This window comes from Macaca thibetana, chromosome 10 (genome assembly GCF_024542745.1).
Source record: "Macaca thibetana thibetana isolate TM-01 chromosome 10, ASM2454274v1, whole genome shotgun sequence".
Classification (NCBI taxonomy): domain Eukaryota; kingdom Metazoa; phylum Chordata; class Mammalia; order Primates; family Cercopithecidae; genus Macaca; species Macaca thibetana.
The window spans coordinates 55851918-56140275 of record NC_065587.1 but is presented as its reverse complement, the minus strand read 5'-3'; the positions used below and the strand labels follow the sequence as shown (position 1 = coordinate 56140275).

The 288358-nt window shown below is 45.9% G+C and overlaps 1 protein-coding gene and 1 non-coding gene across 4 annotated transcripts; one reads left to right on the top strand and one right to left on the bottom strand.

The window, feature by feature from the left end:
• Nucleotides 1-13485: 13485 nt before the first annotated feature.
• On the bottom strand, nt 13486-13591 carry LOC126929984 (U6 spliceosomal RNA). The gene has a single exon (XR_007717409.1). It is a non-coding gene; the product is annotated as a U6 spliceosomal RNA (small nuclear RNA).
• Nucleotides 13592-125350: 111759 nt separating this feature from the next.
• TOX2 (TOX high mobility group box family member 2) lies at nt 125351-283476 on the top strand. Of its 3 annotated transcripts, none has more exons than XM_050806504.1 (9): nt 125351-125498; nt 182778-182843; nt 217022-217267; nt 265371-265610; nt 268368-268595; nt 278651-278731; nt 279589-279984; nt 280632-280759; nt 282719-283476. In XM_050806504.1, the coding sequence occupies exons 1-9, from the start codon at nt 125400-125402 to the stop codon at nt 282783-282785; spliced, it is 1551 nt and encodes a 516-aa protein (XP_050662461.1). In that variant the 5' UTR covers nt 125351-125399; the 3' UTR covers nt 282786-283476. The 3 variants fall into 3 exon arrangements, with proteins under 3 accessions (XP_050662461.1, XP_050662462.1, XP_050662463.1); XM_050806505.1 differs by having other exon boundaries at nt 282519-283476; XM_050806506.1 differs by lacking the exon at nt 125351-125498 and adding an exon at nt 156252-156416.
• The last annotated feature ends 4882 nt before the right edge of the window (nt 283477-288358 follow it).

Below are 288358 nucleotides of genomic sequence, written 5' to 3'. Positions count from 1 at the left end.
CATAACTCCAAAATTTTGACAAAAGATGATATCCAAAGTCAAACAATTGGTGCTGCAGTCTATTTCCTTTGGGTCAGGGTTCTCTCCAGTATTGTTCCTTCGTGGTTTGCTAGGAAGAGGTTGCTGGAAAGGGATCCTGATCTAGACTCCAAAGGAGGGTTCCTAGATCTGGTGCAAGAAAGAATTCAGGGTGAGTCCACAGAAGAAAATGAAAGCGAGTTTATTAAGAAAGAAAAGGAGGCCGGGTGCGGTGCTTCATGCCTGTAATCCCAGCACTTTGGGAAGCTGAGGTGGGCAGATCACGAGGTCACGAGATCAAGACCATCCTGGCCAACATGATGAAACCCCGTCTCCACTAAAAATATAAAAATTAGCTGGGCGTGGTGGTGCGTGCTTGTAATCCCAGCTACTCGGGAGGCTGAGGTAGGAGAATCTCTTGAGCCCGGGGGGCGGAGGTTGCAGTGAGTTGAGATCGTGCCATTGCACTCTAGCCTGGTGACAGAGCGAGAGTCCGTCAAAAAAAAAAAAAAAAAAAAGAGTAAAGGAATAAAAGAATGGCTACTCTGTAGGCAGAGCAGCCATGATGAACTTCATAATGTCTTTTGGTCATTCCTATTTTAACTCCTGTGGATCGCAAGATCATGTCTTTTGTCCATTTAAAAAACGGGGTTAGGGTGTGGTCCTCTTCATACTGATGGAGAAGAAATTTTAGATCTTATGTTCTTCATTATATGACAAATAGTATTTTTTGAATTTTAATTTTGTTTGTGGTGCTTCCTGATGTATAAAAGGTAGGCAGATGACTATAGTCAAGTATATCAGTTTTTCTTTTTTGAGTCTTTCCTTTTGTCTTTTTCTCCTCTTGCTTGAAAAGTCATACTTCCCTTGATATCAGAAAAAAATACTAATCTATATTTTATCCTAGTTTTTCATGGTTTTGTTAAAATAATAGCTCTTTGCTTTGAAATTTATTTTATTTTACATTATTATTGTTATTATTATTATTATTATTGAGACAAAGTCTTGCTCTGTCACCCAGGCTGGAGTGCAGTGGCATGATCTTGGCTCACTGCAGCCTCTGCCTCCTGGGTTCAAGCGAATCTCCTGCCTCAGCCTCCCGTGTAGCTGGGACTACATGAGTGCGCCACTATGCTCAGCTAATTTTTTGTATTTTTAGTAGAGATGGGGTTTCGCCAGGTTGGCCAGGCTGGTCTCAGACTCCTGGCCTCAAGTGATCTGCCCGCCTCGGCCTCCCAAAGTGCTGGGACTACAGGCGTGAGCCACTGCGCCTCGTTGAAATTTATTTTGATATACGGTATGAAACTGAACTTTTTCCTGCCCCAAATTGTTAATGAATTGTTCCTGCATTATTTATTGAGCACCCCACAAAACTCCTCATTAATTAATTAATTAATTTTTTTAGACGGAATCTCCCTCTGTTGCCCAGGCTGGAGTGCAGTGGCATGATCTTGGCTCACTGCCACCTCCGCCTCCCGAGTTCAAGCGATTCTCCTGCCTCCGCCTCTGGAGTAGCTGTACCACGGGCGCGCGCCACCACACTCGGCTAATTTTTGTATTTTTAGTAGAGACAGGGTTTCACCATTTTGGCCAGGCTGGTCTTGAACTCCTGACCTCAAGCAATCTGCCTTCCTCGGTCTCCCAAAGTGCTGGGATTACAGGCATAAGCCACAGTGCCTGACTGAAATTCTCCATTAATTTAAGTGCCACTTTAAACAATACTAAATTCCTATGTAGACTTGGGACTCTTTTCAGGCTTATTCTTTCATAGCTATGTCTATTCTTTGATGCTGCTTTAATTATTATAATTTTACAACCCATTTTATATCTGGTAGATAAAACGCATTATTTATATTTTTTAAAATTTTCTTTATTATTTAACCTCTTTTATTTTCTGTTCGAACTTTAGACTAATATTTTTATTTTTTTATTTTTTTATTTTTTTATTTTTTAGTTTTTGAGACGGAGTCTCACTCTGTCCCCCTTGCTGGAGTGCAGTGGCCGGATCTCAGCTCACTGCAAGCTCCGCCTCCCGGGTTCAGGCCATTCTCCTGCCTCAGCCTCCCGAGTAGCTGGGACTACAGGCGCCCACCACCTCGCCCGGCTAGTTTTTTTGTATTTTTTAGTAGAGACGGGGTTTCACTGTGTTAGCCAGGATGGTCTCGATCTCCTGACCTCGTGATCCACCCGTCTCGGCCTCCCAAAGTGCTGGGATTACAGGCTTGAGCCACCGCGCCCGGCCTAGACTAATATTTTTAACTTTTATAAGCTTTCCAGCCAGGGAGTTTTTTGCCTTTTTTTTTTTAAGACGGAATTTCGCTCTTGTTGTCTAGGCTGGAGTGCAATGGTGCGATCTTGGCTCACTGCAACCTGCGCCTCCTGGGTTCAAGCAATTCTCCTGCTTCAGCCTCCTGAGTAGCTGGGATTACAGGCATGCGCCACCATGCCCAGCTAATTTTGTATTTTTAGTAGAGATAGGGTTCTCCATGTTGGTCAGGTTGGTCTCGAACTCCTGACCTCGGTGATCTGTCCACCTTGGCCTCCCAAAGTGCTGGGATTACAGATGTGAGCCACCACGCCTGGCCTTTTTTTTTTTTTTTTTTTTTTTTTTAAGTTGGAGTCTTGCTCTTGTCACCCAGGCTGTAGTGCAATTACCAGATCTCAACTCACTGCAACCTCTGCCTTCCGGGTTCAAGTGATTCTCCAGCCTCATCCTCCTGAGTAGCTGGGATTACAGGCACCTGCCACTATGCCTGGCTAATTTTTGTATTTTTAGTAGAGATGGGGTTTCACTATGTTGGCCAGGCTGGTCTTGAACTCCTGACTTCAGGTGATCCACCCGCCTCGGCCTCCCAAAGTGCTGGGATTACAGGCATGAGCCACTGCATCTGGCCCTAGCCAGGTTTGAATTGCCATTCTATTAAACTTTCATATAACTTTAAGCAGAAATAATCCATTTGAAATATTGTTTTCTTATCCTTGAATATGGTATGTTCTCTAACTATGCAAATCTTTTTTTATATTCTCTACAAAGTTTTGTCACTGCTTTAAATAATTCTGCATGTATCTTTTTTTTTTGAGATGGAGTTTCACTTGTCTCCCAGGATGGAGTGCAGTGGTGCGATCTTGGCTCACTGCAACCTCCTCCTCCCAGGTTCAAGCGATTCTTCTGCCTCAGCCTCCTGAGTAGCTACAACTACAGGTGCATGTCGCCACGACCTGCTAGTTTTTTATATTTTTAGTAGAGACAGGGTTTCACCATGTTGGCCAGGCTGGTCTCAAACTCCTGACCTTAGGTGATCCGCCTGCCTTGGCCTCCTAAAGTGCTGGGATTACAGGCATGAGCCATCACGCCTGGCCCTGCATGTATTTTAAACATTTTATTTGTAGGTTAAAAAAATCAATCAATCAATCAATCAATCAATCATTTAATGATCTATCATCTGTCAACTGGGATCATCTTCCAGGGGACTTTTGACAATCTCTGGACACATTTTTAGTTGTCACAACTGGAAACTAGCTATTGGAATCTGTTGGGTAGAGGCCAGGGATGCTGCTATACATTGTACAATGCCCAGGGCAGCCCCTACACACAAAAATTATTAGTGTCAGATGTCAGTAGTGCTTACGTTAAGAAACTATCATCTGGCCAGGCGTGGTGGCTCGTGCCTGTAAATCCCAGCACTTTGGGAGGCTGAGGTGGGCAGATCACGAGGTCAGGAATTTGAGGCCAGTCTGGCCAACATTGTGAAACCTTGTCTACTAAAAATACAAAAAATTAACTGGGTGTGCTGATGTGTGCCTGTAATCCAAGCTACTTGGGATTTGAGGTAGGATAATTGCGTGAACCTGGGAGGCGGAGGCTGCAGTGAGCCAAGATCACGCCATTGCACTCCAGCCAACTCTGTCTAAAAAAAAAAGAAAAGAAAAAAAAGTGTCATCTATCTATATTGTGAGTGAAGTCTTTTCCCCACGGATTGTCCTACTGGCAGAGCAGCAACTTGGTCAGTAACAGAGGAGATCTGTTAAGCGTGTGGGGGGTTCGTCCATGTTCTCTGGGTGTTTGCTTGAAGCCCTGGGAAGAGCAGCCTCCCTTGAGAGGCAGCATCCCTTGACTTTCACAGAGCCCAAGAACACGATGGTGTGTGGCCCTTGACCATGGCTCAGGCTCTTACAGTTCTCTTAGAGAGACTAGGTGTCCCAGAGGAGGTGCCTTCTGGGGAGAGACCAAGAAGGCCTGAAAGAAAATCCATGATTCCGCCAAACTGACATCTGGTGATGGAAATCAGAGGTGTGGTTGCTGGGGTTGGGGAGAGGATAGAGTGGAAGGGCCTCAAGGGAAGTTTTGGGGATTATTTCTGGCACAGTGAGCCTGGGCGACAGAGAGTGTTTTTTCCCCAGGACTTTTTATTCTTTAAACAAGGCACAACTATAGGTGCAGTATCCCCCCTCTTTTTTTTTGAGACAGGGTCTCGCCCTGTTGCCCAGGCTAGAGTGCAATGGTGCAATCACAGCTCACTACAGCCTCAGTCTCCTGGGCTCAAGTGATCCTTCTGCCTTAGGCTTCTGAGTAGCTGGGACTAAGGGCATGTGCCACCAAGCTTGGCTAATTTTATTATTATTATTTATTTTTGGCAAAGACATCGTCTCACTATGTTGCCCAGGCTGATCTCCAACTCCTGGGCTCAAGTGATCCTCCTGCCTTGGCCTCCCAAAATGCTGGGATTAATTACAGTTGTGAGCCACTGTGCCTGGCCGTCCAGAAGGCCCTTGATATCCTGCTCCAGCCCCAGCTCATTCCCCTTTCTCTCTCCCCAGAGGCAGCCAATGTCCAGAAATTGGTAAGTATCTTTCACATCCATTTTTTTGTATTTTTTCAAGCAATGTAGTTTGGTGTGTTTTTTTTTTCCAATTTTTTTATTGCAGTAAAGTATACGTAATATAAGATTTACCATCTTAACCATTTTAGTCTATTAAGTACATTAATTAGTTACTCACCTAATTAAGTAATTAAATAATTTGGTATATTAAGTCCATTTAGCATATTAAGTACAGCGATATTAAGTACATTCATATTGCTGTGCAACCATCACCACCGTCCACCTCCGGAACTCCTTTCATCTTGCAAAACTGAAACTCAGTACTCATTAAGCAATAACACCTCCATTCCCCCAGCTCCTGACAACCACCATTCTACTTTCTGTTTTTATGAATTTTGCTCTTCTAGAGACTTCATGTAAGTGGAATCATATAGTATTTGTCTTTTTGTGTTTGGTTTATTTCCCTTAGCTTAATGTCCTCAAGGTTTATCCGTATTGTAGCATGTGTCAGAATTTATTTCCTTTTTAAGGCTGAATAATATTCCATTTTTGTGAGTGTATATAGATACACACACACCACACACACACACATATATATGCACACACACATACTGTACCACATTTTGTTTATCTGTTCTTTCATCAATGGACACTCGGGTTTCTTCTACCTTTTGGCTATTGTGAATAATGCTGCTGTGAACAGGTGTACAAATACCTTTCTGGGACACAGCTTTGAATTCTTCTGGGTATATATCCAGAAGTGTAATTGCTAGATCATATGGTAATTTTATGCTTAATTTTTTGAGGAACTGCCATGTTGTTTTTCACAGTGGCTGTATCATTTTACACTCCTACCAACGGTGTACAAAAGCTCTGATTTCTCTGTATCCTCAGCAACACTTGTTTTTTCTCTCTCTCTGCTTTTTTTTTTTTTTTTTTTTTTTTTTTTTTGAGATGGAGTCTTGCTCTGTCAGCCAGGCTGGAGTGCAATGGTGCGACCTTGGATCCCTGCAACCTCCGGGTTCAAGTTTTCAAGTGGTTCTCCTGCCTCAGCTTCCCGAGTAGCTGGGATTACAGGCACGCACCACCACGCCTGGCTAAATTTTGTATTTTTAGTAGAGATGGGGTTTCACCATATTGGCCAGGCTGGCCTTGAACCCCTGACCTCAGGTGAAGTGCTGGGATGACAAGTGTGAGCCCCCGTGCCTGGCCTCTTTCCCCTTTATTAATAGTAGCCATCCTAATGGGTGTGAAGTGGTATCTCATGGCTTCAGTTTGCACTTCCCTAATGATTAACGATGTTGAGCATCTTTTCATAGGCTTATTGGCCATTATCTTCTTTGGAGAAATGTCTACTCGACTCCTTTGTCTATTTTTGATTTGGGTTGTGTGTTTTTGTTGCTTGTTGAGTAGTGTGTTTTTAAACATTACCCTTAAAGTACCACACTGTGCGTATTTTTTCTGCATTTTCTTTTTCACTTAATATTCTTTTTAATTTTTAATTTTTATTTTTTTTGAGACAGTCTCGCTCTGTCATCCAGGCTGGAGTGCAGTGGTGCAATCTTAGCTCACTTAAACCTTCGTCTCCTGGGTTCAAGCAATTCTCCTGCCTCAGCCTCCTAAGTAGCTGGGATTATAGGCGCCCACCACGATGCCGGGCTAATTTTTGTATTTTTAGTAGATATGAGGTTTCACCATGCTGGCCTGGCTGGTCTTGAGCTCCTGATCTCAAGGTATCTGCCCGCCTCGGTCTCCCAAAGTGCTGAGATTACAGGTGTGAGCCACCGCACCCGGATCCATTTAATATTCTTTACTTAATTTGTTTTAACTGCTGTATAATACTCTATTGTGTTGCATACTTCTCTTCTCCGGTCTTCTATTATCGGACATTTAGGTGGTTTCCAATTGTTCCATATGACACTGCTTCAGTGAACATCACTATTCGTTTGTGTATATTTATTTTTTAACCAGTCATAATATTGTTTTTCAGTTGGTTCTCTTGTGTTCTCTAGAAAGACAATATTATCACAAACCGAAAATAATACTTTTGTTGCTTTCTTTCCTATAGTTATGATTCATATCTATTTCTGGTCTGGTACTGCTTAGAAATTTCAGAACAGTAGTAAACAGCATTGGGAACAGTGACTATCCTTGTTTTGTTCTTGACGTTAATGAAGTTGCCTCCTGAATTTTACTGTTAAGGATGATTTCGGCTTTTGGTTTGAAATGTTAATTTTTATTTATCATCTTGAGGTATTATTTTTCATTTGAATTTATAAAATGAATTTTATAGACTAAATATTATTATAGTATTTTTTTCTTTTACAAATTATTACAGTAATAGCCTTCTAATATTGAAACAACCTTGGAGTTTTTTGATGTATTATTCTCCCAGTCTATTGCAGGATTATGTTTGCTTGTATCTTTTTAGTATTTTTGTATGTATAACATATTAAGTGTGATTGGCCGGTTTTTGTTGTTGTTGACTATCTTTTTAAGTCACAGTTACAAGGTTTTTTCTTTCCTAATAGGACATTATTCAGATATAATTTACATACAGTAAACTACAAAAACCTTAAGTGTACAGCTTGATGAATTCTGACAAATATATACACCTCAGTCACCATCATCCAGATCAAGATATAGCACATTTTCGTGGTCCCAGAACATTCCCTTGTGGCCCCTCCAGTCAGTCTTCCATCCACACCCCAGCAACCACTTCCCTGGTTTCTATCAGCAGAGATTAGTTTGGTCTGTTCTGTCCTTGAACTTGTCCTATATATGATCATATAGTTTGTACTCTTCTGTATCTGGTTTCTTTCATTCAACATAAAGTTTTTATTAAAAAATTTTAAAAAGTTTTTAAAATTTGTTTTTTTTGGAGATGGAGTCTTGCTATGTTGCCCAACCTGGAGTGCAGTGGCTATTCACAGATGTGATCATAACTCACTGCAGCCTCAAACTTCTGGGCTTAAGTGATCCTCCAGCCTCAGCCTCTCGAGTAGTTGGGACTACCCGGTGCCTGGCTGCATAATGTTTTTGCGGTTCATCCAGAATATTTTATCAATAGTTTTGCTAGCTTTGTAAAATGAACTGATAAGATTTACATGTTTTGGTCAGGCATGGTGGCTCGTGCCTGTAAGCATTTTGGGAGTCTGAGGCAGGAGAATCGTTTGAGCCCAGGAGATCGAGGCTATAGTGAGCTATGATGGTGCACTGCACTCCAGCCTGGGTGACAGGGTGAGACCCTGTTTCAAAAAAAAAAAAAAAAAAAAAAATTTACATCTTTTTCTTTTCATGCCCTGAAAGAGCTAATGTTACAAAATTTATTTGTTTTGTGAAAGGTGAGGTAACTCATCTGTGAAATCATCTGAGGCTATAACCATTTTAGGAGGCAATACTTTAAGAACTTTCTTTAAATATTTTTCCTTTATTATTGTTCTATTCAGATAGTCTACTTTTTGTTGAAGCAATTTTTTAATGTTATGTTTTCCCAGAAAGTAATCCATTTCATTGCAGTTTTGAAATTATAAGCATATAATTGTATGTAGAGTCCTCTTAGAGTTTTAAAACCTGTAGTTTCCCTTTTGGCATTTATAACATTTATTCGTGTTCCTTTTTTTTTTTTTTTTTTTTGAGACAAAGTCTCGCTCTGTCACCCAGGATGGAGTGCAGTGGTGCAATCTCAGCTCACTGCAACCTCTACCTCCTGGGTTCAAGAGATTCTCTGACTCAGCTTCCCAAGTAGTTGGGACTATAAGTGCAACACCATGCCTGGCTAATTTTTGTATTTTTTGTAGATATAGAGTTTCGCCATGTTGGCCAGGCTGGTCTTGAACTCCTGGCCTCAAGTGATCCACCCGCCTCGTCCTCCCGGAAGTGCTGGGATTACAGATGTGAGCCACCACGCCTGGCCTGTTTGTGTTTCTTCTAATGGTAGAAGCAAAGCTGTTTTATGAACCAACTCTAAAATTTATTTATTAATCCTGCTGTCTTTCTGATTGTTAAGATTACTAATCAATAATATTTGCTTTTAACTGTTTTACAGCTTTCGTCCCCTGGTTACTTTGATCTTTTATTAAAACCAAATTACCTAAATGAAAGTTTAGTTTACCTATTTTTATTCTTTTCTGATTAACCATAAAGGCTATTTAAGGCTACAAATTTGCCTATGAATCAGCTTTGTCTCATCTCCTAAGATTTCTTATATGTTTTCTCTTTTCCATTGTTTTTAACTAGTCTGTTTGCAGTTTTGATTTTTGCTCTTTAGCTCAAATATTATCCAGGAGAGCACTTAAAAATATCTAAGTGATTGGGTTGTTTAGTTTGTGCGATAGGAAAGAAGTGTTTAGAATTCCCCATGGCTTTCTAGGGAACGTGTTTCCATCTCTTTAGCATCCTTTGCGTTATACACAGCAGTGACAGATGTAGGTGTAGGAGCTTTAGGGGAGCTCAGTCTGAGTCCAATTACTCTGCATAAAAAAGAGCGCAAGATAGATGCCTCTTTGGAGTTATCAGGGAGATGTGAGAAGGGAAGGGTGCAGATGCCTTGTGGCTGAGACACAGGAAACTCACAGAACTTATGAGTAAATGGGCCCAGTTGGAAGTTGGAATATGGGTAGGAAGGGAACTGGCTGAGAGTTAATTTTGGAACAGCATATTGGAATGAGCAAGATTTAACTGCTTTACTTGTATAGAGTCTAACCTGTAGACAACCAGGAATCATTTAGGATTTCTTGCACGCAAGTGACATGATTGAGATTTATTCTCAATGTTAAGATCCCACTCACCTCCCAGAATGCTGGTAGTCAGGCAGAAGATGGAAAGATTCTTTTTTGGAGCATATGACAAGCCCAAGAGTAGAGCCCTAACGACACTGACACCGGAGTCTTCTCAACAAAGTGTCCTGTTCAGATCTCCTTGTATGACTCTTAGTTGAAAAGCTCAAAAGTCCCAATCAATTTTCAGTGTCTCAGTCTTTAATATGAGCAGAAAATCAAAAGTCACTTGACATTTAAGAAAAGCTTCTACCACGAAGGATAAATAAACAAATAAGCAAATAAACAAATAAGCAAAGAAAAAAAAGCAAGCTAGAGGAGGTAGATGATGCAGGGAGAAGAAATCTTAAAAACATTAACATTCTCAGAGATACAACACAAGATAGAAAGATATGGCACTCATGAAACAAGTAAGGAATGCTGATGAAAAGAACACACAGAATTCAGAGAACAATAAAACACCAGAAACACAAAGAAATTAACAGCAAAAAAAAAAAAAATGCTTAAACATGAACAATTCACCAGAAGGATTGAATGGTAAAGTTGAGTTAATATTTCAAAAAGAAAGTGATGTCTACAAAGAAATGGGAAACAGGAAAGAAAAAGATAAGAAGAATTAGAGAAACAGACTAGGGGGTCCAACATCCAAAAAACAGGAGTTTAAGAATGAAAGGATATAGAAAATGAAAGGGCACGCATCATCAAAGAAATAAGGAAAATTTCTAGAACTGAAGGATGTGGAATTCTAGATTGATGAGACCCATCAAATGCTCAGTAAAACAGACATACACTTTTGAAAAGAGATTTTTTTCTTTCTTTTTTTTTTTTTTTAAGAATTATGCATCTGAATTTTCTGGTTTACTTAGAAGATAATTAATGCTAAAATTGGAGAATACAAGTTAACTTTATTTTTAATTTTTTAATTTTTTTTGAGACGGAGTCTTATTCTTGTCGCCCAGGCTGAAGTATAATGGCAAGACCTCGGCTCACTGCAACTTCTGCCTCCTGGACGCAAGTGATTCCCCTGCCTCAGCCTCCCGAGTAGCTGCGATTACAGGAGTGTGCCACCACCTTGCCCAGCTAATGTTTGTATTTTTACTAGACATGGGGTTTCACCATGTTGGCCAGGCTAGTTTCGAATTCCTAACCTTGTGATCTGCCCGCCTCAGCTTCCCAAAGTGGTGGGATTACAGGTGTGAGCCACCGCACCCACCCAAGTTAACTTTAATGCCAGAGTTGGAGAATACAAGATAATTTGTGATTTGCATGTGGCCAGACTGTATATAAAAGGACCTGTGGCTGCATCTGATAACCAGTGTCATGTCAAAGAAATAGACATTCCTATAATGAAAGAATGTCATGTAGAAACATAGTATCCTAATTTTTAAAGTATTTTAGATTTGGTTGAGAGAACAATCTGTCACTTACAAAATAAGGAGGAGGAAAAAACAAACAATTTACCCCCCCCCCTTTTTTTAGAGCTATATAGTTTACAAAGTGCTGTAGCCTATGTGTGATAAACTAGCTAAATTTATCTTTTTTTCTCAGAACAATATAAACATATCAATTAATCTTAACAATATCGCAAGTGAGGCATTATGGCTCCCATATTGCAGACAAGAATGAGGCTCAGAGAGGTTAAGCAAATTGTCCAAGTTCATAGAGTTGAGATGGCAGAGGTGGGGTTTAAATGGCAGTCTCTGATTCTCTTGGTCTGTCCCTTATCATCACCTTGAGGTCACAAGACGGTTGAAGAAGGAAGAAGGAGAAAGGGTGGAAAACAAAGGGCAAAAAAGAATGTGTACCAGCCCTGCCTTTTGTGACATCTCTCTGAAGTCCACCCAGCAGCCTCTTCTTAAGTATCATTTGCCAGACTATACTATGTGGCCACCTCTCTTGGCAGAGGAAGCTGGGAAATGCAGCATTTTAATTGGACTGCTTCCTTGGGTGAAACCAAATCTCTGTTAGGAAGAAAGATTTGAGTTGGCAGCCAGGAGTCTCTGTGAAAGCCAGGAATGAAAGCAGCTAAGGTGTCCCTTTCTTTGGCTAGCTAGAAGCTGTTTACATGGATAGTCTTTTTTTTTTTCTCCCCTTGACTTTGGATAATGTGGATTATTTTCATGCAGTAGAACCAAAATTTCTATATAGTGCGTGTATTTAATATTTAAATATGGCGAGTTCACTGGCTTTTTCTGTCCTTGGACAAGATTTTTATGATGGTTCCAAATCCTGTTAAATTTGATCTGAGTTGTTTTGCTAAGTAGCACTCAGTCACTCAGTGTTTTAAGCTCCCTGAAAGTTGTTACCCATAGTTTTCTAGGCTTTTCTTTCTGTGCCCTCTTCCCCAGGACCATTTCCTCTCTGTCCTCTTCCCCACTTCCCATTCTCCTTCTCCACCAGTTCAATTGCTGTCACCTCTTACTGAAATCTCAGCTCATGCAATGCCAGAGAGAATCTCTAGTTCAAACAGTTGGTGTTGCAGACAGGGAAACTGAGGCCAGAAAGTCAGGGCGATCTCTGGCAAGGACTAATGCCCTCTGGCTCTCCTCAGTCTTCTTGAAGTAAGGTCGGTGATTCTTATTCCCAGGAGGAAAGACAGAGAGCGAAGGCCCTGAACTGGGAAAGAGACTAGGGGCCTTCGAGGAAACAAAAGGAGCTGGCATGGCTGCAGTGCAGGGAGTGAGGAGGAGATTGGCTTGAACCAAAGCTAGAAGGGTTCTCAGGATCATGGGAAGCCAATGGCATGCAGGTGATGCTGAGGATATGGGGTGTATTGGCTTCTGAAGGGTATCAGCTGGGAAATGGTGTAATTTAGCTTAAAATCTTAAAGGGTCCTTATGCCTGCTTCATTGAGACATATTGGGAAGGGCAAGAACACAAAAGAGGAGAAGAGTGAGGGCTACTACAATTGTCCTGGGAAGAGATAATGGAGGCTTGAACTAACATAAAGGCAGTCGGATTGGAGGGGTGAGTGGATGGACGTAGAGTGTATTGTCAGGCTTTGATGACAGATTTGGGGATGGAAGTATGGGAGAGGGGAAAGGGAGAGAATCCTAGGGTTCTGTCTTGTGCAAATAAGTAGATGAAAGAGCCAAAGAGTCCTTCATGGAATTAGGGAGCACTGGAGGAGGAAAATATTGGAGTGGAACATCCAAAATTCACTTTTGTGCTGAAATTTCTGTGATACAATCTCGTGGAGATGTCAGTAAGGTAGCTAGATGTATATCATGAGCCAGATTTTTCTGTTTTATTTCTAATTGGCTATTGTTATATATAGGAAAACTATTGCTTCATACAAATATATATATATATTTTTTTTTCTTTTTTTTTTTTTTTTTTTTTTTTTAGATGATCTCATTCTGCTGCTCAGGCTGGAGTACAGTGGTGGGAACACAGCTCACTGCAGCCTCAACCTCCTGGGCTCAAGTGATCCTTAAACCTCAGTGTCTCTATTAGCTGGGACTATAGGCATGCGCCACCATATCTGGATGATTTAATTTTTTTTTTTTTTTTTTTTGTAGAGATAGGGGTCTCAGTATGTTGCCCAAGCTGGTATCAAACTCCTGGGATTCAAGCAATCTTCCTACCTCAGTCTTCCAAAGTGTTGGGATTATAGGCATGAACCATTGAGTCCAGCTGCAAATATACTTTGTATTAGACCATTTTACTGGCTTCTCTTATTAGTTCAAATAGCTTTTCTGTGATGTTTTTGGTGTTCTGATATGTAATTATATTGCCTGCTAATAATGATAAACGTGTTTCTTCCTTTCCAACCATTTTACCCCTTATTATTTTTCTTGTTCTATCACATTGGCTATAGTAGAGGTCTTTTTACAGTTAGCTTTTTAAATATATATAATTTTTAATAAAAAAATATGGAATGCTTCATGAATTTGGATGCCATCATTGTGTAGGGGCACACTAATCTTCTCTGTATTGTTCCAATTTTAGTATATGTGCTGCCAAAGCGGGCACTACAGTTAGTTTTAATGGTAAACATAATATTTGATGTTTGAGCAGCTAAGAGGAAGATGATTTTGAGACAGTTTCGAGGCAGTGTATACAGCTCAGAAATCATGACAGAAGCTTAGATGTGGTGTGATAATGCCTTTGAATAAGGTGATGTCTTAGTTCCTGCTGCTGTCACACAATGCCACAGACTGGGTAATTTATAGTGAGCAGAAGTTGATTGGCTCATGGTTCTGGAGGCTGGGAAATCCAAGATCAAGGGGCCGGCATCGGACGAGGGCCTTCTTGCTATGTCATCTCATGGTAGGAGGGCAAAGAGAGGGCGAGAGAGTGAGCAAATGGTCAAACTCGCAATCTCAAACCCTTAAATGCATTCATGGAGGTGAAGCCTTCATGACTAAACACATCCCTTGAGGCCCCACCTCCCAACAGGCCCCACCTCCTGACACTGTTGCATTGAGGATTCTGTTTCCAACACATGCTTTTTGGGAGACACAGTCAAACCAGAGCAGGTGATAACTGAAGACATAAAAAGGGATATAAATACCAACTCTCTTACCCTCATACTCATAGCCAGAAGAATGGTCTGTCCATAAAACATGATCACAGTGCTTCAAACCTGAAGCATGGTGGTCAGATTGACAGGAAACTAAGAATATCTAAACAGTAAATGTTAAAGTTGGGTATAGTGTGTTCATTTGGAAAAGAGAACAGAGAAGAAATTGATCATAATTCTCAGTTTATGAACAGCTGTAAAAAGGTAGGATCAGAAGAAATCGACAGATAAGTATATTTTAAAATCAGTGTCCATGATTGAAGCTTAATCTTCCAAAGTATCCTGTAATGACTATAATTTATGTAATTCCAGTGTGCATATAACATATCACTTGGTTTCCTCAACACCTCAGTGATATGGGTAGTAATTCACATTTATCTACAATTTGACATTTTCTAACATGCTTAGATTACCTCATTTGATGTTTACATTCCCAGGGCTTACTCCCTTGCAATTAAGGCTCCAATAAAAATCCATCTGCTTTTAGTTCTTTGAACAGAATGTCCTGCATTCTCTCTACTCGGCCTTTGTCCATGTGGCCCACCTTGTGATGCCTGTTTCTCCTTCACAACCCAGTTCAGCCCCAAGGAAAGGCCTCTGTTCCATTGTCAAAAGGGAGAGGTGCATGTAGCCAGCAAGGCCTTGAAGGAATACAAGCCAAGTAGCAGGTGTAGCACAACTCAAATATGCTGTGCTATTTGACACTGCATTACCTACTGGCCTAACCTTTGCTGAGCTCCCTTGCTTTAGGGGAGAAAAGAAAAAAAAAGTCCTCTTTAGCCAGCTGCATTTCTTTTTCCCATTTCCAGAATGTACCAGGGAGGGTACACATGTGATTGTCCATGGGCTCACCTTTACCCATCACTCCTCTGGGGCAGATGCCAAATCATGTGTCTCGTGATGCAAGAGCTTCATGGGGGTGGAGCAGGGCTGGGTGCTGTCTCAGAGGGAATGAATGGCCCAAAGCTCCAGGTCTGGACAGTCTGAGGCCCTCTTGCTGGGAGTAGCATTTTGGGAAAAATGAAATACACTTGGCTGGATCTGAAACTTTCTGCAGTTAGAGTTGGTTGTGTGGAAGGGGATCTTGGGTGGCCTTTAAGCCTTGGAGACCCCCAGTCCAAGATCTCTAAGGATGTATTCCTAGACCCTTCCAGCTTGTCTGCATTGCCAGTGTTGGTCACTCTTCTGTGCATGCTCCAAGCTTTCTCTGCTGTCAGGTTGCAAGATTGTTGTGGAAACAGGCTGAGCCTATTCCATCTCGCTCAGTCACAGGGCCTTGTCAGGTGCCTGGCACACAGGGCTGCAGCAAGTGTTGCTTGATTTGAAACCACAGTTGAGCCTCCTGCCTCAGCATCTCAGTCATTGCTCCATAGCCGGTCACGTGGCTGCCTACAAAGGAGAAGGAGATAAAAGAATCCCAGGTGACTTTGTGGGTGAAAGAGGTTTTAAAGCTCTTGCTTTAGAAGCTCAGGTAAAACTTTCATCCTGTGTTGACTGGATAAAGCGTTCTGTCAGCCATCCGGGGCTCGTCTAGGACTGGGGCCAGGGGAGAAGGGAGAGCAGTGTTGTCACTTTAATTGCATTGGCATAAATATTTGATATTCAATAAATTAGATCTGGAGCAAGGAAAACATTCTTGCAAATGGATTTTTTACCTGGAGCCCAGCCCCATTAGCAGAGGAGTAGAGGGCAGCCTGCCCCAGGGCCGGTAATTAACTCAAGTGGAGCAGAACTAAGCATTTTTGACAGCCTTCCTAGTGTGGAATTAACTGTCATCTTGGAGGGAGGAAGAAAGTGCACTGTCACATTACGGGCTTATGAGAGGTTCTCCAGTGCTGCCAGCCCCCTGAGTTTACTTATGTCTCCCCTTCATGCCCTGCAATGTTATTTTCATCATTAGAGACAAGTTTAAAAGCAACTAACGATGTATTTTATATCCACGTACCAGAATCACAGATTTCACCAAAAGAGAAGACATTAGCATGGTAATTCAATTTTTTTTTTCCTTTTGGCAGTTGTAATGAAACAAGATACAGTGGATGCTGTTAGAAGTCACAACACCAATATCTGGAGATAGTACAAGCTGGACTTTTTTTTCTCCTCTCTGTATCAGTACTTGCCTGTAATGAGCAGAGCTTAGCCACTGTCTGTGCTATCTCCCCCCGCCCCCACCCAGTGTTTATGAAAGTAGCAATTGCTTCTGAGAAAAGGCAAAACCGTTGGAGCCTGAAGCTCCTTCTAGAAGCCACTGCTTGTCTTGTTCTGTGGAAACTGATACAGTAGAAATTGGAGTTGTGCCGGGTCTGGTCTTGGCAATGTGTGTACAGGCAATTTTTTATAAGGTTGCAGATCTCAGCCAGACTCTCAGCTAGGCTGGGTGTGAGGATGGAGTCTCCAGCGAGGCTCAGCTGGCTTCAGAGGGAAGGGCTGCCTGTGCACTTGTGTGTGTTGAGAGGGGTGAGTTGTGCAGCCTGTGACACAGATCATGAACATCTGCTTCTCCTAGATTTTCTGCCTACTTCCACAGCAGTAAAACCACGACTCACCGCCTTCATCACTCTGCCTAAACACTGCTTCCTTCATGCCCTACAGCCAGTGGGAGCTGGAATCGCCCTTGATTTCCCCTTTCTACCATCTTAAGCACAGTGGTCCAAGGCTTACCCTCCTCTTAGAACTTGACCCTCTTCCTCTGTCTGGCACCACTCCCTGCACAGTGGTAAGTCTGAAGATGTGATCATGTTCCCTCTCTGCTTGAAAGTCTGCTTGGCTTTGGCTTTCTTCTTGATGCCCCAGCAGGGGCCCCAAACCTTGGCTGCCCATTAGAATCTTGGAGACCCAGCCTGGCTGGACCAGAGTCCAGAGCATTGGCGCCCAGGCAGTGCAGAGGGCAACCCATGGCTTATAGGATCAAGCCCTAAAATCTCAGCCTAACATCTTAGCCTCAATAGCCTCCTCCCCTTTGGGCCACAGAAGACATGGGGCTTGGCCACAATGCTCAACCATGCACACTGCCCCTCAGCTCTTCCCCTGGTTAACTTCCACTTATCCTTTAGGACCCAGTGAAAGGTCACCTCCTCCGTGAAGCCTTCCGTAATTTCTCAGGCAGAATTATGGTCATTCATTCATTCGCCCATTCTCATTCAGCAAACACTCACGGGATACCTGCAGGTCCCATGTCCTGTGCTGGGTCCTGAAGATGACTTAGCAGCGAAAGGACAGATTCCAGGAAGTTTTCTGCTGGTGGGGAATACAGAGGAGACGGGAGCAGAGCAGACGGGATCAGGGGAGGCTTCCTAGAAGAAGTGACACATCAGGGTGATCTGAAGGGTGTCTGTGAGTTAGCTACGGAGTGAGGGTGGGGAGAGGGGAAGGCCTTGGGTAGGGGGAGAATGTGTTAGAGGACAGGAAGGGTGAGACCAAGGCATAAACAGGCCAGGTTCCAGCCATCTCCCCGCAGCATGTGGTGTGTCTCCAGTGGGAAAGTGCTCAGTAGGTTTTTGTTTGTTTTGTTTTTTATTTTACTTTATGTTTTTTAGAGACAGGGTCTCGCTCTGTTGTCCAGGCTGGAGTGCAGTGGTGTGGTCATAGCTCACTGAAGCCTCCAATTCCTGGGCTCAAGTGATCCTCCTGCCTCCGGGTCCCAAGTGGTTGGGACTACAGGTGTGTGCAACTGCGCCCGGCTAATTAAAAAAATTTTTGTAAAGACAGGATCTCACTATTTTGCCTATTTTGCTCCTGGCCTCAAGTGATCCTCTGGCCTTGGCCTCCCAAAGTGCTAGAATTGCAGGCATGAGCTGCCACACCCAGCCTCAGTAGGTGTTGGTGGAGTGTAAGATCAAGTGAGAGGGGCAGCCATGGGGCAGTGACGGACACTGAGGTGGAGAGCCAATGCTGGGGACAGGACAGGATATTCTGTCCATTAAGATATAGGCGATGGGTTGTGCTTGCACTTTAAAGATATATACGTAAGTTTAGGGCCCTGTGAGGCTGGCATTATTATTTCCATTTCACACAGGTAAAATTTGAGGTTCCAAACAGTTAACTGACGTGCCTATGGTCATTCAGCCAGTAAGAGGCAGAGCTGGGATTTGAATCCAGGCAGAGTGGCTCTGGAGCCTGTGCTTTTAACCCAGACTGTCCCATGCAGCCACAGCCTGACCTGACTGGTCGTTCCTCTTTCACCTCCTCCAGCCAGCCCATGCCTGGCTCAGGGCTGACTCCCAGCATCTGTGGGACATTTGAATTTTCGACGATGACATTCAAGAGGGAAACAGAATTTTTGTAAAGAGAGTTCAGAACCCTTTGAGAGAATGACATGAGACCTGTAGTAGCTGTTGCATTACCCCCAGGTGTTGGGGAAATGCAAGAGTAGTCAGCTGCCCTCCTGAAAGCCAGGCCTGGGGAGAGCACAGTTCGGCACCCCCTTATTGCTGCTGAGTTCCCAAATGCTTGGGGAGCATTTTCTGTGCTCTATGTCAGCACCATATTTTATTAAGACATTATTGGCCGGGTACGGTGGCTCATGCCTGTAATCCTGGCACTTTGGGAGGCCAAGGCTGGTGGCTTACTTGAGGTCAAGAGTTCGAGACCAGCCTGGCCAACATGGTGAAACCCCATCTCTACTAAAAGTACAAAAATTAGCCAGGCATGGTGGCATGCACTTGTAATCCCAGCTACTCGGGAGGCTGAGGCAGGAGAATCGCTTGAACCCGGAAGGTGGAGGTTGCAGGGAGCCCAGATTGTGCCAGTGCACTCCAGTCTGGGGGACAGAGTGAGACTCTGTCTCAAAAAATAAAATATAAAATAAAATAAAATGAAAAAGTACATGTACCTACTTACCATCCCCCAGATCTAGATATAAAACATTTTTAGATTTCCAGAAAGTTCCCTTGTGCCCCTTTCCAGCCAATCTCTGCTTCCCACCACTAGGTAACCACTGATTTCTATCACTATAAGTTATCAGATTTCTATCACTATGTTGAATTTGTTGTGCCTGTGCTTGAACTTCGTATGGTAATCATAGGCATATACTCCTATTTTGCCTGGCTTTATTTGCACAATATTACATTTTTGAGATGTATCCGGTGTTGTTGCTGGTGGCAGTAGACTGTTTTTTTCATTGTTATCTAGTATTTTGTTGTAGGAATACATGCAATTTCTCCATTCTCCCGTTGATGGACATTTGGGTGGTTTTCAGTGTGGGGCTATTAGGTATAAACTGCCACGGACATTCCCATGCAGTTGTGTCTGTGGACAGGCTGTGCTTCAGTTTTGACAGTCCAGGTGATGGTGGTCCATCTCTTCAGCTCTCCCTCCTAAAGACTTTCTAAAAATACCCTCATTTGCTCTCTCTCTACACATGGGTGAGGAAAGAATAAAGGCCTCTGAGGAACAGAGGAAAAAGTTCTTGCTAGGAGATGGACATTAGTGCATCAGTCAATCTCATCCACTCTAGCTTCACAAGCTTTCTTAAATGTGTCCACTTGTCTCTGTTTTCCCAGCTCCCACTGGGGATGGGGCCATGTCCATTTCTTCCCTCCTCTCTGATTTGGCCTTCTCAATTCTATGCTTACTACCCCCCAGTTTATTCTCAACATGGGAGCCAGGGAAGTCTTTTCAATACCAACCAACCCCCAATCCTCCACATACCATTAAGGCCCCCCAAAGCTTCCTTCTACTTTAGGAGAAACTTTAAATTCCCTATCCTGCACTCTAGGCCCGACAGTACGTAGTTCTACCTACCTGTCCTGCCTCCTGTCCCTTCCCACAAGCTCAGAGTCTTTGCACTGGCTGTTCCCTCTGCCTGGAATGTACTTCCCAAGGGAATCTGCATGACACACCCTGTCAAGACTCTATCCCAATGCTACCTCTGTAGAGAGGCCTTCCCTGACCACCCAGTCAGACATAGCAGCCCCCTCCTGTACCCCACTAATCTACTTTCTGTCTCTACAAATGTTCCTATTCTGGACATTTTATATGAATGGAATTATACAATATGTGGCCTTTTGTGTTTGCTTCCTTTCATGCATCGTAAAGTTTTCGAAATCCACCCATGTTGTAGAAGAAGTCAGTACTCAACTCCTTTTTATGACTGAATAATATTCCGTTGTATGGACATACCGTAATTTATCCATTCATCAATGGGTAGGCACTGGGTTGTTTTCACTTCTTTGAGTATTATGAATATGCTGCTATGAATATTTATGGAGATGTTTTTATTTCAACATGTTTTCACTGCTCTTGGCTATTTACTTAGGAGTTCAATTGCTCAGTCCTTCTATGTTTAGTTTTTTGAGGAACTGCTAAACTTCTTTCCCAAAACAACTGCATGATTTTACATTCCCACCAACAATGCACAAGTCTTCCGATTTCTCCACATCCTTGCTGACATTTGTTATTCTCTATCTCTTGGATTATAGCCATCCTAGTGGATGCTAAGTAGTCTCTCATTGGGGTTTTGGTGTACGTTTCTCTCATAAGGAATGATCTTGAGCATTTTCTCATGTGTTTCTTGGCCACTTGTATATCTTTGGAGAAATGTCTATTTAAGCCTTTTGCTCATTATAAAATTGGATTATGTGTCATATTATTGTTGAGTTTTAAACATATTTGATATTTTCCAAATGCTCTTCCCTTATAAGATATGTGATTTGCAAATACTTTCTCCCATACTGTGAGTTGTCTTTTCACTTTCTTGATAGTATTCTTTGAAGCACAAAAGTCCTAATTATTATTATTATTTTTTTGAGACAGTCTCAGTGTGTCACCCAGGCTGGAGTGCAGGGGTGCGACTTTGGCTCACTGCAACCCCTGCCTCCTGGGTTCAAGTGATCCTCCCACCTCAGCCTCCCAAGTAGCTAGGATTACAGGTGCATGCACCACCACACCTGGCTAATTTTTGTAATTTTTAGTAGAGATGGGGTTCTGCTATGTTGGCCAGGTTGGTCTTGAACTCTTGACCTTTGGTGACCCTCCCGCCTCAGCCTCCCAAAGCACTGGGATTACAGGTGTGTGCCTGGCCCAAAGTCCTAAATTTTGATGAAGTCTAATTTATCTATTTTTTTCTTCTGTTGCTAGTGCTTTTGGTGTCATATCGAAGAGATTCTTGTCTAATCCAAGGTCACAAAGATTTCTACCTAACTTTCTTCTAAGAATTTTATAATTTTAGCTCTTGCATTTAGATCTTGCATCCATTGTGAGTTAATTTTTATATATAGAGTGAGGTAGGGGTTTGATTAATTCTTTTTGTAAAATTTTTTTTGGCTAATTATCCTAGCACCATTTGTTAAAAAGACAGTTTTACCCCCTCTGAAATTGTTTTGACACTTTTGTCAAAAATTAATTGATCATAAATGTAAGGGTTTATTTCTGATCTTTCTATTCTTTTGGTCTATATGTCTATCTTTATGAAAGTCTCACACTATTTTGATTACTGTAGCTTTGTAATATGTTTTAAAATTGGGAAGTTTCAGTCCTCTTACTGTGTTCTTCTTTTTCAAGGTTACTATGGTTATTCAAGTTCCCTTGTATTTATATGTAAATCTTAGGATCAGTTTGACAACTTTTGCAGAAAAGCCTGCTAGGATTAGATTGAGATCGCATTGAATCTGTAGAGCAATCAAAGAGTTTTGCCATCTTAGCAAATTAAATCTTGCAATCCATAAACGTGGATGTTTTCCCATTTGTTTAGGTTTTCTTTAAATCTTTTCAAGGATGTTTTGTAATTTCAGTGAAAAAGCCTAAGTATTTTATTTTGTTGCTATTTGAAATGGAATTGTTTTTTAAATTTCATTTTCTGGTTGTGCATTTCTAGTATATAGAAACACAATTGATTTTTCTATGTTGATTTTGTATCCTGCAACCTTGATGAACTTGTTCAATTATTTTATGGATTCCTTAGATTTTTGTATATACAAGATCCTGTCTTTTGTGAATACAGGCAATTTTACTTCTACTTTGGAAAAATGGATGCCTTTTATTATTTTTTCTTGCCTGATTGTCATGACTAGATCTTCCAGCACAATGTTGAACAGAAGTTATGAGTGGAGACATCCTTGTCTTTTTCCTGATCTTAGGCATAAAATTTACAGTCTTACACCATTAACTATAATGTTAGCTGTGAATTTGTTTGTTTATTTGTTTGTAGATGGCCTTCATCAGGTTGAGGTTGTTTCTTTCTTTCAATTTTTTTGAGGTTTTTTTTTTTTTTTAATCATAAAAGGTAGTTGGATTTTCTCAGTTGCTTTTTCTGGATCCTTTGAGATGAGCATGTGTTTTTTGTTCTTTATTCTATTAATATGGTGCATTATGTTGATTAATATTCATATGTTGAAACAATCTTGTATTCTTGGGATACATTTCACTAGGTGATGGTGTGTAATTCTTCTTATAAGTTGCTAGATTTGGTTTGCTAGTATTTTGTTGAGGATTTTTATGCTTATTCATAAGGGATATTGATCTGTAGTTTTCTTTACTGTCTGATATCTTTATCTAGTTTTAGTATCAGGGTAATATTGCTCTCAAAGAATGAGTTAGTAGGTGCCCCTTCCTATTCTTTATTTTGGAAGAGTTTGTGAAAAGTCGGTATTAATTTAAACATTGAGTGGAACTCACCAGTTAAGCCATTTGGTCCTGGGCTTTGGTTTATGGGAAGTGGTTTGATTATTAATTTAATTGCTTTATTTGTTATAGTTTCATTGAGATTTTCTATTTCTTTTTCAATTGGTTTTGGTAGTTTTTTTCTTCCTAGAAATTTCTCAAGTTTTCTCTAGGTTATCTAGTTTGTTGATATATAATTATTCATAATATTCCATTGTAAACCTTTTTTTTTTGAGACAGTGTCTTGCTCCATCACCCAGGCTGGAGTGTAGTGGTACAAACATGGCTTACTGCAGCTTTCACTTCCCAGGCTCAAGCAATCCTCCCACCTCAGCCTCCATAGTAGCTGGGATTAGATGGGTGGGCCACCACACCTGGCTAATTTTTGTATTTTTTTTTTTTTTTTGTACAGATGGGATTTCTCCTTGTTGTCCAGGCTGGTCTTGAACTCCTGAACTCAACCAATCCTCCCTCCTTGGCCTCCCAAAGTGCTGGGATTATAGGTGTGAGTCACTGTGCCCAGCTTATAAACCTTTCTATTTCTGTAAGATTGACAGTAATGTTACCTCTTTCCTGATTTAGTAACTTGAGTCTTCTCTGTTTATTTTTTCTTATCAGTATAGGTAAAGATTTGCCAGTTTTGTTGATCTTTACAAAGAACCAACTTTTGCTTTTATTGAGTTTTCTCTATTATTTTTTATTTCCTATTTCATTTATTTCTGCTCTAGTCTTTATTATTTCTTTCTTTTTCTTGCTTTGGGTTTAGTTTGCTCTTATTTTTCTAGTTTCTTAAGGTGGAGGTTTAGGATATTGATTTGAAATCTTTCTTAGTTTGTTAATATTGACATTTACAGCTATAAATTTCTAAGCACTGCTTTAGCTGCATCAAATGTATGGTATGTTGTGTTTTCATTTTCATTCATCTCAAAGTATTTTCTAATATACTTGTAATTTCTTCCTTTTGGTTTTTTATTGTTACTTAGTACTTACATGCATTTATGGAGTACAAGTGATATTTTGTTACATGCATAGGATCTGTAATGATCAAGTCAGAGTATTTAGAATATCTATCACTTTGAGCATTGGTCACTCAGGAGTGTGTTAATATGCATGTTTGTGAATTTACAAATTTTGTTCTGGTAGTGATTTCTAATTTTATTTCATTGTGGTTAGAGAATATACTTTATATAATTTCTATGATTTTACATTTATTAAACCTTGTTTTATGGCCTAATTATGGTCTACCCTTGAGAATGTTTATATGCACCTAAAAAGAATAAGTTCTCTGCTGTTGTTAGGTGGAATGTTTCATAGATGTTAGGTCTAGTTGTTTATAGTATTGTTCAAATCTACTATTTTCTTGTTGGTCTTCTGTATAGTTATTCCATCCATTATCGTAATGGGTTATTGAAGTGTCTAACTACTGAGTTTTTGTCTATTTCCTTCTTCAATTCTGTTGGGTTTTGTTTAATGTATTTGGGGGCTCTGTTGTTAGGTTCATGTATGTTTATATGAGTTGATTCCTTAATCAGAAAATCTGACATCTGAAGCGCCTCAAAATCCAAACAGTTTTGAGTGCCAACATGACTCCACAAGGGATAAATTCCAGTCCTGACCTCACGTGCTTTCTGATGGTTCAGTGTACCTGTATACAAACTTTGTTTCATGCATAAAATTATTAAAAACATTGTATAAAATTACCTTCAGACTATGTGTGTAAAGTGCATATGAAACATAAAAGAATTTCTTGTTTAGACTTGGGCCTCGTCCCCAAAATATCTCATTGTGTATGTGCAAATATTCCAAAATCTGAAATACTTCTGGTCCCAAGCATTTTGGATAAAGGATACAGCCTATAATTATCATGTAGACTGATCCTTTTATCATTATAAAATTTCTTTTTTCATTCTAGTAAAATACCATTTTTTTTTTTTTTTTTTTTTTTGAGATGGAGTCTCACTCTGTCGCCCAGGCTGGAGTGCAGTGGCGTAATCTCGACTCACTGCAACCTCCACCCCTCCAAGTTTAAGCAGTTCTCTGCCTCAGCCTCCAGAGTAGCTGGGATTACAGGCTCATGCCGCCACGCCCGGCTAATTTTTTTGTATTTTTAGTAGAGATGGGGTTTCACCATCTTGGCCAGGCTGGTCTTGAACTCCTGACCTCGTGATCCACCCGCCTCGGCCTCCCAAAGTGCTGGGATTACAGGCATGAGCCACTGCGTCCAGCCTAGTAAAATATCATTGTCTTACCATCTATTTTATCTGATCTTAGTATAGCTACTCCAGCTTTCTTTTAGTTACTGTTTTCATGGCACATTTGTTTCCATCTTTTTACTTTCAACTTATTATAGTGTTTTTGAATCTAAAGTGTGCCTCTATAAATAGCACATAGATGAATAATGTTTTAAAATCCATTCTGTCAGTATCTGCCCTTTCATTGGAGTGTTTAATCCATTTATATTTACTATAATTACTAATAAAGTAGAATTTACATTTGTCTTTTACTATTTGTTTTCTATATACATTGGATCTTTTGTATTCCTCTATGCATCCATATTGTCTTCTTTTGTATTAGATAGGTATTTTCATGTGTACCATTAAAAAACACTCTTTTTCCCCTTTACTATGTGTTTTTTGAAGTTAATTTCTTAGTGATTACCCTGGGGATTGTAATTAACAACTTATAACAATGAAGTTCAGATTAATACCTTCTTAATTTCAATAACATACATAAACTTTAACAAATGTAACTCTACTACCTCCCTCCTACTTTGTACTGTTTTTGTCATACAGATTACATCTTTATATATTGTATGCCTATCAATACGGTTTTTTTTATTAAGAGAGAGAATCGGCTGGGCATGATGGCTCACATCTGTAATCCCAGCACTTTGGGAGGCCAAGGCAGGTGGGTCACCTGAGGTCAGGAGTTCGAGACCCACCTGGCCAACCCGGCAAAACCCCGTCTCTACTAAAAATACAAAAAATTAGCCTGGCATGGTAGTGTGTGCCTGTAATCCCATCTACTTGGGAGGCTGAGGCAGGGTTGTCACTTGAACCTGGGAGACGGAGGTTGCAGTGAGCCAAAATTGCACCGTTGCACTCCAGCCTGGGTGACAGAGTGAGACTCCATCTCCATCTCAAAAAAAAAAAAAAGAAAAAAAAAAAAGAGTCTTACTCTGTCACTCAGGCTGGAGTGCAGTGACATGATCATAGCTCACTGCAGCTTTGAACTCCTAGACTCAAGTGATACTCCTGCCTCAGTCTCCTGAATAGTTAGGACTACAAGTGTGTGCCATTGTGCCTGGTTAATTAAAAATTTTTTCAGTAGAGACAGGGTCTCACTCTGTTGCCCAGGCTGGTCTCAAACTCCTGACATCAAGCAATCCTCCTACCCCAGCCTCCCAAAGTGCTGGGATTACAGGTATGAGCCATCACACCTGGCCTCAATACAGTTTTGTAATTACTGCTTTATGAAAGTGTCTTTTAAAACAAATAGAAGAAAAAGTTACAACAAAAAATTGCCTATACACTGCCTTTTAATTTACCTGTGTAGCTCACCTTTACTGATATTCTTTACTTCTTCATATTTATTCAAGTTGTTGTGTAGTGATGTTTTATGTTAGCTTGAAGGACTCCCTTTAGTATTTCTTACACGACAGGTCTGTTAGCAACAAATTCTTTTTTTTTTTTTAGTATGGGAAGCTCTTATTTTTTGCCATATTTTTGCTAGTTTTCCCATATTTTTGATAGTTTTGCTGGATATAGAATTTTTAGTTGGCAGTCTTTGTCTTTCAGTGTTCTGAATATGTCATTCCATTGACTTTGGCATCTATAGTTTCTCACAAGAAGTCACCATTAATCTTATTGAGAATCCTTTGTATGTGATGAATCACTTTTCTCTGAATGCTCTCATGGTTCTCTCTTTGTCTTTGGGTTTTCACCATCTAATTACGGTGTGTCTAGGCATGGCTATTTGAGTTTATCCTACTTGGAGTTCACTGAGCTTCTTGGATGTGTAGATGAATTTTTTTGGTAACACTTTGGAAGTTTTTGCCCATTATTTCTTCAAATGTTCTTCTTATCCCCTTTGCTTCTCTTCTTCTGAACCAATAAGTCTCCCAGTCTTTGTTAAGGGGCTCTGTATGCATGCTGGGGCACACTTTCAATACTCAGCCAAGCAATTTGCAACTCTGGTTTAGTCTTCACTGTCTGCTTGCAGAGAGCCTCAAGGTCAGCCAGAGGTGAGGCTTAGGCCCGTCTCATGTCTTTCATGATCATGTACACAGTCCTTCATATACGTATGGCCTTCTTTTCAAAACTCGCTAAGAAATTTCATTCTCTAGGTTTTCCTTTTAAGCTTTTTGGTTAGCTTGTTGTTTTCCCAAACTGCTATCTTCCCTTCAGGCATCTACAGTGTTAAATAATTCTGCATATTGTTTTTGACAAAAGCCCCCAAAGGGGGAGAAAAGAATGTTCACAATGGATGAACTCTAAGTCAGGTCAAATAAAGATGTGGCTTGTGAGCAGGATTTTGCAGGGGGCTTCCAGACAGGTCACATAATGATAATTCTCTGAGAATGGAGGTTTAAAGGAACTCCAACCCTCTTCTAACTTCTCCATGGGCTGGTAGGCTATTGGTTATTCCTGTGATTATAGGCTTTTAGCTTTCAAGGTTACTGTGGGCGGAAGCACAGGAATGAGATGAGGTCAAGTTAAAATGTCACAAAGCTCAAGGTTCTTATGAAGATTCATTGTTTTTCTTCAATAAATGCTCCTCAGATTGCTGTAAGCTTTCATTCATTTCTAGAGTTCTGAAATAGTTGGTTCTGACAAATTCTGCCAGTGTTCTCATTGCTTTATTGAAGAAAGAATTTTTGGAAGTTCTTACTTTGCCATTTTTCGATAATGTCACTTCTTCATAGACAATCATTGTCTTCTTTGTGACACCTCTTTTTTTTTTTTTGAGACAATCTTGCACTGTTTCCCAGGCTGGAGTGCAATGGCGTAATCTTGGTTCACTGAAACCTCTGCCTTCTGTGTTCAAGTGATTCTCCTGCCTCAGTCTCCTGAGTAGCTGGGCTTATAGGCACACACCATCATGCCTGGCTAATTTTTGTATTTTTAGTAGAGACAAGGTCTCACTATGTTGGCCAGGCTGATCTCGAACTCCTGACCTCAAGTGATCTGCTCACCTCAGCCTCCCAAAGTGTTGGGATTATAGACATGAGCCACTTTGCCCAGCCCATCTCGTGGTTTTTAATGCCACTGTTAATATTCTCCAGCCAAATACCACCATGCGTATCCTATATTTGAACAAAGTTGAGTTTATTGACCTTGCAACAAGAGAGACCACACACCCTGGGGAACTGTGAGGCACCTCATGAGAGGTATCATGAAGGATCCATTACAGGATTTGTGTCAAGTGATTTTGAGGAGATTTCAAAGAAGCAAGGCTTTTCTCTGAAGTAGAAGCTTTCTGGAAGTGGAGGAAATTCTGTGATTGGATATTTTAATAAAACTTATTTAGAAAGTGGGAAGAATGAAGTGCGATTAAAGCTGAAATTGGTAAAGAAGCAGCAGCCACCCTCATTAGCTAGCATATTGGGTATAATAGGCTGAATAATGGCTGCCAAAGATATCAGGTCCTAATTCCTGAAATCTGTGAATGCTGCCTTAGATGGAAAAGTTGTCTTTGCAGATTAAATTAAGGGTCTTGAGACTGGGGAGATTATCTGGGTGGGCCCTAAATGTGATCACAAGTGTCTTTATAAGAGAGAGACAGAAGGAAACTTCTCTCTCGGTCTCTGTCTCTCTGTCTCAGGAGAAGGTAATATGAAGATAGAGATGATGGAGATTTGAAAACGTTGATTGGTGGAGACTGGAGAGTTGTGGTCAGAAGCCAAGGAATGCTGACAGCCACCATAAACTGGAAGAGGCAGGGAATGGATTCTTTCCAAGAGCCTCTGGGGAGGGGAGTGCAGACCTGCAGACACATTAATTTTGACCCAGTGATACTGATTTCAAACTCTGACTTTCAGAGCTGTGAGAAAACACATTTCTGTTGTTTCAAGCCATGAAGATTAAGATAATTTGGTATAGCAGCCCTAGGTAACTAATACAGAGGGTGTTTGTTCATTTTTGTGGTTTGGACAATGTCCTTATATTTGCATAAGTTAATGGGTTGTAGATTTAATCATATTCCTCAAATTCACATGTTGCAGTCCTACCCCCCAGTACTTCAGAATGTGACCTTATTTGGAATTGAAGTTGCTGATGTAATTAGTTGAGATGGGGTCAGCAGAGTGGGCCCCTAACCCAGTGACTGGTATCCTTATAAAAAGGACGAAGTTTGGACATAGAAACATGCACACAGAGAGCACACCATGCGAAGATTAGAGTTATGCTTCTATAAGCCAAGAAAGTACAAGAGTCTTGAGAGGAGCTTGGAACACACTCTTTCCTACCACTCTCAGATGAAGTGCGGACCTGAAGACACCTTGATCTCAGACTTCTAGCCTCCCGAGCTCTGAGATAATAATTTACATTTATTTATTTATTTATTTATTTATTTATTTATTTATTTATTTTTGAGACAGAGTTTCGCTCTTGTTGCTCAGGCTGGAGTGCAATGGTACGATCTCAGCTCACCACAGCCTCCACCTCCTGGGTTCAAGTGATTCTCCTGCCTCAGCCTCCTGAGTAGCTGGGATTCCAGGTGTGCGCCACCATGCCTGGCTCATTTTTGTATTTTTAGTAGAGGCAGCATTTCACCATGTTAGCCAGGCTGGTCTCAAACTCTTGACCTCAGGTGTTCCGCCCACCTCGGCCTCCCAAAGTGCTGGGATTACAGGTGTGAGCCACCATGCTTGGTCTATGTTATTTTTATTTTTATTTTATTTATTTATTTTTTTGATACAGAGTCTCACTCTTGTCACCAAGGCTGGAGTGCAGTGGCATGATCTCAGCTCTTACTGCAACCTCCACTTCCTGGGTTGAAGTGATTCTCCTGCCTCAGCCTCCTGAGTAGCTGGGATTACAGGTGCCCGCCACCATACCCGGCTAATTTTTGTACTTTTAGTAGAGACGGGGTTTCGCCATGTTGGCCAGTCTGGTCTCGAACTCCTGACCTCAGATGATCTGCCCGCCTTGGCCTCCCAAAGTGCTGGAATTACAGGCATGAGCCACCGTGCCCGGCTGAGATAATAATTTAAATTTAAACTGCTGAGTTTGTAGTACTTTGTTACGACATCTCTAGCAAACTAACGCAGTTCAGATGTGAGTACAGAATGGTCTAGCTTTTGTCTTGCTCCAGTGCAGTCACATAATGGCCCTGTCTGATGTTGGTGTTCTGTAAGATTGTTTATGTCCAACAAGAAAACACCAGGGCCCAACTGTGAGTGCCAGGTGAGCTCCCCAATGCCAGGGGCTGCTTTTCTTTTTCTCACTACAAAGTCTTTATTCATCAGATAAATGTTCATTTTATGTTGTCTTTAAGAGTTTTAACTTATTTATTTATTTATTTTTATAACAGGGTCTCGCTCTATTGCCTAGGAGTGCGGTGGTACAATCATGGCTCTCTGCAGCCTCAATCTCCCTGGCTCAAGCAATCCTCCTGCCTCAGCCTCCCAAAGTAGCTGGGACTACAGGTGAGCATCAACATGCCCCACTAATATTTATTTTATTTTATTATTTTTATTATTATTATTATTTTTGAGACGGAGTCTTGCTCTGTTGCCCAGATTAGAGTGCAGTGGCAAGATCTCGGCTCACTGCAAGCCCCGCCTCCTGGGTTCACGCCATTCTCCTGCCTCAAACTCCCGAGTAGTGGGACTACAGGCACCGGCCACCACACCTGGCTAATTTTTTTATATTTTTAGTAGAGATGGGGTTTCACCGTGTTAGCCAGGATGATCTTGATCTCCTGACCTCGTGATCCACCCACCTCAGCCTCCCAAAGTGCTGGGATTACAGGTGTGAGCCACCGTGCCCGGCCAGTATTTATTTATTTATTTATTTATTTTTAGTAGAGATGACATCTGGCTCTGTTGTCCAGGTTGGTCTTGAACCCTTGGTCTCAAGAGATCTTCCTGCCTCGGCCTCCCAAAGTGCTGGGATGACAGGTGTAAGCCACCATGCCTGGTCCTATTCTTTTTAAAAATATTTAAATATTCAATCCAGCTGCCATTTATTTTGGAGTGGGTGATGGGGTGAGAAGTGTGTGGCCTCAGGTAGAGGGCATGAGGTTCAAAGTGATTATAGAGGGCTGAACTTGCTGAGGTCTTCATGGACCTGGGTGGTCGACCTGGCAGGTTTATGTTTATGTTCCCTGCAAATTTGTATGTTGAAATCCTCAACCCCAAGGTGATGATATTAAGAAGTGGAGTCTTTGGAAGGTGATTTGTTCATGGAGGCAGAGTCCTCATCAATGGAATTAGTGCTCTTACAAAAGAGGCCTGAGAGAAACCCCTCACCCTTGTCACCGAATGAAGACACAGCGAGAGGTGCCATCTCTGAAGTAGAAAGTGGGCCCTCACCAGACACCAAATCTGCTGGTGCCTTCATCTTGGACTTCAGCCTTCAGAACGATGAGAAATAAATTTCAGTTATAAGCCTCCCGATTTATGGTAGTTTGCTCTAGGAGCCCAAAAGGATCAAGACACAGGTATGAGGCTGGCTTAGACCCGTTGTTTTTAATTCTTCTCAAGCTGACTTGTACATAGAAATGACCTCAGAGCAAGCACTCAGAGCATCTTGGGAGTCATTCCTTCCCTCTTCCTTGTTGTTTCTGATGGAAGGAAAAGTGTCAGGCTCACTGAAGTTACCACATGTCACGGCTGTGAGTGCCTTCGCTACTTGGAGTAGGCTCATCAGCAGACAACCCTCCCAGAGCCCTACGTGCAACCGGCATCTACGCGGTCTGTTTGTGTAAGTGCAGTTCAGGATCAATTATGGATGAGGCTCCACAGCAGATGAGTAAGTGGGCTGTTGTCTACTTTGAAAAATTAATGGGATCTGATTAATACGGAAGAACATTGCCTCTCTTCCTCAACCCAGAGAGGCTCAGATCTCTGCGGAAGCTCGGGGGTTGGCGGTGGGGGAGGAGGGAGCTCCTGTGTCTGTGGGTGTCAGGTTTGATTCATAGGATCATGCTTTGGAATTTTCTGCTCCTTTGACAGATGAGGCTGCTGAATTCCATCAAGGTGAATCTATTTGCCCAGACAGGTAGAAGGAAAGTCAATTAGTATTATTTTTAAAACTTAAAAGCTTTTCTCATATGGAAAATTAAAAACATTTACAGAAGTAGAGAGATACTGATTATCACGTAGCCATTCTCAAACTTTTTGGTCGTAGGAATGTTTTATACTTTCAAAAAATTATTGAGGACCTCAAGGGGCTTTTGTTTATTTGGGGTGCATCTATTGATATTAACCATATTAGATATTAAAACTCAGACACTTACAAATATTTATTAACTCATTTAAAAATAACAATAATTCCATTACATGTTAACACTGATAACTTTTTTGTTTTTGACACTTTACATCTACTATAAGCTTTCAGATGACAATTATACATTCTCCATTAGATTTACTTTTATTTGATTTTTATTGTAGTAAAATATACGTAACAGAAAGTTTACCACTTTAACCTTCTTTTTTTTTTTTTTTCTCTTGAGACAGAGTCTTGCTCTGTTGCCCAAGCTAGAGTGCAGTGGTGTGATCTCAGCTCACTGCAGCCTCTGCCTCCTGGGTAAAAGCGATTCTTGTGCCTCAGCCTCCAGAATAGCTAGGACTACAACACTACGCCTGGCTAATTTTTGTGTTTCTAGTAGAGATAGTGTTTTGCCCTGTTGGCCAGGCTGGTCTCGAACTCCTGGCCTCGAGTAATCCACCCACCTCGGCCTCCCAAAGCGCTGGGATTACAGGTGTGCGCCACTCTGCCTGGCCCCATTTTAACCATTTTTAAATGTACAGTTCAGTGGCGATGAGTACACTCCCATTGTGCAACCATCACTGTTATCCACTTCCAGAACCCTTTCATCATCTCATACTGAAACTCTGTACCCATTAGCAGCTCTCCATCCGCCTTCCCCCAGCCCCTTATGAGTACTGTTCTACTTTCTGTCTCTATGATTTTCTCTACTCTGGGTATTTCATATAAGTGGAATCATGTCATATTTGTCCTTTTGTGAATGACTTATTTCACTTATCATAATGTCTTCAAGATTCATCCACATGCTGTAGCCCACGTATGAATTGCCTTCCTTTTTGAGGCTGAATATTCCTCGTATGTGTACACCACTGAGTGATCCTCCACTCACCCACTGATGGACACTGGGGCGTTTCCACCTTTCGGCTATTGTGAATGCAAACATTGGTGTACAAAGATACGTTTGAGACCCCGCTTTCAGTTCTTTTGAGTGTTTACCCAGAAGCGGAATTGCTGAATCACATGGTAATTCCGATGTTTCTGTTTTTGAGGAATCGTCACACTGTTTTCCATCGTGACTGCAGCATTTGACATTCTCACCAACTGTGTGCATGTGTACTAATTTCTTCACATCCACCCCAACACACATTTTCTGTTTTTCTGTAATAGCAATCCAAATAAATGTTAAATACATTCTTAGTTTAAAAACCCCAATATTTCCCAAACAAAAAAATGAGTGAGAAAAAGACATTGTTTTACATTTTGTAAATCTTGAATGCCTGGCTTAATGAGCAGTTGGATTCTCATATCTGCTTTTTCATTCAATCTTTGTGACATCACATGCTGTGTGGCCTCTGGAAAACTACAGTACCCTCATGGGAGAAGGAAAGGGAGAAAGGCAAATGACATGCTAGTATTATCAGGGAAATAGGTTTGTTTGTTTGTTTGTTTGTTTGTTTTGAGATGGAGTCTCACTCTGTCACCCAGGCTGGAGTGCAGTGGCGCGATCTCAGCTCACTGTAACCTCCGCCTCCTGGGTTCAAGTGATTCTCATGCCTCAGCCTTCCAAGTAGCTGGGACTACAGGCACCATGCCTGGCTAATTTTTGTATTTTTTGTAGAGACAGGGTTTCACCATGTTGGCTAGGTTTGTCTCAAACTCTTGACCTCAAGTGATCCACCTGCCTCGGCCTCCCAAAGTGCTGGGATTACAGGTGTGAGCCACCACACCTGGCCAGGAAGATAGTTTTGGTTTTATGGACTTCAGCTTTAATTATCAACTCAGGGTCATTCTCATTTCATCTCTTCTCCCTCTTGCCTCCCCTCTTCATTAGTTTGGAGCAACCTATAACCATCAGTTGCTATCAGCATTGCATTAGGCGCGGTCCTGCGTCCTTTTCCTAACTTCATACAAAATCCACTTTATTAGCAGCTATGAGTATCTGGTTGTTCACCCGAGGAAACCAGGCCTTGGGAACATCAGGAGATTTTCCCAGGTTCACACTGGAGAAGCTGAGGGCACACAGGCTGGAGCCCGGGTCAGATCTTTATTATACCATTTTCTTTTTGTTCTTGTTGTTGTTTTTCTTTGAGACAGAGTCTTGCTCTCATGCCCAGGCTGGAGTACAGTGGCACGATCTTTGCTCACCGCAATCTCCACCTCCTTGGTTCAAGTGATTTTCTTGCCACAGCCTCCTGAATAGGTGGGATCATAGGCACCTGCTGCCACGCCTGGCTAATTTTTGTATTTTTAGTAGAGACAGGATTTCACTATGTTGGCCAGGCTGGTATCGAACTCCTGACCTCAAGTGATCTGCCTGCCTTGGCCTCCCAAAGTGCTGAGATTACAGGCATGAGCCACCACACCCGGTCAATATTATACTGTTTTCTAAACTTCACATCAGACCATGAACACTGTTGGCTCGGCCCTCTGTCTGTGTCTATTTCCCGTTGGGACTGTAGGAGAAGCTCTTGTTTTCCTCCCTGCCTCCATCTCTCACATGTGGGTGCTCTCTTGGTAGGTTTTTGAGTAGCCCTCTAGCCAGGCCTCGCACAGGCTGCTGGACAGATAGCTGAACTGCATGCTGTTGTTTGAAGCAATTCTGGATCATTCGTTTGGATTGGATCTGGATCATGAGTGGAGACACCTCTACTCACTGTTGAATTAGTGGAGTCCACACAACACAGGATCCAAGGTCATCCAGTCCTGACTGCCTCCCAAGACTGAAACCCTCTCTAAAATGCTCTGCCCAAAGGTCGTCTGACCTCTGCTTGTATACCTCCAGTGACAGAAAACTCACTATCTACCTCAGCAGACAGCCAGACCATAGATGGTGCCCTTATTGTTAGAAAGCTCCACTCACATTACGTAACATTTTAGGAACAACCTGGTGGGAAAAACTCAGACTGGGAGTTGAGATTCCTGGGTGTGAGATTGGGGTCACCGTGGTTAAGCCCCATCCCCTTGGAGGGTTTCAATTTCCTCCCTGTGAAGAACGCTGATCTCTGGTTCCTTTCACCACTAACATTCTGATGTATTTTCTAATTTGGCCACCTATTCTATAGGAGCAGTATTGAAGGGCTTGGAGAAACTGAGTACTCTTTAAGTGTGGCCCTCACCATCCCTCCTGGTGCACTATCTCCAGCTGCCCATCCTGCCCCTGGCCTCTGCATGGAGCCTGACCCCAACACAGACGTCTCAAGATGTTCTGGATTCGCTGGTGCTGCTACAGCCCTGAGGAAAAACACAGCTGCTTCGTTTACCACCCCACCCCAACGTAAGCAGTCCTCGGACTTTACAAAGACTTAGGGATTGCACGGTCCCCAAGGCTTCCAATGCCTTTGCCCTGTGTCTCAACTAACTTTGAAATAGAGGGACCTTCTTATAGGAAGAAGAAGGAAAAATCAAGTGGAAAAACACCTTCATCAGGTAATTGAGGGAGAACTGGGGCTCAAGCTGCCTCTTGGTTTGGAAAGGGTGTGGAGGTGGCTAATCTGGCCCTGGCCTGAGAGTAATTCCAGACTGGCAGGCTGGACCGCCTGTCTCCATAGCAACTGTTGTTATTGGTAACTGAATAACCATTTCCTAGAACAGCGTGGGGGAGCTGCTGATGGTTTTCCCTTCTAGTTGGAAGTGAGAGGAGCCAGGCTCTTTGCTGATTGATCCTAAGTGCTGAGCTCTTTGCTGATTGGGATCTTCACTTGATGTTGGGCAAGCTGAAACCACCCTTCTGTTTTACCTTGACCTCTGCCAGCAGAGAGGGTGGGACAAACTGACTTAATGTCTGTTTTCCGACTTCCTCTGAGAGATTGAGAAAGGTGCTCAAGGGCATCTAGCTAGCAAGATCTAGAACTTGAACTTTGCCCTGTTTGATTCTGAAACCTGTGCTTGTGACCACATGGCTGTTCTGACTCTGTCCCGTTCCTCTGAGATCTCATGAAAACCTGATTAGCCCTCTCTCATGACACCATGAGCTGCCTAATCGTTTGTGAGGACGGGTAGCATCTTACAGTGATCCACGGTCTGCACAAGGCTGTTCTAGAAGTTGTCTTACTTGATTATCCTGCGGTGGGGTCAGTGGGACCTTAAAATGCTGTAGCCCTAGAGTTATTAGGGTCATGCTCATCGAGGCCGTTGCCTCAAACTTCCTGTTCTCCCCTCTGCACTCTCCCTGCATCCTGGGGAGGGATAGGCAGTGGAGCAGACCTGGCCACAGGAGTGAATTCCGGACCACTTTCACGGAGGCGCTTAGGCTATTGCACTTGTTACCAGGCCAAAGGAGCTTGCTGCCCAATGCACTAGAAGCCAATACTATGACACTGGGTTTTTGAGAAATGAAAAGCTTTTTAAGTTGACTAACAAGGAGACAGGAGTCCAGCTCAAATCTGTCTCCCTGTGCTGGCTTTCAGGCAGTCATTTCATTAAAAAAGGTTGAGGGGGTAGATTCTGGGATTAGCGGGTGATTGGTGGAAGGAAAGGGGAGGTCTGGAAAGTCCTGGGATATGCGCAGTTATCTCTGCATGCTACCACATGTGCAAATTTGTGGGAGTGTTCATGTGAAACAGGCAGTGTTTCCTGTTTTCAGACCAGGCAGGGTGGCTCACAAATGGCTCTATGATCCAGAGACAGTCAGCAGGGAGGGTTGTGATTTGTTATTATAAAAAATTAACAAATTACATCCCCAATGTGCTTAACTCCTATTCCCTTTGAAAAGGATCTTTGGGTACCTAATTGACATATTTTAAGAGACATATTGGCTAGTTAGACATCAATTGACATCCTCATTAAATATCAATTAACACATATCCTAATGTGATATTTAATTAGCTTGCTGTAGCTATTCTTTTAAAAGTCAATTAAATGCTTGGAATATTCTTACAAGCCGACTCCACTGATAGCAATTATGTGTGAATTCCTGTCATAAGTCATTTTTAGTGGATGGCAGGGCAAACTGATTCTGAGTATACACATCAGGTCTTTCAAGAAGAATTTAAAAATCAATCATTAGATATCCAATGATCCCTCTTCTCTGCTGATTGTGAATAAAAGGCATGTTCAGCTCTTGGACTGTAGTTTATTGCATTTTCACATGATTGTTGGAACTCTAGGTCAAACAGAACAGACACCTGCCTCTAGGGAGACTTGTGCTTCATTTGAAAAGAATATTGTGGTAAAATAAACATAACATAAAATGTATCATCTTAACCTTTTAAAAATGTATAGTTCAGTAGAGTTAAGTACATTTGCATTGTACAACCAGTCTCCAGAACTGTTTTCATCTTGCAAGACCGAAACTCTTGTACCCATTAAATTATGATTCCCTTTTCTCTCTCCCCTCAGCCCTGGCAACCACCATTCTGATTTCCATCTCTAGGAGTTTGACTACTTTAGGTGCCTCATATAGAATTATACAGTATTTGTGTGTGTGTGTGTGTGTGTGTGTGTGTGTGTGACTGGCTTATTTAACTTAGCATAATGTCCTCAAGGTTCATCCGTGTTGTAGCATGCATAGAATTTCCCTCCTTTTAAAGGCTGAGTAATACTCCATTGTATGTCTAGACCATGTTTTGTTTATCCATTCATCTGTTAATGGACACTTGCATTGCTTCTACCTTTTGGCTATTTGGAATAATGCCGCTATGAACACAGGTATACAAATATCTCTTGGTGACCCTGTTTTCCATTCTTTGGGTACATACCCAGAAGTGGGATTGCTGGATCATGGAGTGTATTAGTCTGTTCTCATGCTGCTAATAAAGATATACCAGAGACTGGATAATTTATAAAGGGAAGGGGTTTAATGGACTCACAGTTCCACATGGCTGGGTAGGCCTCATAATCATGGTGGAAGGCAAGGAGGAGCAAGTCACGTCTTACAGAGAGGGTGGCAGACAAAGAGAGAGAACTTGTGCAGGGGAACTCCTCTTTATGTAACCATCAAATCTCTTGAGACTTATTCACTATCATGAGAACAGCACAGGAAAGACCCACCCCCATGATTCAGTTACCTCCCACTGGGTCCTCCCACAACATGTGGGAGTTGTGGGAGCTATAATTCAAGATGAGATTTGGATGGGGACATAGCCAAACCATATCATAGAGTACTTCTATCTTTAGTTTTTTTTGTGGACATACTTCATTTTTAAGTTAATTTATTCAATGCATTCATTAAGCACCTATGCTAGTGGACATTCTTTAAAAAGGAGAGCTCAGTCCAGTGAGCTGGCCAACCCAGGAATAAGCCTAACCTGTTAGGGCTACTGCTGCAGTAGTGATGATGCAAGCCCAGATGGTGTGATCGGTGCATTTCTAAATGTGGCATGAACCAGGCATACCAGTAGGGAGAGTCAACACAGCTGGCCTGAGGTTGCATCCTCAGAAAGGTCTACTTGCAAGGTTGGCCCTTGGCTGGTGTCTGGGTACTTGGGTTTCAGGAGGATTCTACCATTCCTGTAACTGGTAAGAGTGGCTCACTGTGCCTAAACTGTTTGTAGGCATGTGCTGAGCCTCTGCTTTCCTTCTGGGAGTCTGGAATTTCGGTACATGTTAGGCAGAGGGTGCTTATATGGCCTGCCCCAGTAGAAACCTTGAGTATTGACTCTCTCATGAGCTTTTCTGGTAGGCAACACCTCACACATGTCAACACCTGTCCCTGGGAGAATGAAGTGCATCCTGTGTGACGCCACTGGGAGAGGACCCTTTGAAGATCGCACCTGGTTTTCTCTGGACTTTGTCCCTGCGCCTTTTCCCTTGGCTGATTGTTTCGTGTCTTTTTGCTGTCATGAATCACAGCCATCACTATGACTCTGCCTTGAGTCCTGTGAGTCCTCCAGAAAATCATGGAAGTGTTCCTGGGGACCCCTGACATAGGTGATACCCTGTAGGAGGCCTTACAGAAGCAGAGGGTACATCCAAGGTGGCTCTTGAAAGATAGGGAAGGGTTTTCCAGGTGGACAAGGGAGGGGTGGCCGTCCAGCCAAAGGCACATCATGAGCTCAGGCATAGAGGCTGGAGGAGAATGGCCTGACTGGGCAGCTGCAGCTGAAACAGAGGGCAGCCAAAGCCAAGAGGGTGTGGGATGGCCACTCATGACAGGCCGGGAGCTGAAGAGCTGGGACTCTGTCCATCAGGCAATGAGGAGCCCCAGTGGAGTTTGGAGCAGGAGTGAGGGATGAGGGTTCTCCTGAAAGCCCTAGTGGGGGCTTCCAGGTGTAGTGAGGAGAGAAGGAAAGCAGAGAGAATGAGAAAGCAGTTGATAGAGTAGCCAAGGAGGGTGGAGAAGATGGAGGAAAAAGGGAAGGAGGCTGGAGGAGGAGGAAAGACAGTCATTAGGTATTCAAGGGAGAACAAGTCATCCCTGCCCATGGCCCATGATAGGGCAACCACCACTCCCCAAGTCCTCAGAGGATTTCTTCCGCATCCTGCAGGAGAGAGGCTGCCCTGGCTCTGTTGGCCAAGGCAGCTGGGATGGGCCATGTGTCTCTCTCTGCCTTAGTTTGTCTCTCTGTTAAATGGGAGGGCAACAACATCTACTTGATGGTTGTTGTGAGGAATTCCTGGAATAACAGATGTGATTCAACTTTTATCCCCTAATGTGATGTCCTCAGGTGGAGGTGAAGACGGAAGTAATTTCTAAGTCTGGGGCCTGAAAGCTGGGTTCAGAGACAGACTACATGCCACATCAGGTCAGACAGTGAGGTAGCTTTGCAGAAGGAAGCCAAGTGTATTAGTCCATTTTCACGCGGCTGGTAAAGACATACCTGAGACTGGGAAGGAAAAGAGGTTTAATGGACTTACAGTTCCACATGGTTGGGGAGGCCTCACAATCATGGTGGAAGGCAAGGAGGAGCAAGTCACATCTTACATGGATAGTGGCAGGCAAAGAGAGCTCATGCAGGGAGACTTCTGTTTTTAAAACCATCAGATCTCGTGAGACTCATTCACTATCATGAGAACAGGGCAGGAAAAGCCCACCCCCATAATTCAATCACCTCCCACCGGGTTCCTCCCATGACACCTGGGAATTGTGGGAGTTACAATTCAAGATGAGATTTGCGTGGGGACACAGCCAAACCATATCACCAAGCTTCTGGAGACATCCATTCCTGCTGTGGGAAAGTGAAGCCACATATTCTGGCTGAATTAGTGAATTCAGTCCCTCCTAGGACACCGTATCCTGGCTACAGAGAGGCATCTTCACCCTGGAGGTGGGGACCGCATGGTGGCATGGGATGGGGAGGAATAGCACACTGCCCAGGGCACTGGGGGCCTGCTCTGCTGCCTGTTCCCTCTGTGTCCTGGGTGGCATGTGATGTGGTTAATGTGACTGCTCTGTGTCTGGATTCTGCATTGTGCCTGTGTCTGGCCTTGGAACCACTTTCACCCTGAAAAGTAATTCCAGGACTGTTGCTTCTGCCCGTTGCCACTCCCCTGCCTACAAGATAAAGACCATGCTTCTTAGCTTGGCATTCAAGGCCCCCATAAGACCTTCAACCCTTTTTCCTGATGTCTGCCCTGGCTCCACCCCCTGGCACCTCCTCATTATATTCTCTGACTGCACTTTTTACCCCATTCCTGACATTACGCCCACCTAGTCTAGTCTACCACCAAGGCAATGACCCCCATGCCTCAGTGGCTCCAGCTTTTCCAAACTGTGATCTTGGGCAAATTCCCTCTGGTACGTCAGTTTCCTCATATGTAGGAAAGACATGACATGAGAGGCTGCCCTGTTGGCAACTGGGACTACTTCGTTGTATGTCTTGGGGATTAGGCAAGATGGGGTTGAACAGACTACCTGAGGCTTCTGTCTACTCTGCCCCAAGGCCACCTGCTCCAAGCCTCTCTCTGGCACCAACTGTCCTGGTTTCTGCCCCCAAGCTTCTGGTCTTTATTCTCAGAAATGGCCCAGGGTGTTGTACAAGCAAGGTTTGGCCTCAAACAGACCTGGTTTAAAACTCACAGATTGGATACCTCTAGACAAGTCACTCCTCTGCTCTGATCCTTAGGCGGGTAACAGGGGGAGCTCACAGAGACTGATGAGTTAACATTTGCAAAGTACCCAATGTCCAGGTGCTCCGTGAATGTCAATTTCCTTCCTCCTTCCATGCCCAGTGCTTCAGTTCTGACATAAGTCAGCCCAGCAGCGTGACTGGGAGAGTGGATTCTGCAGCCAGTCTGCCAGGAGTGAGCTTTGCCTGACTGACTCCAGGAGTTCACTGGCTGTGTGAACTTGGGCAGGCCACTTAAATGCTCTGAGCTCTGAGTTTGTCACGTGTAAGATGGGGACAATGAAGTGTCCACTCCTAGGCATTGTTGTGAGGAGCTGGCAAGAGATCACAGCCCTGTGCCTGACACATAAGTAACTCTTAGGTAAAGCTTCGCTGCTATTAGTGATCTTTTCTTTCCCAACTCTAGTGGATTGTACTTTCCAAAGGAGGCTGCAACAATAGCTGCCATCCCATGTGCTCTTCTTACAAGGTGACCTTGATACATCCCCATTAGGAGGTGAAGTCTGTGTCCCTGACGCTTGAAATTGAACAGATCTTTGCAACTGCTTTGACCAACAGAGTATGGCAGAAGTGACACGATGTGTCTTCCAAAGGGAGGTCATGATAGGCAATATAGCCTCGCCTGGCTCTCCGTCTCCAGGCACACGTACTGTAGGAGCCCAGCCACCATGCTGTGAGGAAACCCAGGTGACCAGGAGGGGCCATGTGTAGGCGTTTTGGCTGACAACCAGCCTCAGTTATCAGAAATGCATTAGCGAACCTTAAAATGATTCCAGCCCCCAGCTCCTGTCTGAGTGCAACTGCAGGAGAGAGCTGAGAACCGTCCAGCTGAACCCAATCAGTCCCCAGACTGTGAGAGATAATGATAACGATACTATTAAAAAAATTCTGTGGTTTGGGCTTGGTGGCTCATCCTTGTAGCCCCAGCTATTTGGGAGGCTGAGGTGGGAGGATTGTTTGAGCCCAGGAGTTTGAGATCAGCCTGGGCAACGTAGTGGAACCCCATCTCTCCAAAAAATTAAAAAAATTAGCTGGGTGTGGGGGCACATGCCTGCAGTCTCAGCTACTTGGAAGGCTGAGGTGGGAAGATTGCTTGAGCTTGGGAAGTTGAGGCTGCAGTAAACTATGATCGCATCACTGCACTCCAGTCTGGGTGACAGAGCAAGACCCTGTCTAAAAAAAAAAAAAGAAAAAAAATCATTTGGTGAACATTTTTAAGGGAAAAAGCAAAGTTTTTTTCCTATTAATCGGTGACCTCAGCATGGCATCAATAGAAAAACAGGAGAAGGGGTTGCTGGTGGCTATTGATAACTGTCATGGAGGGCTTAGGATGACAGCAGAGTTGTCCCTGGGGCCCGTCATGAACCTCAGTTTCTAAGCTAAGCACAGACAGCACAGAGGTGGCAGCAGCAGGTGGGGACATGTGTGGGCCTGCAAGTCAGAACTAGGTGGACCCTGCTTCCAGCACCCACTAACTGTGTGGCTTTGGGCAAGTCCCTTCCCTGTTCTGGACCTCATTGGAGACATGTTTAATACACAGGAGCTGGGCCTGAATGTTCGTAAAGATGCTTTGGCCACACACAGGACTGTGATTCTCAGAGAGAAAGCCCCCCTTCCTCGCCCTCTCCCACTGCCAGGTGGAGACGGTTAGGAGGTCGGGAGCCTCTGCAGGACACGGGGCAATCCCCAGTCCCCATAGAGACACCAGCTTGCTCAGCTCATCCGCCATCTTCATGGTCTTTTCTGCTAGCCCCCTTTACCTTGCATTTCCCAGCATCACCTCACCGACACCTGTCATTGCCACATTTCTGTCCTATCACCTCCCCTCACATTTTGCTGTCACCCATACCCTTGTAGCCATCCTGACAGATTCCCACTGTCTCCCCAATGCATTTATAGACTCTCCTACAACTGCCATCAAACCCCACCCTCTTGTTTCACCTCACAATCCCAATGTCAATTCCCTTTACAATTTCAGGTCACATGCCAACATCCATCCCCTTCACCCCTGCAACCCCCAGTTGCCCTACAACCTCAAGGCACCACCTCCACCCTCCACTACCACCCCTGAAGCTGCCCAGCCTTTGCCTATACTTTTGTGGTCACCTGGACCATGGTAGATGCTTCCCCTGTCTTCTCATTGTCCCCTTCACCCCACCCAAAACCAGCCTGAAAATTACTGAGTTGCCATTTGCTGCCCAGATCTCTGCTCCGTTTCCTCGTTTGATAATGAAGAGTTGTTAGTATAATCTCTGCTTTGCAAGTGGAGGACTTGAGGCTCAGGGAGGCTAACTAATCTGCTTGGAGTTTCATGGGGCCAATGCCTAAATAGCCCACACCTAGCTAATGTCATACCTGCCCCTGCTGCCTCCTGCTTCTCTTACCCACATTGTCTGACTTTCATCCCATTCGCTCTCCCTCTTCCTGCACACTCCCTCCCCATACTTCCTCCCTTCCAAGTGGCCTATGTTGAACTGAGGCAGAATGATCTGGGTACAAAGGATGGAAAGATCTAGCAAGCATGGAATCCTTTGGCTCTTGGAGCCTCAGATTTCTTATCTATAAAATGGGGCAAGAGATGGTTCCTTCATGTGACTGCTATGAGCATAAGCAAGAGCGTACCTGTGGCGTCATCTAACAGAGTTGGGTGCATGGTAAGCATTTGATGAATGCACAAAAATATTCCAGGCACAGGATGCCATCAGGGTATGAAAAACATCTTTTCCAGATCCCCCAGGAGGCCCACCTTTGTCCCCCTGCCTGTGCTGTGGGCTGGTGGGGTGGTGGCATAGTCAGCTCCAGCAAGCCTTGTGGGCCAGGGGCTTTTACACCTGCTCCTTTACTCAGCCCCTTAGGAAGAAGACCCCAAATGAGGCCCCAGGGCCCAGTTATCAAGAGGCTGAGCAGAGCTTGGAACCGGAAACTAACTAGAGTTGAAATCCAGCTCTGCCACTCATTGGCCTTCGAACTTCATCTCTTTGTGCCTCAGTTTCATAGTTTCATCATTTGTAAAATGGGGATATAAGCTGTGCCCATCTCATTGGACTGGTTGTGAGAATGCAATGAGTAAATCCAAGCACCTTGGCACACGGTGAGTGCTCAGTAGATGTTAGTTACTGTTCTCAACACGGAGCCCGCTGAGCCCCAGGAGCCAGAGATCCCTGCTTGGCACCAACAAAGGACCTGAGGTTGTGAGTTGTGCACAGAAGGCCAGGCCCAGGTCCAGGACGGTCTTTCTCCAGCCCCCTTGTGTGCCAGGCTTTGTCATCAGCTCTCTCCACACCCAGCCTTTAGGAATATAATTATGAGACCCACTTCCAAGTGAAGAAACTGAGGCTCAGAGATTCTGAGAAACTCCCCAGCTGGTAAGAGGCAGTCAGGACCAGAGCCCGGATTGGCTGTGTCTTCATTTGCTCATCTCCAGCCATTCACCAGGCGCTGAGGACCTGCTAAGTGCCAGGCACTGTTCCAGGTGCTAGGGGTACTCTGCAGAGAAACATGGATATGATGCCTGCCGTTCCTGGATTTCTACAAGAGGATGCTGCCTCAGGAGCTGGGGAAAAGTCAGGCCTCAAATCTGCTGGGCAAGCATTGTTCACAGGGTCAGGTGAGCTATGCACAGGTGACAGGTATAAGTGGAGCTTGAAGAGTTAAAAAATAAGAGCCAATTATTTCTCTGGGTACTGATGACTGCTTGATCAATGAAGAAGGAAGAAAAGATTGGGGTGACTGGGGCTGCATTAATAGAGGTTTAATAATCAGAATAAAGGAGGTGAGAGTCCCACTTGTTGCAACCTGGATCAGATCTCATCAGTTCTACACTCTCACTATAAGGAGAACATGGCGTCGTTGAAGAGATGACATCAAAAACAGCTAGGATGGCCTGTGGGCCTTGGCTGAAGAGCTGGGGCCATGCATCAGGCAAACAGGCATCTTACTTGGGACATCAGTGTTGCTTTCAGCTGCCCAAGGGTGTCTTGTGGACGCACTTCAAGGAACTTGGGGGGCCTTAAGGTCATAACGTGGAGCAGATAGTGAACATTATAGAGTTCTTATGAGAATGAACTTTGACCTATCAAAATCCTCAGTAATGGGAGGCAGTTACTAGAGGCAGTGAGTTCCTTGTCACCTAAAGTGTGTGAGCAGAAGCTAGAAGATCATTTAACTGGGGCACTTGGGAGGGGTGTCGGACTAGGAGGTGCCTCAAGTTTCCACGCAGCTCATGCCTGGAGTCTCTGCTTTTACTGTTCCTTCTGCCTGGAAGGTGTTCCAGGTGCTGCCTTCTCATCCTTTAGGTCTCAGCTTTAATGTCACCTCCTCAAGGAAGTCTCCTTTGATCACTCAAGGTCGGTTTCTTCCTCTCCCACCCCATTATTCTCTATTTCAGAGACCTGTTGAATTCCTTCACAGGATTTTCCACAGTTTGTAATTACTTAGTTTGTTTTACTTGTTTGATGTTAAATGCCCTCAAAAGACTGCAGATGCAGGAGGGTAGAGGCCAAATTGTCTTTGTTTTGTTGTCTCGTTTACCAGCTGTGCCTCCAATACCTGGGATATCCTCAGTAAGCATTTCTTGGATGGATGGATGGATGGATGGATGGATGGATGGATGGATGGATGGATGGACAGACAGATGGACGGAGAGATGAATTGATGGACAGATAGATGAATGATGGATGGATGAGTAGATGGATGAATGAATACATGAATCCATGCGTGGGTGGATGGATGACTTCCAACTGACATGTTTTCAGGTGTAAACTTCTCTGTGTGTTCAGGACATCCTTATACGTAGATGATAGGCAGAGAGCTGAGCTATGTGTGTGTTTCCTTTCCAGTTCCTGTGCACAGGAATGATGACTTCTCTGGGGAATCACTGTAGTGAACTGATTAGCAGCTAATTACAAGAGGACATTTTTATGTTTTGACCCCAGAATTAACCACATGAACTTTGATGAAGAGGAAAATCAAGGACTGGGGTGAATTCATTTAAATTTAGTTTAATATGTCCTTTCAGCATGTAAGCAGCTCATAAAAATGGACATCTTTCATGTGCAAATCTCCTCTGAAGGGTCCTCCGTGGATGTTCCAGGGTCACAGCCAGTTCTCTTTGAAGTGTGGCCCAAAGATCTCTGGAGGCAGGTTCACGAGCTTTTGTTAAAATGTAGATTCTGGGGCCCACTCCAGACCCATTGAATGGGAACTTCAGAAGCGGGGCCCAGGATGGGACATTTCTGATGCACTCTTGTCTGAGCTTAGGCCCCTGGGAAACCATCTCAGACAGACCCCGACAGATGATGAAGCAGGTCAGCCACGCACAGTGGCTCACGCCTGCAATCCCAGTGCTTTGGAAGACCTAGGCGGGCAGAGCACTTGAGGTCAGGAGTTCGAGACCAGCTTCGCCAACATAGTGAAGCCCCATCTCTACTAAAAATACAAAAAAATTAGCTGGATGTGGTGGCACGTGCTCATAATCCCAGCTACTTGGGAGGCTAAGGCACAAGAATCGCTTGAACCAGGGAGGTGGAGGTTGCAGTGAGCTGAGATCATGCCACCGCACTCCGGCCTGGGTGATGGAGTGAGACTCTGTCTCACAAAAAGAAGGAAAAGTATTATATTGAAAAAAACAAGAAGCAGCTGAGGCCAGAGTGGGGCAGTGACCTACTTAAGGTCACACAGCAAATCCATGGCACAGCTCAGACTAGAACCTTCTCTTTTGTCTGCAGACCAACAGCCTGTTCTTGATGATGGGTGACAATGAATGGAACTTAGGGTTAAAAATAATCATATTGCTCCCATCTTAAACTTACATTTTCCAGTTCCAATTTTCTACGAATAATGTCCATTAAATAATTAATGTTCCTGAAAATAGTCTGGGCCCCCTCATGCCTTTTTATTCCTGGAACATCAAACCCTTTCAGATCATAATTAATTAAGACTCTTGATGTCCCCGAGAGGTAGCCAGACACCCACAGAAACTTGGTAATTGGTTCCGAATACCAAGAGACATCTGCATTCTAGAATTTCCCTGATTTGAGGAGATGGGACTGGAGAGAGAGAAACGTGGCTCAGAGGGCTGCCACATACCAGGCAATGTGCAAGTTGCTTCTCATATATTCTCACTTCTCAGCCTTGTGACACTGGGAGGTACATGGAATTATCCCCATTTTACAAATAGAGGCAATGGAGGTTCAGACCACCCAAGGTGGCATTCTTCAGCCTGGTGGCATTGAAGGAGGTGGCAAATCTGTGTTACAGAACTCATCACATTGCCACAAATTGAGGTCAGGGTGGTGTTTGTTCTGCGCTGGTTTTTGTTTTGTTTTGTTTAGAGATAGGGTCTTGCTCTATAACTCAGGCTGGAGTTCAGTGTGGTCCATGGCTCACTGCAGTCTTGACCGTCTGGGCTGAAGCGATCCTCCCACTTCAGCCTCCCGAGTAGCTGGGACTACAGGTGCATGCCACCACACCTGCCTGATTTTTTTTATTTTTTATTTTTTTGTAGAGACAGTGTCTTGCTGTGTTGCCTAGGGTAGTCTCAAAACCCTGACCCCAGGCAATCCTCCTGCCTCAGCATCCCAAAGTGCTGGGATTACAGGCGTGAGCCACTGCACCTGGCTATGCTGGTTTTAAAACACGCTTTGCTCGTGGCTTGACCATACTTGGTCAGCGTGGCTGAGAGGAGTGGAGTGAGTGTTCCTGGGATGCACCAGGAGGGTAATGAGGAGGGTGAGCAGAGCTGGGATCTGGGGTTAGACAGAGGCCACGCTGTAGAGAACCTGCCTCCAGGCAAATAGCTTGTTTTGCGCTATTTCTAAATAACCACCCCTCACACCCATCAAGGCCTTCATGGAGGTACCACACACAACCACCCCTAGCTGTTCATTTACTCATTCATTCATTCATTCATTCATTCAACAAATATTTACTGAGCAACTGTTATGTGCCAGGCACTGTCTCAGGCACTGGGGAAACAGCAGGGACCTCGGTGGCGACACAGACAATAAAGCAGCCGAAAGTTTATTACTGTGGACCCTTGAACAACGTGGGGGTTGGGGTGCCGACCCCTTACCCTATGTAGTCGAAAATTCTCGCATAACTTTAAAACTTAACTAGCAGCTTACTGTTGGCCAAAGCCTTATTGATAACAGAAACACTTGATTCACAGATATTTTATATGTTTTATGCATTATATACTGTGTTCTTATAATAAAGCTGGAGAAAAGAGAATGTTATGAAGAAAATCATAAGGAAGAGAAAGTCTATTTATTATTCATTAAGGGGAAGTGGATCATCATAAAGGTCTTCATCCTCGTTGTCTTCATGTTTAGGCCGGGGAGGAGGAGGAAGGGTTGATTTTGCTCTCTCAGGGGTGGCAGAGGCGGAAGAGGTGGAGGAGGTGGAAGGGGAGGTAAGAGAGGCAGACACACTTGGTGTAATTTTATTGCAAAAAATCTGCGTGTAAGTGGACCCGCACAGTTGAAACCTGTGTTGTCCAAGGGTTGACTGTCATTAATTAATTACCCATTGTCACCCATGTGATGAAGGTCCAGGGTGTTGCGCGGTACTGTAGAGAGGGCAGTTAGGGAAGGCCTCTGTGCGGGGCTGATGTTTTAGGCTGAGAGCTGAAGGCTGGGGAGGAAGCGGCTGTGGAAGATGGGGAACAGTGAGCTGAGGCTCAGAGTGGGGGAAAAGTGCCATAGGATTGTGGACTGTGGACCGTGGACCAAAAAGAGGACTCGCATTTCTGCCACTCCTGCCCTAAGGAGGGGGAGCAAGTATGTGGGGAGGGCAGGGCCAGGTGGTCCTGGCCAGCTGAGAAGCAGTGTTGGAACATGAGGGTGCTTTAGCAGTGGGTTAGGAAATGGGTGGCCATGGAAGGGTGGGGGCTAGGAGTGACACAGGCTGACTTAGGATGTGTAAGCACCTTGTGGCTCCAGTGTAGACTGCAGATGGGGCAGGTAGGGACTGCGGGTGGCTGCAGGGAGCCCAGGTAAGAGGTGGTGGCTGATTGGTCTGAGGAGGGAGGGATGAGGCTTGAGCCAAGGGCAGACCCAGATATATCTAGCGCACCTACCCAGGCTGACTTCTGGGTATTTGGAGACTCGCTCTGGGCCAGGGCAGGGACTTTTCTCCCATTCAATAGGTGGGAACACTGAGGCCTCCAAAGTGAAGTGAAGTGTCTGAGTTCTCTCCGGCAGGTGCAGCGCTACACAAGGCCTCTGCCCACCTTTGTGGCCTGGCTGGACCAGGGATCTTGTTCAACAAGTAAGCGAGTCCAGCTCAGGAGAGAACCCAGCCCTGCAGGTGCTCAGGGCAGACACAGCCTCCATTTACAGTGAACCCCTCCCCTGGACTGGACAAGGAGGGCTCAGAGAGGCTTGAGATGGAGCAGGGCTTGGGAGGAGGCTGCAGTCAGATGGGGGAGGAAGATGAGAGGCCCAAGCACAGTTACATAATGACACTCAGCAGCGGCTGAGGACAGGCAGCTCTGACGGTGGTGGTGGTGGTAAGGTTGGAGGGGGGATCGGGGGTAGGAAGAGTGATCAGAGAGGCCTTCCTGGAGGAGGTGAGGAAACCACAGTTCAAAGATGTGGCCAGCAGGGTGTGAGAGATGCCAGTGAGAGTGGAGGGTGGGTTTGGGTAGGAGAGACCCTCTAGGTGAGAGGATGGGGTGTGGGTGTTTTAGGATTAAGGGTGAAGCCCCTTCATCTAGGCTGGGAGGCAGGAGGCCTGGCCTGTGGCCCCAGTTCTTCCCTGAGTGATCAGCTGCCTAGAGTGGCCAGTCACACCTCCTCTGGAGAGCCCTTTCCCCTAACTGAGCCTCGAGGGGGGCCTGGTCATGGCAAAACAAGCATTCCCCATTCATGGTAAAAATAATCTCTCCAACCGTCTTAGAAGATCTGTAATTTTTTTCATTTCTTTCTTTCTTTTTTTTTTTTTTTTTGAGACGGAGTCTCTCTCTGTCGCCCAGGCTGGAGTGCAGTGGCACAATCTCCACTCACTGCAAGCTCCGCCTCCCGGGTTCACGCCATTCTCCTGCCTCAGCCTACCATGTAGCTGGGACTACAGGCGCCCGCCACCACGCCCGGCTAATTTTTGTATTTTTAGTAGAGGCGGGGTTTCACCATGTTAGCCAGGATGGTCTCGATCTCCTGACCTCGTGATCTGCCCGTCTCTGCCTCCCAAAGTGCTGGGATTACAGGCATGAGCCACCGCCCCCGGCCTTTTTCATTTCTTTCATACGGTATATGTTAAAAAGTAGTTAATTATTTAGATAGCATACTGTTAAAGACTGTATTACAAAGTTCATGTTTAATGCAGAAAAAGACATTTTTATCATCTTGTCCCTTGAAAAAGAGATACACACAATTTCTTGTGAATTTCTTTTGAATTAATTATGTAATAAATGGCACAATTTGTTGACAAATATATCTTTGAAGGACATCTCATGTTTAATTTGGGGGAATAAATGCATTTGAAAATGTACGTTGATGTTTCATTCTGTACGTAATTGAAAAACTGCTTTCACAGCCGGATGATAGGGATTTGTGTGTTTTGTGCCTAAAATAAAAGCCATGGGATTACTGGTGAATTTGGAGGTTTTGTTTCAAATTGACTATAAATAGGAGAGAAGGCTCCAAGCTGATGTTGGTAAGACCCACTCAGGGAACCCACTGTGGTGTGGATAGCTTCTTTCCCCTCCAATAAATGAAAAGTTAAATTGGTTGTGCCCATCTCTGCATTTTCTCTCTTTGTAATTGGTTTTTGTGGTGCTGGAAACATATGGATGTGTTTTATAAGAATTCTGATCAGATGGCACCAATGAAAGGTAGCACGAGGCACATCTAGTGAATTATCATTTCAGCGATGCCCATTCACTTGTATTTCAACTTCACTGTGCCTGGCTTCCTGTTCTTAGCTAATATTCTGTTGTGGGTATAAATGAAACAGGGTATGAGTAAGAATGTGAGCAACTGGAACTATCAAACAGCCAACATCCTACAACAAATGTAAAATTACAACAGTGATAAGATTCATAAGATGCTTACAACACTGGAATATAGTCAGTGGTCAACAAAGGTTAGCTATGGTGATGATGATGAGGGCTCCGAAAGGGAGTGCTCTGGAGCTAAATTGCTGTGTGACCATGGGCCAGCTGCTTACCCTTTCTGCGCTTCAGTTTCTTCATGCAACATGGAGACAATTAAGACACATGCCTCGTAGGTTTGTTGTAAGCTTTAAACGAATTAACATAAAAAGTGCTTAGAGTGTTCTGAGCACACAGTAAGAGCTAAAAAATGTTACTTACTTGTAAAAATCATTATCACTATTATTCTCATAATTAGTCGAGGGAGGTTTCCCAGAGGGAATGACTTGGAGCTGAGCTGTGAAAGATGAGTCAGCGGTAGTAAGGCAACAATGGAGGGATACGCATTCCAGGCGGAAGGAACAGCATGTACAAAAGTCCTATGGTGGGAACAGACTGTGGTACATTTGGGGAGTTGAACAGGGCGAGTGGGGCTGGAGTAGAGTGATCAAGGAGGAGTGGGAGGAGACCTGAGACTGGAGAGATCAGCTGGGGGCCTGAGGGGGTAGGGCCTGGGGGATTTTGTTAGGGCTGTTAGTCTTTATGCTGAGAACAATAAATGCCAACAAGGGGTTTGTAAGCCGGGGAGAGGCAAGATCTCCCTGTCGATTTGCAAAACTCCCTCTAGTGGTTTTGGGGAGGGCTGAGGATGGCGGGATGAGGGCTTTGGTGGGGTGGGGCTGGGAGGGATGAAGAGATAATTGCAGAGAGGAGTCTAAGATGCGGCCCCCAGAGGAGTTGGTGATGCATAGGGTGGTTGTGAAGAGTGAGGAAGAGAAAGAGGACAAGGACAACGCCCCTCTTTTTTGGTTTGTGTAGCCACTGGGTGGGTAGTGGTGCCTGAGCATGATGGTGTGGGGGGTGAGATTACTTCTCTGAGCCTCAGCTTCCTTATTTGTGCCCCCAGCCTGTGGTGGGGATTATTAAGTGAGAGAATGTATGAAAGAGCCGTCAGCGCAGCCCCCACAACGTGTCTTTTTCCCCCAGACTCATCACCTGGGACCTACCTCCTTCCTACCATGGCACTGGTGGGATAGAAGGTAAATATCACCCACGCCCAAGTCCCTGGATCTTGTTTTCCTCATCTATACAATGGGGGCAAGGGCCCTTAACCCACAGGTTTCTATGAGATTCACAGGATGACGCTTTATGTGCATGAAGGGCTGTGGTTCATGGTCAGTGACCAGCAAGCCTGGGTCCGAGAGATGTTTCCTCTTCCTACCTCCGCCCTTCTGCAGCATGGCTGAACGAAACTTTTTTTTTTTTTTTTTTTTTTTGTGACGGAGTACCATTCTGTGGCTCAGGCTTGGAGGGCAGTGGTGCAATCTTGGCTCACTGCAACCTCTGCTTCCCATGCTCAAGGGATTCTCCTGCCTCAGCCTCCCGAGTAGCTGGGACTACAGGTGTGTGCCACCACTTCCAGCTATTATTTTTTGTTTGTTTTTTTAGTAAAGACAGGGTATCACCATGTTGGCCAGGCTGGTCTTGTACTCCTGACCTCGAGTGATCTGCCCACCTCGGCCTCCCAAAGTGCTGGGATTATAGGCATGAGCCACTGTGCCTGGTCCTAACATATATACATTTATGTGCATGCAACATACATGTACACACTTGTGCTCACACATTCCTTCTGCCAATTTCTTCCCTCAACACATGCATACCTGCACACACTTACACACACACTCATGGCACCCACCTCCACACACCCCTTCAAAAATTCAAACTCAGAAGGTCTCTAGAGCCCCACTTGCTATCAGTGAAAATACAATGCAAACCACATATGTCATTTTAAGGTTTCTTATAGCCACATTAAAAGTACAAAGTAAAAGTACACATTAAAAGTGCAAAGAAATGCTGAGATTAATTTTAGTACGATATTTCATTTAACCCAATATATCTAAAATATCATTTCAACATGTAATCAAAGCAAAACTTATTTGAAACTTATGTAAACTTATTCTGATATTCTTGATGGGGTTTTTGTGCGGTCTTAAAAATCCACGTGTATTTTACACTTACAAGACAGGCCACATTTCAAGGGCACAATCACCACATGTGGCTTATGCTGTGACATTGGATGGCACAATTGGGAGTTATCTGCTCAGAACCCTCGTTCAACTGATGGGGAAACTGAGACCCTGAGTGGGGCAGAGACTGGCCCTAAAGAATGCAGCCTGGCCGCTTTATCCCACAACACCCTGCTGTGTAAGGTGTCCAAGGCCTTCATCTACCCCTACTGTGGGCAGAGTGGCCCCGGCAGAGCTCCACACCTGGCCTCCCAGAAGAGGCGCTGCCCACGCATGAATCAGGCTTGGGGTGGCCTGCAAAGCCTACTGGTCTGTGATCCTCTCCTGGGGGTGCATCAGCTGGAAGCGTCGGGGTTCACTGCAGGGAGGGAACACTTGGGTCCTCCTCCTTTTCTTACAGCCACCACATGGGGTGGCTAGAATGGGACCACATGGAAGCCAGGCAAGGCTGAGACAAGGGGGACATGGTGACTCTCTCTCCCTGGTGGGCCCGGTCCTGGGGTCAGGGAATTCATTCTGCCTGCCTTGGTTCTGCCTTTAGCTGCTGAGGCCAGAGTTCACGGAGAGCGGGCGGCTGACCCAGATCCCATATCTCCTCCCAGCTGTGAAAGCTTCTCTGCCAATCAGCCACCAGAGTCTTCAAGGCTAAATAAGAGGTAATGAGTCTGCTAGAAAAATGGGTCAGAGGTCCGTTAACTCAGGCTCAGACGTGGCTGAGAGCCTGCTTTCACTATGGCAATGCCTCCAGCACGAGGCAGAGGTGGGGGCTTGGACTCTTCGAGAGAGGGGTTGAAGATGGAGCCTCAAATGCCTGAGGGGCCCAGGCCAGCTTCCTGGGGACTTGCTACCTGCCCTGCCACCTGGCCCTTGGAGGAGTCAAAGGCATGTGCCACATACTTAATGCTTTGAGTATCATTTCATTTAACCCTCTCAACAACACGCTGTGGGATGCTGTACAGTGGCTGTCTCTACTTTATAGATGAGGAAACTGAAGCACAGCCAGGGGAGGGAATCTGCCCAGAGTCTCACAGTCAGCAACGGGAGGAGCTGGGATTCACTCCCAGGTGAGCTTGACTCTGGGGTGGGATGGAAGGTGCCCTTTCTGTTATAGTTTCACCCAGGGTCGAAGTCAGGCTCATTTAGGCCAGGCTCTTTCGTGCAGCCAGCTGTCTCTATGAGCTCCTGTTCCAGAAAGCCAGCTGCACTGGGAGGTGTCTCTGTGGGTCCTGGGTGCCTCACGCCCTCCACACTCAAACCTGAGCTCCCCTGACCTGCCCCTGCTCTGTCCGCCTCATGGAGACAGGAGACTCTCCGCATGGAATTAGGCTCCCAAAGCCATTCTGATCTCCTGCTGCTCCCTCAACCTCACACCCAGTGATCCGTGCATCAAACATACACTGAGCACCTATGATGTGCCGGGCACTGATCTAGGTTCAAAGAAGAAACCAGTGGACAAAATCAACAAACATTTCTACATTCCATCTCGCAGGGGCTAACTCAAGAGGAAACATGAATAAGCAAATGATGTGCCTCACGGACTGCCTTGGAGGGTGTGGAGCAGGGTAAGGAACTGGGAATCTTGGAGGAGGTTGCAATATTTATTGGGGTAGTCGCAGCATGCCTTATTGAGAAGCAAACCCTTGAGCAACATTTTAAAGGATCAAGAGAATGAGTCAAGGGGATACTGAAGAGAAGAGAATTCCAAAAAAGGGGAACAGCCAGTGCAAAGATCCTGGGAAGAAATGGTGCTCGCAAGCTCAAGGAATAGCAGAGTGTGGGTGGAGAGGAAGGAGTAGGAAGAGGAGAGAGATATTAGCAGGAGATGAGGTCAGAGAGAAGACAGGGAGCGGGCAGATCATGCAGGGTCTTGTGGAACAATGCAAGGCCTGGCTTTGACCCTGGGTGAAATGATGCCATCTGATTTACCTTCAAAAAGGCTCACTCAGAGAGGGGAGGCAGGGAGGCCAGTGAGGTGGCTGCAGCCAAATTCAGGTAAGAGAGGAGAGGGTGGCTGGGACCGCGGAGAAGGGGTCAGATTGGAGTGTGTTGTGAAGACCGAGATGGCAAGGCCTCCTGATGGGTTGGACAGGTTGACAATTGAGAAGGGGGAGTCTGCAGGTGGGGCAGGTTTGGGGGAAGATCAGGAGTCCAGCTTTGGAGCTGTGGGGGTGGAAAGGCCTCCTAGACATCCCAGTGGAGATGTTGAGAGAGAGAGTCAGGTTTATGGGCTTCCAGATGGGGACAGAGGTCTGGGCTAGAGTGGCTGGCATGTGGGTAGACATGGTCACCAAGGGAGGAGCCCCAGGGTCATGGGGAGAAGAGAAGGGATGAGTAGAGGCAATGAGAAGGAGTAGTTGCAGGGTTGGAGGAGAACTAGGAGAGCTGAGCTGTGCCGGGTTAGGTAAGATGACTGAGCATCGCCCAGGAGACTTAGCGATGTGGAGATCATCAGTGGCTATGTGGGTGAGGCGTGGCCAGGGTGATTCCCGGGTCTGAGCAATCTACCTTTTATCCATGTGGCAGGCTGAATAGCAGCCCCCATGAGGTGCTAGGCACGAATCCCCGCAGCCCCTAAATATTGATATTAGCTCTATGGCAAAATGGTCTTTCTGGCTGTGTTAAGGATTTTGAGATGGGAAAATTATCTGAGAATGCGTGAGCCCTACATACAATCCTTATGAGAGAGAGGCAGAGGGAGATTTGACACAGACAGACAGATGGCAATGTGACACCGAGGTAGAAATTGGAGTCATGTTGCTACAAGTTAAAAAGTGTCACAGCCACCAGAAGCTGGAGGAGGCAAGGAATGGATTCTGGCCTGGAGCCTCTGGAGGGAGCACAGTGCTCTTGACTCTTTAATTTCAGCCCAGTGATAATGACCTCAGACTTCTGGCCTCCAGAGCTGCGAGAGAATAAATTTCTGTGACTTTAAGCCATCATGTTTGTGGTAATGTGTCACAGCGGCCACAGGAAACAAACACACCCCTTCTGGCATCAGGTCCCCCCGCTTCCCACCCGCCTTAGTCATCCTCTGTCCCTCATCCAACAATTGTCACAGCCTCATCACCAGGCTCCTGCCTCCAGGCTGCCCCAGCGCCTGCCCTCCCCACACAGAGCCTGATGGGGTAACTTCCGTCCCTAATACCCTCTGCATGGAGCCCACAGTCATTAGCCCGAAGCCCAAGGCTTTTCCTGATAAAGCCCTAATAGTCTCCACACTCATTTCTCACCACTGGCTCCCAGAACGTATGCTCCATAACCTCCATGCAATTTTCAGTTGCTACATGTTCTCTTAAGCTTCTGAGCCATTGTACTTGCTGTTCCCTCTGCCTGGAACACCCTTCCCCATCCCGGAAATAGACATGGTTTGTTTCCTCATCGAATTTAGGTCTTCACCCAAAGAAGTTTTCTGAGGACCATTTTAAAAGTGCAACTCCCTCTTCAGCTCCACGTTCCTGATTCTCTTCCCCTGCCTTGTTTTTCTCCACGGTGCATATCACTCACTACCTACGTATTTAACTAATTTGTTCATTGTCTTGTGCCTCCAATTAGAATTCAGTTCCACGGGGGCAGGGGATGTAGTCTGTTTTGTGTACACTTGTATCTCCACCACCAAGGAATGTGTCTCACATGTAATAAGAACTCAATAATTATACGCTGAACGAATGAGTGGGTGTATGAATGAATGAGCAAAAGAGACCAAAAAAACCCCCAAAAAACTAACCAGGTGTGGTGGCGCATGCCTGTGGTCCTGGCTACTCAGGAAACTGAGGTGGGAGAATGGCTTGAACCCAGGAGGCGGAGGTTGCAGTGAGCTGAGATCACGCCACTGCACTCCAGCCTGGGTGACAGAGTGAGACTCTGTCTCAAAAAAAAAAAAAAAAAAAAAAAAAAAACCAGGAGCACATGTTATCTCTGAGGCCGAGAGAGTTAAGTGTTTCTTAAAAATATAGAAACCTCTGAATCATCCATTGTAAAAATGAGTCAAGTCTAGGTATAATGCTAATGTATTTTTATTGCATAAAACTTTTTCGGGGATTTGATTACTGGCACAGCCTACCTGTGAGCTACAATATTTGTTCAGCAAAAGACCCACTCAGCTAGTTCCGCCAAACTCTCACTTTCTTTGAGGATGAGGATGCCTTAAGTGCCAAGCCCTTGCTCAATGCTTCATGCTGTGATTTTCCCACCAGCCCTTTCCCTGGGGTGTAGGGACAGGTAAACAGTGCGGCCCCTCACTGTTTCCTGATCCCATTTCCAGGAAGTAACTAACAGGAAAAGCTTGATGTGTAGCATGGTGTGTCTATATAAGGAAACAAAGCTACGTCATTTTGAAAGTGGTAGTCCACAAGTCCTGTTATCCCACAACTGTTTCCCCTCCCCAATCCCAGTCATCTGTGGATACCTTTCCATGTCATTATTAAAATCTGTGTCATTTCTCCCATCACTTTAGGGCCACCTCATCCCACCCTAGAGTAACTATGGGGACCAGTTTACTGTGCACCTTTCCTGGTGTGTCTGATCTTAGTCTCACCATGATCTGTCTATATAAACATACACATGTATACACACAAACAGCGCTGTGGGGAGGGACACATGCCCTGTCACGGAGCAGCAGCTGCTGTCTTCAGACCAGCTCTCCCACCTGGGAGTCCCCGCCCACCCCTTCCCAGCCTCTACAGAAGCCCAGGAGCAGGTGTGGGCTCTCCAGGGAGATCGTGGTGGGGAAAGGAGCCCTTTCTGTCAGAGAGGAGAGCGGGGGGCTGGGGATGGGCGTGTTAATAGTCCTCTCTTGCAGCACACACGTGCTATTTTTAGCAGGCCATGGCATCACGCTTGAGTATCGGCCTGCGTCTTGCTTCCTTCACTCACCAGTTAGAGCACTCTCCATGTGGAAATGCACAGGTCCACCCCGCTGTGAGTGAGGGCTTCATAGAATTCAACAGGATGGCCAGGTCACACTGTGTCCAGCTTCCCTCCTGGAGATGGATCCCCACATGGTTCTGATCTTCTCCTTGCACATTTGGAGGCTGCAGCTATTATCAATATCTTTATACACTGAACTTTTACTTTGTGCAGGTAGATTCCTACACAAGTAGTAGGCTTGTTAGATCAAAGGGCAAGGACATTTAAGATTCTAGTTGATGATGATGCCAAGTTATTTTTTGCTATGACGGTAGCAAGCTGCACTCTCCCTCCGTGTGGGTGAATGGATCCAGATGCATGTGGTTGTCATGTCAGTCCAGGCAGGGAAGTGGATGAGTAGGGAGGCACAAGGGAGCTTAAGAGGAATGGGGGCGTGTTCTGCCTTTTTTTTTTTTTTTAAGAGACAGGCTCTCACTATGTTGCCCAGGCTGGTCTCGAACTCCTGGGCTCAAGCGATCTACGCGCCTCAGCCTCCCAAAGTGCTGGGATTACAGGCATGAGGCACCGCGCCCGGCGCGAGTTCTGCTTTGCAGAAAGGATGCGGGGGGTGAGATGTATCAAAGACAGTGCAGCGGAGGGGCTGTCCCTCCCTCCCACCCCGTGTGGACTTCTTTCCTATTCTTCTTTTCCCACGGCCTCCTTACATCCCTGGGCAAGAGGGAACGTCCAGGGTCAGGCTAGTGAGCGCCTCCTTACATTTTGCACTTTGTCCCAGACCTGGCAAAATCATACCCATTTTACAGATGAAGAAAGTAAGGCTCAGGGCAGTACAATGAGTGTCCAAAACCACAGGACCTGCAACTGTGTCCCTTCTCCAAGGACTCCTGTGGAATGTAAGGGAGGTGGGATGGGGTCCTCCAGGGACAACAGCCTGGCCAATAAGCAGAAGAGGCCTGAAGTCGGGGTGATTCTGGGGGTGCCACTAACTTAGCTCGGCAATCCTGGCTCCCCACCTCTCAGGCCACAGCTATGGCACCCAGAAAATGGGTAGGTAGACTTAGATTAAGGGTTATAAAAAGAAATGGCTACAGAGGACCCAGGAGACAACTAAGATCTAGCTGGTACACAGCTCTGAGACTGTGCAGATGGCAGGCCTGGGGCACTGTGTGATGACGGGGCATGCTAGGGCCCGGGCACTAGAGATGATGCCCTGGCTGAAGGAGAAGCCTCTACTCGTGCTGGGAGCTGGGTTCCAGGAGGGGAGGCAGGTGCAGTACTGCCAGCAATTTTTTCTTTTTTTGAGACAGAGTCTCGCTCTGTTGCCCAAGCTGGAGGGCAGTGGCACGATCTTGGCTCACTGCAACCTCCATCTCCTAGGTTTCAAGCAATTCTCCTGTCTCAGCCTCCTGAGCAGCTGGGATTACAGGCACATGCCACCATGCCTGGCTACTTTTTTTGTATTTTTAGTAGAGATGGGGTTTCACCGTGTTGGCCAGGCTGGTCTTGAACTCCTGACCTCAAGTGATCTGCCCACCTCAGCCTCCCAAAGTGCTGGGATTACAGGTGTGAGCCCCCTTGCCTGGTCTCAACTTGTACTTTTCACTGAAGATATCATAAATATTATTTCTTTGAAGAAAGTGAAAACTCGGGTTTTCTTTCTTTCTTTCTTTCTTTTTTTAAATGAAGTCTCACTCTGTCTCCCAGGCTGGAGTGCAGTCTCGGCTCACTGCAACCTCCACCTCCTGGGTTCAAGCGATTCTCCTGCCTCAGCCTCCTGAGTAGCTGAGATTACAGGTGTGCGCCATCATGCCTGGCTAATTTTTGTATTTTTAGTAGAGATAGGGTTTCACAATGTTGGCCAGGTTGGTCTCGAACTCCTGACCTCAGGTGACCCGCCTACCTCAGCCTCCCAAAGTGCTGGGATGACAGGCATGAGCCACTGCGCCTGGCCAAAACTTGGGTTTTCAGGCGGTATGGAGTTGTGAAAGGCTGGCCTTTCGCAGGGTTTGGGAGCCATCCCTTAGGCCTCCTGGGACTCTCAACCCTTTGCAATCCTCATGATCAAACACTCCTGACCTTTCTGAGCCCTGGGCCTCTTCTCTGAGCACATCTTTTAAATGCGCAAAATAAAAATACATTAGATTACAAAGGATTCTGATTATGTTGAAACATAGTTATCAAAATATTAAAAACACTTTTGATATAGCAATAAATGTACCTCTTGATTAATGCACTAAATAACAAGCGCTAGGGAGAGGTCTAATTAGTATCCTAACTTTGAAGTGGTACTGGGTGTAAACGATCTATGGAGATAGTAGCAATAACCGTAATGCGATATGAAAATATCTGTGTTTCTTTTGGTGACAAAGCCAAGCACACCACTAATACAACTGTGGTTTGTTGTTGACATTCGCAAGGGAAGGAAATGCTAACTTTCAGGGCAGTGGTGCGGAAGAGACAGATATAATTTTTTTCCCACTTCCCAAGTTTACCAACTCCTCTGTGAAGATCCCCTGTCATTCACGGGGTTAGGGGTCAGCAGGGCGGGGCTTGGACCCCAGGGTGAAGTGCTCATGACCAGAGGCCCTTCCATGGCTAAAATTAGGGGGGGCAACAGGAGCTGATCCCCAGGGTAGGCCTCCCACAGCAGGCAAACCTGAGATCTGGGAAGGGCCTGCCCTTCCTCCTGCAGCCCTGGTGAGTCACAAAACGTCCTTTCTCAGGAAGACCAAATATAAACAGTTCAGGATTATCTTGAGAACAAGATGTTTGTTTACTTTCTAAAATTGCAGACATGGCAAAGTGCTGAGGCCTACAAGTGCAATTAATAATAATTCAGGCGCATCGCTCCCGGGGCAGAGCTGCATCTCCGAGTTAGAGACAAAGACCCGTCTTTTCCTTGTTTTGTGTTCAGGCAACATGACGTTGTTTATCTCTTCTTAGTCATAGATATTTTTATTGCTTGTATCACCCCAGATTATACAAGCAATACATGCTCATTGTAAAAATTTCAAAACACTACAGGAAGTAAAATTTTCCCCATTTTAACTCATTCCCAGAGAGAACCACTAATAATGTATTCGATCCACTGTGCTTTCCGTCTCCATGCCTGTACTCACACACATTACCGTTCATATAATTTCTTTTTCCAAATGGCATTCTGTGAAAATTGTTCTACAGCTTGCACCTTTTTTCTTTTTTTTTTTTTTTTTTTTTGAGATAGACTCTTGCTCTGTCACCCAGGCTTGAGTGTCAGCTCACTGCAACCTCTACCTCCCGGGTTCAAGCGATTCTCCTGCCTCAGCCTCCCACGTAGCTGGGACTACAGGTGCCTGCCATCACACCTGGCTAATATTTGTACTTTTGGTAGAGATGGGGTGTCACCATTTTGGCCAGGCTGGTCTCAAACTCCTCACCTCAGGTGATCCACCCGCCTCGGCCTCCCAAAGTGCTGGGAGGCCTAAGCCCCCTCGCCTGGTCTCAACTTGTACTTTTCACTGAAGATATCATAAATAGTGTTTTTTGATATGTCTGTCTCCTCAATTAGAAATTGGAGTTTCAGAAAAGGAAATACAGTGCTTTATAAATCTTTTTAAATCTAATGCGCCTTACCCGACAATTCATACATAATAGGATTCAACAAATATTTGCTGAGCTAATGACCAAATTAATAAATACATAAATTTGTTTTCCAGGCTGGGCGCAGTGGCTCAAGCCTGTAATCCCAGCACTTTGGGAGGCCGAGACGGGCGGATCACGAGGTCGGGAGACGGAGACCATCCTGGCTAACACGGTGAAACCCCGTCTCTACTAAAAAATACAAAAAAACTAGCTGGGCGAGGTGGCGGGCGCCTGTAGTCCCAGCTATTCGGGAGGCTGAGGCAGGAGAATGGCGTAAACCCGGAAGGTGGAGCTTGCAGTGAGCTGAGATCCGGCCACTGCACTCCAGCCTGGGCACAGCAAGACTCCGTCTCAAAAAAAAAAAAAAATTTGTTTTTCAAAAAATAAATTGTGACCACCTTTGTATGTTCATCAAACAATACTTTATTGTTTTGGGGTGCCTGAGAGATAAGTTGTGGGGACGTGATTGAATTTTTCAGTGACCACTCACAGGTACATGGGTCGTTTCCAATTTTTCAAACGTGTTCTGCCTCAAACATCCTTAAAACATATACATCTTTGCATGCTTCTTTATGCATTGTTTAGACTCAAAGAAAGGCCTATTTAGATTGTACCAAATTACAAACCTATCACCACAGAATCTTTTTTATCTGTTCCCTCACCAACATTGAGTGTTTCTTTATTTAGTGGATGTGAACACACTTGAATTCAACAAAAATCAGGCCTATTTCAAATATGCCAAAGGTGCTTCTACAATTCTTTCTACTAACATTTCTAATTGGATTTTTGTTCTTTTGAATGCTTCAAAAGATGATATACTTTGAACAATTTCAAGCTTGTGGAAAAATTACTAGAACAATACATAGAACTACCATATACCCCTCACCCAGATCATCAAATTCTTAACATTTTATCACATTCTGGCTCGTACGTGTGCTCTCTCTCTCTGTCTCTCCCTCCCTCCATTATTCTCTTTCTGAATCTTTGGAGGGCAAGCTGCAGACATAATATTCCATCATCTTTAAACACAGTTGTGTGTATTTCACCAGACCAAGTTCATTCTCTACCTAACCCCAATGCAACCCTTCAAATCAGGAAATCAACATCAGTACAAACACCACCATCCAATCCTTGGACCCCATTCAAGCGTCCCAACAATGTGTCTTTTCCCCTCTGTTCCAGAACCTTCTCCAAGAACATGTATTGCATTTAGTTCTTGTGCATTTTTGGTTTCCTACAAGCTGGAACAGTTCCTCATTTTGCCCTGTCTTTTGAATCCTCAACGGTTTTAAAGGGTTCCATTCTCTAGGGTGACACTCAACTTAGATCCATCTGAAGTTTCCTGTGTCCACACTCAGCTCATGTTCCTGGGCAGGAAGGCCGCAGGATGATGCTGTATGATTTCAGTGCATCATCTCAGGAGGCACAAGATGGTGGCCATCTCTGGAGGTGTTAATCTTGAGCACCAGGTCATCTTGGTGCCTGCCAGGTTTCCCCACCGTGTTTTTATTTTATTTATTTTTGAGACGGAGTTTCGCTCTTGTTGCCCAAGCTAGAGTGCAATGGTGCAATCTCAGCTTACTGCAATCTCCGTCTCCCAGGTTCAAGCTGGGATTACGGGCGCCCACCACCATGCCCAGCTAATTTTTTTGTATTTTTAGTAGAGACGGTGTTTCACCATATTGGCCAGGCTGGTCTCGAACTCCTTACCTCAAGTGTTCTTCCCGCCTCGGCCTCCTAGAGTGCTGGGATTACAGGCATGAGCTACTGTGCCCCGCCTTCGGTTTCCCCACCATAAACTCACCATTTCCCTTTTGTAATTGGTCGGTGTGTTGTGGGGAAGTTTTCTGAGATGATGCCAATATTTTCTGTTCCCTGTTAAACCCCCTTCATGGATGACTTCTGGATCAGTCACCTTTGTGATATTGGCCAAATGGTAATTTTTGTATTCTCATCATTCCTTCTACACCTATGAGTTGGTATTCTATTGTAAGAAAAGTCTTTTCCTTTTCCTTTTTGTATGTACGGGTGTATTTATATCAGCAGGAGCTCATGGATTTCTATGTTATAATTCATTTCTATCATTACCTAGTTTGATGATCAGAATCTTGACTCCAGCCTGGGCAATGGAGTAAGACCCTGTCTCAAATAAATAAATAAATAAATAAATAAAATAAAAGTCCAGGCACAGTGGCTTATACCTGTAATTCCAGCACTTTGGGAGGCCAAGGCAGGCAGATCCTTTGAGCTCAGGAGTTCGAGACCAGCCTGGGCAACAGGACAAAATGCTGTTTCTACAAAAAATGCAAAAGTCAGCTGGGCTTGGTGGTGTGCACCTGTAGTCCTGGCTACTTTGGGGGCCGAGGTGGGGAGGATCATTTAAGCTCAGGAGGTGGAGGCTGCAGTGAGCCAAGATCATACCACTATACTCCAATTTGGGTGACAGAGCCAGACCCTGTCAAAAAAACCCAAATCTTTTCCCAGATGGCGGGGACCTCTTCAAGAACACAGTGACTGCCTTGTCCTTTTACTATGACTTCATCATTCATTCACTATTTCCTTACCTTCTGGCATAATGAGATATTCTAGGTTCATCTCATCATCGTGCATTTTCTGCCTCAGCCTTGGCGTTAGTCATTTCTTGGAGTAGCCCTGATTCATTTCAGTGAAGGGTGATATTTACAACCAAGATCAGGGCACTGAGTATACTCATTACACCTGGGATGTAGGTATATGTGTGTGCATGCACGTGTGTGTACACACATACTCATGCTTATTCAACTAAAAATTATTTGCATGTGTCTCTCTATATATATGTACACACACACACACACACACACACACACACACACACACATGAATCATGAGTTTATACTAAAACCTTCAAATCCAATCCAATACCTCAAGGTTATTTCTAGCCTTCACCTTTTACATTTGTAAATATCTTAGGCAATGAGAATCTTGGTGGCTGTCATTATCTCGAATATATGTACTAATGTATTCAATTGCTTTGCTTATTTGTTTCATATAACCTATCTTCCACCACTGCAACATCCTTTCACTGTTCTGCATCTGCGGCTGCTGTGACTCTCAGCCCACATCTCCTCAAAGCCCCCCAAACCACTGCCCCAGCCAGCCTCCTCGGCCATGAGGCCCACGGGCCTCACACTTTGGCATGACCCCCCACCTCCAGCCCTGTGTCCTTGCCACTGACTAGTGCCTCCACCAGCCCACTTCTTGCATTATTTCCAAGCGCTCAATTTGGCCAGTCTTACAGTTTCAACAAAAATATCAATGTTGTCATTTTAATTTTTTTTTTTTTTTTTTTTGAGGCAGAGTGTCACTCTGTCACCCAGGCTGGAATGCAGGGTTGCAATCTCAGCTCACTGCAACCTCTGCCTCTCAGGTTCAAGCGATTCTCATGCCTTAGCCTCCTGAGTAGCTGGGATTACAGGCGTGTGCCACCACGCCTGGCTAATTTTTGTATTTTTGGTGGAGACAGGGTTTCATGATGTTGGCTGGGCTATCCTCAGACCCCTGACCTCAGGTGATCCGCCTGCCTTGGCCTCCCAAAGTGCTGGGATTACAGATGTGAGCCACCATGCCCAGCCTCATTTGAACTCTTTAATCATTAGCAAGGTTGAGTATCTTTTCTTGTTTCTTATTTGAATGGCTTGTTCATTTATTTTGCCCATTTTTCTACTATATTGAGCTATTCTCTTCTTGATATGAGAGTTCTTTGTACTGTAGAGATGTTGGGTCCTGGTTCCTTGCAACCAATTATCTTTTGATTTTACTTATGGTATATGTTACCATTTAACATTTTTATGTAATAAAATAAGACTTCTTTTTTAGAGTTTTATATTCCCAAAGTTTTATATAGATATATTTTTCTTACCATTTTAAACATTTAAAAAATATATACCTCACTCATCTCTCTGGAATATATTTTGGTATTTGAAGGAAGTTTGGAAATTTTTTTTCCTCCCAAATGCATAACCATTTATCTCAACATCTTTTTTTTGGGGGGTGAATTCTCACTTTGTCACCCAAGCTGGAGTGCAGTGGCAGAATCGCGGCTCACTGCATCCTCCTCCTCCTGGGTTCAAGCGATTCTCCTGTCTCAGCCTGCTGAGTAGCTGGGATTACAGGCGCCTGCCACCATGCCCTGCTAATTTTTGTATTTTTAGTAGAGATGGAGTTTCTCCACGTTGACCCCGCTGGTCTTGAACTCCTGACCTCAAGTGATTCACCCACCTCAACCTCCCAAAGTTCTGGGATTACAGGCGTGAGCCACTGTGCCCAGCCCCTATCTCTTTTATTGTATAATCGGTAAACTTCTGACTAATTTGAACTGCTGGCTTTATTACAAATTAAACTTCGGTGTACACTTGGGTCTAATTTGGATTATTCATTCTGTTTCACTCATTTGTCTGTCTCTTTAGGCAACAGAATACGTTATTGATTACTGTAGTTTGATAATACAACAGTAATTTTTAAATATCTGGTAAGGAAAATCCCCCTTTAATGTTCTTTTTAAAGGATTTTTACAGCATTATACATTTATTTTTGGGGGCAGAATTTAGAATTACTTTTTGTTAAAATCCCAAAAAGTGTTTTTGACATTTTAATTTGGATTGCATTAAATTTTAGAGTATTTTGAGGAGAATACATATTTTTATGGTGTTAGATCTACATACAAGGTACCTATCAGTATTCATGCAGTCTTTTCTTATATATTATGTTTCTAAGCTGTGCTTTACATTTCTCTGCATTACAGGCTCTGCACATTTCCTATTATGTTCATTCCTAAGAATTTTCTGGGTTTTTTTTTTTTTTTTGCTATTGGGAAATGAATCTTTTATTCCATCATATTTTCTAACTAGCTATTACTTATATATGTCAGAGTATAGTGGGAGGAAGTAGTCCCTGGTGGTTAGATACTTAGCCTTTGGAATAGGACCACCTGGGTTTTAATCCTGGCTCTGATATTCAAAGCTGTGTGAATGCAGGCTGGTGACGTCACCTCTCTGAACCTATTTCCTCATTTTTACCATAAGGATAAAAATAATATCTATTTCATGGAAATGTTCATGCTACATAGTAACTCCTTAAATATCAGCTATTACTTAAAATTTTTGTAATGAGCCATTTTAGTGAGCTATTCTATGGTATACATTTTTCTAACTTATATTGTTATTCCTGTATTATCATATTATATTGAATTATTATTTTATTTCTAATGGTTTATCAGTTGACTCTTAGGTTTTTAGGAAGGTGATTATATAATATATAATTATTTTGCTGCCTTCTTTCCAAAACTTATATCTTATTTTATTTTTATTTTATTTTTTCTGTAGAGATGAGGTCTCACTATGTTGGCCAGGCTGATCTCGAACTTCTGGCTTCAAGAGATCATCTTGCTTTGGCCTCCCAAAGTGCTAGGATTACAGTGCCACCATGCCTGGCCTCTTTTACATTATTTTCTTATTTACTTGTGGATGCCCTGATTCTGTTTTATCAGAAGAAATGCTCCTATGACTGAAGTTTTGAGTAAGATGTTAGTTATTGGAGACATAAGTATGTCTCCATCCAGTAGTTATCTATAGATAGCTAAATATCTGGGTATTTAGCTATCCAGATATTTAATAATGTTATACAATTATTTTTAACTTTTTCCTTATAAATTGATATTTCATTTCAGCCAATACCTTTTGGGAGGGCATGTAAGGAGATGACCTTGTCATTTTTCTATTTTAACCCATTGATATGGTAAATCAATGGATTTACTGAATATTGAACCAACCTTGTAGTCTTGGTGCAAACCCCTGCTTGGACATATTATGGTAGTTATGTGATGTACTGCTGTGATTCATTAATATTTTATTTAATGTTTGGGATCAGTTTACTTTTTTCTTGTTGTTTTCAGCTTTTAGTGCTACTTTTATGCCTGCTTTATTTAAAATTCAAAAAAATTCTTCTTTCTAAATGCACTGGAACACTTTTTTTATTCCTTAATTATATTTTTAAAATTGTATTTTGTCATATGGTAAAATTGACTTTATTTGGAGAGTGTACAGTTCTATGCGTTTTGACATATATATATATATATTCTTGTAATCAGCACATATCAAGGCATAGGAAAATTCCATCATTGCATAAAGCTCTCTTGTGGTTGCTAACCAGCAGGGAAGGCAGAGGAGGAAAGGAGGGAAGAGGAGTAAGAGGAAGAGGAAGAAAGAAAGATGGAGGGAGGGAGAGAAAGGGAAAAAGAGAAAGAAAGAGAGAGAAACGGAGGGAGGAAAGGAGGGAAAAAGAGAGGAAGGGAAGGAGGGGGAGGAAAAAAGGGAAAGAGAGGTGAAGGGAGGGAGAGAAAAGTGTGACAGAGGGAGGAAGGAGGAAGGGAAGGCTGAGGCAGGGAGGAAGGAGGGGAGAGAGAGGGAGAGGGAAAGGGAGAAGGGGAGAGAAGATGATGATGATCAGAAGGAACTTGTGGAACAGAATCAAACATTCCTCAGTGGTTCCCAGAATTGTTTTTATGGGGAACCAACAGAAGGATGGACTATGGTTGGGATGGCTAAGAGTCATAGTAATTTGGATCTTAAAATTAATTTCTGGTCAAAGACTATTGAAACCTGAGAACATATTGGTGAATGTTTGTTTGGAATGTAATTGTTTAAGCGTATTAATTTTCTTCTGAATACAGCTTTAGCTGTTTAAGTTTATTTGTTCTTTCAGCCAGGAGTTGTTGAGGGGGTAGAAAATGTCTGAATTTTTATTTTTTGGTTTGCCTTTACTATTAATTTATGCTTCTGTTGCATCCAGGTTAGAGCTTGTGAATTCTACTATATCTACTTTTAGATTTTTTAGGTTTCCTTTGTAGCCTAGCACATGTCAAATATTCCACTGGCATGTGAAGAAAAGGGAATATTCTCTGTTTTCTGTGGACAGAGTTTAACATATTATATACACACATATTTGATCAATGTCATTAATTATATTATTTAAATTATTTATAGCTTTATTTCTGAGAGGAGGTAGTTAAAGTCTTCTATTCTTGTGTTTCTCCTGATTTCTCATTGTATTTATCTAAGAGTTTTTTGCTTCATGTCTTTTGATGTTACATTATCTGGAATGATGTCATTGACAATCATTCTCATTGTGTTTTACATCCTTTATCAACATGGGCGATGCTTTGTCTCATTTGATAATTTTTGGTTTCAGTTCAACTTTGTTGATATTAATGTCATGAATCCTAATTTCTTTTAGTTCATATTTGCCTGGCAGGTTCTCAAAAATCATTTTTTAAAAATTCCTTCCCAATCCTTTCCTTTTCTCTCACTCCCTCCTGCCCCCATCTTAACTATCCAGTTACTGATATAGCTCATCACATGTTTTTACTTTCTAAAAAGAGATATATTTATCTCTCTTTCTTGATTTCTCAGCTCAAGATACAAAACAATGTATAATAGTGTATAGTGACTCTCTACCATAAAAAATTACAAGATCTGTGGATTCATACTTCCTCCTTATTTCAACTTTGTTATGCTCTGAGATTTTTATCATAGGCCACTGTAGGTATTCTATTTTAATTGTTTATCTTTACATAATATAGATTTTCTTTGAGGAGTTATAATTTTGACTTAAAATTAAATTTCACAGTTATTGAGGCTTGATTTTATATTTAAAAGGATCCAAGATTCCCTTTTTTTTTCCCCCAGGCAGGGTCTCATTTTGTCGCCCAGGCTGGAGTGCATTCTTGCAGTCACGGCTCACTGCAGCCTCCACTTCTGTGGCTTAAGTGATCCTCCCACCTCAGCCTCCTGAGTAGCTGGTGGTACAGGCATGCACCACCACACCCGGCTAATTTTTAAGTTTTTTTTGTGGAAACTGGGTTTCTCTATGTTGCCTAGGCTGGTCTTGAACTCCTGGGCTCAAGTGATCCTCCCACCTCAACCTCCCTGAGTGCTGAGATTACAGGTATGAGCCACTGTGCTGGGCCCAGGATTCACTTCTTAACTTCTTCTTTACCTTTCCTTCAATAGCTTTCCTATTCTTCACTTCTTTATTTTGAATTACCTTTTGGTTTTCTGGGTTTTATTATTTTCCCTCTCTTTCTTTCTTTTCTTTTCGTTTCTTTTCTTTTCTTTTCTTTTCTTTTCTTTTCGTTTCTTTTGTGATGGAGTTTTGATCTGTTGCTCAGTGTAGAGTACAATTGCGTGATCTTGGCTCACCACAACCTCCACCTCCTGGCTTCAAGTGATTGTCCTGTCTCAGCCTCCCAAGTAGCTGGGATTGCAGGCGTGCGCCTCCACGCCCGGCTAATTTTGTATTTTTAATAGAGACGGGGTTTTCCGTGTTGGTCAGGCTGGTCTTGAACTCCCGACCTCGGGTGATCCACCTGCCTCGGCATCCCAAAGTGCTGGGATTACAGGTGTGAGCCACCATGCCTGGCCTGGGTTTTATTATTAAAAAGCATTTTTTAAAAGAAATGTTGATGAATCCTACAGTCCCTGAATTTAGGTACTCCTACTGCACACACAGGAGATTATGTGAGATGATGGATATGTTAACAATTTGCTTGACTGTAGTAGTTATTCCATTGTGTATATGTACATCAAAACATTATATTGTATACCTTAAATACATACAATGAATTTCCTAGAAAGAAAAAAAGCTAAAAACAATGGCAAAAATAAAAACACCTCACATCTGTTTATTGGGTATAAAGTTTTTAAGTCATACTTTTATTCCCTCAAACCTTTGCAGATGTTATGCTGGTCTTCTGATATCAAATATTAATACAGAGAAATCAGTGGGGGCAGTCTGATATTCTCCCTTTAATTGATAACTTGGTATTACTGGCGAGGTACTTATATAATTATCCTTCTTAAATGCCTTAAGTTGAAAATGTTTATCACAATATATCTAGATTTTCACCTTTCTTTACTAATGTTTCTTTGAAAGCCATATACTTTTTCAATCTACACATTCAGTATTTTTTCTTTATTATATGATGGATCATTTCCATGCTACATTTTTTTCTGTTCTTCCCTTTAAAGATGCTACTTACCGGTATGTTTACTTCCATTGTGTGTCATACATAACAATCATCTGCTCTAAATTGTTTCTGACTTTTTGACCTTTTCCTTTGCATTTTGGGTGATTTTTCTGTTATCCTATCTTGAATTCTCCCTCTTTATATTCCTGCCATTGTCAGTTCTGTCCTAGCTGTTTCTTATCTATTTAATAGGAACATAATTCAATTATTCTGGTTCACAACTTCTTAACCTGGCTCTGCAATTCTTCCAATCTTATCCTGTTAAATTTTCATCTCATCTTTGACTTCTTTGAGACTATGATAGATCTGTGGTCTAATTTTTTTTTTTTTTTGATGTTTCTAAAATGTCTTCTTCCAAAATGATTTTTTTTTTTTTTTTTTTTTTTGAGACAGAGTCTCACTCTGTCGCCCAGGTTGGAGTGCAGTGGTGCGATCTCAGCTCACTGCAAGCTCCGCCTCCCGGGTTCAGGCCATCCTCCTGCCTCAGCCTCCTGAGTAGCTGGGACTACAGGCACCCACCACCACACCTGGCTAATTTTTTGTATTTTTAGTAGAGACGGGGTTTCACCGTGTTAGCCAGGATGGTTTTGATCTCCTGACCTCATGATCTGCCCACATTGGGCTCCCAAAGTGCTGGGATTACAAGGGTGAGCCACCGCTCCTGGCTGCCTTGAGCCCTTTCCTAAGGGTACTAATTTCAGTCATGATGGCGGAGCCCTCATGGCTTAATCACCCCTCAAAGTCCCAACCTCTTAATACCATCACTTTGGGGGTTAAGTTCCAATGTATGAGTTCTGGAGGGACACATACCTTCAAAGCATAGCAGTCCCCGTTGCTAGCTTCAGAACTGCTATTCTTGGTCATTTAAAAGTATATGTCTATTTGTGGTTGTCATTCTATTCAATTTGGGGAGACAGACATTGAGCGAGCCTGCATTTACTTTACCATCTTTCCTCAGATGTTTCAGATAATTTTAGAGAAAACCTCACAAAATAATTGAGTTATTCAATTCCATATCTCAAAAGTAGCTGTAATTACTCTTTGCGGCACATTTTCATACCACCCTTTCCTTGCATTACCTCATTTAATCCTCTGGCAGCCTATTGAGCTAGGGATTTTTATGCCCATTTTCTAGTGACTTTCACTCATCCATAGCAGTGAGTTGATGTGGATTAGATCTGTTCAACTCTAAATTTTGTGTCTTTTCCACTACACTGCACTCCTTTTCAACAAATGAAATAATAACCTCCTTGCTCTATGCTGGCGAGTGTGTTAGTCAGAGAAATTGGATTCTACAAGCCATCGCTCACTGTATCTACTCTACCTAAGGGCATGTTTAATTGAACTTCACTGGAGCAACTACCCAGGGTTTTAAATTTTTATTATTATTTTTACTAGCTCACTCTTAAGTCAAAAACTCACCATCAGTTAAAGCAGGTGTGGTTATAAGTTCAACTATATATAAATGTGGGGTTCTTCTCTGTTGGAAATAGAAATATGACAGAAGTGCTGGCTCACCCTTGGGTTGGGATTTTCTGTTCCACTGTGGGTTGGATCACTTTCTTCAGGTTGTGCAGAGGAAAAAACACTGTGATTCTTGTCGTGGCTGTGTGACCAGAACAAGTTACTCAACATCTCTGGGCTTCATCTCTCTCTGCTGGGAACGAAAATATACTCTTCTTACCTTTAAGGTTTCAGATTTCATGAAATCCAAGTCTGGGAACTGACTCCAGACCACAGCCTCAGCATGGGCTTTGCTATATTGCTGGGTGGTCTTGGGAAAGTTCCTTCCTTCCTTCCTTTCTTTCTTTCTTTCTTTCTTTCTTTCTTTCTTTCTTTCTTTCTTTCTTTCTTTCTTTCTTTCTTTCTTTCTTTCTCTCTCTCTCTCTTCTCTTCCTTCCTTCCTTCCTTCCTTCCTTCCTTCCTTCCTTCCTTCCTTCCTTCCTTCCTTCCTTCCTTTCTTGGGGAAGTTTCTTCTTTCTTCCTTTCCTCAGTTTGCCCATCTGTAAAATAGCCTTGTTAGGTAAGTGCAGTGGTTTCCTTTTCTTTTCTTTTCTTTTCTTTTCTTTTTTTTTTGAGACAGAGTCTTGCTCTGTCACCCAGGCTGGAGTGCCATGACGTGATCTCGGCTCACTGCAACCTCTGCCTCCCTGGTTCAAGCGATTCTTCTACCTCAGCCTCCCGTGTAGCTGGGACTACAGGCGCCTGCCACCATGCTCAGCTAAGTTTTGTATTTTTAGTAGAGATGGGGTTTCACTGTGTTAGCCAGGCCGGTCTTGATCTCCTGACCTCAGGTGATCCACCTGCCTCAGCCTCCCAAAATGCTGGGATTACAGGCATGAGCCACCGCACCTGGCCAGCTTAGTGGTTTTCAAACTGTGTTCCAAGGAACACTAGGAACTGTGGAGGTGGAAACAGAAAGACCAGGCTTGTGCTTTATATAGTCCACCTCTGGGTAAGGTTACGTTTGTAAAAAGTGTTCTATTGTTAACAAATGAAAAAATTGTTGTGAGATATTTCTTCCCATACAGTCTCTCCCTGAAGGAGATTCCTCCAGGTGAACATTCTTAGAAACTAAAACTTACTACCTTAAGCACAATTTTGGTTTGATATTGAATGGAAATCAATATAAAGTAGAATTAGACATCTTGCCTTATTGGCAGCAAGGCACTGAACGTTAACTTTTTCTTGCTGTTAAGGATCACTATCTTGAATATCAATATCCTCCCTTCTTCTTTCCTTCCTTCCTTCCTTCCTTCCTTCCTTCCTTCCTTCCTTCCTTCCTTCCTTCCTTCCTTCCTTCCTTCCTTCCTTCCTTCCTTCCTTCCTTCCTTCCTTCCTTCCTTCCTTCCTTCCTTCCTTCCTTCCTTCCTTCCTTCCTTCCTTCCTTCCTTCCCTCCTTCTTTCCTCTTGCTCTGTTGCTGGAGTACAGTGGCACAATCATAGCTCGCTGCAGCCTTGAACTCCTGGTTGAAGTTCAAGTGACCCTTCTGCTTAGCCCCCGGAGTAGCTAGGACTACAGGTGCGTGCCACCACACCTGGCTGATTTTTAAATTTTTTGGAGACACAGTCTTGCTATGTTGCCCAGGCTGCTCTTGAACTCCTGGCCTCAAGGGGTCCTCCTGCCTAAGCCTCCCAAAGCATCGGGATCATAGGTGTGAGCCACCGCGACTGCCAAGTGTGCTTCTTTAGTTTGTATACTGTCTTCTGTGATGCCCTCTTTACCCCATGGCTGTCAGGCAGTCTGAAGTCCTTACTCCTTTTTGAGTTGAGGGGTCCTCCTAGGCTCTGAGAAGAAAGTCTCATCACAGTGAGGCTCATGTTTAGAGGGGTCCCCATCTTCCTAGCCTACCTCTGTCTCCACGAGTTTATAGCCAGAAACCTGGTTGTCTCAGGACATCTTTATTGGTTACTCCAAAGATACCTCCAATCTAACACCCTCCCTTCACTTCCCCACCAACAGCCTCTTTCTTGTGAAGGCTTCTCCTCTCTGTGCATGGCAGGAACCCCTGACTCATTTTGGATTCTCCCATCTTCCTCAACTTCGCCATCCAATTAGTTACCCTGGTCAGTCCTGGTTCTGTCCCCAAGACAGCTTGATAACTTTTAACACATCCTTTAACCTCTCTGGGCCTCAGTTTCCTCAGGAAGGAAGAAAAGGGAGGGACAGAAAGATAAAAAGGAAGAAACATTTACTGAGCTCCTTCTCCTTGCTATAGGCAAGGAATTTGACACCAACCAGATTGGGTCAGATCCAACCTTGCTACTTCTTAGTTTTGTGCTCTTGGCAAGATAACACATTCCCTTTCTGAGCTTGTTTCCTCGTCTCTAAAACGGGGGTGGTCATATGTGTTTTGAGGAAGAAATGACAGTGGGCCTGGCATGTAGTAAGCGTTTGGTGTATGTTAGCCAGTGTGCCTGTCCTCTCCCCCTTCCTCTTTCCTTCCTTGCCTCATTGAGAGCCTGTTCAGCTGAATTTTTTCACCCAAGCAACTACTCTCCCCACAAGTGTGGGTATCGTTTGGGAGTCCGGGCTGTGAGATGAGGTTGTGAGTTGCAAAGACAACAGCTCCTCCAGCTTCTGTCGCTGGGCTACAAATGTCACGTTCACCAAACAGCAATTTCAGGGCACGCTTCTTTCCTGACTTGTTGGTACTTTTGAAAAATTAAATGGAGAGAACTTCGAGGTGCCAAGGAACATGATGAACTCATTGCAGAAGCAGAGCCAGCTCTTCCTCCACCCTCCAAAGCTCTAAAATTAGACTCAGCAAACTCTGTGAGGAGAGCTCAGCCTACTCTTGACCCCAAAGCAAAGGGTATCCTGTTTGCCATGAGGTCTTGGGTAGCCCAAAGGCCTCAGTTTGGGGGACAGACCCTCAAGACTGAAGCAGAGCCTGTGGCGTCTCTCCCTCCCTCCCTCCCTCTACTTCCATCTGGAACTAGATGCCACTGGAGATGCTGAGCAGTGACCAGCCAACATTTAATTGTTTCCTCTTTTAGAATCAACTTTATTGGGGCATAATTCATGTATGATAAAATGCACAAGGCCGGGCATGGTGGCTCATGCCTGTAGTCCCAGCACTTTGGGAAGGTGAGGTGGGTGGATCACCTGAGGTCAGGAGTTTGAGACCAGTGCCAGCATGGTGAAACCTCTCTCCACTAAAAATACACACACAAAATAATAATAATAATAATAATTAATTGGGTGTGGTGGCGCATGCCTGTAATCCCACCTACTCAGATGACTGAGGCAGGAGAATTGCTTGAACCCGGGAGGCAGAGGCTGCAGTGAGCCAAGATCATGCCACTGCACTCCAGCCTGGGCAACAGAGCGAGCCTCTGTGTCAAAAAAATAAAATGAAATAAAATGCACTCATTTCAAGTGTCCAATTCAATGAGCTTTGACAGATGTCCACATTCATAGAACTATCACCACAATAAAAACATAGAACATTTCTATCACTCCAACAATTTTTATTTAAAATTCAGAAATATTACAACCATCCAGAAATGTACAGAGATTAATATAATGAAATAATGCTTACAAATCTACCACTGAGGTTTAGCAGATGTTACTGTGTTGCTACATTTGCCTTGATTTGTCCTCATTTCTCTTTCTCTCTCTCTCCCTCCCTTCATCCCCACTCTGAGAAAGAAAGAAAATTAAATAAAAACTCTTTTAAATAAATGAAACATTATCAGTACAGTCAGAGCCTTCCTTATCCCAATGCCCATAGATAACTGCTGTCACTACCCGTGTTTTAAAGGGACATGTCTTACTCAGGTTTAAAAACTTACTGCACTGTGTATGATCACAAAGAATATACAGCTTTGTTAGGTGGGCTTTTGACATTTGTGTACAATAATAGTGTATGTGTCCTTTCGCAACTTACTGTAACTTGACATGTGCTTTTAAGATTTATTTACCTTTTTACAAGTAGATCTAGTTCATTTGCCTTAAATTAGTATTCTAGTGTAAGGTTTTAAAATTTACTAACCCAATCCCCTATTGATAGGCATTTAGGCTGTTCTCTTTCTCTTCCCAATAATATCAGTGCTGCACTGCAAATCCTGAGCCCACGAATAGGAATTAGTCTTTCAGGATATTTATCCGAAAGTCAAATTGTTGGCTTATAAGGCCCTAGGGCATGAACATCTCCAGCTTTGCTAGATATTGCCAAATTGCTCTCCCAGGTAAGAGTATCAACACTCTCTTCCTAAAAGTTCCTGTCTTTCCCACCTCCTCTGCAACATTTGGTTAGATTTTTTTCCTCCACTCTGATGTTTATGAAATAGTCTTTTAGTTGCGTTAATTTGCATTTCCCTGGTCAACAGTGAAGCTGAGCATGTATTTATAAATTTATTGGACTTTAGAGTTTCTTCTGTGAATGCTTGTGGATATTTTTATCTCTTTTTCTGTTTGCTTTTTAAATTGGATTGTAAACATTCTTTATGTATTATAGATATTAATCCCTTCTCAGTTATATGTATTGTAAATTTTTTTTTCCAAGCCTGTGACCTCTCTCTTAATTTTGGTTTTAGTGCTTTTTGGTCACAGAAATTTTAAGTTTTAATGTAGTCAAATTTTTCTCTGTGGTTTATGCTTTTTGTGAATTGTTTAAGAAATCCTTCCCTACTCCAATAACATTTCTACATTTTCTTCTAAAAGAGATAAGAGTTATTCTTCCCATTTTACGGATAAGGAAATGGAGGAAGTGACTTGTCCAAAGTTCATGGATGTAGGTGGCAGATCCAGGACTGGCCCACTGTGTGCTGATTCTAAATCCGGCATGCTTTCCTCCACTTGGGGCCCCGGCGTTGAGAGCTGGGTCTGGGAATCAGATGATCGTGGTTCAGTGTGGTCTTGACCTGTAGTGGGTGGACACTGGGCGGACCATGTCCCCTCTCTGTGGCTCCTCTTGGTGATCCTATGGTCAGGGAGGCTCACGACTTTCCCTTTGCCGGACGTGTCAGTGAATACTGAGTTCCTGAAGGTCAGCTTTGGAAGAGATGTGGGGCTATGTGTTACACATGGAGAAACTGAGACCCTGACTGGGGGAGAGAGTTGCTCTGGACTTGCCCATGGCTTATCCTGCCTGCCATGGGGCACAGTTCTGGCACTGCCTGGCTTCCACTCTGAACCCACTTGGGCCTTGCCACCTGGCCTGGCCACTGGACAACAGCAGCCACCAATGGGGAGGACACATGCCACCTGCCAGGTGACTGCACGTCTGCCCCTTGACTTTGTCCTCACAGCAGCCTTAGGGCTGGCAACTGTCACCTCCATTTTACAGAGGAGGAAGATGAAATTTAGAGAGGGTAATTGGTTTGGCCAAATTCACACACAGAGGCAGGAAACCCTGATCCCCATGATTCCAAAGCTCATCCTGTGTGGCCCAGGATCCTGCTCTGTTTTGGAGGCGACTGAGTCAACAATGGAGAAGCTGCTCCTCCTCTGATTGACCCTCAACTGTTAGAGAACCTGTGTCCCCAGCCCCACATAGTCACCTCTGCCCTGAGCCTCTCCTCAGTGTCTCAGAGCCTCAAACCCTGACTCCATCTCTTGTCTGTTTATTTATTTATTTATTTGACAAGAGTTTTGCTCTTGTTGCCCAGGCTGGAGTGGAATGGTACAATCTTGGCTCACTGCCACCTCCGCCTCTCGGGTTCAAGTGATTCTCCTGCCTCAGCCTCCCGAGTAGCTGGGATTACAGGCACGCGCCACCAAGCCTGGCTAATTTTTGTATTTTTAGTAGAAACAGGGTTTCGCCATGTTGGTCGGGCTGGTCTTGAACTCCTGACCTCTGGTGATCCTCCTGCCTTGGCCTCCTAAAGTGCGGGGATTACAGGCGTGAGCCACTGCGCCTGGCTTGGTCTCTTGTCTTAAAGCAAGTAGGTTTTCACAGCTCATGGCCCATCCACGCACAGCCTCTGCCACTCCCACATCAGACTGAGTGGGCAGGGAATGTCCTACATTCATCCATTCATTCCATCACTCATTCACTTAATTTTAACTGGGCAGAGAGTCAGGGTGACGTGTGGCCTGGTCTGAGTCCTGTGCCATCTTACTTAACTCTCAGAGCCTCAGTTTCTTCTTGTATAAAGTGGGCACAATGAACACTCAACTCCTCAAACTGCTGTGAAGATTAACTGAGAGGAACAACCTGTGGTTATGATTCCACGGCCAGTTTACCGTGGGGTCTGTGACTATTGCCTCGGCTCTGCCATCTGAGCTCAGGGCTGCCTGGCCTGGAATGGAGGGGTGGGTAAGAGCACAGGCTCTGAAGCCAGAGTGCCTGGATTCAAATCCTCCCACCGCCCTGACTAGCTGTGTGATTTTCAGCAATATACTAAGCTTTTTGGTGCCACATTTCTTCGTTTAAAAAATTATGTTAATAGTAATGCCCACCTTATGACACTGACATGAATATGAAAAAAAGTTAATACACGTGAAACACAAAGAACCATGTAATTATAGACAAAATTGTGTTTTCCTCACCCCCACCCCAGATTCATATGTTGAGGCCCTAACCCTCAATTTGACTGTATTTGGAGATAGGGCCTTTAAGGAGGTAATTAGGGTGATATGATTTGGTTGTGTCCCCACCAAAATCTCACCTTGAATCGTAATAATTGTCAAGGGTGGGACCAGTTGGAGATAATTGAATCATGGGGGTGGTGTTTCTCATACTGTTCTCATAGTAGTAAATAAGTCTCGTGAAATCTGATGGTTTTATAAATGGGAATTCCCCTGCACAGGCTCTCTTGCAGGCCACCATGTGAGACATGACTTTGCTCCTCATTAACCTTCCGCCATGATTGTGAGACCTCCCCAGCCATTTGGAACTGAGTCAATTAAACCTCTTCCCTTTGTAAATTACCCAGCCTTGGGTATGTCTTTATTAGCAGAGTGAGAACAGACTGATACATAGGGTTAAACGACGTCATAAGGGAAGTGGGGGCGGGGCTAATCAGATAGGATTGATGTCCTTGTAAGAACAGAAGAGACAACTGAGATAGATCTTCCCCCCATGACCTTTCCCTCTCTTTCTTGTGTGCACAGAGGAAAGGCCACGTGAGGACACAGCAAGAAGGTGGCCATCTGCAAGCTAGGAAGTGAGGCCTCACCAGACACCAGCCCTGCTGACTCCTAATCTTGGACTTTCAGCCTCCAGGACAGAAATAAATTTATATTGTTTAAGCCACCTAATCTGTGGTATTCTCTTATGGCAGCCTGAGCAGACTAATATGCCAAACTCATAGTAAGTGCTGAAGAAAAGCTAATTATTTGATAATAATTTTATTTATTATTATTAATACAATTGTGGTTGTAACTGAAAGACCAGATTCAGGTATCTCCTGCAATGTTGATAGAGGGGTGGCAGGGTGAGGGACTGGGGCTAGTGTCAGCACCCTGCCCAACAAAGGACTTCCCCTCCCAGGCAGCCAACAAAAGAGGCTGGGCCAGGCTGCAGGTTGTCGGGGAAGCCTGGCCTCCTCTGTCACTTCTGCTTCTCGTCACCGGTGTACAGGCCTGCTCTGGGCCAAGGGTGCCAGAAGGCTTTGCCTATGCTGTTTCTCTGACCCAGTGGCCTCTCCTTTTTCAATTGCCTAACTCTGATGCCCCTTTCAGACCTGCCCCCTAAGGCACCCCCTTAGACATTGGTCAGTAACAGGAGAGAAGATTGACAGATTAGGGGTGGGGGCATGGGAAGTTCTCTTCTGATTGTTTCTCTTTCTTTTTCAAAATAAAAAGCAAGGTCAACAGCTGAGAGTGGGAGGGGGTGGGAGTTGGAGATTTGAGGGAGGGGAGATAAGGAATACAGGTTATCTTACTTTTGGTTGCTCAAAAGCAGAGACCCAAAGACAAGGATCCCAGAGCATGTAGTTTATTTGAAAGGTGATCCCAGGACAGCCAGGTAGGGGACTAGTGGGGTGAAGCAGGAAGGGAAAGGAGCCAAGCCCATTACCATGGTGGGCAGCTGAATGCAGATCAATCCCACTGGGCTATCGTGGGCACCACCCAAGATGGGAGGAGACTGGAGTGATCTACATTCCACCTAGGGGTGGTTTTTGCTTAAAGGTTGCTCCTGGTTGAGAGGTCAAATCTCTGCCTCCACCCCCCAAGTCCCCAAGAAAGCCCTAGCCATGCAGATGAGGGCAATTAGCATTGGGGCAGCAAGGAAAGGGTACTGGCTAGGGGTGGTGAGTGGGACCCTGCCAACATCTGCTCTGGTGAAGGAGTGAATTAACCAGTAGTAAGTAGAGGTCCCTCAGGGCTAATGGTGATTGATTTAAAGTGAATCAAAGAGTATAAGTTGTCAAAGGACCTTAGTCATTGTAGACTACCATGCCTGGCTAATTTTTGTATCTTTCATAGAGATGGGATTTCTTTGTGTTTGCCAGGCTGGTCTCAGACTCCTGGCCTCAAGACTGGCTTACAGACGACGTGAACTATAGGGATCCCAGAAGAAAAGACACTTTTCCAAAATCACTCTTAGCATGGTCAGGATGGCAGGTCACATTCCTTTGTAACCTTGCACAGAAGAAAAAAAAAAAACCTTTTAAAGCAGTTTTTAGTATACAAAAGTAAAACATGATTATGGGAGAAAATCCAGAAAATATGGACAGAAAATTTTAAATCACACAGAAACCTGTAATCCAGAGACAACCACTGTCAACAATGGATCTGTATCTTTCTAGTCTTTTTCCTAAGCCTATGTGTATCCATATAGTTTTTTTTCAACAAAATTTCAATCACATTATACGTAATAGAACATACTGTCCTCTAACATGATTTTTTCATGTTACAGTATAATCATGTTTCTCTTTCCATAGCATTGAATATTTTTCTGCATAAATGTCTTGGGTCACGCAATATTCCATTGTTAAACACTGAAATACTGAAATTGTTTGCATTTTTCCATTATTATAAATACCACTGCAATTAATTTCCCAGAAACTCACTCTGAGCGCGACCATGAATATTTCCTAAGAATAAATCCCTAGGAATGGAATTGCCAACTCAAAGGGTAAGCACTTTTTAAGGCATTTATTTGACAATTTGCCAATTTGATAAACTTTGCTAACTTTGGAAATATCATGACTATTTATTCAGTTGCTCAGTCCAAAATTCTTGAGTCATTCTGTGTATAATAGTTCTGTACTTTGTGGTAGGATTTCTGTAGGGTCCTTTGAAGTGGGACATACAAAGATGTGTTCATTTGTCGTTTTGATAACACTGCCAAATTATCTTCTGAAAGTATTTAACCAAATTGAATGTTCTTATCCAAAAACACACTATTTCTCTCTCTCTCTCTCCTTTTTTTCTGTTAAATACTTCAGGAGAATTAAATTGCTGTTCCTTTCTCATAGACATCATGCACATTATAGACTTTATTCTTAGGTATCTTTTGAGTTTTATTGCTGGCATGAATGAAATTTTAAAAATTGATTATAGTTTCTAGTTGGTCATTGTTGAAAACCTAAGAAAACTATAGATTTTAGCATATTTATTTATTTATTTTATTTTTATTTTTATTATGCTTTAAGTTCTAGGGTACATGAGCAAAACGTGCGGGTTTGTTACATATGTATACACGTGCCATGTTGGTGTGCTGCACCCATTAACTCATCATTTACATTAGGTGTATCTCCTAATGCTATCCCTCCCCGTTCCCCCAACCCCGCGACAGGCCCCAGTGTGTGATGTTCCCCACGCTGTGTCCAAGTGTTCTCATTGTTCTATTCCCACCTATGAGTAAGAACATGCGGTGTTTGGTTATCTGTCCTTGCGATAGTTTGCTCAGAATGATGGTTTCCAGCTGCATCCATGTCCCTACAAAGGACATGAACTCATCCTTTTTTATGGCTGTATAGTATTCCATGGTGTAAATGTGCCACATTTTCTTAATCCAGTCTGTCACTGATGGACATTTGGGTTGGTTCCAAGTCTTTGCTATTGTGAATAGTGCCGCAGTAAATATAGATGTGCATGTGTCTTTATAGCAGCATGATTTATAATCCTTTGGGTATATACCCAGTAAGGGATGGCTGGGTCAAATGGTATTTCTAGTTCTAGATCCTTGAGGAATCACCACACTGTCTTCCACAATGGTTGAACTAGTTTACGGTCCCACCAACAGTGTAAAAGTGTTCCTATTTCTCCACATCCTCTCCAGCATCTGTTGTTTCCTGACTTTTTAATGATCACCATTCTAACTGGTGTGAGATGGTATCTCATTGTGGTTTTGATTTGCATTTCTCTGATGACCAGTGATGATGAGCATTTTCTCATGTGTCTGTTGGCTGCATAAATATCTTCTTTTGAGAACTGTCTGTTCATATCCTTCACCCACTTTTTGATGGGGTTGTTTGTTTTTTTCTTGTAAATTTGTTTAAGTTCTTTGTAGATTCTGGATATTATCCCTTTGTCAGATGGGTAGATTGTGAAAATTTTCTCCCGTTCTGTAGGTTGTCTGTTCACTGATGGTAGTTTCTTTTGCTGTGCAGAAGCTCTTTAGCTTAATTAGATCCCATTTGTTTATTTTGGCTTTTGTTGCCATTGCTTTTGGTGTTTCAGTCATGAAGTCTTTGACCATGCCTATGTCCTGAATGGTATTGCCTACGTTTTCTTCTAGAGTTTTTATGATTTTAGGTCTAACATTTAAGTCTTTAATCCATCTTGAATTAATTTTTGTATAAGGTGTAAGGAAGGGATCCAATTTCAGCTTTTTACATATGGCTAGCCAGTTTTCCCAGCACCATTTATTAAATAGGGAATCCTTTCCCCATTTCTTGTTTTTGTCAGCTTTGTCAAAGATCAGATGGTTGTAGATGTGTGGTATTATTTCTGAGGACTCTGTTCTGTTCCATTGGTCTATATCTCTGTTTTGGTACCAGTACCATGCTGTTTTGGTTACCATAGCCTTGTAGTATAGTTTGAAGTCAGGTAGCATGATGCCTCCAGCTTTGTTCTTTTGGTTAGGATTGTCTTGGAAATGTGGGCTCTTTTGGTTCCATATGAACTTTAAGGTAGTTTTTTCCAGTTCTGTGAAGAAAGTAATTGGTAGCTTGATGGGGATGGCACTGAATCTATAAATTACCTTGGGCAGTATGGCCATTTTCACGATATTGATTCTTCCTATCCATGAACATGGAATGTTCTTCCATTTGTTTGTGTCCTCTTTTATTTCACTGAGCAGTGGTTTGTAGTTCTCCTTGAAGAGGTCCTTCACATCCCTTGTAAATTGGATTCCTAGGTATTTTATTCTCTTTGAAGCAATTGTGAATGGGAGTTCACTCATGATTTGGCTCTCTGTCTGTTATTGGTGTATAGGAATGCATGTGATTTTTGCACATTGATTTTGTATCCTGAGACATTGCTGAAGTTGCTTATCAGCTTAAGGAGATTTTGAACTGAGATGATGGGGTTTTTTCAATATACAATCATGTCATCTGCAAACAGGGACAATTTGACTTCCTCTTTTCCTAACTGAATACCGTTTATTTCTTTCTCCTGCCTGATTGCCCTGGCCAGAACTTCCAGCACTATGTTGAATAGGAGTGATGAGAGAGGGCATCCCTGTCTTTTGCCAGTTTTCAAAGGGAATGCTTCCAGTTTTTGCCCATTCAGTAACATAATGGCTGTGGGTTTGTTATAAATACCTCTTATTATTTTGAGATACGTCCCATCAATACCTAGTTTATTGAGAGTTTTTAGCATGAAGGGCTGTTGAATTTTGTTGAAGGGCTTTTTTGCATCTATTGAGATAATCATGTGGTTTTTGTCTTTGGTTCTGTTTATATGATGGATTACGTTTATTGATTTGCATATGTTGAACCAGCCTTGCATCCCAGGGATGAAACCAACTTGATTGTGGTGGATAATCTTTTGATGTGCTGCTGGATATGGTTTGCCAGTATTTTACTGAGGATTTTTGCATCGATGTTCATCAGGGATATTGGTCTAAAATTCTCTTTTTTTGTTGTGTCTCTGCCAGCTTTGGTATCAGGATGATGTTGGCCTCATAAAATGAGTTAGGGAGGATTCCCTCCTTTTCTATTGATTGGAATAGTTTCAGAAGGAATGGTACCCGCTCCTCTTTGTACCTCTGGTAGAATTCGGCTGTGAATCTGTCTAGTCCTGGACTTTTTTTGGTTGGTAGGCTATTAATTATTGCCTCAATTTCAGAGCCTGTTTTTGGTCTATTCAGGGATTCAACTTCTTCCTGGTTTAGACTTGGGAGGGTGTATGTGTCCAGGAATTTATCTATTTCTTCTAGATTTTCTAGTTTATTTGTGTAGAGGTGTTTATAGTATTCTCTGATGGTAATTTGTATTTCTGTGGGATCTGTGGTGATATCCCCTTTATCATTTTTTGTTGTGTCTATTTGATTCTTCTCTCTTTTCTTCTTTATTAGTCTTGCTAGCAGTCTATCAATTTTGTTATCTTTTCAAAAAACCAGCTCCTGGATTCATTATTTTTTGAAGGTTTTTTTTATGTCTCTATTTCCTTCAGTTCTGCTCTGATCTTAGTTATTTCTTGCCTTCTGCTAGCTTTTGAATGTGTTTTCTCTTGCTTCTCTAGTTCTTTTAATTGTGATGTTAGGGTGTCAATTTTAGATCTTTACTGCTTTCTCTTGTGGGCATTTAGTGCTATAAATTTCCCTCTACACACTGCTTTAAATGTGTCCCAGAGATTCTGGTATGTGGTATCTTTGTTCTCACTGGTTTCAAAGAACATCTTTATTTCTGCCTTCATTTCATATGTACCCAGTAGTCATTCAGGAGCAGGTTGTTCAGTTTCCATGTAGTGGAGTAGTTTTGAGTGAGTTTCTTAATCCTGAGTTCTAATTTGATTGCACTGTGGTCTGAGAGACAGTTTGTTATAATTTCTGTTCTTTTACATTTGCTGAGGAGTGCTTTACTTCCAACTATGTGGTCAATTTTGGAATAAGTGCGATGTGGTGCTGTTGATTTGGGGTGGAGAGTTCTGTAGATGTCTATTAGGTCTGCACCAAGCAGACCTAATAGAATCTGGGTGCTCCTGTGTTGGGTGCACAGGATAGTTTTATATTTAGGATAGTTAGCTCTTCTTGTTGAATTGATCCCTTTACCATTATGTAGTGGCCTTCTTTGTCTCTTTTGATCTTTGTTGGTTTAAAGTCTGTTTTATCAGAGACTAGGATTGCAACCCCTGCTTTTTTTGTTTTCCATTTGCTTGGTAGATCTTCCTCCATCCCTTTATTTTGAGCCTATATGTGTCTCTGCGTGTGAGATGGGTCACCTGAATACAGCACACTGATGGGTCTTGACTCTTCATACAATTTGCCAGTCTGTGTCTTTTAATTGGAGCATTTAGCTCATTTACATTTAAGGTAAATATTGTTATGTGTGAATATGATCTTGTCATTATGATGTTAGCTGGTTATTTTGCTCATTAGTTGATGCAGTTTCTTCCTAGCATTGATGGTCTTTATAACTTGGCATGTTTTTGCAGTGGCTGGTACCGGTTGTTCCTTTCCATGTTTAGTGCTTCCTTCAGGAGCTCTTGTAAGGCAGGCCTGGTGGTGACAAAATCACTCAGCATTTGCTTGTCTGTAAAGGATTTTATTTCTCCTTCACTTATGAAGCTTAGTTTGGCTGGATATGAAATTCTGGGTTGAAAATTCTTTTCTTTAAGAATGTTGAATATTGGCCCCCACTCTTTTCTGACTTGTAGAGTTTCTGCCCAGAGATCCACTGTTACTGATGGGCTTCCCTTTGTGGGTAACCCCACCTTTCTCTCTGGCTGCCACTAACATTTTTTCCTTCATTTCAACTTTGGTGAATCTGACAATTATGTGTCTTGGGGTTGCTATTCTCGAGGAGTATCTTTGTGGTGTTCTCTGTATTTCCTGAATTTGAATGTTGGCCTGCCTTGCTAGGTTGGGGAAGTTCTCCTGGATAATATCCTGAAGTGTTTTCCAACTTGGTTCCATTCTCCTGGTCACTTTCAGGTACACCAATCAGACGTAGATTTGGTCTTTTCACATAGTCCCATATTTCTTGGAAGCTTTGTTCATTTCTTTTTACTGTTTTTTCCCTCTAAACTTCTCTTCTCGCTTCGTTTCATTCATTTGATCTTCAATCACTGATACCCTTTCTTCCACTTGATCAAATCAGCTACTGAAGCTTGTGCATGTGTCACGTAGTTTTTGTGCCATGGTTTTCAGCTCCATCAGGTCATTTAAGGTCTTCTCTACGCTGTTTATTCTAGTTAGCTATTCATCTAATCTTTTTTCAAGGTTTTTAGCTTCTTTGCTGTGGATTTGAACATCCTCCTTTAGCTCAGAGAAGTTTGTTATTACCGATCGTCTGAAGTCTACTTCTATCAACTTGTCAGTCATTCTCTATCCAGCTTTGTTCTATTGCTGGGGAGGAGCTGCATTCCTTTGCAGGAGAAGAGGCACTCTGATTTTTAGAATTTTCATCTTTTCTGCTCTGGTTTCTCCCCATCTTTGTGGTTTTTATCTATCTTTGTTCTTTGATGATGGTGACGTACAGATGGGGTTTTGGTGTGGATGTCCTTTCTGTTCGTTATTTTTCCTTCTAACAGTCAGGACTCTCAGCTGCAGGTCTGTTGGAGTTTGCTGGAGGTCCACTCCAGACCCTGTTTACCTGGGTATCACCAGCAAAGGCTGCAGAACAGCAAATATTGCAGAACAGCAAATGTTGCAACCTGATCCTTTGGAAGCTTTGTCTCAGAGGGGCACCTGGTTGTATGAGGTGTCTCCCAGTTAGGCTACTCAGGGGTCAGGGACCCACGTAAGGAGGCAGTTTGTCCGTTCTCAGATCTCAAACTCCATGCTGGGAGAACCACTACTCTCTTCAAAGCTGTCAGACAGGGACATTTAAGTTTGCAGAAGTTTCTGCTGCCTTTTGTTCAGCTATGCCCTGCCCCTAGAGGTGGAGTCTACAGAGGCAGGCATGCCTCCTTGAGCTACGGTGGGCTCCGCCCAGATCGAGCTTCCCTGCCGCTTTGTTTATCTACTCAAGCCTCAGCAATGGCGGACACCCCTCCCCCAGCCTTGCTGTCGCCTTGCAGTTTGATCTCAGATTGCTGTGCTAGCAGTGAGCAAGGCTCCGTGGGCATGGGACCCTCTGAACCAGGCATGGGATATAATTTCCTGGTGTGCCGTTTGCTAAGACTGTTGGAAAAGTGCAGTATTAGGGTGGGAGTGTCCCGATTTTCCAGGTACCCTCTGTCATGGCTTCCCTTGGCTAGGAAAGGGAATTCCCCAACCTCTTGGCCCCCTTGTGCTTCCAGGGTGAGGCGATGCCCCGCCCTGCTTTGGCTCACACTCCATGGGCTGTACCCACTGTCCAACAAGCCCCAGTGAGATGAACCCAGTACCTCAGTTGAAAATGCGGAAATCACCCATCTTCTGCGTTGCTGAGGCTGAGAGCTGTAGACTGGAGCTGTTACTATTCAGCCATCTTGGAGGGTGACTTCAGCATATTTATTTTTAATCTGCCTGCCTTACTGAATCTATTATTATTTCTAACAGGTTTTCAATTCATTTTCTTGTTTTTTTTTCCCTAGGTAGAAAATAATAAAATGTTTAAATATTAATCATTATACTTATTTTCCTAATAGTTGTATCTCTAATTTCATTCTCTTGCCTAGTGACATTGGTAGCACCTCCAGAAGAGAGAGCAAAACCAGTGGTAGCACCAGCCTCCTTAGTCTTTTCTCAGATTTAGGGGTAATCTCATGTGTGTCTTCCTTTTGAGAATGATGCCAACACTCATTTGATGTACATGTGCCAATGTTTTTGTTGTGGAACTATCTTTCTATTCTTGTTTTATGAAACATTGCCATCAGGGATAGATATTACTTTTAAAAATTGTATTTTAGGGCCATGCGTGGTAACTCACACCTGTAATCCCAGCATTTTGGGAGGCTGAGGCGCGTGGATCACTTGAGGTCAGGAGTTCAAGAACAGCCAGACCAACATGGTGAAACCCCATATCTACTAAAAATACAGAAATTAGCCAGGTGTGGTAGCACGTGCCTGTAATCACAGCTACTCGAGAGGCTGAGGCAGGAGAATGGCTTGAACCCAGGAGGCAGAGATTGCAGCGAGCCAAGATCATGCCACTGCACTCTAGCCTGAGCAACAGGGCAAGACTCGGTCTCAAAAAAAATAAAAAATTGTTTTTTAGGTATTTATTGAAACTTTTTTCTTTTTATATTAACAGCCTACGAAATTTTGAATAACCCTTCCTTATTCTCACAATTTTTCTTTTAATGTCCTGTTTAGTTTATTTGCTGCATGTATATTCATAATTTATAGTCTTCCATTTTGTGCTTGTCTACTTTTAAAATATTTAATTCTGCATAATTTGTAAAATTAATTGAAAATTTTCTTTATGCATTGGGACAATTTAAATGGCAACACATTTCTATGATGTTTGGATTTTTGAAAGAGTTCTCCTTCATCTAATGTTATCATGGTTCTGCTTTCTGCTTGTTTGTTTTTCCTAGAACAATTTTTTTGAACAAGTTTTGCTGGTCCTCTTACTCATAGTCTTTCGGAATCATTTTATTTTACTTAAGTGTTTGTGGAGTTATATTTTATGTTTTAATTTAAGCTTTTAAAAAAATCTGTGTTTATTCCATTTTCATTTGTTGTCATAATAATTTCTGTTTTTTTTTTTTTTGAGACGGAGTCTCGCTCTGTCGCCCAGGCTGGAGTGCAGTGGCCGGATCTCAGCTCACTGCAAGCTCCGCCTCCCGGGTTTACGCCATTCTCCTTTCTCAGCCTCCCGAGTAGCTGGGACTACAGGCGCCTGCCACCTTGCCTGGCTAGTTTTTTGTATTTTTTAGTAGAGACGGGGTTTCACCGTGTTAGCCAGGATGGTCTCGATCCCCTGACCTCGTGATCCGCCCGTCTCGGCCTCCCAAAGTGCTGGGATTACAGGCTTGAGCCACCGCGCCCGGCCAATAATTTCTGTTTAAAAACGTTCTTAGGTTATTTTGTTTGTTGTGATTCATCGCAGTATAATTTGCTTTGTATCTTTTGCTGTACTGTTCATAATTTTTACAGTAATTGAATGCCCATATAGATTCTGCTTTTAGATCTATTGATAATTGAATAACTTGATTAATCCTCGTTCTCCAATTCATGAGTTTTAGAAGTAAGGCCTTGCCTTTTGTCTTTCTCTATGAACAAGAAGGCCAGCTGCACGTTTTTGATTCCTCTCATTCTCTCCTCCGTCAATATCAATTCCAAATCCACCTCACCAGATTTGTGTATCCTGAATTTTTGCCCCAGTCTATTATAAGGAACTTGTTAATATTTGTATTAGGTGTCTGTCTTTGTCAAAGAACTTAATATTTTTGTTCTTTCTTATAACAATATTTTCCATGGCTATTTAGTCTTCATTTCATGTTTAGAATTTGAATGCAGTTTGGATGGATTTGGCTCTTACCCCAGGCTTTCTACGACACACCTTTCATGTTCAGAAATATGTACTTATTCAACTAGTTCTTGAGAGAGTGTTTACGTGATCTCCTCCTAAAATTTTCTGATGTTTGATAACAGCTTGTTTCCTTACCAGGTGACTGGCACCTTGTCTGGGCTTAGAATTTGGGGGCTTAGAACTTAGGACCATATTCCTTTTCTTCCTTTAAACCCTGCCTTGTCTTCTGGCAGTGAATTGTACGGCAGAAACATCAGAGTACTTTTTCTTCAGTGTAGATATTTACATACCTTTTTGTTTATAACCAAAATGAAATAATTTTTATCAGAATTTGCCTTGACATTGCCTTCTTTGTTCCTCTTTCGTATTAGGAAGTATCTCTTCTTTCATGTTTCGAACACTGTTTCTGTCTTTTTTGTCTTTTAATTTTTGAGATGGAGTCTCACTCTGTTGCCCAGGCTGGAGTGCAGTGACGTGATCTTGGCGCACTGCAACCTCCGCCTCCCAGGTTCAAGCAATTTTCCTGCCTCAGCCTCCCGGGTAGCTGTGACTATAGGCGCACACTGCCATGCCCAGCTAATTTTTTTTGTATTTTTGTAGAGACGGAGTTTCACCATGTTGCCCAGGCTGGTCTTGAACTCCTAAGCACTGGCAATCCACCTGCCTTGGCCTCCCAAAGTGCAAGGATTACAGGCGTGAGCCACTGCACCCTGCCTCTAGTCTCTTCTTTAGGAGCACCAGTTATCCTATACTCCATCTCTTTTTCTTTCCTCTGTGGTTTTCCTCAATCCTTTGTCTTTTGCTTCTACATTCTGCATTGTTTTCTCTCAACGACTCTCCATCTTGCCAATCTGGGTTCCTTCAGTGATTAATCTGTTCTCCCTCCCTTCCTACCCATTTAAAAAATGTTGCAGTAGCATTGCCTGGCTTCTTACCATTTTTTTCTTAGCTCTGCCCATTCTTTTGTAAACCCAATCCATAGTCACAGGAGCTCATTTTTCATCCGTTTTCTTCTTTGGAGTCCTTGAACTTTTTCCCATGCCACTGAGAATAGAAAGTAGATTTGCCCCAAATTTTCATGTTTTATGGGTTCAGTTTACAGAAACATGGTCTTCATCTCTCTACCTGCTGTATTCATTTCCTTGTCACTGGTTGCTAAGTTCTTGCTTCTCGCTTCCTTCTCACCTTTGAATAGGATTTGTACTTGCCTTGAGCTGGCATGGGTAGGTTTTCCTTCACGATTCCTCACACTTTGCACTCTACCCTTATGTATTTGGGTAGCTTCAGAATCGTCTTACTAGAACTCTAAGTGAATATGTATCTGGGTGCATTTTGAGAGATTCAGAAGGATGCAAAACCAATAGAAAATATTGGTTACTTTAAAGTAAGATTGGAGGGAAATTCTATTGACCTTTAATTGAAAAATCTCTCTTAAAAGATGGGCAAAGGCCGGGCGCGGTGGCTCAAGCCTGTAATCCCAGCACTTTGGGAGGCCAAGACGGGCGGATCACGAGGTCAGGAGATCGAGACCATCCTGGTTAACACAGTGAAACCCCGTCTCTACTAAAAAAAAAAAAAAGTACAAAAAATAGCCGGGCGAGGTGGCGGGCGCCTATAGTCCCAACTACTCGGGAGGCTGAGGCAGGAGAATGGCGCAAACCCGGGAGGCGGAGCTTGCAGTGAGCTGAGATCCGGCCACTGCACTCCAGCCTGGGTGACAGCGTGAGACTCTGTCTCAAAAAAAAAAAAAAAAAAAAAAGAAAAAAAAAAAAAAAAAAAAAGATGGACAAACATTATGAATATCAGATAGAATGTATAAATGACTAATCTGCTATGTAAAAAGATGTTTGACCTTGCCGATAGCTAGTGAAGTACAAATTAAAACCACACTTAGGCATCATCACTTGCACATCAGATTGAAAAAGATTTACAATTTTATAATGTCCAATATGGTAAAGATGTTGAGAAAGATACACTATTTCAAGAATTTTTTTTTTTTTTTAAAGGGAACTTGGAGACTGGATCATGTAACTTAATTTTAGGCATTTACAACTCAGACTGAAATGGGCCTATGGACAAAGTGGGTTAATTTAGTCTTTATGTATTTTGTTTTGGCTAAATAAATATTTCACATATGTTTAAGAAACCTTATAAACAAATTCAAGTACAGACTTTAGTTTGCATTAGGATTGCCTTCAGTTTTTCTGTACTTTTATGTTTTGCCTAAAATGTGATTTCTTCACTGCTTTATCAAGAGCTGGACCTGACCAAATACATCAACATTATAAAATAAATATACAGAGCTTGAGGGCTTCAAGTTCCTGTCAAGGTGACCTAGAAGCCCACACTGATGGTTCCTGCCATGAACTCTACTCTGGAGAAACCACAGAAATAGGAGAAAACATGGATTAGAGGAACTAACAAAGAACTGCTTGGAAGCCCCTGGAAGGGTCTCATGGCTTCTTTGAGCTGAAGTGTGTGTATATGTGTGTGCACACACTCATGTATGTTGGGGGCAGTAATGGATGGGACAAGCAAAGGCAATGGTGGGAGGGTGGGTTAGAGCAGTGATTTGCAATCCTGGTGCACGTTAGATATCATATGAGAAGCTTTAAAAAATATTCACACCAGATACCAGGGAAATATAGGAGAATGTCCTCCTCCTTAGTTGTTGAATTACTAGCTGTCTGCAACTTATTTCCAAATGCTTCAATGAAACAAAACACCCCCTAACAGAGAATAAGAGAGAGAGAGGATGAGAGCAACTGTGGCAACTTTTGGTGAATCCAGGTGAAGACAGCAGTGATGTTCTCTGTACTATTTTTTAAGACTGATTTGTTGGTTTGATTTTTGTTTTCAAAATACAGTGTTGAGAAAATCAATACTCACCTCCAACCCTTATCCCGGGTATTCTGATTTCACTGGTCTGTGATGCAGTGGCATTTGAAAAATGTTCCAGATGTGAGTGTAATGCTGAACTAAGATTAAAACCCGTGGGGTTGGCAGGAAGCTTTTAAAAAGTTCTACTCTTGCTGCTTCTCCTGAAGTGCCTTGATACCATCTTTGACTTCCACTTCCCCATAGAAATTGGAAGCAATAGTCCAAACCTCCAGTACCAGTAAACATGGGACAGCTGGGTGCTCTGCTGAGCGAGGAATTGATGCAAAATGAAATCCCAACCAGAGGAGTTGTCGGTTACAATGGCAGCAAAGAGCAGTGGCTAACTGTTGTTTTGTGATACTTGAGCTTCACTACCCAGAGGCTCATCCCTCTACTTAACTGACATTCATCCACAGGGACACAAATGACAGCCTGGCCCTTGAGATTCCATTCAGATGCTTTGCTAAACAAAGTAGTTGATTCCATTGTAGGAAAATGAATTCACAGGCCAAGATACCTAGACACCTGAGAAATACTTCTCTTATTTAAAAAAAAAAAAAAAAAAAAAAACTGAATGCATTCCACCTGAAGCAGAATTATTGAGAGATGGCTTCAGAATTTAAAATAAACATTATAAAAATAATTAAGAAAATAAGAGATGATTTTAAGCATATGAAGAGAAAGTAAGAAATCATTGACAAGAGCCAAGTGGAAATATCGAGTATGAAAAGTGTAATAGTTAAAGCAAAAAATACAAGAGATAGAATTAATACCAGGATGGAAACAGCTGAAGAACAAATTAATGTAATGGAGCACTAGGTAGAGGAATTATTCTGAGGCAGTAGGAAATGATGAAGAGGGAGAAAAATATATATTTTCAAAATGCTTTGAATTATGGAGGATAGAAGTAAAAGTGTTAGTATTTTAAAAATGAAAACACTAAGAGAAGAAAAAAATGGAGAAGATGAAATATTTAAAGAAACAGTGAAGATTCAACTTCCTAAAATTGAAGACAAGAGTCTCTGGCTTGAAAAGTCCTATAGAACACCAAAGAAAATAGATAAAGAAAAACCCATACTTAGCTGGGTGTGGTGGCTCACACCTGTAATCCCAACACTTTGGGAGGCTGAGGCAGGAAGATTGCTTGCATCCAGGAGTTCAAGACCAGCCTGGGCAACACAGTGAGACTACTTCTCTACAAAAAATTAAAAAACTAGATTAATGTGGTGGTGTGCACCTGTAGTCCCAGCTACTTGAGGGGCCTGAGGCAGGAGAATTGTTTGAGCCTGGGAGGTTGAGCCTGCAGTGAGCCATGATCGTGCCACTGCACTCCAGCCTGGTGGATAGAGTGAGACTTTGTCTCAAAACAAAACAAAGCAAACCCCACAAAGAACTTGTACCCATATTAGAGTAAAATATAAGAACATCAAAGACAAATTCTAAATGTTTTTGAAGTTGAAGCAGATCACCAACAAACAAGAATCAGACCAACGTCAAGTGGGTACTACAAGTGATGTGAAAAACATGGAAGACTAGATAGAAATATAGTCAAGTTCAAGAAATAAATAAGGATAAATAAACTTGAGTATGGGTCTTAAATTAAGGGCAACTGACACAAGGCCCAAAGCAAAATATATAACTTTTGAACCAGCAAAAGGAAATTCTCCCTACCCAAAAGAAAGTTGGATAGAAGGAAAAAAGAAAAAGAAATTCCTATAAGTGCAAATTGTGAAATACATTATAATATAACAATAATAATAATAATACATGAAAATGGATTAAATTCTCTAATTAAATTCACAGACATCTCAGAGTAGATGTTTTAAAAGAAAGAGACAACATTGTGTATTTAAAATAAGAAATAAGCAATACAAAAAGGCAAAGAAAGTTGAAAAATCAGACTGGATTCCAGGCAAATATGAAAATATTGATAGTCTGGCAATTTCAACATATGACAAAATAGCATTTAATGCTTAAACATCGTAATGAACAAAGCAAGAAGTTATATAGTAATAAAAGGAACAATATAACAAAAAACCCAATACAAATATATATGCACTTAAAAATATACACTAAAAATATATCAAGCAACAATCGACAGAGTCACAGGGAGAGGATGATAATTCATTATTTGCAGTTGAATCTTTTATTGTATTCCTCCCAGGAATGGACAGATTAGGTAGTCTAAAAATGATCAGAAATATTTTAAAAAATATTTTCTTTGCTCCCAGTGTTCTGAAATTTCACGATGATACGTTTCAGCATGGGTCTATTTTTGTCCATCTTACTTGGTACTCATGGGCCTTTTCAATCTGGCAATTCTTGTCCTTCTCTTAGGGACATGTTTTATTGTTGTTTTGTTGCTGACATGCTCCCCTATGTTTCTCTGTTGTCTCTGGAACTCCTTTTATTTGGATGGCATCTTCTGGATGGTTTCTCTAGTTTTTTTGTTTTTTTTTTTTTTTTTTTTTTTTTTTTTTTAACTTTTCTTTCCTATTATCTATATCTTTGTCTTTTTGATCTACTTTCTGTGAGATTTCCTCATCTATAGCTTCCAAGCCTGCTGCTGACTTTAAATTTTTTCTATCGTATTTTTAACTTTATGAGCACTTTCTTGGTTTCAGAATGTTGCTTTTCTTAAAATAGAATCCTGTTCCTATTTCATGTTTGCAATACTTCATCCCTTTGAGGGAACTAATACTTTTTAAAAAAGAGATTTTCTTCTTTCTGGATAATTTCTGTTTCTCTAAATACCCCTGTTCTGGTTTTTTTGCTGCTGTAAAATATTAAAACAATATGTGTATTATCTTATAGTTCTGTAGGTTAGATGTTCAATATGGGTTTCACTGAACTAATATGGTGTTGGAAGGATCGTGTTTCTTTCTGGAGGTTCTAGGGCTAATCTGTTTCCTTGACTTTTTCAGCTTTTAGAGATCAGTCACATTTCTTAACTCGTAGCCCATTTCCTCACATCTCACTGTCTCTTTTCTAGTTGCCACATCTCCCTCTGACCATGGCAAAGAAAAGTTCTTGGCTTTTAAGGACACATGTGATTTGACGGGGCTCACCAGGATAATCCAGAATAATCTACTCATCTCAAAATCAGATCATTAACAACTTTAATTCCATTTGCAACCTTAAATCTGCAAAAGTGCCGTGTAACATAATATATTCCCTGGTTCTGGGGATTCGAACATGCACATTTTGGGGGGCCATTATTCTACCTACCATACCCCATCCCCATAACCTCTCTCTTTTTTTGTTTAGTTTTGTTCTCTGATTTTCACTTTGGAGGTTTTCCTCACATGTCTGGTAATCTCTAGCTATCTGCACATACTTAGGAATGAGAGATTAAAAAGTTTATTGGAAGCTCTGAAAACATGAGTGGAGCTCATTGGCTGTATAACTGTGGATTATTTGACAGACTATTTCCCTGGGCAACCCCCATGTCAGTATCTCAGGGTCTTTCTTGTTGGGCTGGTCAATTCCCCAGAGAAGACTTGTACAGTCTCCTCCCTAGACGCAGAAGGCCTGGCCACCTGAGTCACACTATCTGAGCAGGTGAAGAGTCTTAAGAATTTCAAGATCTGGGATATGTGTGTTTAGACTTAATAATTCTCTTGTGTCTGTCAATTATACCTGTCATCCCTTTTGCAAAAACTAGACATTCAGTCATCTGCCTGGATGTAAAGATGCAGGGGGAAAATGGGGCAGGGGAGTCCAAATGTCTCTTAAACAGACTTTCAACAACTCTTGAATTGTTAATCAAATATTCACCTTTACTTCCAGAGATCCTGGATAGCAATTGCTGAGTGATTGGGGGGCTCTTTAGTATAAACTAGGTTGGTTCTTGGATTTACCCTACATTGGCTTATAACTCAACTTTCTCAGTCCTCAGCTTGTCTGTCTGCTTTCCAGTTTCCAAAATTTTGATGTTGCTTTTTTCGCTATTGGTCCTTGTTAATAGATGCCTTATTGGTTGTTGTTAAAACCCTTTATTGTTGCTTTAATGGCATTTCCAAAGAAAGTAGAGCTCAAAGCTTGGGTTCATTTCATTATTTTTTTAACTGGAAGTTGGTACATTATTCCATATTTGTTGAACCCACTGTGCAACATGAGCCATGGAAGTGCCCTGTCCCACTGTGGATGCCTCTTCTGACTGACATATTTCTCTTTTTTTGGGGTGGACTAACCATATCAAAGAGAAGTCAAACTAAAGGAAAAGCTCATAACCACAGGCTTTCTGTGTTGAAGGTTGCTATGACTTTTAATGGCAAAACCCACGATTATGTTTGCAACAACTTAATAACATTCCCAACCCAACAAGTATTTGTTGAAGATGTTGGTCTATAGCTCTGAAAATAGTTCCCAAATGATATTTTCCAGTCTCTCTGATTCTGCCTTTGCCTTCCTGACATCCATGTGTGTGCCCACTTGTGTGTGCTTGCACACACACACACACACATTTTCTTCCTTTTTTGGAGTGTACCCTTATCAGTATTAAGAATCTGACTCAGAATGATGGGGGGGGGCTTTGGTCTTCTTGTTCAACTATTACCATGGCTCAAAATGCTGTCTATGCCAGGAGATGAGTCCCTGATTTTTTTCATGGCCCATCCATGTCTTTCCCTCATGCCACCAAATTGAAGATAATGCTATAACTTTGCATTTAGTTTTATAGCTATAGGAATATCCAGGACTATATATGTTTAAATACAGGATAACCCAGAACATAAAACACCTCAATTCCTTTTCTAGTTGAGAATAATCTCCAGAATTTTGGCCAATTTAAGTATAGATAACCTTTAGAACCTTATTGAAATTGAGATTTACTTATAAATTTGATTGGAGTAGTTTCATTATATATACAATTTAAAATTATATATTGTAAAAGTAACTTAATTTACTGCTTTTTTCCTACTCATATGATAATAAAGTTGTAAGAAACAATTTTATCCAAACTCCTTACTGGCGTCTTGGGCATTAGTGTCTCTGTCATCAGTAGAGCCATTTTTAAAAATCGTCCAACACAGTTTTCCACAGTACATTGTCTTCATTTCCATTTGAGGCATTTTGACACATTTATGTTTGTATCTATATGTTTACTCCCACAGAAACTTCTACCCCAAGCCACAATAGCCCATTACGTGGGGACAGATTTTTGGTTGTTTAATTTGTCCTGATGATATGTGTGCATGATTTCCACAGACAACCATTTTCTGTATTGATTTTCAAGTGAGCTTTAGAAGGATTGTTTACAAAGACATTTGACACTTGCAATTGTGAGGTGATACCTTTAGCAATAATTACTAAATCTGTGTCAAATTTCTTTGCCTTCCTTATTTACTGATTCTGTCAGGTGACATCTCTAATCATTGCAAACAAGTATTGATTGAGGTCATTTCAGGCTGATGTTTCTTTGCCAAACAAGATTTTTGTTCAAAATAAAGAATTTGAGCCTGGGCACGGTGACTCATGTCTGTAATCCCAGCACTGTGGGAGGCTGAGGTGGGTGGATCACCTGAGGCCAGGAGTTAGAGACCAGCCTGGGCCACGTGGTGAAATCCTATCTCTACTAAAAATACAAAAATTAGCTAGACGTGGTGGTGGGTTCCTGTAATCTCAGCTGCACGGGAGGCTGAGGCATGAGAATCACTTGAATCTGGGAGGCCGAGGTTGCAGCGAGCTGAGATTGTGCCACTGCACTCCAGCCTGGGCAACAAAGCAAGACACCATCGCAAAAAAAAAAAAAAAAAAAAAAAAAAAATTTGAACGTACATTTCCATAATAGTGCCTTTCCAAATTGGTCTTCTTGTTCAGCCTTATCATCATGGCTCAGAATGCTGTCTATGGAGGGAGATGGGTCCTTGATTTTTTTCATGACCTGTCCATGTCTTTTCCCTCATGCCTCTTCTTATAGATTACTCAGTCTCAGGTATTCTTTTATAGCAACACTAAATGGACTAAGACACTTTCTCTTCAGACATCCACAGGACTCTTTTCCATAATATGAGAGATTTTTTAAGGATGTAAATTTAGAGTAATTCTTTTCTGAGAGTTAATTTTTAGAAATTATTATATTTGGAGTAGATTCCACACTCAGTTGGTTTTATTGCTTATTGTTGATCCCCTTTTATCATGATCTTCTCATTTCTGGATCCAACACTTTGATCTAATAGCCAATGGGATTTAAGTGCCATGATTTTAAACGTCATCTACACACTGATGGTGCTCAGTGTTGTACTTCCAGTCTTGACATTTTCCTTGATCTTCAGTTTATATATTCATCTGTCAACTCAACATCTCCTAAGCCTAAACCTAAATTGATGTTTAATAGGCATCTCAAACTTAAAATGTCCAATATAGAATTAGTTCTCCAAGAGTTGGATTTTATAAAGCCAGGATGTCCCTTGGGTTTAGTCTCTTTGCATGTATCCACTGCCCATTTGGCCTCTCCACCATGTTATACTGCAGACCAGTAGTCCTCACCTTGGGTCATACCCTTGAACTTCCCAGCTTGCAGAACTGTGAGCTAAATAAACCTCTCTTCTTTATAAATTACCCAGTCTCAGGTATTCTGTTACAGCAACAACACTAAATAGACTAAGACACCCTCCCTTCAGATATCCACGGGACTCTCTCCATCATTTAATTCAGGTCTCTCTTAAGATCTTATCTTCCCAACTGCAGTATCACCCCACTGACACACACTAGTCACTCTGTAACCCTTCATTCTGTGTTCTTTTTCTTTATAAAACTTACCATTCCATGCCACTGCATTTACTATAATTTAAATATTTATTATTTACATTATACTCACTTGTTTATTTTCTGTTTTACCACCAGAATGTGGGCTTCATTAAGGCTAAAACTTTGTTTTGTTCGTGATTTATTCTCAGTTCCTAGCACCAAGTCTGTGTTCAATAAATATTTGTTAAATGAATTAATGAATGAACAAACCAGTTTTCCATATGATGGATCACATATTTAGGTCTCCTTTCATCCTTTTTCTTTTACCCACTGCATTCCTGCTTTCCCTTTTATAATTTTCATCCTTCTTTTATCACTGCATTCCTGACATCTTATCAACATCGATGACTTGATATGCATTTGTTTTGCTGCAGTACTTAATTACTGTTGGCACAGTCCAAAATTCTGTCATAGCATTGTTTATTTCTTATATTATTAGTTTCTTACAGTAAAAACAATCTCAGCCAGGCTTCTGTTCATCTCATTCTTCTGCATTATTATTTCTTCTCTCATCTTACATTTCATAGGCTCTACATTTTCTTGAATTTCATTGGGAACTTAAACGTTTCTTTTAGCAAGTGATTTTCTTCAGAAGACCTTTTCTTTTGCTTCCTTGCAGAGGGTTTAGCTGTCTCTCAACATCCACACAGAACCCCAAAGTGAAGAATGGGAGATGTGTTGGTCTGAGGCATTTAAGGAAATCTCTCTTTAATCATTAGTAGCTAAGCTAAGCAAGCAGAGACTTCAGTTACAACATGTGACAAAGAATATAGACTTTATAGAATAATTCCAAAGGCCACTAAAAAAAATTAGCAGCAGCAAAAACAAATAATAATAACAAACTCTGGAGAGGGGGAGAATCTGATTTCCAGAGTTACCATATTATATTATTTTAAAGGTCAACTTTTTCAATAAAAAATATAAGTTATGCAAAGAAGTCATAAAGTATGGCCCATAAACAGGAAAAAGGCACAAAAACAAGAGAAACTATACTAAGGAACCCCAAATGTTAGATTTATTAGACAAAGGCTTTAAATTAGCTATTTAAAATATGCTTAAAGAACTAAGGAAATTATGTCTAAGGAACTAAAGAAAAGTTTAAAAATGTTGTCTCATGAAATATAGAATATCAATAAAGTGATGAAGTTATTAAAACAAAAATTCTGGAGGTGAAAGTACGGTAACTTAAATGAAACATTCACTTAGAGGAGCTCAACAGAACAGTTTAACAGGCAGACGAAAAAGAAGTCAGCAAACCTGATGATAGGTCAAATGATATAATCTGTCCAAGGAAGAGAAAGATAAAAAGAATGAAGAAAAATGAAGAGTCTCAAAGACCTATCAAGCATACCGAGATATACCAACAATACAAAAATATGCATAATGGGAGTTCTAGAAGAGAAGATAGAGTGGCAGAAAGAATATTTGAGAAAAAAAAGGGTGACTAAAACTTCCCAAATTTGATGAGAAACATTCATCTACACATTCAAGAATCTCAACAAACTCCAACTAGGATAAACTAAGAAAGATCCTTACCTAGACACATCATAATTTAACTATTAAGAGGCAAAGACAAAGAGAATATCTTCAGAGTATCAAGAGGGAAGTGACTCACTATATATAAGAGATCCGTAATAAGATTGTCAGCTGACTTTTAATCAGACACCATAGATGTCAGAAGATAGTGGGATGGTATAGTCAGAGCCCTGAAAGACAAACTGTCAACCAAGAATTTTATATCCAACAAAACTATCTTTTAAAAATGAAGGAGACATTAAGACATTCCCAGAAAGACAAAAATGGAGGCAGTTTGTCAGGTATTTCAGCCTGAAGGACTGAACATTCATTAGTATTTCTCTACAAGAAATACTAACAAAATTCAGCTTTTCTACAAGAAATACTAATGAATGAATGTTCAGTCTTTCAGGCTGAAGTCATAGGATAACAGGAAGTAACTCAGATCCACCTAAAGAAATAAAGCTAACTACATAGGTAAATACAAAGGGAAAAATAAATACAAAAGGAAAAATAAATTTATTTTTTCTATGTAACTCTTTTTTTCCTCTTATTTGTTTTAAAGGACAGTGATATGAAGTAAAAATTATAAGTCTATGTTGATGGTCATACAACATATAAAGATGTAATCTGTATGACAAAAACAGTACAAAAGTTGGGGAGGGAATGAAGCTATATTGGAGAAAGGTTTATGTATACAATTGAAATGAAGATAATACTAATCCAAATTAGGTTGTTATAAATTAAGATGCTAATTATAATCTCCAGGGCAAACACTAAGAAAATAACTAAAAATATATAATGAAAGAAATGACAAAGGAATACTAGAAAATATCTACTATAAAAGAAGGTAATCGTGGAGGACTAGAAGAAATAAAAAACACATATAAAAACAAACATCAGCATGGCAGACATAAAGCCTACCTTATCAGCAATTACATGAAATTACTCTACATAATCAAAATATAAAACTTGTATGTTTCATTGGACACCATCGAGAAAAGTGCAGAATGAGAGAAAAGTTCAAATTATATATCTAATAAGAGACTTGTATCTAGAATATATAAAGAACTCCTACAGTTTAACAATAACTAGACAAATAACCCAATTAAAACATTGTACAAAAGATCTGAATATACATATCTCCAAAGAAGATGTACAAATGACAGTAAGCACGTAAAAAGAGGCCAAACGTCATTAGCCAGCAGGGAGGGTAGTGCAAATTAAATCAACGTTTTTTGTTTTTGTTTTTTTTAAGAGATGGGGTCTCACTGTGGTGATCAGACTGGAGTGCAGTGGTTACTCACAGGCACATTCATGACACACTGTAGCTTCAAACTCCTGGGCTCAAGTGATGCTCCCACCTCAGCCTCTCAAGTATCTGGGACTATAGGCATGCACCACTGCACCCAGCTTAAAACAATGAGATAGTACTTCAGACCCACTAGAATGGCTATGATAAAAATGTTGGACAACAATAAAGGTTGGTGAGGATGTAGAGAAATTGGGACATGCCTACAGTGATGGTGGGAATGTAAAATGGAGCAAGCTGCTTTGAAAAATTCTGGCAGTTCCTCATAAAGTCAGACATACAGTTACCACATGAACCAGCAATTCCATTCACAGGTATATGACCCCCAGAATTAAAAATCTATGTTCACACAAAAACTTGCACAGAAATGTTCATAGCAGCTTTATTCATAATAGCCAAAAAGTAGAAAGAACCCAAATGTCCATTAGCTGACGAATGGATAAGCAAAACATGGTATATCCATACAATGAAATATTAGTCAGCCTTAAAAAGGGATGAACTACTGATGCATACAAAACATGGATGAACCTTGAAAACATTTTGTTAAATGAAAGAAGTCAGACACAAAGAGTCACGTATTGTATGATTCCATTTATGTGAAATGTCTGGAAAAGGCATATCCATAGAGACAGAAAGAAGATTAGTGGTTGCCAGGGGCTTGGAGAAGGGGTAGTGCAGAGTGGTTGCTAATGGTTACAGAGTTTCTTTTTAGAGTGATGAAAATGTTCTGGAATTTGATAGTGGTGACTGTTGAACTACTCTGTGGATATATGAAAAACCACTGAATTGCAGTTTAAGGGGTAAATATTATAGTGTGTGAATTAAATCTCAGTTTTAAAAATGGGATGGAGTTGTGCCTAGACCTCTAATGTGCAAGGGACTTCCTCCTATGTCCTACCTCTATCACCTGGACATGTCTAAGTGGCCCTCCTGTCATCACCTTGACCCCTCTTGGTCCCTGTATTAGTCAGGGTTCTTCAGAAAGACAGAACCAATAGGATATCAACATCAATATTGGCATTGACACCAGTATCTATATTGACAAAAATATTGATATATAGAGAGATGTAGACACGTAGAAAGACCAGGTGTTCACCCCACAAGCTCCTTCCTGTCCCCTTTGGGAGCTCTATTCTTTATATTCCCAGTAACTAGCTAGGATTCCGTGACTAGAATCGTCACTCCAATTCCCTTCTTGTTATTAGGTTAATGAGGGGATACATATTGAGCCCAGAACCTGGCCAGTCCAGGGCCTGTGGATTTCCTGGTGAGGGTGACTGGCTGACAGCTCCTGAGATGGAGAAGATGAGAATCGATGGTTCTTTGAACAGTTCATGGCTCCTGAGACCCTAACCTCTATGCATTGACTGGCATATGCTCAGCTTTTTTAGAGACTAGAATTAAACATCTAGTATTATTACAATTCTGCTCAAAACCTTCACCGACTCCCCATTGCATTCTAAATAAGAGCCTAAGTTTAGTCTAACATTCCCTTTTCTAGAATATGATCCCAATCCACCTGTCTAGTCTCCTGTGCAATAGTCCCTCAGTGCCTGTCATTCTTCTGCAGGACACTCGACCAAACATTCCAGAAAACCTGGTGTCTCCCTCATGCATTGAACATGCCATTTGGCACAATGCCATTGAGAAACTGGACTTGGGATACAGGGAGACCTGGTCAGGAAGTCCAGCTCTGCCAAAGACTAGCTGGCTAACCTTGGGAAAGTTACTCTACCTTCTGCTTAGTTTCCTCATTTGTCAAAATGAGGAATGAGTCTACCTGTCTCAGTCAGTGGTCACAAGGTGTAAGCAACGTAGAGTATGTGAAAGGCCTTAGAGAACTAATTTAGCCTAGTCTAGCATCCCCTTCCTGGGGGAAGAGGCCCCCTCTCCTACTCCCTCCCTTTGGTTCTGTGGGCGGCCAGTCATTGCCACTTTTACTTCTCTGGACACACAGGTGAGGAAGTGGAACTCTTTGGGAACTTTCAAGTTGGAGTTAAAGAAGGATTGCTTCCTTAGGATGGAAGAGCCTGGAAGATGTGAAGTAAGGAGGCAGTGGTGCCCATGTGGCCCAGAAAGCCAGTATGTAAGCATGAAGAGAGCCCGGGCGGCATTTAATTTTGGGGTTCTGGTTATTTCCACATTAAGCAAACTCACCCATCGATTACCTTTTCACCCAAACTGGATTAAGACAGACTTCTGATCCTTGCATGACTGGTGAACTCAGGAGTCAGGGATTGGGGGACCCTTCCCAGACTCCTCGTTGCTCCAGGTTTGTGTTCTTATTCTCCACTCTTACCTTTCCCCTGAGATCTGAGGCTCTGTCTAGGCAGGGAAATAGTCATTTGACTTGCTCCTCCCTGTGAGCCAGCCTGGGGTTCAATCAGTGTTTGGGCTTGACCCTTGAGGCTCAGGCAGCATCAGCAGGGCAGTGAGAGCCTTTGCTCAGGGAGTGGAGGCACTTAGACAACTTTGAGATGGGTGCCAGGACTCCTGCCAGTTCCAAAGGAGAGAACTAAGTTTGGACTTCTATGACTCTCAATGGCTAAACCACCTTCATTTCCACTCAGACCCACCAAATTCAAGTTTCTGGAATTGAGTCCTGAGAATCTGCATGTTTTTCAAGATCCGGGTGATTCTCATGTGACCTAAACTTGAAAATCTCTGGGCTGAGTCTTTTATGAAGCCCTGAGTTCGTAGTTCTACTTCTTCAGATTCCTGAGTACAGCAGTTTGGGGAAAGTTATAACCACAACAAGCCAGCAAGCTAGTTTCTCATGCTAATGGTCACACAGACCTCATAATTACATGGAGGACACAAGTGTCTCATAATTAGTGTCTGCTGTTCTGTTCCTGGGGGGCAATTGTTCTGCAACAATGGCCAGGCTCAGGGCTCGACCACCAGCGTCCCTCAGCTCACTCCCCTCCACCACATTCCAATCTCATGAGAGAAGAGCCCCTAGTTCTCAGGACTTTAACCCTCTCCTGCCAGGACCCCCCAGGGCCAGTGCTGAGGTGGGGGAGGATTGGGATCATATTCTAGAAAAGGGAATGTTAGACTAAACTTACGCTCTTATTTAGAATGCAATGGGAGTCGATGAAGGTTTTGAGCATAATTGTAATAATATTAGATTTTTAATTCTAGTCTCTAAAAAAGCTGATCTGATGCCGGGCATCCAGGGGGAAGTGGGAGAAAGAAATGTGGAATGACTGAGTACTGGGGGCAGCTAGCACTTTGCATTTAAAGCTGTGTTTCTCACTCAGACCTAATGAAGCATAACTTATGGGGTTGAGGTGCAGGAACCCCCTGGGAATTCTGATTTTACTAGGATTTGAGACTCACTGACCAAATCTTTACCTCTTTCAGGCTGACAAGTTGGCTAAAAGGGCAGGAGGACTTACTACTGACATGCATCTGCCACTCGAACCATCACAATAGCCTCTCACCTTCTCAGTGGGATAGACCCACTGAGAATGACCCAGTAGCAGGAGGCAGCAGGAGGTGGTGACACACATCTGGCCCTAAAACTTGGGTCACATCCTGGCTGCCATTCACCAGCTATGTGATTTTAGGAAAGTGGATTTACCTCTGAGCTGCAGATTCCTCATCTATAAAATGAAGACAAGAACACCCATCCTTAGTATTTGGGTATTTAGATCGTTTCCATTTTTATTTTTATTTTTAATTTTTTTGGGGGACAGAGTCTCGCTCTGTCGCCCAGGCTGGAGTGCAGTGACGCGATCTCAGCTTACTGCAAGCTCCGCCACCCGGGTTCCAGGTTCATGCCATTCTCTTGCCTCAGCTTCCCGAGTAGCCGGGACTACAGGTGCCCGCCATCACGCCAGGCTGATTTTCTGTATTTTTAGTAGAGACGGGGTTTCACCTGTTTCCATCTTTTAAAATTTCTTTTACCATATTCTTGGCATTACGAGTTTAGCATTCAAGGTTCTGACCAACAAGTGATTGCAGGGGTGTTCATGAAAACCCCTGGGAGAAGCTTTTACAAAATAAAGAACGGAGTCTACTGAGCTGGAATTTGTAAGGACGCGACTCAGGAATGGAGTATTTGGAGAAAGTTCTTCAGGTCTTCCTAATCACACTTTTATCTTTTATTTAAAAAAATTATTTATTATTTATTATTTTTTTTTAGAGACAGGGTCTCACTCTGTTGCCCAGGCTAGAGTGCAATGCTGCAATCACAGCTCACTGCAGCGTCGACCTCCCAGGCTCAAGTGATCCTCCCGTGTCAGCCTCCTAAGTAGCTAAGTCTACAGGCATGTACTACCATGCCAAACTTATTTTTTAAACATTATTTTTGTAGAGACTGGGTGATAAGATTTGGCTGTGTCCCTGCCCAAATTTCAACTTGAATTGTATCTCCCAGAATTCCTATGTGTTGTGGGAGGGACCCAGGAGGAGGTAATTGAATCGTGGGGGCTGGTCTTTCCCCTGCTATTCTCGTGATAGTGAGTAAGTCTCACGAGATCTGATGGGTTTATCAGGAGTTTCCACTTTTGCTTCTTCCTCATTTTTCTCTTGCTGCCACTACGTAAGAAGTGCCTTTAGCCTCCCTCCATGATTTTGAGGTCTCCCTAGTCAAGCAGAACCGCAAGTCCAATGAAACCTCCTTTTCTTCCCAGTTTCGGGTATGTCTTCATCAGCAGTGTGAAAATGAACTAATAGAGTGGGTTTTGCTCTGTTGCCCAGGCTGGCCTCAAACTGTCCTCAACTGATCCTCCTGCCTTGGCCTCCCAAACTGCTGGGATTACTGTTGTGAGCCACCACACCTGGCCCCCTAATGCATACTTTTATTCAAACTTATCTGTGAGAGGCCTGGAAGGACTTTGACATGGGAAAAAAAAAAGTGTGATTTTGCAGAGGCATTGATTTAAATTGTGTACACTGATGTGTTAGGGCAAGTTAGTTAGCAGGGAGTGAGCCTAGACAAGAACTCAGCATAGACCTGTCTGTCTCCTTTCTAAGATTTCCAAAGGGCTAAACACTTTACTTATTATCTTATTTAATTCTAAATTTGTATTGCTGCTCTGGGCTACTAGACCAGGTCCCTAGACCCATATATCCAGCTACCTACCTGATCTCTCTGTTTGGATGGGAATAAACACCTCCAGTGTGGCTGGTCCCAACTGAACTTCCGATTCCCCCTAAACCTGCTCCAGTCTTGACCTCAATGGCAACTTACTTAATGACAATTAAATTCTTATGATTTCTCAGGCATTTTGAATATATCCTTAAATATTCCCTTTCTCTCACACCCTACAACCTATTCTTGAGCAAATTCCACTGACTCTACCCTTGCAAAACATCCAGAATCCAAAAAGTTCTCATCATACTCACGGCAACCTCTGTATCCTAACACACTTTCACCTCTCTCCTGAATAATTTCCATTGTATTAAGGCAATGTCTCTGATGCTTGTTTTTTATTTTATTTTATTTTTTATTTTTAAGAGATGAAGTCTCGCTCTGTTGCCAGGCTGGATTGCAGTGGTGTAATCTTGGCTCACTGCAACTTCTGCCTCCCGGGTTCAAGCGATTCTCCTGCCTCAGCCTCCCAAGTAGCTGGGACTACAGGCACGTGCCATCATGCCCAGCTAATTTTTGTATTTTTAGTAGAGACGGAGTTTCACCATGTTGAACAGAATGGTCTCAATCTCTTGACCTCGTGATCCACCCGCCTCGGCCTCCTAAAGTGCTGGGATTACAGGCATGAGCAACCTCACCCAGCCTTTTTATTTTATTTTAATTTATTTTTTGAGACAGTGTCTTACTCTGTTGCCCAGGCTGGAGTGCAGTGCTGAAATTTCAGCTTACTGCAAACTTCATCTCCTGGGTTCAAGCAGTTCTCCCACCTCAGCCTCCGGAGTAGCTGGGATTACAGGCCTGTGCCACCACGCCTGGCTAATTTTTGTATTTTTAGTAGAGATGGGGCTTCACCATGTTGGCCAGGCTGGTTTCAAACTCCTGACCTCAACTGATCTCCTGACCTCAACTGATCTGCTCACCTCGCCCTCCCAAAGTGCTGGGATTACAGGCTTGAACCACCGTACCTGGCCTAGAGAAGAGGCCTTTTTATCCTAGTCTCCCAAATTTCTCCGAGCTATGCCATGCCAACTCTGCAGGAATCCAGGCAATTCTAGTCAGTGTGGACCTGAAAAGGAACTGAATCCTCCGTGACTTTTTTGCTCATTGTTTCCACTTGTAAGGAATCCTAAGGAGAAAAATAGAAGAATCATGTGCACAAAGATATTTACCTCTAGGCTGGGCGCGGTGGCTCATGCTTGTAATCCGAGCACTTTGGGAGACCGAGGTGGGCGGATCATGAGGTCAGGAGATCAAGACTATCCTGACCAACATGGAGAAACTCCATCTCTACTAAAAATACAAAAATTAGCAGGGCATGGTGGCACATGCCTGTAATCCTGGCTACTCGGAAGGCTGAGGCAGGAGAATCGCTTGAACCAGGGAATCGGAGGTTGCAGTGAGCCAAGATCACACCACTGCACTCCGCCTGATAACAGAGCGAGACTCCGTCACAAAAAAGAGAAAAAAAGCATATTTATCTCTTAATTGCTGGTGATGATTTATTCAGTAGAATCCTTGGAATTACAAATCTGAGCTCCGGAGCCCAATGTTAAGAGGTCTGGGAGAAGAGGCCGGGTGCTGTGGCTCACACCTGTAATCCCAGCACTTTGGGAGGCGGAGCTGGGCAGATCACCTGAGGTCAGAAGTTCAAGACCAGCCTGGCCAACATGGTGAAACCCCCGTCTCAACTAAGAATACAAAATAAATTAGCTGGGCTGGTGGTGCATGCCTGTAATCCCAGGTTGAGGCAGGAGAATCGCTTGAACTTGGGGGTTGTGGGGGCGGAGGTTGCAGTGAGCCAAGATTGCATCACTGCACTCCAGCCTGGGTGACAGAATGAGACTCCATCTCAAAACAAAACCAAACATAACAAGAGGTCTGGGAAGAGAAAGAACCAGTAAAAGACCCCAACAAGAAGTGAGCTGGGAGGTAGGAGGAAACCGGGAATGGGAATGTGTGATGTCCTGGAAGGCAAATAAAAACGTGCCTCGAGGAAGATTCCTAGAAATAAGATCAGGAACGGGTCTACTAGCAAAAAAACAATGAATCTCCACTGAAAGATATGAAATAGGACTTCAATAAATGAAGACACATCTTTGATAGGAAGTGTTAGTATAGTAAGGATGTCTGTTCTTAGATGCGTCTTTAACTCAATGTAATTCCAGTAAAAACACCCTACTCAAACTGATAGGAACTTAACGAAGTTATTATAAATCTGGGAAAATTGGTAAAAGAATAGAATTGAATTTCCTGAAAAGGAAGCATAATAAGTGGAACTTGCCCTACCTGTTTACCAAAACATATTATAAAGGTAAATTAATGGAAACCAAACCACAGGCGCATGGCATGATGAATAAGGGGGCCGCTGAGTGCAGACTCAGGCTCCAGCATCACGGCTGTTCAGTGGATAATGAAATTGACCACTTCACATCTGGGGAGGAAATAATGAATTACTTATTAATTTTTGTTTAAATTAGCTAGTCATTTAGATTTAAAAAAAAAAAAAAAAGCTAGAAACTGTCCCTGAGTCTTACTCCAAAAGAGACTTCAGAAAAATGGAAGATAAAAAGAAAAAAAAAAATCTATACAGTATAAAATAGAACACAACAGAATAGTTTAGTAATCTTTAGAAAAATAAAGATTTACAGATTTAATTACACAAAATAAAAAAGAGAGCAAAATAAATCATAAAACTAAAAGATAAATACTACTGTGAAATAAAAAAACTTTTAAACATATATGAGAGAAATGATTAATATCATTAACGTTAACTTTGGAGTAGGAGTAAAGTTGGGAGCTACATAAATACTTTGGTAAGGAGAGGAAGAGCCTTAAACTCTGTCCATCAATTCCTTCCTGCAGATATAGGCTCCCTGCACCCGCACCAGATCAGGCCACTTCCAGGTGGGCAGGCTGGGCCAGGTTCCTAAGTACCTAGGCCTGAAAGCCCCATGTACTCCTCTCCTCCATCCTGGTGGCCCACCTGGACCCTCCTGTCCCTCCTCTGCACCAGGTGTGATGGTAGGGGACAGGAGGAGTCACCGGAGACCTCTTCTCTCAGAAAGCAAGACCAGGCTGGCATCCAAGCTAAAGGCAGGGGCTAGGAGTGCCAGGCAGAGGGATGGAGTGGGTTCTGGGTCAGGGGATTGGTGGGAGGAGAGGGAAGGCTGTGCGCAGCGGCAGGGAGGGGAGGTGAGGAGGGGGAAAAGCAGAGACGGGAGCCCAGGCAGCTAGAACGGGGAGGCGGCAGTCGAGGGCAGCAGAGGTGGGACAACTGAGGTGGTGGGAGGCGGGTTGTCCTTGCAGGCCCCAGAGCTGCCACTTCGCCTCTCCCAGTCATCCAATTTGCAATGAGTTCCCTTTACTACATGGAAAGTATCCTCCTGAACTTGTTTGCAGGAAACAATGCAATGCATGAATGCCCACTTGGAGATGTTAATTACTTATTTGGTTGATTTATTAAAAAATAATTTATTGTTTACTCTGAGTCACACTTCGCTAGGCACTGGGAACACTTGGAATACTCACCACACCCGTGCGTTTATAAATTTTAAGACAATGTGAGAATGCTTAGATTTAAAATGGAAAACCATAAATGACAAGGTTTCTCTGCCAAGTCTACTCAACTGCCTTTCACCAAGGTCAGAGAACTCCGGGGTGTGGGTTTCCTCCTAAATTTACTGAGGCTGCCACGGGCCAGGCAGCACGCTGGCCTCTGGGGTTAGAGTACTGGCTATCCTCATGCGTTTATTAATTTAAAATGAGGCCCAAACACGGGGTCACATGGTGTCCAAAAAAAAATAACCTTTGGACCGACACAGCTTGTTTCAAAACAGCTGAGATCCGTTGCCTTTTTGGCATTTGATTTTTGGTGCTGGGCCAAAAAAAAAGTGGGGGAGGTGTATCTGGGAGGGGATCATAAATGCAGCTATTTAATCTGCTATCACTTTGTAAGAGCCCCATTGAATTTTTGATGGGAAAAATGTTTTTGCCTGGGTTGAGCTTCAGGACAAAAAAGAAATGCAAGGAACACAGAGCAGAATTGATAGTGTTTAAAACTATGTTAAAAGATCTTATACTTTGTAACAAAGTCAGTTAGCTACAATGGAAGAATTCCTGACACAGCAGAGGCCTGGCCAAGCCCCTCCCCTGGGGGCCCCCCGGGGAATAAAAGCTTCCTCCTCCAAGCTGTCAGTTGAAAGAAATCTTCCTGCCTAATGGCCATGTGCCACTCTCTTGATGCTTGGGAACAAAATTGTGATGTGGCAGACTACACATTGTTTTTCTAGAATAACACAGGAACAGATTCTGGAGAATCAGTTTAGACTTAGGTAATCTGGTGAGCCAGTACAGGACTGGGAAACAGATGCCCTGGGTTCGAGTCCCAGCTTCACGGGAGTGACCTTGCCCAAGGCTTGCTCTCTCTCAACCTGTTTGCTCCTCTGTAAAAGAGGAATAATAAGCTAAAGGAGCTCCATCTCCCAAGACTAAGTGAGGATGGAATATAGCAATCAGTGGGTGAGAGAGCCACTCATGCTTTGTTCCTTCCTCCCCACACACACATCATCTCCATGTTCCAGTTAGAATCTCAGGGAAGGCCAAGAACTGAATTCAGGGTGGCTGCTCATGTCCTTGGCCACTGGCACAAATTTGTGTCTCGAGGCCCCACCTTCCTCTTGTTTCTGTCACTTCCTATGTCAGTGCACCCAAAATCTCTGCTGGTCCTTCCACGGTGTAAAATTGTTTTGAGGAGGCGTCTTTCCAGTCTAGCACTATGTTTCCTAGCCAGCGTTGCATCTGGGGTTAGCTATACGAAAAGTTCTCATCAAGGGAAAGTGAGCAGAAGCAATGTGTCACCTCTGGCCTGGGGTTTATGTGAAGCAGGGGGATGGTGGAGCCAGTGATAGAGGAAGCCTGAATCCGATAGAGGAAGCCTGGATCCCTGAATCACCATATGGAGGAAAGCTGTCAGCAAACAAGGAACTGGACTTTTCAGTGAACTGGAGTAATCAGTGAGCAGGAAACAGACTTCTGAGATTAAGCCACTGAAATTCAGGGCTTATCTGTTGCAGTAGCTAATGTTACCCAGAAGATACACACCATCCACACACTCGCTTTCCCTGGCACAAGCTGCCCTTTCAAACCTCTCAGACATTCACAGATCACATCCACACAGATCCAGGGGAACTGGATCACTGATGTTATCAACTTAGTCATTGATTGAACAAATATTTATAACTCATCTGCAGTGTGCAAGGAGCAAGACTAAACATCCCCAACACAATGCAGATCGCACCCCTACCCTTTCTGGAGGAGGTCACATCCAGGCCTTCTCCCAAGTCCAGCTGCTGGCCTGAGGCCTGAGGCCTGAAGCCCTCATTCTCCCACCTGGGGATCCAGCCCACCCTTAGACCCTTGATCCTGGACTTTCCCTTCTTCAAAAACCAGCCCCTACTCACTGTGAACAATACACTCTAGAGCAGCAGTTTCCAACCCCTAGACCCATGGACCTCTACTGGTCTGTAGCCTGTTAGGAACCGGGCTGCACAGCAGGAGGTGAGCGACAGGCAAGTGAGCATTACCGCCCAAGCTCCACCTCCTGTCAGATCAGCGGCAGGATCAGATTCTCATAGGAGCGTAAACCCTATTGTGAACTGCACATGAGGGATCTGGGTTGCACTCTCCTTATAAGAATCTAATGCCTGATGATCAGAGGCGGAACAGTTCCATTCCTAAACCGTCCTTCCCCCATACTACCAGTCCGTGGAAAAATTGTCTTCCACAAAACCGGTCCCTGGTGCCTAAAATGTTGGGGACCACTGCCCTAGAGACTGTGTTCCCCTTAGGACTGCCACTCCCCCTCATTCGTGTAAAAATCCAACTGGAAGTCCTCACCATTCCATCCTCAGCCCTCTCACCTTTCCTCCAACTGTATCCCACGGAGACCTCCAAAACCAGAACCCCCTCCTTTTATCATTATCTGTCCCCCGCCTGCCTTCCCTTCACTCTTAATCTAGGATCGACCTGAGAGTTGAGCATTTTCACTGTGTCTTCACCCCTGGTACAGACGGCAGGGTGCATGTTCAGTCATCCCTGGCAGCCCCAGGAGCTACTAATAGTTCTCCAGGGCCTTCTCATTTGTCCTGATTCTTTTACATGGCCTCCCTTCAGATGTAGTGCCTGCTTCCCCCATAGCACACACACATTGCTTGGAGCTGAGGACATCACTGTCCACCCCTGGAAATGAAAATGTAAACTACTGACGCCTTTGTAAGCTGACCTTGCTGCCTCTTTAAGTGAAGGGTTTAACTGTGTCCACAGATCTTGGCCAGCAGACCATAGGCTGGATTTCAACTTCATTCACTTCCTTTACACAGTACACAACCTATGCAACTATACATGGTCGACTTGGCTTTGAGCTCCTAAATTTGGCTTGTGGGGTCCTCCCTCTGGCTTGCCCCTCCAGCTGTATCCAGGCCCTTTCTGTCATGCCCTGGATTCTCCACCAATAGACAGCTTCATGGGGAGCCCTGTGTATAGTGGGCTACTTCAAACCACCCTGTCTTTGCTCTTACTGTGTCTTCTGACTAAAGAATTCTGCTTTGCTCACCTGGCTCCTGTTCATCTCTGAGACCTCGTTTGGGAGTGTCCCCATCCTGGAAGTCTTTCTGCATCCCTTCTTGCCTCCTGCAGCCTCCACTCCCAGCCCCTGTGGCCCCTGGGTAACCCCCATTGGCACTCATTGCCCTCCACTGCCGTTTCTGTCCACATATCTGTCTGAACACAGCCTCTCTCCAGCAGGGATCACATCTGTAACCTTGGTAGCCTGCTCCAGTTCAGGACCTGGCAGCAGAGGACAGCAGGAAATGGAATTAAATGAGGAAAACGGTTTTAATCTAAAAGAGTGCTTGATAGGATGAAATGAATCCATTCTGATAGATTCACTCATTCATGATCCACTGGGTCAACAAATACTTCTTGAGCACACGCTGTGTGCCAGGCGCTGTGCTGGCCCCGGGGCACTGTGAACAACCATTTCTGGTTATGTGGGAGCTCCCAGCTTTAGCTTTCACATATATCATCGTACCAGAAAGAGAAGTGTAAATAGTGATTCTGGTTTGGACAATGTGAGAGGAAAGGAAAAACTGGGCCTAACCTGGAATGGGCTGGGGATGGAAGCCCATGATTCTGGGAGCAGAAGGAGGGTCATGGGCTGCAGCCAAGGCCTGGGAGCTGTTCCCCACCCACCTGTGACCTTCAAGAGTCTAGACCTGGAAGTTAGGGTCCTGGACTCCCAGGCCTCTCTCTCAAGTGAGCGGCTCAGAGAGCCTGAGCAAAGCACTGCCCTGCTCTTGGTTGCAACTTTGAGGGAGAAGAATCCGTGGCTGAATGAAACTTGAGCCCCGAGGTCTGATCTCAGTCCACGGGGGGACTGACCTTGGCATAAGCCCCTTGCTTTTGGGTACAGAGGCCACCACAGAGCCAGCGACAGCCAGGACCTCTTTCTGGGCCAGACCCAGGCTGCTTGCTAAAATTCGAAGAACCCATCTGCTTACCCAGTGCTGCTAGAGTTGCCATTTTAATAACCAAGTTTAGAAGATTCAATTAAGATTGGGAGCCTCAACCCTCTTCTAAGGAGGCCTCACAATTGGTGTTTTTCTTTGCGAAAGCATGAGTGGGGCCCTTTGCAGGGGTTTTTGTACAGCAAGCAGAGCCCAGGGAGAAAAAGAAAAAAAACCAACAACTTTAGTTCAAAGATGCCAATAATAGGGGATTTCTTTTCCCGTCTCCCCATGGAAGGTTGTCGACAGTACAGCCACAATCAGGCTGGCGGCTGGCCTGCTCAGAGAGGGGGACGTGTGCTCCTTTGTTAGGACGGGCTGAATAGGATGTCCCTGTACCCAGACCTGGTCTCCCGGCTAACAAAGGACCCCTTTATCACCCCGGGCAAAGAGTGCTGCTGAGGTTGCCACAGCAACTCAGGGACACAGACTTAACGTGCAAGTGACATTTCAGATGGTAACCGGGCATGCAAAAATTCAGATTTCTTTATGTAGAGTGGTTTCCTTCTCTGGATATTTTAAAGGAACCACATCGCAAACAAAAGAAAAAAAATAAGTAAACAATAAACACGTGGTCAAACAGCAAACAGAACATTGCAATTCAGCATGCTGGCTCCTCCCCTCCTGATGAAAAAGTTGGGCGAAAAGCCTTGCTGAGGGCATTGTGGGAGGCCCTGGGTGAGCTGAGGGTTTTTCTTATCTGAAAGGCAATCAGACATCATTAAAGAAAGTTAGGGGAAAAAATCATCTGAAATTCCAGTCACTGGACACAGTGTGTTTACCAAACATTGCTACTGGATGATACGCCGCATGCCAGGCTGAGAGCTGGGCTGGGGCATGCAAAGAGACGTCAGGTTCCTGCTGTCCAAGGTGGATGGTAGAGTGCGTCCCATGTAAACGTGATCTCCATACAATGCTGCATTCCCTTTAGTTGAGGTCAAGGCAGAGGAAGTAATCGATGTGGCATGAGCAGAGGTGAGCAGGGAATAGTGGAACTTGGATCTGCCACCAACCCAGTGTTGACACTTTGTTGCTATTCGCTGGATGGAATGAGGGAGACCCTGAGGGAAGGAAGCAAGACAAAGAGGAAGGGCTACCTCTACATTCTTCTATAGTGGAAAGCGTGGTAAATAGCACGATGCAGGCACAAATATTTCCCCAACTGCCACCATAACACACAAGGGATTTTCCCTCCACATTTTATGATGACAGTTTAATAAACAATGTGGAAAGAATACGAGAGCGAACACCTGTAAACCACCACCTGGATTCCACCATTACTTTCCTCTCCTGGTTTTATCACATACTTACTATCCATCTATCTGTTTCTCTATCCATTCATCAAGCTGTCTTCTTTTGGGGGTGCATTTCCAATTGCAGACATCCTTTCACTTCCCCTAAAATACATCAGCATGTGTTTCATCAATTAGAGTGTACTATTTGTTTATAATTTTTTAAATGTGAAATTTACATACAATGCAATGTACAAACCTTAAATGTATATTTTCTGAGTTTTGAGGAATGTGACTGCTTGTGTAACCTAAGCCTTCATCAAGATACAGTATAGTAGGGTTACCTCAGAAAGTTTTCTCATGTTCCTGCCCAGTTAGTTCCTCCACTTACCAACCATTATAGCAAAACTAATGTTCTCATGTTGCTTTCTAGTTTTCATGGTAATTAATTCTTCTGTTCACTTAATCAATTCATTCTTTAGTTACCCAGGGCCTTCACTGTCCCAGGCACTGGGGACATGTCCCCATAGGAGATGGTGTGTAAATGCCCTGGGTTTGAATCTCAGGCCTAGAGTTTTGTAGGGCAAGCCATCTAACCTCTCTGAACTCCACTTTCCTGACCTGTAAACTGGGGACGGTAACATTAGCAACAACCTCACAGTGGGTATATTATGTGAGATGATACATGCCAACCACTTAGCACCTAGTAAGTGCTCAATAAACATATTGTCTTGAGGGAGGCCATAGCTGAATTGTTGTTGTCAGCACTCCAGGACTTTAAAACCCTTTATTTTTCTCATGGCCATTACCTCGACTACTGTCCCTGTCTAATTTTGGCTATTAAAAGCCCTCCTTCTCTGAACGTTTTTGGACAAGGACATTTAGGCTTCTGCAGAACAATTTTCCAAGGCTCAGTAGAGAGTTGGAAGGGAGTGACCAGAGAGTAGTGCATCTTTTATTTTTATGTTCTTGTCTTCATGTGTCCCTTAAAGTCGGCTTGCTTACGAAGCCACCAGCTGTTGGGGAATGGTCATTACCATAAGGGGCTTTGCCAAAGGTCTTCTTCAAGGTGAGAAGTAGCAGCTAATTCTTATCTTTATTTTCCTTTGCCAAAGCCTGTGCTATAACAGATGATAGAAAATAAGGCACCAGAAGGGCATATAGGACCAAAGTGAAGTATTGTCATCCTTAGAAGGGGGAAACATTAGTAGACATTCTCTTGTAAAAATGAAGGAGCCTAAGATCACAAATTCCTGGGTCCAGGCAGCTCACCCTTGCTCAGAGCTGAGCCACTTGAAAATGAGTCCAAAAGCAAGGACAAGAAACAGCCATCTCTTTCACCTGCCTAACTCCTACTCATCCTACAGTGCCCATCTCAGCATCACCTCCCTCAGGAAGTCCTCCTCTGTGTTCCCAATTCACTTTGTACTTAACTCTATTATGTTTATCATACTATACTTAATTGACCACTTACCTGTCTGTCTCCCCATTTCAACTATGAGCACAAATCATATCTCAATCATAGTTTGAATCTCTAGGCATGTGCTAAAAAATATTTTTCTTATATTAATTTAACCAATATTGCCAAATGCTTTCTAAGTACTAGGTGCTTTACATGTATTATCTTTGTTTGCAAAAATGTTAATTTTTCTTCCCAGTTACTATAAAAACTTGGAGAATATAGAAAATAGAAATATAGAATAAAAATGTAGTTTAATGACAGACAAACTTTAAGTATGATTGATTAAGAAGAGAAAGAACATATATAACAGATACAAGAGCATTTCAAAAATCACAAGATAATACTAAAGACATGTTTAACCCAACACGTTTGAAAAGCTAAGTGAAATGAACAATGTTCTAGAAAAGCATACCAACATTTACTAAGAAAAAATGATATGATCATCCAATTATAATTAAAGAAGTATAAAATTTTTTAAGTATAAATTTTTTTTATAATTTAAGAAGTTGAATCAGTTATTAAAATTCTTCTTTCCCATTCATTAGGCAAAATCAGTATAACCTTGACACATAAAGCTTGGCAACAATGGCACAGAATTTTATACTAATTTTGGTTATTAATATAGATGCCAAAAAAAAACCCTAAGTGAAATAACTTCAAATGGAGTTTAGCAGTATATTAGAAAATAAATTATGACTGGAGGTAGTGGCTCATGGCTTTAATCCTAGTCACATGGGAGGCTGAGGCAGAAGGATCACTTGGGCCCAGGAGTTCGAGGCGGCAGTGAGCTATGATCACATCACTGGACTCCAGCCTGGGTGACAGAGTGAGACCCCTGTTTCCAATAATAATAATAAAATTAGAACCAAATAGAAGTCCCAACAATTACCCAAGGTATTTAAGGATGGTTCATTATGAATAATATCTATATATATAGTACATATCATTAATAGGTTAGATGATAAAACCCAGATGGCTATTTCAACAGATGCCAAAAGTAAACCACATTGTAAACTACAATTAATTCATGCCAGAAAAAATATCTTAGTGACTAGGAATAAAAAGAAACTTTATTAATTGATAAAATATATTACCAAAAGCTACAGTAAGTATCTTACTTAATGGCTTAATGGTGGAATATAAGAAGTAGGTTCACTGAAGTAAGGAATATGACAAGAATGCCTGATATCACCACTTCTATTTAACATTGATTCTAGAGGTGCTGGACAATGCAATAAAAAAAGACAAAGAAAGAAGTGGTAAGATTGAAAAGGAAGAACAGAATCGATCACCCCTTCCAGATAACATGACCATCTACACAGAAAGTCAAAGGGAATCTATAGAAAAACAGAGCAAATAGGAGAGTTTTAAATTTTTTCTTGGATACAATATCAACTTTGAAAACTTTAATAGTATTCCTGTCTGTCTATCTGAATTAAAATAACTTTTAATAAAAAATTTAATTCTCCCCAAGTTAATTGAATAATTAAATGTAATTTCAAGTAAAATACTAATGGGGTTTTCTTTTTACCTTAATCTGAAATTTGTATGACAGATCAGAAAGATGCAGTGAGGTGCAGTAGTTATGAGTGTGAATTTGGGAGCAAAACTGGCTAGTTGCACATCCTGGCTACAACTTGTTCTAATGGCAGGTAAGTTACTTGGCCTCTCTGTGCCTCAGTTTCCTCAGTTATAAGATAGGGACTACCTACCTCATGAGATTGTTGGCTAAGGGAGTTGAGCAGAGTCCAGGACTTGCATTCAGAGTCTTTCACATCTCATCTGGTATTCTTATATACAGGTGCCAGAGTAAGTCACTTTGTGCCAAAGTCTGTCACACACATGTTGGTCCATTAGATCTTTTGTCCAGCAGACACTTTGAGTGCAAATTATGGGCTTCTTTGGCTCATTGTCAGAAATAATGGACAAGTTGTCATGCTGTTGGCCAGAGGGCACCATGGCCAGGGCTCTAGGAATGCCAACTGCTGCCTCAGACAATAGCTACCCACCAACCAAGTTCCTGAAGGAGAAGTGTATAGCTTGTACCCACCTCTTTGCTTAAGGGCTTTCTCTGGTTGCCACAGCCCTGTTGTGCCTCTCAGTCTGAGCTGCCCGGAATGAATGCCCCAGACAGTAGGCTTTAACCAAGTGTGTTAAGAGAGTTGGTGGGTAAAGACCCCAATTCCTTGTTCTTTAAGGGGATAACTCTGAGTATGTGCTCTACACTATTTCCAGAATTCCCCAGTGGAGTTAGGCTCTAGTCACTCACAGTAGTAATTTGTTGGATCATATGCCCTTTCTTGACTGTCTTCCTTTTTTGTCTCACTTTCCCACACCACTACCTGTGTGTCCTGGAATTGCTCTCCCATAAACTACTTGCACCAGAATCTGTGTCTCAGGATCTGCTTTTGACCTCAACTAAGAGAAGTTGAGCTTTTGAAGTGAGGTTTTCCCAGTGGACTTCCATTTTCTGCACCTCAATCCAGCTTAACATATTCCACCACATGTATGCTGGCTACTGGGAAGGAGGGGACAGAGACAGATGTAGCTAGGGCCTCACCGGAGGGCTGAATTGTGACTTCCCTCACTGGCAAACATGGCCCATCTGTGAACTGGAATCTGAACAATTAAATTCTTCATGCGTGTGTGAGTGTGTGTGTGTGTGTGTGTGTGTGTAGGAAGGGGTGTGTCTGTATGTGTGTATCTAGGAAGGTCTCCCCAGAGGTGGGCATGAAGCATCCAGGATTTGTTAGCCCCTGTGCTAGTCACTGGTGACACTGAGATGAGTGAGCTATGGTCTTTGCCTTGGAGAAACTCATTGGGCAAATGTGATGTTGCAGTTCTTTGAGATTCACACTAGTAGTCCTGTGTGCAGATGGTTATTGGAGCAGCGAATTGGAGCACTAAGTTGGAGTCTTAGAGAAGTCTTAACCAAACAAATGCTACTTGAATTCAGTCTTAAAAAATGAGTTGACATTTGTTAGGATTTTTATGGCTCAGAGAATAGGATTAAATATGCTCAGGCCCTTAAAGCTTCCACCTGTAAGTGACACACACCACTTATGTTCATGTTCCATTAGCTAAAGTGTCACAGGGTCACACCTAAGTTCAAGTCTACCATGTGCCTATAAGGAGAAAGAGGAAGAAGATTCATTACTAGATCTAAGTGCTCCCACAATTGGGTATTTAGTTCCTCTGCCATAGTTGTTTTTTAGGGATTAGTCATTTTGATTTAAAGCCAAGACATCCCCTAGGTAAAGGAGCAATAGGTGGAGCAGGACTCATTTCCCTCTTGGATCCCATGGGTAAGTGGACACATCTTGTATTAACCATGTCTTATTTTCTGTATTCTGATACTTTGACATCTGGGGTCTTGCAGACCCTGGAGGGACTGCCCCTTCTAGGGTTAGTCAATACCTAGAAATAGGAAACAACTCACCTGTGAGCCCATGAGCATAATTTTCAGATGCAAAGCAATACAGAGCATACACCTCCAACCACCTGTATTATTGGGCTCTCACACTCCCACTCACTATCTACCTGCCCCAATTACTCCAGGGCCAGTACCAGACAACTAGGGACAGCCCCTATGCCCCAGAGCTGCTGAAATTATTCAAACATGCCAATCGTAAACCTGCTGACCCTGCCTTGTCTGCTCCTTCCTGCAGAAACCACAGAAAAGGCTCTTACCCACAGTTCCTTCTCCCTCTGCCTCCTGACTGACCTGGTGCTTCCCCAGTGGCCCCCAATGGCATGGCATGTCCCCTTCTCCTGACACCTGGGAGTATCAAACTATCTTTTCCATGGCAATCATCTCCTGATGTGTTGTCCTTACCATACCTCAAGGTTAATAAAACATATTAAAACCCATATATATTTTGATATCTCAGCTATTTATGATATCAGAACTGAGAGCTGGAAGATGAACAAACAAATACTCTGAGTCTCCAGACTGGACCAGTTGGGCTACTGGCTGAGATCTGAGGTTCCTCTCTCACAGATATTTCTTTGCAATCAAAGGGAAGAGAGGAGAACTGAAGCGCCACTCCCATCTTCAAGACAACAGATGAGGCTGTGGTGTTTCTTTGGGGGAACTGAGTCATCAGCTTCCTGTCTGATCAACTGCCAACATGAAGTGGCAAGATCAAGCTTTGGGGCCTTATTGGATTTTGCTGCTGGACTTCTCAGATATCTCCTTGGTGCTGGCTCCCTCCCCAGGGAAGGAAGTGGATATAGGTGACTGGCAGGGTTTATGGTTGCTGCTGCTGGCAGACTCCAGAGAAGTCAAATAGCTGCCTGTAGCTGACCCATTGCACATGCATCTTCAAACTCTGGTGGACATTGTTCTACACCTCTGGCCAGAGTTAGTGGGACTAACACTGTGGAAATAGGGGCAGTAGGAAGTGCTCCAGGTGGAATTTCCAGACTTAGGTGTAGTCCTGGCTCTACTATTAACTGTCATGACGTGCATTCCTCACTGGCTCTCAATCTTCTCATCTGTAAAATGACCACAGCAGTCTTATTTCCTGACCCAGAGTATTTCTGTGAAGACTGATTTCCCCAACCTGCAACAGAGGTATCTGTAAAAAAAACTGGATCACAAGACCAGGAGATCAAGACCATCATGGCCAACATGGTGAAACCCTGTCTCTACTAAAAATACAAAAATTAGCTGGGCATGGTGGCATGCACCTGTAATCCCAGCTACTCGGGAGGGTGAGGCAGGAGAATCGCTTGAACCAGGGAATGGGAGGTTGCAGTGAGCCAATATCTCACCACTGCACTCCAGCCTGGTGACAGAGTGAGACTCTATCTCAAAACAACAACAACAACAACAAAAAAGCAAAATTAAACAAACAAAACATAAAACTACAGCAAGCATTATAACTAATGGTGAAATGTTGATATCTTTCCTTTGGAGATCAGGAATGGGACAAGAGTGTCTGCTACTATTACTTCTTTCCAAAATTATATTGGTGATATTAGCCAGTGCAACAAGGCAAGAAAAAGAAACAAAACTTCTAAGAATTGAAAAGAAAAAACTAAAACTCTCATTTTTACAGATGAGATAGAAAATGTTTTTTTTTTAAGCCAAAGAGTCTGCAGATGAATTACTAGAATTAATAAATGAGTTTGGCAATGTTGCTGGATACAAGGTCATTATATAAAAATCTATTTATATTATGTTTCAGACCTATATTGCTAAGTAACAAATCACTCCAAAACTTTGTGGCTTAAAATAACAATAATCATTTATTACCGCTCATGGTTTCTGTGCATTTTGGATTCAAGAAGGGCTCATCTGCACAGTTCAGCATTTTTCATGTGGGTGCAGGCAGATAACAGATAGAACAGGAACAGTACGAGCTGGCACAGCTGGGGACTGGCTAGGAATCCCTCTTTACTTAGTATCAGGGTCTCTGCATATGATTTTTTCTGTGTGGGTTAGTTTGGGCTTCTTCAATGCATGGCAGCCTAAGAGTTCTTATATGATGGCTTAGTGTTCCAAAGATAAAAGTCCTGAGAGAGGTAGCCAGGTAGAAGCCCTGTTAACTTTTATGATCTAGCTAGCCTCAGAAGTCACATAGATTCACTTCTGTCACATTCTTTTTGTTAAAACCCATTCACTAAGACTAACCCTTTCCCAAGGGGAAGAGTGTTAGACTCTACTTCTTGGGAAGGTTGTAAAAGAACTTGTGGACTTATTGTAAAACAACAACCCTGTACTGACAACAAACAGAAAATAAAGAAGCCATTCATAATAGCAACAAAAAATACCTAGGGCTAAATCTAATAAAAGATGTGCAAGGTCTCCACACAGAAAACTACAAAACATTACTGAGATAACTTTTTTTAAAACTCCAAATAAATGAAGGGACATACCATGTTCATGGATAAGAAGTTTTACTATTGAAAATGTTAATTTTATTCCAATTGATCTAAAGGTTCAAAGTGATACCAATTGAAATCCCAGCAAGATTGTGTCAGTGTGTTTGTATGTATGTATATAAGTAGGTACGCTGATTCCAAAATTTCTGTGAAAGTATAAACATCAAGAATAGCCAACACAGTCTTAAAGAACAAAGTGGGTAGACTTATTTCATGGAACATTTAGACTTATAAGGCCACAGTAATCCAGACATTGTGATAATGGCATAGGGAGAGAAAAATAGGCTAACAGAACAGAACAGAGAATTCAGGAACAGTCTCATGCACATATAGACTACTTGATTTATGACAATGTTAGCACTGCAGAAGAGTATGTGTGTGTGTGGGTTTGGGGGGGTGGGTGGTGGTGATCTTTTCAATAAAGAGTGCTGGTCATTTGGCTATTCAGATGAAAAAAATGGAGACAGGACAATGGAAAATTTTTTCTGATGAGGTGTGGCATTGTATTTCTAGAAACAATGCTGAAATTTATTTGGAAGTTCTTTCCTTTCTGAGCTATAATTTCTCTCTGTTGTTCCCAAGCCTTCAGTGAATGTCTGTTTCCCACACCTATCTTTTGTTAATGCATCTTTCTTATGGTCCTAGTTCTAGGCCAGGACCAACAAAGCCCAAGCAGCAGTTGAGAACTAAGTTCTAAGCTAGCTCCTGAGTGGGCAGGAAGCTCAAGTCCTTTTCTCCCAGTGGCATCCTATATCCTGATGCCACACAAGAATGCCATTCTGGCTGACTTCTGTTTCCTGGCCCCTCCCAGTCAGACATACCTGGAGCAGTCAGTGAGCAGTGAGATTGCTAGTGGAGATTGCTAGTGTAGACAATTCTTGCATGAAAAGGGGGATGGGGTGCAACAGTCTAGCAACCAGCAAGTGATATCAAGAACTAGAGGGTTTTTTTTTGGTTGGGGAGGATCCCCGTTTCACAGTCACCTTTCTGACCCACCATCACAGTCATCCCATTCCAATCTCATTTTCTTCCTTTCCTCACTCCAAGAGACCGTGACTGCAGGCAGATCCTAGACCCCTCTTCAGAGCTTCCGGCTCTAGGCATTACTACGGCCCTCCCCTCCCTATCATTAAAAGGGGTGGGGTCCTTCTGCCTTCTCCAAGTGGTTTCAGTTCTGGATCCTTTGGGAGCAATGGAGCCCACCCTCCTGGAGCTCCATTACTGGTGCTGCAAGTCTTTGACTCAGTTTCCCCATATGTGAGTGAGAGTTTAAGCGCGGCAATTTCCGGGGGGGGGGGTGGCTCTCAAACTGACTCAGATCAGTGAGATGAGGAGGGGGCGGGCATCCTAAGAGCATCCTCCAGCGCTGGCTCGCGTCCCCCGGGGAAGGCAGCACCCATCTCCAAAGTGGTCCTGTCACCACCTTCCTCTTCTCCCCCGGCACCCACGCCGCGGGGCGGGGGCTAGCGCCGCCTCAAATATTTAGGGCAAGGGAGTGTCCCACTTCTGGGGAGGGGTGTCGTTCGGGCTTCTCTCTCTCCTCACCGTGGGTGGCGAAGGGCGGGACGAAAAAGCGCCGTCTGGACAGGCGCGCCCACTCAGGGATGCAGGGCCGGGCGGGGGACCCAGCGGCGACCCAGCCCGTAGGACGGACCTCCCCGCCCCGGCCTGCGCCCCGGGGCCCCCGGGCCCCCGGCCCTAGGCAGCGCCCGAGGCCGGAACAATAGCGCGCGCGGGCGGGGCGGGGGCGGGGGCGGGGCGGTCCTCCGGGCACCGCCCCCGGCCCGCCCCCCGCGCTCGCAGTCCCGCTCGCACACTGGCTCCCACCCGCCGCCCGCCCAGGCACTGCCCGCGGGAGCCGCCGCCGCCGCCGCCGCGCCCGCCATGGACGTCCGCCTGTACCCCTCGGCGCCCGCGGTGGGCGCGCGGCCCGGGGCCGAGCCGGCCGGCCTGGCGCACCTGGACTATTACCACGGCGGCAAGGTAGGCGGGGGCGGGCGGGGGTCCCCGGCGGGCGGGGCCGGAGTCACCTGGCAGCTCGGGACTTGGGCGCTCTAGGGGTCCCACGGGGCCGCGCACATCAGCCCCGCCGACGGGCACGGGCGGCTCACATCGATCCCCTCGCGGCCAAGCTCACGCCCTGAGTTGTTGGGATCGCTGGCAGAAGTCATCCCGACAGCCACCCGTGCGACGACACAGTGGCCCCTCACTCACGTCCCACTGACAGCCTCGCAGTCATTCACAAGCTGACACAGTGGCCCACGGCCACACGCAGTCGCCAGGCAATGCTCACACGGTCCCGCCGTCCCACGCAAGTCACCCTGACAGTCACTTATACACAACGACACCCAACCACTCACCCGCAAACAGTCTTACCGCCACAGACGAGTCACCCACAGACGCTCCGATGCCCCACACACCGTGACATGCCCTCACCCGCTGTCACACTCAGGCACAACGGGGGACAGTCACACAAAGAAGTCGCTCGACAGTCACACGCTCGCAGCCACAACGCCTCACCCAGGCGCACGCTGTCACACACAGCCACCCCGCTGGACGGTGAGCCTCAGACACAGATGGTCCTGATGGCCACACAGTCACACGCGGTCACACCCAGGGACGGCCACACCTCGGTCATCCACAGTCGCGCGTCGAGGTTTAACTTCTCAGCGCCGCTGCACACTAATTGGGCAGTTTACTAATTGGCAGTCACTGCCCGGCGGGGCCTCGGATTCCGAGTAGGCGGCGGCCAATCGAGGCCTGTCCCCTCCCGGGAACGGTGAGCCGGCGTCCCTCCAGGCTGGGGCTGTAGTGCGGGACACCCTCCCTCCTCCATGTTTCCAGGATCTCCTCCCCCTACCCGAGCCAGGTCCCCGCTGCGCTGCGCCGGGCGCGTTCCCAGCGATGGAGGCTTGCGTGCCTGGAACCCCGAACCCGAGGCGTCAGGTCCCACTGCCCCGCCTGGCCCAGCCCGGATGGGCTGGGTGCCTCTGTGCAGTCCGCGTCCCCTTCGGTCGCCGGGGAGGGAACTTTCAAACTTAGTTAGGAAGCCACACTGTCCGCGCGTCCGCCAGTAGGTGCGTGGGTCCCGGGCCGGCTGGAGCCAAGCGCGGCTTTTCGTCACTCGGAGCCCGGATTGAACAGCGCGCGTGGGTTTCCCGTGGCCCCAGAGCAGACGCGCGGGCTCCGTGGCGATGCGGGGTGAGTGCGCGTCCAGTGGCTGGATCGGCGCCCCCCAGGGTCTCTCCCCAACCTCGCAGGCTTTTCGTCAGGCCCCTGGTAGTGGGGATGCGGCAGGAGGGGGGCGTCCTGGCGCGGATCCGGGGGCCTCCCCGGCTGGGCCTCCCGGAGTGCGCCCTCAGGCCCTAGGGGAGCGGCTTCTGGCAGAGCCTCCCCGCAATTCGCCAGGGGCGGGAAGAGTCCAGGCCACTAGGGTCTGTGCGATGTGGGGCGGTGGTGGGCGACAAATGAGGTCTCGCGAAGAGTGGGGGTGGTTCTCTTTTGTCCAGTGACCTGCAAAGTTAGAAGCCGAAGAGGGGGGATGGTAGCCTCAGGAGAAGGCCTGGAGCTGCCTCCAGTCTGATGGAGGAGAAATAGATTAAAAGTAGCAAGTGGAGTTTTCAGGGAGGAGAAGGTTGGGTGTGGGGGCAGCTGGTCTGTCTTCTGCCCTTGGCTCTGTTATTTTTCCAAACGTGAAGTTGGCGAGGTAGGTTACAGCCTCTGGTTTGCGGGTGTGGGTGGGCTGGGCATTTGTGCCTCAAAGTCTGAGTGGGTAGGGGCTTAGCCTGGAGCGCTGTGTTTGAGGGTGGTGTTTCTATAAATCTCGCCAGGGTGGGGCTGTCCCAAATAGGGGCCTTTTGAGGCAGGACTCAGCCGAGGCCCCTGTTTTATTACGATGCTCTGTAAACCTCTGACTCAGCACCAGAACCTGTGCAAATCTCGCCGGGAAGGGCCGGCAGGGAGGGAATGAGAAGCCAGCGATTCTGGTTTCTTTCTGTGTGCGATGTAGGACCCCTGGCCCATAGCTGAGGATGTGTCTAGAGTAGGGCGGGGCAGGGATGGGGGTGGGGATGCAGCTGAGCCACTGAATAGGTGAAAGGAAGGTCTGAGTTTGCACTGGGATGTGAAACCTGCTACTCAGTCCTTCAGGCTAGAGCAGGGTGAGGTGGGAGGGGAGAGGTCACCATACTCAGCTAGGGGCTAGAGGTGTTTTGGTAAGGGATTCCCTAGTGGGCATGGCCTTAGTGGTGGTGCTTGGCGGGTAGGACCAGGCGGTGACCGGGAACTCCCCTTTTCTGGCTCAAGAAGTGGATGGGAAGGGGTTGGGGAGAGAAATGCCCAAGCTCCACCTTTACACTAGTCACTATCAAAGCTGGAGGGGACACTGAGGCTCAGGGCGCAGTAGTGACCACACTTGGGGCCTGCAGGCCTGGCTGCATCCACACATTGTGGGGTGGACACACCCACACATGGGGGGGCTCTGTCCCTGGAGCCCAGATGAGGCTCGTTGCACAGGGAGCCAGGCTTTATATACATAAGGGCAAGCATTTGCCCAAGCGATGCCCCACAACTATGGGGCAGTTGACCTGGAAGGGCTCTTGGCGACCGTCCCCTTGGCGACCATCCCCTTGGCGACTGTCCCCTTAGCGATCCTCTACACAGAGATTCCCATCCTCTTTAAACCAAAGTCACGAACATTGGTTGTTCTTTTGGTATCTTTTGTTTGAGAAAATACACACTAATGAAAAGCTGTTATGGTTTTATTTTTGCTTTGAAATAGATGTGTATTTTATTAATCACAATATTAGCATGCAGTAGAAAAACAGCTTACCAGGTATGAATAAGACTCATTACTATTTAATGTAATAAAGGTGCTTTTTGAGCACAGGGATTTGTGACCCCATGGCTCCCATAATCTGTGGCTCCATGCTGGGAATCATTGGTCTCCTCCTTCTTTGCATTACAGAAGGGGAAACTGAGTCACAGAGGAGTGTACTCACAGATTACACAGCAAGTAAGGAGCAAAGATGAGGCCTGAGCCCAGGGTTGACTCCCAGCAGGACACTTGTTTGGCTTTTTTGCAAGTCTCTGTCACGGTTTAGGGGTTTAGAGCCTGTAACATCTTTCTTAGGGTAACTATGAACTCCTGGTTCAGATTTTGGCAAGGCATCTTACCAGGCTGGGGGACAGCTGGGGGATCCCTGCTCAACTATGGCAAACTAATGTAAACTGGCCATTGGAGCTGGGCAAGCCTGGGTTCAAATGTCCGTTTGTTGCTTAGTGACCTAGGGCAAATGATTTTTAGCTCATTTTTTACTGAGATATGATTTACATACAATAACATGAAGATTTTAAGTGTACAGTTCCGTGAGTTTTGACAAATATTAACACTCATGTAACCAACATCCCAGTCCAGATAGAAAAAGAACATTTCTGTCATCCCAGAAAGTTCCCTCACATCCCTTTGTAGTCAGCACGCCCTATGCCCACCTCCAGAGGCCACTACTAACCTGATTTCTGTTACCAATGCTTCCTTTAAGTTCAATTTAGGTATATTAACCATGTTTAAGTTCTAGAACTTGATATGCAGCATAAACATTTGTGTGTCTGTCTTCTTTTTGCTCAATATAATGTCTTCAACATTCATCCAGGTTGTTGCATATATCCATAGTTTGTTCCATTTAATTGCTGAGTAATATTATATTGTATACATATAATACAATTGGTTTATCCGTTCACTTGCAGGTGGACATTTGGGTTTGTTTCTAAGTTGGAGCTATTATAAGTAAAGCTGCTGTGAACATTCTTATGCAAGTCTTTTTGTGGGCGGGGAAAATCATTTAATATCTCTGAGTCTTGGTGTTCTCTCAAAGACAACATTGCCTACCTCTGAGTTTCAGGAAGGTTAAGTGAGGTGATACAGGTTAGGACAGTTCTTGGCACATACCAGCTACTAATTAGATAACAGTTTCAACCATCTGGGGCCATTCCAGGAAGAGGCTTAGCATCTCTGTTCCAGCATCCTTCATCCCTGGACTGAAGGGATGAAGGCCTTCATCAAGGCCAACCTGGGTGCCATCTTCCCCATGTGGTGCTTCACAGCCAGCAAACTTCTCTTTCCTTCCAGGCTTCCCCAAGAACTGGTACCGCATAGGATGTGGCATGTTCTGCCATCCATCATTCTACCAGCAATATTTATTGAGCACTTCTTGGTGCTAGGCACTGTGCAAGGCAACTGATGCTGCAGCAGTGAACAAAAGTCACTCAAATCACTGCCCTCTGGAGCTTATCTATCAGTGTGGGAAGTCATAAATATATAGGTGAAATATATGCTATCATGATTGTTTGGAATATGACTTTTGGAGAAAAATGGAACAGGAAAGAGAGTTGGGGGTCCCAAGGCCTGGGGCTGGTTTGTGATTTTAAATAGGGAAGTTGAGGAAGGCCTTGTGGTCTAGAATAGTGTTTCTCAAATCTATGTACACATGAGGAATCATCTGGCAAGATTTTTTTCAATATTTTATTTTATTTTAAGTTCCCGGATACATGTGCAGGATGTGCAGGTTTGTTACATAGGTAAACGTGTGCCATGGTGGTTTGCTGCACCTATCAACCCATCACCTAGGTGTTAAGCCCTGCATGCATTAGCTATTTATCCTGATGCTCTCCCTCCCTCCCTCCCTCCCCCATCCCCTTGACAGGCCCCAGTGTGTGTTGTTCCCCTCCCTGTGGCCCTGTGTTCTCATTGTTCAGCTCCCACTTATAAGTGAGAACATGCGGTGTTTGGTTTTCTGTTCCTATGTCAGTTTGCTGAGGATAATGGCTTCCAGCTCTATCTGTGCCCCTGCAAAGGACATGATCTTGTTCCTTTTTATGGCCGCATAATATTCCGTGGTGTATATGTACCGCATTCTCTTTATCCAGGTTAACACTGATGGGCATTTGGGTTGATTCCGTGTCTTTTGTCTGGCAAAATTTTAAAAACAGATTCTTGGGCTCCACCCCCAGAGATTCGATTCAGTTGGTCTGGCATGGGGTCCTAGGAATTGGCATGTCTAGTGAGCTACCCAGGTGATGTTACTGCCCATCCAAGGACCACACTTTGTGTAGCAGTTGTTTGGTTGTTTGTGTACAGGCTTTTGTGGGCTCCTGGCAGGCAGGAATTCTGCCCAGCACCTGGCATGGTGCCTGACTCATAATTGCTCAGTAAATATGTGCTGGTGGGTGAAGGATTCAGCTTCCCACCCACACAGCCCTGGACACAGCATCCTGTAAGGATGAGATCTGGACGAGCTTGGTTAGTGAACGATTGGAGGCCCTTTTTGACAAAAATTCATGAAGTGGGGTTCAACTACGGACTTGATCTGGACTTGACCTGCGTGAGGCCTGCCCAGCATCCTTGGTGGGTGAGATTCCGCAGCTCCTTTCTTCAGGGGCACAGGTGGCTGCTAGGGAGTCCCATGGAAGGTACCCTGGGATGGGTGGGCTTAGAGCTGAGATGGCTGGTCCCAGGAAACGCTAGATGGATGTCTGCATCTCTGCTAAGAAGCTCTCATTTACTTTCCATCTAAACATGTTCCCTGTAGCTCCTTCCCCAACCTGTGCTGGAGGCTCCTCCAGGAAGGACCCCAGGACTTTTGCATGGTAGGACCAGCAGCCCAAGCCTGGCACTGCTGCCCCCAATCTGCTGGGTGACTTTGAGCCTGTCAGTGCCCTTCTTTGGGCCTCTGTTTCCCTGTGTGCAAAGGGAAGGCAAATCGGTGACCCTCAGCCTAGAGGGATGGTGTGGGGGTGGAAATATAGTGAAATAAAGGCTGAGAACGTCCTTTCTAACTGTGGAGGGTGCACTGGGAGGGAATGCTGGTGGGAATGGTGCTTTTTGAGGAGATGGGCCTGCTATCCTTGAGAGGACAGGAACCACTGTGTCTGCCTTTACTTTTGTATTCCCAGTGCTAGCCTGACACATAGATGCTCAGCAAATATTTGTAGAATGAATGAATGAATCTAGGGCTTGCCAGTTGTAACCTGTGGCTTGAGGAACTTAGCATCTGTCTGGCTGTTGTCATCTGAAGACTTTGTGGGGCACAAGGAGTCCAGGTCAGGACAGGGCAGAGGCGCAGAGTCTTTGGCTGACCTTCCATTCCTAGAGGAGCTTTCCAAAGTGGGCTCAGAGGACAGAGCCTGGCAAACAGAGCAGCCTGTAGACGGAAAGAGGAGCTGAGCCTGCATGAAGGGCAAGGTCCTGTGCCTCCCCCTTGGTCCAGGGATCCCCCTGCTGTGTGGCTTCTTGCCCCATGTGATTCTGTAGGGCAATCTATTTTGCTTCTCTGATTTCCTGGAGTTGGTCTCAGGATATGAAGGCAGCATGGTTTGTGGAACCTGGCAGGCTTGGATTTGAACACTGCCTTCACCACTATCAGGGCGGGCAAGTTATTTAACCTCCCTGGACTCAGTCTCCTCATCTGTAAAATGGGGACATTGACATCTCCCCTTCGGAGCTAGAGGGTTGGAGATCACGTGTGTGTAGCACTTGGCCCCAGCAGGAAATGCTTTCATTTTCATCTACAAAGAGCAGCCCAACTGAAAGTTAAAATGCGAGAGGAACTTGCTTTTCTGCACCAGCTGCTGGAGGATGCCCCACAGCTGCCCCGCCATGTTCTTCTTCTTCTTTTTTTTCTAGAGACACAGTCTTGCTCTGTTGCCCAGGCTGGAGTGCAGTGGTACAATCATAGCTCAGTGCAGGCTCAAACTCCTGGGCTCAAATGATCCTTCTGCTTTGGCCTCCCGAAGTGCTGGGACTGCAGGCATGAGCCACCATTTCTGGCCCTGGGCTGCTGGCAGTCCCAACATCGGATGCTTCCCTGTCTTGGTCCCTAGACCTGATTTTCCTGAGCCTCTGGGTTGAAGGAGTGTCTTATTGAAGTGTCCGGAATTATGAATCGGGAGAGAGCTGCTCATTTCCTTCACCTTCTGTTACCTTCTTGAATCTGTGTAGCAGACAAAGTGGGTTTTGGAGGCAGAGAAATTGGTTCAAATCACAGCTGCACCATCCACGGGCTTGGGCAGGTGACCTTATACACATCGCTTAGCTGCTCAGGTCTCAGTTTTCTTATCTGTACAAGGGGACAGAAATGCCTGCCTTCTGTTGTTGCTGTGAAGATCAGATTAAAGTAATCGGTGTGGAAGTTCTGTCTAACCTAGAGTGCTGTTTCCCAGCCTCCGCGCTACTGACATTTTGGACCTAATAACTCTTCGTTGTGGGAGTTGTTGCATGCATTGTAGAACGTTTAGCCGTATCCCCGGGCCCTACCGAGTCGATGCCAAGAGCATCCCCCTTCCCCGAGTCGTGACAACAAAAATGTCTCCAGACTTTGCCTCTGGTTGAGGACCAGTGATGTGGGAAGAAAGTGTAGCACAGGTAAACTAGAAGTTAGTGGTGAAGGGAATTGCGGCGCCGCCGCAGGGCCCGTCCTCTCTGGCCAGGGCTTCAGTCCACTGTCTCCCTTCAGTAATCCTATATCCAAGGAGTTGACAGTCATCTTATTTACATGGATTCAGACCTACAGGGTGATTTTTCAGCATGGTTTGGGAGCAACAGTAAAAACATATGGTAAGTGATTATTAACCTAATGAGTTGTGATAAATTTTAATTTTATATCTTAGTGAAACGATGTTGTATGACACAGGATAATACATTTTGATCAATTTCCCTGATATTTAAAACTTGCTACTGTACAGTTGCTAATTCTGGTGCCTGCTGGCATGAGCAACCTGATTGTGGTTTTTCAATATTTAATGGCCTGTTTACTGCTGGGTTTCTCAGATGTTCAACAGGTTTTTATTGAGTGCCTACTGGGTGCTGGGGATTCAGCGCTGTCATGGAGGCTCAGTGACTCCATAGAAAAGTTTTATTTACTGGGTGAATGGCTATGTGGATTTATGATCAATTGGCTCAAAATGCAGAGTAATGATTAAATATAAAATTGGCTGAGCAGTGCCAATGCCAGGAGTGTGGGATGGTTTCACAACGGCAGAGTCTTACAGGAATGCCAGGTGGGCTAGCTGGGGGCATGTAGAGTGGTAGGGGGTGTTCCAGGCAGAGGGAGCAGCCATTGCAGGGGTGGTTTGGGGATACTGTAAGCCTAAGGAGGGGAAACCTGCCTGTGTGGGAGTTGGGACATCAGCAGAGATGGTTATGAAGAGCCTTGCACCCCAGCCTGTGGGGCTTTAAGTAGAGGAGTGTGCCTGGAACCAGGGGTGCAGTGCAAAAGTATGGAATGCATCACGCTGCTGGATTCTGACCGTCCTCAACGACTGTCTCTTGGTCTTCTGCTGGTGGGAAAGTCTAATGACTTGCATTTGATTTCCCCCAGTAGCCTGCGATAGATACTCTGCTTCTCAAACTTTAGCCCACCAGAATCACCCGGAGCGCAGTTAAAACAGACTGCTGTGTTCCACTCCCAGAAGTTCTGACTCAGCAGGCCTGGGGAGGAGCTGAAAGTTAGCACTACCAGCAAGTGGATGGTGCTGATGGTGCCGGTCTGGGATCCACACTTAGAGAACCTCTGGTCTAGACTAGAACGTGGCAGGATTGTCCTGCCTTAACTGAGGACAGTGGGGATGTATTGCTGGCCTGGGGCATGGAGCCCTGGTGGGGACATGGTTAGGTGTCCTTCTCAAGCCCCTTGGTGGGTCGTGGGGAGAGTCTTCTTCACCATGGGGAGAGTCTCACATTGGGTTGCCTGGAAATGGACTCTGAGATGGAGAGTTGCTCATGGAAGGTTTGTGTGGGGAAGTTGCCTGCGGTGAGGTGGGTGGAAGGGGTGCACCTGCGGGGGACACAGGAGGAAACATGCTTGGGCGGGGGAGAAGCTGGCCTGGCCTGGCCTGTGGTTCTCATGAATGCCATCCCACAGGGAGCTCTGGCGCTACGGTGGCTCTTCAGTGTTACCCCAGACGGAGATGAGGGTACTGCCCAAGCCTTTGATTCCTGCATCATCCAGTCATTTCAGCATAAGTGAGAGGCCTAAAGGTGAACAGCAGGCAGTTCCCCTGGGCGAAGGAATTCACTGCAGCAGAGGGCAATCCCATTGAAGGGCGAGCTGCAAGCCCAGCCGCTGATATTCCTGGGGTTGGGGGATGAGCATATGGAAGACGGCCGGGGAGTACCACTGTGACCATCTCAGGGAGATGCATCCTGTGGAGAAAATGCACCTTCCTTTTGGTTCCAGGAAGTCAAGGGCCAGCATGTGGATGACTTTTAGTGACTGTCACTCACTTGCTCAAGGTTCTTCTTTGTCTCATGACGTAAGAGAGATGTGTCACCTGCTCTGCGTAGGAAAGGCAGGATAGTTACTTTTTGGGTCCAAGGGAAGACGACTGGTAATTAATGGAGTTTTTAGGGGCTTAAAGATGCTCTACTCCAGGGTGGGATTCCAGAGTCCTTGCACTGAGCTGTCACATATCTTCCTGTCTGTTAGGGAGGATTCCAGATGGGTCTCCAAGGAGCTTCTGGGCCATGCTTAAGGAGGTCACCTCTGGACAAGAGCCAGGGCTTTCTCTTTGGGCTGGAGTCCTGTCTAGTTCAACAAGAGGCCGTCTGCCCTGCCCAGCCTCAGTGCAGGTCAGTGTCCCTGGCTTTGCCTTTCACCTTCACTGAGCTCCCAGGAAGCTCGGGGGCAAAGGAGTGGGTCACCTTTAGCCATAACATAGGCTATTGTGGTGTGGCTCCGTTCATTAACTCACTCCCAACTGCACTTCACTTTCTACCATTTCCCCCTTTCTCTTGAGTCCTGCCACTCTTTTATTTTTTAACCATTGGTTTTGCTCCTTGTAAGACACACAGAAGTATTTTAGAAGAGAAAAGACGCAAGTGAAGTCCCTGTCACTCTCTGTCCCTCTCCCTTCTCCACACACAGCCCCGTGTCCCGGGGTATCCACTGAAAAGGGTGTGGAGGGTGTACTTCCCATCAAACCCTTTCTTCACTTCCTTACTTTTAATACATTCGTTGTTTTTATTTCTGTAATCATTTTTTTATTTTCCTGGAATTCTGAGTTTCTTGATTGATCTCATCTCATCGTGGTCTATTCTTTCATGGATATGTGACTATCCTGAATCTCTTTGAAGATGGTAATTCGATTTTTTAAAAAGTGGTCTTTGTTTCCTGCATTTAACTCTGTTTTATTGGTGGTTCTTCTGTTCACTTTGAGGCCTCTCTTTTATGCTGATATTTTCTACAAATGCCTGGTGATTCTTGGTTGACATTTAAATTTGTAAATGGGAGGGGGGGGTCTAGATCTGTCCTGTGGTTGCGAGTTTCCTCAACACGGGTGGAAGCCATGACTGCGTGGGTGGGCAGTGTGGATGCTGAGTAGAAGCGCCCTGCATGTGCTGTGTGAGTGCAGACTCTGTTGCAGTGTGGGATGAGCGTACAATGTCCTTAGAGGCCTCTTTGTCCCTCAGGTAGGCCAGCAGTTACCCCCAGGGCACTGGTGCACTTTTCCTTGTGCCCACCCACAGGAGGGAGTCTCCCAGGGAGATTTCTCATTTCCATTAGAGAATTCTTCTCCTTGGCATTAGCCTGGGGGCAAAACCAACAAACAGCTTCTCCCAGGGCTTTGGACAGACGCAGGGGCCCCAGCGCAGGCTTCCTCTCTCTGGGAATGTTCTGGGGTTCAGTTAGGTGTTGTGTGCCGGTGTCTTAGTACTCACAGCCTTCGCTGTCAGTCTGTTTCTTTGACTTCTTAGTTTTTAGCAATCTCGTAATGTTTCTGATCCCAGCCTTTTCTTATTTTCTTATGTGCCTTAAGTCTTCCTGAGAACTATGCTGGGCACATTTGTCCCCATTTTTTAGGTGAGAAGACTGAGGTCCAGATGAATCAAGTAACAGAAGGGTGGCAGAGGAGGTTGTTAGGCAGAGCTGGAATCTCGCCCGAGCTTGCTCTCCAGCTGTCAGGCTGCCAGGGGGAGCTCACTTCCTCCTGCTGCAGGGGTGGAAGTGTGGATCGCTGGTCCCTTGTCTAAGAGCGCCTTTACATCACAGCTAATTAAAATGTGCTTATGTCGAAGCTGGGCCTAATTTGCAGGAATGATTTAGAAGCTTGTTGGAAATGAATCGACTCAGTAGTATAACCCAGGGTCAATCCCATGCATACATTTTATTGTTCCATCGTGCTGTGTTTTGACTTGAACTGAACTTTATGATGTGGAAGATGGACCCTGGGCTCTTTATGTCTCATTTATTCTGCAAATATTTCCTGTTTACATTATTTAGGAAGGTCTCCCACCCCCACTCCCATGCTTTCTCTGTTCTCTATGTCCACCTGAGATGGAAGTTCATTTTTATGCAAACCCAGATGTTGGATCCAGATGTGACTTTGAGTTTGATGGAAGTGCCTGGGTTCATATCCTGACACCTATAAGCTGTATGACTTTGGACCTGTCACTTAGCCTCTCTGAGTCATGGCTTCTTCATATAATCACATTTGCATCTCAGGTTGGTGGTTAGGTCTATGGGAGAGCAAGTAAGTCTTCCCCTCCCTCATTTCTTCCTCCAGGCACTGTTTAGGTCAACTGGGCCCTCTGTAGAACAGTGAGTATAGACCCTATACTAGGTTTTAGTGCCTTTATAAATTATACAGTCTAAGGAGCTTTTCAGTTCAGGATCGGTGTAGCGCTTGTTCCCATTGGGACTGTCTCTTTTCTCTCCTGTATCAGTTCCCTTCTTTCTCACTGCAGTTCCCACAGGGAGTTTTTAAGGACCAATGAAACATTCAGACTCACAAGATGAACACAGGGGACACTTGGCACCAGTGTCCTCGAAAGATTTGGGACACAGCCTGACACAGCCTGCCAGCAAGGCACGTGAGCTGTTCTCTTCTGCACGAGTAATTCTTGCAACAGTCTCTGCAGTGGTCCACGAAGGTGGCCAGGAGCTATTCTCTTTGTTGCCCCCTCCCTCCCAGGATCTAGTTCAAGTGCAGAGGGATGAGATACACAATGGGTGGCTGTGGGAGCCACCCTGGCTTAGAAGCCTTATTCTCCCAGCAGCCATATCCATTGTAACAATTCCCTAGGCTTAGCTTCAAGGACCCAGGGACATGTCAGGTGCAAATGTCACTGCATCTAGGAAAACCCAAAGTATGGCTTCTTTTTCAGATATTTATAACTTATTTATACTTCCTCCCAGTTCAAATGCAACTTACCAATCAGGGGTCATTTTTACCATAAGCAGAGTTGCCTGGTAACATAGTTAACATCCCACCTTCATCAGGTTTCCAGGGAAGTTATGCTCTGCAATTAACAAACGTGAAATTATCTTGCAACAAGGAAAAGGGTTTGGTTAACCCTTTCTTTCCCCCGTATTCATCATCCTCCTTTTCTTCCCCTGTGGGCTGGTATTTTTGGCATCTCTTTTGGAAGGACGAATGGAGTCCTAAATATATTCCACACTGTGTACATTTTCTGATTGATCTATATAATACACACACACCCACACACACACCCACACACACACATGCTGGGAGATATGCTTTGGACATACTGGCCTGGGATCAAATCTTGGCTTTGCCACCTATGAAGAGTTAAATTTTTTCATGTTTTTTTTCCTTCCTTCCTTCCTTCCTTCCTTCCTTCCTTCCTTCCTTCCTTCCTTCCTTCCTTCCTTCCTTCCTTCCTTCCTTCCTTCCCTCCCTCCCTCCCTCCCTCCCTCTCTCCTCTCTCCCTCTCTCCCTCCTTCATACAGCCATCCAAAGAGCATGCACTGCCTGCTGTATGCAAGGCTTTGTGGTAGGTGCCAGGCAGGAACAGGTGATAAAGACACGATCCTTGTCCTTGAGAAGCATGATCTTATTAGAGAGACAGAAATAAACAATTTCAAATGTGTGTAGTAAGCATTATGTTGAAGCAGCACAGGAGAGTGTAGGACCCCAGGCTAGGCTGGGGACAGTCAGGGAAGGCTTCTCAGAGGAAGGGACACTTGCCTGTGCTTGAAGGTGAGTAGAACTTGGCCAAGTGAAGAAGGTAGGGAAAAGCATTCCAGGTAGAAGGAACAGCATATGCAAAGGCATAGAAGGGGCTGAGAGTGTCAAGAGGTGAGGCTGAAGAAGGGAGCCAGGGGCATTTGGAAAGCTATTTATTATCTCTGATTTCAGTTTTCTCACAAAATGTGATGAGCAATGCTTATTGTTTATGAAATTAAATTCCCTTTCCAAATCTGTCTACAGATGCCTAAGAGCCAGGCTTTGATTTTAAATGAGAGAAGGAATAAAAAGCACTGGAGGGCCTGGCCGCCCACTTGCACAGTGCAGGTTTCCTCCAGCTGCTCTCGTGTTGGTCGCTTTATTGCTCCTTTGGACGGAGCACTAAATGTCTGCACGCCGACCTGGATTATGTCCTTCAGGATCAGCGAAGCACATCATTGTGTTTTCTTAATGGCTCAATGCTAACAGCAAGTCACGGCCTGTTGAGGTGTCCTCTGGGACAATTTTTCATCTGCCTATGGCCATGCTTCTGTCTGACGCTCTGTCAACACGCCCTGTCATTTGCTGCTTTGTCTTGCTTTGCCGAAAGGTGGCCACCTCCCACATGCCAGCAGGGGAAACTTAGCTTTCCATGGAGCTTGGAGACGTTTACTATCCAGTGACCAAAGGTCAGGATGAGCTGAGGAGCCATGGTGGCCACCATTGATGTCTGTATGATGCATAAATTGGATCCTGTCTCTTCTCCATAAAAACCTGCTCAATGGGGCCGGGCACGGTGGCTCATGCCTGTAATCCCAGCACTTTGGGCGGCAGAGGCGGGTGGATCATTCGAGGTCAGGAGTTTGAGACCAGCCTGGCCAACATGGTGAAACCCCGTCTCTACTAAAAATACGGAAAAAAAAAAAATAGCTGGGCATGGTGGCTCGCGCCTGTAATCTCAGCTACTTGGGAGGCTGAGAATCACTTGAACCCTGGAGGCGGAGGTTGCAGTGAGCTGAGATCATGCCACTGCACTCCAATCTGGGTGACAGAGTGAGTCTCAAAAAATAAAAAATAAAAAGAGGCAGGGAGGAACCCACAAAGCTGCTCAATGGCTTTCTGTTGCAGCTTGATGAACTCTGACAAACCTAAATCATATCTTCTTAGGTTTCTGCTTAAAGCCTTCCAATGTCTTACCCTGGTGAGTAGATAACATCCAACTCCTTCTTTGGCCCATAAATCCTCACGTAAGCTCGCCCCGTCTGCGTTTCCAGCCTCTGTTCTAGGCACCAGGCTTCATGCTGGGAACATGGTGATGAGCAAAGTCAGAGTCAGTCCCCCTCAATGACTCCATTCCAGTCACCTGGCCTTCTTGCTATCTCTCAGACCCGCTGTGTTCTTTTGCACTTGGGGGCTTTGCACATGCTCTTCCCTTTGCCTGGAATGTTCTTGCCCTCATTCTTCACATGGTTGGCTCCTGCCCAGCCTCAGCTTCATCCTCGTCTTCCCAGAGTCTGACTTGCTCATCTGTGCAGTTATCTCGCCTTTTCTCTGCCATAGCCTCTGAGCATTTTTATTTTTTAATTTTTAATTAATTAATTAATTTTTTTGAGATGGAGTCTCGCTCTGTCACCCAGGTTGGAGTGCAGTGGTGTGAGCTCAGCTGACTGTAACCTCCACCTCCCAGGTTCAAGCGATTCTCCTACCTCAGCCTCCCGAGTAGCTGGGATTACAGGCACCCACCACCATGCCCGGCTAATTTTTATATTTTTAGTAGAGGTGGTGTTTCACCATTTTGGCCGGGATGGTCTCAATCTCCTGACCTCGTGATCCACCCGCCTCGGACTCCCAAAGTGCTGGGATTCCAGGCGTGAGCCACCGCGCCTGGCTGCCTCTGAGCATTTTTCTTTGTGGCATCATATATCTGTGAAATTATTTGGTTGCTCCCCCTTCAGTATAATAAACTTTAAGAAGCAATAGGCTCATGCTTATTTTGTTTACCATTGCATCCCCATGGTGTCTGATCTATAGTAGGTGCTCGGTAAAAAGTTGTTGAAAGATTGAACAAGTGAATGAGGCAGGTTATATTTTTCAGAGATGACCACCGTAACATAGCCCAGGCTGTGTTTCTAAGAATAATCCACTCACCCTCTCTGGGCCTCACTTACCCTGTTTATATGTTGTTGCCAGGAGGATTAAACACATACATGTGAGGGACACAGTGTTTGGGCCCTGCAGGTGTCAATCCATGCGAATTTTAGAATTCTTATTGTAGAAACATGCCAGGACCATCTTCAGCTGAGCCCAAAGAGGAAAGTTGAGATATGACTCAAGAGAGATGATGTTTGAAATCCTTGTCTTCCTGGCTTTTAATCAATGCTTGACCCTTTGGGGCAAGGGCTGGCAGATGCAGCCCATTTTGTCCCCTTCCCATCTCCCTGGGAATGATGACCTTGCCTTTGTCAGGAGGGAGGCGTCACTCCCAGTTGCTTGGGCTGGGGTATCTGGGGCACAGTTGGCCTGGCCTTCGGAGATAATAAAATCTCTGTTCAGCCTGTGGGGATGTTTCTGTTGAGCAAGCAGGACTTTTTGGTGGCTTCTCTCCTAAAGTTATCACTCCTCTTTAAAAAAAAAAATTAAACTGTAAATTATGAACACTGTGTTACCTGCCAAAAAGTTTAGGAAATGAGGGAAATCACCTGTTATGATCTCACGGTGCAGATTCAAGGGCAGTGTTTGACACTTTGCCTTCTTAATACTCAAGGCTTGCAAACTGCACTGCCCTACCACAGTTCACTGGAAGCCCCTTACCCATCGCTTTCTTTCTACCTATTCCTGATGTTTATTGTTTATGCCCTTCTCTCCTTCCTCCTCTATCCCATTCACTAGAATATCAGCTTTGCAAGTGTGGGGATCTCTATTGTTTGCTCATGGGTGGAGCCTTCAGAGTGACTCTGACTGCCAGGCCTCTGGTTTTAGTGTTTCCCACCCACCAGGCAAACTCCTACACACACATCTTTTTTTTTTTTTTTCTTTAAAAGACAGAGGTTTGCTCTATTACCCAGGCTGGATTGCAGTGGTACAAACATGGCCCACTGCAGCCTCAACCTCCTAGGCTCAAGCAATCTTCCTGCCTCAGCCTCCTGAGTAGCTGGGACTACAGGCACGGGCCACTACACCTGACTAATTTTTAAATTTTTTGATGAGGGGTCTCACCATGTTGCTCAGGCTGGTCTCCAACTCCTGGGCTCAAGTGATCCTCCCACCTCAGCCTCCCAAGTAGCTGGGACTACAGGCATGTGCCACCACGCCTGGCTAAACACGCACGTCTGTTAAATTTCTGCTCAACTCCCACCCCCTCCTGGAGGCCATCACTGCTGTCCTCCCCTGTGCTATTGCCCTTCTCATCCAGCATCTGTGTCACTGTAGGCTCCCTGGGGCTGGGCTGCCCAGTGTCGCCAGGAGACATGGGCTTCGGAGGCCATGTCTGGGCGCTTGGACTTTGACTTGGGAGCAGTGGGAGTCATGGAGGTGTGCTGCATTTTAGAAGAATCTTTGTAGTAGTTCTGTGGGCGGAAATATTGGATGGGGCAAGAGTGGAGGCAGGAGAATAGTTGGGAGGTGGTACCTGTGGTTCAAGGGAGAATTGATGATGGCTTGCAGCCACGCTATCCAATAAGGTAGCCAGTAGCCACGTGTGGCTCTTTTCATTTAAAATACGGGAAAATAAAACAAAATTTAGTTCATTCACACTAGCTATATTTGGAGTACTCACTAGCCACATATGGGTGTTTTAGCCCCTATTGGGCAGTGCAGATACAGACATTTCTATCCCTGCAGAAAGTTCTGTTGGTCCACTCTGGCTTGGACTGTGGTGATGGAGTGGAAATGAAGAGAAGGGTGTGGGAGGTAACAGGAGGGAAGATGTATGCAGTTTGGGGATGAGTTGGATCTGGGGTATGGTGGAGAGCGGGGTATCAAAGAAGACTCAGGAAGTAAAATTTCTGGGTCAAAAAAGAGTGAGCATTTTTATGGCACCTGATTCATGCTGACCTGTCATTTTCCAAAAGGGTCACCCCCACTCCCCAGAAGCACGAGAAAGTGCCCATTTTATCCTGCTCTCCTGGCGCAGCTTATTACCTTTTAAAAACCCTTCCATTGTGTGTATACCTCTTGCCAAATCTGCCTTCATTTAGGTCTAGCATGTGGACCCTGAGGTCTTTGTGATTGGGGACTTATATGTATATTAATGCAGATTTCAATAAAAAGAGTTATGTTTGCCATTGTGGTACGGTCTGATGCTGTTTAAATGCCTTTGGTAATATCTTCAATCAGACAGCAAATAAAAAACAGGAAAGTTAGTAATAAAAAATGAATTAGGACGATTAGCAAAAGGTGAACCGCTTCCCTCCTCAGGCAACAGGCAGAGTTGACGGAGCTTTGCAGGGTGCCTCCTGTCCAAACACACGCCTGGATTATTGCAGCCTTCGGGGCTGACTCTGGGGTCTTCTCTGCACATAGGACTTGGTTATTGCATTTAGTTTTGCAAAGGTCATGGACATCCCCTCAGAGGGGCTTTGAGGGGCTCACACCAGGATTGGGGGCTCACACCCTGGGGTGGGCTAAAGACAAGGGGTTGGAGAGGGGTTGATGCCCTCCCTGCCATTTCTGACTGAGGGCAGGTCAGCAGCTTCTTCCTCTAAGCAGAGACATCAGTGGGCCTTGCTCCCCTCCACGTATCCTACAGGGGCCTGGACAAATCTCATCCACCTCTCTTTCTGACACCTTCCCCAGGAGTGCTTTTGGGGAACCTTTCCTAGCTGTCTGGTGGCCGGGGCAAAGTCCCTTCAAGAAGGAAGTAGAGGCAAAGGCTGTAATTGACTAATGCAGACCCTGAGGCACCAAAGAGAAACAGAATTCTAGTGATCAAGTGTGGTCACTAGAGGTTAGAGCTCAAACCGGAAGGGTGAGAAGCTTCTACCTGGGTAATGTTGGGAATCACACTCACCTGGAGCAAAGGGGACCATGTTGACCCCCACAGGAGCAGCTGTGGGCAGCTGTGGGCATCAGCACTCAGCCCCTGGGGAGTGGGTGCACAGCCTGAAAGAGGGGTTCTGGGTGGAACTCGTGGTCATCCAGTCACAGTATCTTTGCCCGAGGATGGCCTTGAGGAGGGTGGACTGGGAGGCAGGACTCGGGCTCCAGTGTGGACTCTGCTGTGTCCCCTGGGGTGGCCGCTTCTCCTCTCTGGGAGCTGCATGTGCTGCAGGCTCACAAGGTGATGGTTGTGGTTGGTCCTTTGTCCTGGTCCTCAGGCTGTGATGGAGGCTGAGGGTGGGGATTGGGGGAGGGTTTGCACAGGAAGAGGCAGCTCTTATTTCAGAGCCCAAGGTCAAGGCGGGGGGCGGGGCGGTGGGGGAGAGGGAGGGGGAGAGAGAGAGAGAGAGAGAGAGAGAGAGAGAGAGAGAGAGAACCCCTGAGGCCTGCAGTGTTCAGGGAGGGCTTCCTGGCAGAGGGAACCTTTAGGCGAGACCTCCAAGAGTAGGAGGAGAACGTAGAGGAATGGGGAAGGGCAGAGGCATTTATTTAGTATCCATCATAGGATGGGTATTTCACTTACATTATTTATTTACTATTCACAACAATCCTATTTAGAAAGCCACCTCCGCTGTGCAGGTGAGGAGCTGAGGTTCGAGAGGTAAGGGCACTGGGCCGGGGTCACAGTGGGATTGGAACCCAAACCTGCTTGCCAGAAACATACTTTCTCTTCCTAAGGGACCACACCACATAGGGAGAGGGTGTGTGGAAAGGGGAGGGGAGCTGGCGGCCTTGGGAATTACTGCAGACCTGACTGGATAGGCAGAAGCTCGTATAGAGGGGCTAGGAGGACACTCAGTGCCAGGCTCTGGGGTTTGGATGCTGTACTGGGGAGCCATGGAGGGCTTTGGGGCAGGCGCGATGGTGCAGTGTCATACCCTCTGCCCTGGGACCCCCTTCCCAACCCAACTCTGAGCCTGCTTCTCCACATTGTCCACCCTCCCTGGATATTCAGGCTTTGTGTGTGTGTGTGTGTGTGTGTGTGTGTGTGTGTGTGTGTGTGTGTGTGTGTGTGTTGGGGTGGCTGGAGTCCATCCTACACCCTTGCTATAGATCATTTTTTGGACATTTGGGCTACTCCGGGCAAAGGTAATCTATTTTTGCTGTAAGTGTTTTGTGGGGTAGAGGCCAGGCCAAGCTGCCAGCAGCATCCCTGGAGTCATGCTCTGTCCAGGAATCTTGGTGACAGCTGGGTGTCTGGCCACTGTAGTGAGCCTTCTTTCTCTCCCCTTCCCATGCAGCCAGCCCCGTTCTGTGCACTGGTGCCTTGGGGGTGAGTGGAGGAAGGAGCACAACTCATTATCCCAGATGAAGACAGACTGAGCTTGGGTGCGTCAGGACCTTGCGGGGAGGATTTGGTTCTGAATTATCTTCAGTCTTCTTCGCTCTGTTCTCCACCTCTGTGGCCTGAGTTTTCTCTCCCAGTCAAAGCTGGGAACATCCAACTCTCTCTCCGGCATCTTCCCTGTAAGCCTCTCTTGCATAGGATGTTATATAAGTGACAGTCACAGCCTGGAACCTGGCACGAGATGCTGATAGCAAACATGGAAACTGTTAGTGCTAAGCGGTGATGTGGGGATAAGATGGTCGAATGAAAGGTACCAGCAGAGTGGGGGTGGGGACGAGGAGGAACTACTGTTTATTGAATACTTAACTGTGTGCCAAGCATTGTGCTATCTTATTTACTGTTTATTGAATACTTAACTATGTGCCAAGCATTGTGCTATCTTTTGTATACTATCTTATTTAACCCCTACAATACCCCTGCAAGTTATGTATTACTATTACCATGCCACAAATGGGATACCTGAAGCTCAGAGACACTTGCCCAAGGTCACACAGCCTGTAAGAAGCAGAGTGGATCTGCCTGTAATCCCAGCACTTTGGGAGGCTGAGGTGGGTGAATCATCTGAGGTCAGGAGTTCGAGACCTGCCTGGCCAACATGGTGAAACCCCGTCTCTACTAAAAATACAAAAATACAAAAAATTAACTGGGTGTGGCGGCGAGCACCTGTAATCCTAGCTATTCAGGAGGCTGAGGCAGGAGAATCGCTTGAACCCAGGAGGCGGAGGTTGCAGTGAGCCAAGATCGTACCACTGTACTCCAGCCTGGGCAATAAGAGTGAAACTCCGGGTGTGGTGGCTCATGCCTGTAATCCCAGCACTTTGGGGGGCCGAGGCGGGTGGATCACCTGAGGTCAGGAGTTCAGGACCAGCCTGACCAACATGGTGAAACCCCGTCTTTACTAAAAAGACAAAAAATTAGCTGGGCATGGAGGCGCATGCCTGTAATCCCAGCTACTCGGGAGACTGAGACAGGAGAATTGCTTGAACCCGGGAGGTGGAGGTTGCAGTGAGCCAAGATCACACCATTTCACTCCAGCCTGGGCAACAGGAGTGAAACTCCATCTCAAAAAAATAAATAAAATAAAATAAAATAAGAAGCAGAATGGATCATGAACATGAATCCGTCTAGCTCTGAAGTCATGCTCTTTATTCTGCACCACATATTCTTGCGTGCACAGGGGTCTTTAGCTTCCTTTTGGAGACCCTTTCATGTGGTCCTCATTTAGACTCAGACCATTGACCCGAGAGGGCTTGGCATGGCGTATGTCATTCCCGCTGGTGGAGACAGGCAGAGCTACCAACAGAGGTGAGTGCCCACCTTGTCCCAGCTCAAGCCAATGTCATAGGCCAGCAGGCTCAAACTCAGGGTCTGAACTTCCCTGATCCCAGCTGCCTCCCAGCCCCCAAGAGGCTTTGTTGTTTTCAACTTGATGTTGAGTAGACCAGACACATGTTCTTTGGCTGTGAGCGTATCAGGGCAAATGCTCTTCTATTAGGTCCTGTATCGGTTGTGTATTGCTGCACAGTAAGCCACCAGAATTAATGGCTTAAAACAACAACCATTTCATTAAGCTCATGATTCTGTGGGTTGGCTGCAAGGCTTCCTGGCTAGGCTGGTTGTCTCTACAGGCTCTCCCCGCATCGTGGTCTGTTGGCCAGTGGCCTGGGAGTTGGGTCATCTAGGACAGCCTCCCTCGCATGGCTGGCAGTTTGCCTGCTGCTGGCTGGGGGCTGGCTGGTTGTTGGCTCAGCTCCCTGCGTGATCTCCTGTCCTCCAGCAGGCTAGCTCGGGCATGTGCGCCTGAGGCTCCCAGGCTCCTTGGTGCAGCAAGAAAGAGCAAACCCCAGTGTCCTGGTGCTTTTCAAGCCTCTGCTTGTGTCACATTTGCTGTTGTCCCATTTGTCAAATACAAGCGTATGGCCAAGTCCACATTCAAAGCATAAAGAGAGAACGATAAGAGGAGTGGCAACCTCACAGTGCCGAAGGCATGCATGCAGGACAGGAAGCAATGATTATGATTAGTGGTCATCTTTGTAATCTACATAGCTGCTCCCACTCTTCAGAAAGCAGACATTCATCGAGCCCCTGCTGTGTACCAGGCACTGTGGCAGGGACTCTGGGGTGAACAAGACAGGCCTCGTGCAGTGGGCATGTGGCCTCTAGTCTAGCCAGTGAATAATCACATGATGACACATAACGAAAGCAGAACAGGTGTGATGAAGGAGAGCCACACGGGGCCGGGAGACCAGGCAATGGAGAGCATTGCGGGGACTGTGGGAAGACTAGGAGTTGCTAGATGATGGGCACGGGGGAAGCATTCCAGACAGGGAAGAGCACGTGCAAAGGCCCTGTGGAAGGAGGGGCCCGGCACACTTGACCACCCTAAGAAAGTGCCAGTTTCTTTTAAGTGTTGGCAACCTTGGGCTAAGAAGGGAACTTCTGGTTTGCAGAGGTCCCCTGAGCATTCCCGTGCGGTGCAGTCTCAGGAGTAAGGTAGCCACGGGCAACTCCTGGGTTTTGTGGGCTGGGATAGGAGACCCAGGAGAGATTGGAGCGTTGGGAAGGGTGTTATGGGGACAGGGTTCAGCTTGAGGAAGGGGGAGGATGAAGCAAGGAAGGGTCAGTTGCGGAGGATTCGGGAGGACTGGTGTGTGAGGGAAGTGAGGGGGTTTGGACTCAGTCCTGCTGGCTGGTGGTCTTTGAACCGTGGATTGAGAATGAGGTGATCAGATGTTGGGGAGGCCCGTAGGGAGGGTGCACAGAGGAATAACTTGGGGACCCTCCCCAGCCACACCCCAGGTCTCCAACCCTAAGCCAGCCTCTATGTCCATATGCAAGGCTGGGAGGGTCACCCTGGGGAGCTGCCTGCCCAGTCCCGTAAGCAGCTGTTGATGTTCCTGGAGCCTTCAATAGCTTCTCTCAAGGCAGATCAGGGGCTGTGGTTTTGGAAAAGGCCCAGCATCACTGGGGGCCAGAATAATGATCATAAATGAAGCAGCACAGGTTGGAAAAATGGGAGGAGTCAGGAATGTGGGTCCCTGCTTCTCGCCAATGTCTCCATGAAACTGTGCAAGTAGCTGCCCAGTCCTGAGCCTCAGTTTTCTCATCTGGAAATAGGGCCAGCTCCCACCCTCCCTGGGTTAAGTGAAGAGGAAGCTTTGAGGGCTGTGAATGTCAGCACCTTCAGTCTACTGCTTGTGGACAATGCAGGGACCCCAGTGACTATGCGGGGGAGTGACGCAAACTCTCCTCTTACCAGGACCCATGTCAATGGAACTTTCTTCCCAGAAATAAGCAGAAACCGTGGCAACTGGGATACATCACGTGGACTGGCAGCCTGTCCCAGTGATGGCCAGGAGAAGGGCCCGGCACAGATGCGGGCCCCACTCACAACTCCACCTGCTGTGGGATGACCCACCGGGACCCCTTAGTTCTCCCCTTCTGCCTGAGGTAGGACTGAGAAGTTCAGGCCTGACTTTGGGTTTCCGTTCAACCTCAGATTTTACTATTACTTAATAATGAAATGCTTGTCCCGGAAAGCATGTCTCAAATGAGATAAGTTGAAGCAGTCCTGGCTCCCGCCCCATGTCCTGATGGGTGCACTAGGAGTTATGAGGATGCTGCTGGAGGTGAGCACTGAAATGGCAGCAAATCTACTCTGAGAGGGAGGGCGCTGAGCCTGTGAGCTCCTTCAGTCTTCAGACAGCCAATGAGGTGGTGGCATTAACACCCCACTTTACAGAGAGCCTCAGCTCTTTACCCAGAGTTCACAGCTAGTATTTGACAGAGCTGGGATCCGAACCTGCATCTTCATGCCCCAGGACTTATTTCCACACTGGCTTTAGCTGAACTGGAGGCCCAGCCACCACGTGGCAGGCAAAGAGCATTGGTTGCTCCCTGCATTGAGGGGGTGACTGGTCTGTGATGCCTGCCCCCAGCACAGTGGGTCCAGGCATGGTGGAGGGGCGTCTGAGGCGGCTGTGAAGGCCAGGGAGTTTTCCAGCCCTAGTGTTCTGCCTTATGGCCTCCTTGTGCAGCTCTGGCAGGAGTGGGATAGGTGCCCTCGCTTCTAGAAGCATGGTCTTGCCTTAGCTGGGAGTTGAGGGTGGAGCTTCCTGGAGTTGCTGGCTTTACCTGCGTCTACAGCCATCCAGACAGGATGCCAAAGCCCCAGCTTGGGTAACCCCCTTGTCTCTTGGAGCCCCAGTGTCCTTATCTGTAAAATGAGGAGATTAGTGAGTGCCTCAGGGACAGCGTAGCATAGTGGTGGTGGGCATGCCTGTTAGGTCCTAGGACCTTAGTTCCAATTCTCTCTGTGACAGTTACTAGCTGTGCACAGCTAGTAAGTTACTTAACCTCTCTGTGCCTCACCTTCCTCCTCTGTAAAATGGGGATAATAATTGCATCTACTTAATTTGTGGTAAGGTTTGCACAGAGATTTCATCATATTGGAACTGGAGGAGTTGAGTAAGTAGAAAGGATAAAACCTTGGTCTAGCTTCTGCCAATTTCTGGGCAAAAGCTGAAGTTAGCACAAAGTCGGCCCAAGCACTCTCTGCTGCACTCAAAGTACAGTTCTGCTGCCGGAACCCAGCCGGGGGAGGGTGTATATGTGTAGAGGATGGAAACTGATTAAGAATAGGACGGATGCCAAGACTAGTGAGGCATTTTAACAAAATGCGGCTGGAATGTGGCATTGTGTGTAAGTCCCACAAATGAATACATGTGGTGGGGCTGGAAGATGAGCGAGGGTTCATTTGGTGGACCGTTCGTATAGTCAGACATGAGTTTAAACCGACCTTGCAGCTTAGAAGCTGTGTGACTTCAAGAGCTTCCTTAATGTCTCTGAGCCTGTTGGCACACCTGAAAAGAAAAACAACTCATTTCGTTTTGCTAGATTGTCTAAGGATTAAAGAGGTGACAGAAAGTACCAGTGCCTGGCACAGAGTAGATGCTTACTAAACACCCCAACAGTGTCTTATGGGGTGCTTATGTGATTCAGTCGGTGCTGCTACTGAGTGACCACAGGGATATGCTCAGATATGCTGCAGAGGTTTCCTTCCGTAGTTAAGGGCAGGGAGTCATGCGCTGTATGAGACATTTTTCCTTAGGGAAAATGAAGTCATGGGACTTGTTCACCTGGATGGTGCAGTGCAGGGGTGTATGGGGCTTGCGGTACTGCAGACAAGTCCCTGGGACAGTGTGACTGAGGGATGGGGCCTTGCGTCTAGGAGCTTGGTGCAGAGCTCAATCAAGAACCTTAAAAGAAAACTGAGGCAGGAGAATGGTGCGAACCTGGGAGGCGGAGCTTGCAGTGAGCTGAGATGGCGCCACTGCACTCCAGCCTGGGCGACAGAGCGAGACTCTGTCTCAAAAAAAGGAAGGAAGGAAGGAAGGAAGGAAGGAAGGAAGGAAGGAAGGAAGGAAGGAAGGAAGGAAGGAAGGAGGGAGGGAGGGAGGGAGGGAGGGAGGGAGGGAGGGAGGGAGGGAGGGAGGGAGAAGGGAAGAAGGAAAGGAAGGAAGGAAGGAAGGAAGGAAGGAAGGAAAGGAAACACAATGTAAAGCACAATGTAAAGACTTTCTACCTTGAGGGCAGTGGGGGCCTTGAAGGATTTTAAATGGTGGGACGTCACTTTTTTTGTGAAGAGATGGTGTCCTGCTCTGTCACCCAGACTGAAGTGTAGTGGTGTGATTATAGTTCACTGCAGCCTTGAACTCCTGGGCTCAAGTGATCCTACTGCATGAGGCTCCTGAGAGGCTGGGATTACAGTCATGCGCCACCATGCCCAGATAGGTTTTTTTTTTTTTTTTTTTTTTTGGTCTGTTTTTCAGAGATGGGTCTCGATATGTTGCCTAGGCTGGTCTTGAATTCCTGACCTTAAGCAATCCTCCCATCTCGGCCTCTCAAATTGCTGGGATTACAGGTGTGAGCAATCGCACCTGGCAACTTTTTTTTTTTTCCCTAAGAAAACTCTACTGATTGGCCTGGAAAATAAATGGGGGAGGGTGAGCTAAAGAGAGGCTGCTATGGGGATCCAGGCCAGAAGGGTGAGAGGCTGAGCCAGAGTCGCAGGGATGGAGCGGGAATGAGAGGTGACTGCAGAGGATGAGGCAGCGATCAGGGCTCCCTAGGGGTGTGGTGTGGCGCGTTGGTGGTCAGTGCTTTGCAGAGAGGAGGCACATGGGATTAAGCAAACACAAAATCCCAGTGGGCCTGAGGATGTAGACAGGGCACCTTAGAAGCGCAAAGCGGCTTTAGTCACTTCCCTTGGGTGAGATTTGTTTAATGGAAGCTTGCAGCTTCTCAGCACTTAGCAGGTGCTGACGGGGGCATCACAATATTGTGAAATGCAGCTGTGAAGCCGACTTCATTACCAGCTTACCTGGTGATGAAGCAGCCGCCTTAGTTAGCACTGATGGTTGGGTGTGACAGAGCTAAAATTGAACTTGGCAATTACCGCTCATGAGAGGTTCTCGGTGCTGGGAAAGGAAGGTTCCGTGGAAATCAACCCTGGTAATCACAGGGTTTAAAATTAGTCAGTTACTATTAAGGTTGCTCTGTCAGCGTATGCTTCAGGGTGATGTGAGGGAAGGGGGCGTGGAAGCTTGGGTTTGGGCCATTGTAGGTTACCTTATGTTCACCTGCACTGCATTTAAGAAAAAAAAGTTGGTTCTAGGACAAAGGTTTGAGAGTCCCAGTGTTGATATCATGGTGCAGGGTCGCCATTTGGATAATAGGTGATTTTAAAGCCCTGTTCTTTTTCTTTTTTTTTTTTTGAGATGGAATTTCGCTCTTGTTTCCCAGGCTGGAGTGCAATGGTGCCATCTTGGCTCACTGCAACGTCTGCCTCCCAGGATCAAGCGATGCTCCTGCCTCAGCCTCCTGAGTAGCTGGGATTACAGGCACGTGCCACCACACCTGGCTAATTTTTGTATTTTTAGTAGAGACGGGGTTTCACCGTGTTAGCCAGATTGGTCTCGAACTCCTGACATCATGTGATCCACCCATCTCGGTCTCCCAAAGTGTTGGGATTACAGGCACGAGCCACTGTACCTGGCCTAAAGCCCTGTTCTTTTTATTTGTGTAAGCTCACACCCTCTCTCAGCTTTGGTGTTTTCTATTGACTTGAAGGGGTTTTCTGACTCGCTTCTGGCCTCTCCTTGGGATGTCACGCAGGAAGAGCTCAGCTCTCTGTGGGTTCCTCCTTGCCCCAGAGGAAGGAATGATGTGATATGGTGGAAGGTTCCTGAGTCCTTCACAGAGTTGTTTTTGGTAAACCTCGGCTGGGACATCTAAGCAATCTCAGAATGTTTGTCTCCATTTTGTGAATGGAGAAGACAGCAAGGGGCTGAGATGGGCTTGGTTGCTGCTGTAGTGAAAATCAAAGGACAAAGCTTATAATGATTCAATTGTGAGTTTGCCTGGGCTGTGTGCACTGACCCTCATGAATAAGAAGATGGAAGTCAACTCATTGCTGTGAGGCTCAGCTTCCTCATCTGTAAAATGGGAACTTGTTTTGTGCAGGTGTGAGGATTAAATGACATCATCAAAGCACAGTAGAACCTCAGCATGGCGGCTGTTGGCTATTAACAGTGATGGTTATGGACCAGACCAGGCACTTTCCATCGATGACAGCTGCTTTGCACAAAAACCCCACCAGGAGGGAACTGTTATTCCCATCTTAACATTAGTAAACAAAGACTCAGAGAGGATCTAAGTTTGGCCAAGATCTAAAGGTACAGCCAGAATTCAAACCCAGGCATTCTGGCCACAGAGCTCGGTCATTGTCCCTGCCCCTCACCCTGGGAAGAGCTGAACAACAAGGAAACAAGTAACATGACTCATGCCTGTCATCCCAGCACTTTAGGAGGCCAAGACGGGAGGATTGCTTTAGGACAGGAGTTAGAGACCAGCCTGGGCAACATAGTGAGACCCTATTTTTACAAAAAAAGAAAAAATACAAAAATTAGCAGGGTGTCGTGGCACATGCCTGTAGTCCCAGCTACTCGGGAGGCCGAAGCAGGAGGACCTCTTGAGCCCAGGAATTCAAGGCTGTAATGAGTTATGATCACACCACTGCACTGCAGCCTGGGCAATAGAGGGAGACCCTGTCTCAATAAATAAATTAATTAAATACATAAATAAAAAAAAAGAAAAGAAGAAAATGAGCAGCCTGGACAAGCTGCCTCCGTGGATAAGAAGAGAGAAGCATTAAAACTGAAAGATCATTTCCAAAAGGCTGCAGCTCCTCCACAGGAAGCTGAGTCATCTCTCTTTGTTTTGAACCATAACCATCACGTTGCCTCAGAATCTGAAAAATTAAAAAAGAACTACAAAAATGCTGAGTTTCTTCATGGTGCAGAGGCCCTTCTTGTCTCCACCCCAGAAGGAGCTGAGCAGAGGGGCCATAGAGATGGGACCCCCTCCTCCAACCTGCATTAAATACCTCCAGCTGAAGATTTATTGCAAAGCCAAGAGCACTGCACCTGGAATCCGGTCTCACACCCTGGGATTTGCCTTGCTAAGCCTCCGTTATCCAACCTGCCAGGCAGGTGCACCTGCCCCAGCCCTGCCTTCTCTGTGGGGCTGGTGCTCTCGGGATGTATAAGTCAGGATTGGGAGGATGCCTTCTCACCTGCACACCTGTGGATGATACGATCACAGCTCCAAATGCCTCCTCCCAGTACTTGTGGCAGAATCCAGTCCAGAATCTGGGCCTCGGCTTAGCTCCTATAAACTCTCTCTCCTACAGATGGTGGGGTTCAGTAAGCGTTTGATGAAGAATGCAGGGGCTTTCTGTGCTTGTCTGGTATCACCCAGCTTCTGCCTTTTAAAATGCCTTGTTCCTTCTCTATGTACTCAAACTCTGCCCCTTCTCCAAACCTCACCTTTTTCATGAAGCCCTCGCCCAGGCGACCACCCTGAGACCCTTAGCCGTGAGCACTGTCTCAATTATATCATAGTTACTCACCTCTGTGTGTGAGCCGGGCTTCCTGTGAGGACAGGGGCAGTGTTCTGTTCACACATTGCTCCAGCTTCTGGAATTATGACCTATGTGAAGTAGGGAGGAGGCAAAGGTAACAAATAGAAAGTTTTCTGAGTGAATAAATAAGTGAATGAATACATAAATGGTACTTGAAGGATTTTACCTTTGTGTTTTCTCTGTGACAATCAATTATACCTTTCACTTACCTCGTTTCTGATGAACAAGTTTAACATTTAACAAGCAACATGGCTTCTTTCAACATCAACAAATGCCCATCATTTTCATGGCTGCATAGTATTCCATTCTGTGGACAGCTGTGATTTATTTATGCAACCCTGTATCAATGGACTTTATTGTCATTTTCATCTTCTTATAAATAACGATGCAATAAATATCCTTGTCCACACAAATTTGAGCCTAGAAAGTTCTTTCTCATCCTAAGCTTATAATAACTATTCATGGAGTTTGTTTTTGCACGCTTACAGCTTTGTGTGTGTATGTGTTTCTAAATCTTTGGTATGTCTGAAATTTTCATCCATCTTTGTATCACAGTGCAAAATGCACCTCTCTTTTGCCTTGAGACAAGGGCCATGTGCCTTGGATCTATGAGTTGTGTGCACTTTCTATTTGGTGAGCACCCACTATGTGTCAGGCCCCATGCTGGGAGCCAGGACCCAGAGATGAGCAAGAGAGACGATCTTGACCATCAAGAAGCTCCGAGCCTAGCGAAGAACAATAAACACAGAAACAAAAGCCGTCAAACACATAAGCAGAAACCATTGGCTGGAGGAGTGTGCTATGGACAGAGTGATTCCGGTGCAGGTGAGATTAGAGGAACTCTCTGTGGGGAGGAAGGAGATCTTTGAGCAGAGCTGGAAGGATGAGAAGCAGTCCGTTGTGTGAAAGTCAGGGGAAGAGCATTCCAGGAAGAGGGAACAGCATGAAAAAGGTACAGAGGCAGGGAAGCAAGATGTTTTCCTTTCTGGAGCCTTTTGTAATCCCCCTTCCAGCCCCTCCCTCCTCCTGCAGACACGCTGGGCACTAGCCCCCTTTGTCACATGAAATTTGCTGTTCCTAGGCCGTTCTCTCTGTCACTTACTTTAGTATTGTTACAAGTGTTCAGGAATAGGATGATTCCCCAGAGCTCTTCCTGCTTAGTCTGGATCCTCTCAGCTCTGTGATGCCTCCTCAGCAGCCTTTGCTGCTTCTGAAATGTCCAAAAAATTAAAATTAGTTTAATATCACTCGGCACAGTACATGACACTTAATAGGTACTATTAGCCCCATTTTACAGGTGAAGAAACTGAGGCTCAGGGAAGTTAGCCATTCCAGCAGGCAGAGCTAGGATTCAAACCCAGCTCTGTCTTATTTCAAAGTCTGCCTTCTTCATGGAGCCCTAGTTTAACAGCATTTGTGTGAAAGCTGATGAGAGACTGCTGGTTAATCCTTAGTGCCTTGGGCCAGCTTTATTCCAAGCCCGATCAAGGCTTGTGGTGGGTGACCTTGGCCTTTGGCCTGACGGCTTCAGAAGAGTGGAAGGGAGCGGGTTGGTGGGGGGGCGGGGGGGGGTTCTTCTTTTTTTGTTTTAAATTACAAATGTAATACATGCTTGTGGTAAAGAAAAAAAAATGAAGCAAGAAAGAAAAAGCAGCAACTGAAAATATCTCCTCCTCCCTAGTGTAACCGCTATTAACAGCCTGGTATCTTTTATAGTCCATGTTCAAACACATACATATATACCATTATTGTTTTTATAAAAATGGAACCATGTCCTTGACTTTTTCTCTCATCCAGTTCCAAGTCAGTACCTACACGCCTTCCTTGTTCCATCGGATGTATTTCAATTTATTCAACCAGACCCTGGCTTTCAACATTTAGCTGTCTCTAATTCTCTCTGTAACAAGCAACATCCTTGGGCATGCATCCATGCACTGACTACAGGTATTTCTGCAGGATGGATGCTCAGAAGTCTAATTGCTGAATGAAAGGGCATGCAAGTGTCACACGTTGACAGGTGCTGCCAGTTTGCCTTCCGAAGGCTCTTCCAGTGCAACACCCCTCCCATGGCAGTGTGTGTGAGTGGGGAAGGCTCTTAAGCCACAAGTGACGTGGAGCTGTGCTGTATTTAGGGGCTGCCTCCCCTTCTGCTCCCCGAGACCTGGCGTGGAGACCGCCACCAGGAGCTCCGAACACACAGGCCCAAATTGGAATAGGAGATGGATTTTGATAAAAGAGGTTAAATAACAGGTTTTTCCATTTCACCTTATACGAACGGGATGGGGGGGTGGGGGTGCTGGGCCTCCAGCCAATAGAGGACCAAGAGTTGTCAGGAGGGCTTATAAAGCTTGCTATTTCTGGCATTTTTTCCTCTTTCTCTGCTGATTATGCAGCAGACTCGCACAGAGGCTGTCGCGGGCGCGTTCTCTCGCTGCCTGGGCTTCTGTGGAATGAGACTCGGGCTCCTTCTACTTGCAAGACGCTGGTGCATTGCAGGTGTGTTCCGCAGAAGGTAAGCAGTGGGTGCCCGCCGCCCCGTGAAGTGGAGGCGGTCAGGCCGTCCCTCTGGGCTGAAGACAGGTGATGTCTGGATGGGGGCAGGCAGGGACCTGGACTGGTGCTTGTCACATTTTGGAATGAAGATGCTTTAGAGGGGCCAGGAGGCCTGCAGTTGGCAGCTCCTCCTTGGAGAGGAATTCTGGAGGCGGTTGGGGCTGGCCTCTGGAGAGCAGGGTCAGGCTGTGGCCTTGGTGCCCAGGCTGCTCGGGAGCATTCATTCATTCATTCAGCACACCCTACAGTGGGCCTGGCCAGGTGTGGGTTGGGGGTCTGGCTGATTCAGACTGGAAACAATGGGAGCAGTGATGGGGATGGCCCATGGCTTGCGAGGAGCCCAGAAAACACCTGGGCTAAAGAGTGACAGGGGCCTTCCAAGAAGGCAAGAGGGGTGAGAAGCAGCTGAGGACGTCACCAGGAATGCCCGAGCTGCCTCTTCCACTGGATTTTGGAGTTTGGGGAATCAATAAAAATTCCTCCCCAAATTTGGTGAATGCCACCTTTTCCTTTTGTTAAGGAAGGACATTGAAAAATAACCAGTTGGGATCTCCACGCACCATACTTTTGTAGAAGAAAGGACAGCAACAAATGAAAAAGGACCTAGTCAGACTTAAGGGGACACACATGCCCTTAATAGGGGGCAGAGATTTCAAATGCAGAAACCTAACTTGAATGGCCATCCCAGCTGTGCCTGGGAGGCTATCTTGCTGATGGGAGTTGGCTGGGTTGGGGGCGGGGCTTGTTGCTGTTGATGGCGCTGCACCCAGCAGACCAGGAGGCCCGACCTCTTCTGGAGCTCTCATTTATCACAGCCATTGGTGAAATCCGGCTTCAAGCATGTGCGTCCCAGCAACAGAAGCCTCCCGCTCAGGTCCGCTTTCCGTCATTTGGAACATCCTGGGTGAACCGGGAGAGACCAGGAAACACCAGCTTCTGTGCCTCCTGGGATGGTTTCCACCTTCTCCACTGTGGGTTTGAAAGCCTGCAGGAGGCAGCGGGCCCAGGTCTGCAAGGGAAGGCTGAGGAGCCAGCTGGCCCCAGAACGTAGCTAACTGGGGTCTGGGTTAGGCACTGCTTACAAATCTCAGCTCGGCCACGAATACAATCTGTGACATAGGGCAAGTTCCTTGAGCTTTCCAAGTCTCAGTCTCTTCATCCATAAAATGGGGACACTGATGCCTACTTGTGTTGTCATGATGGTGTGTATGTATAAGCATTTACGTGTGTTCATGTGTATATGTATGCACACATGCACGTGTTCACACACTGCATAACACTGCCTGGTAGGTGGAAGGACCTCATTAATGAGGCATGAATGAATAAGCTAATAACCTAGGATGTCGGCTCAGCTCAGGAGGAGGGTGTGACTCACAGGAGCATGTGTTTGTGTGCATCTGTGTGTATGATCCAGGGAAATCGCTTCTTGTGCTTAGAGTCAGAGGCTCTGGAATCTGGGGAGCTTGAAGGGAGGGCCACGTCTGTTTCACAGCCCTGGCTGATAGGAATTCTTTGTGTTTCTGGTCACTTCCGTGGGTTCTTGACTGGGAGAGGAGTTTATGGCAGAGACTGGCCATTTTGAAACAGAACCAACCGATCCTTTTAGTGTTAACAATTCCTGAACAACTTACTGAATACCACTCATCAGCACTGTGTTGGCGGCGCCCTGGGAAAACAGCCAGCCAGTAAGCCAGCGTTCAGATTGCTACCTGACGACCTGTTTGCTGAGAGCCCCTGGCTGGGAAGGAAGGTACTGGAAGGAAGGGAGTCTTGGAAGGGAGAGAGTGGCTGAGAATTGCACCCCCACACATGCTCCCTGCCTGGAGAACAGAAGCTGACCCAGGTTTAAGACCTTGTTTGAAGTCATGGCTCTGTTCCTTGCTTGCTGTGTGACCTCAGCACAGCAACCTCTCTGAGTCAGTTTCCTTGCCTATAAAATGACAGATTGTTAGGAGGACTAAGTGGGATAAAATATATAAAGCACATTGTTGGTGCTCAGTAAATAACGTGTTCTCCTGGGGGAGGGAAGAGGCCCTGGAGAGCCTTTGCCTGAAACCAGGGTGTCTGCTGGCACGCAGGGGCCCAAACACGGTGGGCACCTGCTGAATATTTATGGGAAGAATGAAGGTGTGCAGAAGTGGGAGGCCTGAGTTGCAGGGCTTTTCCTGCCATTAGTAATTGCTGTGTGATCTTGGGCCAGTTCTTCATCCCCTTTGGACCTCTGATTCCCTCAGAAGAAGAATCCAGGCTGATGGCCTCAACCCCTGGTCTTCCACTGTGTTGGAAATCGGGTGTGTGGGAGCCTCCAGAGCAGGATGAGCTTCACGTTTGAAATTAATTTCCTTTCCTCAGCCGGCGGCATCCCCGATGACTCTCCCCTGCTGCATTGTGCATGAACAAACCGGTAATTAATGAAATTGGGAGCAGGGGCGTGGAGGCGAGGTTTCCCGTGGAGGCAGCTGGGGGCCTACTGGGGCAGCCTCTGTGCCACCCACTGGGAGGCCCAGGGCTGCCCAGGAGCTGCCATCTCTGTCTAGCCAGGGGGCCTGGCAGATGTTCACACATCTGGACAGTTGCAAAGTAAGGCCGGAAATATCATAGATGGGGAGATGGGGAGTGAATCCTCCAGCTTCTCCTGGGCCTGGGAAGCCATTTTCCAGGGAGGGCCTTGGGAACCTCCTGCTGTTGGGTGTTGAGCTGAGCCTGGAGTAGGAATTGGGTGGACCTGGATTTTCAGCCTTTGCTCTCTTGACTTCTAGTTGTGAGGCTCGAGGCAGCTCACTTAACCTCCCTGGGTCTTCCTTGCTGTGAAGAGAATGGAGGCCATGGGAGCAGCTGCCCCCTAGTCATGGGGGGATTGGCGTAGAAAGGCAGCTTTGATTTGCATGTCCTCACCCCAGGGGGCTCATCTGGAAGGAGACAGTTACTCTCAATGGCCCTTCTCCTGATTCACACCCCCCCCCCACTTCAAAATTCCCCTTCTACTTTGTGCCCACTTTGTATATATGACTGTCCACTCCTCGGCTTAGGCCACAAATGTGGGATCATCTTTGACCCCTCTGTCTGCCTTACGCCCTGCATCTAATCCGCCTGCACGTGCTGCTGGCTATACCTTCAGGGTGCAATGTTGTCTCCCTGCTTCACTATTACCTGTCACTGGGGTGACTGCAGGAGCCTCCTCCCAGGCCTCCCTGCCTCCACCCTTCCCCCTTAGTCTGTTCTGCTCACAGCGGCCAGTGGGATCTCTGAGAACCGCCTGATGCGCACATCCCTCCCTGCTTAAAGCCTGTGGTTGGGTGTCTTTTATAATCAGCTGGATGCGTTCAGATACCTTTAATATACCCACCTGGGGGAGCTGGGCAGCTGTCTGACCTCACTTTTTGCAGTCCACAAGCTAGCGTCTGCCTCCTGCAGAATCACTGTCCTGCTCCCTCCTAAATCCCCTTCCTCACTGACCAAGCTATTGTGCCTCTTCATTTTGCTTTCAGACCCCTTTGTCCAGAATGTGTCTCTTAGCCCTCGGACTCCTGTTTATTCTTGCAGGTGTGGTCACGACGTCCATGGCTTTCCCGAAGCCTTCTCTGATTTCCCCTGCTGTCTACCCGCAACTATCTGAGCCAGGGTCCCCTTCCCTGTGCCCACTTCAGTCATTGTCCACCCCATCAGTGCTGTGATGCTCTGGGAGGACATCACCCACGACGATGTACCTTTATTCTCACACATGCTGCAAAGCCAGACAGCACAGGAGTATTAATTTAGGCAGTAAATGCAAAGACCTCCCTGCAAATTAAGGGCCTTCAGACCTAGACGGACTGGAGTAGGATCCTCAAACGGTGGTTTGATTTGGCTGTGTGACCTTGGACAAGTCACCTAGCCTCTCTGAGCTTGGAGGGTCACGAGGATTGACGAGATGACATGTATAACGAACATCCCCCTCTTTCCCACTTGCTGGATAGTAATGTTTCCAAAGACACTTGGAATGTTTAACCCCTCACATTTGCTCTGAGCAGAGCAGACTCAACAATGCGCACAAGGAGCCCACCACAGAACCCCAAACAGGAGCAAAAATAGCAGCCATCAGGGCAACCTGAGTTGCAGAAGCCACAGGAAGAAGCCGCAGGCCAGGCGGATGTCAGCTGCTCTGAGGCCCCGCTGAGGTTCCTCGGATGTGCCGAGCTATGCAGCCCTCACGCCTGCCCTCGCTGGCTCCCCAACCACAGCATCAGATAAGGCCGGTGGAAAAAGTGCTGGCTTCCTCTCTCTGGGGAGGGGTAATCTCAGTGCCATCTGTAGGGCACACTCCATCCCCAGTTGCCTCTCTGGCCTCTCCTCCCCCTCCCCCTGCTTGCTCTGCCCGTCTTTGCTGGTCTCTTTGCTGACCAAGGTTACACCTGCCAGTGGCTCCCATCTTAGGGCTTGTACACAGGTTGCTGGGCCCTGGAATGCTGTCTCCAACACATCTGCTAGGCTCACTCCCTCACCTCCTTCCAGTCATGGCTCCACTATCACTTCCTCAGTAAGGCCCACCTTGACTGCTCTGTTTAAACTTGCATACCCTCCATCTCGACGTTCCCAATACCCCTGACCTGTTCAACTCTTTCTTCTTCCTGTAGACCATGAAAGTCACTTATTGACTATGTATTGTTTTCTGTCTCCAGTGCAAGAGCATAAACTCCAGGGGTCTTTGTTCATTGCTGTCTCTCAGGAGCCCAGAATAGTGCCTGGCACCATTAGATGCACAGCAAATATTCTTTCAGTGCATGGATGCATGAGTGCATGAATAAGAACCAGCCCAGCAATCAGAAGAGGTTCAGGCCAGATTTTGGGGTGAGGGGGGTTTGTTTCTGGGCTCCAGGCCCCAGGGATGGGCTCACATAGTCATTGAGGATTCTGGCCCCAGGATTCACCTGCACTGGCCAGAAGCCCCTGCTGACCTTCAGGGCGATAGCTGTCTGGGGCCAGAGAAGTGTCCGGAAGCCTATGGTCCCCTTCAGGAGCGACCCTTGCGGTAGTTAAGAGTTTGCTTTGGAGCCACATTGTTGTGGGTTTGAATCCCAACTCCACCACTTCCTAGGTAGAGAGCCTTCACCTCCACCTCTCTGTATTTGAGTTTTCTACCTTTAAAACAGAGTAGATAGGCCGGGCGCAGTGGCTCATGCTTGTAATCCCAGCACTTTGGGAGGCCAAGGTGGGCAGATCACTTGAGGATGGGAGTTCAAGACCAGCCTGGCCAATATGGTGAAACCCCGAATCTACTAAAAATACAAAAAAAACAAAAACCGGGTGTGCTAGCACACACCTGTAATCCCAGCTACTCGGGAGACTGAGGCAGGAGAATTGCTCGAACCCAGGAGGTGGAGGTTGCAGTGAGTTGAGGTCATGCCATTGCAATCCAGCCTGGGCAACAAGAGCAAAACTCTGTCTCAGAACAAAACAAAAGTAGCGAATTCCAACCTCACTTGGGTGGTGATTATGAGGGTTACATGCAATGTAGGTAAAGTGCCTGACTCATGGTAGATGATCAGCACATGATAATTGCTGTTCAACTTATGTGTTTTTTAGAGAAAGGGTCTTGCTCTGTCACCCAGGCTCTAGTGCAGTGACATAATAACTCACTGTAGCATCAAACTCCTGGGCTCAAGCAATCCTCCCATCTTAGCCTCCTGATGAGGACTACAGGTGCATACCACCATGCCTGGCTAATTAAAAAAATATATATATATATATTTTTTTTAAGAGATGGGGCCTTGCTATGTTGCCCAGGCTGGTGTCAAACTCCTAATCTCAGCTATCTTCTCGCCCTGGCCCCCCAAACCTCTGGTATTACAGGTGTGAGCCACTGCACCTGGCCTAAACTTAACTGAGCATGTTAGGGTTTTGATGCTGTAACAACCCCCTGAATCTCAGTTGCTTATAAGGAAGGCTTATTTTTGCTCTTATTACATGTTCCATGACAGTCAGCAGAGAAGGAAGGGTTGGGCTCTGCTCCACAGATCACTCAGGGCTGTAGGTTGGCCAAGTCTTGACCATCTGGAACCTTGCTGGTCCTCTAGAGAGAGCCTGCAGATCTCAAGTTTGCTTTTCTATACTTCCACCCAGAAGGAGACCCACGTTGTTTCTGCTCATAACCCATTGGCCTAAACTAGACACATGGTTCCAATAAATAGCAAGGGGAGCCCGAGGTGTAGTGTCCTATGTGCCAGGAAGGAGAGGAGAGCCAGATGTTGGAGAGCAGTAGTAAAGTCTACCACAGCAGGTGCTTCCCACTCTGCCTTCTCCAGACATATAGGCGGATTGAGACACTACTCACAGGACTCACTGTGGGTGGTTGAATAATGACCCTTAAGTATAGCCAGGTCCTAATCTTTGAAACCTGTGTATGTTGCTTTAAATGGCAAAAGGGGCTCTGCAGATGTGATTAAGGATCTTGGGATGGGGAGAGTATCTTGGGTTGTCCGGGTGGGCCCTGTAGAATCACAATGGTCCTTGTAAGTGAGGAGGGGGTACAGAGTCAGGAGAAAGTAATGTGAGGATGGAAGGAGAGACTGGGGTGACGTGCTATGAAGATGGAGGAAGGGACCACAAGTTAAGCAATACAAGCAGCCACTAGATGCAGGAAAAGGCAAGGAAATAGATTTTCTCCTAGAACCTCCAGAGCAACCAGCCCTGATGACACCTTGGTTTTAGCCCAGTGAGGTTGATTTTAGACTTCTGACTTTCCAGAACTGTAAGAGAATAATTTTTGTGTTTTAAGCCACCCGTTTATGGTGATGTGTGACAGCAGCCCTAGGAAACTAATATATCACCTTCAGTCAGAAAATCATTTGAAACCCACTGCATAGAAGCCTCCTCTGTCTGCTCAGACAGGACCGACCCTTTCCTCCTGTCTCTTGTGGCGCCCATTGCACCCATCTGTCATCACGTTCATGCACAGGCAGAGGTGTCTCTTAACATAGTCCTTCCACTCCCAACCCCCATGCTCCAACATGCACACGCACACCCTCAGCCACTCTGAGCCTCTCATTACTTGGGCTGATCCGGGTTGGTGTTCGTCCACGTCTGTAGGAACGCAGGGCAGGCTGGTGGCAAGGTCAATATAAAGAACTTATCTCTAGGCAAAGGGCCCTGGCATGCCCCAGAAGTGGCTCAGTTGGCGGAAGAGTAGAGGCCCCATGGGAGGTGGTGGGAGGGTGAAGGATGGTGAAATCAGCAGGGACCAGGTCGAGCAGGACCTTGGAACCAAGAGATAGAGGTGAATCTTTGTTTTGAAGACAGAGGGGAGCCTTAGAAGGGTTTCGGGCAGGGGAGCGACTATGGATGACTGATGACTGAGATCTCCTGGTTTGTGACTAGGTTAGAAGACTGTCTTTGTCCTCCCATCTTCTGGAAGTCAACTCTATGCCAGACACTCCTGAGCTGTGCTTTTCATAGGATTTCTCGTGCATTCATTTTATAGAGGAGAAAGCTGAGACTCAAGGAATGGAACCTCATGGAATCCATCCTCCATGTGGCTAGCTGAGTCATCTTTTAAACTATAAATTAATGCATGTTACTCCCCTGCAAGAACTCTCCAAGGGCTTCCCATTTAGGATGAAATCCGAGTGCCTTATGGTGGCCCTAGGACCCCATGTCACGTCCTTGCCCCGCACCTCTGCCTACTGTGTCCTGCGCATTATTCCCCCTGCATGTGAGAGTTTCTACTTGTGGACCTCAGGGACTTCGCGTTGCTGCTCCCTCTGCCTTACGTGCTCCCACCCACGACTTGTTGCCTGACAGCCTCCTCCTCTCCCTTCCGGGCTCCCTCAGTTTAATTGCGGCCTCTACAGAGAGACCCTCTGTCTCTGCACTTCCTGTGTTTGCTGCACAGCACTTAGCACAATGCAATATGTGACCACCTTTGTGTGTTTGCTTGCTTGTTGCCTGCCTCCTGCGGTGGACTCTGAGGCCTGCAGGGGCTGGGACTGTGTCTACCTTGCTTCTCGTTGTGTCCCAGCCCCCAGGACAGGACCTGGCTTGAAGTGGGGCACTCAGCAAACCTCTGCAGAAGGATGAAGGATGCGTCCTGGGTGCAGAGGATGCGGGGAGCTCTGGACCTTTGAGGGTGGCTGAAGGATCCTGGACCTGCCTCAGAGGACAGACACCATGCAGGGGCCAGCTGAGGAGGAGTGCCAGTGGTTTCTCTGGGCACCTGGGCAGCCCCATTCCTGTTGCACCTGGCCTTGACCCACTCCCTGTGCTGTCCACATTCCCTGTCACGTTAAACACTCTGCCTGCCATTTCAGCCTCTGGGAGGATCCATGAGGGTGTAGGGAAAGACATCAGACCTGGGTTTAGATCCCAGTTCAGCCACTTAATAGCTATGAGACCTTGCACAGTTTCCTTTAACTTTCTGAGCCTCAGTTTCCTCCTGTGTAAAATGGGCATACAAAGGGACAGTCTCCTAGCACATGAGTCCTGGTGCTTGATTCAGCTTGAAACTGCCTTATCTGCAATCCAAAAAGCCCTGCAACCAGAAGTTGTTTTATATGCTGCAAACTCATTTGGCCCCCAAAATCTGACCTGAGCTGACGCAAGGCTCTTTGTCATCTTTACTTACCCCACTTGTGTGAACATTCATATGTTCCACTGCAGAAATATGAATGTGTTCCATTGCAGGTGTTGCCTGAGGCTCCACTGAAGCTATGGCATAATTTGCAGAATTTGCACTTCATTACTTTTCTGAAATTCAAACAAATTCTGAAACTGCACGAGTTCTGGCTGAGAGCTGTGGATCTGTGTGTGTGAGTCGCTGCTGAAAGCCCTTCTGGGGCACAGGAGGGCCCATGGAGGCCTCTGGAAGCTATTGCAGAGCCTGAAACCCCGCGTTTCCCCTTGGCTGGCTTCTGGTTTCTCGGCAGCCAGTGTCTTCTTAGCCACCTGGGGTTATGTTGGTTTTGCTGGTTCAGGGGCAGGGGTTAAAGCTTAGGGCAGGGTGAGCCCAGGTACTCAAACATTTCTGATGTGAATTTAAAAGGAGATTTTTTTTTTAAATGAATCATCAGAAGAAAGAAATCAGAAGGAAGTGTGTGACCAAGGAGAGGAAATTAGGGTTTGCAAATTGCATGAGTCACCCCCTTTCTGACTCCTGGGTGATCCCTTGCCCTTGGCAATTTTCACTCATCTCTGAGACTCTCAAGGCCGTATTCTACACAACATGCTGGGGCTGTCGTGGTTTTATTCTGGCTCCAAACCTGCTTCTCATTCTAACCATCAGTATAAATTTCTATTTTTGAATGACTGCCACGCTGTTTTACTTATTGCATTAGCCAGTGTTTCTTCCCTGCCCAAGCCCTGCTCAGACTCCTGTTTCCCCATCTTAGCATCTGCAACCCATTCTCCACCCAGAAGCCAGAGGCCAGTTTCTGAAGTGCAGCTCACGTTCTGGGCTTTAGTCTTACCTCCCCAGTCTGGCCCTTGAAGCTCCCTTGTGATAAGGCCCTGCTTGCCTTTCTGTCTTATCTTGCACCACCTTTCTACTCCATGAATGGGCCCTTCCCTGCAGCTGCCAGGCTTTGGTGAATGCTGTTCCCACTGGCCTCTGCCCTCGCCTGGCTAGTTCTGTGCATGTCGCGGGTAGATCTGCTTTAGAAACCACCTCTTCCATGAAGTCCTTTTACAAGGCCCTTGTCTAGGCCCCACGAACCTGGCTTCCCATCAACTTATCACCCACCCATATTCTGATTCCTGGTCCTGTCCTCTTCCCTAGACCATGAGTTCCAGGACAAAGACTCTGTCCACCAGTTGCAGTGGCTCACGCCTGTAATCAATCCCAGCACTTTGGGAGGCTGAGGTGGGCAGATCACCTGAGGTCAGGAGTTCGAGACCAGCCTGGCCAACATGATGAAACCCCATCTGTACTAAAGATACAAAAATTAGCCGGGCATGGTGGCGCACGCCTGTAATCCCAGCTACTCGGGAGGCTGAGGCAGGAGAATTGCTTGAACCCGGGAGGCCGAGGTTGCAGTGAGCTGAGACCATGCCACTCCACTCCAGCCTGGGTGAGAGTAAGGATCTGTCTCAAAAAGAACAACAAAAACCAAAAAACTGTGTTTTCTGTATATCACTTTACCATCCCCAGCACTCAGAGTAAAAGACTGTTTTAAGCAAGACTGGTTTAAGCCCTTGAGTCCTCGTCCCCTGCCTCTGGCTGGCTGTGTCTGCCTAAGAGTGGCCGCCATATTGTCTTCCGTTAAGCTGGAACCTGTTTCCCGTGTCAGCAGTGGTATGAAATATCCCAGTTGCATTGCAGTAAGTTTGTTGTGTGTGCATTTCCCCACTTGCCATTGAATCAGGTGTCCCTTTTTCCCTTCCATATTTGTTTCTTAAGATAACACTTCTTGCGTGACTTTTGTTTGAATCCCATGTCTTTTTGTCTATTGGCATCTTGTTTTCTGTTTAATTTGACTGAGCTATTTCCACCTTGTATATATTAACTGTCTTAGAGTTGGCGCTGATATTTTCTTGGTCTGATGTCCTTTTCATTTTGGTTTTATTATGTTTTCTTCCACAGAAGATATTAATGCATATATATTTGAATCTGTCAATCTCTCTTCCTCTGTGATTGCTTTGAGGACTGAAGAAGTTATCCTGCCTCCACAGATCTGATAAACATTCTGTTCTGTTTTCTGATTGTTTCCCTGTAGCATGACTTTTTATGCTTAACTCTTTAATCTGTGTGGAGTGCATTTTGGTGGGTGTCTTTCTGTGGATATCTAGTTCAGTGTTCCTAAATAGGAACAGGATAACCCTCTTGTCCCCATTCTGTTTATTAAATAATTAGTCCTTGTCTCTTTGTTTGCAAAAGGCCAGACAAAATAGAGTAGCTCTTATAAGCATGAGCTTTAGCAGAATTAAGATTTTGGCCTTGCCACTTTGTGTGAGCTATGAGCACATTGCTTAGATTGAGCTTGTTTTTTTCCTCTATAAAACAGGATGATGATATCTGCCTCCTAGGATGGTTGTAAAGATTGAGCAGAAGATCTTGTGTAAAGCACATCACACGTTACCTGGCATAAAGTAAATGTCCTCCTTAATCTTGATACGTTTCCGTACCTGACTGGGTCCAACATTGTACTTTTCCTTCTGTTTCATTGATTTAAAATTCTTGTTTTCTGTTACTGCCACACTGCTTTAATTGTGGCTTCATGGAATGTTTCACTGTCTGGCCAGATTGGGCATCCTTCCGCTGCTCTTTAAGAATATTGCTTTAAACACGCACTTGTTTTCTTTAGTGGATGTTGATTTTCTCTCTCCCATTCTGTACTGTAGCCCACCTCAGTGACTTCTAGACACTCCTTCTCCCCCCTCCCCAGCACACACACTGGTTTTCTCCACACCTGGCTGCCTAGCCTTTGCTCACTCTGGACTCACTGCCTCACAGGTACGTACCAACTGCTCTCATCTGGCGTATCTCCACCTTAGTGCTTTATCACCCCTCCGGGTGTCATCGTGCAGATACCCATTTTCCCTATGGATCTGAGCTTCCCTGGGAATTGGTTCTAGGTCCCTAATGCCCCTCCGCACCTGGCATGTGGCCACGTACATTGTAGGTGCTGAGGTCAGGGCTTGGGGAAGACAGGAATGTTCACTGTGCCGTTGGACTTTTGACAGTAACTGGGCTAAATCTGGCTGCTTCTGGAGGTGCAGGCTTAGAGGACCCAACAATTTGGCGGTTGTAACTCTGGACATGCTGTTGCCAATAACGGTGGGCCATCTATCTGCTCTGGCCTTGGTTTCCCCAGTGGGATTTGCAGAAGCCAGAGGGTTAAAACCCTCCCAGCCCTGAGGCCTCATTATTTATCTTAGAGGGTCCATAGTAAAGATGAATTAGAATAACTCATTGGCACATGCTATGCCTTCGAGTGCAGTTTTCTGATTTCTGGGAGAGAAAAGGCCTCTTAGGACAGAGCCCCCCACTGCCCTCCTGGGTCTCCAGGAGACAGCCCAGATCTGGATCAGAGGGGTTCAGCAGTCAAGAACAGAGGGGTGGCTCTCTGCCTGGGAAGGCAACTGGGGTGAAAGCAGGGAGCTAGCCTTTCTCTGCACACTGCTAGGTAGCTTGCAAAACCCTGCTCGTTCCATTCCTGTTCTCCAGAGGAGGAATCTGAGGATGAGAGAGGTAAGATCCTTGCCCACTGCCACGCAGCAGCTAAGTGCAGAGCCTGGACTTGAACCTAGATCTGCCCGCTTCCAGAGCTGTGCTTCACCAGTGTTCTCACAGCTCCCAGTCCAGAGGCCGATGTTGAGATGGCACTTAAAAATACACCAGCAGTGTTTACAAATACTGTTTCCTGTGTTATCTGGTACTGATAGAAGGAAGTGAACCTGGCACTTTGTCTGTGTTAGGTTTGGGGTTAGAGGCATAAGTGCCAAGTTCAGATGACCTAGAAAAACATTTCTAGGTCAAATTACAATTTCAAAGATTTCTTCTTCTTTTTGAACCGCTCTAAGAGCGAACGCTGTCGTTGACATATTTCCCTTCCGACAACACGAGCCCTTTGTGGCGTGATTGAGGGCTTGTTTTGTAGTGCTGGGGAGAAAAATATCTTCCACATCATCTGCTGCTCAGTGTCTCAGGCACACTCGCTCCCCCCACACCACAGTGCCACCGACGTACGCTCACGCGGCTTTTAGTTAATGGTCTTTGGCAAGAATCAGTTTTGGGACTTGTTCCCAACCGCTTGGATGATAGATAATTGTCAAATACAAATATTGGCAGCGCAGGGCAACCTGAGGCTCTAGACCGCTGACCGCAGCCCAGCCTCTGGGGAGAGCCGGGAGCTGGGCAGCTGCATGTTTTGGGAGGTAACGGGGCAAGACCTGGCAGCAGCACAGCCTTCTCATTACAGTGTAGGCTCTGAGTTGAACTTCCTGGATTTGAATCCTCACTCCACCCCTTCCTAGCTGTGTGGCCTTGGGCAAGCTACATAACCTCCCTCGCCTCAGTCTCCTTATCTGTACAATGGGAGCCTCAGTAACTTACCTCGCGAGGTGGTTGTGAGGATTACAGGAATAGATATTTGTCATTCAATTAAGAGTGCCTGGCTTGTCATCAGTGTGACGTAAACACTGCGCACATTCGTTCTAAGGAATAAACAATCATAGCCATAGTGGATGCTGTTGTGTATCACCCTAGTCCCTCCTTAGATCCAGGCACACATTCTATCTGCTGCTTAGAGTGCTAGCTGCCGCCCCTATCAGCTGAGTCTCTCTCTGGGCAGCTCCATGGTGCCTTTGGTGGAAAGAGGAAGCTTTGGCCAAGGTCATCAACACTTGCCCCCTGGGCATCGTGGATCCAATGGCCATCCCATGTGGGGATACACGGTGCTTAGCTCCCTGCCTCAAACTGGGACACCTCTGCTGGGCCATCCCAGTTCCAGAGCTCCCCTTGGGACAGGTGGAGGCCTCTGTTGTGACTGCATCACAGTTTGGCTTGTCCCTCTGGCCTGGCCTGCTCCCCCACTCTCTTATAGCACTTCCCAGTACATTTCTTGTCTGTAGATTTCACCCTCAGAGTCTGTTCGGTACCTGAAACAACAGGTAGCTATCCAGACACTGAATGGAATCTGATTTCCATTTTAAAGCACATGCTGATTTCACTTGCTTGTATTTTTGGAAGCTTTTTGAGGAGTGACCTTGGGTTCTCCACCATGCCTGTCTCCGCCCTCTGTGTGGCACTGTCAGCATGCCTTGGTCACCTCCATGGCTCCTGGTGGGAAGAATGTGGCCTAGCTCCTGGGCAGATCATAAAACTTAAAACCGATGGAACAGCCCAGGGGCCCAGAGGGCATCACCCGTTCAACCCTTCCAGGTACAAGTGAGGAAACTGAGGCCTAGAAAGGGGGAGGCCTTTTTCAAGGACACACAGTGAGTGGTGCCTTTCCTTTCCATCTCTGAAGGTGATGGTGTCTCGGGATGTAGTGAGCAGGCTGGTCTTAAGAGTCAGACGTGCGGCTGTTGTGATATTGTGGTGCTAGGGTCCAACACATGTTTTACGGGGTGCCCCCATGGCAGAGGGGTGGCCAGGCCAGCCCGGCAGTGGGAATCAGCAGTGGCTTCTGGAAGGGGGACAGCATGGGAGTTGAATGGGCATGAACAGTGTAGAAGAGAGAAAGCAGGGAGTTTCAGGGGGAGACACAGCTGCCGCAGAGGCCTGGACGAGGCGTGCGGGAGAGTGTGGTCTGGGCAGGGAGCTAGGAAAGGTAGAAGAGGGGACGGCGCATGACGGGTGGGAGGGAGCCTGGACCGTCGGGCTGGCAGGTGGCAGAGGCTCAAGTGAATGCTGTGGCCAAGAATTAAAACTTTTCCCCAGTGGAGGGAATGGGACTCGATGGAGAGTGACTTGGGGAGAGCCACGCAGAGGCCTTACCCATCACGGTCCCCACTGACCCTGCACTGCCTGAGCCAGTTGGTACTCAGTCAATGGTTGTGGAATAAATGAGTGAATGAATGAGGGAAGGGAAGATGGTGCTGAAGAAGGGGCCTCCAGCTGCACTGGGGCGGGCGACTGGGAGCAGGGACAAGCCCACAGGCTCTGATGAAACTGGCTCTTGGTTGGGGATTTTGTCCTTCTGAGCCAGACCGTAGGTCCCTGTCTTCCCTCTTATCACTGGAGAGGTCCATGGGCCTGGCTTCAGTGAGACTCCGGGGACTTAGGGAGTGCTGGTGAGACCAGCTGAGAGCATGTACGCTGGCATCCCCCACAGCAGAAGCCCAGGGAAAGGCCTCACAGTCGTGAGCCCAATCAGATGAGGTCCTGGCCCTGCCCCTTGGATGGCCTCATCTCATTACACCTTGACCCACTTCCCAGTCCAGCTCCCGCCAGCCCCAGGCAGTGTCTGCAGCCCTCTTTGAACCATTCCCCCTCATAGCGCCAAATGAAAATGTTTGTTGAAAACAACATGTGCATAATTAAAGCTTAATGAGCGCTTGTCTGTTTGGAATGTGCAATTAGATTTACAATCGGGGATGGGAGAGAGCTCCAAATGGCTTTAAATGGAGCTGAGAGAGAGGATAATTTTTGCCATAAATCTGCAGTAATGCAGACGGTGTGTGAGCTACCAGTGGCAGTACCAGGGAAGGAAGAAATACAGGCCTGCCAGGCCTCCATGCTATCTATGCTAGGGGGCTGCCCTGCCCATCAGGGCAGGCCCTCTGGGCAGCTGCAGCTGGTGAGTGTACTGGGATGGGACTCACTGGTGGTCCTGGGGACAGATCTGCCCTAGGTTGGAGCTGGAGTTCCTGCCTGCAGCTTGTGAGATCTGTGATCCAGCCGACTGTGAGGGGCTGAGGGACTGGTGCGGAGTCCAGCTGCCCAGGTCCCCAGGATCCCATGGCTGGGGAGAGATTCCTGTGTCATCACCATGTTCACCCCCGGCCTGCAAACTGGCTTCAGGGCAGAGCCCTAGACTGGGATGTGGCCCTCTACTTTGTTCTCTGCTGTTTCCCAGTACCCAGAGCATACACAGTAAAGCATGAGTTAGCATTTGTTGGATGAATGAATGCCTCGTTACCAGACTCTTGCCTTCAGCACGTCACTCTCCCTCTGCAAACCCCATTTCTCCCATATCTATCACAGAGAAATGGATTTGGCTACTGCTGATGTCAACTCTTCCATCTCTGGGGTTCTGGGTCAGGAGCAGACAATGACTAGGGCAGCGTCTAGACCAGCACCATCCAGTAGAAATACAATGCAGGCCATATACATGATTTTAAATTTTCTAATAGCCATGTTCAGAAAAAGTGAAAAGAAACAGGTGACATTAATTTTAATATTTTAGTTAACCCAGTATATCCCAAATATTAATATTATTCCAATACATCATCAATATACAAATATTGACAAGGTAGTTTACATTCCTTTTTGTTGTCATCATCGTCATCCTTGCTCTGAAGTCTTTGAGATTCAGTGTGGACTTTACACTTACCCACATCTCAGTTTGGACTAGCCACGACTCAAGTGCTCAGAAGCCACATGTGGTAAGCGGCCACCGTTCTAGATGGTGGAGGTCTAGAAAGAGCACAGCTAGAGCCAGGTGGGAGGGGGCAATGATTTCCACCTCCCAGAAGAGCCCAGGTGCCTGGCAGCCCTTACCTGTGGTGCCATAGTGATCACTGCCATTTTTACACTACCCCTCCATGTCTTTTATTGACTGAAATAGGTGGCACTGTCCAAGCCAACTCTCGTTGGCGGTGGAGACAAGGGTTCTGCAGGGGCTCAAAGCTCTGAGCTTGCTTACAAGGGACATTCCCAGCTCCTGTGGCAGGCAGTGCCCAAAGCGTTGTCCCTGCTTCTGATAGTTAAGGTCCCAGGCCCATAGTCATGAGGTCACCTTCTCTGGTTCATGTGGCTTGCACGCAGTAGGGGTGGGAAGCCAGGGTGTACTCTTAGGAGCCAGTAGCCTGGACTTCAGACTCAGCTCCGGCAAGTCTTGGCTGTGTGGTCTTAGGCAGATCCCTTAAACTTTCTGGGCCTCCGTCATAGGGGAGGATTTATCACCAGGCAGAATACAAATGTGCGTCGTACCCAGCAAAGCAGGCGCACCAATCAGGAGAAAAACATGTCTGAAAAAAGATGAATATCTGATATCTTAGGAACAAAGCATGAGAGTCGTCGTTGTTGGGAAAAATCGGCCCTCGCAGTTGGACTTTCTTACAAAGACTTTAATTTGCAAATTTTATTTCAAATTACATACAGTGGGCACAGGCATCAAGGGTCTTTTCCATGATTAAGACCTCAGAGATTTGCACAAAGCCCCACTCAGTTTCTTCATCTACAGAAGAAAGGTAGTTATAGCAACTGGCAGCATTCTTAGGAGGATTCAATAATACGAAATAGCTAACAATGACTGAGTGCCTTCTCTAGGTAGGCAATGTTCTAAGCACTTTCTGTATAGTTAATTCAAATGACAGTCATACCCATTTTGCAGATGAGAAAACTGAGACACAGTAATGTAGTTAAAAAACCCAACAGCTTGAAAGCAACAAGCCTGGGATTTGAACCCTGGCAGCCAGACCAGGGCCTGTGTTTGTATCCACTGTGCCATCATGTTTCTCCGTGTGGTGATGGGCCTGGAATTGGTGTACAGGGCCCGGTTCAGAGTGAGACTGAGGCTTCCCACGCCGTGCTCTATTCCTGTTCCTCTTCCATCTGTGCCGGCCTCTTTGCCTGCACCCCTCCCCCAGCATCTTCCTGGCCCCGATGTGTATTTCCCCATGAGACTTCCACATAAAACCGCACTCTCGGCAGGACCTAGGTTGCAGCTGCCTCTCTCTTTAGAGCTGTGTTTTATCTGTGCAGAATGAGCGTTCTCACGGCCCGATGTGGGGCAGGCGGGAGCAGTGTGTGCTGCTTTGATTGTTTCCTCTTTAGATCTCACTGAGGCGCAGCTGTCAGTGCCTGTGACTGGCTAGGCTGATGGCTGTGCATCCCTGGTCTTTGATCTGTGTCTCTGTGCGGAGGGGAGGAGCAACAGCTTCTACAGAACAGCTGCTGCTTTGGTACCTGGGGTCAAGGCCAAGTTCAGACTTCCTGGGTGGCTTTGGACAAGCTCCCAACCACTCTGAGCCTCACTTTGCTCATCTCGATAGTGGGGCTGCTCATGGAAGCCTTGGGATTTCTAGGGGGTTCCAGTGAGATGGCTGGGCACAGCTCTGGGACAAGGGCTGGTATACAGTAGGTGCTTTCTGGCCAGTGCTCACAGCAGCCTTGGATGTCATATTCCCTGCTCCTTGCCTGGTCACCTCCTGTGCTTCCTACATCATGGAGCCTCCAAGTCACTTTTTCAGGATGCTTCTGTGGGAGGACCCTCTGCCTGGCTTCTGCTCCGCTTAGCTAACCTTATCCTGGCCTTTGTCACATGTGCCAAAGAAGAGGGCATCATTCAATACCAAAAGCAAGAAGCTGAATTCATTGGTATACTTTGCAAAGGTAGTCTCCCCAAATCAAGCAAGAGCTGATCTTTTCAGGGTTTGGGGAAGCGTGGAGTCCTGGGATAGGAGGACTTTCAGAGCAGGAGGTTCTGAGACTGGCTGGCTGTCCCCATGGTGGACATGTATCCACTGTGCCATCATGTTTCTCCATGTGGTGATGGGCCTGGAATTGGTGTACAGGGCCCGGTTAGGAGTGAGACTACTATTGATTGTTTGACTTTCAGAGGTGGGACTGTAAAGCTCCCAGTGACCAATGAGGATGAGCTTTAAGCTTTTAAGTTTGGGGTTTCATTGCTTGCAGCTTGGGACTGTGGTCAAAGAACATCTTTTCCTTTGTAGATTCGGAGAATAGGAAGGTTTTATTCTCCCTCCATAGCTGTCATCTTCTCCAAAGGACTGAGGGTTCCTTGAAGGCAGGGGCTGTGTCATCATTCTGGCATGCCTGGCACCTAGCACACTGCCTGGCACACAGTAAGCACTCACAAGAGATCGTTCAATGAACAGTAACTGTTGCCTCCAAGTACCTTTGCTTTTATCTCTTTTCAGAGCCTTTGTGATGATCTATTTGCATAGATTTCCCAAGGGGCAGTGGCAAAATTCACTCATAGATTCCCCAGTGGCTGGGAGCATATTCCTCAGTACAGGATAGGTGCCCGGTACACGATACAACAAAAGCACTGTCTTGGGCTCGTTTTGCCTTAGCACATTTGAATTGAGATCTTAGACCCAGGACCAAGAGTGGGAGTGAATGGGCGGAAGACGTGGGAGGGACAGGGTCAAGGTGAAGAGGCTGACCTTGAACAGGAGGGAGATACCTTTTCAGACTAACAGAAAGGAAGTCGAGATGAGCATGATGTAAATAACATAGGGAAGGTTGGGAGAATTGAGGGAATATCTGATGGCTTCAATTCCTCAGTGACAGAGGAGACAATGTCGTCTGCTAGACTGAGGGAGATGCGGGCTGATAAAGGGATAGGAGTTGAGTATATCATAACAATGATAATAGGTAACATTTATTAAGCACCTGTCAAAAATAGTTAATATCTGTAACATAATGCTTAATAATGCTAACTCATAGCTGATGTCTGATAACGGATACCAAAAACCTTATGAGGTAGCAATGTAGCTGCCATAATTGTTGTTTTATAGGTGAGGAAAGGAAGGCAAAGTGAAGTTAAAGTCACCGAGCTCATAGGTAGTGGAACCAGTTGTCAGATCAGTGCTGTTACTCACTGTGTTACACTGCACACAGGAGTTGAATTAAGTCCAAAGCTGATTTTAGATGGAAGCTTTTGGTTAGGTCCAAGAATATGGGTTTATAAAAGCAAGCAAGACAGTGTTAAGGTTGGAGTTCGTAGCCAGAAATAAAGAAGGGGCTAGGAAGAGATGGATTTCAGTGGATAGAGAAAGGGAGAGTGCTCCAGGCTGATGGTGGGACGATGTGTAAGAGTGGGGGCACTTGCTGGGTATGGTGGCTCATGCCTATAATCCCAGCACTTTGGGAGGCTGAGGCAGGCAGGTCACTTGACAGCAGGAGTTTGAGACCAGCCTGGCCAACATGGTGAAACTCCATCTCTACTAAAAATACAAATTTACCAGGCATGATGGTGCATGCCTGTAATCCCAGCTACTCAGGAGGCTAAGGCAGGAGAATCATTTGAACTTGGGAGGTGGAGGTTGCAGTGAACTGAGATCACGCCACTGCACTCCAGCCTGGGCAACAGAGCAAAACTCCATCTCAAAAAAAAAAAAAAAAAAAAAAAAAAAGTCAGAGCACTGGAGGCTCCCACTACGCTGAGGACCCCACGGGAACTGAGACTTGGGGCTGTCCTGGAGGGTCCTGGATATAGGCTAAGTAATGTGGAGTCTCTGCAGGGTTTGGATCTGAGGAGTGAAGCGATTGCCCAAAGATCGCTAGTGATAGCCAAGGTGTAAGATGGATTGTGTGACATGGACCCACCAAGATGGGTTTGTGGTGCCTGTGTGTGCCCCCACACTGTGCATACCACATGCATTGTTTACCTTTGTGTTCACACTCAGCATACTTTTAAGAAAGCTGAGCAGAAAGATGTAGCAGGTGATTGGATCAGAGGGATGTAGATGGCAGGGAGACCAGAGTCACCCCAGGGGTACTGACTGTGGGACTGTGGAAGGTGACAGTTTCTAACAGGGGAGTGCTGGAGAAACAGAAAGTTCATGTACATGTTATGAGTTCAGTGCTGGAGGTGTTGAATTTGAGGTGCTCATGGGCAAATAGGGGAGATAGCCAGGGAGAAAACTATATATTGGAATCTGGAGGTAATTTGGCTAAAGATGAGGATTTGAGAATTGGTGATGTTGCAACCATGAGTAGCCATGACATTGTCCAGAGAAAGTGTGAATCGAGTGAGAAGGAAAAACCAGACCCACAGTTCTATGCACCTATCCATTCTACCCAACCACTCAACCCATTTTATCCATCCAGGAACCCACACATACAGGCATCTATCTGTGCATCCCCAACACTCATCTCACCCATCAGTGTTCATCTCATCCACCATCCCAATCTCTTCCCATACATTTGTCTGTTCACACTCACACAGTCATCCCATTTCACCTATCCATTCATCCACTCCTCCCTCTCATCCCAGCCATCCCGTCCATACATCCCAACCACCCATCTATTCATCCATCCATCCATTCCTCCATCTCATTAATAAACCATTCATTAATCATTTTATATTCATTACATGTTGAAATCATGTTATGAATATGTTGAGTTGAATAAAATATAGCATTACAATTTTTGTCTTAATATTTTTAAATTGTGGCTACTACATTTAAAAATAATGAAAAGAGTATAATTGGATTGTCTGTAACACAAGGCATAAATGCTTGAGGGGACAGATACCCCATTCTCCATGATGTGATTATTACATATCGCATGCCTGTGTTGAAACATCTCATGTGCCCCATAAAAAACTGTGGCTACTAGAAAAGTGGAATTACATATGTGGATCACATTTGTAACTTTTATTATATTTCTGTTGGACAATGCTAATGTGTACAATCTCTCACCCATCTGTTCATTCACCCATATATCCATTGCGTCTATTACCCGTCTATCACCCGCTGATCATCCATCACCCATCTATCAATCATCTATCCACCCATCCATTCATTCACCCATCTGCCCATCCATCCATCTCATCCTTTACTCCTTCTTCCTTTCCATCCATTCATCTACCCACTTATCACATCTGTTTACCCCACAAATATTTTATTTATACCTGTCATGAATCAGTGACTCCGTGGTCATAAGAATGAGAAAACTGAGGCTTAAAGCAATTAAGCAATTTGCCCAGCGTGGCACAGATGGACCTGGGATCTGACTCTCTAAGATCAGGGCTCTTCTCTTTGGCTGCCTATTTGCTAAGTTTCCTTAAAAAATCCTTTGGGGAAGCATGGTGTGCTTAGGTTGGGGGGTGGCTGTTGGAATAGGGGCCAAGGAGCCCTTTTCCCTGAGGGGACCACACAGGGAAAGGAGAGGTAGGGGAGAGACAGATCCTTAGAAGCCCCTGTAAGCTGTATCCCTGGTGGCCGTCATGAAAGGGTTATCCCTACACATTCGATATTTGCAAAAATGTGGGTTCTTTCAGATTCCAAAACTCATTTCCATGACAAAACTCTTGGGAAGAGAAGATGAAGGCCTGGCTTTTGCAGAACAATCTTCCAGCTGTAATGAGGACTGAAGATGGCAATGGGAAAAGGAATTATAATTAGAATATGAAATGGGGAAAATTAATCTATTCCAGTCACTGGTAAGAGGATGTTCTCCTGGCGTTCATGGAAATTCTTAAGCTGTTGTTTCTCCCTACATTTTTTTTTCTCACATTTTAAAGCATAGGGAAGGCTGTGTGGTATAAAAGAAAGGTTTTTGACCAAGGAACTGATAAACTGTGAAATATGCATAGAATTGAAGTTCATGTGCATCTTTGCTTTGTATGTCTCTGTATGCACATGCAGTATATGTTTGTGTTCACATTTATGTCAGTCACATTTAAATGGCTGCAGACGCGTGGAATGTTTATACACATTTGGGCACACCCTGCTTTTCTTGTGTGCATGCTGTGGTTATTGTGTGTCCAGTTGTATAAAGGATCTCTGACATGTGCCACACTCACGCTTGTGCTGTGTGTGCGTTGGTTTGTGTTACCCATGGACATGGTACATGAGTGAGTTGAACGCTGCTGTGTTGAACGCTGTGCTGCGTGACATGGGTCCACACAAACATAGGTTTGTGGTGCGTGTGTGCGCTGCCCACGCTGTGCACACGGTGTACATCATGTACCTTTGTGTTCACACAGTGTATGCACTGTGGTGGGTGTAGATGTGGGTGTTTTTGATCTTGTCTGTGCACACGTGGAGGACGAGGTAGCCCTGCTGTGTCTGAGGGCAGAGGTGACTTTGTGACCTCTGCCCTTGGCTTCCAAGTTCATTTACCCAGAAAAGGTCCCAGATGAGGAGGGGCTGAGGGGGTAAGCCCCGGGCCTTAGAGTCCTGGAAGCCAAGTCAGGGGGAGCCTGGAAACCCTCAGTGTCCGCCATCGATTCCTTCATGCCCTCCAAGGGCTCTGATGTGGTGAAACCCTGGCAGAGGTGGGCAGAGAACAGGCCTCCCTGCCCCTTCTGCTCACCACTGCTCGGCAGCTGGTTCTGAGCCTAGCAGGCTCCAGGGCACCGTGCAAGGTGCCCAGGGGTGACTGAACTGAGGAGACCCAGGCCCTGCCTCAGGAACCTCTGCCAACTTCTCAAGTGCTCCTTGAAAGCCAGAAGCAAGCTCTACTCCAGCAAGTGGCAGCTCTTTCCTAGACATTGGTTGAATCAAGGAGTGAATGAATAAGACAGTCTCTGGTGACCTCATGGGAATCCACTGCCCACCCCCTTGCCTGCCCCTGACACACTCGCATCAGAGACCAGGCCCCCTTGCCCTCCATCTCCAGTGCCATTCCCACTGCTCTCTCTGGATAATTCCTCCCTCTCCTGAACCTCTAACACACTTATCAAGCACCTGTTATGCGCCAGGCCCAAGGCAGACTATTGATTATATAGTAGGATCTAGAAAAGCATGGGTCCCTGCTGTAAATGCACTTTCTGCTAGTTGGAGAGTCCAAGCAGAAAAAATCCAACAAGGGACTCTTAAATCCCATCCCTCCCCAGCTGTGTGATCTTGGACAACTACTTATCCTCTCTCTACCCATTTCCTTGGTTTTAGCAGGGAAAAGAATACTTTCTTCATTGGGTTGTTGTGAGGATTAAATGAGGTCTTTTATGTAAAGCATTTTGCTCAGTGCCAAGAATATTCAGTCACCAAATATTTATTGATTGTCTACTGCGCTTATTGGGGAATGAAGCAGATGCTGGCCCCTGCCTTGCGGTGGCTCTGTTCTTACCAGCATTTAATAAATGGTGACCATTCAAAGGTTTTTTGGACATCTTTCCCTCTGTTTCTTATGTATATTCCTATACCATACTGTTCGATTACTATTGCTTTATAAAATGTTTCAAACACTTCATTAAACTTAATGTTCCTCCATCTCCCGTTATTCTTTCTATTAGGGTCTACTTATAAGTTATGTGTGGTTTTAAAAAAGTTTTACTTTTGTCAAAATGATCAATGGCCATGGTCACACATCAAGTCAAGTACCCAGGAGCTTTTGCTGAAAGCGCCCCTACCCTGCCTAATTTATAGCCCCATCCCTAATGCCAGGCTCTGGGAGATTTGGAGATGACCAGGACACAGTTCCAGCCTCCATGTTGCTTCCACTCTAGGACAAGTGACAAATGTGGAGACAGTCTGTGTTGTAAGAGGAATAGCCAGAGGAGGTGAGAGCATGGCAGGCCTCCTGGAGAAGGTAGCCTCTAAGCAGGGTCTTGCAGCATGAGCTCTGGGTGCAGTGTGCTGGATGGAGTCCTGCATTCGGGGTCAGTGCCCAAACTCTAGGCATGGAACAGCCTTTTCTTTTAATCATCCAGCAGTCACTGAGGGGCTCTCCCCGTCCCTGTGCTGAGGAGGCTCTTTGGTGTAACCATCAACCCAGCTGCCTAGATGGGAAGATAGGCCTGGTCAGAGGCTATCTGAATGTGGTAGTGGCTGAATGTGGTAGTGGCTGGTAGTGGCTTTATTTACTTATTCAACAGACATTTATTGAGTACCTTCTCTGTGCCAGGCACTGTTCTAGGAGCTTGGGAGCCATCAAGGTACAGATAGACAAAGATCCCTGATCCCTGGGAGCCTCCATTTTAGTAGGAGGAATCTAACAGTAAGCAGTGAATATAGTAAATATAGAGAATGCTAGAAGGTAATAGGGGCTATGGAACAAAGACCAAGGGAAGGCGGGGCAAGGACATCGAAAGTGGTGGTAGAAAGGGTGGTGGGCTCTCAGCCCACAGGGGCTGGGGCTGGCATCTGAGCCAGTTGTCAAGCAAAGCTTCTGAGTGAAGGGGGCTGGGTAAACTGACATTTCACATGTTTGTGGGCGTGTGGATTTCTGCAGCCTCTGTGAGGGCAGCTGGGTGATGTCTGTCTAAATTACAAATGCACATACAGTTGGACCCAGCAATTACACAAATGAATCCTACAGATAAACTCACACCCGTGCTCAATGACGGATGCACAGAAATATTTATGGGAGCAATATTGGGATAGCAGAAGACTAGAAACTACCCATGTGCTCAACTGGTTAAATATATGCGTTATATCCATACTGTGGCATACTGGATACAGAAGAAAGAATTATGTTCTGATGTAAAACATTTTCTAAGATGTGTTGCTAAGAGAAAAATAAAGTGCAAAGCTGTATAGCATGCTGTCTGAATAGAATAAATGACTCTAAAATGTGTATATGTAGACAGTCTTTGAAAGGATATAAAAAAGCTGGTAGACATTGCCTCTGGAGAGGGGCAGTGGATGGCTGGGAGGTGGGGTGGTGTTGCTTTTTGTACTCTTGGAATTTTGAACCATGTGAATATGTCTTAATAAATAAATGGTTCAATTAAAATAAAATGGCTGTTTGCTATTGGTGCCCCACCCAGAACCCTTTACTGACCAGCACAGACATCTCCCACCCGCCTTGAGCAGGAGCTGCCTACAAATGGCTCACAGGCAGTATAGTTCTCTGAAGAATTGTCCTTGGCCAATTGGGGGCCACCTTGCTTAGAAGGTTATCCCCTGAGGGCAGCCCATGGCAGATGACTTCCTTACCTGGGCTACAACAGCCACCCCTTGCTTCGTGTTGGAACTAACTCTGCAGTACAATTCATGCCCTAGAGCTCCCCACCAGAACAGGCTGAAGGACGTCTTCAGCCAAGACCACATCCTTGCTTAGCTGCACCCACTCCTGTCCGGCTTGCCCCCCACACTTACAGGTTATTCCTAAGGAGCACTTAATAACCACATGCATCTGAACCCTTGCCTCAGGCTCTGCTTCTAGGGAACCCTATCTAAGACACCTAGCTCAAAGGAAGGGAACTAACTGGAATTAAGTGCTCTCCCTGTTAATGTGTTGAGTCAAGTGCCCTACAGTGCAACATCCTATGAAGAGGGGCCGACAGGCATCACCCTCATTTAACAGATGAGGAATCTCAGAAGTTGAGACACCAGCTTGAGATCACACTTCAGGGCAAAGAGGGAGACAGGGGTCCCAGAGCCCACATCTCTTCCCCTGCACCTGCTCCTGAATTTTTAGGCAGATGTATAGGGAAATCTTCCTGAATCCAGACTTAGCACCTTCTTTGCACACAGGATGTAGTTCCTGTACATGGTCTCTACCAGAGTCCTCACTGCCTGTAGCCAGGCGTGGCCCTAGGGGCTGGGATGGCATAGGTGATGGGCCAAAACCACTCAGGATGGCAGGACCTGGAGGGCATGTCTGGGGAAGGCTGTCATGATCCCAAGGCTCTGGTGTTCTTGGCCTCCCCCAGCACACGGGATCAGCTTTAGCTGATCACCTGATATCATTTTGGTCAAGGGAGGTGTTTGCATACTTCCAAGAATGGGCAGCTCAGCACCTGACAAGGCAGCCTGCTGTGTCTATGGATAAGTTATAGAGGGCAGAAAGGTTTTCCTGTTTTCATTCTAAATGTGATTAACAGCATGAACCTGAACACTTGAGGGCCATGGAACAGGGGCTGCTCCTTCCACCCTAGAGGTAACCCTGCTGAAATGGGGCCTTGGGCATCCTGGGCTCTGATTTGGCTTCTGCAGCCCCCACAGTCCCCTGCATTCGTCCTGCCTTCCTCGGACTGCTTCTCCTGGTGCCTTCCTGAGAGCATTTTAATCAGAGCTGCTTCTCCCTCTCTCTCTATTCTAGTTTGATGGTGACAGTGCCTACGTGGGGATGAGTGACGGAAACCCAGAGCTCCTGTCAACCAGCCAGGTGGGTGCCCCATCCTTCCTGAACTTAAGATTTGGGCTGGCTGGAGCCGAGCTCTTCCTGGGTGGAGTCGGGGGTGCAGAGTGGGGGCCAGCACAGCCTGCTGCTGTCTTCTCTCTGAATGATCAAGAATAGCAAATAGCAAATCCTTAAAAGGCACAATCGAAGTGGGACTACAGTGTTCTCTGTAAACCAGCTACCTGGCTACTCTTGGCTTAAAATGGTTTGGGAACTGGATGAAACTTGAAACGTATTGCCCACACTCCCCACGCTTGGGGCAGCTTTTCAGCAGCAGTGAGTTGAGGTGCCTGCTGCTCCCTGGTGCCGCCTGCCTCTTGCCACCACACAGCAACCACGGGGACATGTTCTGGTTTGGATGCACACACCCATGCATAGGCATGCATGGTTCTCCTGCCCGCTGGGAGTTGAAGGCCACAGGGGAGGGTTGTGGACAGGGCACAAGGGAGGAGAGCAGAGGCTTCCTGTGAGGGCCTTGCTGGTAGCAAAGGAAGCAGAGTCATTCCTGGGCAAGGCTGTCCCAACCCCAGCCCGTTGGGGGTCACAGATGCCAGTTGGAATCAGATTTTCCACTGAGAGCCTGGTCTCTGAAAATTAACGTTTCTCTCAGCTGGGAGCATCCTCACTATAGACTGTGATGCCACAGAGGGTCCTCGCTGCAGGCGGAGGGTCCAGGCAGGGTCTCCCTGCAGAACGTGATGCCAGGGTGGGCCCTCACTGCAGGCTGGGATCCCAGGATGGGTCCTCACTGCAGGCTGAGATCAGGGAGGGTCCTCACTGCAGGTCAGGACCCTGGGGAAGGTCATCCCTGCACAATCTGATTGATGCCAGGGAGGGTCCTCACTGCAGACTGGGGCCCCAGGGAGGGTCCTCACTGCAGATGGGGCCCCAGGGAGGGTCCTCACTGCAGACTGGGGCCCCAGGGAGGGTCCTCACTGCAGACTGGGGCCCCAGGGAGGGTCCTCACTGCAGGCAGGAGCCCCAGGGAGGGTCCTCACTGTAGGCTGGGCCCTAGGGAGAGTCCTCAGTGCAGACTGGGGCCCCAGGGAGGGTCCTCACTGCAGGCAGGAGCCCCAGGGACGGTCCTTAGTGCAGGCAGGAGCCCCAGGGAGGGTCCTCAGTGCAGGCAGGACCCCAGGGAGGGTCCTCAGTGTAGGCTGGAGCCCCAGGGAGGGTCCTCAGTATAGGCAGGAGCCCCAGGGACGGTCCTTAGTGCAGGCAGGACCCCAGGGAGGGTCCTCAGTGTAGGCTGGAGCCCCAGGGAGGGTCCTCAGTGTAGGCTGGAGCCCCAGGGAGGGTCCTCACTATAGGCAGGAGCCCCAGGGACGGTCCTTAGTGCAGGCAGGACCCCAGGGAGGGTCCTCAGTGTAGGCTGGAGCCCCAGGGAGGGTCCTCACTATAGGCAGGGGCCCCAGGGACGGTCCTTAGTGCAGGCAGGACCCCAGGGAGGGTCCTCAGTATAGGCTGGAGCCCCAGGGAGGGTCCTCAGTGTAGGCTGGAGCCCCAGGGAGGGTCCTCAGTGCAGGCAGGAGCCCCAGGGAGGGTCCTCAGTGTAGGCAGGAGCCCCAGGGAGGGTCCTCAGTGTAGGCGGGAGCCCCAGGGAGGGTCCTCACTGCAGGCGGGAGCCCCAGGGAGGGTCCTCAGTGCAGGCGGGAGCCCCAGGGAGGGTCCTCAGTGCAGGCGGGAGCCCCAGGGAGGGTCCTCACTGCAGGCGGGGGCCCCAGGGAGGGTCCTCAGTGTAGGCGGGAGCCCCAGGGAGGGTCCTCAGTGCAGACTGGGGCCCCAGGGAGGGTCCTCACTGCAGGCAGGAGCCCCAGGGACGGTCCTCAGTGCAGACTGGGGCCCTAGGGAGGGTCCTCAGTGCAGGCAGGACCCCAGGGAGGGTCCTCAGTGTAGGCTGGAGCCCCAGGGAGGGTCCTCACTACAGGCAGGAGCCCCAGGGATGGTCCTTAGTGCAGGCAGGAGCCCCAGGGAGGGTCCTCAGTGCAGGCAGGACCCCAGGGAGGGTCCTCAGTGTAGGCTGGAGCCCCAGGGAGGGTCCTCACTGTAGGCGGGAGCCCCAGGGAGGGTCCTCAGTGCAGGCGGGAGCCCCAGGGAGGGTCCTCACTGCAGGCGGGAGCCCCAGGGAGGGTCCTCACTGCCGGCGGGAGCCCCAGGGAGGGTCCTCACTGCAGGCGGGGGCCGCAGGGAGGGTCCTCACTGCAGGCGGGGGCCCCAGGGAGGGTCCTCAATGGCAGAATGTGATAGCAGGGAGTGTTCTCATTGCAGGCATGGCATCGTGGAGGATGGTTCCTTAAGGCAGTGGTGCTTGCTGGGTGGGACCAGCTCAGGACACTGATTGGAGAGCCAAGGAGGGTTATAGTTGCTGAGAAACTTGGGAAATGGGAGGGCAACCCCGGTCCTGGAGCTGACCTCACCCTCTGTCTCTACCATTGTGGGGGCTATGGCAGTCCAAGTTGGGTGGCCCCTCAGCCATCAGGCCCGGCACATATTTTCCAGCTGGGGCAGTAGAAGCCTATTAACTCACAAATATTTATGTCCCTATTCTGTGACAGGTCCCATGGAGGCCATAGACGAGTAAGACAAGGGCCCGTGGCCCTAGGGGGCACTACTAGTGAGGAAGATACTGTAGTCTTAGTGGGGCATGGAAGCTCTGCTGCAGGGTGCTGCGCCCCCTCTCCTGCCACTGCAGGATGGCTCATGCCAGGGCCACCATACCATGCCCCTCTCTGGCCTGTCCCTGTGTGAGCATCATGCCGCTGCTGCAAAGCTGCCTTTATATCGCATTGACATGCACCAACATGCGAGACTGGTGGGCAAGACTCCAGGCCCTGAAAGTGGTTATTTTGGAAGAATCCACTGATGTCATTTAATTGTACATAATCAACTGAAATGTCATCTCAGCAGACCAGAGTTAGCCCTGGCATCTCATCTGAGCCTTTTCACAATGTTTAGATAGTATTTTTGTTAACATATTGAGCCCTGGTTTTCAGAACTATATTATGGTGAATTCTGTTCTGGAACCTTCTGGAAAGCATTGGCAATGTCCTTCCACCAAGAAGGGAAAGTGGGACTCAGTGGGGCTGTGTGTCTGCTCTAGGTCTGGGCAGATGGGAGCACAGTATTTTGGAGAGGAGACTTGGTACAAATAAATGTCACCCTCCCCAAACCATTAAAAGTCATATCCTCAACAATTCCCCCCAACACTTTGCAGCTTGCAAAACCTTTTTCTCAATGGTTATTTCAGCTAATCTTCACAACAGCCTCAAGAATGAGTAGTCATTATTGTTCAGTCAATTTTATAGATAATGCAACTGAAGATCCAGGATGCTGGCTGATTCAATCAAGGTGACTCAGCCAGGGAGCACTAGAGCTGGCATTCGAACTTGTGAAGCTCAGACTCAGAGCTCCACAAGCTTCCCTTGCCTTGTCCACTGACTTGCCTCAGCCTAAATGTCACTTCTACAGAGAGCTCTTTGTGACTGCCAAACCCACGTGAGGTCCCCTTTCCATGATTCTCATTAAAATGGCACCAGGTCTTTTTAATTCATGATGTTTGTCACTGTGGTCTACTTATCTTGTGATGACTTAGTTAATGCCTGATTTCCACCCTAAACTGACCACCATGGGGAAAGGATCTGGTCTCTCTGGTCCAATGCTATGTATCCCAGTGGGGCATAGTGTCTGGAACACCGAGAGCACTCAGAAAATATTTGTGTAATGCGTGATGGTAGCCCCTGCTCTTCTCTGAACTTCAGTGTTCCTAACAGTGGAACAAGGTGGTTGGACTTCCTGAGGGTCCTTCTAAATCTTTTATGCTGTGACCCAGAGGGTCTCCCTAACTTAGGACTTTATGAAGAAGATATCAAAATTCTCTGAGATTAATTAAGTCTAGCCAGTGGCATGAGCCAATCTTAATGTGAACAAATTTGCAATTGCAGTTAGATTTCTTATAGTGTATCTGTTAGTTTTTGCTGCATAACAAACACCTCAAAACTTAGTGGCTTAAAACAACAAATGTTTATCTAGTTAATGATTTGGTGGGTCGTCAGTTTAGCTGAGTTCAGTTGTATGGTTCTTCTGGCGTTGCCTAGGATCACTTTAGCAGCAGCAATACGCTGCCAGATCAGCAATGGGCCGGTTGGTTTGGGAGGGTCACCTGTGCTCCACATGGTCTCTCCGCCTCCAGCAGGCTAGCTCCAGGTTGTTCACATGGTAGGAGAAGGGTTCCCAGAGCAGCAAGAGCAGAAGTTGCAAGATTTCTTGAGGTCCAGGCTTGAAATAAACACACATCTACTTCCAACACATTCTGTTGGCCAAAGCCAGTCACAGGACCAGCCTTGAATCAAGGAATGGGGAAATAGCCTCTATCTCTTGGTGGGAAAGGCTGCAAAGTATTGTGGCCTTTTTACAAACTACCACATGTAGGAAACATATGGGATATGATTCATGCTGATTTTATTGAAAAGTAGACTTTTCTGGTACCAATAGTTCCCTACAGCTCAGTGGGACCCTACTGGCTTCTAGTCTTTAATGATGAAAGTCCTATATATTTCCTTCCTCTTTTCCCTGGAGTGCTTCTTGAACTCACGACACACACACACACACACACACACACACACACGAACACCCTTTCACAATGTATCGTCTCATCAACTGCAGAAATTGTATTGTCCCAACCCTACTGGATTAATGATTGACATCAACATTTGGGTAAAATGAAGCTTTCACAGCCACTAGAGGATTCAGAGGATAAACACTCTAAATGGAATAAAATATTTTTTGTAAATACAGTTAAATACAAGGTTCACCCAATCAGCAAATGTTTATTGGGCACCTGTTATATGTAAGGCTGTGAATATCAGTGGGAAGCCATTTCTGGAAAACATTTGCTTCCAGAACATCCAATCTTTTTTTTTTTTTTTTTTTTTTTTTTTTTTTTTTTTTTTTTGAGACAGAGTCTCACTATCGCCCAGGCTGGAGTGCAGTGGCCAGATCTTGGCTCACTGCAACCTCCACCTCCTGGGTTCAAGTGATTCTCCTGCCTCAGCCTCCCGAGTAGCTGGGGTTACAAGTGCCCATGACCATACCCAGCTGATTTTTTTTTTTTTTTTGTATTTTTAAGACAAGGTTTCACCATGTTGGCCAGGCTGGTCTTGAACTCCTGACCTTAAGTGATCTGCCCATCTTGGCCTCCCAAAGTGGTGGGATTACAGGTATGAGTCACTATGCCTGGCTCAGAACATTCAAATCATAGTACAAACCTGCTCTTTAATGTAACACTCCTCCTGAAATACCATCTTCTTTACTTAGAAACCGCAGCTGAGACAGAGGCTCCCCTAGGGTATGTATCAGCTGACTGTGTCCCTTTTTGAGAACTTTCACAGCAGCTCTATGGGCTTGAAGTTTTTTCTGCAAATGCATGCTCCATTGTTTGGTTTTTGCAAGTCTCCACAGAAATTTTCGCATAGCTGCTTTAGCTTTTACAAATGATCACACTCCCTCTCCCTCCTTGGACCTTGGGTTACTTTTGTACCAGACTTGCCAGGGTGGCCTGAGAATGAGGTATAATTCTCAGATACGGCTGTGTCCCCATCAGCAGCTCCAGGTGGTAGAGGACCTGGTAGAGGTCAGTTCTTTCCTGTTGAGAGCAGACTCTGTCCAGGATTTACAGGAATGGGTATTTCCTGATTATGTGACCCAGAAAGAGTCTCCTTCTTGGGATGAGGTGAGGAGGAAAGGGAGTAGTGGACTTGGGACTCAGCAGACCTGGATTCAAATTCGAGCTCCTCCATGCCTCAGCATGAGCCAGATTTCCTTATGCAAGTGATAGTAGCTTCCTATCAAACGGGAGGAGTAGCGCCTGCCTCCTAGAGTGTCATGAGAAGTAAATGAGGTGTGTGTGTGTGTGTGTGTGTGTGGATTCTCTTGCTGCCTCCCCAGAGTCCCGCTTATCATTCAGCTGCTGTGAGTGTTGGCTGCTACTATTCACAGCTACTCCTTCTTTGGAAAATTGGAACTGTGAACCCAGGAGAGGATAGAAGGAGAGGTCTAGAAACCAACATCCTTATCTCAAGGAGTGACCAACTCTGCAACTCCTCATGGGCTCCAGCTAATCCAGCCAGACTCCAGCTGAGGCCAAATCCTTACTCAGCTCCTCCCCTGTCGTGTCCTGCCTCCCTTCCTTCTGCTGAGAGCCCTCTTCAAGTCATTTTCACAGGCATCCCCATCTCAGGCCGTACTTCAGAGGAAGCTAAATTGAGAGTATGTAAAGCACCAGAGTTCGGAAAAAATAGCTATGACTTGTTTTTATTACCATATATAATGCTTTGGTCACACAAGAACCTCTGGTCACCTCTTGCACTCATTTACAACTTGGTGTTTTTGTATGCATTGTTTCCTCTGATGGGAGTCCCCTAGTGTTTTTCAACCAACAAATGCCTATTTGTTCCTTCAGGGCACTGCAAATGTCACCTCCTCATCACAGCCTTCCTGGCTGTGTGTGGAGTTTTCCATTCTCTTGGCTCTAAATACCACTTCTGCCAAAGAGCTCACATTTTTACAGGAATTATTGAAAGAACTTTGTGTGTGTGTGTGTGTGTGTGTTAGAGTCAGACTGAATGTCATGAATGATATCAGATTTGCAGTATTAAAAGCTCTCAATGACAAGAATGAATACAGGGAGACCAAGTGGGAGGGTGTGGTAATAGGCCAAGTAAAGGATCAAGATCTAGACTGTAGCAGAGGGGATGGAAAGAAGTAGATGCATTGGAGATAAAGTTGGTGGGCAGTGATGGACATAGAGGGAGAGAGAAATGGAGGGGAAAATGATGACTCCTAGGCTTCTACCAAGAGCCCATTTTCAGGCATGGTGGTACCATTTTCTGAGTTGGGGAAACCCTTGGGAGATGCAGGTTTGATGATGCCAGACTTGGATGTGTTACATTTGAGATGCTCATCCACGTGGAGATGTTCAAGTAGGTAGATGATGGTACAAATCTGGAGCTCATGAGAGAAGTAAATTTGGATATCTTCAGCCCATGATGTCAAAACTTTGGGAGTGAAGGAGATTTATGGAGAGAGAGGGAAGAATAAGAAGAGCAGAGGATCAATGACTCTGAGATGTTGAGCTCCAACATTTGAAGGCAAAGTAGAGGAGGAGGAGAAGGCTGTGAAGTAGATTAAGAAGGAGTGGTTTGAGAAGTAGGAGGAGAACTTGGAGTCTTAGAAACCAAGGGCAGAGTAATTCAAGAAAAAGAGAGGGGATCTACGGGAAAAGGATGTCGGATCCACAGTTCCTTGATAACGGGATCACATCAAGTTAAAAGGCTTCTGTACAGCAAAGGAAACAATCAACAAAGTGAAGAGACAGCCCACAGAATGGGAGAAAATATTTGCAAACTACCTGATGAGATTAACAATCAGAATATATAAGGAGCTCAAATGACTCTATAGGAAAAAAAAAAATCTCATAATCCAATTTAAAATGGGCCAAAAATTTGAATAGACATTTCTTAAAAGAAGACCTGCAATGGCAAACAGGCACATGAAAAGTTGCTCACTATGACTGATCATCAGAGAAATGCAAATCAAAACTACAATGAAATATGATCTTGCCTCAGTTAAAATGGCTTATATTCAAAAGACAGGCAGTAACAAATGCTGGTGAGGATATGGAGAAAAGGGAACCCTCGTACACTTGGTGGGAATGTAAAATTGTACAACTACTGCAGAGAACAGTTTGGAGGTTCCTCAAAAAACTGAAAATAGAGCTACCATATGATCCAGCAATCTGACTGCTGGGTATATACCCCAAAGAAAGGAAATCAGTATATTGAAGATGTTGGCACTCCCATGTTTGTTGTAGCACTGTTCACAACAGCCAAGACTTGGAAGAAACCTAAGTGTCCATCAACAGATGAATGGATAAAGAGAATGTGGTATTTGTACACAATGGAGTACTATTCAGCCATAAAAAGAGAATGAGATCCTGTCTATTTGCAACAACATGGATGGAACTAGAGATCATCATGTTAAGTGAAATAAGCCAGGCACAGAAAGATAAACATTGCATGTTCTCACTTATTTGTGGGGTCTAAAAATCAAGACAACCCATGGAGATAAGAGAGTAGAAGGATGGTTACCAGAGGCTGGGAAGGGTAGTGGGGCAGAGAGGGACATGGGGATGATTACTATGTACAAAATAGAAAGAATGAATAAGATTTAATATTTGATAGTACAACAAAGTAACTATAGTCAATAATTGCATATTTTAAAATAACTAAAAGAGTATAATTGGGTTGTTAGTAACACAAGGATAAATGCTTGAGGGGATGGATACCCTATTCTCCATGATGTAATTATTATTGCATGCCTGTATCAAAATGTCTGATGTACTCTATAAATATGTACATCTATGTCCACACAAAAATTAAAAATAAATGATTTGATAAATGTTAAACATTTAAATATACTCAAGGGAACCATAAAGGCACCAGCAAAACAAACCTTAAGGTATACTTTACAACTTTGGTGTGGGGAAGGCATTTCTACTATTCAAAGCCTCAGAAGAAAAGACTCAAAATTGGACCATAAATTAACATAAAACTAAATTAATATAAATATAAAAATTAACATAAAATCAACATATGACTTTTGTATGGCCAAACCAGCATAAGTAAAGTCAGTAGACAAAAGTTGGGCAAGAATTTCAACTCACACCATAGTTGAAGAACTAATCACCCTTATACATAAAGAGTTGCTAGAGATCAGTTCAAAACCCTGGTAGAAAAAAAGGAAGGAGATATGAACCAATAGTTTACAGAAAAAGAAATACAAGTGGCTCTTAAGTAAGTGAAAAGTGCTAAGAATCATTCATGAGATAAATCATAAAAGAGCCATTTTTTACCAATTGGATTGACCAAAATCCAGAGGTTTGATAACACACTCGATTGGAGTTCTTATGGGGAAACAGGTACTTTTATACATTGCTGTGGGCAGGGTAAATTGACAACATCTATAAAAATTACAAACACATTGACCTTTAACCCAGCAATTCTTTTTTTGGAAATATGCCCTACAGATATATCTGTACATATGATAAATGATGTATTCAAGACTATTCATTTTGATATTGCTTTACTAAAAAAGATGTAAAACAGTACGTACAGTGTGCTACCATTTATACAAAAAGGTGATAAGAATGTATATTTCTATGTGCTTGCATTTGATTAAATAACCTTGGAAAGATATATGGAAGCTAGTAGTGGCTTTGCATATTGTATATGCATGTACCTCCATGCATGTGTGTATGGTATGGGAACTGTGCAGGTGCTGGGCAGGGATAGAAAGAATACTTTTCACTGTATCTTTTTATGTTTAGGGAGTTTTAAACCATGGCAATTTATTATAACTTTAGAAAGTTAAATAAAATTTAAATAAAAAGGAGGAGAGAGTCAATTAGCTCGAACACTTCTGAGGGATTGGGTGAGATGAAAGTTGAAATGTGTCCAATCATCTTAGCAAAAGGGAAGTTACTCTGGGCTTCAGTATAAGCAGTTTTCATGTGCAGAGTCATTGTGCAGGTCCCATGGGCAGACTGAGAAGCGTGAGGTGAGGACATGTAAACAGTAAATATAGACAACTTGTATGAGAAGTTTAGCTGTGCAGGACAAGGGCCAGGGCCAAGCTCAATGAGATGAGGATTCCATAGAAGGGATTTTTTTTTTTTTTTTAAAGAAAGGCCTTTAGAATATTTAGTCATCAATGGAAGGTGTCAAGAGAGAGGATGAAGCTCTGGGTTTAGGAGGGGGAAAGGCTAAGGGATGCTTTCAGATTTCAGAGAAAGTGGGAGGGTGTGGATCCTGCTCAGAGGTGGCGGCTCTGGCCTTAGCTGGGAGTGCTGGGTGTGGAGGACAGCAGAGAAAAGGAGTGTGGCTTTGTTAGGTGGGTTGGCTGGGAGCAGCGGGTGTCTGCACCTGAAAGTGTCAGTCTTCTCAGAGAGTTGGTGGGCCAAGAGCCAGGGGACTGCGGGTGAGAGGTGGTGGGGAGGTCTGGGGTATTTGCTGTAGGGCATGGGAGAGTGAGCTCCTGGTGCTGGTGCTGTGGGAGAGACGGGTGGGTTAATCCAGGGCAAGAGGTCTGCCAGGCAGGTGCGTCAGAAGGACACAACAGCTTTTTCGCTAAAAAGAGACTGTCATAAAGGATCAGAGAATCTAAGCTGTGTATAGAGACAAGACGGGGGCCCAGGGTCCAGTGCAGCGGAAGAGCTACTGGGAAGCAGCTGGATGGCAAGGACACCCTATTCAGAGTGGGAAGCTGGCTGGTGATTTTGGAAGTGAGCAGGCCATGGCATTGGCAGGGGCCTGGTGTGCCTTGGGAGCAGGGAGCTGCATGGGGGAGAAGGTCCTGGGAGGCGAGGAGCCCACAGCTGAGCACAGCATGGTGGCTGAGCTGAAGGGTTCTGGAAGGATGCAGAGGTGGGGTGGATGGGAAGGTGGTACCCAGAACTGAAGACTGGAAGAATGAGGGGCTGGATGCTGATGGGACTGGGTGTGGTGGGATTTATAGGGACAATCAGCAGGGGTCTGAATGGATGGGGCAGTGGAGAGGGAGAAGGATGTCAATTCCTCTGAAATTCCTGTTGAGGCAGGAGGCAAGCAAAAGACGTGTTCTAAGGCAAGGCTGGGAATAGGGTACTTTGTTCCTAGAGTGAGAATCCCAGTGGCTACAGAGCTGTTTGCCAGGGGAATGACACTGCACAGTTGAACATGAAGATTCTGGGGATTTACACATGAGGTGCTCCCTGGGGTGCCCTCAGGTCTCTGGGGTACAGTGTGTGCCACCAAATGTGAACCTGCTGGCTGTGAGCCTCATAGGGCATGGGCAGCACCCAGTGTGTCCCCTGGCCCCTCTGCTCCTGTAGCATCCCTTCCCGATGCTCCAGCAGAATGTGTGCTGGAGTGCAGCCATCATGTCATACAGGCCAACATCCTCATGCTACAGAATGAGGCTTCTCAGTGCCTTGCACCACACCTGCATGTAACAGACACACAAGAACTTGGAGTTCGTGATTCTTGCTCTTGGTTCCAGCACCACCATATGTTTGTGCAGCAACCTTTCTTCACAGATCCCCAAGGTTGCCTGGTCTGTTTCTCCCACCACTTGGATCAAGCATAGACCTAGGGTGGGGAGATGGTACCATCAGGAGGCCAGAAGACAAGGAGCTGGTGAGCCTGTAGAGGAGAGCTCAGACCTGCCGTTCCCTGAGCACTGAGGTCCTTGCGGCCTCGAAGTCACAGCCTCCTTCCAGCAGGGGGCAGTGTCAGATGCCCAGAATGGGAAAAAGAGTCAGGAGCTCTGAATTCGAGGTTCCACCCTGCTGTTAGGCCTTCACCTGTGCTGGTCTCACTCTGAACCTGTTTCCTCATGTGAATAATGAGGGTAGATGGTCTGCTTTTTCCAGCACTAAATAATGATGATAACAATGATCATTAACATTTGCCCTGTACCTTCTTAGGCTCAGGCTCTGGGGCTAAATGTTTTCCATGACTGGCCTCATTTCATCCTCATATTAACTGTGTAGGCAGGCACTATTGCTGTCCCATTTTACAGAAGAGGAAACTGCAGCACAGAGTCAGAGGAGGGTGACACTTTTTGAAACTAATAAAAACCCTCCCCAGGAAATGTATTGGAGGCAGGCCACCCTGCTGCTACTGTTGAAATCTAAGATTTCCGTCTTAGTAACTCTAGCCTCTGAGTCTGTGTACACTGTAAAGGGCAAAGATGACAAGGCCTTTATTGCTTTAATTAAAACCTGGGTGAAGAGCTCGCGATTCATATTAAAATGAAATTGTGTTTTGCCCGCTGTGGTGCGGAGAAGGTAACAGCAGTGATTACCGCTAAGATTACAAACAATCAAAGAGAAAAGGCCTTTTGCAAGCATTTCCTATTAAAGCCACAAACATCACACTTTAAAAATAATTATGGTTGTGTTATCAGAGCATGATTCATGAGTTCTGAATAAATACCGGGGGCCTTAAAGGAAACTATTTCAAGACCATAGATTTTGTTCACATCTGATGAAATTTAACATCACTTCACAGTTGGAGAATAAAATACAAGGAGGGGGAAAAAGCCTATCCTATGGATATGGAGAGAATTGAGTATATGTCAGATTGAACTAATGAGCTCTCCCCCATCAACCCTAAACACATGCTCAGAGAAAATGGCCTAACTTCTCTTATTTTCATTGAGAGAAAACTGCCGAGGAGGAGTGAGTACTTATCTCACCAATCTTAATTTTACATCCCAATGGCCGAAAATGTATTTTAAAGCTCTTGATTCCTGCCTGTGAGATGTTTAAATATTCGAGGGCACAGGCATGGAGGCATTGGGGGATGGATGTGGGGAGGACTTTGGTCTGCGTTTATGGTGCCTCCCCTGTCATAAAGATATTTTTCATACAATGCAGTGAATGTTTATGGCATATAGTTTTGTTTCCTTCCAACTATTATGAGAGAAATTGAATCCCAGGAAATGTTCACTCTCTCTAAATGGGATGGAAACAATGATGATGATGTGGGAAGTGCAGGGGCTTGGGGGAGGGGATAGCAGTGGGGTGGACACGTGATTTCAAGGCTTTTCTTAAAAACAGCACTCTTCCCCCCTCCCAGTCACCTCGAACTTAGCATCCCCTGTAGGACCTGAGTTTTTGCTGGGCAGGGTCAGAGAACAAAGATTTTATATATCGTTCATTGCTGCATGTGAGCTCACCCGTGACCAAGAAGTGGAAATGAAGCCAGGCGTGGGGACTTCCTCAGAATGGGACTGGGTTCTTATCTTCCGGAGGGTCAGGATCCCGGGTCTGGCTGCTCTGCCTGTGTCCCTTCAGACTGGTCATTTGTCCTCTCTGGGCTCTGGTTTTTGCATCTGTGAATGGCAATTGGATGAATATCTCTGAGGGACCTTCCGGGTTAACTTACAGCCACGGGCTCAGCCCCCTTCACCCACCGCCCGAGCACCCAGGAGGGATGACGAGCACCCAGGAGGGATGACGGTCTGCCCCAGAGGTCAGAGACTGGCCTTCCCCACCTGGCTGAGTCACAACAATGCCGAGAGGGCCCCGCGATGAGGCTAGAGGCTGTGTGTCACATTTCAGCCCCCTAGGGATGATGATAAGACGCTGGGTTATAAAGGTAATGACATGAGAAGGCAGAACTGGGCTCAAATGATAATCTTGACACACGTGGCTGGGGAAGCTTGGACAGGTTAACCAAGTTTTCTGAGCTTCAATTTTGTCTTTAGAAGTTCCTCAAAGTGATGCAGAAGTAAATTAGATGTGTTTATACCAAAGTAGTTATTCTAGTGCTTGGCATATAGCAAATGGTAGTGATCCTGAGGTGCTACAAAAATACCCATTTTATAGATGGAAAACATTATTTTCAGTAAGGTAAAATGGGACAGGTACATAATCAGCCCCAAGTAGGGGCCCGGAAGCCCTCAGGTCAGGCGAGTGATGCAGGCCTTAGAGGATGCATCTGCTTGTGAGGTAGCAGGGTCTGTGCCGACAGCCACCCAGTGACGCTGAGCTCATAGTTGGGAGGGTGCTGAAAGCAGACTGGGGAGCTGAGGTGCATGGCTTTAAGAGGAGTGTGGGTCTGGCTGGGGAAGGATGAGCGGGCCATGAGAGTGACTGTTGCCTTTGGAGAGAGAGATGGGGAAGGAGGGCTCTGAGGAAGGTTGCTGTGCATTGGGAGGTGGGATCTTCCTCTTATAAGTCGCCTGAAGAAAACCTTCAGTGAAGTTCTTCATAACTGCCCAAAGGCTTTAAAAGTTAGCACGACATGACCTTTGGCTATTGACTGTTAGGATGGCCCTCAAGGGTGGGAAGTTTGTGGCTAGTGGTTACACTTGTGCCGTGTGTAAACTGAGCAGTTGTAGTTTTATTGTTGCCACTAGCCTTCATAAACCATTGTTGGCGATTGCAACGGGAAAGATATAATGGGAAGGGATGAGGAAGCCTTTTAAAATGTATGTATGTATGTATGTATGTATGTATGTATGTATGTATGTGTTTTTTGAGATGGAGTCTCACTCTGTCATCCAGGCTGGAGTACAGAGGTGAGATCTTGGCTCACTGCAACCTCTGCCTCCTGGCTTCAAGTGATTGTCCTGTCTCAGCCTCCTGAGTAGCTGGGATTACAGGCACGTGCCACCATGCCTGGCTAATTTTTGTATTTTTAGTAGAGACGGGGTTTTGCCATGTTGGCCAGGCTGGTCTCGAACTCCTGACCTCAAGTGATCTGCCCACCCCAGCCTCCCAAAGTGCTGGGATTACAGGTGTGAGCCACCGTGCCTGGCTTTAAAATTTATTAACATGATGCACTCCTACCGAAACGGAGAACATGTAAAAGATAAAGTTGACAAGGATCTGGAGGAACCGGTACCCTCACCCACTGCTGTGTAAATTGGTACCACCATAGATGCCATTTTGCAGTATCTAAAGCTGAACGTAAGTCTCTGTGACTCAGTAATTCAACTCCACAAATGCCTTCATATGTTCACCAAAAGATGCACATAAGAATATTCAGGCCAGGCATGGTGGCTCATGCCTGTAATCCTAGCACTTTGGAATTCTGAGGTGGGAAGATCACTTGAGCCCAGGAGTTCAAGACCAGCCTGGGCAATGTAATGAGACCCCTGTTTTAAAAAATTAAACGATTAGCCAGGTGTGGTGGTACATACCTGTTATCCCAGCTACTTGAGAGGCTAAGGTGGGAGGATCACTTGAGCCCTGGAGATGGAGGCTGCAGTGAACCATTGCACTCCAGCCTTGGTGACAGTGAGACCCTTTCTCAAAAAAAAAAGTTTATAGGAGTGTTTTTCATTAAAGCTCAAAACTGAAAACAATCCAAATGCCCATCAAAGTAGACTGGATAAATGATTCTGAAATATTCTTACACAGTGGAATACTATGCAGCAATGAGAATGAATGATGTGTAACCACATGCCATCAAGCAGATGAGTCTCACAAACACGTTGAGTGAAAGAAACCAGACAACAAGACAGAACTTTCTAGACAATGCCATTTACATACTGCACGTGAACAGGCAAAACTAATCAATGGAGATAGAATGTGAATTGCAGTTACCCTGGAAGAGGGGTGGGGAGTGACTATAGGGACTTTGAGGGGCTTCAGAGGTGCTGGGAAGGTTTTCTCCCTTCCTTTGAGTGCTGTTTACACGAATCTGTTCATTTTATGAAAATTCATTGAGCTGTACATTTATAATTTGTGCACTTTTCTGTTGTATTCCATGCCTCAATAAGGTATTAAAAAAAAAAAGAAAGATCAAGGCATTATATTTTTACAAGTATCTCAAATTTTAGAGACAGGGCGAGCAGGGAAGGGAACCTAGCCAGGTTTGGTCATTTGTATCTTGTGTTAATCCAGTCACTAGGGTAGTACGTTCCCACTGGGAACATGGATGGACGAACCTTTTACGGCCTGAACAATGTATTTAACTTCCTGGGAGGGGAGGAATTATTTTAGCCTCATAATGGATGATGAGCTGTGAAATTGCTCTGGCTGTGGCTTGCCCCAGGGAAGCAGGTGGCACGGGCTTCCCCAGATCTGCTCAGCTCTGCAGGCTTTGGCCTTCCACTTCTATTTCCCTGTGGACAGAGTTTTAGGAAATGTTTGAAATATCAACATTTTTTCTTTTTTTTTTTTTTTTTTGACTGAGTCTTGCTCTGTCTCCAGGCTGGAGTGCAGTATCACGGTCTTGGCTCACTGCAACCTCCACCTCCTGGGTTCAAGCAGTTCTCCTGCTTCAGCCTCCCGAGTAGCTGGGATTATAGGCACACGCTACCACACCCAGCTAGTTTTTGTATTTTTGGTAGAGATGGGGTTTCACCATGTTGGCCAAGATGGTCTCGATCTCTTGACCTCGTGATCTGCCCACCTCGGCTTCCCAAAGTTCTGGGATTACAGGCATGAGCCACCACGCCCGACCAAAACATCAACATTTAAAGCACGTGCCTATGCATGTGTGTATGTGTGGTTTTTGTGATACTGTGCTGCAGTGCCAGAAAATCTTGTTAATGGAACATGTGAAGATATCTATGGAAAAGTTTCTCTGGGCACAGACACGCACATGCTTGTATACAGACACATTCATGCACAAATACAAGCAAATACAAACACAACTTGTAGGCATGCTCAGTGTATGGAAAGGCACGTCGAGCATTGCTGTGTGCTTCTGGGCAAGTTACTTAATCTCTCATTGCCTCAGTTTCTGCAGTGAAATGGAGATAATAAATCACCTGGCTCTTGGGCTAGTGTGAGCAATACTCTCACACGTGCACAAGCACACACAAATGAGATTTTAGTTTCTGTTTATTTGCTTAATGGCTGCTTTCCTCCTAGACTGTGGGTTTCGTGGGGGCAGGGACCTGGCACATGGTAGGAGTGGAGTTGGTATCTGGTGAGCTAATATCTGGTGATGAACAACTCTCAGAAACCCACTGGTACAGATGCTGTTTAGACACATTCACAAGCCCATCTGACACACTTATTCACGGGTGTAGGCGCATGCAGGAATATACACGCACGCACTCAAATGTGTCCAGACTCAGAACTTAGGAGGGTGGATTTAGCTGCAGTTTGGGGACTCTGGACTAGAAGGGAGAACACTGGGTTTTGGTTATGGCTCCAGGTAACTCTAATTTATTATGTGACCTTGAGTAAGTCTCTCCTCTTCTCAGAGGTCAAGGACTCCCAGCTGCATGTGATGGACTGGATTTTGAACCATGGTTAGTCTGAGTCAAAGTGCTTTTAATGATTCAGGCCGTGCTATCCCCAGTGTGGTCATGGACCTGCATCATCCCCTGGAGCGTGTTAGGCATGCAGTGTTTCAGTCCCCAATCTGATTTAGGGTCTCCTAAATCAGAATCTTTGTTTTAACAGATCCCTACTTGATTTGTGTGAATGTTACAGGTTGAGAAGTGCTGGCCTAGTGTACCTTGCCTTCCCCAAGCACTGCAAGGGGAAAGCCCATGCTGAGGGGATTCATAAGCTGGTGGGGCGCCGGCACATGCCCACCCTGAAGAGCAGTTAGAGAATGGGAGAGGAGGCAGTCAGAAGCTGCCTGTGAAGACAGAATCAACATGGAAGCTCAGCATCACACATGCAGGAGCCCAGTCCCTTCTGTTTATAAAGAAGCAGAATCACACGGTTGTTAAGGGTGCCAATTCACGAGCTAGGCTTTTTAATTTTAAAAACAGCATATATTAGGGCTGGGCACAGTGGCTCATGCCTATAATCCTAGCACTTTGGGAGGCCCAGATGGGTGGATCACTTGAGGTCAGGAGTTCGAGACCAGCCTGGCCAATATGGAGAAACTCCATCTCTACTAAAAATATAAAAATTAGCTGGGTGTGGTGGCATGTGTCTGTAATCCCAGCTACTCAGGAGGTTGAGGCCAGAGAATCACTTGAATCCAGGAGGTGGAGGTTACAGTGAGCCGAGATCACGCCACTGGATCTCCTCTTGGAGATCTTAATGTGACAGTCAGGGCTGTGGTCTCATCTGATGGCTTGACTGAAGGGGGATACACTTCCAAGTTCCATCTTTTGATTGTTGGCTGGATTCAGTTCCCCTGAGCTGAACCATTGAGTTGGAATCATGGCTCCATCCCTTCTTACCAGTTGTGTGACTTTGTGCAAGTTTCACATCTCTGTGGCTCTGTTTTTTCCTCTGTAAAGTGGGTATAATAATAACACCTGCCTCATAGAGTTGTTGTGAAGATTAACAAATTCATGTGTGAAAAGTACATAGGATAGGGATACCCCTACCCATGGTAAGTGCTATATAAATGGTTTCTGCTATTACTTTTTGAAAAAAGCTTTAGAAAAGCAGGTCAGAACAATGTGAGGATGGGGGCTGAGCTATGTTTTAAAAAATTTTACTAGTAACTCTGTAGGTTGCAGCACAAGCCTAGTTCAGAGTGGGTGCTCACTACATCTTAGGGGAGTAGATGAGCTCTGGGTGGCAGCCCCCTGATGGGATGTTTGGGGCATAGTAACAGGAGCATGGGGTCCAGGCTGCAAGAGGAGCAGGCCTTGCTCCATTCTGCCCAGATCACTGGGCCCCATTTGTTGTGCCACCACCTAGGAAGGCAGTAGGGTATTGTGTAGAACTCCTGTCACTGTCCCCTGGGAGGACAATGGCATGAGCAGAAGGGCCAGCACACCCAGGGGCACGGTGACACCACAGAATGCAGTGTCTGGGGGCTACAGTGAGTTCACTGTGGCTAGTATCAGGCAAGGTTGCAGGACTTGGTCCAGGAGGCCGTGGATACCAAGCCGAGGCCGGGGCCCCTCTCTGAAGGGTCTGAGCAGGGCACTGTCCATGGAGCAGTGTGCTCTAGAGGTCTTCACTGCTCAGCCTGGTGTCCTGGGATCTCAGGGCACTCATGAGGACCATTCTTGGAGAACTTAAGTGCCTTCATCCACGGGCAGCTGGCGCTTGGCACATTTTTAGGCAATGCTACTTCTGTCGTTTTCAGAAGGTAGAAATGGGAAAGAAAAAAAAGCTGCAAATAGACATCATTTTTCCAGAAGCTTATTTTAAGACAGAAACAACTAGAGAGCCTACTCATCATTTTTGCTGCTTTTAAAATCAGCACTGCCTTGTGTGTGCCTGGGTACCTGCACACAAGGAGCACAGGCATGAATTGAATTTGATTTTTAAAATCCCTTGATCCAGTTGCCCCTTTTTACAGTTGGTGTAACTGAGGCCCAGAAAAGGGGTCAGTGACTTGTCCAAGGTCACACAGCCTGTCAGAGGTAGGGGCTCAAATCTTCATGGGGAGATGCTAAGATAAGGATTGGGAACCAGGAGACCCTGATGGGCCAAGTTAGAATGATTTCATGCTGAACAGCGTCTCTGACGGGGAGGCTGCTTCAGACCTTTGCTGACTTCTTACAGCTTGCAGGAAAGATGGTGCAGCACCGGGCCCAATGCCATAGCAGACCATTAGGACGTTCATTCATTCACTCCAAAACATATTTACTAAGCACCTACTGTGTGCCGGGCAGTGGTGTAGGCGCTAAGATGAAACTGTGAACAAAGCAGTCAGACACTCCAGTCCTTACTCATTCATGCATTCTTTTATTCAGTAAATGTTTATTGAGGACCTACTATGTGCAAGGTACTGTCTTTGGCCCTTGGAATATATCAGTGACCAAATGGTGGAATTTATATCCTAGTGAAGGGGACAGGCAATAATCATCATCATTATTATTATTTTGAGTTGGAGTCTTGCTCTGTCGTCCAGGCTGGAGTGCAGTGGTGTAATCTTAGCTCACTGCAACCTCCGCCTCCCAGGTTCAAGCAATTCTCTTGCCTCAGCCTCCTGAGTAGCTGGGATTACAGGCGTGCACCACTATGCCCGGCTAATTTTTGTATTTTTAGTAGAGAGGGGGTTTCGCCATGTTGGCCAGGCTGGTCTTGAACTCCTGACCTCAAGTGGTCCACCTGCCTTGGCCTCCCAAAGTGCTAGCATTACAGACATGAGCCACCGCAACCAGCCATAATCATTATTTTTAAAAAGTAAAGTATACTGTATGTTTGCAGTTAACAGTTCTGTGGGGAAACTGAGCAGGTAGGGGAACTGGGTGTGCCAGCAGGAACTGCACTTGCAAACAGGGTGGCCAGGGAAGGCGCTGCTGAGAAAGTGACATTTGAGCAAAGACTTGAAGGGGCGAGGGAGTGAGATCTGGGAAAGGACATTGCAGTAGAAGGAACAGCCAGTGCCAAGGCCCCACAGTGGGAGTGTGCCTGGCATGTTTGAGGAATGTGGTTGGAGTGGAGGCAGTGAGGTGGAAGAGCTGGGAGACTTATCTGAACGACAGCTGGGATGATCAAGAGCAGCTCCCAACCACGTGTGATGTGGACAGAGGTGAGTGACCCAGGACAGCATCAGGAGTGATCGTGTAGGAGCCGGGATACCCCCACCTCCCTTGTAAGGCCTCCCAGCATTGACATGTGGGCAGGGCATGTACATATGGCGTGGCATCCCTTGCAGTGATTTAAAGGGAAGTCTAAGCGTCTCACAATGTCTTGGAGCCAAAGGAGCTCCCATTGTGAGGCCACTGTGGGAAAGTAGTGTGGCATAAGGAAGGATCATGGCCTTCAGATCCAGCCAGGCCCGTGTCTGAAAAATGTCATGGTTGAATGTCTTAGTAATACCAGCATGGAGAAGCCATGTTCTAAGCATGATGTGGAAGCCAGAAATCATACATTAATACATTTAATGTTATTAACATAAATGTAAAACCCTTGATATGGCAGAAGTTATAAATCAAGTGACAAATTGGGAGTAATATTTATAGCATGTAATATGCAAATACATAGAATAAAACAATAGAAAAATGGCAGAGGTAATGCTGATTTGAGAACATGAAACACATTCATGTGGGGTTTATAAAAAAAAAAAAGGGTGGAGGGCCAGATTTGGTCCATGGTCTGTGATTTGCTGATCCTAACTGTTTTAGGAATGTTGACATGTCCAAAACTGAGTTTGTGGTCCTCCTCATACCCACCAACCATGTTTCCCCCTCAGTATTTCTCCACCAGTGGCTCGAGATGGGAACCTGGGAGTGATGTTCGAGTCCCCCCTGAAGGAGAAAGGCACGTGGCATGTCAGACACCATCCAGGCTGGCCATAGCGATGAGGGGGTGTCATAGGAGGTGAGACTGGAACGCGACTGGGCTGGATCATGCAGGACTTTGCAGGCTGCAGAGAGGATTTCACACACACTGTATCCTGAGTGTAAAGAGGACATCACCTAACAGGAGTATCACTATCAGTTTTGTGTGTAGAACCTCTACCCTGGCTGCTATGGAGAGAACAATTTGGAAGGAAAGAGATTGGAAGTTAGGAGATCATTGAGGAGGCGATTATAGCAGTCCGTGTGGGAGGTGATGACCGCTTGGACTAGGATGGTTGCTCTGCAGATGGATCATGGTGGGAAGATTTGAGATACATGGGGAGGTGGGGCTGGCAGGACTTTGTGACTGATTGGAGATGGGAGTGAGAGAGGGAGGAACTGAACATCACTCCCAGGTTCCCAAATTGAGCCACCGGTAGAGGAGTACTGAGGGAGAAACGGACTTGGTGGGTACAAGGAGGACCATGAGCTCAGTTCTGGGCATGTCAAAGAAATCATGGGCCTTTGACCAAATCTGACCCTCCACCTGTTTTGTGTAAATAAAGCTTTACTGGAACATGGGATCCTCCTTAGTTTAAATATGGCCTATGACTACTTTCATGCTATAGCAATAGAGTTGAATAGTTGTGACAGAGACCATATGATTCACAAAGCCAAAAATATGTTATCTGCAGAAAAAGTTTGCTGGGCCCTTGTGTAGGACATCCAAGGGAAGGAAAGTATCAAAGAGGCAGTTGGATATGTAGCTATAAAAACGTCATTTGAGGCTGGGCACGGTAGCTCACTCACGTAATCCCAGTACTTCGGAATGGAAAGCAGGGAGGATTGCTTGAGGCCAGGAGTTTGAGACCAGTCTGGGCAATATAGCAAGACCCTGTCTCTACAAAAAAAAAAAAAAATTGGTAGGACATGATGGCACATGCCTCTAGTCCCAGCTTCTTGGGAGTCTCAGGTGGGAAGATCGCTTGAACCCAGGAGATTGAGGCTGCAGTGAGCTGTGATCATGCCACTGTACTCCAGCCTGAGCAACAGAGCAAGACCCTGTCTCAAAAAAGAAAAGTCAATTAACAAAACAGAGTTTGGCACGGTGGCTCACGTCTATAATCCCAGCACTTTGGGAGGCCAAGGTGGGTGGATCGCTTGAGCTCAGGAGTTTGAGACCAGCCTGGGCAACATGGCAAAACCCCATCTCTACCAAAAATACAAAAAAGTTAACCAGGTGTGGTGGCTGGTGCCTGTAGTCCCAGCTATTCAGCAGGCTGCGGTGGGAGGATGGCTTGAGCCCGGGAGTCAGAGGCTGCAGTGAGCCAAGATCATGCTACTGCACTCTAGCCTGGCTGACACAGCCAGACCCTGTCTCCCCCCACTGCCACCTCCCTCCCCACAAAAAGTCTACCACTTATTGGAAAAGTAAGCTTCCTTAACTCACTTTTAACTGTAAGATGGGGGCAATGCCTGGTTCAGGCTGCCTCTTCTCATTCAAATGCTGTTGCCCACAAGTTATCCCCAGCCTTGCCACTTTTGCTACTTAAGTTCTGCTGGGACTGCCTCTTCCTAAAGAAAAGGACCCCCAGACCCACCCACCAATCATGTATCCTTCCAGAGCCTCCCTGTCCCTGCACGGTGAATCACCCAGGATGCTGCTGGAACCGTAGCTTGAGTCAGATTGTGTTCTGAGCCAGAACACATGGGGATTATCATGTTTGTTCCCAGATAGAGTTTTAGTCAACAAAACTCCTGTCTAATGTGACTGTCTGTCATTGTCCCATTATGATGCCTCTGTCTGCCCCGATCCAAGCATTTGAGGGTCAGGAACAGCCACAGAGCAACCGTGGCTGGCAGCGTGGCAGACTGCCGGCGGGAGGGTGTTAGACGCGCTCCTGTGTGAGTGCCCTGGCTCGGCTTGGAGGTTCTGCCTGTAGATAAAGGCTGAAAAAAGATATTACATTCCCCTCCCCCACCTCCTCCAGAATCCATGCTTCATTTTAACGATACGGCTTTTCACTCCCGTTTGGCTTATATATGATATGGGCTTTTAGTTTTTTATTTTTTAAGAAGCAAATTTAGTCCAGGAGAATGACAGGCCAAGCAAAAGGCATAATTGTCCTGATTTTCAGAAGTGCTGCAATTCTGCAGATCAGATGTATGGTGAGACTCGAATCAGAAAGATTCTATTAAACATGTCTGGGTTGGATGACACAGGGGTATTATCTGAGATGATTAATTTGACTCGGTCATTATGGACACAGACAAGCCTGACAAAATTGCATTTCATTCCCCACAGAATTCATGAAATCACTATCCCCGTGGTAAGAAGTTACAGTGCTAGGAGCTCAACTCCAGTTGATGGGATTTGGAGTTTGGATAAGATGCCATTCTCTGTTGTGAAAACAGAGTTGAGAAACACTGAATTGCCCTGCAGTCTTTTAGCTGAGATGACTTTTTAAAAACTTTAGGTTCAGGGGTACATGTGAAGGTTTGTTATATAGGTAAATATTTATCATGGGGATTTGTTGTACAGATTATTTTATCACCCAGGCATTCAGCCTAGTACCCATTAGTTATTTTTTCTGCTCCTCTCCCTCCTCCCACCCTCAAGTAGACTCCAGTATCTGCTGTTCCTTTTTTGTGTTTATGAGTTCTTGTCATTTAGCTCTCACTTATGAATGAGAACATGCGGTATTTGCTTTTCTGTTCCTGCATCAGTTTGCTAAGGACAATGGCCTCCAGCTCCATCCATGTTCCTGCAGAAGACATGTCATTCTTTTTTATGATTGCATAGTATTCCATGGTGTATACTGTATATATGTACTACATACCACATTTTCTGTATCCAATCTGCCGTTGATGGTCATTCAGGTTGATTCCGTGTCTGCTGTGAATAGTCCTGCAATAAACATTTGCATACATGTGTCTTTATGGAAGAATGATTTATGTTCCTCTGGGTATATATCCAGTAATGGGATTGCTGGGTTGAATGAATGGTAGTTCTGCTTTTCGTTCTTTGAGTGATTGCTATATTGCTTTCCACAATGGTTGAACTAATTTACACTCCTACCAACAGTGTAAGTTTTACCTTTTCTCTCTAACCTTGCCAGGATCTGTTATTTTTTGACTTTTTCTTAATAGCTATTCTGACTGGTGTGAGATGGTATCTCATTATGGTTTTGATTTGCATTTCCCTAATGATCAGTGATGTGGTAGCTGAGATATTTTGGCTGGTGTGCGTTTTACTTGTTAAAATGGCAAGATGGAAGGGCGACCATATAGTTTATTGGCCAAACCAAGACACTGTTTAGAGTGAAAGAAAACACTGGAACAAGAGGCGTAGAGCAGGCCTGCCCTGGCCTAACCCAGGGTTCAGGTGTGTGTTGGGAGGAGCTGGAACAGTGGCAGAGCAAAGCTTTGGCTACTGGTAGGCAGGGCTTCTTGTCCTCATTTTCATAAGTGCTACCCATATGACTTTGGATAAGTCATTTTTCCCTTTTGAACCTCAGTTTCCTCATCTGTAAAATGAAAATGCCATTTTTTACTTGTTCTGCTTATCATCCAAGGTCTTTTTTTCTTCCTTGGGTGTGTGTGTGGGATTTATGCTGACTTTCTGTTCGTGTGTTTTCCCATTTGTTTCCTTGTGTAGCTCTCTCGGCTCTCAGGTGGGGTTTTGTAGACAAGGGAAACTGAGTAGTAGGCATTTTGGATAAATTGCCAGAAGCCCTCAGCAAGTAAGAGTCCCCATGTCAGTGTAACTCCAAAGCCAGAGCTCTTTCTGCAGATCAACAATGTAACTCTCAATATACGAGAATTACAGCACCTTATGTTTCCATGTATTTCAAATATTGCTCCCAACAAAGCTTGAAGGTTGTTGGAATACATAATCAGGATTCAACTCTAGGGACACAAGTTGGGTTCTCCTAAGAATCATTTCTCACCATGCATCTCCAGGGAGTGAATGCCACTTCTCCTTTTATGCTACACTCCAACTCTCAACGAGCTCTCTGGAGAAAGGTCAGATCACCCACTATTCCCTCAGTGAATCTTCACCTCTTTCTTATACAGCATGGTGGTGGGAAATGGAGATCGATAGTCAAAATGGTAGCCTGAGAACCTTCATGTGAGCACTAATTGGGATAAAGTAGAAAGCCATCACTAATAAAAGAACACTTCACCAAGCAGATACAATAACAATTGATTTATAAATACATAACAACATAACTTTGAAATATATGAAGCAAAAATATATAAAGCAACATAGCTTTGAAATATATGAAGCAATACAGCAGGTTGATAAAATCACAATCACAGTGGAAATTTTTAAAACACTTCTCTCAGAAATCAAAGGATCAAGCAGTAAAAGGAAAGTAATAGTTTGGAAGATTTAAATGGTAGAATTAACAAGCTGAAAATTATAAATATTGATCAAAATTAGCCTGATATACTGTATCAAAGGAATTCTCAATGGCTTTTAAAGAAGTAATATATTTTTCATTCCCTTTTGGGTATCGTTTTCTTTTTTCTTGTCGGTGGTTCCTTATTAGGCTTTTCAAAAAACTATCTCTTCCTTATATTTCTTATCTAAAATTTGTTTTCTATTTTATTACATTTTCTCCTACAGACTTTCAGTTTATTTTATTATTCTATTTCTACCTTTTTGAGTTGAGTGCTGAGTTTGTCTTTCTTGTCTTCTAATAAATTCATTTCGATAAAAAGGTATAATTTTTCATTGTCCATCTCTCAAAAGTTTTATCAGGTAGTATTCTCATCATTTCAGTTGTGATTTCCTCTTTAAAACAGAAGTTACTTAGATGATTGCTCTTAAAGTGTTTAAGTATGTAGGAGGATTTCCCTCCCTCCATTTTTATTCTGCTTGTTTGTCTTTGTTAATAACTAGGTTGGTGCATGTACTAGTCTGTTCTCACATTGTTAGAAAGAACTACCTGAGACTGGGTAGTTTGTAAAGAGGTTTAATTGATTCACAGTTCTACAGGCTGTACAGGAGGCATGGTTAGGGAGGCCTCAGGAAACTTACAATCATGGTAGAAGGGTGAAGGGGAAGCAAGTACATCTTCACATGGCAGCAGGAGAGAGGGAGATGGGGGAAGGGCTACACACTTTCAAACAACCCGATCTTGTGAGAACTTATTAATCACGAGAACAGTAAGGGGGAAATCAGCCCCCATGATCCAATCACCTTCCACCAGGCCCCTGCCTGAACTCTGATAATTACAATTTGACATGAGATTTGGGTGGGGATGCGGAGCCAAAGCATGTCAGTGTATTTAGGTCTTAGAATGTGATCTATCTAATGTATACCTTTTGAAGAGTTTGAGATTCCCTTTGTAGCTTACCTGGTTATATTTTGTAAGCGTTCCATGGACATTTGAAAGGAATAAATCAAAAGAGTGAATTGTGTTATTCAAATCCTCAATCCTCACTCATTTCTATCTGACTGTGATTTGCCCATTTTGTTTATGGTTTTCTACGAACAGTTTTTTACATTTTATATTTCTGTAGTTTTATCAATTTACATAAAAGTTTATATCTGTGATTTCTTCTTAGATTTATACCATTTATTGACTTAAGTGTTCCTTTTGATATTTTAATGCTTTTTTTTGCCCTGATTTGTACTTAATTTGTAATTAATTTTGCCACTCTGCTTTTTATTGGCCTGCTCTATCTATCTATCTATCTATCTATCTATCTATCTATCTATCTATCTGTTTTATGACAGAGTCTCGTTCTGTCACTCGGGATGGAGGACAGTGGCACAGTCTCAGCTCACTGCAACCTCCACTTCCCAGGTTCAAGGGATTCTCCTGTCTCAGCCTCCTGAGTAGCTGGGATTACAGGCACTCACCACCATGCCCAGCTAATTTTTGTATTTTTAGTAGAGATGGAGTTTCACCATGTTGGCCAGGCTCATCTTGGACTCCTGACCTGAGGTGATCTGCCCACCTTGGCCTCCCAAAGTACTGGGATTACAGGCGTGAGCCACCATGCTTGGCTAATGTCTGTTTATTTTTAATCTTACAGGTCATTTTATTTTAGGCATGTCTATTATAAATCATATGCTGTATGTATTTTAATAAAAATATTTTGTCTTTTAATAAAGCAATTGAAATCATTCCTATTGTGTTATGAATATTTAGTCTTAATGCTGCCATTTTATGAATATTCTTTATTATGTTTGATAGTTCAATCCTATTTTTTTCGCAGATTTTTCTAGATTGATAAAGTTCTGTTTTCTTCTACTTTGGTTCCTCCAATGGTGTAAAATTTTGCTGTTCCTTAAAATTATAACAAATAGTTAATAAATGAATTCATCAAAGTTTCAAGGCAAGGTCAGTATGGAAAAATCACTTGTGTTTCTATAAACCAACAATGAACAACCCATAAAGGAAACTAAAAAAAACAATTCCATATATAATAACATCTAAGAGAATAAAATATGTAGGAATAAATTTAACCAAGAAGGGGAAAAAACTTCTAAACTGAAAACTACACAACATTGCCAAAAGAAATTAAAGATCTAAATAAATTGAAAGATATCCATGTCTGTGGATTGGAAGACTTAATATTGTTGAGACGGAAATACTATCTGAGCATCTACAGATTCAGTGCAATCCCTATCAAATTTCCACTGGTCTTTTTTGCAGAAATGGAAAATCTGATCCTCAAATTCATATGGAATTGCAAGGGGGCCTGAAAACACCAATAATCTTGAAAAATAACAGGCTGGAGGATTCACACTTCCCAATTTCCATAAAGCAACAGTAGTCAAAACAATGTGGTACTGGCATAAGGACAGACATATAGACCAATGGAATAGAATTGAGAGTCTAGAAATAAACCAATACATCTATGGCCAGTTGATTTTCTATAGGGGTGTCAAGACCATTCAATGGCAAAAGAACAGTAGGCTGTGTGGATATTGAGAGCAGAGTATTCTAAAGAGAGGGAGCAGCCATTGCAAAGACGCTGGGGCAGAAATGTGCCTGGAGTAGCTGGAGTGGTATGAACAAGAGGAATAGGAGATGATGATGTCAGAGAGGTAAAAAAGGACATGTGGGATTGGGGAAAGCAACACTACATAGCATGGGGTGGGGGCCATTGTTCCTTATCTGAGTGAGGAGAGCCCTAGAGGGTTGTGAGCACAGCTTATATTTTAGCAGGGTAATTCTGGCCCTGGGGTGAGAATGGACCTTAGCAAGGGTGGAGGCAGGGAGGCCAAGAGGCCAGGAAGGAGAGTGCTGCAGTCACCCAGGGCAAACAGGGCGATAGCTCAAGATGGAACTGATGGCATTTTTGGACACATTTTGTGTAGCATGTGAGAGGAAGAGAGGGGTCAAGGATGACACCTTGGTTTCTGGCCTGAGCAACCAGAAGGATGGAGTGGCCATTAGCTGAGGTGGAGAAGACTGTGGGAGGGGTAGGTTCTCTCTTAAGTGTGTTAAGTTGTTTGAGATATCAATTAACATCTAAAGGGAAGGACAAATAACAGTGGGCTATATGAGTCTGCATTTCAGGGGAAGGTCTGGCCTGGAGGTAAGAACTGGAGCTCAGCAGCATACAGATGGTCCACAATGCCACAAGTCTGGATGAGAGCACCAGGGAGTGAGTGTGTTTAGAGGAGGGTCTAAGATCTGAGCTCTGGGACATGTCATCATCAATAGACTAAGGAGAAGAATGGGAACCAACAAAGGACATACAGAATAAATGGCCTGTGATGTTGAAGGACCAATATCTCTGGTGTCCTAGAAGCCAAGTGAAGAAGTTTGTTCCCAGGGAGGAGGATGCACTAATTATATCAAATTCCACTGATAAGGTCAAGTAAGATGGCCAGATGAAGACTGAGCATTGACCACTGGATTTAAGAAGATGGAGGTCATTGATGACCTTCCTAAGCAGTTTTGGTGGAAGTGGGATGAAAACATGATTGGAATGGGTTTGAGAAAGAATGAGTGGAAAGGAAGAGGTAACTCTTCCCAGATTTCCTGTAAGATTTTACTGATATTTTTAACTGGGAAAGCTCTCACGAATTGGCATCTCTTTCTATATTTTCATGAGAATGCCAGTGGTAGAGAGAAAATTAGGCACCTTGGAATGGCCAATTTGGTAGGAAAATACTGGGTTTGGAGTCACAAGACCTGGCTCTGAATCACAACCAAGATCTAGCTATGTGACACCTCTACTCTCTAAGCTCCATGTCCCTCATCTGCAAAATGAAGATAATCACTTCTCTACAGAACATGTATGAATTAAATGGAGAATGTATATGGACATGTTGGGCTCAGTGCCTGGCACATAGTAGGTACTCAGGACAAGTTGTTTTATGTTCAGTGTCGTGCATGTAGGATTTGATTGCATTCAGAAGAGGCATGTTCATGTTTGCATGCTTAGTTATTTTTAAGTGTGCTAATTGCCTCTTTAAGTGAATTGTCATAATTGTGTGATTCCAATATTTTGATGCAGCATATGCTTATTTTTCCAAAAGGCTTCTGGTCAATTGGGCCAGTTCCAGTGGATTGAAGTTTTGTTTTTTGACTGAAAGGAATGGACTTGAGCAATCACTTAGCATTCACTGGGCACCTGCTCTGTGCCAGCACCTATTGTAAAGATGCTGAGGGACAAGGAGGGAGGTGGCAGTCAAACACAGGAACAGCAGGTGGTTGAGGGGTGTCTAGTATGTTGGGAAGGACAGCTGTGGTTTGAAACTAGAGCCTGGGACATTCCCCCATTTTCCGTGCCCATTTATTGTGTTGTCATGAGTCGTTACTGTGCACTGTGCTAGGCACTGATGACAAGACAATTAAAGGACTTCCCCAAAGACACAGAATAAGTAAACAGCAGCTCACTGGCTCAGGATCCTCATTCATGAATGTTCCTAACTCACATAACACAGGTCTGAGCACCACAGGGTGATGTGTGTCTTTAGCCTAACCACGAGATGGGCTGGGAGCGGATTTTCTTTAGGTGGCAATAAGCCACAGATGTCGTATCACCCCAGAAAGTGGAGTCCCACTGCTAGCTTTCCATTTCAGAGTCACCACCTCCAGGAAGCCTTCCCAACCCCTCTGCCCGTTCTAAGGCAAGACTCTACTCCTTTGATGCTTCCTATACAATCCCTTGTGTGTGTGTCCCCCCATAGTATCAGAGTATTCATGACCACCTGCAACCATTTTGACTCTACTTACCTTTTGCTTGTGTCCCTGTCCCCCATATCCCAGTGTGCCACTGTTTACTTATTCTGTGTCCTTGGGTAAGTCCCCACCATCTCTGAAACTCCAGATAAGGGCAACAAGGATAGCAATAACTAACACTGACATCACTGACTGTGTGCTCGACATTGTCCTGAGAAACTTACATGTTATTGATTTGTTTACTCTTCATAGCAGCCCTGTAGATACATACTGTCATTACCCGCTTTCTCACACATGAGGAAACTGAGGCACAGAGAAGGTGTTTTAGTCTGTTTTGCATTGCCATAAAGGAATACTTGAGACTAGATCTTTTACAAACAAAAGAGGTTTGATTGGCTCATGGCTGTGCAGGCTGTATCAGCATGGCCTCTGCATCTGCGCAGCTTTGATGAGGCCTCAGGAAGCTTTTACTCTTGGCAGAAGGTGAAGGGGGGAGCGGGCATGTCACATGGCAGGAGAAAGAATGAGAGAGAGAGGGGAAGAGGTTCCAGTCTCTTTAAACAACCCGTTCTTGCGTGAATGAATAGAGCGAAAACTTGCTCATTACCACAGGGAGGATCCCAAGCCACTACTGAAGGATCTGCCCCATGACCCAAACACTTTTGGCTTAGCCCCACCTGTAACAGTGGGTCACTTTTCAACGTGAGATTTGGAGGGGATAAATATCCAAACTGTATCAGAGGGTAAGTAATGTACCCAGAGTCACACACAGGCAGTAAGTGGCAGAGCCAGTATGCAAATCCAAGCTGCCTGGCTCTTAACCACTGCACCACACTGCCTCCTGTGTGATAGGGACAGTAGTTCCCACCTCCAGGGCAGTTATGAAGCTTGAGTGAGACGCATGTTTATGGCGTCCACCCCAGGACCTGGCTGGCAATTCAACTCTTTTTTTTTTTTTTTTTTTTTAAGATGAGGTCTCACTCTGTCACCCAGGCTAGAGTGCAGTGGCACAATCACAGCTCGCTTCAGCCTTGACCTCCTGGGCTCAAATGATCCTCCACCTTAGTCCCCGAAGTAGCTGGGACTTCAGGTACATGGCACCACACTCAGCGAATTTTTTTTTTTTTTTTTGGAGAGATGGGATTTCACCATGTTGCCCAGAGTGGCCTCAAACTCCTGGGCTCAAGCAATCCTCCCATCTTGGCCTCCCAAAGTGCTGAGATTACAGGTCAACTTATTGTTTCTGAGCTCTTATTTTGTGTTCCGACTCTGTGCCAGGTTCTGACCGAGGCACTGGGGATATAGGGAGTAAAACTCACATTAAACATCAGACAAATAATCACACAAGAAGTCAGTTAACTACTTATACGATGAGTGCCTCCAAGGAAAAATTCTGGGCGATCTTGGGTGTGTGAAATGGGGTTTTATCTACCTTGGAGTATCAGGGAAGACATTTAAACAAAATCTATTGTGGAGAGATGAGTAGGAGCCATGGGAGAGACAACGTGGTGGGCGGAGCAGTCCAGCAGAGGGAACCACATAGGGGAGAGCCCAGAGGCAGGAGAGGTCACTGTGGTTAGAGGGGTGGCGGGGCCAGGCCATGCAAGGACTTCCAGGGCTGAATCTGGGACTATGGACTTCATCCTGAAGGCAGTGGGGAGCTCACCATTTGATGTAGGATTGACAGCCTGTGATGATCATCTTGATAGAGACCACTCTGGCTACAGAAAGAGAATAGAGCAGCCCAGAATGACCAATGAAAAGGGCTGGTAAGAGGTGGTGGTGGCCTGGACTAGGATAGCGGCAGTGAGAGAGAAACAGATTTTAAAGACATTTTGGAGGCGTTTCATTGGATTTGAGAGATGCCGGAGGGTGACTCCCAGGTTCGTGGTTCTATGAACTAGATGGAAGGTAGTGTCACTTGATGAGATGGGGACGACACAGGGGCACGGCAGGGGAAGGGGTATTATGATCAACAAACGAGAACATTGACTGGGCATGGAGGGGCTCAGTCCTGGAGCTCAGATGAGTGACCAAGGCTGGAGGGTAAATGCAGCACCTAGATGAGAATCGAAACCCAGGCTGGTTGAGGTCCACCTGGGGAGGCAGCATAGGGCAGGAAGAGAGGGGAGTTCAGGACAGCCTGAGGAACCCTAGCATGAGAACAGAGAAGGCGAAGGTGAAGCAGGAAGGTGGGCACGGTCATGGCCTGTTCCCAGATGACTGTTTGCTCATCTGTGAGATCATCCCACTGCAGCCCTGCAGAGGGAGGCAATGAGCAAAGGGCCATATGGGCTCTGGGTCCTGGTGGTGGGTCCCAGGGTGGCAAGGCACTTACCCTCTCAGTCTGGTCTACCACCGTAAAGGGTAGTGTAGGGCTCCTCCCCATGGAATTTAGGTGTCTTGTGCTTTCTGCCATTGCCACAGGCTGTACGCACACCCAGCTATCCCCACTGCTCAGTGACTTCACCCAGCAGACACTTGGGACTGGCCACCACCAACCAGGTCCTGTGACAGGCTCAGTGTCCTTCACTATTTTAACACACACTCTTGACAAACAATACGGTGATGCTAGAAGATGTTATTTCTTACATGCTATTGTGGTTTAGGTTTCCCCCCACCTCTATGTATATTTCTTGATTAAGATTTAGCATTGTAGGTAACAATATATTATGTAGTTATACAGTCTGAAAGAGCTAGAAGGAAGATATTGAATGTTCCCAACACAAATGATAAATGTTCAAGATGCTGGATATGCCAATTACCCTGATCTGATCGTTATGCATTATTTGTATCAAAACATCACTGTGTATCCCATAAGTATGTACCGTTATTTTATGTTCATTTGAAAAATGAAAGAAAAAGTGTGAAAAACATTTACCTTTAGATTTACCTTTGATATCCTTCCTCTGTTCTGGAACATTCTCAACTATTATCTCCTCAGTTCTCCCCTGACCTATTCTCTCTCTCTTCTCCTTCCAGAATGCTGATTGAACAGGCATCCATTAGATACTCTTACTCTGCCTGCTGTGCACATAAACTCTCTTTCATATTTCCTTTTTGACCCTCTATGCCGAACTCTCGATAATTTCTTCTGAGTTATCTTCCAGTTGACACATGTCTCTTCTGCTAGGTCTAATCTCTTCCAGAGTGTAGAAATGGAAGAATGACTCCTCAAGCCAATGTACCCTTGGTACTAAAACTCCAACAAGGACAGTATGAGACAGGAAAATTACAGGCCAGTCACACTTGTGAACCTGATACAAAAGTCCTAAACAAAACATCAGCCAACAAAACCCAACAATCTATAAAAAGAATAATATGTCATGACCAAATAGGGTTTATTCCAGGAATGCAAGATCGATCTACCATTAGAAAGCCAAATTACATGTTTACTACATTAACTGAATTGAAGGAGAAAGGTCATTTGAACCTGTCAGTAGATGCAGGGGGAAAGAATTTGGTAAAATTGAAAAGCCGTGCACGATTTTAATAAAGCCACACACTTTGACCCACCAGGAGGTCCCTCAGCTTGCTAATGAATACCTCAAAGAAGCCGTGGCAAATGGCATCCTTTGTGGTGAAATATTGAGCTCTTTATGGTAAGGAAAAAGGCCAGGATGTCTGCTCTCACCATTTCTATTCAGCGTTGTCCTGGAGGTTCCTGGACAGTTTGGCAAGGTGGGAAAAAATAAACAAGGAAGTATTGGAAGGGAAGGTGCCCAGGTGACTCCTGGTTTCTTGCTTGTGCTCCTGCGAGGATGTTTGTGCCATTTACCAAGATGGGAAAGACTGAGAAGCCCCGGGCTGAGTGTTGGGAGCACAAGAGAAAATGGCCTGGCTTCCTTGGAAAGATCACCAAGAATGGAATCAGGACACGTCAGCTCCATTCCCAACTCTTCCCTCAACCTTGGATGGACTGCTTTCCTCCCTGGACCTGAGTCCCCGTCTGTGAAATGGGTGGGCCGGAAAGATGGATCCAAGGTGGGCTGTGATGGCCAGATCTGGTGGGAAACCAGAGAGAAGCATGAGAAGCTGGCCCCCATTCTCCAGGAGGGCAGGCTTTTGTGTGCAGAGCCTCTGGTGGGAGGAAACATCTGTTTGGGGATAGGGCAGGAGTCTGACCAAGTCAGGGCACCGTCTTGACCCTCTGCCTTTGCAGAGGCGTCATCCCTTCTCTCCTTTGCCACAGGGTTGCTATCGTTATTGTCGTTGCTGTCATTGATGTTGTTGGGTGTGTTCTGTGGTTGTAAGGCACTGACCCCCCACCAACATGTCTTTTTGATGTTTTAGACCTTCAACAGCCAGAGCGAGAACAACGAAGACTATGAGATCCCCCCGATAACACCTCCCAACCTCCCTGAGCCATCCCTCCTGCACCTCGGGGACCACGAAGCCAGCTACCACTCGCTGTGCCACGGCCTCACCCCCAACGGTCTGCTCCCTGCCTACTCCTATCAGGCCATGGACCTCCCAGCCATCATGGTATCCAACATGCTAGCACAGGACAGCCACCTGCTGTCGGGCCAGCTGCCCACGGTGAGTCCCTGTCACCTGCTGCAGTTCCTGCTGATGACAGCAGGGAGGGGGTTGAGAGGGAAGCAGAAGAATGTTGATGTTTTGATAAGAACCCTCTACTCATGGGCAGGGTCTGGGTTCAGCAGTTTGCTTGCGTGGGAGTCTGTGGGACACGGCGGGTGGGCATGGAGAGAAATCTAATGTCAGCACGCTCCTTCCTTCTGGAGCTCTGGGTACAATATCTCGGTATTGATTTGCATTATTTATTAATAGGATAATCTCATTTTTATTTTTTAACAGTTTTATTGAGGTGTAATTTATATTCCGTACAATGCACCCATTTGAAGTATACTACTTAATGGCTTTTCGTATATTCACAGAGTTGTGTGACCATTAACACAATTGATTTTAGAACATTTCATCACCCCATAAAGAACCACTAGCTAGGCACAGTGGTGTGTACCTATAATCTCAGCTACTTGGGAGGCTGAGGTGGGAGGATCACTTGAGCCCAGGAGTTCTGGGCTGTAGTGCACTATGCAAATCAGTTGGCTGCACTAGCTTTGGCATCAATATGGTGACCTCCTGGGAGTGGGGGACCACCAGGTTGCCTAAGGAGGGGTAAACTGGACAAGATCGGAAACAGAGCAGGTCAAAACTCCCCTGCTAACCAGTAGTGGGATCGTGCCTGTAAAAAGGCACGGCACTCTGGGCAACATGGCAAGACCCTATCACAAAAAGAAAAGAAAAATGTTGTATTGCCAGGCACGGTGTCTCACGCCTGTAACCGCAGCAGTTTGGGATACTGAAGCAGGAGGATCGCTTGAGTCTAGGAGTTCAAGACCAGTTTTGGCAACATAGCAAGACCCTGTCTCTACAAAACAAAAAAATTAGCCAGGTGTGGTGGCATGTACCTGTAGTCCTAGCTACTTGGGAGGCTGAGGTGAGAGGATCACTCAAGCCCGGGAGGTCTGGGCCGTGGTGACAGAGTAAGACCCTTTCTCAAAAAAACAATAGGAAGAAACATCATATTTTTGGCCGTCACTCCCAACCCACCCCCTGAAATCTTCAGCCCTAGGCAACCACTAATTGACTTTGTGTGTTTATAAATTTGCCTATTCTGGACATTTCATAGCAATGGAATCATATAATTAAAAATTGTATCTTGCTTAAGCTGCCAGAGAAGAGGGTGATAACTGAGTTAAAGTTCATGGGATAGGTAAAAATGTAGCAGGCAGACGAAGGCAAGAAAGAACCTTTCCCAGATTAGGGGAATAGCAGGTACAAAAGGAGGGCAGCAAGGGTGCTCGTGCCATGCTTGGGAATGGTATGTGGTTCATTCTTTTTATTGGGATAAAGAGGAAGGACCTGGAGTGAAGGAGAGAGAGAGGAGATGAAAGAGCTCAGCAGGGCCTGCATCATAAGGGTCCTGAATCCCATTCTAAGGAGATATATATCCTTAGAATGGCTGATTTGAGGCCAGGCATGGTGGCTCACCGCTCTAATCTCAGTACTTTGGGAGACCGAGGCGGGCGGATCACTTGAGGGCAGGAGTTCAAGACCATCCTGGTCAACATGGCAAAATTCTGTCTCTACTAAAAATACAAAAATTAGCCAGGCATGGTGGCACACACCTATAATACCAGCTACTCAGAAGGTTGAGGCACGAGAATTGCTTGAACCTGGGAAGTAAAGGTTGCAGTGAGCCGAGATGGTGCCACTGCACTCCAGCCTGGGCCACGCAGCAAGACCCTGTCTCAAAAAAAAAAAGTAATAATGGCTGATTTGAGCCATCAAAATCTATAGAAGAATGGTAGAGCAGTAGAGCATTTTTTTTTTTAATACCATAGAAAAAATCTCCTTAAGGGAATTCTAGTGCTGCTTCTCAACAACTGGGACTTGTGTTTATTTTTGCTATTTTTCCCTTCACACTTAATATTACGTACTAGTCATGACTCTTACATTCATTTTTAAGTGACAGGGACCAAACTCAAACTTATGCAGAAGAGTCTGAAATATCCAGGGAGTGGATACAGGGTTTCAGGCATGGTTCAATCCAGGAACCCCACCAGTGTCACAAGGCCCATTTCCACACAACAGGCTTGATGGCTGCTGGCAGCCAGCATCTTCCCTGACATCTCTGGCAGAGAGGACCATGACAGCATCGCTGGACAGACCACTACGTCTAGGAGGAAGCAGTTCACTATTTTGTCATCTTGAGTCACACATGCACCTGTGGCACAGGAGGAGGGCTGCTTAGTTGATTTTCCTAGCAGAATCTCATGGTTTGGGGTGGCTTGTGTCTACCTCTACCATGACTCTTCAGAAGCCACAGTCCAATCTGTGGCCCAATTCTGGCAGACCCCTGGGACCTTAGGACGTGGCTTTGTCGTCAAACGATCTCAACTGTATTTTGTTTATTCTTCTTTTATTACCACCAAACTTCCTTGTTTCAAAAAGCTGGTGTCCTCTGTGTCATTTTGTAAGGCACGTCACATTTTTTTGATTTGTTTTTGAAGCTAGGTGGGAAATAAAAGGAGACAAGGAAGGGAAGGAGGATGGGAGGAAACCAACTTGAGATCCACATTTTATAGTGTTTGGTTCTCACGAAAGAGTTCAATGAAAATGGATGCTCCTTTCTGCAGAAATTTTTTCCTGGTGGGTCCATCCACAATGCAGGTCCTCAGCTCCCTCTTCTCTCTCTCAAACCTAGCGATTCAGACTCACACCGCCATGTCTGGAATGGTTTTAACCCATTCATGCCTGAGGTTGCAATTTTTTGAATTTTTGCATTCAGACCTTGGCAATGAACTTGAGCAGTAGGATCTAAATAACTCCCAGATGCTTAGCATTTCAATAATGGAACACTAGGCATAAATGGGTTTCCAGTTCGTTAGAATGTTTGTACCTTACTTGCTTACCGGGCTCCTTTTCTAGCAGGAACCTTACTGCTCAGGACCATCCCTGTTTGGGATTTATGGTGATACAAGCGAGAGCAGGGTCAGGTGAGCACCTTGTCATCTGCTAGCAGGGATGTGGTGCAGGGGTGAGCATGGCTACCGTTTGGGGCCACTGTGTCGCTGCCTTTGGTACTGGGGTGAATGGAGGCAGTGTGGGGTGGTGGTTGATCCCTGACACCCGAGTTAGATCCTGGCTTCACCTTTGAAGCCTCGGTTCCCTTGTCTTGGAATCATAATCGTACCCACCTGAAGATTGTGATGAAGTGTATCAGAGATAATGTATGTAAAGTCTTAGCAAATGTCTGGCAGAGAGTAAACATTCAATGAGCATTTGCTATTGTTATTTGTAGTAAAAATGAATTCCCACTGTAACTAAATGGCAGTGTTTTCCCTTAAGTCTCATTTACCTAAAGGAGCAGACTGCAGACACCCTCAGGTACATTTGTAGGGCCACCTGATTATAATAGCTCTGATCATTACAAAGCATGTTATCTTTTTATCAAAGATGACCCCCTAATCTCCCCTCCTAGGAAATGCTTTTGTTGTGCTCTATCCAAATAGGCACTCGCAGTCGCTTCCCAGATTTTCTTTAAAACTAGCTCATGTTTAAGAGGCTTCACAAATTCAGATAGCCTTAATTCTTCCATTAGTCAGACTTTGCAAGGGTTCACTGAATTTTATATTCCCTCTTTATGTCATGAAAGATAAGCCAAACTCTATTACCCAGGGGAGGGCACCCGGACCAACTGGGAAAACCAGATAAGAAGATGTACATGTGTTGGGACTATCTGGTGAAGAGAGACAAGGGGCTCTTCAAGACGAAGTTTTTAAATTCATCTGAACCACAGGACAAAGGGGCGTGGCTTTATGTGCGTGGGCATACACGCTACGTGGGTGACGCTGGAATTGGTGTTAACACCTGCTGGGTGTCAAGCACCGTGCAGAGGGCTTTCAAATGTTTTCTTGCATAATCCCCCCTAGAAGCAAACCGAGGGATCATGATAATACTATCATGAAGGGATGGAGACCCCAACGTGGCAGGTCATTAGTGTGCCACGGCTGCTCTAAGACATTTCCACCAACTTGGGGGCTTAAAAAAACAGATTTATTCTGTCACACCTCTAGAAGTCCAGAGGCAGTCTCCTTGGGCTGAAATCACGGTGTCAGGAGGAACTCACTTTCCCCAGAGGCTGTCGGGGAGAACCCAGCCTTGCTTCTCCTCCGGCTCCTGGGGGTTGCTGGTCTTCCCTGGCTCGTGGCTGCATCATTCTGATCTCTGCCTCTGTCTTCACATTGCCTTCCCTCTGTCAGCAAAACTCCCTTTGCCCCTCTTCTAAGGACATTTGTGATGACATTTAGGGCATTTGGGGATAATCTAGGATAATCTCCCATCTCAAGATCCTTAATCACATCTGCAAAGACCCTCTTTTCTAAATACAGTACCATTTACAGGTTCCAAGGATTAGGACCTGATATCTTTGGGGGGCATTTTTCAACCTACCACAGTGATCCTCAGCTGTGTGACAGCCTTCATTGAGCACCCACTAGGTACAGGCATTGTTCTAGGCTTGGGACCTACAAGATGCCCTTGAGGGACGCCTGGTGCCGATGGAGAGAAGGTGAAGAGCCGATTTCTAAACTGTGGTACATTCTCTAATAACATCAGCGTGTGGTGCTCTGTGCCCGGAAGAGGCCCCTTAGATGTGGGGTTATCACTTCCTAGAGGAAGTGTCCCCTGATGCAGAGTAGATTCTATAAGTACTTGGTGAATGAATTACTGTCATACAGCTCCTAAACAGCAAGGTCAGAATGCAAACCCAGCTCTATCCCCTGTCATCTATCCACCTCTCAGTTTTACCAGATGACTGAGGGATGGTGCGGCCGGGCTGCAGAGTCACAGGTGGTACAGAGGATGTGCTGATGGCCAGGGTGCTTCAGGCATTGTCTGCACAGATTGAGATACACTGAGGATGTCATCCCTGGAGAGGCGGGCAAGGCCAAGGCATTTGACAGCCATCTCATAAATGCCAAAGCCCCTTTGGCTCTGATCCCAGAGGCCACCAATTCTTTCTGGTCCCCTGCCCTGGCCTGTTCAGCCTTGCATGCATGTGTGGGAGTTAGTCTTCTGGTTTAAAGGTATGGCAGCTAGCAGGAGTCATGTACAGTATTGGAATCGAACCCCTTTTACAAAATTAAATATGCTTAAGGTTTCTCCCTCCACTTGAGCATCTTAACTGATTAAACATTCATTTCCAAGACAAAAAGAGTCAATTTAGTATGAAAGATATATTTTGCCAGTTTAATTTAAAGTACTGCACCTCTGTCTGACCCTGATTTTCATAACTCAATAATTTTATCCTGTGTTGATTGTCTCATTTCGAGAGAGATATTGTATGTATAAATCAGTTTCTAAAATACCCAAAGAAACTCGAAGAGTGGAATTTATTAAGCTGCTTCTGTTGAGTCTGAAATCATTTATTTTGGAGTCGTGCTTGGGAAATGTTCGAGCTTATGCTCCTGGCTTACCCAGGAGAGGAATTACCCTGGGAGATGACAGAGTTGGACGTTCCCAGACAGATTCCTGGGGAACCTGCACCTTTTGTGAGACCAGAGAAACTCCTGGGAGAGCCTCGGCAGATGGAGGCTGGACCCAACCAGAAATGAATTCTGGCAAAGCTCCCCCGACAGTAGCCATAGATTCTGGCAATCAGGGAAATGTGGGTTTTTCCTGCACCAAGCCCTGTGGGTCCCTGGAGCTGTGTGGTCTTGCTGTGGGACTCACTTAGTGCAGGAGAGGTATACAGGTGTCATTCATGCATTCTCCTCCCAGCTTTGACTCCTGTTTGCTTTCTTTGGGATCTTGGACAAGTTACTTCTCTCCCAGCCTCAGTTTTCCTATCTATGAAATGGGGATTGGGATTTCAGCTCTGGTGAACTCACAAATAGGAAAATGGGTATAATTGTTTTGTTAGCAGTGATGTACTAGACAAGTACATGGATTTGAAGTTCAATAGTCCCCCCACTACCAACATCACACATACCACTGGCCTAGGGGGGCTCAAATCCTATCAAACGCAGTACTTAGTGCTGTGTTTCAGATCCTTTGTGCTCTAGGTCCCTGTCCCAAAGCATCTTGCCAGGATAGGCCCTTCGTGCTGCTCACACAGGGCTAGGGGTTGTGGCCCAGGGTCCCCCACCCCAAGCGAAGAGCCTTTCCATGCTGGTGCTCTGAGCTAGGCTGTTGGGAAGGGGGCTGAGCTGTACCTTAGTTGCCACTTGACCCCCTTGCTTTAGAGATGGTTCCTGTGCCCAGAGCCTGGGGGCAGGGCTTAAAATTTGGAGTGGGGACTTGATCCTGGGGGCAGGGCGTTGGACTTAGGAACAGTGTCTGGGTATTGACTCTGGGAGATCCTCGATATACCTCCTAACACCTCCCCCATTTTCTTCCTATTCTGAACTATTCCCCTCCAATCTCCTTTCTCTCTCCTCTTCCCTGCCACTTTCCTCCTCCCCAAAGAAGGCATGGTCTATCCCTGTTAGATTCTCACAAGTTGAGACATAGGAATGCCCTCCTGAGTTACAGGCACAAGGAAATAAGACCCTCAACCCTTGGTCCTCTGGTCTTCTGAAACACAGGGGGCAGTAGGGACCCCCTAGTCCAACCTATTCGTTTCATTACTCTTAATACATAACATTTTTGGTTTGGTCTTGTCTTATGATTGTATCAGTTAGCTTTTGCTGTGTAACAAACTACCCCAATACCTAGTGACTTAAAACAATAAATTCTTATGATTTCTCATTATTCGGCAGGTCAGCGAGGTAGTTCTTTTGATCTGGACTGATTCAGGTGATTTCTGAGGTCCAGCTTACAGCCTGCCTGCAGCTGCTTATTCTAGAATGGCCTTATTGACATTGCAATGGTTGACTCAGTGTCAGCTGAGACCAAAGGAAAACGATTTGGTCACTCTCATATCTCATGATGAGAGGTTTATGTCTCAAGGCTGGGCATCGTGGCTCACCTGTCATATCAGCACTTCGGGAGGCCAAGATGGGCAGATTACTTGAGGTCAGGAGTTCAAGACCAGCCTGGCCAACATAGTAAAACCCCATCTCTACTGAAAATACAAAAATTAGCTGGGCATGGTGTCTTGCACCTGTGGTCCTAGCTACTCGGGAAGCTGAAGCAAGAGAATCACTTGAACCAGGGAAGCCAAGGTTGCAGTGAGCCAAGATCATGCCACTGTACTCCAGCCTGGGTGACAGAGTGAGACTGTCTCAAAAAAAAAAGCGGGGGGAGGGGGAAGAGAGATGTGTGTCTTCTCATCATATGGTGGCCTAGTATCGTTCACATGGTGATGGACACAGGGTGCCCAGGGTAGCAAGAGAGGGTATGCCCCAATGTGCAGTACTTTTCAAACCTCTGCACGCATCCTGTTTGCCCCTGACGCATTGGTCAAAGCCTGTCACATGGCAAATCCCAGAGTAAGGGCTGGAGAAATAGATCCTACCTCTTGAAGAGAGAAATGGTAGAGTCACATCGTAGGAGGGCGTGGACGCAGAGAGGCAAGAATGTGTAGCTAATTTTGTAACCTACCGTGATGACATTTTGGGTTTTCTCTGTGCATTTTTGGTTTCTTGGCATACAGTATCATCTAGTAGTCAGGTGCATAGGCTATGTGGTCAGGCCGACCTAAGTTCAAATCCCAGCTCCCCTCCTCGTTACCCCCAACGCTGTGACCCAGAGCAAGGGGTTGATCCTCCCTGAGCCTCGGTTTCTTCATCTGTAAATGGAGATGTTGTTACCTGCCTCATAGGAGTTTATAAAGAGTCAGCGATCCGATGCAGGTGAAGTGTCACACGTAGGCAATTGGTAAATGTAAGCTGCTCTGTTTATTACTTTATCCACTTCATTGATGGGGTTGGGGTGGCTTCAGCCTCATCTCTAAGTTTATCCAGGCTGACCTGCTGGTTACCAACTTTGTCGGAGGCTGAGGTGGCTGGGGATAGCGGGAGGGCCCCCAGCTGGGGACAGGCAGGGGAAGGCATATTAATTACACTAGGACCTCTGTCAGGGCTTAGAGCTTAAAAGCAATAGCGAAGTGACAGTTCCACTGCTTGCCAAGAAAGCGGGGGCCCAAGATGCACTGCTTCTTGGCATCGTGACCAAGGGAAGGATCCATCTTAGTCGAAGCAGGAGGTTACCAGGGGCACCTCTGAGTTGGGCTTGTCCAAGGTGCCATGTTTTTGTCTAACGTCCCTCTGGGGATGGAAGTGGGGGGAGCACTGATCTCCCAAACGGGTCTGTGAGGGTCCTAAACAGTGGTAACCAGAGACCCAGGGCTTCCTTTGTATTTATCAGAGTCCAGATGAAACTCCTGGCCCCTGTTTTTCAGAGGCAGTAAGCGAAAGAAATACGTCTTTTTACATTTTATAAAACTCAGAAAAATGGCTTTAAACAGCTTTTGCTCCCCTACTATAATTATTTATTTTCAAACACTCCTGCAGGGGACTGCTCCGTTTTCTTACCCTGAACTCGTTTTTCTCATAAATGAACCATCACTTCAATAAATCATTATGGAAACAGAGACTAACACCGGCTCTGAAAGGTTGAAAGATTTATGTAACACATTTATGTTTCCCATTTTCTCATTCTGGTACTCGGCTGCAAAAGCTAAGCTAATAAAAGCTGCTATTAATATTTCTTGTTGCCTAGCAACCCCAGAGCGGGAGTAATAGCTTCGGCTAGAAAAATAGATGACCGATAAGGAAAAATTCAATTCTTTTATTATCTCAGGGGGAAATGGCCTTTTACTGGAACATTATGATGTACGAGTGTGAAGTTGAACACAAAAGATTTTTTTGTATGTGTTTGTTTTTCTATTTTTAATGAACATTATTTTACCTCCACTAACTCTTTTAGGGCACTTCTCTTTTCTTTCGTAAACCCCCCATCCCATCCCTCATGCTTAATTTAGCAGCTATAGTAGTTAAGAATCTGTCAGCGTTCTTTAGTTCAAAAATGGTTTTTGCAAAGGTTTACAACTCGGTCATAAAAATTCACTCCCTGTTAAAACTCAGGCCAGTGATAAGCTAACACACTGGCTGGTTTTCCGTGAACAGGATCATGTTTGTTGACGAGATAAGATTCATGGTTTTCCCTATAAGAAAGGTCGGAAAGGAACAAAACATGCTCTTCTGCATGTCCCAGTTTTCTCTGGAACCAGGGACGCTGTCTCTTTTGAGAACTGTTTGCTCTGCGGTTTGGGATGTGTTCACACTGGGAGAGGAGGGGGCACAGATATTCACTGAGAACCTGCTCTGCAGACTCTTGGCGCCATTCCCTCCTCCCAGCACCCTTTAAGCTAGGAACCGTTAGGGTACCTATTTTTCAGATGCAGAAACTGAGGCTTAAAGGAGCCAAGGGATCAGGCTGAGGTAGCATCTCTTTTATTTTGTATTTTTAAATTTTTAGTAGAGACAGGATTTCACCATGTTGCCCAAGCTGGTCTCGAACTCCTGAGCTCATGCAAGCCGCTTGCCTCAGCCTCCCAAAGTGCCAGGATGACAGGCGTGAGCCACCACACCTGGCCTGAGGCAGCATCTTAAACCATGGTGTTTCCCACCTGTGTTCTTTAGCACTGGCGTTCCCAACTTCGGCACCACTGACATTTTGGGTGGGATACTTCTCTGTTACTGGGGGACTCCTGTGCCTTGTAGGATGTCTAGCAGCATTCCTGGCCTCTACTCGCTATTCCTGGCCTCTAGTAGCGCTACCGTAGTCAAAATCAAAATGGAAAATGTCTCTAGACATTGCCAAGCATCCCCTGGGAGAAAGTCACCCCTGGTTTAGAGCCTCCGCAGCTGTTCGCTCTGCTGAGAAGGCTGTTCCCCCTTGTCCACCCAGTGAACTCCTGTTCTTGTACGAGGACCCAGTTCAGAAGTCATCTTCTCACATAGGCTGCCTGGATGCTCTGGGCCGGAACTAGGGTGAGGCATGTGCGATTCGTGCCTCAACCATAAAATTTAAGGGTGTGTCCAAAAACTCAGTCATCAAGATAAAAATAGCATTTTAATGAAATATTTTGAAAAGGCAAGATTAACACAGAAAACCATGATGAACAACATATCAGAAATGTAAATTAAGGTGGGATCAGTCTGAACTCATGGCAATACGTAGTTGTGCATTTACCAGCGGCGGTAAATGCCCCTGGATGGCCTGAAGGCTGAGCCCGGGCCTTGTGTCTTTCTCTGGCCCCAGCATCTAGCAAAGGGCCTGGTTAGCAGGTGGCCTTCAATGTCTGTTTGTTAATTACTAATGAATGGGAGAAGGGAATTACTTGTCCAGGGTCACATAGCCAGAAAAAGGATAGAGCTGGAACTTGAACCTGGGCCTCTGACTCTAAGCCCAGTGCTCCCTGCACCTGCCTGGCTGAATATGAGTATGGGGTGAACCTTTGTTGTCTGCTGAGTAGCGGCCTAAGCTGCAGAAGATTGAAAGATGCCCTGGGGTGCTCACTGTCTAGGAGTGGCGGGCAGGGAACAGCGGCCGTGATTTCAGCTTGGCGTCAACCCGACTTTCCTTGTGGCTGTTATTTCAGCTTCACCACCTCGGTGCCAGGCGAGAGCTGACGTGGGCAGCTCAGTGCCATGTGGAGCGTCCCCAAGAATGTCACAATGGCCAGCCCCTTGCAGCACTGCTCATGCCCACGGGGCCAGGTGCCTCACCTTGGCCTTTGAAGGTCAAGAACCACACCTTATTTGACCTTGTATCCTCTCAGTTAACTTTTCCTAAACGAATGGGTGAATTATTTATAACTGTCATGTAACATTTATTTAGCAGTTACTATGGAACTGGCACCTACTTAAACCCTTTCTATTTATAATCTCACTTAATCCTTGACCCTGAGAAGGAGGTACTGTTATTGTTGCCATTTTACAGATGAGAAAACAGAGGCACAGAGGGGTAAATGACTTGGCTACACAGTTATCAAAATGATGGTGCCAGGAACTGAACCCAAGCAGCCCGACTCCCCAGCCTGGGCTCTCCATATCTAGCCTATGCAGCCTTCCAAAGTGAATCAGTGAATGAGCAAGGCAGTGAGCGGGACAAAATGGAGACCCGCTTTATCTGCCCAGCTCTGAGTTGAGCCATTCGTATTCATAAATAATCTCAAAATGAAGTGTGAGGCACTTGCAGCTTAAAACAAGAAATGGAAGAGGTGCTGAGCTCAGAGGACAGTCCCGGCACCGAAGGCTTCCTGGAGGTGGTAGCCTTGGGGGCCAGAAGACAGTGGGAAAGCTTGAGAGGAAGAAATTTCCTATTTGCGTGGACCTCCCTGTTCAGACCTGATCACTACCCCTTCCGCTGAAATTCATAAAACAATTTGTGATATTTTATGGTCACTCAGCTGCCCTCTGGTACCCACCCTTTCCACCCCCTGCTGGGCTCCTAATCAGAGCACTCGAGGCTGAGTGCAAGGGCCAGGTGTTTAACTTCCACTCCAGGCAGGATGCCAAGCCTAACAGGGTATGAACTCTGAGAGCTGCTCCTGAGTCATGAGGGAGAATTCAGGGAAAATCACAGTGACATTCGTCAGCTGCAGCTTCGATATTACTGGGTGTAATGGCTCTTTCCTCCGAGTGCATATTCAGGACCATGTTTGGGAAAATGAGCTTTTAATGTACCGTCGGCATTGCTGAGAAGCCATCTTTGGCTCGGCAGAATGTCTGGAGCACATAAAACTTGAGATTTATTGGAGTCATTTTCCCCCTGCTCTGGCTGGATAATAAAAAGTCAGTCTCATGAGCTCTCTTTCTCTCATCTTGTGGCTTTGTCCATTTAGAACTCGGAGTCTTTATAAAAGGCAGCAAGACAAATACAGCTCATCTAAATATTAAAGCTCTAGGAGGGAGTATTGGGGCACTATGGAAGACTGGAGGCTGGGAGCGTTTCCAGGACAAGCGTGTCCCGTCAGAGATTTAAGCTCAGCAGCTGGGTTGGGCTGGGGCCCGGGCTGTGGTAGTGGCAGCTGCTTGCCCAAGCAGTAGCACTTAAGTGGGAGTCTGGGGTCCTGGGTCCTTGTTCTACCCCAGTGGGTGACCTTGGGTGAATTACTCTCTCTCTCTCTCAAAGACTCAAGTGAGATGGAGCTGATGCTGTCTGCTCCACAGACTGACTGTGAGAATCAAACGTGCCAATTAATATTTCTGATGCTTTGCTTCATGTGTGGGATGTAGCAGGTGTCTGAAAAAGGTTTGTTGACTGACTGACCGACTGACTGAAGAATGAATGAATGAATGAAAAATAAATGCCTCTGTAAACACCTCAAACTAGAATGCTACACCATTTTTGGAGACTAGGTCGCATGGGGACCCTATAGCCTCTTCCGTCTTACGCTGCAGTCTCCTTCATCTCTTCTAGCCCTCCCATCGACTTTAAGGAAGATAGAATCCTGCTCATTTACAGAGGTGTTCCCAAGACTCAAAGGGCAGGGGACTTGTCGCAAGACACACAGCTAGGAAGTGGTGGAGACAGGATGGGACCCTGATTCCCCTGACCCCAATTGCTTTATGTCCTCAACACAAAAACATCCCTCACCCTATTCTTGGCCCAGGCCTCTGAGCTGGGATGGTGGGCAAAGGTGGGACCCTTTCGAGTGTGGGTGTTGGTCAAAGCTCTTAGCCAAGACAGGGTTAGGAGGGCAAAAATGTTGGCTCAATGGCTCTGTCTCCAAACTCCTGGTAGCAAGGAAAAAGGGAAGGAATGTCAGGTGAGTAGTCAGAACCTGTCATGGGGTGTGTGTGTTGGGCGGAGCTGTGCGACTGGGATGCTAGAGTCCTGAGGAATCTTTAACTAACCAACTAAGCATGGTTAGTTCTTCCTGTCACCCCGGAAACTGATAACAAGACCGCGAATCAGGAAGCCTGGGTTTAACTTCCTGTCTCTGCCACCACTAAGATATTGTGGGAGGCAAGTCACTTTCCTTCCAGCCTCACTTTCTTCACCTGTTGAATGGACAAAACCCAAATCACCCCAGGGAGTTGTGGAAAGGCTCAAGGGAGAGGGGGCCTCTAAAGCATTTCATGAATGAGCTCCTGAAGAGATTCAAGTCCCTGGAGGGTGTGGATCACAGCTGGCTCCAGAGAGCCACCAGGTGAGGAGGTAGAGCTCCAAGGTCAGGCAGCATCAGCTGCACATGTAACCAGCTGTGTGACCTCAGCCAAGCTGCTTAACCTGTCTGTGCCACAGTTTCCTCCCAGGGTTGTTGTGAAGAGTAAATGAGACATTAGAGATGCTATCGAAAGCCGCGCTAGAGGGGAGTCTGCCTCGTCCCACAGGCAGCGCTGCAGTGTGGATTAGGCCACAGAGTTGCTGGCATTTGTTCCCCAGTGTGAAGTGTGAATCAGCCGTGGGTCACAGGCCAGGAGTAGGTGGAGCTCCTGCATAACTTTCTACGTAAGATGGCCCCCCAGAGGAGGGAGAGCATTAGGACAAATACCTAATGCATGTGAGGCTCAAAACGTAGATGACGGGTTGATGGGTGCAGCAAACCACCATGGCACATGTATACCTATGGAACAAACTTGCACGTTCTGCACATGTATCCCAGAACTTAAAGTAAAATTAAAAAAAAAAAAAAAAAAAAAAAGATGGCCCCTCTTGGCTAAGGGCGGTTCTTGAGAAAGGGGCAGGTGTGTGCCTTTGGCAGCCACTCTCCCAGCAGCGGATCCAGCAAGACAGACTACTGCTGAACTGCTTCTGGAAATGTGATCCTAAGGCCAGCAGCAGCAGCATTGCCTGGGGACCTGTTAGAGATGCAGATTCTCAGGCTCCTCCCTAGACCTGGTGACTGGGAGACTTGGCTGGGCCCAGCAGCCCATGCCTAACCACACCTTCCGGGTCTTCTAATGCCAGCCCAGCACTACTGGACTGTGGTCATCCTCCGCAGAGCCCTGAGTTCTCAATTGTTCTAGGACACATAGGACGTGCTTGTGTTTCTGTTTGCCTTGGGGGTTTCATCACACTCTTGATGGTTGCAGACTTTTTCCTCCAGAGAATCTCGAGGACCAACACCTCTGCCTGTGGTTCCTGGTTCCTTCCTACCCTGTATGCCTCCCATTGTCACAGGCCTTGAAGCAGACCCTCTGGCAGGATGACAGTCCCGGCCTGTGGTCAGAAAGACTCCAGGTTTTCCTGAATTGCACGATGCCTCATCCTGGGGTGCTGCTTTATGGGCAATTGTGCATCAAGGGCCTAAGTAGAACCAGGAACAAAAATGCAACAGGGAAAAGCAAGGGGGCCTAGGGCAGGGGAGGTATCAGGGACATCTGTGTGACCAGAACACAAGATTCCTCCCACTGCTTATGGGGGAGAGGGGTGTGCATATTCTAGGGAAAGGATGGATCAGCGAAGCCCATTCTTCGAGATCATAGGAGGACAGAGTGTGATCAAGTGAACAAAGAGACTCAAACTAGACATTTGCAGCACTGGTAGCAACTGGCCCAGAAGAACCAGACCTTGGTCAGAAGCACAGGGTAACAGCAAATTATGGGGCCATAAACCGAGATTCTGAGACCGAAGGATCAGCCTGAGATGGTCGCTACCCCATCCCACAGGACTCCTCTTCTCCTTTGGGAACCCCAGACCTGAGCACACAAGACCCCCAGCCACTCCCTTTTTGTCTGCCTTGTGAACCTGACACCTTCTTACCTTCTGCCTCTGTATCCCTGCTCTGAGAAGCAGATTAACTCTAGCCAGTACATTGGCTGTGCCCTCCTGCATGCTTCCACTAGGTTGACTTTTTTTTTTCAGACAGAGTCTCGCTCTGTTGCTCAGGCTGGAGTGCAGTGGTGCAATCATGGCTCACTGCAGCCTCCACCTTTCTGACTCAAGCAATCCTCCCACCTCAGCCTCCTGAGTAGCTGGGATCACAGACACATACCACCATGTCTGGCTAATTTTTTAATTTTTTTTATTTTTTAGAGATGGGGTTTCCCTGTGTTGCTCAGGCTTGTCTTGTACTCCTGGCCTCAAGTGATCCTCCCCCTTTGGCCTCCCAAAGTGTTGGGATTATAGGTGCGAGCCACCACGCCCAGCCTAAGTGACCTTGATCACACTAAACCAGAACTGTATCTTCCCATAACCCACTGCAAAATGAATTCCAGATGTGGTAGAGCAGGCTCACTTTGCCCTCAGCACGTGGTGGAAGGCCTGCCACCCACGCACGCATCCACAGCACAAGTGAGCAGTGGCCGGCCGATGACACTGGAGACAAAACTGTCCTTCGGGAACAGCCCCTTAACCAGGACTCTCCCTGTCTTCTCTGTGCCCATGGCCTGCTGAGACGGAATCAGCACGTTGCCAGAATTAATGTCACTGGCCTTGGACTTGGAGAGACCTGGATTTAAATGAGTTTCTCCAGCCATATGCGTGTTCAGCAAGTTACCCAGGCCCTGTGAACTTTAGTGTTTTTTGTGTGTGTAAAATAGATGTGTTAATCATCCTTACCTTGTGAGTTGCTTTGAAAATCAGATGCTGTCATAGTTATAAAGTACCCAGCATGGGAGCCATGGCAATGCTATTATTTGTCTCTAAGCACTTTACGTGTGAGCTGTCTCTGTTTTCTTCCCTGCCAACCACATGGAGGGCTCTGTATCCTTTCTGGTTCCCTCAGGAAGTCCACCTTCTCAAGCACTGGTGAACTAACGGTGGATGCCCGCGTGGTCTCACAGGGGTACCCGGCACAAACAGTTGACTCATTTCTGCGTTTCCCTGCCTTATGATGCCACAGTCACTGTAGGCCTGTGAGTGTATCCCTGCCCTGTGGCATGTTCCATGCCTGGGACTCCTCTCGATTCTGTCACACTGTGAGCCCCTCAGCCCTGGCATCTCCCCTATACTTACCTCTGTGCCCATGAAACCAAGGCTCCTCCACGGGCAGGACCTGCTTCCTTAGAAATGAGCTTAGTGACCCCTGAGTGGGGTGTCCTTGGTGTCCACCCTCCACCCCAAGCAAGTCCTCAGTGTGTTTCTATCAAACAGGTAAAATGTTTCTCCCAAAGACAGATTCTAGTTGTACATTAGTTGGAGTCTACCAAGAAGCAGGCACCAGACGGGATTAGACATGTAAGAGGAGAGAGAGAGGGAAAGGAAGGTGGGGGGAGGAAGAGAAGGCCAGAGGAGTCGGGGGTGCTTCAGACCATGATATAGGTCTGAAACCAGAGAGAAAAAGGATGGGAAGGAGGGAGGAAAGGAAAGAAAGAAGGAAGGAAGGAAGTGAGGTAGAAGGGAAAGATAGAGGAAGGAAGGGACAGAAGGGAGGCAGGGAAGGGATCCCAGCACTTTGGGAGGCCATCATGTACTTTCTGGCCGTGGTTCTTGCACACATCCACCCGCAGTTGCAGTGGAGAAGGGCGTTCCAGGAAGCGCTCACGAGGGTCACCTGGGCTATGCATGGATTCCTCCCTGCCCTGTTGAATCACAGCAGCCCTTCCTCCTCCTGCTCTGTGGGACCAGTTTCCCTGCCACGATGGTGACTCCTCACCTGCTGGCCCTTGGATATTAGAAGTCCAAAGGACCACGGCAGCAGCCATAACTTGCGGTTCACTGGAACTGTTGCTGTGTTCTCTGGCAAGAGTGCACCCCCTTTTGGGGGCCAGGTCCTCCAACCCAGCAGAGCCCAGAGCTGCAGGGTCAGGAAGCATGATACCCCTAGGGGATCCTAGGGAGGGATAGTGAGCAGGGCCACTCCTGTTTCCACCCCTGGGCTCCTGGACTCTGTATTGTTCAGAACGCCATAGGGAGGTCCCTGATTTAATACAAGTACCACATCCCGAAGGACAGCAGCCTGCCTTTTCCGAGTGGCGTCTCTAAGCTGAGGCTTCATCTGCACTTGAAAGAGGCCATTCCAGCATTCCTTGAGGCTGGTGGCTTCCGCATGGTGGCATATGTGATAGGGCCCGCGGCAAGGGACCCATTCCCACACTGCTTTCACTGTCACAGTGGATGCTATGCTGTGTGGGGTTCCAGGCCTATGGATGAGGCCTTTGCTCAGCCTTACCTTCTAGGGAAGGCGTGCTTGGGATAAGGGTGGACCCCAAAGATGCCCCACTCAAGGGTCCCAGAGAGTAGTGCTGGCTGAGGCTCTCTAGACAGGAGACACAACCTCATGCCCAGAACATCTGTCCCCGAGGGGATGCACTGCTGATCTGTCCATGATCGGAGGGATCCAGTGTAGCCAGCTACTGGGTGGCTGGTTGGTCTTCAGGGCTCAGAACTGGTCTCTGTTGCTGACCCGTTGGACATTCAGAGCAGCATCAGCTAGACTGGCCTTGCTAAATGGGTGTTCATGCCACTGAGTTCATCTAGATCCTTCATCTTTGTCACCCTGGCTACTCCATTCATGTGCCCAGTGCCAGTGCTGTGGTGGCCAGTGGTGAAGTGTGGCTACCGTCAACAGCCTGAGCCATTTCATCTCCTTGACCGTCAGTGCCTCTTCTGTGGTGAATGCTTTTGGATTGGTAAAATGCACGATTCAAAAAAATCACGCCCTAGGCTCACTCCCACATCTCCATGTGTATGCCGCCATCCCAGATCAGCTTGTCTCCGAGACCACAGTTCTTTTGCCTCCAGTCCCCTGAGCAGATAGCCAGGCATGGGCCATTGCCGGTGAATCTGTAAACTACGGATCCTCATAATTGGAGAATTTCTGTATTTGTAAATTGATAAATATTATTTACTCACTGAAATCCATTTGTAACCCAAAATCAACATTCGCCGTGCTTTCGTGGTCATTTGCAGACATGCACAGAGCAGCAGAAAATGTGAGTCATCCAGTGGGCACGTCCCCAGCAGAGGGCAAACAAAGGGACATTTTGCCTTCCGGTTTAGCCTTGGTACTGTAAACAAGTATCCTTTTTGTGGTCTATTTAGTGCTATGTTTTTTGCATTTTTGTGCTTGTTTGTTCCCGATTTCACTGTTTAAAATGGCCCCCAAACGTAGTACTGAATTGTTCTGTCTAGTGTTCCTAAATGTAAGAAGGCTGGAATGTGCCTTATGGAGAAAACAGGTGTGTCAGATAAGCTTCATTCAGCCTTGAGTTATAGTGCTGAGTTCAATGTTAATGAATTAACAATATATATTCAGTGAGGTGTCTTTGAACAGAAACACACATCAAACAAGGTTCCGTATTGATCGATTGATAAAAATATTGTGACCAGGGGCTCGTGGGAACCCAATCCTGTATTTCCCCTAGGAGCAACGAGTATTCACTAATTCAGTGTTTGCGGTGACTTTATAGAAAATAACTACCATGAATAGTGAGAGTTGACTGTATATTCTCACATCTCAGGCCACTTCTCCTTCCACACAAAGTACACGATTAGGTGCAGTGTCCACAGCTCATCACCACCTCCCTGGAAGACTTCTCCTCTCTAATCACTTTCAAGCCCCACTTCCATGCATGCTGCTGTGATAGAGCCACTGTCCACTTTTGGCTCATGCCTCTGTATGGACCCTACTCATCTGTAAATCATACTTGGGTCTTTCTTCTTCTTTTAGCTGGTTGCACAGGACCCTGCACTCCTCAATACAGCCATGGGTGTGAGCTGTGGGAGGGACCCTGGTACAGTTATGGCATGTGACATGAGAGGCCGGGCTGTCCTCCCATTCCGTGTCCTCATGCTTCTGGTCCTGCTTGGGCTCTGTCCTGAATATGCCATTTCCATCTTAGGAGGGACTGCTGCTGGGGGCCTCTGATGTTATGATGAGTTGGTTTGTCCAACCAAACCCACCTCTTAATAGCCAACTCCAGATCCATGGCCCGTGGCCAAGTGTCCCATCTCCAGCACAGCCTGGTAACACTCCAGGAGCTGTTTCCTAAAAGTAAAGTCTAATTATGTTCTGTAAATGGTATGGCTGTACTCAGAATCCTGGGCACCTGTATTGTACTTCTATTATAAGCTCTGAACGACATTTCATCCCATCACTGAGATGTCCAGTCAACACCCTAGGCTCTGCTGTATCCGATGGCCCACGTGGTAGGTCTCCTTGCATTGAAACCTGGACCACTGGGGAGCTCTGTCCTGTTCTGCTCCCCATGTCACCTAATACATGGGCTGGAGCATAGCCCTGGGTGTGGAATGTGAGCCTTCAGAACCTGAAGAAGCCTCCTGGGCCCTGCACTTCCTTTTTTGTGGTAGGGAAGCAAGATGCAGACATTTGTCTTTGACTTTGACTGGACCCCTGAGAACTTCACAGAAGCAGCAGGTCTCTGAATCTTCATATGGTCTGATATTTATTTTTATCTGGCTGTCTCAAATTGTATAACTTTTTAGAATTTGAGATTTGGGGGGTTTACAGAAATGCCCTCAGATCTACAGAGAAGATACTTTTCAGTGGTTGTAACTCATTTTCCTTTTGTTTCATTGCGTGGAGCTGAACTTTATTTTCTAGTGCTGATATCGGTGACCAGTGATCCCTGCCTCCTCACCCAATTTAATGGAAATGCAATTCACTGATGGCATGAAGTCAGTTTTCTTTAGCATCTTTTAAAAACCATCCTTAATTTTTCAGCTTACTCATAGTTTTTGTTGACGTTTTCAAGTACCTATTTAGTATGTATTGAGATGAATAGATCATCTGTCTTCCTTGGTACACTGAGGTGGGAAATTTCATTAATAGATTCCCCAGTATTAACGTGTTTGGCTTGATTATGGTGTGCGTGTATATGTACACTTATAAAAATGCATGCATATACAACATACATATATTTTTTAATATGAGACTGGATTTGATTTAGTGTTACTTAGGGTTTTTCTTTTATATTCCTGAGTTTTTTTCCATAATCATGTGTCTTTACTTTTCCCAAATTCTGTGATAAAATGTATCCATGGCTGGCTTTTTATAAAATAGCTTTATCATACTTCTGTCTTGAGGTTCTACTATCTTTATAAGATGACTGTTACACTGAGATCTACTGAGTAATCTATTACACTATGATCTACTGACTATTACACTGAGATCTCATACTTCTGTACTGAGGTTATACCATCTTCATAAGATGACTATTACATTGAAATCTATACGGTTATTACCATGGAGTTGTAGATAGTATTACCTCATCTCTTTTATGGTCTTTGTATCTATAATTACACCCTGATTCATAATGCTAAAGTCATATATTGGTAATTTCTCCCTCTCTTTTCTGTTCATCTTTACCCAGGGTTTATCCATCTTATTGCTTTATCTACATTGTTTTATTCGTTTTATTCAGAGGACTAAGCATCAGAGTTATGTTTCAATTCTATTACTTTTCTCTTTCTTAATGTTTTCCTCCTTTATGTTTATTAATCCCTTCTTTCTGTAGATGTTTAAATTTTTTATTTTGAATCCTTTAATTCATTTACTTTTATTGTTTATTGTTTAATAATAAAAAGTTTATGGCTGTACATTTTTTCTTAGTATGGCTTTGGCTGTATCCTATAAATTTTGAAATGGAGTATTCTTACATCTTTTACTTTCTTCCCAAAGCGTAGCTTTGTGGATTGGATTTAAAATAAAATGGCACATGTTCACTGTGAAAAAAAAAATTAAACCAACAAATAGAAGTAAAAATTGTTAAAACTGCACCATCCACAAATAATCATTATTAACCCAACCATTTACTAAGTATCTTTTCAGTTTTATCTTTGTGCATTGTACACAGACAATATATACAATATACAAAAATATACAATATACAAATATATACAATATATAAAAATATACACAAAATTTACATAAATGGGATCCAAACGTGATGCCTTTTCTTGTACTTTCCAGTGTGTTCTACTGGAGCAGTTCTAGGACCTGCCAATTTTCTGCACCAGTGTATCATGTGTATACTTCCACGTGCATAATTACAGGTCTTGCTCTTCCTTTTAGTGGCTAGATAACATTCCATCATATGGCTGTTTCATCATGTACTTAAACAACCTTCTGTTGATGGACATTTAGACTATTTCTGATCTTTTCTATTATAAACTCTCTTGGGATGGGCTGCTTGGGAGTGGTGGAAATGATTTTTTGAGGGTGGGATCTCAGGAGAGGGAGGGAGAGATGTTAAGGCAGACAGAGAAGTTTCCCTTGGATGCGTCGAGCCTCTGCCTGCCCCCAGGGGCGTTCTGGAGCATAAATTATACCACACAGTTGATCCCATCATAGGGTAAAGGGGTAGCCTTGGCACCCTCATGTCCATTTGTCATTGGCCAGAGATTGGGGGATTGAGTGACCTCCTGGGGCTGCAGTACCTGTTGGCAAGGGGTGTCCTCTGAAGAAGCGGGCAGCTGAGAGCCTTCACCAACCGATGTTCCCAGCAGCTGGGGGACAGGGTGCTGCTCCAGCAAAGGGGGCCCAGGAAGCGGACAAGAACTTCTACTACATCAGTGGTTCTTAACAGGGGCAGCTTTGCCCCCCTGGAGACATTTGGCAGTATCTGGAGACATTTTTGATAGTCACAACTGGAGTTAGTTTAGTAGAGGCTAGGGATGCTGCTAAGCATCCTATAATGTACAGGACAGCACTCCCACCCCTACCACCAAAAATTATCTGGCCCCATATAGCGTTAATGCCAAAGCTGTGAGACCCTGTACTACAAAAACAGTCAAGCATTTTTGCGGATTTAACCTTTCTATTTGTACATGTATCTCCTTTGGAATTTCAAAACTTCTTGAAACAGTCATGTGCATTCGGTTTTCCAAAATTCTGTCCTCCCACCCTTTCTTGGCTTTTGTTTTAAGCCCTTCACTGAAACTTGCCACTTCATGGTTTTTAATGACCTCCATGTTGCTGAATTCCAGAGTCAGTGCTCAGCCCTTGACTTACTTGCCTGCTCATCAACCTTTGACATCACTGGCCACTTTCTTAGCCTTGCTCAACGCTTTCCTCACTTGGTTGCTGGGACGCACACTCTCCCGCTTCTCTCTGTTCCCTCTGTGTGAGTCTCCTGGGTTTACCTCTGAGCACTGAAGGGGCCCCAGGGCTCAGTCCTCTTTTTATCTATCACAAGTACTCCATGATCCCATCTAGTTTTGTGGTTTTAAATACCCTCTATGTCCTGAGAACTTTCAAATTTTTATCTCCAGCACCAAGTATCACTGTGGTTGTCTAACAGGCATCTGAAACGTACTATCTCCAAAACCAACATCCTAACACTTCCCCTGCACTGCTCCTCCACTGCCCTCCACCCCTTCCCATCTCACCCAAAGACAGTTCCATCCTTCCAGTTGCTCAGGCCATACAGCTAGGGGTCATCAACCCAGACCATCCTTCCTCTCAGTGAGAGAGCTCTAGGTGAGGATCTGGTTCACAACCTCCCAGTGCCTTCACATCTCCCTCAAAGTGAGAGCCAGTGACTTACAATGTTCACAAGACCCTGCATAATCTGCATGCCACCACCCCACCCCCCCAACTGCTTACTCGGCTCCAGCCCTGCCAGCCTCCTCACCAGTCCTTGAACATGCCAGGCACGAGCCTGCCTCGGGCTCTTTGCCGCTCTGTTCCCTCTTCCTGAAACACTATTCCGCAGACATCTGCAGAGTACATTCTCATACCTCTGTCTTTCTTAAAAAGTGACTCAGATGTCATTCTCAGGAGGCTTTTCTAGCCACCCTTTCTAAAATTGCACCCCATCCCCTACCCAGCACCTTGAGCTCATCTTCCCTGCTCTATTTTCCTCCTTGGCACTTACCACTGTCTAAAGCACGATATACTTATTTGTGTGTCTGGTGTCACCTCTGTCTCTTTCACTAGAACGCCAGTGCCCTGAGGGCAGGGACTTGGTCTGTTTTGTTCACTGCTGTATCCCCAGAACCAAAATCAGTGCCTGGTGCATAGGAGGCATTCAACGATTATTTTTAAATAAAATTGGAATGAGTGGTGGGCCAGCAGACATGCACGTTTTGAAGCATATTGCCAAGTCATTTTGATTTGGATGACAGACGGTTTCAATTGTGGGAGCTCTAGTGGATCAAGGTATTTTCTACTATTTCTCAGGCACTGTGCTGAGTGCTTCCTCATGCACTCTTTCTCATGAAACCTTGGAGGTAGACTCTGTGGTCACCCCATTGTATGGATGAGGCAGCTGAGGGGATGGAGCTGTGCAGCGTGTTCTGGAGAAGTGTTCAGACCAGGTGGGTCTGCCCAGCATCACTGCACTTAATCCCTACACACCGTCCAGCAAATGAGCACATCAGCTGCACCACCACTCATGGTGCCAGAGATACGAGAGTTCTCCTGCCCGTGTCAGCACTGAATTTTGTAGAACTTTTAAAAAATCTGAACTAATCCTATGTGCGAAAAATGTTATTTTCTCCGCTGCCACCACATGTCTGGATCCTTGGGAGGAATGAGTTACAGCTTCCCCCACCCTCAGACAGAACCCAGATCCTCAATGGAGGAGCAATTTGATGCCATCAGGAGAGCAGGGACCTTGGGGCTAGAAGATTCCAGCTCAAGCCCCAGCTCTATCCTGGGCAAGCTTCTTCGCCCCCTCAGCCTCAGCTTTCTCATCTGTAAAAAATGGTAACCATCAGAGCGCCTGCCTCAGAGGAGGGGTGTGAGGATAAATGAGGAGCCATTTGTGGAGGCTTCCAAACTGTTTACAGGTTGAGAGGCCCTAAAGCTCATGGTGGGGCGTGGTGGGGACACATAGTCCTCCGACATGGCCATGGAGTCCAGAGTAGGGGGAACTCTGATCTTTAAGCCAGCTTGGATTCTAAGATGGCCTGCTGCCTTGAACGGCTGTACCTGATTGGTCAACATTTGGCCATTGCCAAAAACGGGCTGGGGATAATGACTTCTTTCCACATGATTATAGCAGCACAATTCACAATTGCAAAAATGTGGAACGAACCCAAATGCCTATCAATCAACAAGTGGATAAAGTGGATATATATATACACACTATATATATACACACACACACACACACACCACAGTTTCTTATACAGTTTCTATACACACACAGGGACACACACACACACACAAACATATATACACACACAATGGAATACTACTCAGCCATAAAAAGGAATGAATTAATGGCATTTGCAGCAACCTGGGTGTGATTGGAGACTATTATTCTAAGTGAAGTAACTCAGGAATGGAAAACCAAACATTATATATTTTCACTCATAAGTGGGAGCTAAGCTATGTGGATGCAAAGACATAAGAATGACTCAATGGACTTTGGGAACTCAGGGGGAAAGGATGGGAAGAGGGGGAAAAAGAAGATAAACATATTTTGAATTAAAGATTACTCCTTGATATTATTAGTGGGCATTCCTGTTAAATTGTGGATTTAAAAAACCCTAGGAATTTGTTTTACCTCAAAAATAAAAATAATAAACCTAAAAAAAGGGGGGGCTGGAGAACAGGCAATATGTGGCTTCTTCTGTCCCCCTGACGTTGTCTCAGAGGCCAGACCTCCCCAGACCCCCTTTATCTATTAATTTGTGGTAAATTAGGTGGTAGGAGCCACCCCAGAACTCCAAGTCCTGTCTATGCCTCAGGTCCACTGTGTGACCTCAGGGCCAGTCCTGACCCTCTCTGGCCTCCCTCCCTCTTCTGTGGGGTGAGGCCACAGAGCCCCATCCCTGAGCACCCACAGCTCTCCTGGGAAAGGAGCTGGGAAGCTTTTCCTGCCGCCTCCTCCCCACCTTGGCATTTCAATCTCAGCTTAACCAGGCACTTCAACAGGCACCACTTTTCTTGAGAGTTCATAAAAACATGTAAACATGGGTGAGGATACAAAATATTGAGCGACGAGGCAGTAAAACACGCCAGTGTTTGTTGTGTTAATTGAATATTCATGAGCTGACTGTTTAAATTACAGTTCACAACTGTTGCAGGGCCTGATGAATAATTTAAACAAGGGTGGCCAAAGAGATTTCAACACTGCATTAGCAGACTGCTCAGGATCGGCTTCAGAGAATTTATAATTAGCTCGGAATAGCCTATAATAAATTCTTTGGAAAGATGGTTTTAATTAGCACACGTGCCAATTCAGAATGGAGAATGTTCAGCGTTCGGGGGAGGGGGGTCACCCTCCCCTCCTTCTTACATTTCCCCGTCATGCGGAGGTCCCACCACCTGCCTGGGATCCCTGAGCCATGCTGAGCCCATGCAGAACCCACCACCAGGCTTCCTACCTTGAGTCTGTCCCGCCTCCACTTCCCCATCCCAGCTTAGGCCTCTCTGCCCTGGCCCGTGCAGCTGCAGGAGCCTCTGACCTGGTCTCCCTGCTTCTGTGTCTCCTGCTCCAGTTCATCCCTGTGGGGGCAGCCGGTGGGAACTTACTGGATGCAGATCTGATTCCATCTCTGCCCCATTTGGAGATCCTTAATTGAGGAGGCCCAGAGAGAGAAAGCGGCTGGTCGAGCTCAAATAGGCCCCAGAGACTAGCTGACTTCAGCCAGTGCCTAGGTGCTTTGGGACGGGTGAGGCATCACTGGCAGAAGGAAGGGCAAAGGTGAGAAGGCAGGAATGTTCAGTGTGTGGGGGCCAGTGGGGAGCAGGAAAAGCAGAGGCTTGGAGAAAGTGGGGGCCCGACCGTGGCGTGCCTCAAATGCTTCGAGGTGGAGGATGTAGGAAGGAGGTCCCACTTAAGGGATCATGGAGGCTGCCAGTCTGGGGCCCAGAGCTCCCAGGCCCACCTGGCTCATTCTTCAACATGTGCTGTATGCCCAACAGGTGCCATGCCTCGGGCTGGGCACTGGGGAAATGGCTCAGAGCAAAGCACCAGCCACAGTTCCCGCTTTCATAAATGGAGTACACACTCAGCCGAAGGTATGACTATAGCTGTGACAAGTTCAATGGAAAAAATAACAGGGTGTCAGGAGGGAGAATCAGCAGGGATCCTGATTTAGGTGGGAGAGCCAGGGAAGGCCTCCTGGTGGCAGGGGCATTTGAACTGAGTCCAAAAGTGAGGAGTGGTGAAAGAGGCCAACTGGTCCCAGGTGGAAGGAGCTGCTCCATTCCCAGAGCGGGTGCTGTGGCTGGGCAGGGGGCAGGGCTGGGGTCTAGTAGAGCCCCCAGCAGCAGCCTAGGGTGGGGCTGGACTGGTTCTGGGAGAGGGGCATCTGCCTATGTGGACCTCATTGCTGGAGGAGGAAATAACCTCGTTTCTGCTCCCAAACCCTGGCTGCAGCGCTTAGAGCTGCAAATCTTGAGCCAAGACATTGGAGTTTCTCTGCTTCATTCCATCAGGATCACTCACGCACTCATTCATTCAGCCCTCACACTGTTATTGAGCCCCTACTATCTACCAGGCACTCTTCTAAGCCCTGAGCAGTGAACAAAACTGATGGCAATTCCTGATTCATGGAGCTTACATTCCAGTGATATAGACAGACTAAGGCAAAGGAGTAAAATGTGCCCTCCCTGTCACTCAGATCGGGGAGGAAAGGTTCCCTGCCAGATTCACTGATGTCCCTCCCAGCCCTGGTGCTGTGGGCAGGGCTCTCAGACCCTTTTTGAAATAGAAACTTAAGATCAAATTCAGGTAGTTGGAGGAATCACAGCTTGGACAGTCACTTTTAGTTATCCACCTGTTGTGAGCAAGGGCGGCCAGTTCTGCCTCCTCAGCTCTCTCCCGTCCATGACATCTGTCCCAGGTGCCTCTTGACCCTGCCTTTGGCCTCTTGCCCTGAGCACAGGGAAACCTGCTGGGCCATCCTCCACTCACACACCACTCTGGCTCCCCAGTGCCTGCCAGACCAAGTCCTCATCCCCTTGTGATCTGCCCCTCCTGGCTCCCCAAGCTTCATCCCTTGGGGGCGAACTCTGGAGTCCTAGCAGCCCCCTGACACTCAGGGTTGCCACCGAGCTAATGCTGAACAACAAGCTTTGCCCTCCAGCTCTGCTTCCATCACAGCAGTTCTGCGGTTTGTCATTGTTTTTGGCCAGTGGTTCCCTCTCAGTTCTTCACAAAGATATAGAGAGATAAGTCACACAGATTAGTCAAAACAAGACGGATATCGCTGTGCTGACCTGCTTGGCGATAACAAGCATCACGCCCTTTCGGGCACTCTGTAACTGTGGGTAAGAGGATGTGGTGAGGCCAGCCCAGCCTACACCATGCTCCTCTGCCCTCAATAGTGAAAAGAGGTCAGACTCTGGGGTCAAACTGACCTGGGTTTGGATCCTGATCCTGCTGTGTGTGCGCTGCAGACAGGAAGCCATGCACCTCACCTCTTGGAGGCTCCATTTCCTCATCTGTAAAGTGGAAACACCAGCAGCGACCTCACAGGGTTGTTAAAAGAACCACTCGACCCCAAAAATGAGAACGTGGCCTGTGAGTGGCAAAGCCATGTTACAGCACCCAGCTCTGCAGTTAGGATCCCCATGGGGAATTGCTGTGATGGGAACACCTGCCCTCCACAATTGCACTTTCTGCTCAGCATCTAAATAGAAAGTCATCCTGTGACACCTGCTTACTGTCTCCTCTCTCCCATCATGGTCCCAGCAGAGCTTCCAAGAGGGGTTCATCGACTCTGGCTGTCTGCATTTCCTCCCCTCCCATTCACCTTGGCCTCTGTCTCCCTGCGACTCTAAAACTCCTCTGGTTAGGGGCACTGATGGCCTTCACATTGCCAAACCCATTGGCCACCTGCTGTCTTTATCATCCTTGACTTTGGCTGTATTAGATCAGGCTCCTGGTGTCCTCCACCGCTCAGGCCACCCTTTTGCACCCTCCTTTATAGGACTCTCCTGATGCTCCACACTCATGGCTGGGTACCACAAAGGAGCCCAGGCCATTTCCACTGCTCTGTCCCCTCTCCTAAGCACCAGACCATGCAATCGGCCCCCACCTGGAGACCCCCACTTGGATGTCATCCCCAAGCTCAGCTGTCCACAGCTGGCCACTCTCCCCTACTCTTAGCAGCCAAGCTGGCCTTTCTGAAATACAAGTCACTGCTCTGCCTAAAACTCTTCTGGGTTTCCAGTGACCCTCAGGATAAAGTCCAATGTCTTCCCCTGGTGTTCAAGGCCCACCCAGCCTGGCCCCAGCCTGTACCTCTAAACTCCTCCTTCCCCAACCCTCCTCACCCCTCCCACTATCCTTCACTCCTGCCAAATCAGGGCCTTTCCTGATGCCCAGTGTGCCCTTGACCCCTGATCTTACAGCCTCAGTTGGCCTGTGGCTTCCCTCTTGGCCCTCACCACCTCTGTGACTGTGTATTGATTTGGATGTAGATGAGCTCCACAGGGCAGGCACATAGCAGGGCTCAGCACAGGGCCTGGCACATAGCAGATATTTAATAAATACAGATGTGCCTGCTATAAAGTGGCACATGCATTCCTGAAAAACCTGCAAAGTCCTAAGAACAAGAGTTTATGGGAAAAATAAAGCTGGGACAAACTAAAGGTCTATGCAACTTTGTAACCACAGCACTAACAGAAAACCGTAACATTCCTTATGTATAATCTGGACAATTAAAAAGCATTTGTTAAATTCTTCCTTAAAAACCCTCAGTAACAACTGGGGAGGCATTTTGATGGAAGGGGGTTTGAGGAAGGGTGGGGCTGCATTTTGATGGAAGCCGGTGTGAGGTTCACTGCTGAGTTACGGAGACAAGGGCAAAATGCACAAAGATGGAGAAGCAAGCAGTTGTCGCTTTTACACCAGAGCATGTGGCCAAGTGGTACGGTGGGGGAAGGTGAGCAAATGGGGCATTGGAAGCGGCGCTGCTTCCTCCACTGTTTGCTGAGTCCTGCTCTGTTAGCGCCCTCCGTGTTCAGCCACCGTTCCTTGGTAGCATAAAATAGTGAAGCCTGTATGACTGAGCAGGACTCCTCCGCAATGCTGCTTTCCCCATTCGCTGGAAGGGGTGAGATACTGTGTCACAGGAGCGCGCTGCGTTCGTCAAGTGGGGGAGTGCATTAGTAGCGTGGGTTGTGCTATATTGGTGCGATTAGCTCATTCCATCTGTTTGTCCCGCTGGACTTGGTGGCCCCTTCTGCGTGGCAAGGTCTGTGCCTGCATTCTTTGGGTTTCAGGTCCTGTGGCTCATTGACCATCACCGTGTAGGTCCTCGGGCTATGACAGTTCACAGGCCACTGTTTCTGCCCTCAAAGAACCAACCAAGAATGCACCATGTGGCCCGTGGGAGTTACCCAAAAGCACTTGCTGGAGAAATGCCTCAGCTGCCCGTTAAGAGACTTACCAGAGTCCGGGAAAATGAAGTGGGCTCTGAACTTTGGAAAGAAGGGGTGGATTTGGGAGACCAGGAGGAGGTGGCATGTGCTTTTGGAGGCCCAGCGGACATGGAGGGTGAAGTGAGGGGGAGGTTGGTGGATAACTCATTCAACATTCACTGAACTCCCTGCTAGGTATCGCGATGTCAGGTGGCTGCGGTCTAGGTACCGGCAATACATCCGTGAACAAAACAAAGATCTTTGCCCATGTGGAATTTACATCCTAGCAGGGGGAGCAAGATAATAAACAATAAACTACTAAATAAGTCATGCAGTATGTTAGCAGGTGTTAAGTGCTTTGGAAGAAAGAACAGAAGCATAATGCATTGGGGAATGCTGGCCCGGTGTGTGGGGCAGGGGAGCGGGTTGCAGTACTGGGTAGGATGGCCAGGGAAGACCTTCTGGGAAAACTGTGGTTTGAAGGAAGTCTTGCAGGAGGTGAGGGAGGGAGCAGGGTGAGCACCCCCTGCTGGGTGGGGGAAGAACATTCCATGCAGAGGCAGTGGCTAACCCCCAGGGTTTTCCAGCTCAGCACTACTGACATCTTGGACTGGATTGTTCTTCGTTGCGGGGCTGCCCTGTGCATTGCAGGATATTGACCAGCTTCTCTGGCCTCTACCCACCAGATGCCAAGAGCGTCCCTGTGGTTGTAACAACAAAAATGTCTCCAAATAATGCCAAGTATCTCCTGGGGGCAAAAATGCACTGAGCTAGAAGAGAGCCCTGTGGTGGGAGCCTGCTCGGGTGTTGAAGGAAGAGCAAGGGCTGGATGTGATGGAGAGGAGTGTAGTGGAGGAGGCCAGAGAGGTGCCAGGTGGTGGTGGTGGTTGAGTTTATAGGGGCTTGTGGCTCAGTAAGGACTTTGGCTTTTACTTGAGATGTAGTAGGGAGCTATAGCTGGCTCTGAGCAGAGGAGAGAGGGTCTGCATTGCAGAGATGGGGAGCACGGGGACTCCCCCCCACAGCCCCATCCCAACCTGAAGAGAAACCTCACACCCCTGGTTGAGCAATCCCAGACCCAGGGCTCAGTGACCCGTATTTGCAAACCTTTCTTCAAAGACAAAACCAGCCCCCAAAGGGGACAAATTGCTTTTCATTTCTCTGCTTCTCTGCTGGTGGCTTCATATTCATAACACGATGATCAGTATCACCAGGAATGGGGTTGTTGCCTTAAAGGATAAATTAGTCTGACTCTTAACTCAATAATTAAAACTGTGATGGCGCTCGGCCTGCAGGGATAATATACTATTATTATAGTCGTTTGTTTCAATTAAATGCTTACTGATTTTACAATAGCAGCTGGGCACCTGTGCGCTACAGCTATTATTCTGAACAAGATATCTAAATTTCAGGAGAAATTTGTCAGCGTGCGAAGGATCTCCCGCCAAGCATGAAAGTGTATTAGAAATACTTACCGACGAGGCTTTGGGGCCGGGGGCAGGCACGGGGGAGACTTGCTATTGGTTCTCTTTTCCTCTCTTTTGTGCTGGATTTTTTTTTTCCAAAAAGGAGATAATTTTCAATTATTTGACGCTTAAAGCCCCAAGACATCTCAGACAGCAGTGTGCCCCTGGGAAGACTGGCACGGGGGAGCTTTAGTTATGACTTCCCAGATCATTGATTCTGGGATGCAGTAAGCTGAATCATGCCTCACCAGATGCCCATGTCCTGATCCCTGGGGCCTGTGACTGTGTTACCTTATCGATCAAAACGGGCTTTGCCGATGTGATGAAGGTAAAGATCTTGTGATGGGCGTATGGCTCCGGTTTCTTTGTGTGAGCTCAATGATGTAATTTCAGAAGTACTTACAAGAGGGAGATGGGAGGGCCCAACACACAGAACCACTGCTGATGAGACCACAGAAGCAGAGAGCAAAAAGGTCATGTAATATGGGACCACAAGCCAAGGCATGAGGATACGGTTCATCCAAAAAAAAAAAAAAAATTATGGAAATGCTTCTCCCCGGGAGCCTCCAGAGAGAACTAGCCCGCCAACCCCTTCACTTTAGTTCAGTGAGACTGATTTTGGACTTCTGACTTCCAGGAGGTGCATGTGCTGTTCTTGCTTCTGCAAGGGAAGGAATTTGTGTTATTTTACAGCATTAAGTTTGTGGTAATTTATTACAGTAGCAATAGGAAACTAATACACAGAGTCTCTGCTGCCTTCTCAGAGGACTGAGACATGTCGACTTTCTCTGGGGAGGCAGATATGCCGCAGACCATAAGGCTTCTCGTCAGTTGTCAGTGCCCAGACCTGTTGCCTGTGGCCACCCCCTTAGCACCTGCAAGCACACTTACCCTCCACCAAGTCCCAGCCTCTGGATACCCCTTGATCCTTATATCCCACCCTCCCCATCACTCCAGCCCTACCAGGCTCCAGGCAGCTTGCAGAGCTCATCACACTGGCCCGTGCCTCGGTGCCTTTGCATGTGCCGTTCTTGCTCCTGATATACCCTCTGCACCCTCCTTATCTTCGGCAGACTTCAAGAGTCAGTTCAGTTTTTGTTTTTTCCTGTGGAAAGGCTTCCTGGCTCTCCAGGTATTGGAGGGGCTCCTTCTCTGGCACCCCACAGGACCCCAGGCACACCTGGGTTGCTGCACTGGTTAAAATTGTGGGCTCATTTCTGCCTCCCCCACCAGAAGGTGTACTCCTGAGATGGGGTGTTTCTAGCTCAGGGTCTCAGACATAACAGTCCTCAGGGAATGGTTATTGAATGAATGAATGGAGTACCAGGAGCAGCTTGGAGCTCCGGGAGGTCTAGAGAAGTGAAATGGCCGCAGAGAGTTGTGATGAGGGCAGCTCAAGACAGAGGCCTACAGAGGACATGAGAAACAGGCTCGAGGCAGTGACTCAAGGAAGCTCAGAGTCAGAGGACAGAACAGTGGCCAACTTCTGGGTCTCTGTCACCATCTGGGCCTCTCTGCCAGGTCTAGACTTCTAGGCTGGACTCCAGACTCTTCTCCTTCCAGGACTGTATGAAGGGGCTTTGTCATTGACTGCTCACATCATGGATGTGAGTATGGTGGGCTGGATAAGAATCCCCCGCAAAGATGTCGACGTCCTAATCCGCAGACCCTGTGAACATGTTAGCTTCCATAGACACTATGTTGATTCCCGAAACTTAACACATTTCTGCCTGTGCTCATCACCTTCACTCTGCCCAAACCTGCTCTCCTTCTATGTCTCCACCTCAGAGAACTGCAATAGGCACCCCTTATCACCATTTCATCCCAGGAGTCTTGCTTGACTCAGCCACTACTCATCCCACACATTCCACTCAATCACCTATCAATATCAATCTTCCTCAGTGCCTCTCGGACCTACTTGGTAGATTTGGCCACTGCCATAGACCATACTCCAGCCCCCTCTCTGGGACCTCTTGTCTCCTCTCTCAACTGCTTCATCCATGTGCAGCCAGAATGGTTCCATAGGGCAATTCTGAACACATCCCTCCCCTGCTGAAATCCCTTCGATGGCTCCCCATGGGCCTGGGAGAACCTTCCCCAACTCTGGCTCTCAGGCCTTTTGCTGTCCATCCCTGCTGGCCTCTGAAGCTGCAGTGAAGCCACCTTGGGTCCTGCCAGGTCCATGTCAGCTCCACGGCTTTGCACAGACTGTTTCCTCTTCCTGGACACCCACAGCCACTTCACCAGCTAACTCCTGAGCAGCTGCAAGAGTCAGGCCAGACTCCACTTCCTCTCGGTGGTCACCTTCTTCTGCAGACTAGGTGGGAAGGTCTCTGCACACGTCTGACTCCTGTTCGCCCCACCACCACCACGCAAGGCCTCTGGAAGGAGGGACTGTGTTCCGGTCAGCCGTGTGTTCTCTAACCCAGCATCTGCACGCGGCACTGGACATGCTCAGCAAGGGTTGCTGAAGGGCTGGAGGGAGGTGCGGCTGATGCATGGGGAGAGGCTGGTTCTGGCCCGGGCATTGGGACCCTGCTCGATGCCTGGGAGATGCAGAGAGCTTGAATGTGCTGGGTAATGGGGTAGCATGGGCCAGCCAGGTGGTTGTCATCAGTCAGGTTCCCTGGAAACAGACTCTGAGATGGAGATTGTGTACAGCAAGTTTTGGGGGAGCACTCTCAGGAACGTCACCCATGAGAAATAAAGGAAGCAGCCTGGGGCAGAGAGAGAACTTGAACCAACGTGCATTGCTACAGAGGCTCAGCCAATCCTGTGAGCTCTGGAATGCTAGGATGCCCCTTCTGAGATGTCCCAAATTGAGTCAAAGGGGCTGGGCCTTTGAACCCCCACATGACTGAATGTAGACCACCCCTTCAAAGGACTTGTAACCATGGGGGAAGCAGCTCCACCAGCCACAGGCAATTTCTGAAGAGGGGTACAGCTGTGAGCTGTCAGAAGCCCATATGCCCAGCAGCTGGAGAACTGAGTGCCGTGGTCCTGAAGAGGCCATGGGGGCGTGCAGGGGTCACAGCTGCACTGATTTTAGAGAGAGGCTGCAATGCAAGGTCAGAGCAAGAGCCCAGCTTGTGGCCAGCACAGGGCTTGGCCAAGTGAGAGCACACTGAGTAGGTGTTCTCTGAGGCTGTGCTGGGCAAGTGGGTGCAGCAATGGGGAAGGGCTGAGGACACAGGCCTGGGAGCCACACAGACATTCATGTGAATCCAGCTCTGCCGCCTACAGCCAAATTACCTTGGGCACGTGACTTCTCATGCTGAGCCTCAGTTTCCTCGTCTGTAAAATGTTGATGATAAGCACCCCTTTCTTGCATGCCTGAGTAAGAAGAAACTGTGGTCAACAGGTCAGTGTCTGGCAAATGCTACCTGCCACATAAAGGATAGCATTTCTACCATTGTTTCTACTTACCACACTCCACTACCAGAAGGGTTGCCGGTCTGTGGCCCTGGGCCAAAGGTCCTCTGCCCATTTTTGTAAATAAAGTTTTATTGGAACACAACCACAGCCCTTCATTTGCATTCTTATCTATGGCTGCTTTCCTGCTCCTGCAGCAGAATTGATTTGAGTAGTGATTAGAGACCATCTGGCCCGCAGAGCCTAAAATATTTACTATCTGACCCTTTACAGAGTTTGTCAACCTCTGGATCTGACAAATAGAGCAAATATTTGTGAAGCGCCCTCCTGTGCCATGCAGTGTGCTGTCATTTTTAGTGTCCTTGGAGCCTCCCTCTCAGGTTTCAGAACCTTCTGTTGTTTCTCACCTCTTCTTCTTTTTTTTTTTTGAGATGGATTCTCACTGTGTCGCCCAGGCTGGAGTGCAATGGTACAATTGCAGCTCATTGCAACCTCTACCTCCCGGGTTCAAGTGATTCTCCTGCCTCAGCCTCCCGAGTAGCTGGGATCACAGGAGCCCACCACCACGCCCGGCTAATCTTTGTATTTTTAGTAGAGACAGGGTTTCACCATGTTGGTCAGGCTGGTCTCGAACTCCTGACCTCACGTGATCCACTCACCTTGGCCTCCCAAAGTGTTGGCATTACAGGCATGAGCCATGGCGCCCGGTCATTTCTCACCTCTTCTTAGCCCAGTGGAGATCTAGTTCAAGCTCATACCTTAAGCAAGTTCATGAAGGGATGAGAAAAGGAAAACTTTTGTCTTGAACACCCACTATGTGTCTGACTCTGTACAAAGTTACCTTTTCATTTGATCCTCACAGCTGCCCCATGAGGGCAGGGTCATTGTTACCCCGTGTTGAAGCTGTTAAGATCTGTATGGATACAATGAAAAACAGCTCAGCCTCAGAAGACAGGCAGAATTCTGGCTTTCCCACTTTCTGGCTGTGTGATCTTAGGCAAGTCACTTAACCTCTCTGGGTTTCAGTGTCCTTACTGTCAAAGAGGGGTGATAAGAGTGCTTGCATCAAAGATTTGTTGGTGACTCTCCTAGCATGGTTCCTGGGGTGTAGTGAGCCCTCACTGTAATACTAGATATTATTATCATTATTATTATTTCTATCATTTTCTGTAAAACAAGGACTGGGATCTAATGGAAAGCGCTACTCTTTTAAATTACTCAAGGTCAGATAGTTCTTTATAGCAGTATGAGAATGAACTGATACAGAAAATTGGTACCAGTAGTGGGGCAATGCTATAAAAATACCTGAAAATGTGGAATCAACTTTGGAACTGGGTAACAGGCAGAGGCTGAAAGCGTTTGGAGGGCTCAGAAGAAGGCAGGAAGATGTGGGCAAGTTTGGAACTTTCTAGAGACTTGTTGAATGGTTTTGACCAAAATGCCGAAAATGATATGGACAATGAAGTTCAGTGGTCTCAGATGGAGACGAGGAACCTATTGACAACTGGAATAAAGGTCACTCTTGCTATGCTGTAATTTCTGATTGTGCTCAGAAATTAATGAGAAGTGCTGGGTGCCACGCCTCACACCTACAATCCCAGCACTTTGGGGAGCCGAGGAGGGTGGATCACTTGAGCCCAGGAGTTCAAGAACAGCCTGGGCAACATAGAGAGACCCTGTATCTACAAAAATACAAAAAATTAGCTGGATGCCATGGCTCCACCTGTGGTCCCAGCTACTAGGGAGGCTGAGGTGGGAGGATCGCCTGAGCCTGGGAGATGGAGGCTGCAGTGAGCTGTCATTGCACCACTGCACTCCAGCCTGGGCGACAGAGTCCGGGAATTAAGGAGAAGTTTCTGAACCCTCTCAAACTGAAGCAGGGACTTAAATAAGAGCACAATTGAACAGAGCCTTTGCTGCCATCAGAAAATACATTCCACACTGTATACATCTGTCAGCACACCAGATTGGACCCTATACATGTATACAACTCTGACCTGTAAACAAAAAGAAAAGAAAAACATTTACTTGTGGGGGGAAAATTCCACCTTTCCGGGCTGAAGAAAATTTTAAAAAAAAATTAATTGTGGAAAAAAAGTTTCCACCTTCCTGGGCTGAGTGTGAGGCTGTGTTGAATGATAACTCGTTCGGGCCTCGGAGGACGCGGGACGGCTGCCAGCTCTGTGAATCGGCAGAAGGCGGGAAGGAGGAAGGTGTGATTTGTCTTGTTCTCTCCTCGCTGTGTGGGGTTACGCTGAGCACACGAGGCTGCTCTCCACAGAGACTGCAAATGGGGAGTTTGTGAAAAACGCCCGTGTGTTCCCGCAGCCCTGCGAAGCTATTAAGCTCTGCGATCCTAATTACGTTCACAGCCGCCTCGTTCCTGCTGCCTCCTCCTTCCTGGGGCGGGTGCAGATGTGGCTCGGGAGCGTGGCCATATGTTTCCATGAGGGAAGCAGGAGGCTGGCTTCACTTGGTTCCCAGACATCTCATGAGTGCCGGCTGCCTGCCCAGCCCTCTGCCTGGCGCTGGGAGGCAGGTGTGTCCGCACTCGCGCAGATGCTGGGAGGCAATGTGGAGAGCTCTGCGAGAGGCTTGGAAAGAGGGTGAGGCCAGAGGATGGAGCTGGAGAGGGAGGGCTTCTCTGAGGAGGTGAGGTTTCCGATAAGCCATAAAGGAGGATGACACAGAGGGCAGGTGTCCAGTCTAGAGAGAAGCCCACATGTCCCCAGGGAACTCTGGGAAGAGGCTGGAGAGGTCGGGAGGAGAGAGACTATACAGACCTTCAAGGGGTATTTTACACAACTCGGTCATGGCTAAGTGGGCCCGTGGGAGCTCCTGAGAGATAGACAACAGGGAGGTGACATTTCATGCCCCAGAACGGTCACTGCAGGGGCCACCATGGCACCTGGACTCAGGAGACCATGCTGGAGGCTGGAACCAGAGCTGCGTAGCTTGAGATAGCCCTGAAAGCAGACCCTGACACAAAGGTTTGGGTGCAAGAAGTTTGTCTCGGGGTGAACCCAGGAAGCCCTTGGAGGGAAGAGGGCAGGTGAGATTGAAAGGAAAGAAAGTCATGGGTTGTTACCACTGTGGGCAACAGGAATGGGGTCCTGCTGTGGACCGTCTGAGAGACTTGTGGATGTGATCTGGGAAGGATGTCAAGTCTTCTGGGACGCAACTCGGAATCGTCCCACTGGGGACAGGAAGTCAAGGTTTCATCTGCAAACCGTTCTCACTGGCTGAGGGTCATTCCTGGGGCCCCAGTTGGTTAGCAATTCCAGCTGTTTGGACCAGAGAACACAGGGAGGGAGGGAAGCCGTCCACATGTACAATGACCCTCTGTAGGGACCCCCGAGGTGGGCCGAGGGCCGAGGGGCAGGGCCCCCACTGTGTCTGCTGCAGCTGATCAGGAATAAAGGCCGTAGCTGCTAAAAGTGTTGGGGCAGCAGGGTGTGGATTCTGATTGGAGTAGAGGTCTTGTGAACTGGTAGAGTTTTCTAGAATGCATGGAGGGATGGACAGGGTCTCACCACTTCTGTGTCCCTCTCTTGTGAGCTCACCTTTCTTCCTCTAAAGGCTGAAATTGGCTTTAAGCAGAACACGTTTTTAGGTGCAATACGGGAATTTTAGAATCATCATGGGGAATGCCCCTATCTGTAGGTGTCCATGGAGGAGTCACAGACTCACTTGGAAGGAAAGTAAGATGGGAGGAAATGTCAGACAGAACCTGAGGAGCACCAGCGTTTAGTGGGTGGGCTGAAGAAGAGCAGGAAGGACTGGCTGGAGAGGCAGTTGGACAGCCAAGCACCAGGCCCTCGATGGAGAGAAGGGGGCTGGAAGGGGAGGCAGCAGGCGCAGGAGTTAAGGGTGGAGAAGTGTCTTGGGGAAGGCATCGTAACTTAGGGAGGAGGGTGATACTTTAGAGAAGTTCAGCTCCACGTTTAGCAGCTGTGTGATTAGGGGCAAGTCTCTTGGCCTCTCTGAGACTTGGCTTTTTCTGCTGGGGATGATTATATTCTGCCTCCTGTGGTAGCTGTGATTAAATGAGTCCTATGTGGACATGCTCAGCACAGTGTCTGGCACATATTAAGTGCTTGATAAAAATCTCTCCTCTTCTTCCTCCTTCTCTTCCTCCTGATGAGGATGGTGGTAAGGACACTGATTACAACGGTATGGGTAGTAATGAGGACAGATGCCAGGTGAGTCGCTGGTGGGAGGAGTGGCCCAAGGACAGTGAGGAGAGACAATTCTTTGCACAGCTGGCTGCATGGAGAGGAAGGAAAGTTGGGGCAGAAGTTTTTAGGGGACCTGGAGCTAAGAGAGATTTTAATTTGAAGATGGGAGAGGAGTGATATTGATGAGATGCATCCGGCAGACAGAGGAGATGGGAGCTGAACTGATGGAGGCGGAGGCTTTCTAGAAGCAGAGCCTGAGACGGGGTTCTTGTGAAGGTTGTTTACTGAGGGAGGGGCTGCAGGAATCAGGGATTGCAAGGGAAGGGGCTGAGCATGGATGTAGCCTCGGCTGGAGACTCGCTTCAGCCTGATTCCACAGGGAGCCCTGGAGCGCAGATTCACTGCAAGCAAACAGGGTGGCCTTTAGCACCCCTGTGCCAGTCAAGCAGTGGTGAGGTCTGCTGCAAGGCGGGCTGTTGGTGTTAAGGAGATGTCATAACCTCCTGGGAGAACCAGCTCCCATTTGGCCACTTTTCTGGAGATGGGGGCAGGTGCCAGTGCTCCCAGCACACAGGGGAATGAGTACAGCAGCATGGTAAAGGGGGTGGGGTCCGGCACCAACAGTGTCCACTACAACGGGCATCCTCAGCTAACAGGCCTCAAATTAGGGGCACATTTTTCACCTTGGGGAAATTACGACAAATTTTTTTAAATGCCCTAGAAAACCTGGGATGCTTAGTGGCTGTCCCCATGTCTTGCTGGTTTTTATCTATGAATAGCCAGTCATGTACTGTCTTTATGAAGGGAACTGTCTCTCTAATTGACTGTGAGACCCTGAAGTGCAGTTGGGGAAGTGGGCGCTCTCATCCCCAAAGCCTGGCATTGTGTCCATCACAAAGCATGGACTCATGAAAGGTCCGACCATATATTGAGAATATATTTGTAACTATAGCAAGAATGAAGCTTCTCCACAGAGACTTGACATCCTTCCTGGATCGCATCCAGTTCTGCTGTTATGGCTTTAATTTTATTAAATAGGTCCAACAAGCATTTGCTTTTGCAGTATGCAGGCTTGAATCCAGGAATTAGGATATAAAGAAAAGTCACTGGACAATTGTACAAAATCTGTAGTTCTAAAGAAGGCACATTCTGAGAATCTTACTCCAAAAAATAGGCAAAAACATTCATAATAAACTTCAATTATACGGTATAGCCATGTGATTAGAAGAATTTGCAATCAGGAAAGATGGCTTTCAGGTAAAACGTGTATATTAGTCTGTTCTCATGCTGCTAATAAAGACATACCCAAGACTGGATAATTTATAAAGGAAAGAGATTTAATGGACTCACAGTTCCATAGGGCTGGGGAGGCCTCACAATCATGGTGGAAGGCAAAAGAGAAGCACAGGCACGTCTTACATGGTGGCAGACTCTTGTCTTGTACAGGGGAACTCCCGTTTATAAAACCATCAGATCTAATGAGCTTATTCACTATCACAAGAACAGCACAGGAAAGACCCACTCCCATAGTTCGATTACCTCCTGTTGGGTCCCTCCCACAACATGTGGGAATTATGGAAGCTACAATTCAAGATGAGATTTGTGTGCCAAACTATATCGAGATGTGACCACTGGATGTAAAAGTTCAGTGAAAGCAGCAAGCACCACTGGTTGTAACCAAATAAGCGAAGATGATCAGCTCCAGGTTTACTCCTAAAACTCCAAGGGAGAAGTTAAAGGGCTCAAAATTATGACTGAAAAGATAAAACATCCTGATGATTCAATGTGTTTAATAGGAAGCTTAGCAAAAAGGCAATAATCAAATAATTGTAGAAAATATCACTTATCTGAAGAAAGTGGAAAATGTTCCAAAGGACCTAGCGAATATCAGCAAAATTAAATCTGTTACCCACGTGTAAAAAACATCATAGTGCAATGTTTTTAGTTCAAAGAAACTTTGAGGTTCAAAAAAGCCGTTATTGTTGTCATTATTATTTGGGGGATCGGATTTTATTCTAAGAGGATCAACAAGCCAATGAAGAATTTTGAGGAGGATGGTAGCCTGGCCTGATTTATTTATGTGTTTTAGAGAGGTATTAATTGGTTGAGATGTGAGGAGTGTGAAAGATGCAGGATTCATTATGGAGGTGGAACCAACAATGGCGTGTCCTGGCTAGTGCCTGGGGTTGTAAGGGAAAGGGAGAAGACAGGGTTTATGTTCAGGTTTGTGGCTTAGGTGACAGCAAGAATGCCAGTGCCATTTTACTATTTTGTAAAACTGGAGGAGGAACAGGTTTCAGGAGAAACACCCTCCATTGCAGCGTGTGAAGTTTGATATGCTTGCAGGGCATCCGAGGGAAGATGTCACTCAGGCAATTGGATGTGGGAGTCTGGAGCCCAGGTTGGAGGTGAGGGGATCAGGCTGACCCTATTTCAGACATTTCAGGGTGCCTAATAGGGCCAATTCAGTCACGTGGGTACCAGCCATTTCCCCTCATTCCAGACTTCCCGGAACCCATCACATTTAAGTTTAACACTCTGCTTGGAAGAGCCCATATTGTTGTTGCTGCTGCTTTGGATCTGCTTTTGAATAAATAAATATTGCAGGTACAAATTAAGGTCCCTTTGTACCTCTCTGTCCTCAGAAGGAAATAACCACTATTCTGTAGTGGGTGTTTTTAATGCTTTTTCTACATTTTCATATATCCTTGAACACCTGACAGTGATGTTTTATATTTTAAACGTGTTCATAAAGGCATTATACTATACGTGTCCTTCTGAAACTCTCTTCACTGGTTACTGTCTTTGAGTTCATCTGCACTGGCAGATGTAGGTCCAGGTTGGTCAGGTTAACCCTCTACAGAATTCCATTATGTGAATACACGGCAGATTTTTCCATCTCTCAGTTAGTGAATGTTTACATTATTTCCAGTTTTTTTGGAATTAAATGCCATAATGATCATCTTTGTTGTAATGCATAACTTTCTAAAGGTAACATCATAATTCTCATATAAATATAAGATGAAAGTGTGCCAGAAATTCATTTAAGTCATGATTAATGAGGAATCCGGTAAGATATGACAACAGATCCAAAGGCAAATCTGAAGAATGGACACATATGTAGGCAAACAGGATAGTGAAATAAATTTTCTAAGAAATGCAAAACGGGTTAATAGCTATGGAGCCACTAAACATAATGTTTGCAATCACCTTTTTTACAGGGTGGGATCAATTATATCCCTATGAGACAAAATTTGTTTGCATTTTTATAGACAAGAATGAGTTTCACTCTACCTCACACCTATTAGGATGACCTCTATTGAAAAGAGTAGGAGAGAGAGAGAAACAAGTGGCGTGGATGTGTAGAAACTGCAGCTGGAACCCTTGTGTGTTGCTGGTGGGAATTGAAGTGGTATAGCCACTATGGGAAACTGTATGGTGGTTTCTTAAAATTAAAAACAGAGTTACTATATGATACAGCAGTTGGAATTCTGGGTGTCTGCTCAAGGGAATTGAAAGCAGAGTCTCCACGAGATACGTGTGCATCCATGTTCCTAGCGGCATTATTCATAATGCCCAACCAAGTGCCTACCAGCAGATGAATGGATAAGCAAAAGGTAGTCTATACATACAAGGGCATATTGCTCAGCCTTAAAAAAAGGGAAGAAAGTTCCGATTCAGCTACCACATGGATGAACCTTGAGGACCTTTTGCTAAGTGAAATAAGCCAGTCACGAAAGAACAAATACTGTGTGATTCCACTTGTTTGAGGCACCTGGACTAGTCATATTTCTAGAGACAGAAAGTAGAAGAGTAGTTTCCAGGGCTGGGGGGAGAGGAATGGGGAGTTCTTACTTACTAGGGATGGAGTGTTAGTTTTGCAAAATGGAAAGAATGCTGTGAATGGCTGCTGGTAATGGCTGCATAATAGTGTGAACGTATTTAATGCCACTGAACTGTACACTTAAAAATGGTTCAGATGGTAAATTTTATGTGTATTTTATCACAATTTAAATTTTTAATGATTAAAAAATCAGTAGCATTAATATCATCTTTCTAGTGATTCAAGAATCACTTGAACCCGGGAGGCAGAGGTTGCAGTGAGCCAAGAGCTTACAAAGTTGTAAAATAACCTAGACAAAGACATATACTCCTATAGAAGCAGGTAACCCAGAGGTCCGCTGGACAATGCCCCGCAGTTCATTGAATGACACTAATTTGTCCATTTGAAGGCTTTTGCAGTTTTCCACACTGTGTGTACGTCTTATGCATGTGGGAAAGTTCTTTATAGTAAGCATCTTGGAGTAGAAGTCTAAGTTATAGGATATCTGCATCTTCAATATACTGAGTATCGCTAGGTTGTTTTCTAAAGCGTTTTACATACTAGTCTACACTCCTAACAGCAGTATACGCAGAAACATAAATGGTCTGGTAAACTTATGAAAAGGTGGTCACCCTCACTAGTGATCAGAATGGTAGAAATCCGAGGGACTTTGAGAGACTTTCACACTTAGCAGGTTTGCAAAAGTTCAAAAATTCGCCATTATCAAGAGTTGGTAACAATATTAAATCACCGAGTCAGGAATATCTGATAGAAGAATTCTAAAGCAGGTGGCTGGGAAGAAAAAGAAAACAAGCCCTAACACATAGCCCTGAGGCCAATTTGACCTTGAGGAGATAATGCCAGATTCTTGTTTAAGGCTTATAGAAGGTGAGAGTGCATAAGCTGTGGGGTGGGAAGAGGGGGATGTTTAGAGAATACATTTTAAAACCTTCTGTCCTTTAAAACAGTTCACTTTAAATCTGTTTCTCAGATATTTGTATGATTAATAATCAAATATATATGTCACAATATATTAAGAACTGGATTAGAAACCAAAATCTACCTACACACAGTTTACAATTAAAATTATGCAGGACAAAAATAAAACAGTGCAAAATTAGAGTGATAATGATAGCAGATAAAGTAGGATTTCAGACAGAAACATTAAGGCAAAGATGCTTATTTTTTTTATGAGCAAGGAGAAGCCACAGTAAAGACATAGCATTCTGGGACATTTACAGGATAAATAACTTCACATTAGTATGTATGAAGAAAATCTGTTTAAATTTTAGAGAGAAACTGCTGGAAACACAATAGGAATGGCAGGCTTTATGGAAAACAGTATGGTGGTTTCTTAAAAATTAAGAACAGAATTACTATAGATACAGCAATTGGAATGCTGGGTGTCTACTCAAGAGAATTGAAAGCAGTCTCCATGAGATACGTGTGCACCCACGTTCCCAGCAGCATTATTCATAATGCCCAACCAAGTGCCTACCAGCAGATGAATGGATAAGCAAAATGTCATCTATACATATAAGGGTGTATTGCTCAGCCTTAAAAAGGGAAGAAAGTTCCGATTCAGCTATCACATGGATGAACCTTGAGGACCTTAAGCTAAGTGAAATAAGCCAATTCTTTTGAGATTTTACACCTAAAGTAGTCAAAACTGTTTATTGAATAGACATATGGAGAAATGTGTACAATATACAGTATTATTTCCAATATACATGAACAGTTTTAAAAAAATGGATCATACTTGGGTGACAAAATAGTCTGTACACCAAACCCCTGTGACATGCAATTTGTCTGTATAATAAACCTTCACATATATCCCTGAACCTAAAAGTTTTTAAAAAAAGGAAAAACAAATTGATCATATCCTAAGCTATAACAAAAACCTCACTACATTCCAAAAAGATAAAATTCTAGGATTCATGGTCTCTGATCATAACAAAGGGTACATTAAATAAAATCACTCTTCCAAATAATTTTAGGGTAAGAAATAAAATAATCAGCATAGAATATTTAAAAAATATTCACATGTAGCTAAAATTCTCCTCAGGAGAAAAATCATAGTTACAGAGCAGGGTTTCTCAACCTCAGCACTATTGACATTTTGGGATGAATAATTCTTTGTTTGGTGGGAACGTCCCTGGCCACTACCCAGCAGATACCTGTAGCTTCCCACCCTCCAGTTGTCAGAACCAAAAATGTCTTCAGAGAAATGCCTCCTGCATGGTAAAATTGCTTGTCTCAATTCCTGCCCTAGATGTTTCTATTACTAAAAAAGAAAGTGTGAAAATAGCTTAATTTGAAAACCTATGTAAACAACAACATATGATACCTCAAGTCAACATTAATAGAGAAGAAAGCAGAATTTAATGAATTATGAAAGTTGTCAATTTTTTAAAAAATTTAAGAGCTGGTTCTTTGGCTAGACAGTTGAAATATATAAAGTTTTGGCCGGGTGCAGTGACTCATGCCTATAATTCCAGCCCTTTGGGAGGCTGAGACGGGTGGATTGGATCACTTGAGGTCAGGAGTTTGAGACCAGCTTGGCCAACATGGCAAAACCCCGTCTCTACTAAAAATACAAAAAGTAGCCAGATGTGGTGACATGTGCCTGTAATCCCAGCTACTCAGGAGGCTTAGGCAGGAAAATCGCTTGAACCCAGGAGGTGGCGGTTGTGGTGAGCCGAGACAGTGTCACTGCACTCCAGTGTGGGCAACAGAGGAAGACTACGTCTCAAATGAAAAAATATATAAACTTTTGAGAAGGAAAATTTTAAAAAGCAACATGTATTCACAATATTACAATTGTGAATGGGAATGGATGAAAACCATAGAGTGTATTTAAAAACATATTATCCAGTTATATGCTAGTATGTGTTAGTATCTGGATAAAATGAATAAATGTGTGTGTGTGTGTGTGTGTGTGTGTGTGTGTGTGTATATATATATATAAAAAACATTTACCAAAACTGACTCAAGAGAAAATGGAAACTAAAATAGACCTATTAGCCATGAAGGATATTGTGAAAACAAAAAGCACTGGGCCTCAGATGGTTTTCTGTTTAAGCTCTTTCATTCTCTAAGGAAAATGTAATTTATATGTTGTTTATTCTGTTCTAGGGCATAAGGGAAAAGTTCATTTTCTAAAGCTGATCATAACAAAAACACCATTTGACAAAAGTAACCCTAAAAAATAAAAACTAAGAGATATGTTATAAAAAAAAAGACATGCCAGACACATTCAAACACATATACAGGCAAGGACAGCATTATTAATATCAGACTTCACGGAATTTGAGGCAAAAAATTAGACCAAAAAAGATAATAGTTTAATCCCCATAATGAAGATATAATTGTCTGTCTGCTTTTTGCGATAAAAACCAACATCAGGCCGGGCGCGGTGGCTCACGCCTGTAATCCCAGCACTTTGGGAGGCCGAGGCGGGCGGATCACAAGGTCAGGAGATCGAGACCACGGTGAAACCCCGTCTCTACTAAAAATACAAAAAATTAGCCGGGCGCGGTTGTGGGCGCCTGTAGTCCCAGCTACTCGGGAGGCTGAGGCAGGAGAATGGCGTGAACCCGGGAGGCGGAGCTTGCAGTGAGCCGAGATTGCGCCACTGCACTCCAGCCTGGGCGACAGAGCCAGACTCTGTCTCAAAAAAAAAAAAAAAAAAAAAAAACCAACATCAGGGCCGGGCATGGTGGCTCATGCCTGTAATCCCAGCACTTTGGGAGGCCAAGGTGGGCAGATCACTTGAGGTCAGGAGTTCGAGACCAGCCTGGCCAATATGGCGAAACCCTGTCTCTACTAAAAATATAAAAATTAGGCATGGGGGCACCACCTGTCGTCCCAGCTTACCTGGGAGGCTGAGGCAGGGGAATCACTTGAACCCAGGAGGCAGAGGTTGCAGTGAGCCCACTGCACTCCAGCCTGGACGACAAAGCAAGACTCCGTCTCAAAAACAAAACCAAACCAACATCAAATGCCCAAAACAAACACTTTATGCATTAAAGGGAAATTTTTTATGGAAGCAGAAAAAATTGCAGGCAATCTGGACAAGACTGTGTAAGATTAAAGAGCCAAAAAGGTAAGGAATCTAAAGAATAATCACTGATGGAATGGATAAATATTATACTGCTGTATTCATCTGCAAACACGTCCTATTCTTTGTAAGGACTGTGGAATATGTACACAATTTAATCATATTTGGGTCCCAAAGAAAACCTTAACAAAATCTCAAACTTGGTGAATAGTACAGACCCCATTCTTTCCTCATTTTTGTTACTAGAAATTGTAGCCAAAAGAAAAAGAAAATTAGCCACTTAGAATTTCCAGAACTCTTTTAGTTAGATTCTCTTTTTTAAGTTCCAGGGTATATGTGCAGGGTGCGCAGGTTTGTTACATAGGTAAATGTATGCCATGGTGGTTTGCTGTACCTATCGACCCATCACTTAGGTATGAAACCCAGCATGCATTAGCATTTTTCTTGATGCCCTCCCTCCTCTTGCCTCTGACAACAGGCCCCAGTGTGTGGTTTCCCTCCCTGTGTCTAAGTGTTCACATTGGTCAGCTTCCACTCATAAGTGAGAACATGAGGTGTTTGGTTTTCTGTTCCTGCGTTAGTTTGCTGAGGTTGATGGCTTCCAGCTCTATCCATGTCCCTACAAAGGACATGATCTCATTCCTTTTTATGACTGTATAGTATTCCATGGTGTATATGTGCCACATTTTCTTTATCCAGTGTATCATTGATGGGTATCTGGGCTGATTGCGTGTCTTTGCTATTGTGAATAATGCTGCAATGAACATACACGTGCTTGTATCTTTATAATAGAATGATTTATATTCCTCTGGGTACATACCCAGTAATGGGATTGCTGGGTCAAATGGTATTCCAGAACTCTTCTTGAACAACTCTTGGAACAAAGAAAGTAGATTTTAAATGTTCTAATCTGAGCAATGTTATATGAAGTGATGAATATATTAATTATTTCACAGTGTATATATGCATCAAAACATATCGCACATATAAATATATACAATTTGTCATTTGTCAATTAAAAAAATATAACAAAATTGAGGGGGAAGCAGCAACTATAAATCTTTAAAATGCGGAGGAAGGGATAAAGATAAAATGAGATATTAAAGAATTAGAAAACAGAGAAGCAGAAGTGATAAACTTGAGATTTGATTCTTTTGAGGAGAAAAGAAACAACCCACATAAAACTGAAAGCCCATTTGTTTTCCTAATGAAGAAAAAATGAGAGAAAAACCAGATACTTGATGTTAGAAATTAGAAAGGGGAAATAACCACAGATGCAGAGGAAAGAAAACTCATAAGAGTATGCAAATAGGTACGCCTCACTGGACAGGGCGTGGACACATATTTAGGTCCAAAGTCATTCTAAATGTGTGTTTAGTGTGAGAAATGCTTATATGTAAAAACCAGTAGTTTGCTTATATTCCAAAAGCAACCAGTTAGAAAATATCATGGGGAATGGAGTTAACAATAAAATTGCTGACCTGTAGGAAGGAAAGTGCTCAACTTTATCAAGAAATTTATTCAATGTATTTAACACATGCTTATACAACATAGGGCTCACGGTATGCCAGGTACATTTGATCTTTAAGAACCCTAGCGTGTAGGTTTGCTCATATCCACATTTTACAGATGAAGAAACTGAGGCACAAAGAGGTTAAGTAACTTGGCCAAAGTCACCCAGCTGGTAGATGGCAGGACCAGGATTCAAAATGTAGTTAGCGTCCAGCATCTGTGGGCTTTGCTGTCATGCTGACTGCTCAGTTCATGCAGAGACATATCACATTCCAGGAGGGAAGACTCAGTCTCATCAAATGATCCAACATAACCGGACTGAGCTCTCTGGCAGGGGCTGAAATGCAAAGCATCTGTCCGAGGTGAGAGTCAGTAGAATGGCACACAGCCACGGAGCTGCCGTTTTCCCACGAATGCGCTGGGGCTCCATCTTGAGATTCGCCTGTCAGGGATCGGAGCAGGAGCCATACCCATCACTTCTCCTCTGCATTCCGTCCTCCCAGTCTGCTAGCACAGATGTGATGGAGTGGCAGGACAGATCCTTCCTAACTCAAACCCCCTGTCCTCCTCTCTTAGATCCAGGAGATGGTCCACTCGGAGGTGGCCGCCTATGACTCAGGCCGGCCCGGGCCCCTGCTGGGTCGCCCGGCAATGCTGGCCAGCCACATGAGTGCCCTCAGCCAGTCCCAGCTCATCTCGCAGATGGGCATCCGGAGCAGCATCGCCCACAGCTCCCCATCACCCCCGGGGAGCAAGTCAGCAACCCCCTCTCCCTCCAGCTCCACGCAGGAAGAGGAGTCGGAAGCGCATTTCAAGGTATGTGCAGTGCAGGAACAGAGCCTGAAGCTGCTCTCCTGTCGGCAGGGAAGAGGTCCTGTGGGGAAATGGGCATCACCTCCCTCTAGTCAAGACTAGAAAAGCCCGATGTCTTGGGACTGAGCAGGCCTTCCGGGTGGTGGTTGGGATATCCGCCGCAGAGCTCAGTGGTTTTCTGTTAAGACACCCAGGCCACGCTGGAAGCCAAGGAAAAAGCACATTGGCAGGTGGAGCACCTGGTCAGGGGGATGGCACCTATGGGCCTTGGGACATAGGGCTTTGGCTGCTCCATGTGCTGAGTGTCCTTGACAAGCTGTGTCCCCTCGGGGCTCCCACAGCCTTGTGTGTAAAGCAGAGAAAATTCCAACAAATGTCGAGGGGATGGGGCGAGACGATCCTGTGAAAGTTGGCAAAGCCTGACTCCTGAAGGCCAGTGGGCGATTTCAGAGGTGTGGACGGCTTCAGCAAGGCCATTGGGGTCACATTTGCGGCCATTTGGCCCTTTTAGGAGAAAATATTCTGACAAAACTGTGTGATCCAGGAGGCAGCACCTCTGGGCCTAGAGTATTCACTGACCTTGAGGGTGGGGTGCAAAAATGACCCCCCCCCCCCCCGCAGTGGGAACATGGGTTCCCCCAACATTCCTGGAGTCGACTGGTTTGACCTCTTCAAGAACATGGTAGACATGGTAGGGATGAGAACCTGCCACCTGTCCAGGCTCTGGCCCTTCTTTGCATTGACTCCAAATCCGCCTCCCAGTGAGAGAACATCGTGTCTTACCAGGGAGGAAAACAGAGGCCCAGAAAGGCCAAAGACAGAAGTGTTTGCCTGGGACCTCCCAGCAAGCTAGTGGTGGAATCAAGACTTACCCCCCTTCGTGCGTCCTACCTCTGTCGATCCAGCGTCCCTTCCACATGGTGGCCTCCCAGAGACCTGGGGCAGTAACCCTGGACTTCGGGGGGAAAGGGAGTTTACCTCTGGATCCTGGCCCAGCTTCACCCTAAGGATGACTCAACCTCTATTATAGTTCATGCAGGAACAGTTTTTAACAAACACTCCCTATAGGCCAGACACTGCTCTAAACACGTAACAAGTATACGTCCATGTAATCCTCATAAAAGTCCTCTGGGACAGGGACTGTTATTATCTCTGTTTGGCAGATGGGGAAATAATGTATCTGTTATCATACAGCTAGTAAGTGGGGGAACCAGGATTCAAACCCAGGAGGCTGCAGGTGTAGTCCAGTGCATGTGCCCTCAACCCCCTGCCCTGCTGTGCCTGTTCAGGACTTTATCAATGACAACGTGCCTCTTCATCCCTGATCTTGCTAGGGCCACACCATGGTGCTAACATAACTGGGGCTTGGAGAAGAGGGTGGCTGCAGAGATAAGCCTCAGGAACAGAACCATGTTCTTCAGACATGGATGCCTGATCACGCCTACTGGCCCATGGCTTTATCATCAGTTCAACGTGTCACCTCCATCTTCTTGGCTCCTAGAGCCAGAGTCTTCACTGCAGGGTCCAGGGCTTTTGACCAAAGTCCCCTGTACCTGCATGGCTTGAGTGACCCAACAGAGCCCCACTGAGGTCTGTGGTGGGCAACCCAACCACCCCCCCACCCTGGAAGCCCTAAGTCAGTGTTCACAGGATCATGGTCCTGCGGTCTGTCCAGGGTGAAGCCACTGGCTCCACGGCTGACCCAGTAACAGTCGCTGTAGCTTCATCCCCTCCCCACTTTACAGGGGTCCAGGGACTAAGCTACCTGCTCAAAGCTGCACAGCTGAAACATGGTGGTGGAGACTAGCCTTTTGTAATGCAGGATCCTTTTTGGGGATTATTTGTGATCACAAGTGGGAGAGCATATATATATAGATAGATATCTATCTAGACACATATCTATATAGATATATATCTAGACACGTATCTATATAGATCTATATGTATATAGACATGTATCTATATATAGATCTATATCTATATAGACACATATCTATACACATATCTATATATATCTATATATACACACATATATACATGTATATATACACATATATACAGGTATATACACACATATATACACACATATGTGTGTGTGTGTGTATATATTTACACACATACACATGCACACACACTCCAAACTTGGAAATAGGCCCCCAGATAACTGCACATTCTTTCAATGTCATACCAAAGCATTGGCTCACAGGCTTACTCAAGAATTATCTGATTCTCTAGGAAAGTGGACCTTTGCTTTGATTCATTATTCATTATTGATTAGGGGATTTTATAACTCTGTAAAAGAAGAGGTTACCTTGGGGGGGAAAAATGTAATAAGAGATGTGATTTTTGTCTGATAAGGCAAATTAACTTTGCCCAGTAGAGATGCGAATTTCTGTCCAGTAGAAAAGATTAAAAGTCCTAAAGGTGATAGTTTTAGCGTTCTATTGGCACTAACCACTTTTACGTGTAATTTAGCAATCTAATTCCAGCATTCTTTCCATTCTTTCAGTGACTATACAGTCATCTTCTCCTCCTGCATTTCTCTGAATCAACTTTACAATCATGCTGGTTCTCTTTAATGAGTTAAACACCCACCCAGGGTGTGTGTGTCTGTCTGGCCATTGCCCTTTCCCCGTCGCGAGTGGTTATCTGTGCCTGAGCAGGGCTGGAAAAGCGCAGCTTGGCCGGAGTCTGTGTGGATTGCCTTTGGCAGGAGGCCCTTGGGCTTCTTTGGTTATCTGACTCTTCTCACTCGGGCAGATATCGGGAGAAAAGAGACCTTCAGCCGACCCAGGAAAAAAGGCCAAGAACCCAAAGAAGAAGAAAAAGAAGGACCCCAACGAGCCGCAGAAGCCTGTGTCGGCCTACGCACTCTTCTTCAGAGACACTCAGGCCGCCATCAAGGGTCAGAACCCTAGTGCCACTTTCGGTGATGTGTCCAAAATCGTGGCCTCCATGTGGGACAGCCTGGGAGAGGAACAGAAGCAGGTGAGCCTCCCTCTCTTTCTGGGCCATCCCGAGGCTTTGTGGTCCTGGAGCCAAGGACACACTTTGAAGGTCTGAAACCAGGCCCAGCCCTGGAACTGAGACTCTTGCAGAGGTCCTTCCTGGGCTCAGTTGCCCATCCGTAAACTGGGAAGCTGGCTGCCTTCCAATTCTAGTAACCAACTGCACTTACTAGCAGCTTAACCACTCTGAACCTCTGCTTCCCCCTTGATAAATGAGAACAAGCATCTCCATCCATCTTGTCCCTCCAACCCTCAAAGTCTGGAGTCCAGGCCAGAGCTTCCTATCCCACTGACCATGTGCCTGTGGCCTCCCCTAAAGGCCTCCAGGGAGAACAGAGAGCAGAACTAGCTGGTAGGCAAAGGGAGCTGCCAGCTGTGTGACCTCAGGCTGACCACCTAAACTCTGAGCCTCGGTTTTCATGTCTATAAAACAGGGGTGATGGCAACTCATTCTCTGAGCTCTTGTCTGGGCTGAGCTCTCCCTCCGGTATTTCACTGAATCCTTACAACACCCTGTGGAGTAGCCATTGCCTTCCTGTTTTGGTAGAGACACCAAGAGGTAAAGTGACTCGCCCAGGGTCACCAGCGTGAATCACGGTAGTCAGGATTTGAACTCACATCTGTAGAAGCAGGAGGCTCAGTTGGGATGTTGGCATGAGAGACATGAATCAAATAAGCAGATGAGTAAGTGTAAACTTACAGTTGTGATTGTGCCACGCACCAGGAGGATGCATAGTTCACGAGAGTCGAAAGAGCAGGGACGGACATTGTCCCTGGGGTCCGGTCTCCAGGTGAGACCTGAAGAGTGAGTTCTCTTTGGAGGAGGGGAAGTGTTCCAGGCAGGGAGGCCTGGTAAGGGAAGGAGCTGGAAAAGCACAGGGGACTGAAAGGAGACCAGGATGGCCAGAGAGGGGACAGTGAGAGTCCCCATGGCAGAGACGGAGCTGGAAAGGAAGGCAGGGGCCAGATCACGCTGGGCTTTGCAGACCTTGGAAGGAGTCAGGCCCTGTTCTAAGAGGAGAGAAAGCCAGTGAAGAGTTTTATGCAGAGGAGAGACCAGAATGGCAGCATAAGGCAGGTAAGAGTAGATGTGGAGGGTGCACAGTCATCCAGGTGGGGGAAGGTGGGGCCTGGAGCATCTTCTAGAATGGTTTGGGGTAGGGGACATCCTGGCAGCCTCCTTGCATCTGGCTTCCATTCTGAGTAAATGGAGATGCCAGTCACTGGATGGGAAATATGGGGAAAGTAGCAGGCTTGGGGCAGAGAGATGAATTACTGACTTATTTGAAACATCTCCTTTACCGTATTCTAAAATTTTAGGTAATTTTGGAATATGTTACAATGCAGAGAATTTATTTGTGAGATGACCCCCACCTCTGGTAGGAGAGTAGGGAAATGAGACAGGGAAAGGAGGGCAGCCAGGAAAGGGCACATTGTCCCAGGAGAATCCACCATGGGCAACTGGAGCACAGTCCCGCTGAGAACTCAGGAGCCTGCTTAGAATGTACCAGGCCTCAGGGTCATCCTGTCTGAGGGGCAAGGGTGCTGGGGTGGACACCAGCATTCCTTCCTTCTGCAGCACCTCTGACCTGCTACACGTCAGGCTCCTGCCACCAGAGGGACCCCCAGGCAAAGGAATATAGCCGGTGGCAGCTGGAAGTAGAGCATGTTTGTAGGACAGGGGTAAGGACTGGGGGATATTGGCAGGGCACTGCGGCTTTTACAGGGACATGCTACAGGGACATGTCTTTTTCACTTGTGTGTTTTGTTGGCAACCAACCAATTCCCTTTCAAAAGACTTCAGGTTTTTTTGTTTGGTGGGGGAATTTCCTTGCCCTTTTATACAGTCTGGGGAGACAGTGGTCTCAAGTGCTGTGTCCCTAGGCATTCCTTTCCTGATGCTTTCTCTGACTTTGTTCAGCACAGCCCAGAGACAAGCAAAGGCGGTTGAGAGTCCCAGCCTCTGTGTTGGTTTCATTTCTGCTTACCCGCCTGGTGTTTTATTTCTAACCCAAGAACTTGGCATATAATTTATTCCCATCCAATAATGGGCATATCTCTCCTTTTACTTAATGCATTTATAAATGGCATGTTTCTCCCCATTTTCCTAGCAAATTGTTGATGTATAAAAAGTTAGGGATTAAAATAGTAAGCTTGGCAGTTACAAATTAATCGTTTCTGATCATTTTTAATTCCTGAGTCTTCTAGGCTTAAAAAAAGTGTCTATAATTATCTACATATTTATACACATATATCTTTTACAAACAATAATTTTGTCTCCTTTGTTATTTAAGAGACAGGGTGTTGCTCTGTCACCCAGGCTAGAGGTTAGTGGCATGATCATAGCTCACTGCAGCCTTGAACTCCTGGGCTCAAGCACTTTTCCCAGCTCATCTTCCCAAGTAGCTGGGCCTACAGGCGTGCCGTGCATCACCATGCCCCACAAAATTTTTTTCATTTTTTTTTTTTATAGCGACAGGGTCTTGCTGTGTTGCTCAGGCTGACAAACTCTTAGCCTCAAATGCCCCCCAAAGTGCTGGGATTAGAGTCATGAGCCACTACATCCAGCCTTGTCTCCTTATTTTGTCTCCTCACTTCTCAGATTTCTAATTTTGTTTTCTTTTCCCAGTTATGTTGACTAGGACTTCTAAAAAAGAGATGTTCAGCAATGGTGGGGATAGTGGTCTTCTTACTTTGCATTACCTCTCATGTTTCACTATTAAGCATAAGGCTGGATGTTAGCTTGTGTCAGTTTTTGAAATCACATTTAGAAATGTGACTTATATTCTTATTTTACTATTAATACACTAACAACCAAGAGAGGTAGTGAGAAAATAATAGGAAATAAAAAACCCCTGCCTATCCCCAAAACGTTTCAAGCCTAGATGATGGATAGGAAAGTTCTTTCAAATCATCAAAGAGTTAATAATTCCAAGACTTAGAAAAATAAGAAAACCTTCTCACAAATCCTTATATACAATGTAACCCTGACACTAAAACATAATGAAGCTAACTGCATCATTTAATTTTGAATGTGTAGTAAACAATACCAAAATTTAATGGTTTAAAACAATAATCATTTATTCAGCTTATGATTCTGAGGGTCCATGAACTGTTCTGGGCTCAGCAGGATGGCTCTGCTGCTGCTCTTGGCTGGGCTCACCCATTTGCATCAGTGGTAAACTACAGTAAATTAGGCATCTCTGCTTCTGGGAGTTGGATGGCTGTCAGCTGGAGCAGTGGAGCCAAACTGGGCCATGTGTCTCTCATCATCCAGCAGACTAGCTCATGCTTATTCACATAGCAAGTCAGAGTTCCAAGAGCAGTTTTAGAGCAGAAAAATGATGGAAAGGAGGCAGGACTAACTTGCAGCTCCCACTCGGACAGACAGAGCAGCACATGGAGACTCACATTGTGAACTTTTGCTCCAAGAACTACCACAGGAACATGCTAGGAAAGCCAGAAGAATCCATAGACCCTTTGAAGGAGGTGGATTGCTGCTGCAGACTCTCTGGGACAGCCAAGGAACTGTGAGAGTTGGCTTGCTTTCTCAGCTGGGAGGCCTGTAGCCTGGGGCAAGTTCTCAGCCCTGTTCACTGGCTGCCTGGAAATAAACTCAGTGCTGTTGGGGGTGCATGGTGGGAGTGAGACCAGCCTGTGGCTGCCAGCTTTCCCTCACTTCCCTGATGACCTGTGTGATGCAGCAGAGTCAGCCATAATCCCCCTGGGAACCACACCCCCCACAGCATCTGCAGCAAGCCCCACCTAAGGAGAGTCTGAGCTCAGACACGCCTAACCCTGCCCCTACCTGATAGGCTAACAGGGCAGGTAGAGAAAGACCAAGACAAAGGACATAATCTCTTGGGAACTCTATGGCCCTGCCCACCGCCTGACACTAGGGCAAGCTTGTATTCTCCCTATACTACTGCAGCTGATGCACTCTTGAAAGTGCCACCTCCTGGCTGGAGGCCAACACAAAGCCAGTGCACTTAAAAATACAACTAAGGACCCTCACGGAGTCCACTTCACTCCCCTGCTACTTCCACCGGAGCAGGTGTTGATATCCATGGAGAGACCTGAAGACAGATCACATTACAGGACTCCTTGCAGACACTCCCCAGTACTAGCCTGGAGCCCGGTAGCTCCGCTGGGTGGCTAGATCCAGAAAAGAAATAACAACCACTGCAGCAGGGTTCTCAGGAAAACACATCCCTAGGGGAAGGGGGAGAACCCCAAGGAACAGGAGAATCTGAACAGCAGCGCTTGACTCCCAGATCTTCCCTCTGACATACTTTACCCAAATGAGAAGGAACCAGAAAAATAATTCTGATAATATGACAAAACAAGGTTATTTAACATCCCCAAAAGATAACACTAGCTCAACAGCAATGGATCCAAACCAAGACAAAATCTCTGAATTGCCAGAAAAAGAATTCAGAAGGTTGTTAAAATAAAATTATACAGGATATGAATAGAAAAGTCTCCAGAGAAATAGCATAAATAAAAACAATCACAACTTCTAGAAATGAAGTACACAGAGAAATGCAAAATACACTGGCAAGTCTCAGCAATAGAATTGAACGAGTGGAAGAAAGAACTTCAGAGCTCAAAGACAAGGCTTTCAAATTAACCCAATTCAACAAAGACAAAGAATTTTAACAAATGAACAACGCCTTCAAGAAGTTTGGGATTATGTTAAATGACCAAATCTAAGAATAATTGGTGTTCCTGAGGAAGAAGAGAAATATAAAAGTTTGGAAAATATATTTGAGGGAATAATTGAGGGAAACTTCCCTGGCCTTGCTAGAGATCTAGACATCCAAACACAAGAAACTCAAAGAACACCTGAGAAACTCATCACAAAAAGAAGGAAAGGAAACCCTATCAGATTAACAGCAGATTTCTCAGCAGAAACCCTACAAGCTAGAAGGAATTGGGGTCCTTAAACAATTAGCCAAGAATTTTGTATGCAGCAAAACTAAGTTTCATAAATGAAAGAAAAATACAGTTCTTTTTTTCAAACCAATGCTGAATTTGCCACTACCAAGCCAGCACTGCAAGAACTACTAAAAAGAGCTCAATCTTGAAACAAATTTTTGAAATACACCAAAATGGAATCTCCTTAAAGCATAAATCTAACAGGACCTCTAAAATAACACAATTTTTAAAAAACTACAAGGTATTTGGGCAACAAATAGCACAATGAATAGAAGAATAGTACCTCACATCTCAATACTAACATTGAATGTAAATGGCCTAAATGCTCCACTTAAAAATACAGAATAGCAGAATGAATAAGAATTGACCAACTGAGTATCTGCTGTCTTCAAGAGACTCACCTGACACATAAGGACTCACATAAACTTAAGGTAAAGGGGTGGAAAAAGATACTTCATGCAAATGGATACCAAAAGTGAGCAGGAATAGCTATTCTTATATCAGACCAAACAAACGTTAAAGCAACAGCAGTTTAAAAAGACAAAGAGGGACATTATATAATGATAAAACTAGTCCAACAGGAAAATATCGCAATCCTAAATGTATATGCATCTAACATTGGAGCTCCCAAATTTAAAAAACAATTACTACTAGACATAAGAAATGAGAATGACAGTAAAACAACAATAGTGGGAAACTTCAATACTCCACTGACAGCACTAGACAGGTCATCACGACAGAAGGTCAAAGAAACAACGAACTTAACTATACCCTACAACAAATGGACTTAACAGATATTTATAGAACATTCTATTCATCAGCACATGGAACATTCTCCAAGACAGACCATACAATAGGCCATAAAACAAGTCTCAACAAATTTAAGAAAATAGAAATTATATCAAGTACTCTCTTAGACCACAGTAGAATAAAACTGGAAATCAACTCCAAAACCCTCAAAACAATGCAAATACATGGAAATAATTAAATAACCTGTTCCTGAATAATTGTTGGGTCAACAATGAAATGAAGATGGATATTATAAAATTCTTTGAACGATAATAGTAACATAACCTATCAAAACCTCTGGGATACAGCAAAAGCAGTGCTAAGAAGAAAGCTCATAGCATTAAATGCCTACATCAAAAAGTCTGAAAGAGTACAAATAGACAATCTAAGGTCATGCCTCAAGGAACTAGAGAGAGAGCACACACCAAACCCAAACGCAGCAGAAGAAAAGAAATGACCAAGATCAGAGCAGAACTAAATGAAATTGAAACCAAATACAATATATAAACAAAAAGCTGGTTCTTTGAAAAGATAAAACTGATAGACCATTAGTGAGATTAGCCAAGAAAAGAAGAGAGAAGATCCAAATAAGCTCACTTAGAAACAAAACATGAGATACTGCAACTGATACCACAGAAATACAAAAGATCATTCAGGCTACTATGAACACTTTTATGTACATAAACTAGAAAACCTAGAGGAGATGGATAAATTCCTGGAAATATACAATCCTCCTAGATTAAATCAGGAATTCCGAAATAGAAGCTCTGAACAGACCAATAACAAGCAGTGAGATTGAAATGGTAATTTAAAAGTTACCAACAACAAAAAAAAGTTCAGGACCAGATAGATTCACAGCTGAATTCTATCAGACTTTTAAAGGACACCATTCCACAAAATAAAGAGGGAATCCTTCCTAAATTATTCTATGAAGCCAATTAATCACCCTAATACCCAAACCAGGAAAGGACATAACAACAACAAAGAAAACTACAGGCCAATATTCCTTCTATGCCCAAAATCAGCATAGAAGGAACATGCCTTAAGGTAACAAAAGCCATCTATGATAAACCAGAGCCAACATTATAGTGAATGGGGAAAAATTGGAAGCATTCCCCTTGAGAACTGGAACAAGACAAGGATGCCCACTCTTACCACTTCTATTCAACAGAGTACTGTCCTAGCCAGAGCAGTCAGACAAGAGAAAGAAAGAGTATCCAAATCTGTAAAGAGGAAGTCAAAGTGTTGCTGTTTGCTGATGACACGATTGTATACCTAGATAAACATGAATGCAAAAATCCTGAACACAGTACTAGCTAACTGAATTCAATGGTGTATCAGAAAGATAATCCACCATGATCAAGTGGGTTTCATACCATGGATGCAGGAATGGTTTAACATACACAAGTCAATAAATGTGATATACCACATAAACAAAATTGAAAACCAAATGATCATCTCAATAGACACAGAAAAAGCATTTGACAAAACTGAGCATCCCTTCGATTAAAACCCTGAGCAAAATCGGCATAGAAGGGATGTACCTTAAGGTAATAAAAGCCATCTATGATAAATCCAGAGCCAACATTATACTGAATGGGAAAAAGTTGAAAGCATTCCCCCTGAGAACTAGACCAAGACAAGGATGCCCACTGTCACCACTTTTATTCCATGTAGTACTGGAAGTCCTGGCCAGAGCAGTCAGACAAGAGAAGGAAAGAAAGGGCATCCAAATCGGTAAAGAGGAAGTCAAACCATCGCAGTTTGCCGATGGGATTATCATATACCTAAAGATTCATCCAAAAGCCTCCTAGAACTGGTAAATGAATTCAGCAAAGTTTCGGGATACAAAATTAATGTACACAAATCAATAGCTCTGCTATACACCAACAGTGACCAAGCTGAGAATCAAATCAAGAACTCAACCCCCTTTAGCTGCAAAAAAAATTTAAAAAAAAATAAATAAAATACTTAGGAATATACCTAACCAAGGAGGTGGAAGACCTCTACAAGGAAAACTACAAAACACTGCTGAAAGAAATCACAGATGAAACAAATGGTAGCACATCCCATGCTGATGGATGGGTAGAATCAATAGTGTGAAAATGACCATACTGCCAAAAGCAATCTATAAATTCAATGCAATTCCCATCAAAATACCACCGTCATTCTTCACAGAACTAGAAAAAACAATCCTAAAATTCATGTGGAACCAAAAAAGAGCCCTCATAGCCAAAGCATGACTAAGCAAAAAGAACAAATCTGGAGGCATCACAGTACCCGACTTCAAACTGTACTGTAAGGCCATAGTCACCAAAACAGCATGATACTGGTATAAAAATAGGCATATAGACCAATGGAAAAGAATAGAGAACCCAGAAATAAAGCCAAATCCTTACAAGCAACCGATCTTTGACAAAGCAAACAAAAACAAAGTGGGGAAAGGACACCTTAATCAACGAATGGTGCTGGGATAATTGGCAAGCCACATGTAGAAGAGTGAAACTGGATCCTCATCTCTCACCTTATACAAAAATCAACTCAAAATGGATCAAAGACTTAAATCTAAGACTTGAAACCCTACAAATTCTAGAAGATAACACTGGAAAACCCCTTCTAGACATTGGCTTAGGCAAAGACTTCATGACCAAGGAACCCAAAAGCAAATGCAACAAAAGCAAAGATAAATAGATGGGACTTAATTAAACTAAAAAGCTGCACAGCAAAAGAAATAACTAGCAGGGTAAGCAGACAACCCATAGAGTGGGAGAAAATCTTCACAATCTGTACTTCTGACAAAAGACGAATATCCAGAATCTACAAAGGAACTCAAATCAGCAAGAAAAAAACCAATCCCATCAAAAATTGGGCTAGGGAAATGAATAGACAATTCTCAAAATATACAAATGGCCAACAAACATATTAAAAAATACTTAACGTCATTATGATCAGGGAAATGCAAATCAAAACCACCTTACTCCTGCAAGAATGTCCATAATCAAAAAAATAGATGTTGGCATGGATGTGGCAAAAAGGGAACCCTTTTACACTGTTGGTGGGAATCTAAACTAGTCCATCCACTGTGAAAAACAGTGTGGAGATGCCCCAAAGAACTAAGAGTAGATCTACTGTTTGATCCAGTAGTCCCACTGCTGGGTATCCACCCAGAGGAGAAGTAATTGTACAAAAAAGACACTTGCACACATATTTGTAGCAGCCCAGTTCACAATTGCAAAAATATGGAACCAGCCCAAATGCCCATCAATCAATGAGTGGATAAAGAAAATGTGGTGTATGTGTGTGTGTATGTATGTGCATATATACACACACACACACGCACACCATGGAATACTACTCAGCCATAAAAAGGTAGGAAATAATGGCATTTGCAGCAACCTGGATGGAATTGGAGACAACTATTCTAAGTGAAGTAACTCAGGAATGGAAAACCAAACATTGTATGTTCTCGTAAGTGGGAACTAAGCTATGAGGACACAAAGGCGTAAGAATGATACAGTGGACTTCTGGGACTTGGGGGAAAGGATGGGGGCGGTGAAGGATAAAAGACTATACATGAAGTACAGTGTACACTGCTCAGGTGGTGGGTGCACCAAAATCTCAGAAATCATCATTAAAGAACTTATGTACAAAAAAAAATTTTTTTAAATAAGAGTTCCAAGAGTAGCAATAGGGCTCCCTAATATGTGATCACTTTGTCAGTCTCTGCTTGCATCACATTTGTGCTTTTATTGGCCAACACAAGTCACACAAGGCTAAGCTCCAAGTCGTTCACACCTCCTTGTTTCTACCAAAAGCCATGGAAACAAGGAGGTGCGAACAAACGGGGACCAATCCTACGATAACATATGAATCTAAGTCTAAAATTTTTAATAAAAGATAATAGCACACCGAATCCAGCCTAATATACTATGAACAAGTAGGTTCATTCTAGGTTGCACAGGTGACTCAGCATTAAGAAATCTGTACTGTGCTGGATCAGAATGGGGGCTTCAAAGGGCCTTGTCTTTCTGTGATCAGTTGTGCTGATGTAACGTGGAGACCCAGAGAGGTGAAGCATGTTGGCCAAGGCCACACAGTGAGTTGCTGAGGAACTGGGATATGGCCTGGTCTCCGCAATTTCTCTGCAGTGCTCCCAGAATGGGGCCAGTGGCTGGCCGACTCAGTTTCTGACCCCACCCCCCTCATCCATTCATGATCCTTGAATCCGTGCCTTCCCACCCCAGGACCCTGCACCACATCTCTTCTGCAACTTTCTCCCCAGTGTTGCTCATGTGTTGACTCTTGTAGGCCTATAAGAGGAAGACAGAAGCAGCCAAGAAGGAATATCTGAAGGCTCTGGCAGCCTACCGGGCTAGCCTCGTCTCCAAGGTAACACCTGGAATCTCCAGGCACAGCCCTGATCAGAGTGGGGCCACTTGAGGAATGGAGCAAGAACCGGGGCCCGTGGGAAGGCCAGCACCCCAGGTCTTAGAAAGGATGGGTCAGAACGACATGGTCATGTCTGCAGGGCACCTACAGCGTGCCAGGCTCATTCTGGGCACTTTACATACATTTCTTTCCACTGGGCTCTTCCAACGAGAACCCAATACCCAGAGGGGTTGAGCAATTTGCCTGAAAAGATCCAGTTTGTTGAAGTGGCTGCACTAGGATTCAAACCCAGTTTTGCCAGTTTTATGTGGCCTTTACTTCTGACCGCTGATGGGGCTTGGGATATGCTACCCCAAAATATGGCACCTCGTCACCACACCCCCGGCCGCCTCTGTCAACACCAGCAATGTAGGAAGCTAGGTGTGGCCGTGGATGCGTGGCCCAAGTGGAGGTGGGTGTTGTTCCTGCTACAGAGGAGATGGCACACAAAATGGTCCATAAAAGGCCAAGTAAAAGGCAGTTCAAAGTCAAGGGAACAACATCTGCAAAGGCACAGAGGCTGGAAGGAGCATGATGAGAGCTGGCTCAGTGGGATGGTGCTTGTCCCACTGGCCAGGCTGAGGAGCATGGATTCCCCCATGGGGAGGGGGCCCCCCAAAGATAAAAGCAGTGGGTGGCTGGATGGTCAGAGCCAAGGGGACTGAGGCCCCTGTGCTAGCTCTGGTTAGTTCAAGCTCTCTCCCAAGAGAGCCAGCCAGGGGCCATGTCAGTGGGTTGCAGAGCCTCCTGGCCTCACAGCCCAAGTTCTGGCTCATCCCTCTTCTGTTCTCCAGTGACTGATACCTGTCTCCTTCCAGAGCTCCCCGGATCAAGGTGAGACCAAGAGCACTCAGGCAAACCCACCAGCCAAAATGCTCCCACCCAAGCAGCCCATGTATGCCATGCCAGGCCTGGCCTCCTTCCTGACGCCGTCGGACCTGCAGGCCTTCCGCAGCGGGGCCTCCCCGGCCAGCCTTGCCCGGACGCTGGGCTCCAAGTCTCTGCTGCCAGGCCTCAGTGCGTCCCCGCCGCCGCCACCCTCCTTCCCGCTCAGCCCCACACTGCACCAGCAGCTGTCACTGCCCCCTCACGCCCAGGGCGCCCTCCTCAGTCCACCTGTTAGCATGTCCCCAGCCCCCCAGCCCCCTGTCCTGCCCGCCCCCATGGCACTCCAGGTGCAGCTGGCGATGAGCCCCTCACCTCCAGGGCCACAGGTAAGCAGGGAAGAGCAGGAACAGCCCTCTGTGACTGTGTGGGGAGGGGAAGCGGCTTTGCCCTTTCAAACCCCAGCCCTGCCACTGACCGGTGATATAACCTCCGCCTTGGCACCTGACCTCTCTGAGCCTCAGTTACCACATCTAGGAAGTGGGTCTCGCACACCTTATCTGAGAGGCGCTGGCTGCAATGAACAGTTCACAAGTTGCCAGACTGACTCTTAGGATATTCCAGTCCCCGCTTCCTGCATCCTCAGCCCTAGCCCTGGCCTTTCCCAAAGCCTTCAAGACCTTACCCCTGCTAATTGTTCCACAGAGATTGCTACAAGGTTCACATGGCCCTCAGAGGTCATTGGGCTTAGTAATTCCATTTTACAGATTGGGAAACTGAGACCCACAAAGGGAAAGGCCCTGAAAGCAAAGTCCTTCAGCCCCTGATTCAGCCAAGACAAGGGTTGAATATTTCTCAGGGTGCTCTACTGGGAGCAAGGCAGCAGCCCTGGAGGCAGAGAGGCAATTCTGGGTGACATGAGGCAGTGTCTCTTCTGTGTGGACACCCTTGGACACAGGGGCTCCCACCCCGGGAGGCCTGGGACAGTCTGCCCCCTTCTCTCTCCTTGGCTCATGGCCTCCTTCCCCATCTGTAGGACTTCTCACACATCTCTGAGTTCCCCAGCAGCTCGGGATCCTGCTCACCTGGCCCGTCCAACCCCACCAGCAGCGGGGACTGGGACAGCAGCTACCCCAGTGGGGAGTGTGGCATCAGCACCTGCAGGTTAGTCCTCGCCTGTCCCTGCATTTGTCCTGCCAGCCAGGGAGACTGGGAATAGGATGGCCAGGGATGGGAGAATGGCCACGGGCAATGTGGACAGGGGAGGACCCTGCAGTCACTGTCAGCCCTGCCGAGGGGATCGAGATCTCAGATGACACCGCAGAGCCAGGCCCTGGAAGGACTCTGCTGGCCTGATGCTGAGGCCTGCTTGGGAAACTGATGAGTCTTCAGTCTTGCTGCTCCTTCGTTGCTCCTGTTTTTTTCACAAATGCTTCCACGTGACATTCACAGATGAGTCCTGCATCTTAGGCCGGTTCCCTAGAAGCAGAGCCTGAGGCAGCAGGGATTGGGTGTCCTTGGTTGGGGATGTGTTGGGGAAAGCCTGCAGGCGAAGGGGGTAAGGAGGCAGGATGGGGTGGGGGAAGGAGCCAAGGGGGGAGGTGGCCTCAGCTGAAGACTCGCTTCCGCCTCATCCCATGAGAGCCCTGGAGCATGAACTGTGCCAGAGTGGCTACCACCTGGAGGTCAGGGAACTGGCTTTTTTAACCCCTTCATCAGTCAGCCCTCGGCTGTGGGCTGCCCCGGTGGGGAGTGGAGCCCACTGGGCAGGGCAGCTCCCAAGACTAGAACAGCTGAGAATGCAGGATAGGGGACCTGGGTGAGACACGGTGAGAGAACGGACCCACTGTCTATCCCAAGGAATTAGACACCTTAGAGACCCCTTTCCCCTGCAACCCAGCATCCTCCCTAGTCCTCCTGTGGGCCTCCGTTCCCATCCTGCACTCCACCTTTCAAACCCATGCTAACACCTCCCTCTAGAAGTCTTCCGGGATCCACGCCACCCCAGCTCCGGGGAAGAGGGGCCTTTCACTCCAGCCAGCAGGAGAGGGAGGATGCAGTGAGGAGGGACACTTGCTCCTTAACCCGCCAGCTGGGTTCCCATTCCCTTGGCAAGAACGAGTCCTCCAGCCACACCTGGGGGATGTAGTGCCAAGCAGCTGTTCCAGGGATAGCGCCACCCCCTGGAAGCCACAGCGCACTTGTTGGGTGGCCACCTTGCTGCTGAGAACCCCTGCCCCCAGCCCTAGCCTCGGCCTCCCAGCACAGGGCTGATTCCTCTGCTGACCCCGCCAGCGCCCTTGGGCACTGAACAAGTGGCCACCGTGCATGCCCCATTTCTGACATGCCTGGGGTGAGATTCTACGTGGGTGGGCGGACTCGGCTCAGCAAGAATCCCTTCCCTGACCCCAAGCAGGTACAGACCCTCCTACCCCAGCCCTTTCCCGCCAACTTTCCTTCTCAAAAGTCAGAATACTTAGGGCATGTAGGGGAGTGTCACGCAACGTCCAAGCCTCCTGAGGCTGGCCCATCACATCCAGCATGGAGGTCGGACTGCAACAGGGCCCTATTTTAAAAACATAAAAGGCACCTGTCCCTCCCTTAATTCAGTTTGAGATTTACAAATTCCTGTGATTAAAAACGGATATGAGCAATGGTGACATCAGCGTGCGCCTCGATGAAGGACAGACACACTACTGCCCTTTCTCCCAGAGCTGAGGCCCAGGTGGTCCCCTGCTGGGATTCCAGGACGGGCTTGGTGCAGAGTGGGGTGGGGGTGGGGGAGCAGCTGCAAGTCCCTCATTGTGCTGCAGGGGGCAGCTGAATCCGGTGGGGGTGGGGGGTGTAGAGTGCAGGGGTCCTGGTGCTCCCCTGGCCTGGGGAGGTACCCAACAGCTTTGACAGCCCCTCCTCTCTCTCACAGCCTGCTCCCTAGGGACAAATCGCTCTACCTCACCTAATCCCGCCTCCCCACCATCCCTGAGGCTCGCTGGAAGGCACTGCTCAGAGCCTGAAGGGCTGACAGCAGAAAAGAGGCCCTGGCCAGAGGCAGGGTGGCCCATCCGAGGGAGCAGTGACACACCCATTGCCGGGGGCCGAGTCTCTTCCTCGACCTCCCACCAGACTCTGCAGAGGCAGCCCACTGCCCGCCGCCAGCCCAAAGAACCTGCAGGAACCTTCTGCCCGCTGACCTGCTTGCTCCAGGGTAACTGTGGACCCTGTCTTCGCCCTGCGCACGGTACCCTATGTCTGGATGCCTGGCCCCGGCCCCGGCCCACGTGGGCTGCCCCTGGCAGGGTCGCTTACCAACGGACACCCACCCCAGATGCATGGGCCAGGGGGCCGGCCCCCGTCATAGACGTGCACATCGGTTTTCCAGTGTGAACAAAAGATGACGAAACCTAGAAACCGTTGGTTCCGTGTAGTAGTTGACTACGTGTTTTAGAACTGTGCTGAAGACATCTGTAAGATTATTCTGTGGGGAAAAAAGTAGTTTCCTTTAAGGTAAAAATCATTTTATATGATCCTTAGCACATTTTTAAGTTTTATCTTAAGGGAGACGTGCACAAAAGCGGCTGCCAAACCGTTTCGTCATCCTCACAGCAAGGACCGGACGACTGCTAGCCACCCCGGAGCACCGCTCTCCTTTTAACCATGTGTTCATCTATTTTACATTGCCAGCGACGACTTTTGTCTATTTATGGAGAAACCTTGAGAACAAAGTTGCAGCTTATCCTACCGTGTGCGTGGTTTTGGGGTTTGGTTTGGGTTTGGGTTCTTGACGTCGTTTGCAGCTGTTTCCTGGCCCTGGCGAGTGTCTGTCTTGGTGCCCAGTGCTTCTCTCAAATCTCTTTATAATAAAACTTCTGAAAAGCTGAAAACAAGTCTGTGTCTCCTCGTCCTTGGTGAGTCAGGGTTGAACCCCCTAGAGCCCGCCCCTCGGGCCAGATGGACTCAAGTCAAAGTCTTGCCTGACCTTTACCAGCCCGTGTGGGTTTGTGTGGGTGATGGGAGCACCCTGACCTCAGTCTTGCCCTCTAAGGGGGTCACGGTGGTTCAGACCCGTAGGGCTCTTGTGATGATGAAAAGGGGTGTGGGCAAGAGTGCCGCCACGCAGGAACTTGCATCAGCTGGTGACGGTGGCGAGCCCTTCCTCTGGAGGATGGGGCCTCCCAGGCTTGTGGAAGTGAGCGGTGGGAACCCAGGGAGGAGGCCAAGGGGTTCTTCAAACCGGAGTGTAGGAAGCATCCTAGACGGGATTCTTTAAACCAGGTTTCCCAGCAGATATTAGATGGTGATACTAACAACAACAATAAAAGGCAAATAATACCTGACTGCTTTAACTACATCTGGAAAAATACCAATTGCCTGGTGGAAAGCTGCAACGCTTGCACCCTGCATTGCAGCCATTTTGAGGTGGGGGCAGGTGCCGCTGCTCCCAGCCAGGCTCGGGACTCAGAGAGAGCGGGCTACACCCTCAGGACAGCTCTCCCAGCCTCTCACTCTCCAATCACGGTAAACCCCTCCTTCCAGATGACGGCCCAGGAGTGGGGTGCAGTTTCCCCACTGGAGGGCATTTTGTAATCCACTTTGGAAAAATAAAAAAGAAAACCCCAAACAAACCAGCCACCTGCCATCCCGTCAGCAGCAGCACCGCAACGTGCGGCATAAATATTTCATGTGGTTACAATTTCCTTTTCTGTGTGGAGCTTGTCAGTAACATGACGGCTTAGACAGTTTAATATTCAACTCTTGCTTCCACGTTTGCGAAAACAGCATCACTGGGATCCACGCAGACAGCCCACAATGACAAGAGTACAAGGCCCTCCTTGTAAAGTGGTGCTGAGGCAGAGGCCTGCTGCCATCCCTCACAGCTGCACCAGGAGCTCAGGAGTCTTCTCCAAGCATCCACACGCCAAGGCCAGCCTCTGGGCTGCACGGGACACACAGAGGCCTCGAGCAGAACCTAAGCACCCTGCCTGCAGATACCAGGGACTGTCGCACGGGTGCGTTCTGGGGCCCCAGAGAGTGGAAATAGAGCCTAAAGACTGATTTCAGGGTCATGGGGTGGACAGCAACTGTCTTAGTCCATCCCAGCTGCCATAACAGAGTGCCATGGGCCAGGTGGCTCACAGCAACACAAACTTACTGCTCACATTTGCGGAGGCTGGGAGGTCTAAGATCAAGGCCCTGGCAGCTTCGGCGTCGGGTGAGGGTTCACTTGCTGGTGCGTAAACATCCATCCTCTCTCTGTGTCCGGCAGGGTGGGAGGGGAGGGCACTCTCCAGAATTTAACAGCACTCACCCGAATCCTGAGGGCTCCACTCAGTCACCTTCCAAAGGCCCTGCCCCCAAATGCTGGCCCATTGAGGGTTAGGATTCCAACAATCAAATTCTGGGAGGACACAATCCTTCAGTCTGTAGCGCCGACTACAGTGGTTGGCACTGTAGTGGTTCCCCCTCTCCCCGGGCTCTTCTGTTGCCAGAGCCCATCCCCAGGTCCTGAGTGCCATCCCAGTCGTTACCCCCTCGAGCTGCCACAGCTAATGACCAAATAATGGAGATGCCAACTCTGTGGTCCCATTCACAACCCCAGTCCCTGGGAGCAGCCTGAAGCCGCCTCCAGCAGCAACACCATCCTTGCTAAGCTGCTTCCTCCCAGCCCGCCCTGCTGAGGATGTAAGTCCCTTCTGAGAGTACCCACTCAGGAAATTGCTTGAACCAGAATCCCCACCCAGGCCTGTATGTTTCTAAGACAGCCGCCTACCATACTGGCTATGCCCATGGTCCAAGTGGGGCCACATCAGTATTGCTCCAAATGTCTCTGGCTCTGGCCTCACCTGCGACTACAAGACTTTCAGCCCTGGAACAACCACCCACTCCTGGGGCTTCCCTCCTTCCTAGGAGGCAGCATATGCTCCATGTTTTACAACTCCATCCTGCAGCGACGGTGGCCACGACCCACAGAGCCTCCAAGAGCCCAGGGTCACACCTGCTGTGAAAGCACTGGGGTCTCTGCCATGGGCTCTCCCACTCCCCATCCCTGTGCTCCCAAAGCTGCCAGCTCTGGGTCCCCCAGCCTCGTCGTGGGCCAGGTTCTCCCTGCAGCATCCTCCACCTGCCAGGGCCAGTCTGCGGTCGGGGTCCCTCACACCTTGAGGCTTCAAGTTATTGCCATACCCTAGAGCCGTGGCCCCAACATTGTGAACACCTTTACCTCCTGCCTGCAGCCTGCCCCCACTGCCCACAGAGCTGGCCCAGGGACCAACCCCACTCGCCCTTCCCAGAGCCAAGCGCCTTCCTCAGGTTTCTCCATCTCACACCTCCCCCTACAAACGCATCTCGGTCCAAGCAGGAGGCACAACCTGGGCTGAGGCTGAGACTGTCCCCTGACCACCCCGGAAGGAAGGCATGGCTGGTCCCAAAATTGCCCACTAGTAATTCCTCCCTGGAGGGATACACATACATTTTTACACTGGATTGGAATGTGGGCAACAGATTAATTTTCAGAGCCCGCGATGCTAAAATTCGATGCGTTCATTCAGCAAGAATACAAACAGAGCAGCTCCTCTCCACCAGGCCCTTGGCTGAGCACCGGGGATGCCAGCAGGATGGGGCACAGTCTGCCTTCCTGGAGTTAAGGTCCATTTGGGGAGACAGAGATGGAACACATAATATTATATTAGCAGCTTCATATTATAAACCACAAAAGTATAAATTTATGAATACCGTGTGACCAGTGGAAAAAGGGGAACCAGGGGAATGCAGAACAGGGGTGCCCCATCCTGCGAGGGTCAAAGGCTTCCTGGGTGAGGTGACATCTGGGCTGTGCCCTGACAAATGACTAGGGCTGGAGTTAGGACTGGCACGTGCTCCCGTGTGCCATGCTTTCCTGAGCACACAGCCCCAGAGGCTGTGACTCTGCAACTGTGAACTTCACCAAGAATTTCAGAGAATTCTCTCTGGAGGAAATTGAGGCAGAATCCACATAGCTGCATGGGGATCTTTTTGAATTGGAAACAGGGTGGCTGTGCTCAGATTGAAGGTGAACCTCACGAATGGCGCTTATTCCCAAACATTCGCCCTCTGCAGCCATCTCCTGGGGTCCAGGCCAGCTCTGACTCCCAGCGTGGTGGTGTAGGGTGATGCATGTGTGGATGGTGAGTGTGGAGGTGGTGTGAGAGTGTGCAGTGTGGTCTTGTGTGTTTCATATGTGTGTAAGGGTGAGTTGTGTCCATGTGATGTGTGTGTAGCATGTATGGATGCATAAGTGTGCTGTGCATGTGGTGGTATGCATCTATGTACATCATATGCATGCCTGTGCATGGTGTGCTTGGCGAGGGCAAGCTCTATGTGTATAGGTATGTCATGTGGTATGCATATGTGTAGCTAGTATGCATGTGTGGGTGGGACACACATATACACAGCACCCAAAACACATACAGATGCATGCACACACATAACACATACACTCACACATCAAACTTGGCACATTACACAGACCCACATCACACACACACACATGCATAGCATATGGATGCACACCACATACCACACGTACACCATGCCCATGCACACGTGCATGCCGCATGTACACACACATGCAATAACACAAACATGTATATACACACATCACATACATACCACATATAAGCCCACCACACACATATACACACATACCAAATGCATACAAATGTCCTTCATACCCTCCACCCACTACTCAAGTGCATCTTACACATACATGCCCATCTCATGCAGACATACATGCATGGACACAAACCACATGACCGTTCATACTGCTGCACAGCACATGCACATACATACATCAGTTAGCATGGAATTATCTGTTCTTGAAGTTTTGAAGTAACTCCCATGCATAAAAGATCTGACGTGCTGTTACAGATTCAGGAGTTTTAAAAAAATGTTCAACCCATCAGTAATTAACCAGCTCTGCTTCCCAAATTACCCAAAACGAATAACCTCAAGCCCACGAAACTCTGAAGCATCGTCAGAGTGAGAGGCAGTGTGGGGGCAATGGCTAGGAGGGAGGGCTGCTTCACAGCCTGCCTGGGAGAAGATTCACTTGGCTGCCTACAAGTTGTATGAGCTCAGGCAAGTTGCTTAACTTGTGTTTCCTCATGCCTAACTTGGAGATAATAGTCTCCTCTTCAAAGGGCTGTTTGTAACAATGAATTAATATAGGTAAAGTCCTTAAAATAGTATTATCATTATTATATAATAATATTTAATCTCTGCACTGGAAGGTCAAGTTTCTTGCATTGTGAACTATTCAGGATGTGCTAGGCTACGCTGCAGGAACAGCTCCCATCTCAGCAGCTAAACCCAACAGAGTTGATTCCTCCAAGCCTCCTCCAAGTCATCAAGACTATCTCAGCAGCTAAACCCAATGGAGTTGATTCCTCCAAGCCTCCTCCAAGTCATCAAGACTATCTGGGAATCCAAGATTCTTCTGTCCATTGGCTCTGCCACCCCCTTCACCCTTGGAGCCCTCCCCTGGGTCCTCTATAGTCAGCCAGAGGTGAGTGAGCTGGGGATCCTGAAGAAGCAGGAAACGAAGTGATGCCTGTCACTGTTTCCCATTCCCTGATGGCCACAACTAGTCAGCAGGGATGGGAAATGGAATCTTTCCAGAGAAGGAGTCCCCAACCCCTGCGCCCGTCTGTGGCCTGTTAGGAACCGGGCCACACAGCAGGAGGTGGGTGGTGGGTGAGCGAGCATTACCGCCCGAGCCCCACCTCCTGT

Coding starts and splice junctions, on each gene's coding strand:
- TOX2 (XM_050806504.1), top strand. CDS start 125,400: ATGGACGTCCGCCTGTACCCCTCGGCGCCCGCGGTGGGCGCGCGGCCC. Junction 125,499..182,777: donor ACTATTACCACGGCGGCAAG/GTAGGCGGGGGC, acceptor TCTCTATTCTAG/TTTGATGGTGACAGTGCCTA. Junction 182,844..217,021: donor AGCTCCTGTCAACCAGCCAG/GTGGGTGCCCCA, acceptor TTGATGTTTTAG/ACCTTCAACAGCCAGAGCGA.